Here is a 207095-nt window from a genome sequence, read left to right as displayed (position 1 = left end):
AAGAGCTTTGGTCACAGTTTTAAGTCCAAATTCCCTAACCAGACCAATGCCCTGCTGGAAAGCAAGTGTAACTCTAGGGTGTTGCCCTAGAGTTGCCTCAAACTTGTATCTGGGGCAGGATGTTATTATGGGCTCCATGGTTTAGTCAGGGTTTCCACAGTTGCAGCCAGGCAAGGTTTTTAGGTGCCACTTATACATCAGGTAGCCACATTCAGTGTGTATCCTATTAAGGGTTGTCTACATGCCCCGTGGAAGGTTGAAGCCTGGTTGTTGCATTGTTGGGTCAGAAACAAGGTGTTTATTTGGGAAAGTGTTTTCTGCCCAAGGCTCTCCCCAAGATTTTTCAGTGTTGCAGTACAGGAGTTGCTTGGTTTGTGTCCAAAAAAGGTTTTCATGAAATCATGTGTTGAGTTGGGAGATCTTGAAGGTCTTTGTGAATGGAAGGTCTGGATTACTATTGATATGCATTATTTCTTTGTATGTTGCTGCATCCCGTCAAATAGAGGGAGGAGTAATGTTTGAAAATACTGGTAGCCACTGCACTGGAGTTGATATTGAAGTTCCCAAGATAGTCCTCATTACTGAGTAGAGTTGTGTGTCGATGCGTTTGGCATGTCGACTTGAGGCTCAGATGGGTGCACAGTACTCAGCTGTTGAGAAGACCGTGCGTATGGCAGAAGTGCGGAGGATGGTGGCTTTTGCACCCGAGCTTGTGGGGTGGATGGTGACTTGCTGGACCTGGTCCTGGCCACAGGCAATGACCTGGTGAGGGGGCTGCGGGTGCGCAACCACCTGGGCAATAGCGATCATCACCTACTCGAATTCACCATCCAGCGCAGGGTGTCAAAGGCCTGCAGCAAGGCAGCAGGCCTTGACTTCAAGAGGGCCAATTTCAATGTGTTAAGGAGATTAGTCGGGGAGGCACTGAGGTCCCAGAGGGTAGGGGAGTTGGGAGTCCAAGATGAGTGGTCGTTCCTTAATGAGACAATCCTCCCAGCCCAAAGGAAGATGGTCCCAATGCGAATCAAAGGGGGCAAGAGTGCTCAAAAACCCCCATGGCTCACCAAAGGCATTCAGGAACGTCTGAAAGCGAAAACGGAGACGCACACCCGATGGAAGGGAGGGGCCATCACCAAGGAGGATTATACCTCCATTGCTTGAGACTGTAGGGGGCAGAGACAGAACTAGAACTAGCAACCAGGATCAAAAATAACAAGAAGTCCTTTTTTAAATATGTAGGGAGTAAAAAGAAGGCACTGGGTAATGTGGGGTCCCTGCAGGGCATGCTTGGCAATCTGGTGGCTGCACCAGATGATAAAGCTGACCTCTTTAACAAATTCTTTGCCTTCATTTTTCTGAGCAGGGACTGGGACATCCCCCCCCACCGGGACTTTGGATGGACTCAGGAGAGGCACACCCAGGCCTAGGGTCAGAGAGGACCTAGTTAGGGAACTTCTGGAGGGGATGGATGTGATCAAATCAGCAGGTCCTCATGATCCACCCTAGAGTGCTGAGGAAATTGGCAGAGGTCATTGTGGGATCCCTGGCACGGCTTTATGAGCACTCGTGGTGCTCTGGCCAGGTGCCAGAGGACTGGAAAAGGGCCAATGTTGTCCCCATTTTCAAAAAGTGGAGGAAGGAGGACCTGGGAACCTATAGGCCTGTTAATCTTACCAAGGTCCTGGGGAAACTCTTTGAGAAAATTATCCAGGAGCACATCTGAAAGGGACCAGCAGGGGAGATTATGCTTAGGGGGAACCAACACGGGTTTATTAGAGGCAGGTCCTGTCAGACCAACCTGGTGGCCTTCTACAACCAGGTCACCAAATCCTTAGATGCAGGTGTTGCAGTGAACATAGCCTTTCTGGACTTCAGGAAGGCTGTTGATACTGTCTCCCACTCCATTGTCATTAAAAGCTAGGCCACTGTGACCTACAGAGTCAGATGGGTCACAAATTGGTTGGAGGGCTGCACCCAGAGAGTGGTGGTGGACGGGTCATTTTCAACCTGGAAGGACATAGGCAGTGGGGTCCCCCAGGGCTTGGTCTTCCGGCCTGCACTGTTCAACATCTTCATCAGCAACTTGGACGAGGGGGTGAAAAGCACCCCCATAAGATGTGGGGAGAGGTGGGCATGCTAGAAGGAAGGGACAGGCTACAACTAGATCTGGACAGGTTACAGAGGTGGGTGGATGAGAACAGGATGGGTTTCAATGCTGACAAGTGCAAGGTGTTGCACCTTGTCATGCATGCACAGATGCATCTTGAGCAGGTCCAAGGAGGTGATCCTCCCCCTCTGTGCGGCACTGGTCAGGCCGCAGCTGGAGTACTATGTCCAGTTCTGGGCGCCGCACTTCAGGAGGGATGTGGACAACATGGAGAGGGTCCAGAGAAGGGCCACTCGCATGATCAGGGGGCAACAGGGCAGGCCCTACGAGGAGAGGCTACGGGACCTGAACCTGTTCAGCCTCCACAAGAGAAGGCTGAGAGGGGACCTGGTGGCTGTCTATAAACTCACCAGGGGGGACCAGTGGGGAACGGGAGAGTCCTTGTTTCCCCGAGCACTACCAGGAGTAACTAGGAATAGCAGCCACAAGTTGATTGAGAGTAGGTTCAGGCTAGTCATCAGGAGGTGCTACTTCACTGTTAGGGCAACTTCCAAGGGTGTTTGTTCCTACCTTGGGGATCTTCAAAAGGAGGCTAGATAGACACCTACCTGGGGTTGTTTGACCCCAGTACTCTTTCCTGCCATGGCAGGGGGTCGGACTTGATGATCTGCTGAGGTCCCTTCCAACCCTACCAACTATGAAACGATGGGACAGCCTTCTCATGGCCCACCCTGTTAAACGGTCTGAATTTTTTAATTCTGGCCCTGCAACTAATGTCACTGAAACAGCAACCACAATGCCTTCAGCTGGCCTCCCGCTCAATGGAGCAAAACTCAAAATTGAAGCTCTGAGCAACTTGTCCTATTTTAATCTCAGATGAGCTCAGAAATTCCCAGGGGAAGAGAAAAGGGAGGAATGTGCTAGAAGAAGGGAAAAGGGAAGACATATGAGCAGGGGGCTTCACAGCATAGTAGACCCCTGGATGGTGTGGCGGTCAGCAGGACTGTGAAATGTTTGGATATGTGCTATTCCCTAAAGCTCTTGCAAAGCTACAATACAGTTTGAGAGCATGCTTAACACAGGCACAAGTGGAGCTGTATGTATTCATGTAGCTTTTTACTGGCTGAGTATGATAGAAGTTGAGTGTGTGTGTAGCTCAAGCAACTCTTTCACTAAGTAAAGAAAGTCACTTCTAGTATCTATGCCAGCTCTCCCCTCCAGAGGGCAGCAGAAGATCATCACTGCAGGACTGGACTTGACAATGTATTCTCCACTACTTTTTATAGTTCATTCCTTTACAGAGAAACTTTGCTCAGGTGGCAGGCACGAATCATACCTCTCAAGAACACTGGCGTGTTTAACAAACAACACGTAACAGCAATTAACAAGTAACAAGTAAAGAACCAACATGTGCTTGAAATCCAGGGAAGGCAGAGCTAAACTCACAAAAAGCCAAAAAGAAAAAGTCATCTCAACCCTTTGAAAGTCACAGAGAAAGCACCCAAACTACCCTACCTTGAGAATGTGGAAATGCCAGCCTCTTAGTTCCTTTGCTTAACAGGCCAAAAGTAGGCGTCCCCAAACATGACTTCTGCAACCAAGGAAATCCCTGTGGTCTCCAGCAGCAGGAATGTTCTTGGGGGAACTCCAGGAGCTTTTCCAGATGGAGAAAGCTGGAAAAGATAATGGTTCCCTTTGACCCCATCAGTGTCCCTGGGTGGCTTTTGAGCATCTACACAATCTGGTCTACATTGTGGCCCAGGGTGATGAAACACATACATATCATTCCTAAACTAAACCCTCCTTGACTTCCTTCTTGCCTTGACTCCCTTCTCCATCCCTAAAGCCCCACTTGACTCTCACAATGCCTCTCTGTGCTTGTCAGGCCATGTCCCAGCTTGGGGACCCCTGCTGACAAACTAAGCGCTGTCATCTTGCTCCAGTTGGAGTGCACCAGAGAACAGCAGCTGGGCCATTTGGATGTTTGGAACAGTCCTGAGTAGCTCAAAGTGCCTTTGGCACCACTCTGCAACTGTCTAAGACAAAGTGTGCTCAGGGCCACTGTAAAATGTCTACTCAGCCTAATTGCTGGGCTTTGCTGTACCCAGCGGGAATGAGTACGTGGTGCCTATTTTGGCAGCATTGGCCGCAGGCCAGGAGGGAAGTTGTATAGATCTGCTCTGAGTATGGATTATCTTGATGTCATGGCAGCTGGAGAGAGAGAGGATGTTTCTTAGCAATACTACTGAAGAGAAAGCTTAAACACAAGAAAGCTTGTGTTTTGAAATGAGTTAAACAACAGTCCTGGGCACTAACTCTAAACTAGGGGAGTCTAGTGAAGCATATTTCCTCTGTCTTATTTCTGTTTCTCTTGCTTTTTGCTACAAAGGAGGGAAAACATAAAAGAAATTTAACATCTCTTCCTTCCAGATGAGATTTTTAGTCAAAAAAACCCTTTGGACCCATCTTTAACCTGTCAACTTGGAGGCCCATCTGTAGATATTTAGATTTGGAACCCATGTTGGGTTTATGCTGGAAAGTCAACTGTAGTCCTAACTCTGGAGCCACTTCTGTCTTTCCATTATTTTTCCACTCTTGTCCTCAAAGTCCAGAAGCAATGAGGTCCTTCTGTTTTTCCTTGCTGCATCGCCAAGGATGCAGTGCCAGGTCAGACAGCCCTCTTCCAACACTCCTCCCAACTATTCCTTACAGGCAGAAGTGTAACTAAGGGGGAGCGACTGGAGCCGCAGCCATGGGCACACACTTAGGTGGGGACACCAAAATAATAGCCACCATAGCTGCCAGCCGGATGCATTGCAATTGGCAGCTAGTTGCGCTGCAGGTAGTCCAAAAGCCACCACTGCCTGATATGCAGCTGATGCGCAGAACTGCACTCTTACAGGGACAGGTGGAAGAGGATGGAGCCACTGCTGGATTCTGCCTTGGCTGTAATGAACCTTCCCCCAAAGTCCCATCCTCAGCCACCAGAGTTGGAATTAAAATAACAAGGAGCAAGATGGCATAATCTGACTTGACCAAAGAAAACAGAAGCCCGAGCAGAAGTCAGGGCTTCTTTGAAGCCTCACAGAGGGGTGCTGAGCTGGGGAGAAAGGGCTTTTCAGCAGTTGGGTAATGGTAAAAGCCATCACTAGTTCTATTATGGCACTGCTGGGGATGTTATATCTGTGCTCCACTCCTCATGACCCACACCCCCAGCTACTGCCCAGGGTGGCAGGCACGGGGGGGAAGATGGGCCCATGGGAATAGACAGATGTGGGGCAGATGAAGGCCTTGAGGACTGTCAGATGCAGAGCAGGAGGTGCCCTGGCACCCTTTTTAAGGTTACATTTTGCTTTCTGTATTCCTCAGAAGCCCTGCACCTGCAGGCTAGTTCAGCACCTGGCACAGATGCTGACCCAAATTTAACACATGACCTGCGGCACACCAGCCTCAGGGCTACTGGGTTATCCTGGACAGCATTACTACACTCACTCCAGGTGGGATCTGTCCTCTTTTAAGGATGCAAGCGGCGCTTCATCTCTGAATTGCCACCATATATGGGAAAGGTGTAATTAGCTGCCTCTGTTAGCTAGGCCTGTCTGCCTTGCCTTGTTTAACAGAGGCTTTAATTAAAGACCCCCTGATGTTAGAAAGCCACATTAATTATTCATTTGAAAACATTTACATAGAGTCCCCCGTTTCCCTTCTTCAATAAATTATCAACTTCACATCTCCATAATTTATCGAAGTGACTAAAAATACCTTGTCTCAGCCTCCCTTCTTGCTCTGGCTTTGTCTCTTCATAATGTGTTGGGTTCAGTTTCTTAATGGGAAGCTATCCTGTTGCTCTCCAGCAAGAAGGAGGGAAAAGAGGAAGGAGTGAAAGACAGAGAGGAAGGTTTGTTTCCACGCAGGAGTTGTGCAGATGGCTGTTGCTTTTGTTTATTTCTCTCCCACATTTCTGGCATGGAGCTGTGATTTGAAGAAGTGCATCAGCCATGTTTGATAAGGAAAAAAAACAGCAAAGGGAGAAGGAAAGGGCATCAGACTTTGAGTCAGGACTAAAGGATGTGGGCTCAGTTCCTGTCTGAAATGCAAAATTCCTGTGTTGCTTTTGATAAGGGATTAAATCTACTCTGTTCCTCAGTTTTCCATCTGTTAAATGGGGAGAAACATTTTCTACTTTGTTGTTTAACTGAGGAGAAGGTCCCTCAATTACCAGGAGATGTAGAGCTGCTGTGTGAGAAAATGTCTAAACAGACAGAATGTTAGAATCAGGGAAGAGATCTGCATCAAATAATAGGAAGATCTTCACAGATATAACAGAGGGAAGCATTCACAGCAAATCATTTATTCCACACATTTCACTTTGTGATACAGTGAACTGTCACATGGGTGGAAAAAAACCTCAAATCATCTCCAGGCTTATTTACATGGAGAGTTAAGACAAATTAACTAAAGGTGTAAGTGAATGTGCATAAATTGAAGGACATTAAAGCTTTGAGTAGGTGCGTAAGCCAGAAGTGAAGTGGCCTTAGTTCATTGTCATGAGGATTAAACCCAGGTCACTTTATTTTTGGATGATATATCCCCTACCCAGCCCACTGCACTTTAATTTATACACATTCATTTCACCTCTTCAATTAATTTACCTTAACTGTTCTCCATATCCTTGTGTACACTAGCAGCAATAGGTACTGAACTCCTACCCACAGGAAATGAGAAACGGGACATGATATTGCTGACTCTAATGAACCATTCATATTCATCAAGGCTACTGGGACAGGCAGAGTCTGGGATCATCATGCATTACGTGGTAAGAGAGTTGTTTTTAAGAAGGGCCTGTTCTTTTGTGTCTGGTATCTGGTAGAAGCTGGGTGCATCGAGACCGATGAGCAGTTGAGGAGTGGGATGGAACAGAATACTGGAGCATGAGACATGCTTTTTTTGAAAGGAGGGTTCTCAAGCAGGGGTTTGACCCTGATCTGCAGTCTGGGTTCCTGGAAGGGAAATAACAACTTTAAGTGTGCTTGAGGAACAAGGAATATATAGAATGGATCCTGCTACAATAAAAGAGATACTTCCTTTGTTCCAAGAATTGCTATATTCTCTAGACTTTGTTCTTTCTGTCCTGGTTAACCAGGGAATGACCTTCCAACACCTTTATTTGCGCTGGGGAGAAGGGGGAAGACTGGACAGTGTTTGTAGAATTTGCAAAAAACTCATCTTCTGTAGTCACCAAGGACATTTGTGACTAACTCTTAGTCTAGCGGTAGTTTGAATGGTGAATTTTACAGCTGAATATATAGCTGATGCTGTTTGTCATCCTTTCAAGTAACTTATACCAGGTAATGGTAGTGTTAGAGTGAAGTTGTAGCTGTGATGGTCCAGGAATTATGTGAGGGGCAAGGATTTTTTTGGGGGGGTGATAGCTTTTATTGGACCAGCTGCCTGGTGGGAATAAAATTAGACAAGCTTTCTCTTTTTGGTAACTATTCCACAAGTTGAGCCCTGACCCTCCCTGAGGGCTGCTCTGATCCCTACCCCCAGGGGTGTACCTGCAAGTTTGTGGCCTGGGGCACTGCAACAGGGCTTGAGCTTCTGGCCCCATGGAGCAAAGTAGGGGCAGGACACTGCTGTGAGATAGGTGTAATGGGCAAAAGCCAGGTTAACCCTCCACTGGCCCCACAACTACTTTATATGGCTAGTGAGGATTCAAAGTCTTGAATTCAGCAAGCAGCCACAGGGCCAGTGAAGGATTAACCTGGCTCGTGGTGATGATACCAGATCCTTTCACAGTATTGACCTGCCCCTGCCACCACTCTGCTCAAGGCCCCCCACTTGCATGCCACTTTACTGAGTGCCCAGAGCTTGTCTACCACACACAGCAGCTGCCTGAGCCATTTATGACACAAGTGTTGTGGGTTAGCCACCCCCTGAGGTAAATGAATTACACTGTCCCTCGATTGGGCTTATAAGAGGAGACTTTAGCCCATACATCTTTTACATGCTAGTTATATAGTTTTGTGCAGCCAGGCTCATTGGGATTTACAGTGGGTATGTCTATATTGCAGCATAGTGTGTTGATATACCAAGGCTAGCTTTAAGTGATGGAGCCTTCATTTTATGGCAGCTGCAGGGAGGTGATAGTAAGCAAAGTCCGGAGCAGTCAAATTGGAGTATTGGTTTAATTTTAACCTTGAATCCTTCCTTCAACTGAACCTGAAGTTTCATGAGTTGCAGTCAGGAAGCCTAAGAGTTAGGTGTGAAAGTGCTGAGTGCTGCTATACTTTGTTCCCTTGGTGTACCTGAGGCTTGATTCCTAACTTAAGAGCAGGTGAAGTAATTCAGCTGGTGGATGGCCCTCAGCATTGCCTTCTTCAGCTGACTTTTTGAGGGTTTCCCAGAGTCACTGAGAAGGAGCTGCAGCAAAAGCATCCCTGCTCACCTGTGGGACTCAGAGATCCAAGATAGCGTTGAGTACACAGGTTTCACAAAGGTTAGGGCATTCAAATATCTAATGAGATGATCTAAAATATGTTACCTATAAGATACAGATTGTCACCTGTATGGTCTGTTGCATCAGACCATATTTATGATCCAAATTATTAAAGGACCTGAATTATCATATTGCAATACACAAGTCAAAGGTAAATTTGTAGGCATTTGGAAGAAACTTGCCCCATGGGCAAGTTAGTCCCTTCCTTTTCTCTATTATGGTATTCCTAGTCAAGGATCTTTGTCCCTATCACCTTGACAAAAACTCTGTAACATAGGTTACATTTTTGGGTTCCCCTCACTATTACAAGAAGCCTGTAACAAAGGTTTCAGTGCTGATATATGTTAAAATTATGAAAAGGGCCATCTAAGGTAATAGACAGAAATTAGCACTATATTAAGAAACATATAAACTGGAGAATTCATCATCTGATGGTTGCTTGTTTCCAGTACCCATTAGATATGCCACTCATAGCCAAATATTCATGGCCAAAGACTTCATTGGCCTAACTTGCTTGCACATAAAGTTCTTCATCCCCAAACTGACAATACCTAAAGTTCTGAATGCCAAATTTTTGCCCTTTGAAATATTATACCTTTGTGCCCTGTTGAAGAAGAAAGCAATAGCTGCAAAGAATGCTGACGAGAGCTTCCTTCCTTTCATTTCAGGAGGACCAAAACAAGCTCTTTTGAAGGTGAGAAATAAGGGGCTCATGTGAGACTGTTTTAAATCTCCCACTCATCCCTCACTAGAGGAACATTTCCCACTCCCATACTGTTATTACTGATGAAAACTTAAGTCCTGCTTCATCCATGCTGGTGATGCACTTTTTAAAGAAGTAAACCAAGTCCCTTCTCATATATCAATATTTTTTTTCCTGAAACAAAACTTATTTCTGTCATGCCCACTAGCATGGAGGGGGTGGGGGGTGGGATGGGGAGAAGAGGATCCCAATAGTGCCAGAAGTTTTTACTCCCATTGCAGGGTTCCAGCAAGGGTCAGCTTAGCTTACCCACAACCTATGCTATAGCCTTCTTGACTGACTTGGCTTTGTCTTTGGGGTTACCCACCTGGAAAAGTTATTTTTTTACCAATATAACTATAAAAGAAAGTATACTTTTGCTATACCTAAGAACACAGGATGGCAAAAGGCATCTAGTCTCCTGCATTTGCAGGCTATCATTTATCCTAGCATCCTAAAATCGTCCCTACACAGAACTACAAGGCAAAAAATAAGTCTCTTTGGAAGGTCTGTCTAGTTCTGACCAGTTTCTAGAACTCAGAGGAAGGGGATGTCACAAGAAACCTTGGGGGATTAAAGTGGAGTATGAGACCTGATCTGCTGGAGGTAACCAACATGTGGGGCAGCTAGAACCCCCCTCGCTAATCTGGTTGTAAGTATCCCAAGCCAATGCTTTGTGACTGTAATTACTGTGAGGGTACAGCCATTAGTAAGTATTGTAATGCTGCTATTTAATGGAGGGTTAGCATTTTGTTATAGTATTTTAGATCATTCATTTAAAGCAGTGCTTCTCATCACTTTTAGACTTGACATACCCCTCCTATGACTCAAGGCACCCCTCCATCCCTCCTGTGAATTGAGCAGCACCCCATTTCAAAAGCTCATTTATTTATTACAGTGGTTACGTCCTGCAGAGGGGCTGGGGCAGTGGCCAGGCAAGTATGAGTCTGAGCTACAGTTATCTCCACATACCTTGTGGTATCTTTCAAAAGATCTTGCAGCCATAGGTGTAATGATCAGGCCGGGTGCCCAGGGCACCTGTCACATATGAGGGCAGCAGTTACTTTGGGTTGCCACTGACACAAATGCAATTGTGTGGTTGTGGCTGCAGCCGTTTTTTTCTGCGGCTGCCCCAGTCCCACCCTAAATTACATCACTGCTTGCAGGACCCCAAGGTGTCCTAGCACCCTGGTTGATAATCACTTGTTTAAAGTGACTGTATAACTGCTATTGGCTTTTGAATTAATAAAGGCTTTTTAGCTGAATTACTGATGCAATGATTTGAATTCCAGCTGCAGCCCAGTCAAAACCCTTTAGCTGTGGCCAACATCCTAATACCTCAAAAGAAGGTAAATCCCCACCCCCGGTCTCCAGAAACTAACACCATTCATAAGGGGAAAAATTGTGTAATTGTTTCTTCTTGTGGGTGGTTTCTTGCTTTAGAATAAGTGCTTTTTTTCTGGTTAATAGTAACTCCCTTCCAAAGCAACACAAGACACCGTCACAAGGAACATTATAGTAATATAACTACTTAGGTTTTAAATGTCATGTCCTACCTCTTCTAGTACAAATGCCATACATAGATAAGCTCATAGACTTTGAGGGCCCAATGAGTTAAGAAGGTGGGTTTGGGAAGATAAGGATGAATTTGATACAGATAAAAGTAGAAGGGGGTGGAAGGAGAGAAGCAAAATAGCAAATATTATACAAGCAGGGGCTTGTGTGAGAAGAAAGCAAAAGTGTCTGATAAAAGTCTGGGCTGACTTTTTATCTCCAGTAAGAGTAGTTCACCTCTGAAGGGCTAGCATGTTCATTCATTTATTTATTATTTCTATGACACTAATTACAAGGTCCACACTGTTACAGCCACACCATTAAATGCAGAAGAACCCCACTGCATTTAGGGAAGTTACTTGGGATCTGAACTAGACAACTTCTTTTCCAGTTCTTGTTGGCTACTTCTGAGATGGGAGCTGCTTTGATTTTTCAAGTTTTAATTTATTGAAGTGGAACTGTTTTTGAAAAAAATGCTCTCAGTTCTGCGTTCTGCAATGGAAAAGATGGAAAGAGCAGTTTGGTGTGTGTGTGTGGGGGGTCATAGGAGAAGGAGGTGGGGAGGCAGGAGAGGGGAGAGAGCGGCACACATGTGTCACCAGTTAGAGAGGTGTTACTTGTTCGCAGTTCCTCACTCTGTCAGGAGGAACACTCACTCTTCTCACTCTGTAGTCATGGCAAACAGCCAAACCCAACCCTTCCTCCTTTCTGAAATCTCATACAGGTGCTCAGCGGGCTGAGGGGGGCAGATAGCAGCATGGTGCTGGCTACTGGGTGCACCCTCTTGGGTGTTGCACATGGGGCTACAAGTCTCTTATTGTCTGTCAGTTGGGTGAGCTGGGGCACTGGGGCAGTGGAAGTGGGGGCTGTATTCCTGATGAATCTTCATATACTCTTGGTTGAGGTTCAGGGCATTTTTGAAGCATGCGTGATGGCAAAGGAACAGCCTAGAGATGCGAGGAAGTTCTGCCCTGGATGCTTGCATCGATTGCATTCTACAGACGTCATGCTTGTAGAGTCACTTCCGGGAGAGCTGTGAAGGTCTTGGAAGAAAGATTTGAGAGAGATGGAGAAGGGGATTGGACTGAGATGAAGGGACAGGTTACATTACGCCATCCAACTGGCAAATTCTGTTTCCCCCACATGTTATGTTGCCTCGCACTTTTTAGAACTGTAGCTGGCATAATGGGGCATGTGTGCTGGGCACCCTTGACAACTCCAAACAGTATCTTTGACCTGACTTCCTCAGACAGCAAATGGCTCAAACTAGAGTTGGTGGTAACTTCTCTCTGGACTGAATCGAAGGGGGTGGTGATACAAAGGGATACATTTTGGTATAGAGCACCTGAGAAGGGTCATATGACAGGATAAGTATAGCCTCTGCTGGTTGAACTCCTCAGAGTGATGGAGGATTGCATCCTGAGTGTTTCAAAATGCATTCCAAAAGGTCTTCATTAGTAATGGATGGTTCCCTGGCCTCAAAGCTTCAGCCTGTCATTGGGGTTGCTGCTTCCTGTGGTTGGACAGGCCAAGCCTATTTTTGATAGAAATAAGCCTAAATCATTACATAAGACCGAATTGCCTTTCGACTCTGGGGGGTTTGAGTCCAGATGTTTACAAAGATTTCAAACCCACCAGCTTATCCCTTCCCTTATTCCTTGTCTCTGTGCACGGGGGACATAACCCACTTTTCCTCCCCAGATCCTTTCTTCTTTTCCCCCCACTCCTCATCAAACTTTACCATGGCTGATGTGACATCTGTGGAGAACAGCAGGCTGACTCCTTCATGTCCTGCCTGAAGATTCCCTGTATCCTCCATAATGTCAAGGAGCTGGCAACAGGCTGTGACAGATGTGAAAAGGACAAGCGAATGTCACATACAGCAACAAGAAAGTCCATCCAAGACCCTGTTCTATACAGGCAGGTGAAATTCCAGCTGCTAAACTCTTGAAGTAGGCTGGCTCCAAGGCTCTGTCGTTGCAGCTCTGTTGCAAGGCAGCAAATCCTGTCTGTCAGATCCTGTGGACAGGGAGAAGTAGCGGGGTATCAGCATCCCGGAGGAGAGTCTGAGTGCAAAGGAATCTTGTGCAGTTTCTGCTTCTGGTGACTACTGTTGATATTTAGGCAGATTGCAGGTTAGCAGGAGAAGGAAAATGGCTCTTAAATGGTTAGAAGTGGCAGTGCATTAAAGAGTTGTTTGCAATGCTCCTTTGAAGAGAGGAATCAAAGGGATAGCATCCCTGTGTGAAAGGCAAACTCCCTAATGATAATGGGTGTTTTCTAGGTGAGACATGGGTAACAACAGATTTAGTAGGTCGAATTCTGCTGTCACTGGTAATTGCGTCCACCATCACAAACAAATGTTATATGGATAACATCCAGTCAGGACAGATCTCTGATTCCCAAATTTTAGACTTCTCCCCATCTAAATTGCCCAGAGCCCAGGGCAGTTTTTCTTGCACAACCAAGCTCCTGTGAATTCCATGGAGTGCTTCAGGAAGGCAGAAGCAGGCTGCAGAGTTCACTTAGCTGATTGCTCAGTCATGCATCCCCAGTCCAACCTTGTGGTATTGGTACACAACGGGGGCTGACTGCAGCCAGTCAAATGTATCCATTACATTCATCTGCCTTGCAAGGCAACCTTCCCCATTCCATTTGTGTAAGTCATGGTATTGTGGGTGTGGCCCTCCTGGGCCATTTCTTGAAATGGTTGGGATGATTGTGCATTATATTGTTTGTCATGACCACCTGGGGCTTAGACAGTTTTTGAAAAAGAATAGGACAGCTCTTTAGTGGAGTTACACCAGTAAACTGCAGGTGAGAACCTGGCTCAAAAATCAAGCCAGAATGCAAGGAAGCAGCTCAAAGCAAAGGCACATCAGTAATTACATAAATTCAGAATTAGTCGGGATTAAGAGAAAATGAAGGTGACCAGTTCTAGTGTTTAAACATCTTATGTTCACATAACAAGGAAATACACTCATAGGAAAAGAGGTCTGGAAGAGACCATTTTCTTCCAGGAAAACCTAGCTTTCTGAGATGCTATCATATCAAGAACTGGAAGAAGAATACTGTCTTCTTCATAGAGGAAGCTACCTGAACAACTAGCAGATGTGAAATGCAGGAGTTTGGGTTCTTACTTCCTGGCCTCCAAGAACTTAGTTTATCAGAAACCATCCCAGCTTCTGTGATTCCCACAAGACTCTTACTGAAATGGCTACAGGCAGCAATTCAAGGGGAGACTTGAAAGACTCTCTCCCATTTTCTGTTTTGGAAGGTGCACGTGAATGCTCTGATCCTGAAAAGCGCTGCTACCATCCAAACAGGTTTTGCACTAGTTGCTAAAGTGGACAGTGCTGTGCATCATGCACAGAGTATTTGGTCCAGGCAGAATCAAACTCATGCAAAAGCTGCCTGCATCAAACCCTTCTCTTTGTTTCAAATCAGGAATCTTCCCCAAGCACTTGGCAAAGTTAATTAGGAACCAGCTAACAGAATGTAGTGTCCACATGAATTGTTTCAGGAACTATCATCTTAGAGGTGGCAGTTTTATCTGGGAACAGGGGAAAAGGTACTGTCACTGTTCAATGTCAGCCATGAATTTAAACATTAAATCCTCACTCAGAACATGAGCTCCAGTGTATCCGGCTTTCATTGGCACTAATGAGATGTTGCTGAAATTCAAAAAGCCTTGCACTGTGTTTATGGATAATTCAACAGATTGCACCCAAACTGATCAAAGCAAACATCAAAAAAACCCCAAACAAACACTTAAGTCCCATTTTCAGAAGTGACCTGTGACCTCTAGAGTCAAAATCTCATTTTGGGAAGAACAGTAAACTATCACTATAAAGAGATGAGTAGGTATTAGTTTTCCTAAGAATATCTTCAACACAAGCAGATTGTATAGGTGCCATATTGGGTGCCACAGGGTCAATTACATCATCCTACACACATGAGCAATACAATGTGTATTATTCCATTTAGATTACTCTAATTTCAAACTAAGGAGAACAGTGAAAAAATAGCTCCCACAGCAACCCACTGACTTCCATTCTGCATTCAGATGAAAATCCCAGAATGGCAGCTGTCTGCAATGCTCCTGCAGATAGAGAAACATTCCTATATTGAAAGGTGCAATACTAAATGACCTGATAGCATCTTTCAACTTCCATGGCTGTGCATACTTCATCAGCCAGAGATGGGTACTGTGTCATTGAAAACAATGGATGGAAATGCAGTGGCTTACCAAGCTTGGAAAATAATCCACCAAAACTTGAAGGAGGCTTTGGTCTGGCTTTGGTACATGGCACCTAGCACATAGCTAGCTTGGCAATAGGTGGCTCCCAAGAAAGTCTTGTTTTTTTCAGGTCGTGTTAAGTTTTGTGTGCTTCTCTGATATCTCAGAAATCTGCTGCAGTTCACTATCCTCAGATGACTGAAAGATGATGGCTTGATTTCTTTTTTCAAGCTTCTGAACAGCATACTCGACTCAGGGCATGCTTTTGTCCTGTACTTTGAATTGCTCCCTAAGCAGCAGTCAAATGGAAATCTTGCATTCCTAAAGTCTTTTCTATCTTCAGTTCATGCACATGGCACCAGTTTGTGAGTCTCCAAAAACAACTGCAGAAGTCACCTAGCACTTGTAGACATGTCAGAACATGATGTGTTTGCAATCAGGGCTTGGTATTATAGATTCCTAGATTGTTAGGGGCTGGAAGGGACCTCACAAGATCATTGGGTCCAGCCCCCCTGCACTAAGCAGGAAAGGCAACAACCCCAGCGAGGTGACAGTGGAGTCTCCTCTTGAAGATTTCCAGGGTAGGTGATTGCACCACCTCTGGAGGGAGCTTATTCCATAGTCTCAACACCCTAACTATGAAGAAGTTTTTCCTAGTGTTAAGCCTGAAACAGTCTTCCAAGAGTTTGTGGCCATTACTCTTGGTTTTTCCCAAGGGTGCCCTGGTGAACAGTTGCTCACCGAGCCCTTGGTGTACTCCTCTGATATAGCAGTAAGCTGCTACCAAGTCCCCTCTCAGCCTTCTCTTTTTTAAGCTGAAGAGACCCAAGCCCCTCAGCCTTTCCTTGTATGGCTTGTCTTACAAGCCTCTGGTCATATGGGTGGCTCTTCACTGGAATCTCTCAAGCTTTTCCATGTCCTTGTGGAAGTGCGGCACCCAGAACTGGGCGCAGTACTCCAGCTGCAGTCTCACCAATGCTGAATAAAGTGGAAAAATCACTTTCTTGGTTTTGCTTGAGATGCAGTAGTTGATGCATACCAGAGTATTGTTTGCCCTGTTGTCTCCAGCATCCCACTGAAAGCTCATGTTCATACTATGGTTTAGTATGACCCCCAGGTCTTTTTCAGTTGTAGTGCTAGTCAGTTTGGCACCACCAAGCCTGTACGCATGCTGGTGATTGTTTATCCCCAGATGGAGCACTTTACACTTCTTAGTGTTGAACTTCATCTGGTTCCAATCTGCCCAGCTTGCCAGCCTCTCTGGGTTTGCCTGTATCCACACTCCCCTATAACTTGGTGTTGTCCGTGAACTTGGCCAGTGCTTAGAGAATCATTTGCTGGGAGATAGGAACAACTGAGAAAACAGACGGACAGAAATGGTTAAAGCAGCGACATTTGGAGGATGCTCAGCAATGAATGTGATTAGCATCTTTGTCACAGCCACTCTGTGAGGGAAATCATTGAAAGTCCAGCAGAGTTTACAAAACACTGCTGCTTGATCAGCAAACATCTTGCTGAAACTAATGGTCTGGATAAATGAACGAATTATAGCCAGTGAAAAGGGTCAGGGACTTAGTAAGCATTGGCAGTTCCATGATAAGTGTCTGTTACCCCACAGGAAGTGGAAGTTATAGTAGATCAGTTATCTTTCATTAGGAATAAGTTATCTGCCACTTCCAGTGGGATAAGAGCATGCACACAGACAGTTGCCACTGCACTGCTGACATATAGTAAATCTTTGCTCTCTATTACCTTACTATAGTTATCTCACTTGTCTTTATGCTAAAGAATCAATTAAGTCCAGATTCTGATGTGGACTGAGCTGTTCCTCAGTACTGGGAAAAGAATTTGGATTTGTACTCAGTCTTGAATTCTGTGAACCACGTGGGAAAAGAAGAGACCTCTAAGCCTTGTTTGCTTTACTGAAATCAGTCATATCTGTGACAGGCCAGCAGGGGGGCGCTCCTATGCTGAGCCACCCACCTCACTGCACCTGACCAAAAACCAAGCTCCGAGTGCCTCCCCTGGGGTGCCTACATCCAGCTGACCCCCTTCCTGAAGCACACCCACAAGCCTGGGGTAACTGCTGGATGCCACCACCCGGACTCAGGTCTCTGTTTGGGTCCTGTGCCCCCTGGGATACACAGGCCCTGTAGACCAGTGGCCTCCAACCTTTTTAAGTAAGAGATCACTGTTGGCATTTAAAAGCAACCAAAAATCTACAGTGCACCTCTGTCACCCCCTGCCCCCCAACCCAGCAGGTAAATCTATAGGGAGAGAAGGGGGAGGCAGATTGAGGCAGAAGGAGAAAAAATTATTTGGGAGCGCACCTCCCCAGCAGGTAAGTCCCACCTGGCTAAAATCCCACTCAATTTTCCCTTTCTCCTGCCTCTGCGGCACTGTCCCTCACTGTGAGGGCCTTGATCTACCCCCTGCCCCTTCCCTCCCCCATGGACTGACCTGCTGAGCTGGGGCACATGTGTGCATGCACATGGGCACTCAGCCCCCACCCCAACCTTGCATTGACTCCAAGAGGCTCCGAGATCTATTGGTGGATCGAGATCCACTGGTTGGTGACCTCTGTTGTAGATGGTGGCATCTTGGAGTGCTTCTATTAGCCTGAAGCACAGAAAATAGCCTACTTTATTCAGCTGTAAAAAGGGAGAAAAAGATGTGCCCAAGCCCTCTTAAACATGTACCACAAGGCTTGCTAATGAATAGCTTTATTGGGTGAAGAGGGCAGGCTTCTGAGGGGGGTACAAGTCAGAAAAGTATCAACAGAATAACCACGAGCAAACAGAACTGGCCTGATAGCCATTTGATATGCTTCTAGATTACTGTGAACTACACTTCTAGTTAAGTTTTTGGTAATTTACTCACTTCTGCATCCTGAGAGAAGAAACCGGGGAAATAGAGAGGTCACCTGGATTTTCCCAAATGGAAGGCAGAGGGAAGGGGGATTTCTCTACAATATCAATAACATGCTATGGGATGAAAGCCATGGCTCTGGTAATAGTAGCAGCATCATGCTCAGAAATGCCTCTACAACCTGCTGAAACTCTTCATTTTAGGAAGTTTGCTCAGTGGTAGGTATTCTCCATCCACTTCAGTCTCAAACTTGGCCTGGATAATGTTACTCCCATCAATTGTTGCAATTCTGTGAGGAAAAGGGACAGCAGAAATATGGGCACTATAGAGCTAAGTCATCACAAGGTCTTTGCTGCAAAGAATATGACAAAGGCAGTAAATAAGACCAAAGCCTTTTACCCTATGTTTTGTGGCATCTATGCAATACAGCTTACATATTTCTGTGCTGGTATTACTCTGTAATAGAGCCAAATGACTATTCACAGTAAATAATCCATAGATGATTGAACACCCTTATAGTGTTCTTGAATTTTTGCGACTGAATTCTTTGAATGTATTTGTTCATAAGAAATAATTTTGACAAACAAGTTGTAAGCTGCCAGTAGGCTGTTGGCTGCTATTTGTGTTGTTGGCCTTCTAAGACACATAGCTAATTGCAATTTCTGACTGAATGTCAAGACGTTCTAAAACAAGGGAATAAATAACAGACTTTGGAAGTAAATCTTCTGAACCAACGCTTTCATTTTTCCTACTCTGAGGTTCTCTAGTTAGCTACATAAAGCATCATGAACAGCAAATGGGACGCTGGACTCCGATTCATGAATCAGTATTTTTAAGTCAACCAACACTAATATTTAGGTAATTATGTCATCAATGCAGGCGGTTGTGACTTGCTTACGGCCCACTTGCTGCCAGTTATTTAGAGTAGTTTCCTGTATTAAAAAAAACATTCTTCTCCTACTTGAAATACTTGCATAGGCTTGCAAAATGGCCATCTTGCAGATCCAGGGCCAAAGTTGCTGTTGGGGAAAGTGCATGTAACCCTATTAACATCCCTGGCCCTGGACACATTTATTTTTGCACTAAATTTAAATGACAGATGTTGACTCTTTTCTGTGTGGCCCTGTGTGTGACTGCTGGGAAACTTGTTTTAGCAATGGTACTAATAAAGAAAATGAAAGAATGAAGAAAATGGTTATTGCCCTAGATAGCAAAAGAGCCATTGAACCTATGTCACTGATGAAACATGGGCTTGGACATGCTGTGAGATTGCTGACTGCTTGCAACCCGGTTTGGCCTCTCAAAGCAGGAGCAACTCTTGTGTGTTGCATAGTGTCCCACCTGCTCCCATGAGGGGCCTAGGGACAGAAGTTACATGTAAACTGGTTTAGGTGATCAGAAACTGATTTAAACTTCTGTAACAGAACAGAAGTTCAGTGCACATAAACCAGTTTCAAAAAGGCTGAAACTGGTTTAAGATAAACCTGGTTGAATGTAGTATTAGACTTAACCGATTTAGGTCAAGCCAGTTTATGAAACTTCTGTCCCAGACCCCAGATTCAAGTTAAATCAGTCCCCCAGCATCCCAGCATGCTCTGTAGCTCTGGGCTAGACTGTGCTGTCCTGTCTGCTCCAGAGAGCAGGGCTGGACCTGCCCCTCTGCTCCCTAGCTGGAGCAGTGAGGGCTGGCTCAGTGGCCTCACTGGCCCTCGTCCTCCCCCCACCCAGACAAACCCCGGCTGGAGTCTGGGGCCAGGGAGGGGGGTTAAACACTCCTTCCCCCAAGTACAGAGCTGCCTTGCTGGCTGTGACTGTGGACGACAAATCCCAGGGGCACCTGGAAGCAGGAGAAGGAAGTGATGAGCAACTCTGCAGAGTCCTGCTGTTGTGATTGTGGACTGCAAATTCCAGAGACCTCGGAGGCAGCAGGAAAGAGGAAGCGAACACACAGCTCATGCCGGCTATATACCAGAAAGCCATGTTCTAGCACCCCCCACCCCCTTTCTGGCTTGAGCCACTGCAGGCATGTGGCTGTATTTTCTGAATTAGAAGTGAATGTCTGTTCATTTACTTATTGGTTCAATTTTTGCAGCTTAGCCTAACCTGCAAAGAATTAATCAATTCAGCCTCAGGCTTTTTGACTGTCTGTACTTAGCCAGCATGACTAGCTCCAGGTTTGGGTAGACCTGAAAATGGTGTCCCAGTTTTGGAACAAAGCCTTCAGACCTAGAGAAAGGGTCAAGTTCTAATGCTAGAACAGGGCTGTTCTATCAATCCAGAAGAGCCATCGCTGGGAGGATCATGGCATCTGTGTGGATTCTTCACAGTCATAGAGCTGGCCCCTACAAGGCCCCATAGCCACTGGCACAAGAGAAAGGGGGAGTGGTAGAATATCTTCACACTCTGTGATACCCAGTGGTTGTGTGTGCTATGAGTAGCTGGGCTATAGCCAGCTGAGTTCTTGCTTTGGACAGCCAGATACATCCTTGCTCAGGGCTATGCTGGGCTTTCTTTAGCTTTAGGTCAGGATCTTGCCCATTATCAGTGACAAATAGTCATAGTCTTTAATCTGAAACCCAGTTGATCAGGGTTGTACTTTACCTTAGAGACTATGTTGCTTAGTTAACAGTATACCCTAGGAAAAACCTCCATATTTTTTCTCCCACTTTTAGTCATTTACAGGGAGGGAAAGAGACTTTAGCTGCAGGCTGCAACCTTTGGGCCATGTATTATAAACGCTGTCTGAGTAGATCAGAATATTCATATAAAACCAGCACATGCAATCTTAGTTGTCTCTTTCCACTGCCGGAGCCATTTTCTGTTAATCTGGACTCGAGGCTGTTGAATGCGTGCCCTCCATAGCAAGTCCCTCCACCCGTCTCCTTCCCCAGCTTGGGAAGAGCGCCCTGGCTTTTAGGTGGGAGCGGATCACGGCAGATGCATATTCTCTTTTGAGACTCGACCACTATTTGGCTTAATTAGTCCTGACAAGTTGCTGTTGCTATTACGGAAGAAATGTCAGGAGAAATTAGACCAACTGGTAGCATGAAAAGCAGAGAGAGACAGAGCTGCATTTCACTTTCCTGGAGAAGTTTGCGTTGCTACGCTTTACTGCTATGGCTCTTCTAGCTGGGAAGGAGGGCAGAGGGAAGAAAGAATGTGAGTGTGAGGGGCTGACTTTGGCACAATACTGCTGAGGGCATTATGGGATAGCCACATTCTTAAAATGCCATGGAAACAAACACATAAGATGTATAAAAGAGGTCTTGGTTCTTGTGAATTTCCAGCCAGTCTGTGGTGCAAAGAAAAAAGGGGTAACTCTTCCTCTAAATAGTCACACATGGATATGGATCCAAATATTGTAAAATATAGGAGGTACTGAATATGTGGAACTAAGGGCTTGATTCAGGGAGGAGAAGTGGTATCCCTGGCTGGTGGGGATGTTCCCGCAAAGTGCACATTTTAGTTTAAAAACAGCCTTTTTCCACACACCCCCAGTCACCTATCTCCATGATGGTAGAAACTGCTGCCTTTTGCAGATTAGAGGTTTTAAAATAAAAGTTAAACAAAAAAAAATCCATTTTCCATGATGCAGTTTCCGTGGTAAATATTGACTTGCTACTTCGGCCTTGCAGTTTCTAAATGAGCAGGGATGACATACTAGAAAAGATACACACTGCAAACGGTTGTTTTGTAACACAGAAGGAATGTGGGAAATTAAACTTCAAAGGAAAACCCTCCCCCGCAAAATGGGGGTATGTTCTCTGGCAGGCATTTCTGAGGGTTCAGGTATCTTGTTTCCAAGCCTCAGCAGGCAGGTGCTTCAGCAGAAAGCCAAGAGGAATCATTCTGTGGACACCATTTTGTCCAAAAGGGGCAGCATGAATCTTTGAGAGCTGTGGCAGGCAGAGGAGTAAGTGGGATCAGTTAGATGGATTGGCCCAGGAGGAGCAAAACCAGATCTGTTCACAATGGTGGTGGGCAGATTTGAACACCTGCAAGCCCAGGGGCAGACACAAGAGTCTCTGGTAGCTTTTGCACACATGTTGCAATGGCCACTGGGCAGGACCAGCCAGGGTGGATCCAGAGTAGGAGCAGTGGGGGCTGGGCTCAGGTAGGAGCAGTGACAGTGGCAGCAGTGGGAGCAGGCTTGGGAAGGGGAACACCCTCACCCACCACTGCTGCCCCATCAGTGTTCCCAGCTGAGCTCAGCTGCCACACAGCCTGCCTGGGGCAGGGAGGAGCAGCTCTGAAGCTTTCCCAGGACAGAAGGGAAAGCAGCAGTGGCAGGCAGGAGAGGGTGAAGTGGGAAGGGAGAGGGAAGGGAAGGGATGTGCCTTTGAGGGGAGGGAAGGGAAGATGTTCCTGGGGAAAGGGAGGAGATTCTTACTTGCTTTGAGGTCTTAAAAAAAGTCCCCAGAGGCACCTTGGTGTGGTCTCTCCAGACTGGGGGGAGAGGGGGAAGCAGGGGGCTGGGAGCAAGGTGTAGCCATTCCGACAGTATGGGTGTCTGCTCCCACACTCCCCTTTGCCAAATCCTGGCTCCACCGTTGGGCCCAGTCCCTCCTGCCCAACTGGTGATGGTTCCCATGCAGGGCAAAGTCCATGTGCAGAACCAGGCACAAATAAAACTGCATGTGTCCTCTCCACCCAGGTGCCACTCCATATTCTCAATAAGCCCCATTCCTTTAGCCCTTTCTGTGTGCTACCAGCTGCTGTAGAGAAAGTCAAAGGGTAGAGCTGAGAGCCGCCCCTTGGTTCTCTAACATTATGAGGAATAGCAGAACACGAAGCAACCCCGTCTCACTCCACACCTGCCCCCTACTTTACCATATGTGGAAGAGGAGGTAAGAGGGGAGAAGAGAATGGGGGGGGGGAGGGGTAAGGTAGAACTATCACAGGTGTTACCTTCTTCCTTCTCTTGTACTTCAGTTATTGCATAAGCATACTTCAGATTTAGTTTTTTCGGGCAGGTGTGAATGTTCTTGTTGAGCTTCTCATTGTTCAAGATGGTGAGCTTAATAAAGCTCTCTTCTTGTTGTGACAATAGCTGCTGCCCACTCATCTGCAATAAAACAGGATGGCATAGCCACATCAGAACAGATCTGAGAATCTACAACAATCTAGCTACACAATCCACTGAAATGGGAACCCAGGAGCCATGCTACCTAGCATGGAAAGTTACCCTTCGATACTTCAGAATAAACATCAACGCTTTGGTCCACTGGTTTATATAGTTCATCAGGGACAAAATATCTTACGTACATTTTGAGATCCTGCACTGCTAATAATTACAGCTGGCAATGCCAGGCCCTGTAACAAGTTAGTGCAGCATGTTACAAGGTATTTTTTGCAGCTGATAAAGCAGCACATGAGTTAGCAGGTGATTCTGCATTAGAACTGTCATTTGTAACATTAACCTGAGCATATATGATATTCTTAATTTTGCTGGTCTCCCTTGACCCAAGGCCCAAATTATATACAAGGGCACTTTCTGACTGCATGAATTAGCAAAGAAGCCCATCAGCATCTAGGTTCTATGCCAGGCGAAAATACCTCTAGCTTTGCAGACATTATGCAGGGTACAAAATGCCAAAAGCATATGTACAGCATTTGCTACATTGGCATCCCAACAGCTTTGGAAGCAGCGCCATCTTGTCTTCAGCCTTCCAAATGCACGCCCTGCTACCACTCTGAAATTGCAAAGATGGTAATGGAAGGTTCTGTGAAGCCCCACGAAGTCTGAGCATGGCTGTGTAAGCATGGCGTGAGTGGATAGATAGGACCTTCCCTGCCAAAAAAACATTTAATGTGTAGGCACACACACCCCACTGAGAACAGTATTATTGGAAGGGAATAATGTTCCAGTTTGCCCAGGCCTGTAAATGCCAGGTCTCTTTAGAACCTTGGTATTCTGTAGTTTGCAGGGATTCGCACGCTGATGTGTCTACATCTTCTTCTGTGGTCCCCTGAACTCTGAAGAACAGAGGAGCAGTTGAACTTGTAATTAACCAAGTCACCGACTCCCACAGTTGTACCATCAGCATCCCCCATGCAAAGGGAAACCCCATTCTCTGAAAGCTATTATTTCTGGTACATTTCTGCTACTGATTACCTGTGGGAAAATGAATTTTTATATTTGCTTCAGAACTCCCATCATGAACACCAGCACAACTGGTGATTAACTGACTTAATCCAAACTGGTTAGTCAAGATCTGACAGCTATCTAGAGTAATGGGTTTCCAGGTAGTGACAGCAGCCCACTTTTGTACCAGCATAAATTTCCTTAGGTGCTCTGGGAACAGAGGATGGGACAAGCTTTTGCCTTGCTCCATTAGGGTCATTTTCCTTACGTGAATGTCCTGGAGACACTGCTGGAGATCCCGTGTCTGCAGGGCAATATGCCACCACCCACTGATGCCAATTCACCTGCTCCAGAAATGTTGGTGTGCACTTGGAGGAAGGGCACCAGTCACATGAGGCAGTGCTTCATCCAACTCTGTCAGATGTTTTTGTAGCAGGGGACAAATACTTCTGCTACTGGAGAAAAGAGAGAGCAGTGTTGTAGAAGGCAAGCTGGGGGAAGGGAGCTTACAGAAAGTGGAGTGGCAGGGCTTTGGCTGTGAGGTTCAGGGTGGCTTAAAAGAGAGGAGGAGGAGGCCATGAACAGGTGCCTGAGGGAGGATGCTGTTACAGAGGGTGCTAGTAAGGTGCCCTGCATTTTAGAGCTGTGATCCAAGGGCTCGCACAGTGAGGTGGGGCCAGGGACCCAGTGCAGAGAAAAGGAGAGCATGGTGAAGACCATACGCACATGCGCACGCACACACACACACAGAGGCATCTTAAGTTGTGGACTCAGGGGCCTGACATGTTCAGTCTGGCCTGCAACCTGGAGTATTGAATCAGACTAATACCCAGACCTTGTCTGGGACAGGCAAGAGGAGGAGGCCTAGAGTGGTAAGTGCCCCAAAAGGTGGCAAAGGGGGAGGTGAGGCTGAGGGGCTGCCCAGGTAAACGACGGTTGAGGCCAAAGGGCTGATGCCCAAGCAAGGTGACCAGAACTAGAGGAAGAACTGTAAGGTTCAGGGTAGCTTAAAAGAGAAGTGGGGGCCACAGGTGTAGTGCTTGGGAGACATTCCATGTAATGAAGGGCTAAAGTCTAGACAGAGCCCTGCCAGCATCCTGGACACAGTGGGCTGAGAGGATCTAAAGTCTGAGGGAGAATGGCCAAAACTAGGTGGGAAGACATGTAGTGGGGCCATAGGAGGTGCTATGACCACCCTGGAGGCGTGCCACCCGTTACAACTTCTAAATGACTTCTATGACTTTGCCACTCTCTGCACCTCCTAGATTTGCAGGTTTTGTAGCTTGCAAATGGTCTTCCCACACCTCTGCATGGCTGCCTCCTGGCATTGTCCCAGGGGGACGACAAGATAGGGGCGGAATACCCCTCCTGTGTTGTGGGTTGCGGTGGGGACAGCCCACTGCGATGCCAAAGAAAAAGACCCCCATTAACTGAGCAAACGCCCCCCAACAGGGACAGCTGGGCCGGACGAGCAATGGAGAGAAGAAACGCCATGTGTTTTGTCAGCCACTTTTCTATGCAGCTGGAGCTGGCATGAAAGAGTGATGTCACCGGTGAATGCCACCTGGCTGGGATAAAAGCTGGCGGTGAGGAAACAGCTTGGGGAACACAGCAGGGAAAGAGTGCAGGATCTCCTCCTGTGCCAACCAGGGGCCTCCCGACCACTGCAGGAAGAGGCCAATGAGGGACCCAGTGGAAGGGTCCAGGTCTAATTAAAGGGGCCCATCACAGACTGGCGAAGGAGCCAGATTACCAGAGTGTGCAGAGGGATAACAGAGTCTCTGGAGGCAGGACACATGAGCGGGGAGGAGGCTTAGGCCCCTCTCTGGAGTTTCTGTTATTTCATTCTGTTTTGGTTTCCTTTTTTTAGGCTCCTGATGCCAGGCAAAAAGACTACCAAACTTACATCGAGGGCTGAGTGTCCCGGGGCCTCTCAGGGACTTTCAATGTGGACAGCTAAGCCCATCACTGGGGTCACCTTTCCGCCCCATGTACCCCGTGAGATGGGTGTCAGAAGTGTAATTAAGTCATGGCCTATAGGCCACAGGCTGTAGCCCTCAAGAAGAAAACAGTGACAGGACACTGAGGACCAGAGACAGTAGGATATTGGGATGTGATGCTTAAGCAGGGTTGGACACCCATCATCCGGCCATCCCAGCAGGCTGGCGCATGGCTGGTGTGTAGGGAAGGTGGAGCCCCAGGAGCATCTACTGGTGATGACACCCAATGCATTCCCTGCTGCAAGACATGGCAGGTAAGTATCAGGGCATCCCTTGGGAAGAATGTGATCCAACAGCGCAACAACTGGGGTTGCCTCCGTGGCAGACTCCGAGCTCCTGCTCCAGAGCTGCATGAGAGAGACTCCACACAGCCAGGTGGGTGTGGGCATGAACACTTGCGAAGCTATCATGAGGAGCTAATGGGTCCAGTACAAATACCCTTACTGAGTAGCATGCGGAGCCAACAGCAGGCTGAAACATCTTTCACTCTGCAGGGACACTGAGGAAAGACAAGTAGATTCCTAGAAGATTTCCTCTCTGTATGGTACTAGGAAACCTGGAATAGGCTTTGTACCCTGTAGATGTAGGATGGCTTCCAAGAAGCACAGGGTAGATGGGAATAAGCAGGTATTGGCATGTATTACCAATGACAAATAAGGGTGGTTTGTAAATAAGTATGAAGCTCACAAACAGGGCCAAGGAGCCTGGAGATAACTTTCAGGATAGGCTTAAGAAAAGTTTTAGCTTGTCAGTGCCTATAGACTTAAGCTAAATCAACACAGCCTTTTCTAAGAATGGCCAGGCAGGGACCTTTACCACTCTAAATAAAGTAATGCAAATCAGAATGACCTTGTATGTAGGCAAAACAACATGAGTCGTGAATATTCATACGAGCTCTAGAGAAAAATATAAGACGGGAAGAACCACCATCTAATAATTTCTAATCAAGAATGTAAGTGATGAAACTGCCACCTATCCACATGGTCCATGAGCAGAGATATAAAGTTCATCAAACCAAATATTCATGCTACATTATTCGCTCAGTTGCAGCTCCATCATCAGGGAGACTGAAATAGAATGGGCTGGAACCCAAACAAAACTTTAATAGAGCCAAGTGGCTTTTCATGTCTTCTTGATGGGTATTGAACCATTAAACTCACTGACTCTTATGGCACATGGTCTTCTTGAGACTGGAGGATACCCTTACTGTAGAAGTGTAGCTCTCCCATTGTCAGGGTGAGATAAACTGGGCTAGAACCTGTGTGAGGTGGATGGAGGTGTGAAGGTCATTTGATGTATATATAACCTGATGATCCTGAATGTATTAACAGTCAGATGCACACACCTGTCTGGCATGTAGGGGTTAAAAGTGAATCAGGGTGTTAGGTTTGACCTTTAACTTTTGACATCAGACATTATCAGTGATCTTTATTCACTCATGTTAGAACTCCCTAAAATTCCATAGGAATTAGAAACCCAAATCCCTATGAATAATAAGAGACTTGGGATGCCTTTGAAAACTCCTTCCTTAAGTACATACCCTCCAAAATTCCCGCAGAGCTGTTGCACATTTGCTGCAGTGTTATTAATTTACTAGGATACGTTCAATTAAGAGAGTTCATTGGTTGGTAAAATTTTACTTATTTACAGTGCTTCTTGGACGGGGCCCTTCTCCAAGTGTGATGATGATAAGCTTAGGCACTGCAAATCCTCTTGCTGCTTTTGTCAAGATACAGGCTGAGAGCATTAATCAGAGAGAGACACTTCCCAGCTGTGGCTGCACTCCAGTTTCTCACTGCTGGGCACAATCCTGCAAGGCCTGGATTTTCCATTGAAGTCAGTGGGAGATCTGTGTAAGGAGAGTATGCAGAATATGATCTGGTGTTTTCTAGGAGTGAAACCCTATATGAAATGACAGTAGTAAATTAGGAGGGTCATCATTAATCACTAGGTAAAGAACAGGCAATGTGGCTGCAGTCTTTGCCTCAAAATAATGCTCTGTCTTTAAAGCATGAATGTCAGCCCCAGACACATCACTTGTACAGTATAAATTCTCCTGCATTAATTTTCAATGGGAATGTATGGTAATACACTTGGATATGATACCACACTCTAAAAGCACTTTCCATTTAGGGATCCCAGAGGCTTTTAAAAATGTAGGCTCATATTGCCTGTGACAAGGAGATCATTTCACAGATGGGGAAACTGAGGCATGAAGCAGGAAGATGATTTGTGAGGTCACCTGCTTCAGTTACAGAGCTGGAGAGACTAGCTCTTGTGACATCCAGGCCTGTGTCTTAACAATCCTATACATGCTTTCCACTCCTGATCATTCATGAAAATGCCGTGCAAATGGATTTTGCTTGCACTATCATTTTATTGGCATGTGTTAGTAACATGCCTAACATGGCAGCTGCCAGTACCAGTGGTATGACTTGCCTGGGAAATGTTAGCAAACTACTCCTAGTGCAATCAATAAATGAGGTGCTGAACTGGTACAATTTCCCCTATCTACCTGTGACTCTTGCTTTATTGCTACATCACAGAAAATGCTTGACCAAAAATTCTCCTCCTTCCTTCTGGCTGCTGAGGGTTTTCCTTGGGCATCTGGTAAACCCTTACCTCTCTGCTGGGCAGGCACCACTATACACAGGCAGCACTGTTTGAACATGTAGGATGCTGCAATATTTAATAAACCTGCGGTTCACGCAAGCAGCAACAATGAAACTGGGTTTGGTGTAATGGAAGTAGTTCCATTATTTCTCTACTGGTTTGGGTCAGAGGGGCCACGCTAATGGAGACAAAAGCAATAAAAGAGACCCAGAGGATTCTCCTTGGAATTGCTTTGGAGAGAGTTGCATTGTTGCTCCTTGTGACAGGGGGCCCAATACTACCCCTCACCCCCACCCTCAGCTCCTTTCAAAACAGCAATGTATATATTCAAAGTTTTGCCTCTTTCTCTACAGAACCACCAGCCCTGGGGTGCCATACAGAGCTGCAAGGATCCCAGGAGCTATTTTTTCAACCTCTTCTCAAGGAACGAGAAAAGGAGGCACAAGATGGTGGCAAACAGAAAGAGAGGGAGTGCAGGTTGAGGTATTCCCAAGTCCAGGAAACACTGGGAGTGACATTGCATGATCTAACTCCTTGCACAGCATGGCTATGCAATTTATTCCATCAGCGAGAGCCTTCCAATCTCCCAAAAATGGGCAAAAGGAAGTTGGCAATGGCAAATGTCTCCACACCCTTTGCTGCCTTGAAAGAATTGTCTCTGGGTTTTCAAACTCGTAATTCAGAAGCAAAAGTTTTGCAGCCTTTCACTCTGGGTGATTATTCCACAGATATCTGTACTAGCACTAATAGGTGTTAGTGTGCACGCAATGATGTTGCTAGGAAACTTGTGTGAGCTAAATGAAGAGATGCTGCTAATAGAGCCGGTGACAAAGCCTAAAAAATAGAAGTTTACGAGTCTTCTATATGTGGTTGTAGCTGTTCTATATGTGGTGCTGAGTAAAGTGAAAGGGAAGGCGCGTGGGGAGGACCATCTGGGATCTGCATGAGGTCCTTTTTGGTGCCAGCCTAACCTGCTACAAATATCAGAGTCCACAGATCACATGGGTTTGGGCTTCTGCTTCCTTCCCATCTCTTCTTATAAGTTTCTACTGCAGCTCTGTCATTGCCCTCACCCACCCCCTCACTTCAGGAGAGGGCAAGTGACTACCTTCACTCTGGATTGCCTAGTAGGAACAGTGTTGCCTCATTCCACTGTAAACTTAACCTCCACTCAACAGTGCTGGGGACCTCAGAGGAGGTGGCTGTGTCCAAACTGTCTTGTGAAATATGGGTTATTTTTAGAACTATCTTCACATGCTCCAGACCTGTTGTAAGTTAGAGGCTTTTCTCTTCCTAGAGGGACAAGGCTAGTCCCAGGTGGTTGATCTTCATTAGATCTTGCATTCAAAGAAGTGACAAGTTGTGCTGATAAGATATTTCCTGGGGAAACTTAGTGGGCTACTTGCTAGGCTAGAGTTTCCGAAACTCTTGAAACCTGAGGCCTCCTTTAGGAAAAAGAAACCAGCTATGACTGCCATGTGGTATGCAAGGCCTCTACATTTTAAACTACATGTTTGTTCATAACACATCCTTCATGCCTTACCATATCCTCCCAACAGGCATATCCCTTACTTTGGCTAACAGTGCCATTGCCTCTTCCTCCTGCCGATGTCTGCTAGCACATAGAGAGCCCAGGAATTTCCATCTTCTGGATGCAACATGAATCTTAGGTCATCTTAAATTCAATCTTTTTTGCAGAAGTAAGGGCTTCAGCCTTGGAGTATGGGCTTTCTTCCAACGTGAGTGAGTACCTTTTGCCTTCTGGAAATTCCCACAGAATTTTCAGTGAGGTGCAGTATCCTTTTTTGCCGAGAGTGGCTTTTCACTTCATGCTAAAATGGCCTGAAAAACTCAGAAGACTTAAACTTCAACCACATTTTTATTTGAGAATTATGGTTTGGCTTTCAAACCTGCTCTTTCATACCCTGCTTCACACGGGATTGGACTTCAGCTGTGGCTGAAGTGATCCATTGTGCAAATAGATCAAGGTCAGTAGTTCAGCAGGTCAAGGTCAAAGGTAATACCCCTGAACCTGCATGGCCCATCGGGCTAGTGTGGTTCAGATGTACCAGCTTCTGTAGACAACAGCACACAAAGAACTGATGAAGCTAGTATCACAGTGGGCCACTTTTGACCCTACAGCCCCAGCGACCAGGTACCAGGTTACAGCTGGGTAAACTTGCCCTCAGTGAAACTCTGGAATAAGGCTGGAATACACATATATCTGGACACATATCAGGGCATCTGAATTGTTCTGCCAAAATCAGAGTTGTATAAATATGTTAGTGTGAGTTTGTGATGGTCACATTACTAATGCATGGTAAAGCCATGAGTCAGTTATGCAGCTCATCCCAAAGGAGTGATGATAAATCCCTATCCCAGCCATTCTGTGTATGCCATATGTTATCAAAACCACTTCTAGAATGTTTGAGAGAGCTTAAAAAGTTTATTGGGATTTTTGTTTGCATTACTCTGTCTGTAAACCCAGAGGCCTTGGTTTCCATTAATCTAACAATGCAATCTCAAAAGGAACTGTAAAGTTCTAAAATTTCTGAAAATGTATAAAAATGTCACTGTTCTAAAGTCTGTAATCGTGCGTCCTTCCAGGGCCAGAAGAAAATGCTGCCTGCGTTTTGTGCAGCCTTTCTCCAACAGTATCCAATTTCTGTCCCTTGATGGCCATGAGACTTTTGACATAGAAGCTGAGTGGGGGTTGTTATATGTTTTTGCTGGAAAAGCTCCAATAGCCCCAAGCTCTTAGTCTGGGAAGAAATTCCTTTGAAGCTGCTCAGTTATTTGCAACATTAAAATCCATCTCAGGAAAGATGGATTAATAGGTGGAGAAAAATAGAGGTGCTAAAAGGTCCATGTATGTCAATTACAATGCAGCTGTGTAATTTATCACAAGGGTTGCACCTTCCCTCCTTTCTAGGAGATCTGCATCACTGAATATTGGTTATATGTACTGCAGCAGACAGTAGGCTCACTAGTTCATAAATCAGGGTCTTGTTGTGTTAGGCAACATACAAGCAGAAAGAAAGAAGCAGAGATCACTCCTTAAGAAAGCTAAGATCATTTTGGATGATAGGGTGTTTTGCTATGGGACAATTTATCTTTGGATCTTCCGTGCTTGAAGTCTTCTTTATTTTGCACTGTATACATTTGCATGAGAGTTCCCACCAGCCATCTTCTGAGCGGGCCTCCTGTGGAGATCAAATTTGGTTCCAAGAACAACTAAGAAGTAACCAAGAAAGGAGATTTAAAACAGTGAGGGTGATGCCAGTAACATTCTTGATGACAGTCAGCGCCTGCTGTGGTAGTTGGCTGCAAGGGTATTCCACAGGATGTTGGCTTTACTCACATATGGTTTATGTATGTATTTTACACACACACACACACACACACACACACACATTTCTGAGCATCTGTTAACCAACTATTAATCTTGTTTACTGAGGCAAGGCCCTTGTCTCTTCTGCTTTCGCTTATTGCATGCTATAGGCTGTTCTTGGCGTTTCTGGTATTGTGTCTTATAGTTGTGTGCGAGTTGCAAGTGGTGATTTTGAAGATTCCTTAAGACAATGGTTGCCTGTGAATACAGGGGACTAGACTTTGTAACCCAAAAGGCCACTTTCAGTTCTATGTTTCTACTGTTTGGCCACAAGAAATGCCTGGTTTCCTTCCATCTAATGTGTCTAAATTGGAATCTTAGTTATATGTATTGGAAAGTAAATTTGCCCGTGGAGGAAACCACCTTTCTCAGTGAGGAAGAGACCAGCATCCTTAACTCAGGTGGTGTGACAGCATTTAAGCCATCTCTTTGTAACTCTTACACTTTTAGCTGTGCCACTTAGCAGTTACACCTTTTCCTTGGCTCTTGTGGGATCTCCATATTTCACCTCTGGGTACACAGGCTGTTATTCACTGAACAGCTTGTGCTCCCCTTGTTAGTTATTTAGGAAGTGTCACTGCATAAATCAGTATGTGGGGAGGTAACTTAGTGCTCTGTCAGGTGTTTGTTTTCCAGTACGCTTCCCTGATATTTCAGCCTGTATTGGTACTCAGTGCAGAGGACTGTAGTGCTCTAAGTGGAGTGCAGACTTTGGCCTATTGTAGCTGCATTATAGCCACAGTATTGACTCCAAGTGATGAGGCTTAATATCTGAGCTCACATTCACAGCCGGCTGCTGCTTGATCGTAAGGCACAGGATTACGATTTTACTATGGATAGAACTGGAATGAAAAATGGGGTTGTGGGGAGAGAGCTGACAAGCAAATCTCATTTGTGTGAGCAGGGCTGGAGCCTGCTCTGTTGTTTCAGAATTGTGGTGATGTCCCTGGGATCAGGCGTGGCACTATGGTCTCTGTCCAATGTCACCCTTCCACTTCGTGAGGGGCTTGTGAAAAGCTTGGTTTCTACGTCATTGATCTTGTCTGCTCAGGGGAGCCAAACTGCTTTGTCTCAGCTCACAAGATGCTTGCAGTAGAAGGATTCTTTCACAGCTCCCTTAGGCTATTATACAATGCAGCATCTCTGCCAACTAGAATTGATCCACCCCTACGTTTAAAAGATGGAATTTGGGATATTTAAAACTGGGAGTCAGCAGGAAGGATGGTGTATACTAATAGTGGAAAATGGACTCACAAGTTACACACCTATATGAGCTTTAGATGCATGCATTTGACTTAAGTCTTGGCAGAGCAGTGGCCTTGGGCTGTGTGTAGACGAAATGGGGGGCATGTGTGCACGATACCTTAAAGTGGGCTAAATGCTTTTGTATCACTTTAATGGTGTTGGTGTTTGCATGCCTTGGTGGTGTATTGCTCATTACTTCTAGTCATTGTAGGAAATTTGGCAGCATAATGCACCTTAAATGACTTGGGGCACAGCAAACTAAAATTCCTCCTACAGCCGCAGAGCGAAGCACCGGGCTCCATGCAGCTCCACGACTCTGCAGGAATCCCTGCAGGCAACCTGGCAGCAGCCCGGGAAGGCAGGCAGCGAGTCTGATCTCCCCCACCCCTTGGAGACTGCCTGCCTGCCTGAGCTGCATGGGGGCTTGGTGTTTCCCTCCGTAGCTGTGGTGCCCCCTGGGACCGCCTGGACTGGGTGCCTACAGGTGGATGCTGCCTGGGGGTGGGGCCCGCTGCTGCCATGGAAGGAAGCACCAGCCCCCCCACAGCCCAGGGACCGCTCCGCCTGCTGGCAACTCATCCTCCGCTCCCCACTGCCAGAGAAGCAGGTAAGTCAGAGGGGTGTGTGCGCAACATGGGGTTTAATAGGCCCTAAATTGAAGTGGTGTTTTTAAAAACCCACCGCTTCAATTTAGGACCCCTGTTTCATCTACATGTGCCCTAGTTAGTACCACACAGCAATGCTGTTACAGAGCTATGATTCTCCCCTCTTGATGCTTCTAGATGTTGTCTATACATGGAAAAATTGTCCTAGTTTACTTAAATCAGCACAACTCCTTTCTGCAAGGATTCTTAAAGTGGTTTACGAGTGCCCTACACTAACATTAGAATAGATTGATTCTTTAGCAACTTAAATCAAACTGCAGCCCTTTTGAAACAATTTAAAAGTGGCCATGCCAGGGACTGATGATCAATAAATTCAATTAATTTATAAACCAATTCAATTGAATAGATGCATCTTGAATGTTGTTGACCTTTGTGTTAAGCTAGAATTTTTTTAGCTTGCATTATGGTAACTTTAGTTAAGTTAATTGTGTTAACTTTAAGTAAGATCAAGTTAGTATAAGTGAGTCACAGGCAAAAGAAACTCTTGGAAGACTATTTTGTCTTAAGACAACTTAACTTGATAAATGGATTGGGTCAATGTATAACATCTTGACTAATAGAATGACATAATGGCATCTTTTTGTTACCGTATTTGTCAAAGTTTCTGTCAAGTAATGTTGTAACCCTTTGTTTGAGAAAGGGGCTCAGTGCTCTGGAGGTGGTTCCTCTGGCATCCTTTGCTGAGATTCCTGTCTGCAGGTACAATGAAACTCCAACGTTTCTTAGAAGTTAGTTCCCATATGTGGGTAAGATCTGCCTACCAGGCTGGCCACCTTTTAGCAGTTCTTAAGATTTTAAGGTGTAGAGATTCCAAATTGTAAAATTGTTTATTTTTGCCTTGATTATGAAAGTATATCTAGATATGTATTTCTTTATTTCCTAGTAATACTCATAATTGGAAATTCTAATAACATTTGCTTTATATATTCAGTCTATTAAAGGACTCATTTTACATGAGAACAGGGGCTGTCAAAAGAAACCCTCAAACTTTCAAATCTACCCTAGGGGTCAACAATGTGTAGACAGGATCTAATTTTTTTTTAAGTTTCTGCAATTCTTATTTTTATGTTTTTGCATTTTTTGGGGGAAAATAATTTGAAAGTTCTCTATTCCCATTTAAAATTTTAAAAATAGGACAATGTTAAGATAGTCATTGTTTTAGTTATGCTATGGAATACATGTTTAAAATGTTAAAATGTTAGCAAATTCATTTTTTAAAACTTTCTTATTTTACAAAGAGTAAACTTCTTTGTCCCATTTAGGAGATTTTTGGAGCAGTGAACATTTGCAATTCATGTAATGGTTGAGAGTTCTGAAATGAATTAGGAATAATATTTAGTATTTGATATTTATATTACAGAACTAGTCAGAAGTCTCAGTAGAATTCCGGGCCTCATTATGCTAGGCACAGCCCAAACATATAAAAAAACTTACCCTGTTCCTCAAACAGTGTGCAGTGTAAGAAGCAGTGTAAGAGACTAATATAGCTATGACAAAATAGGGCACTCCAATTAGTTTTAGAAGAGCTGCCCTGTCACAATTCTTTGGCAGGGAATCAAGTTAGATATGTTAAATCTTCAGAACAAGCTCTCACTAGTTGATCTTACTATTCCAGGATGCTGTTACTTCACCTCTTCTGGGAGCAGCCAGCTTTTTAAAATCAGCTTTTCTGGTCATTACATGCACTGACTCATGCTTTTATACACAGAAATACTAGACATTGGACAATAAAAGGAAGCCACGCTGGAAGGAGAGACTAGAAGCAAGGTCTTCCTAGTTCTTTCATGTTCTTGGAAAAGAGCCCCTCTCTCCAAAGTATGTCCTTTAGTGCCCAAAAACCAGACTGTCTGAACTCAGCAACATTCTATAAGGTAATCAACAGGTACTAGATGCACCGGCCTGAACCTCGAAAACTGATGTCCCAACAAAGGGCAAGGCAATCAGTACAAAGGGAAGGTATAACACATAAGGCATAAGAATGTTATGGAGTTTTGGAAATAAAAGCACCTACTAATTCAGGGGCAGGCAAAATACGGCCCATTGGCCGGATCTGGCTCACCAGGCCATTCTATCTGGCCAGTGGGGCTCCTAAAAATTTTAGAAAAGTAATTTTCATCTGCCTCTGGCTCCCTGTCAAAGGTGACAGGCAGCCAGGGGCAGCAGGATCCAGGGGGAGTCAGTAGCAGGACCCAGAGGCTGAGCAGCAAGGCCTGTCCAGCTCCACCCTGCTCCCAGCTAGTTAGAAACGAGGTGCATACTAGGCCTGTGCAAAGCAGCAATTATTGGCTTCGGATACAGATTCAGCTGATTTGGAGGGACAGTGAGTTGATTCAGAGATTCAAAGTACTGTTCTGATTCGATTTGGATGAATCAAATCCGAAGATTTGGTGCCACTTCGGAGACTCGGCCATAGACTAAACAGGCTGCAGTTGTCACTATGCTGGACACAGCTGCCTCATGATGGTAAGTCTGTTGTGGTGGGTGGAGGGGGGAGGGAAGGAGTATGGAGGAGGGAGGGATTGGGTCTGGGACAAGCTGCCCAGCCGGGGCAGGGGGTGTGGGACTCGGGGAGGGAGGCAGGGGGTTGTGGAATGTGGGTGCGACAGCACTTAGAGTGGGGGCTCTGCCCTGCTGCTGCTTGCCCAGCTGGGGTGGGGGATGGGGAGGCTCACTGTGGGTGGAAGGAGGCAAGCAGCAGCAGCACCTGATCCCCTGCACCTCCTCACCCCAGCTGGGTAAGCAGTGGCAGGGCAGAGCCCCCACTCCCAGTGCTGATGCTTGCCCAGCTGGGGCGGGGAGGGAGGTGTGATGCAGGTGCAGCTTGCTCTGGGTGGAAGGGGGCAAGCAGCAGTAAGGCATAGCCCCCACTCCGAGCACTGCCATGCCCGCATCCTGCTCCCCTCCCCGAGTCTTATGCCACCCACCCCAGCTGGGCAGCTTGTCCCAGCCCCAATCCTTCCCTATCCCACACCCCTTCCCTCCTGCCCTCCCCACACCACAACAGACTTACCAGCTGGAGATAGCTGTGTCCAGCATGGTGGGGACTGCTGCCTGTTTAGTCTATGGCCGAATTGGATGAATCTTTTCCGAATCAATTCACAGGCTTGCAATTCAATTCAGAATTGGTCTCCCTATTTGATTCGGATTCAGAGATTCAGTCACTGAATTGGGCTGAATCTCTTCCATATTGAATCAGCTACCAAAGGTTCACACAGCCCTAGTGCATACCTCTTCTATATGCCTGTTTGCTTTAACCTTGCTCTTTTTTTGTCAATGTATGTTTCAGATCTAGTGTTAGATAAAGAGCCTTGGAGATTCAACTCTGTACCCTCAAACAAAGGCAATGCTATCCGTCCAAAGTCCTGCAAGCCTGGAGGACCATCTGATGATGAGAAAAAACTTCAGTCTACATGGCCCCTTGAGCCTTTGACATTTTCTGCTGCATTCCTGCTATGACTGACCACAAGGATGTCCATTACACCAATGGGTTTTGTAATGTGGATGCTTATCCTAGATATGGCACTAAGCCCTCTTCACTCATCTCTCAAAAAGTAACCTTACTCTTGTTGGAAACATCCGTTGTCTTTCACCTCCAGTTGTTCAATTTACATCATTAATTTTCTAACAGGATTTCAGAATTGGCTCTTCTAGCTTTCCAGTTTAAAATATCTTACTGTGTTTTTAAATATGCAGACGATGCTTAGATAGAACGAGATGTTCTTTTGAGTTACCATAGAGACATTCGGGGCTATGAATATTCCCTGTTCAAAATCCGATTGTTAAGAGGGGGCTGCTGCTTAGTTATACAGGTTTGGGAAAGAAGAGTCAAAGACTTGACCAACTATTTGAATAAATCCGTTTGGTCAGGAAGTAATGAATGTGCATTCTTGACCCCTTTACTAATGGAGAGGCTTTCACATTTCAACCCTTGCAATACCTGTCTGTCCTAACTGGCCCTTTATTGGCAAACCCAGAAGAAAGAGTAAGGACTGACTAGGCCATGGGGAGTAAATTTGCATTAAAATATTCACTGAATTCATTGCTTTAAAAAATGGAGAAAATCTTCTCCCTTTTTTCTTTCTTTTCTTTCTTCACTGTTTCTTCCCTGTCCTGCCCACCTTGCCCCCACCTCAAAAAAAAAAAAAAAGAATTCTACCACTAATTATAAAAATGGAAGATTTCCATTTGCACTCAAGTGAACTTTACATTTTTAAGCACCACTAAATTAAGTTATTGGCATTTAAAGGTGCTGTATTAACAACCCTGTTCCTGAAAGTGCTACCTTAAATCCATCTTTAGAAGCATGGCATTAGAGTCCATAAGCTAGCTCTCAAACCTAATCCAGAGAAGTCAACTCTTTGAGAGAAAGGAAAGTACAGTCTCTGGCCATATTGAATCTTTAGCTTTTGTGCTGTGATTGCAAGCAATAATGATAGATTTTTCTGAAGGGGAGGGGGAAAAGTCTATAAATGAAGGAAATAAAAGGAACATCAAATAATAAGAAAGCAGAATATTAACAGTTGATAGTTGATAGTAGATTTTAACAATAATGGTCTTTTAATAGGGCTAGAGCTATCTTTATTTTAGACTACGGTCTCTGAGTGGACCTTACCAGGATAAAATGCATATATTTAAAACCTGTTTGTTAACCCATTTTAAAAGGTGAAGTTGTTCTCTGACATGTCTCAGCTGACATGGCCTTCTAGGCTGCATGCAGGATTCATGTTAACCAGTCCATATGAGCTAAAAACTAAATGATTATCCTAAATGGTGCTTTAAAAAGTAAGCTTGCATATTTTGAGAATAAACTTTATGCTCTGATGTAGGCTCACCTGGAGGTTCAGTACCACTCCACAGAGAGACAGAATTGTCTATATTCAGCTTGCCTGGACTAATTGTATCCTGATAGTAGGAAAACTTGCACCACATCAGTGCCGGCTGTTTCCTCAAACTGGGGAGGAGAGGAAATGGACACTTTGCTTCCCTGGAGTCAGCCCATCCTGTTGTCTGTTCTGGCTTCAGTCTCTGCCTTTATGAGCCTCCCTATAAACTATTACCTTACCTGGCCAGCATGGTATACTCTCTAGATTGGATAGTATGTGGAATTAATTTTCTTTCTGTCTAATCAAAATGTAGAATATGCATACCTCATTAATAAAACTTGGCTATGAATCCACAGTGTGCTGGATGCTGGTCCAGACAACAAGCTACTATTTGTCAATACTTCTTTGTCTTTTAATGTTAAAAGATAAGGCACTTGGTTAATCACGCGCCATGATTTGAATTTTGTTAATTTTTGAGGAGATTCTTGAATACCCAAAATGTTACTGGAGTTTACCATCTCTTTTAGAATGCCTGTGGTATCAGTAAATAACAGAAGGTCATAGTGTCTGTAAGAACTGGGGTATTAATTGTCCTGTTAGTTCATATTCGTCTGACGGACTGTAACAGCTCCAGGATTGAGCATTCCGTGTTGATTAGTAGATCCAGCCATTAGTACATCCAGGTAGTGCCAAACTTTACCATATTTTTCCCAAAATTGTTGAATAACAAATTTTCAGTTACAGTTGCATGTAATAAATTCTTTCAGCTTTTCTAAGTAAATTGGGACAATAACTCAGGCATGGACATATGGAATATTTGAAGTGCTCCAAGTGCCTTTAAAGTGCTGCAAAAGGTGTGGGTGCAGACATACACACCTAGTGAAAGGCTTATGTAGCCCAGGAAACTTGGGTATATACTCTCCTTGTCCAACTGAAGGGGATTGTTAGCTGGCAGGTGTGCTGTGGGGTGGGAACTGCACACTGTTCAATTTTCCTCTGTCCCTATAGAACCAGGCGAGGACAGTCAGGGGACTTAACTATATACATATTTATTTACATTCACTTATCACAAGGGAAAGGAACATGGATACAAACATATGTACAATGTGTGTATATATATACACACACATACCCATAACAATACCCTCTGGGTAAATGACATAAAACCTTATACCAGTGCTCCAGATACAGATAAGTTACAGGTAAGTATCTGATCTGAAACAGATAAACCACAAAGATAAACTCAATCCCGAGGGGAAACCCCAATGCCCTTGGGCTTTTCCCAAGCCCTACAAAGAAGCTGGTAACTTTAGGGGGGTGCTCTCAGTGGGACCTCCCCTTTCAGGAGCCCTTAGCTAACCAGGAGGGACACCCCTTTCCATGTGGGAATCCTCTTTTCCCTGCAACTCATGGCTCCCAGGCCTGGAGGGTGGCCCTCATCTTCTGTGCCAGGCTGCTGTCTTGCCTGCATTGGGCTTAAGGTGGGGGGAGGGGTTGCTGTCCCCTGGAACAGAGCTTCATTATGCAGGGCTTCTGGGGCCTCTGGCTTGGCCCTGTTGGCTAGCTAGATGGCCGATCACCATCTGGCTCTATGGACTCAACCTTTTGCTATGCGTCAGAGGACTGGGCTGCCTCGTGTAACACCAGGCTCGGTCTGTTCCTGGACCCTCCATGCAGTGCCTCCTGCAACGAGCTGCCAGCCTCGTTCTGGGGGTTGAGGACCTGAACCGCCCAAGCACTCCAAAGATCCTGCTCCGTGCACCAGCCTGTGCACCATGTCTCTGGCTGCATGCCAGAGATTGCAGACAAGAGCTGTCTCACGCAGCTTCCAGGGTCTGGACACCATGTGCCAGGCTGTGCACCAAGGGCCTAGCTGCTGGAGCCGTCCACCATTCCCCACTGATGGCAGTCTTCAGGGGGCACTTCTGGGCTACTGCTTCACCCTGCTGGCAGCTCTTCTCAGCTCTTCTAAGCCCTGCTCTTCTCTCTTCTCACTTCCAGATGAGTTCCCCTCATGCTGGGCACAGCTCCTTTTATACTCTCCAGGGCTCCGCCTCTGAAGTCTTCGGGACTGGAGTGCTGCAGTCTGCAATCAGGTCTAGCGGAGGAAGGGGAAACTCTTCTCCCCCTCCCCTCAGGAAAGACGAGTGACTGAACTCCTCTTCCTGCCTCCTGATTGGGGGGTGATCTCCACCAATCAAAACAGCAAGATTTCAAGCCTGGGACTCAACCCAAGCTGCAAAAGGCAAGCCTACTATACTTAAAAAATGTCCATTCCACATCAAAAATGACTTCAGAAAAAAATGCAAATATCTTTGACATGTTTCACTTCATGGCATTTCATGTTATATTGGCACTCTCCACTACTGGACTTTTTGTGATCTGTTTATTCCTAGCTTATGAATTCTGGTTGACAGCAAGCTAACTGGGGGTCAGGTGACCCCAACAAGGTGACTGTGTAGTCATCTCTTGAAGATTTCCAGGGTAGGTGATCGCACCATCTCTGGAGGGAGCTTATTCCACAGTCAGGACACCCGGACTGTGAAGTTTTTCCTGAAAGATGTCTGTAACATGGAAAGCTTGTATATGGATGTTGAATTCACCATTTGCTGACAACAGGTCTAGCGCACCTCTACTGTTGGACAGTGAATCATTGCTAATTTTCATGTATGTGGTATGACTGAACACTGCATTAGTGGAAACCATGGGGAACCTGTTTGCTTCAAAAATCTCTGAAGAGGGGAGGGTTGTGGAGAATAGAAATTTTCCAAACGTTACAAAGAAAAGCAACATTAGTAGGAGTACATCAGCTGAAATACAGAGCCAAACAGCAGCATAGGTCCAGGAAGCAGAAAGGGAAGACAAGACTTTCATAGGGAAGGGGAATCCAGTTGAACTCCAGGCGACCCAAGGTCATAGAAAATAGGATGACCTAGAAATGTTCTACGTTTTTTAAGAGAAACCATTTGCTGTAGGAGAAAGATCCTGGACACCACAGCAGATAATAACTGCTGTCTAGGAGTTATCCAGAATGGTGAGATAACTGCAGCAGGGAAATGTGTTCAGGGTTTATTATTTTGTGTACATCTGTACGTTTCTCATGTTGTCAAAGCAAAGACTTCTTTTAATATATTATGCAATATCCGTGACTGCTGTGTCCTACACCCATCATGTGTCCCTGGAGAGTTAAACTATGAACCCAGAGTGGCTGCAAGGGTGAAATTCTGGGGAAGGGATGAACGACCTGAAGAGCCAGTGCTGTTCCTGGGGACCTGGCTGCACCCCATTTCTGTGAATGGGTAGCAGGCTGACAACTTGCACTCAGGAAATGGACGGGTAGGCCAGAAAGAGAAACCGAGATAAGCATGGTTCCACCAAAGAAATCTTTGCAGCAGCCTGATAGGGGGGATTCTTGGTAGCAGGAATTTTACCAGAAATAGTGACACTTACTAATTCCAGTATAAATATTTTTTTGTCAGGGAGAACAGGCTTTATATTCTATGAGAGATCCTTTGCACATCTTACATTAATATTTCTGCAGGAAAAAAATCCCATGGAAAAGGTTAGCTGACAGCTGGTGGCATCTTCAGCATTTGCTATGGTTTGCTAAATTGGTTTCATATCAACACTGTGGTGTCCAGTAGAAGCTGTTTAAGTCTTCTAAATTTCTTTTTTCTCCCTTGGAAAAAAACTATAAAGATAGTTAATTGGATGTATTTCTGTTGTTTTGTCATATTTCTTCTCAAACAGAATTAAAGCAGAGCAAGCTGCCAACTCCATTTCTTCAAACCCTAGGAGATAACCAAGTTTCAGTCAACGCTGAAGTTATTAATGATCAAGTCAGTATATCTTATCAATCTCTTTAGACCACAGAAGGGCACTTTGATGAAGCTGATTTTGATCACTTTGTGAGCAATGTCACCTTTCATAAATTATCCTCTGACAATGGGTAACCCAATAATAACTTGAGAGATGGAAAAGGCAATTCAGGACTTGGCACTTGAGAGACCTCCTGGAACCTGTTGATGATGAGATGACTTTTTTTTTTATAAGGCATATCAGAAAAAGGTAGCGCTCATCCAAGAAAGGATGTTCCTTAAAATGTTTTGAACAGGTTCCCCAACACACAAGGGACTGCTTTATTTAGCATAAGTCTTTCAAAAATTCAGGCTGGTTATAAGCGCAGAACCTCTTCAGGTTTAGCAAAAGACTCATAGGTTTTCACTCTGTGTCTTTTGCTGAACATAGCACATAAGATGTTGGCAAAGATATTGGCTATTAGACTTAATGATCTTATGCCTATTCTAATACTCAGGTGACAGGAAGACTTGCAGCAGTCAGCTACTGATGGCTGGAATATTTACCTTCATAACTTTTCCATACATGGTTGCTGTTCCATCTGCATCACTGGCGAGTTGTGGCCACTCACTGGGTGTATCTACATGTGAAATTAATGCAACACAATAAACTATGGAGCAGTCAAGCTGGAGTCAGCTGCTCCCAAGGCACAGTGTCTACATGTGCACTCAGGACAACAGCAGTTTGAGCTGGGGCAGAGCAGCCCCAGGCTGGAAGCAGGTGCGGGGGGCTTAGCCCCAAAATCTGGGTGGTGGCATCAGGCAGCAGAGGGGCTGGCTGGGGCATGAAAGTGCTAAAGTGTGGAACCATGTGGCAGGCAGCCCCTGCACTTTAGCACCTTGTACCCCAGCCAGCCCCTGTCACCATCTACGCATGCATTTTCTTGCACATAATTACTCTGCTGTAAGATAGTACTGCCCTGAGTTAATTTACTGTACCCTAATACCAACACACAAGCGGGCATGTGTTGTTCCCAGGGGGTAGGAGCGTGGGCCCAAGGCCCTCGCAAGCAGCCCTGTGTTGCCACAGACAGCCGCAAGGGGTGGGCCCAGCTCCCCCTGGTACCCCGGGAGCGGGCGCCGTGGCTGACCCGGCCGAAGCAGGGGACTGCATGCTTAGGGGCAACCAACACGGGTTCATCAGTGGCAGGTCCTGTCAGGCCAACCTGGTGGCCTTTTATGATCAGATCACCAGATCATTAGACTCAGGGGTAGCAGTGGATATAGTCTTCCTGGACTTCCGGAAGGCTTTCGACACTGTCTCTCACCCCGTTCTCATTAAGAAACTGGGGGGCTGTGGTGTAGACACCCAAACAGTCAAATGCGTCGCCAACTGGCTGGAGGGCCGCACCCAGAGGGTGGTAGTGGATGGGTCCTTCTCAACCTGGAAGGACGTGGGCAGTGGGGTTCCCCAGGGCTCGGTCCTCGGGCCTGCACTGTTCAACATCTTCATCAGCGATTTGGATGAGGGGGTAAAAAGCACCCTGTTCAAATTTGCTGATGACACTAAGATGTGGGGGGACGTGGGCACACTGGAATGATGCAACAGGCTACAATCAGACCTAGACAGGTTACAAGGGTGGGCGGACGAGAATAGGATGGGTTTCAACACAGACAAGTGGAAGGTGATGCACCTCGGGAGGAACAACCGGCACCATACCTACAGGTTAGGGAACTCCCCTCTTGTCAGCACAGAGGCGGAAAAGGATCTTGGGGTCATCGTTGACTCCAAGATGAACATGGGCCGGCAGTGTGGGGATGCAGTTAGGAAGGCTAACCGCACCTTGGCATGCATCCACAGATGCATCTTGAGCAGGTCCAAAGAGGTGATCCTCCCCCTCTATGCAGCACTGGTCAGGCCGCACTTGGAGTACTGCGTCCAGTTCTGGGCGCCGCACTTCAAGAAGCATGTTGACAGCATGGAGAGGGTCCAGAGGAGGGCCACTCGTATGATCAGGGGACAACAGGGCAGGCCCTATGAGGAGAGACTATGGGACCTGAACCTGTTCAGCCTCCACAAGAGAAGGCTGAGGGGGGATCTAGTGGCCTGTTATAAACTAGTCAGGGGGGATCAGCAGGCATTGGGGGAGTCACTGTTTCCCCGAGCACCGCCAGGAGTGACCAGGAATAACGGTCATAAGCTGGCAGAGGGTAGGTTTAGGTTAGATATCAGGAGGCACTACTTCACGGTCAGGGCGGCTAGGGTCTGGAACCAACTTCCAAGAGAGGTGGTGCAGGCTCCTACCCTGGGGGTGTTTAAGAGGAGGTTAGATGAACACTTTGCTGGGGTCGTTTGACCCCAGTATTCTTTCCTGCCATGGCAGGGGGTCAGACTAGATGATCTGCTCAGGTCCCTTCCGACCCTACCGACTATGAAACTATGAAGTAGACAGTGATGCTTTACTGTGGAGCTAATTAGTCAACTTTGCAGTAAGCTCACATGTAAATGCACCCACTGACAGTTAAATGGATGCTGAGTGGTAGTTAATGTGTAGTCCACAGTCAATTGCTGCTCTTTCTTGTTCAGGCATCTTTTTTGCAGATTTGACTTGATTACATCATTCTCATCAAATGAGTGGCTAGAGCATACTAATGATTTTGCAGAAAATTAGGGGGTTATTCAAGAGGAAATTTAGAGTTCCAAGAACAAGGGCACATCTCCAAGTCAGCAACTTGAAAGCTATTTTTGAAGGTAGAAGGGATGGATGATGGGGAAAATTATTTCTGAATCTCCAGCCACTTTTTCCCTGTAGGACCTACACAGTCAGACAGCATGGATGCTGAGTAATCAATTTTTTAGCTGCTGAAAGAACTAGTTAAAGTTACTTGAGATACCACTTTGCTTTTTTGACATGTTGTGGTGGCCATAGTAGGCATAGTTTCTACCCACTTGACTAGGACAAAGAAGAAGAGGAGAAGGCTGATTTTGGGTTAGCTGGTTGAAATATTTCCCTCAGACAACGAGGATTCCATTTCAATACAAGAAGTGGATTGAATTAGTCATCTCATAATGGGCCTGTTCTAGTGGTTTATCTACCAGTAAATGTAAACCAAGGTCTAAGAGAAAAAACAAAACAACGATACATTTTCAGGGCCCTGTTTTTAAACTGAATTCTAATGCTTCTTGTGTATTACTGGCAGAATCAACTCTTGCTAATCAATTATATGCAAACCCTTTGAAGACTAGTTTTCCATAGGTATAACTAAGTGGCCTAAGTTTCCTGTTACAACTTTGGTTAGTGTGGGTGATATGTAAGGTGGAAAAAACCCAGTTTGTCCTTCAGTTCTCCCAGATCTTATAATCACCACTAGAGAGGATCTAGAAATGAATGAGAGAGATGAAGAAGGCTGTATAGGAAGGTTGAGAGAGTTAGATATGTTTAGTCAGGTGACAAAAGGGAGGGCATAGTAGCAGTTTTCAAATATTTGAAAGGCTGCCACAAAGAAGAGTCAGAACAACCATTCTTCCTTGCTGCACAGGTCAGGGACCAAAGCAATGGGTTTACAGCACAGTGAAGTAGGTTTAGATTAAATACTAGGGGAAAAATGTTTTTCCTCTCAGAGGACTAGGATGGTGAAACAAGATGTCCAGGGAACTTGTGAAATCTTCTTTACTAGAGGTTTTCAAGAAAGGGCAAGATAAGCATCGTTCTGAGATGGTTTGGGAACAAGGAATCCTTCATTTGGGCAGGGAGTTGGACTAGACGATGTTTGGGGTCCTTTCCAAGCCTGAGATCCCGAGTCTATGTTTTAAACAAGCTAAATTAAGGCTTGATGAGGAAACAGATGCACAATGATGTGATCTGTAGACAAGAAGGAACACAGAACTAGAAAAATTTCTGGAATATCAAGCCTAGTTCCCTGCTATAGCAGGCACCATGTCATATAATCATTTCCATAAATTTAGTTAGATACACCAAAGTAGTCTAGAGCCTTGATCTCCTGAATATTGGTATTTGAAATGAAGGAAAGCCTGGCCTCACTGAAGTCAACAGGACTTTTACTATTCAGTGGGGCCAGAATTTCATTTACTGCTTGTTGTACACTGAGTAGATTTGCTTTGAAACTGTTGAGGAAGACTAATAATAAGATGTTGTTCTTACACAGCACTTTATAAGGCAGTGAAAGACCAAGACCTTGAAGGAAATTCAGATGCAGAGCCAGAGTTGAACGTGGACCTCTAGAGAGGCATATTCTCTTTGACAGATGTCTTACCATAGAGCCAAATTTCTGGGTATTATCTCTTTTGGTCTGATCCACAAAATAAACCAAGATGTGAACCCTTTTCCTCCTACCTTAATTTGTTGTATTTTGATTTATTTAGTGTATGTTCCCTGATGACAGCACAGATTTCTATTTCTCATGCATCTAACTCTAACTGACACAAATTTTAGGTGCTTCCTATCTTGCATAGTGTGGATGGGCCCTTATATGATTATTGATTACTGCTTTCTGTAATATCCTGTCTGATTTTCAGAGGTCCTGGCCATTTGGCTACCATAATCTGGATTGGACTGGTGGATGCGTGATAAAATGATACTTGTGGTATTTATGGCAGTGACACTTGGCACTAAAGAGATGACTGGTTTAAATAGTGCAACCATAGACTTCCAACAGTTACAAAGAAACCTTTGACCAGTCAACTCTTGTCCTTCTTTAGTAGAGAGAAACAAGCCTTGGAGAGATACTAAATCCCAGCAGGCAAGCATCCTTTCAGAAGTGCGCAGAGGTTGTAAAGAATGAGATACTGCATTGCTAGCTAGGATTATCAACACTGGCTGCAACCTCTGCTTAGGAAACACTGTAAGCTGGGAACTCATATGCCTGTGGGGATGCAAATGGGGCTCTGGAGGCTGGAATATTGGGCTACTTGCTGATGGGCTTCACTTTAGCATGGACCATCACTGTTGGAACTGGCAGTATTTGGGGTGCCTGTGGCTATGTATTTGGCTTTTTTTAAAGTGAGTGTAGGTCTTGCTGCCTGCAATCATAGGGGACTGGACTTAATGAATTGAGTGGTCTCTTCCAGTTCTCCATTTCTTTGTTCTCATGGGCACACCGGCTCCATGGCATGGAGAGGTACCAGGAAGCAGATGTTTCCCACTCACTCCCGCTCGGCGTGTGCTAAATTCTCAAAATAAGGTGATGTGGCTTTCTCACAGCAGCCCTAAGCAGTGCTGCAAGTCAGGCTGTCAGAGATAGAGTGCTTGACTGCAATGCTGTGGGGCATGCCTGGGGCACTCTCAGATGCCCCATTTCTGCAAACAGGTGTATGCAGAGCAGAAGTGAGCATCCCTGGTGGTGCTTGTCAGCATGGCACAAAGATAGTCCAGACTGACCCTATGATGCTGTGTCTCAAGTCTAGTCAGGTGTGGAGACAATGTGGAAACAGGCAAAACAACCCATTGCGGAGGGGAGACCTCTGCCAGGCACTGAGGTCAGGACATGGCATGAATAGCATCATAGAGAAGTAGGGCTAGAAGGGCCCTCCACAGGTCATCTAGTTTAACCCCCTGCCTGAGGCAGGATCATCCCTATCCAAACCATCCTTTACAATAATCTAAACTCTACATCAGACTACTTGAAACACACTGACCTACCTACCACCCTCACCTGCCAGAGGTAAGGCAGGGGAACTACAGCAATCTATGTCCTGCTTCTACAAAATGTTGTCAATGTATACTCAAGAGATCCTGGGAAAGGGCCATGCCCCAGCTACAGAGAAAGGCAAAAACTACCACGGTCCCTACCAATCTGACCCCAGGTAAAATTCCTTCAAATACCTCAGGGCTGGGCAGAGCACAGCTTCCCTACCTGGCAAAATAGTGGACTCATGGCTGAATCCCTGGGGTGCCACGTGTCTGTGGAATACTCCCTCTGCCGCATTCCTTGGCCTCTAGGCCTTTTGGGTTCCTAGCTAGGTTCCACAGCCAGGGTCACAGGCTGGGTACCTGCACTCAGGTTTCTTTTTACTGCTAACCAGGAAGGGAGTTCTTGGCTTTCAGGGTAGGGCATAGGGCTAGGAAGGAGTTGACCAGGGACAATACAGGGTCCTCCACAGGGGAGTATATAGGGTTCAACAAAGGAAGATATATAGTGTCCTACAAATGGGACATACAGGGTCCTACAGAAGGGACCTATAGGGTGCATTTACACATGATGCTACATCTGCATAGTGACATGGTAGGGCAACGTAGCATCCACGGGTGTCTACACGTGACCAGCAGCTACTTCGCCGTAGTGGTGCACTCCCCTGTTATAGCATGCTGCTACAGTGAAGTAACTGCTAAAAATAACCGTGCACCATGCGGACAATGCAGAACAGGCAGTTACTGCGCTGTGCTTTAGTACTTCCAGAAGAAAGTATTAAAGCACAGTGCAGTAACAACGTTGCCATAGGGCAATGTGTAGATGTGCCCATAAGGTCCTACATAGGAGGAAATATAGGGTGCAACACAGGAGAGTATATAGGGTTCTACACAGGGAGATATACAGGGTCCTACAAATGGGATGTATGGGGTGCTATGCAGAGGGGACATACAGGGACCTATACATGGGAATATACAGGGTCCTATAGAAGGAACAAATAGGCTCCTACATGGGAGAAATACAGGGTCCAACACAGGAGGGAATACAGGGTTGCACACAGGAAGATATGCAGGGTCCTACAAATGGGATGAACAGGGTGCTACACAGAGGGGACTTACAGGGTCCTACAGAGGAGAGTATACAGGGTCATATATAGGGTTCTACATACAGGGTCCAACACAGGAGAGTATATAGGGTTCTACACAGGGAGATAGACAGGGTCCTACAAATGGGACATGCAGGGAGGGTCCTATGCAGAGGGGACATACAGGGGCCTACAGAGGGAAATATACAGGGTCCTATAGAGGGGACAAATAGGTCCTACATAGGGGGAAATACAGGGTCCAGCACAGGAGAGAATATAGGAGTGTACGCTACACAGGGTCCTACAAATGGGATGAACAGGATGCTACACAGAGGGGGCATGCAGGGTCCTATAGAGGGGACCGATAGGGTCCTATGTAGGGGTGATACAGGGTCCAACACAGGAGAGAATATAGGGTCCTACACAGGGAGATATTCAGGGTACGACACATGGGATGAACCGGCGTGCTACACAGAGGGGACATACAGGGTCCTCCAGGGGGGACCTTTATGGGGAAATCCTGGCTGCAGCACAGAGGGTGCGCAGGGTCGTGCACGGGTCCCCCGAAGGGGGGACGCGGGCCGCGGGCCGGGCTGCCCGGCGCGGCGCGGCGCGGGGAGGCGGAGCGGGCGGCGGCGCTGCGGCGGCTCGGCTCGGCCGGCAGGCTGCGCTCGGGGGCCGGCCGGCGCGGGGCGCATCCCCGGGCTGCGGGAGCGGCAGAGCCGGGCCGGAGCGGGCGGCGCGAGGCGGGCGGTCCCGGGACAGCGGAGCGCAGCGGAGCCGCGGCGGGGCCCCTGCCCTGCCCGAGCCCGGCATGAGCCCGCGGGGCGCCGGCGGCGGGGGGCTGTGGGCCGCCCCCTTGGCCGCGCTGCTGTCTCTGCCAGGTGAGTGCCCGCCGCGGCGGCGCCCAACTTTGCGCGCGGGGGAGAGGGGGCGCAGCCGCCCCGCAACTCGGGCGGGCCCCGCCGCGAACAGGTGTTGTGCTGCCCCGCCCCGGGGCACGTCTGCTGGGGCCCCCGGGGCACCTGTTTGCGCCCCCACGCCTTTGGCTTCCTCTTCTGCTTGGGCCTGGCGGCTGGGAAAGTTCAGGGGCGCAGAGGCGAGTGGGGCTGGCTCAGCTGAAGCACAGGGCGCGGGGGAAGTTTCTGTCAGGAGGGGACAGCGCCGCGGGGCAGCTTGACTGGGGGTATTGCTTGAAGGGCTGGACAAGCCACTCTGACCCCCCTCCCCTCAGCCTCCTCTGCTAAGGCAAGGCATGGGTCTTGAACTGCTGCCGCTACCTCTGCACAGGCTCCAAACACCCTTTGAAAGGCAAGCCTGTGGCCACCGAGCCCTACTTCTGGGCAGTGTCCACTGGGTCCTGGGAGTCATTCCCGTGGGTGCTCTGCTTGGTATTCCCCTTCAGATCCCTTGTTTTGCACCTCTGGTCTCGCTCCCTTCCCTGCTTTCCTTTTACTTTGTCCTCTGGAATTAGTTGCTACTTTCTCACTAGCCTTCCCTCTTAAGGGAGGTTTACAGTTTTTCTTGGTGGGCATTGGCCTGTGGTACCTTAAAGTTGCAAATTGGGCTTGTCGCCACAGAAGGCTGCGTGGCACATAGGGTGCTCCCTGTGGGGCAAGGACAGGAGGGACAGCATGGCGCCGCTGACAGAGGCAAAATGCACTGCTGGAAAGCGCTCGGGGCCGAGGCCGAGGAGGGCCACAGGAGAAGCCATGCAGCGCAGCCTCTTCAAACACATCTGTTGATGGGCTAGTTCTGCCCTTCTGTCAGCTGCAGCTGTGCTTTGGGGCCTGGCTTCCCCGAGGTGGCCAGTGTTAAGAGTTAAGGCTCATAAAAACGCAGCTCTTTTAAAGCATTGGGTTCGTATTCAGCAGTACCTAAATGGCTTGGGCTCCCAAGGTCCATTTTTAAAGCCCAGGCCACTGGGTTCTCTTGAGGAAGTAAGCTCTCAATTTCAACACAGTGGATGGTTCAAATATATTTCCCCACCTATTTTCACTCATTCATCACTGTCATGTCTGGATTTCCTCTCTCTTGTCCATTCACATTTTCAGGCAGTGTCCACTGGCTTCTTGGACTCAATCAAGGGCCAGTGGGTGCTGTCCAGTGTACTCTGTTTGGTGTCCCACCTTGGTGCACTCTTTTTGGACCTGTGGCCCTTTCTCCTATCCCTGTTTTCTCATTTAGTTGTCCCTGGTAATCACTTGATGTGCACTTAGTGGCCCCTCAGTTTAAGGGGGACTTTTAGCTTTACTTGGTGGGCAAAGGTCCACACTCCCCATGCACATCAAATAGGCCTGTCATGTTTGGGTTGCTAACCATTCAAAAGCAGGCTTGTTTCAAAAATAACATTTTCTATCACAATTACTAGTGGGTGGAAATGATGAAAACATTTCAGAGGATGTGAGATTTTTCTAAAGGCTTATTACCAAACCCCAATTTTAGAACAGATTGGAGATGATGTTTTACTGTCCCAAGGCATGGTTAATGGTCTAACCAATTTTTCTTTTGAGGTTTGGGTTTTCATTTATTTATTATTTTTTTGTATAATGTTGGCAGATGCTATTTGGCACATAACAAATTTACCTCTAAATAAAATATGTCAATTTACACTACAGTAATTGTTTCCCTGCATCTTCTTCCTTAATATTTAAAGATACACAAGACTGAACTGCTCCACAATTTTGTTTCTTTTTTTTTTTATGCCTTTGGAAAATGCTTAGAAGCTGGTGGAAGGTGAAGTAACAGTGGTGCAGGTATCTGTGTTATAATATGTAGCAGAGTTATAATTTTTTGTTACTTTGTAGCTAAACAATCTGGTGATGGTATGAGTGTTGGATGCTTCACTTGACTTCTGATGCACTAAAATATATTTAGGTGGTTTAGTATCCATATAACATTTGGAGGAGACCCACAGGTGTTTTCCATTTGGAGTTCAGCGTCTGGGTAGGGGCTGTGGGCTGTTTGTTTTGCTACTGATGGCAAAGTATTTAAAGATGGCATTACATGCAAGATGATATTTAAAGAAAGGGTGGAACATTTTGAAAAAATGCTGCAGACTCTTTGGAAGCCAAGGAACATGTATTCAATTTAAGTGCTTAAAACCAAGCAGAAAAAAAATATAACCAGGTACGGTCAGACTGTATTGAATTGTCTAAGAGGAACTAGGTATAGTGTTGTGGTATTTTTTTGGTTGTGAAATGCTAGTGATTCTTTCACACAAGAGCTAATTTGCTGATTTGGTTAAGTTTTTAATGCCCATAGTGTATACTCTTCAGCTCAAGGGTAATGTCTTTATTTCTTTTGCAAAGCATTATGGACAGTTTATGCAAATATTGAAGAATAGCTATCCCCTGCCCTCCTGACAAGTACATGAAAAGTGGGGAAGGAATTATACTTAAAGCTTTGAAGCCTAACCTATCATTGCAAATCAATCCTGCAGTGTTGCCAGCAATAACATATTGCAAATGTTCAAATGTGTTAGAAATCGCACATTGGGAACAGCTAAACCAAAGAGTTTTTAATAAACTGCTGCTTGGACCCTGTGAGGTAGTGTCACCACAGGTGATGTGTTGGTGCATAACCACCCACATGCAGTTTGGGGCATGGGAGACAGAAGTGCTCACAGCCCTGCATTGATCTAGCCTGAGTCCCAGCAGCTGCTTTGCAACTTCTCAGGAAGCACTTGAGTCCTGATCTGAAGCACCCCCAGCTGTTTCATTCCAGGCCAAGGCTCCTTTTACACAGTATGCCTCAGTCCTGCCATGCAACACCTCCATCTGTTCCAGATCTGTCCCCTCTTCCTCCCAACTCTGCTGTAGCTCCTCAGCCATAGCAAGAGGCCTGTAGCACCACTGGCTTGGCTGTGCTGAGGCATCTTCCAAACAGATTGCCATTTGTGTCAAGCTGTGTGGTTTCATGACATGTAGATCAATCATTTCACTTGTGACCTTACTTTAGTCTCCAGTGGTAAAGCACGCATGCCTCTTGGATTTCTATTGCGGGCTTCCTTCTTTTAGAAAATAGGCATATATGATTCTCTATTTCTTTTGCCCTCAGTACTCCTCAAGTGTTTTTTTTTTTTCCCCTCTCTAAGATTCCTGCCATGGTGGGATTTCAGAAAGACTTCTGGGCACAGTAAAAAATTAGCTTCTTTGAAACAGTGGAATAGGTAGTCACAGTGCTGCCTAAACAGCACATTAAGAACCTTACAATTTCTTGTTGTTTTCTGAAAAGGTGAGCCACTATTATTCTACCAGTATTACAAGGGTAGAAACTGAGGCCTCGAGTGTTTTACTCAAGGTCAGTGGTGGAGCCATGATGAGAGTCCAGTAGTTCTAGCTCCACTACTCCAAGTTCCAACTGCTGGAGAACATATAAATTCATGTGGCAGGATAAGCAATATTCCTAATGGTAGTCTTCAGGGATATTCACTACTAAATTGTGGTGAGTCATCTATATTTAGCAGGATGCTACTATCATCATGCTTTTTAGAGTAAAGTGCTTTTAACACAATTTATTTCAAGGAGAAATGCACATGGTGAGAATCTATTCTTTGGCATTTTCTCCTTGTTGAGCATTAATGCTGCTTTCTTTTTATAAAAGTTTAGAGTGAAATTTAGCTTCTGAACATAAGCAAGGACAGGTATAAGGAGGTTACTTACCTCATAATTTAATACCACAATGGTTTTACATTAAGTAAAGAACACTCCTGAAATGTTTGTTTGATAGGACAGAAAACATTGCCCTCCACCTCCAACTTCCTTATGGGGTGGGAATTTGAAGTGTAGAGTGGGGCTTTGGCTTGGTCAGTGCTGTATAGAGCATTCTCTCAGCTCTGCATCCAAACTCAGAATTGCTTTGCTTACAGTCATGTTCTTAGACTATTTTCTTTTTCTGGAAGGTAGAAAGGGTTTACCATTATTAGTTATTTACAGTGGACTGATTTTTTCCACGTAAATTATTATCTGCTTAGTTCTAGTGGTCCATCACATTCATTCTGGGTTCAGACTTATGTCATTTGCAGAGCTGTGCTGAGGACAAAATTCTGTTGCACAAAGGATTTCAAAATTAGATTTCATTCTGAATTGAAATGAAAACTAAAATTTTGAATTCTCCAAGGGAACACTGTGAAAGAAATTTCATTTCTGGCCAATCAAAATACTTTATTTCCACCTTAACTTTTTGTAATATTTAATGAAAAATAAAGCATCCTAAATAAGACATCATTTCAAATGGAAAAATGTAAATGGTTCATTCCAGAAACATGAAAATATGTTTCAACTAATATTGAACCTTCTTTCCTGGTTTTTTCTCCTCTGAAACAAAATTCTGGTGAAGCTGTATCCAATTTTGTCAGAATACAATCTGTTTTTTGCTAAAGTTTCTCTAGGCAACACTAGTTATTTTTTTTTTTTTGTTTCTGAAGGAGGTGATAGGATTAAAAATGATTAAAACTCCAACTCCTCATGACCAGTAATATTTGGAAACATTGTTTTGCTCTAATAAATATTGATCTTCCCTTCCTTCCTCCTCATCTTCTGTTCTGACTGCTGCATGTAAACACCTCATGTACAGATGCCATGCTGCTTGTGTCCTTCCTTATTCATGTCTAGGGAGAGTTCAGTTTGCACCAAAATGAGCTGATGGTGTAACATGAAATAAGATGATTTTCAATCAGCAAAATACAATTTTAAAAAGCTACTAATCTGTGTTTCACCTTCTGCAGCAGTTGTTGGAAGAGAATAAAAACAGAGCTGATAGATTTGACACAGCCATTTTATTACTTGTGCACATGCAACATCACGCCTTCTGTCTGGATATGCACACTCATTTGCCTTTATTCATGCAGTTCTATCCAAGTGCAATTCCTGTAGTAGAGAAGCCAGAGTGTTTATTTAGAAATTAAAAGCAATATATAATTATTTCTGCCTCTGGTCTTCCTGAGTTAACACAGCTCTAAGAGTGTGAGCTGCAGGCTATGTTCTCTTGTATGTTGGCAGCAGAAAGTTGGTGTCTAGGTCCTAGGCTGTGACATTTGTACACTGGTTGTCTTCAAAACACAAAGGCTAAAGAAATAAATTTTAAGGGAGACAAGGGTTAAAGAGAGGAAAGTTTATTTTCCATGGTACAGTTCTACAACATTGAACACGAGTTGCCAAACCAGTGGTTTTGTGGAGTCCAGAACCCAGTGCCAGATGCTTCAAAGGAAGGTACAAGAAAATCCATGGAGACGAATTAATTAATTAAATGTATTTAGCTAATAGGCTGTGCTGGAATGAAAGTGTAGTAAGGTCTAGTAGTTACTTTGCCATAGATACAAAAAAAAATCAGAACAGCAGCAAATTAAAATTATCAGTGCCCCACTCCCTTCTCCCCCAGTTATCAACTCCTGATAATTAGTTACTGCTGGATAAATTGATAATTCAGTCATTGATTATGTGCTTTCTCTTGGGAGTGGTGAATTAACCAAAGTTTACCAGAGCAATTCAGCCTAAAGCTCTTCTGCATTCCCACACCCACATTGTCTTCCTGCAACTGCCTGTTACCTTGAGAGAGATTTTTAAGCCGAACAGACCAGCTGTATTCTTCTGCCTCAGAATGAAGCTAAACAGTGAACTCCAAAGTCCTTAACGTACCAAATCAAAAATCAGTTGCAGGAATAGAAAATAAATGGGCAACCTCTTCTATTAACCTAACCACTGTTTTCCTTCCTACTCTTCCTGTAGAAGTGAGCGGCAGGTGAGCTGTCCAGCTTCAGCTGTTCTTCTGCCTGCTTTATTAATATTTGCCGTTTCACAGAATCCTTCCATCAGGACTCAGTGGATAAGGGTGTTCTTTCATTAGGCTTTGCTATCTGTGGATGTTCTCATTATTATTATAAATGTGCAAGCTTTTGTGAATCCTGCTAAGCTCTTGGTTTTAATGAGAACCTGTGGTAATCAATTCCTCAGGTAAATTATGCTCTGTGTTTAAAAAAACAAAAAAGAATGAAGTATTTCTTTGCATTCATTTTCATTTCTTCTTTTCAGTTATATTGAACATCCCCTTCTCCTGTTTAATCAAAGCACCTGAAATGAAAGCACCTGATTTGTTTTAACCATTCAGTACTTTCCAAATCTTTCCTGGAAATCTCCGTATTAATTGGGAAATTACTCCTGGCCTATAAGCATTTCTTTGGTTGTCTGCTTTTGAAACTGTTCTGGTTTACTATGTTTTGAAAGAAGGTGTCCAGAAGCAACCACAGTAACTGTTTTCAGATTTATTTTTATCTCATTTTTAGACATCTTGTTTGCATGTTTGGTGACCACTATTGTGCACTGAACAGATGTTTTCATAGAACTGCCCATGGCAATACTGGAATATTTACCCTGAGCAATTACATTAAAGTTGCAGTTTCATAATGTAAACATATATTTACAATTATTCCCTCAAGTATGCTTTACTTTCCTTTTCCTAATACCAGATTTCATCTTCCATTGTACTGCCTATTTTCCAGCTTGATTAGATCCCACAGAAGTTTCTCACAATCGTTTTTTTGTCTTGGCTAACCTACATCATTTTATTAGATGCACATTTTCCACCTCACCATTTTTTGAATTCTTTCCAGTTCACTAAGAAATATGTTCAACAATACTGATACCATATAGATCATTGGCCACCCATTACAGATGCTTTCCTGGTTTGTCCCCTATCATGTTCATTTAGGTATTTTGTAACTTGAGCTTTAGTTATTGTTTCAACCTATTTACCTGGTGTCGCTGTATGTTCTTAAAAGTTAGGTACGGTACAATATTTGCTGTCTTCCAATTGCAGCTAACTACAGCTATAGGTTGTATATATTTTGCTAGCAGCATAGCTACTTTATGCTCAGATTTTTTCAGATCTTTTAGCTACATGCCATTCTAGTGACAAAAAACGTATCAGTTTATTCCATTGTTGTCTTTTCTGATGCCCTGAAAAGAGTAGTCATGCAGTGGGATTCTCCTTTGAATCTTCTGCAGTGATAACCAATGCTTGAGAAATCATTTAGTTTCTCTGCAATGTCTTTCTCCTTTTGTCTCCTTTCTCACTATGAGGGTAATTAAGCATTGGAACAGAATACTTAGAGCAGTTGTAGAATCCCCATCCTTGGAGTTCTAGCCTTGGTTAGATACACAGTTGACTGGGATGGTTTAGTTGGCCAAATCAGCTGCCTTGAGCAGGGTGTTGGGCTACATGACCTCATGAGGTCCCTTCCAACGCTACTGTTCTATAATTCTAGGATTCAAGGATTTTATTTCACTGCTTCTTACACCCTCCATTTGTCTATCAGACCCTGCTCCTAATATGTGTAAAGACATATTTGATATTAACTTTTGCAGTTTACTGTTCAGATTCCTCCTCAGTCATCCTCCTTGCCATCTTTTGAAGCTTTGTTTTTATTGAGTAATTTCTTGTCCCTTGTCATTTAGTGATAGTGTATGTGTTTACCCTCCCCCATCCTTTTTGCTTAGAAGCAGTGCATACCTCTTGTGACTCTGCTGCATTTGCTTAAAGTATTCTCCAGCTTGAGTGTAAAAGATTTTAATTTTCTTGTTTTTTGAAGATGGGATCCTTTCTGACCACTTTCCTCATTATTATTATTATTGTTAGTAGTAGTAGTAGTAGTATAATCTTCCTTTTTAAGTGCAAAAGGCACACTGCCAGCTGATGGTGTATGATCTCTCACAAGGATGTTGATCTTAATTGTACAGCCACTACTATTACTTTATGCCTTAGACTTTGTTACTTCTTGAATTGAATTCTCAGTGTTAGTAGAACTCAAGAGTAGACGAACAAACCACAGAACCTGCTGTGCCATAGAGTACTGTTAAAGATGCTGAGAAACGGTTTTTTATAAGTCTTGTTAGGTTGTGACATAGGAACCCAGGACTGGCAGGGGTCTCTTGGGCCACTGAGTCCAGTACCCTGCATCTGCCAGCAGTTGTTCACCCAAGAATTCCCCAAAACCATGACTTCAAACCCTCACACACCACAGCTACAAGGAACAACGTTAGAAACACTAAGATTGCTCTACAATTTCCACTAGGTGAAGGCAGAGGAGGTGATGGAATTGTCTATGTCCTGCCACTGTAAAGGGAAAGAAGTAGTTGGTTAATAAATACATGCTTAGAGGATCCTGGGAAGAGGATCAAGCTGCTTACTACACAGGGTATTTAATCAGTTCAGATGCAGGTAGCTGTAGTTGCTTGTTATTATTGTTTTATCAGTTATGTCACTTGTATATTTAATATTCCTATCCAGAAGCCACTAATAGAGCCCAGGGAAAATATACTTAAGTTTTTATAGCTTGGAATTGTATCCATACAGGATCTGTTCTGTGCTACTGTACACCTACAAATTTGATCTCATTACATTCTAGGGATTCTCTCAGCTATCAAGCTGTTATTCCCAATCTGTTCTTCCTGTATTGTTTCCTTATAGTAGTCAAGTGTGTATGTGGTGCCATTCCAGCTTGTATTAGCAAGGCTGGCTTAGTCAAGGTCCTCTTCCATCACAAGGTGTTCCTGTTCTTCCCACATAAGTTGGGAGTTTCTCATGTTGGTAGTGAATATAGACTTGTATTACAATTATTTTAATAAGCAATGTACCTTTTTACTCAATTTAATCCTGTCCTAATACACTGTCACTGCTTTGGTGCCACCTTGACTAGATACAGATACCTGTGTGTTACTGACATGGCAGGTGGATGTCTTTGTCTGGCTGGAGTGTTCCCCTATACTTTCCAGATGGTACTGTACCCTGGCAAATACTGTAGTCCCAGAACCACGGAATATGCTCTGTACTGGTCATGCACATCTGGGATAAATTCATTTGTCTAACTAAACCATACTAAACACTGCATAAATCAGTAGTGGTATCATCCTGGAGTGAGTGGTTCAGAGCAGGTCTAAGTATCAAATGTTGGAGTCATGGGAATCACTGATTTTGACACCTGGATGGTGTATATGGATTTTCACCCTTTGTGAAGTAGATGGATGGAGTTCCATGTGTATTGGCCTTTGGGCTGAGATCTTGAAAGCTAAGGCAAGCCCCATTTGCATGCTTGTTTGCTCAAGGTACCAGGACGCTATAAAACTGCAGAAGTTTACTGGGTGCTCTTGTTCTGCTCCTGTCTGCAGGCATCATGGTCTCTGTCCAGGAGTGACTTCCTCTGTGTCCTGCTATGTGTGAATGCTATCTGAAATACTCTGGGATCCTTCAAGAAAAGAGAGAGATTTTTTTATCCTGTTAAAGCCTGCAGTAATTTGTTTTATAGAAGCCCCTTCTGAGAGGCTGTGCCAAGGGCTTTTGATATGGGCTGTGGGACTCCTGCAACTCAGTCTGCTCAATTGCTCTAATGCTGAGGTGTAACTTGAAACATTGGTGCTCTGGGCAGCACAGAGGGTGGGGTAAACGAACTGAAGCAAGCTCTTACCTTCTGGCACATGGGCTGTGGCAGCACAGGCTGCTGCTGCCTCATTATAAGTTTTGCTGCAGCAGCAGGGGGGTAATATGAACTCCCTGGAGCTGCCACTCTGATACCCTGTTTGCCCCCCACAACTTATGCTACTGGACTTAATGCACATCTGTTGCCTCAGAAGCCAAAGGGGTAGCCATATTCCCCTATCTTTTAAGTCATGGAGCATGAAGAAACAGTTTTTGGGGTGCTGCAGTGGAAGCCAGTAGCCAGGACTGAGCATGGAAAGCTTGGCTAGTTGTCAGAGGGACAGAATGGCATTGAGTCCCTGTGCTGCAAAAGCACCCCTGGCTCCCTTTGCCCCTGGAACAGCTGGTGTGCTTGGAGCCCTCCTCGGCCATCAGGCCATTCAGTGCCCATGCTGCTTATGGCACCGGTACAAATCATTGGCCTGTCTGCCTCAGCTGTGCAGCACTGAGGCAATGCTGTACTTAACAGGGCTTTTGCTTTTACCCCTGGGGCACATGCTGGTTCTGGGTTTTTGTTTTTTCTTGTGGGTCCTTTCTCTCTTGTCTGCCTCTCCCCATCTTGTTCTGGCTTCTTGTTTCTGTTCCCAGTCACAGACGAAGTGTCTGCTGTGCACAACAGACAGTGATTCTTTATCCATGGAGCAAGAGCAGCATGGGCAGCAGCTGTGGGAGGAGGGAGAAGGCTGCTCAGCCGGCCCCTCAGTTTTGCCCTGCCTGCATTCTGCACCCCTGCGCTGGAGGGGTGACCTCTATGGGTGATGGGAGGGGAGTTCAGTCTCCATGCCTTCCCGCTCCATCCTTGTTGGAACAGCCTTCCCTTCTGGAGTCAGCAGTTTCTTGAAGTAATTGACAAGAGGTGCCGTGGAGTTGCTGAGTCAGGGAGAGCTCTGCTTGCCAAGTGACTGCAGCAGAAGGAGGCTGTTGCTAGTCTCCAGTGGAGGGAAGCCAGCCTATGGTGGGCTCTCCGGCTGCTTTTGGGCCCCCTTTCCTTTGCTTGTGCAGTCAGAGGTGCACTAGCAGCAGCAGCGATGCTGTGTGTGAGGGGACTGCATCGGGGGTGGGGGGGATGAGGGGAGGGCTAGGGTTGGCTGTTCTTTTGGCACAGGACCAGGAGCTGGGAGGCCTGGGCTCTGTTCCCTGACTGCTACCACTGAGGCAATTTGCATTGCTTCAGTTCTGTGATGGCAGCAATGGGGGGCTGCAGACTATACATTCTGGGGAAAGGGCAAAAAGACATAATCTTGCAGCTGTGGGAGCCAATGGGGGCATAAGGAGTGAATGCAATCCCCATCTATGGGGAAGAAGCCTAAAGATGAAAGGATGCTTTGCATTCTGGAGTCTTGCTTTTGTAGTGAAGTTCTACCATTTATGTACTTACTTTTTAACATGGTACCCAAAATGGATGGGAGGCAAATTCCAGATCCAAAAAGATAGATCCCTTTCCATCTGCATCAGTGATAGCTGCTGCCCCATTTAAAGTGTCTCTGAAATTCAGGGCCGAGGTGGGGGTTGCTATTTACTTCACTGGGCATGGGACTGACTTTCTCATGCATGACTAACACAAGTGTTTACCTCACAGCTGGATTTGCCCCAGAGATTTCCGGGAGGAGCTGCAGCTGCTCCTACCAGTTTTGCTCCCAGTTGAATTCGTCTTGGTTTGTCTCTGCATCTGTAATACGAGGTAACACCTTCCTATCATGCCCTGCACTATATCATTGTTATACAGCATTCAGAGTACTATAAAATATAATTTGCCTTTAGAATGGGGCTTTCTCCCCCAAGAGATTTGTGTGAGGACTTGTGAACTGGTGCTTTGGTAAGAGGCGTAGGGAATATTTTGTTGTCTACAACAGCCTTGGGGTAAGAGGAAGAATGTTAGAGACAAAAGGTCCCAAATGTTCTTGAAAAATTTCCTCACATCTTTATGGTAAACCCCATTGTGCTTTAAAACCATGGAGAAAACAGGATGCTTCCTTACCTCTGAGGTACCATTTTACAGATTGGTACATGAAGGGCATGAGCACTGTGTTTTTGGCCATCTCAGTGAACCAGATGCCTAGCAGAGACACTTTTACACATCTTGTGGATGAAGGCAGGAGCCAATCCAAAGAAGTATGGGGATGCAGCCATACCCCACTTCAGCTGTGTTGTGCATGTGCAGTTAGCTCACCAGCTCATTAACATGGCTGTTGCCAGACCCTGTGTTGCTGCAGCTCTGAAACCCAGGGGGTAAACCCTGCTGCCATTTGCCCCTGTCTTTTTCCCCTGCTACTGAATTTGGCAGTTGGTAAAGGGGCAGCAGGGGGCAAGCAGAAGTGACATTCAGCTCCTGGGTCCCAGAAGCATGCCAGTGCCAGCTCTGATAGAAGCTGTGCTGACAAGCCAGTGAGGTCAGAAAGCTCACTGCATGTGTGGCACATAGGGCTGTGCAAAGCTTTGGATCATGATTTGGATTCAGACATGATTCAGATGATTTGGAGGCCAAATCTATGAATCCAAATTGAATCACTGGAAGCTTTAGGCTTTCCAAATTAATTTGGAGCTTCTGAATCACTTCAGAAAAGCTTCGAAGCTGATTTGGCCACAGTGTCTAATGGGGAATCAATGAAATATCTTTAACTTTATTGTTTTTTGTCTTATTTGGAGGACACTTGCAGGAGTGGTAGCCTCTGCTGAGAGCATGAAGCCTACCAAGAATCAAGAAGATCGGTGCAGGGGTTTGGGAGGAATTGCACCTCAAATTCTTGAAAGCAAAACTCATGTCACGTGTACGTTGCACCCGGGGGGAGGGAGTGAAAACTGCAGGGGTGGTTCCCCCTGGTGAGGCCACAAAGCCTGCCAAGTTTCAAGAAGATCAGTGCAGGTGTTTGGGGGGAACTGCACCTTAAACTGTGGACAAGGAAAACTCATGACATGGGTGGCACTGTGTGTGTTAAGGTGATGCAGGGTGAAAGCTGCAGGCCACGAAGCCTGCCAGCTGTCGAGGAGATCGGTGCAGGGAGGTTCTGCGGCCCTGCACCCCTGGCTGCTGACAGACAAAACTCATGACATTGGTGCTTGTGCAACTGACTGCATCTCTCTTGGGGCAGTTGATTGTCTGTATTATTTTCTTTCCTTAGTCTGTGTTTTTGTAGGTGTTAATTGTTGCTAATTAACTGGCTACATTAGCTAGCTACTGTGTATTGAGCTGGTCCCTGAGTGAATCATGATTGATTGGTCACTGGTAACACAGTAGCTTAGCAGCCAGGCCTGCAGTAGTGTCTCCCATGTCCCACCCCACCTCCCAAGACCAACATCTACTACACACCATAGCTTGGTGTCATCTGCAAACTTGCTGAGTGTGCATTCCAACCCATCTTCCAGGTTGTTGATGAAGATATTGAACAAAACCCACTACTAACACCTGGGGCACTCCACTTAAGAACAGCTACCAACTAGACATCATGCAGTTGATTACTGCCTTCTGTGCCTGACAATCCAGCCAGTTTTCTATTCACCTTGCAGTTCATGTATCCAACCCAGACTTCCTTAGTTTCCTTGCAAGAATGTTCCTTCCTTAGTTTTCTTGCAAGACCGTATTAAAAGCCTTGCTAAAGTCAAGGTCCATATGTCTTCCCACATCCACAGAGCCAGTCATCTCATCATAGAAGGCAATCCAGTTGATCAGGCATGACTTGCCCTTGGTGAATCCATGCTGACTGTTCCTAATAGCCTTCTTCAAGTGCCTAGAAACAGATTACTTGAGGACCTGCTCTATGATTTTTCCAGGGACTGAGGTGAGGCTGACCCGTCTGTAGTTCCCTGCATCTTTCTTCTACCTTTTTGTAAAGATGGGCACTATATTTACCTTTTTCCAATCATCCAGTACCTCTCCCAGTTGCTGAGTTTGCAGAGCCACTGGCCATTATCTCTGAAATCTCATCGGCCAGCACCCTCAGGTGCATTGCATCAGGCCCCATGAACTTGTACACATCCAGCTCTTCTAAATAATCCCTAACCTGTTCCTTTGCCAATGTTGGGTGGTCACCTCCTCCCCAAACTGTGCTGTCAGGTGTACTCTGGGCGCTCACCTTGCCTCTGAAGACTGAAGTGAAAAAGGCATTGAGTAGTTCAGCCTTTTCTGCATCATCTGTCACTACATTGCTTCTCCTGTTAGTAAGGGACTCACACTTTCCTGATCTTCCTCTTTTTGGTGACATGTAGAAACCCTTCTTGTTACCCTTCATGTCCCTTGCTACCTCCAACTCCAATTGTGGTTTGGATTTTCTGATTTCATCCCTGCATGCCAGAGCAATACTCTTATACTCCTCCATAATTGTTTGTCCAAGTTTCCACTTTTCATAAGCTTCCTTTTCATGTTTTTGATCACTGAAGAGTTCCCTTCTAAGCCAAGATGGTCTTCTGCCATACTTGCTAGTCTTCCTATGCATCAGAATGGTTTGTTCCTGAACCCTCAGTAAGACTTCTTTAAAATACAACCAGCTGTTCTGGACTCCTTTCCCCCTTAGATGGGCCTCCCAGGGGATCCTGCCCATTAGTTCCCAGAGTGAGTCTCCTTTTCTGAAGTTCACTCCTTACTCTGCCTTTTCTGAAGTTCACTCCTTACTCTGCTGCTTCCCTTCCTTCCTTTCCTCAGGATCATGAAGTCCATCATCTTGTGGTTACCGTTTCAATCATCTGGCCATATCCATGAAGCCCAGCACGCTCTTGTGCCCTGTGGCCCTCACGTGTTACCTTAAAGCCATGTTGAAAGAGCTAAAAGCATCAGGATACTTCCCAAATAAATTATTCCTTGCAATGTTCTGTCACCAAGTAAAATGAGGCACAGAGTAGGAAAGTGATATGCTCTAGGTCGCACAGGATGTCTGTGGCATAGGGCTTGCATCTCCTGACTCCCAGCCCCATGCTGCAATCAGAAGAGCTAGCTGCCTTCGTAGTGATTTACTTCATCAGCAACACACTTAATTCCTTCCCTCTTTGAGTTTAATGGCAACATCTAGCAGATAGTTTATTGATTTTTGGTATTTATAGAAAACCTGCAGTGGCTAAATCAATTTCTGCCATTTCCTCTCTTTTACCCATGCTCTTGTCGCTGCCTTACCACAGTGGCCCTTATTTAGAGCCATCTGCTGAGGCTGCCTTTGGAAGAGGACATGGTCAGTCTTTGACACTCATGCTCCATTTCATTGGCTAGAGAACCAGTGGCATTCTCTTTCTGGGTGCCATTCAGTGTACTAAATGCTACCTTTAAAGCCATCCTTGGCCTTAAGGCATAGGTATTTAAGAGAAAGCATTTTTCCTTGGGTTTTCCTTGGCCAGTGAAGAGCTGTTTGGGATAGATGAGCCTCTGTGGCTCAAAGGCTGCATGTCCCCTAGGAAGAGACTCCCCCCCCGCCTTTGAGACAGTGTTTCTCATGCCTTTGCATCACACTGGGAAACAGCTGTGTGCAGCCAAGTATTTGGTTGAATATCATTTGGTTTCTGCTCTAGTTTTAGTGGGAAGTCCAGCGTAGCTGGCTGTTAAGGCAAACACTTTTCTGAGGTATTCTTTGCTTGCTTTTGTATCTTCAGTAATTAACATATAGCAGGGCTGTTCTCCCTGGTCTTGTGCTCCATCTGATTTCCCTCTCTTTTTCCACATCTTCTTCTGAACCTCTTTCTAAAGTTGACTGCTTTGCCCAGGCTGTGGTGCACCTGTGCTGTCTGTACTCCATTCTATCTCTTCCATGTCTTCAATCCAAAAACCTCTTGTATATTAAATGGAGGAATATTTGGGGGGGCGGGGGTTGACACTCAATTTCCAGCTTCCAACCCCCTTGACTCCTTTGAAAAGTCTAGATTTAGTTTATTCATTTAAAAATATTACTAAAAGGCAGGCAAGCCATTTTTTTCACTTTTCAGAATCATCTACGGGGTCTTAGTCCCATTTTCAAAAGTTATAGTGCATCCTAGTCTTTACTGAAAGTCAGTGGAGTTTGTGCTCCTAATTCACTTACTCTTTTTGTTTTGAGAATACCACCTCTTGTCTTTATTGTTTGAAAAAACCCTGACTGTGATACCATAGAAATATGACAGATTGATAGTACATTGCCTAGTTTTTCTTGTTATACATACTAAGACTTGACAAATGCCTCTGACACTGCTAGCCCATGAACTAAGCTTGTTAGCTGGGGTGCTGATGATATGTGAAACCCAGACCTCTGTCATTTCAAAGTAGTAAAAAACTTGTGCACTGCTGATCATATACAGTGGTTAATTGTAACATACCATCACAGCAGCAGTGAAATTCACTCCAGTTGCATTCAGAAGATGGTTCTTGCAACTCCAAGAACCAGAATCTTTTTTTTGTTGTTGTTGGGTTTTTTTTGTTAAGGGCTGGGGGCAGGAGGTGGGTGAGGGGGGAGGAGGGAAGGAGAGCAGCTTAGCTTGTGCAGATTTTAAAGATACTTGCTCAGGAAAGTGTTTTGCCCTTGTGAGTGGATAGATAAGCCCAGCAATATCAGGCAATAAGATGGGCTTTTTAAAGGCTTTAAGTGTTAGTCTTACCTTGTTGTTGAAGGCAGTGAGGGCTTTTCTGCATTGCAGGGTTGCTACCACTATGCCTAGTAGAAAATGACGTGTTGACAGAAAGGCCTTTTCTATTGGCATAGTTGTGTTGGCCTCCCAAACAACAGAAGCTAAGCCAACAGGAGCCTTCTTCTGTTGACATTAACTTCATTTTTCCCAGGGAGTTTGCTGGCGTCAGGCAGACCTGCAGTCTTTTCATATCTCGTGCTGACATAGGTATGCTGGCAGAACTTTATAGTGTAGATCAGACCTGTGAATTGGTCAATGCTCAATGGCTTCCCTAGGAGCAGAGTTAGAGCAATACCAATGAAAATTCTCTCCTAAGTGAACAGTGAATGTACTGCTTTTCAACAAACATAAAAGTTCAGTCATGATTTTCCTTTTTTCCATCAAAGGTGAACAAAACCACCACTTAATAAAAAGACAGTGTTCAGGAGCCAAACAAGTGACAGAATATGTTTATTAATGTGAAATACATTTAAAAAACAGTATGAAAAACTTTACATCTTTCACTCACACATGCGCATGCGTGTGCACACGTGCGTGCGCACACACACACACACACACACACAGAGTTCAGGATTCCATTCTGTTTTCTTGGCTAAAAATAATAATGGAAAATAGTTTAGATTTATATCTGTAATGTCTTCCTGCTACAAGCCAACATGTTACAAGCCTTCAGGGCTTATGCCTCACTCCCTTTCCCACATAAATCAATATTCTTATCCTTATTTTACAGATGGGGAAGGTGAGGCACAGAAGAATGGGGTCCAACAGTGAGTCAGTGTGACAGGACCTGGAACTCCTGACTTTCACACCATATTCCCTTTTGTGATGGTACAACTAACACTTGAGGCTCTCTCCCTTTTTGAAATTCATGGAATTGTCCAGATTTTCACTAGCTGGTCTTGTGCCCTGCATTTCCATAAAGGGTCCTTGGAGTGTGTTTCCATTACTATGTGGTGACAAAGGGGTGAAGCAAAGATGCAGTGTTGTGATGTGTTGATAGAAATGTATTGTTTGTCCAGGTAGCTGCAAGAAGGCGGCACTAATGTGATATTCAAAACAATGAGGGCAGCAGCTCCCTGGTTGGGGTTTATGTGTTGGTGATACCCTTAGCAGATTATATCTATAACCTTGAAATTGGGTCTTGAGGCAGGGAGCAACTAGCACCACGATTCTAAACCCTTTTTGGCTTCATACAGGATGGATTTGATCCTTGATTTTTATATATCAAACCAGAGAGGAACACTCTTGTATTTTGTCTGTGGCCATGACCTTCTGTAAGTGGGCCCAAATTGTAGAAAACTCATTAAATCAGCCAGTTGCACAAAATTCCCATTATTTTTATTTTAAGCATCTTGAGAATGGCTTGTGATACTTCAGCATTTTTTAATTTGTGATATTATTCACCCCTTCAGCTTCAAAACAAACCACAGCCTCAAACCAAGACAGTTGTGCATGCTGTCTTCTCATCATAGCTTTTGAAATGGAGAGAAGGTATAAAACTCAGAAGTAGATTCCAAGTAGGAAAACTATGTTAGTGCAATATTATATCTGCATGGTTAAAAGTGTGCAGTCCTAGGAACTGCAGAAGTTAACAATACTACATATACCGCATTATGTATCCTGTTAGTTTTTATGGGATGTATTTTATGGTCTAAATGATGGTAAGATTAGAGATGGGTGAATAATTCATGGTAAATAATTTATGTAATGAATTCCTCCTCTATTTCTGTTTGCAAATTGTTTGGGAACAGCTTCTGGTTTCCTCACATTTATGTATTTGAAATGACTTGCTGAATAACTTCTACAAATAATGTTGGAACTGCAGTTTGTTTATGAGCAGTTTCTTGCAAGCATGCAAAATTTAGACTGGGTCGGTCAACATTGATTTGGAGGCAAAATCACATGGGAGTGTTCTTATTTCCTGACTGTGTAAAAGTAACCCTTTGAATGGGTCCTTAGAACAGCAACTTATCTTTTCTGAGTATCATCAGCACCAACCACTTCTTGGGCATCACCACTAACAAATCATCAAGATCATTATCTCATTCATGTTACCAGTTTGGATAACCAAATTCAACATTTTTTTCTTTGCAAATGTTGATATATGCTTAAAATATGCCATTTCTATGACTGTTGGTGACACAAACTAAGGTATATCTGTGGAAGTGAACAAAAAAAGAGGCAAGGTCCCCACTCAGTAGAGCACTTTGCATGTATTTAATGTTTGGCATGTTCATAGGATCATAGGGAAGTAGGGCTGGAATGGACTTTGAGGTCATCCAGTCTAGCTCCCTGCTTGAGTCAGGATCATACCTGACTAAACTATCATGGCCAAGCATCTGTCCAATCTGCTCGTCATAGTTAGGATATCTAGGGCTGGTGATCTCACAACACCTACATAGTTAGAAAGTTCTTCCTACTCTCCAAACTAAAGTTCTTCTGCTGCATTTTTATGCCATTGCTCCCAGCCCTGCCCCCAACAGTCACAGAGAAATGGCTGTCTCCATCCTCTTTATAATTGCCCTTCAGGCATTAGAAGATTGTAATCAAATCCTCCTCTCAGTCTTCTCTTCTTCAGACTAAGTCTAAGTTCTTTTAGCCGTTTCTTATGTCATGTTTCCAAGGCCTATAATCATTTTTGTCATTCTCTATTGGATTCTTTCCAATTTGTCTGCATCTTTCTTGGAAGTGTAGGACCCAAAATTGACACAGTACTCCAAGTGAGACCTCACCAGTGCTGAATAGAACAAAATAATCACTTCCTTTGATCTCTGAGAGATGCTCTTGTTAATACAGGATGCTGTTGGCTTTTTTGTAACAAGAACACACTGTTAGTTCATATTCAGCCTATGATCCATTGTAACCCCTTGGACTTTCTTTGCAATACTGCAGCCTAGCCAAACCTTCCTGTCCATATTTGTACATGCAATTATTCTGTCCCACCTTCAGGACTTCGCACTTGCCCTTGCTGAATTTCATCTGATTTATTTCATCCATTTCTCCATTTTATCTAAGTCATTTTGGATCATAGACCTGCTCTCCAGAATATTTATTTCATTGGTCCTAAAAACATGCTTGCAGCTGAGTGTGTGCTTAAATGCTCGGTTAAATAGGACTGGGCACAAACACATGCTTAAATGCTTTGCTGAGGTGAGCCCCAAAGTACAAGTTAGGCAAATTAATCATTTATGCAGATGAATATTACACAGGTGAATATATGGATGTATTGACTTACCAGTTATTATGAAGGGGTGCTAGTCTTCCTGAGTTAAGGAGTAAACTCGTTTCCTCTAAGACATCTCTTTCAGAAGTCTGATTTATTACATTTTGAATTTCACCAAACCCTAAGCAGTACACCTGAATTTCACACCGTATCTCTTGCCTGTTGGTTAGTAATTTTTCTTGAAAGTTGGGGCCAATAACCTGAGGGATATGAGAGAGACACGGGCCTGTTTTTTTTAACTATTCATTGTTTATAATTCGTTGCTTTAATTCCCCCCATTGTTTGTTCCTCTTTTTTTTTTTGCTCTCTGTAGCTCTGAACCAAATCCCTAGAAAAATGTCACAAAGCTGCAAAGACTTTCTCAGGTTTGGAGAGAGAGGTAGCATTTAAAGGGGCTCGTACATTAATACAGGCCTGGGAAGTGTCTGAATATTTGTGTACACCTCTTGGAGGTTACAGATTATGTAAATACTTGTCTTGAATTATAGCATAGAATCCAAACCACTGTACTTCAGTCAGCCCCGTGCAGTTTCTGCAGTGCAGTTTCTTTCCTTCTCTCCAAAATCTGTGAAGAGGTCTTGTTCCTTTTTGATCAGGTAATCTCTTGCTATTTGCAAGATCTTGAAAAAAAATCTCTCTACTAAACCTCCTTCTGTGGTAACAAAGTACTTTAAAATGAAGTCTTTTTTTAGCTATGGATAGACGTACCTTTTAGCTGCTTCACAAGAGGAGGGGGAGTTGGGTGGTTGCATCAGCTGTTACGCTCTAACTGTTCCCTTTGCATGCTCCTGTGAAGATACTGATGAGCTAAATCTCTGTCAATTTAAACTTGAATAAAACAGGGCTAAAGTTGTAACAGTTTTGCTCCCTTTATCTTCATGCTTCCATAGCCATAAATAATGGCTACATCCTTTAGTTACCGATCAACTACATGCTGGCATAACTGCACTGAGGTTGGTCCCAGCTAGTGCAGTGCTTTGCATTCTTCTGTACAGGGTCCACACACATCACTTTCATAATGCAGACACCCATTTGAGTGTATGCATTGCCAAGCACACCTGGGTCAATACACTTTTGAAAAATAGTGAGTGGATGGGCATGATGGAGAACTGGCCTGTGGGGAGCCACCTAGGAGACAGACTGGTCAGGAGGGCTCCAAGAAAGGAAGCCATTAGGGCTGTGCAAAGCTTCGGTTCCTGATTTTGATTTGGTGGAGATTTGGCTCGATTCAGTGGTTGAATCTCCAAATCCAAATCGAATCAGAGGACTCTTTAATCTTTCTGAATTGAATTGGAACACTTGGAATCGATTCAAAGAGATTCAGCAATTCAGACATAGAGATAGCTTTAAATGTTTTTTCTAAATACCTCTAGGTAGCAAGGGCTCATGAGTGCTGGGGCACATGGAGCATCCCATGAAAGTGCAGGGGGCTCCCCAGCATGCTGAGCAGCAGATCTGGAAGTGAACCAGAAGCACTTCCAGTCTACTTTGCCACCCACACTCCTGTGGGACCCTCCATGCGCCCCAGCATCACAGAGATCACGAGCCGTGCTACTACCTCAAGGTATGTAGAAAAAACTTTCAAAGCTGTGTCTATGTCTGAATTGCTGATTCTCCGAATCAGCCTTGAATCTTCAGATTTGGATTTGGCTGATCTGAATCAGGGACAGTGATTCAAATCAACAGATTGAATCGCTGTCCCTGATTCGGGCCAAATCCGAATTGAATAGGGCCTGCTTCGCACACCCCTAGAAGCCATATGTTGGATAAGAAAAGCTGGTGGCAGGAAGTCAGAGGTATAGGCAGATGACACTTGGGGGAGGGAAAGATGGGAAGAACTAGGAATATTTAGTGCAGTCAAGAGAAGACCAAGGGGAAATTTCATAAAAGTCTTCAAATACTTGAAGGTAATTATAAGGAGCATGCTAATAGACTATTATTTGTGGCTGCAGGGGACAGGACATGAAGTAATGGTCTTAACTTGCAGTTCAGGAAATTTAGGATGGATATTTGGAAGAACTTTCTCACTCTGAGGGTGGTTAAGATTTGGAACAGGCTAACTAGAGAGGTTGTGGCACCTCCATCTGTTATATTTTTCTACCTACTGTGGTGGGTAGTTTAAACTAGCTGAGGGGAGAGAAAGTATCACACAACTAACATGGCTGGTAACTTTATTGCTCTGAATAGGGACTCAAAACTAAAAGCAAACATATAGTGCCTGAGGAAGTACACAAAGTAACAGTGCGTAAAGAAACAGCACCACATACAATGGTTAATATATCACCCCATCTTCGCATGTTTCTGGAATAGAAATGGAGAAGCCCCTCTCCAATGCTCCAAAGAAGTTCTTCTCAAACTGCAAACCCCCCAGACTCTTCTTGGAGTGGGAGGGGGATTCCTCTTCTCAGCATCTCACAATATGTGGACTACCTGGATGCTGCCAGTATAATGAGAGAACCTGATGGCCCAGTATGTTCACATGGTTTCTTTATATTTTCTGCCTGTCTCTTGTCTTGTATTAAGATTGTAAATACTTTGGGGCAGGAACTGTCATTTATGTGCTATATTTGTACAGTACCTAGCACACTGGGGTTCTGGTCTGTGGCTTGAGCTGCTCAATGCTGTGATAATAAGAGAGTTGATAATATGGTGCTACAAAATTATATAACATTTTAGGAATGAAATTTTAGGGCAGGAGTGAGGGGCACTGGCAGAGCTGGGTAGGGAGCCCAGGGCTAGACTACCAGGGGTGAGGCAGAGAAGGAGTGAGGAGCTGTGGTCTAATCCATTTCTATTTGCATATGCCCTATGTGACCTCTAAGTTTTTCTCTTAGCATCCCCACTCCAATGCTGTGAAAAGATTTAAAGGGAACCTGTAAATAGGATTTAGAGTTATTCCCATTGCTGAAATTTCTAACAGAAGTCTCCCTTCCCCTGTCTTTCTTAGTCCCTTAGCACCCTAATTAGATCAGATATACTCAGGTTTTCTTTTGATTACTGGCTCCTGTACAGCCCCTACATTGATCATTGTGAAACAAAAAAGAAATCTCACACGTATTAAAAAAAAAAAAAAAAAAAAAAAAAAGGAAAAAAACAGCAAATAGTCCTGGACTTTCTCAAGTTACCTTGGATTGTCAGGAGAGTGGGGTGAGGGGTGCATCGGGTGCTCTACAGGAAGTGACCCCGAACTACTTCAGTGCCGCAGAAACCCCTAAGTGTGGGAAGAGTAGGATCCTGAGGTTGAGCTGAGGTAATGGCTTTCTCTTTCAGGAGCCCAGAGCCTCCCCAGTTTGAGGAAGTCGGTTAGTAGTCCATGCCTTAATTTTGGGCAGCCAGAGCTTGGTTCTGAATTTGACTGGTTCATTTTCTTTGAGCCTCTTGACTGGACAAGAAAAACTCTTTCGACAAGATATGCTATCCTGTCTTCATCCAAGGGCTTGTGGCCCTGTTGATAGTTTGAGGCCCATTGAAATACAGCCACTAGGCAGCATTCCTATGAGGTAGTCTGTCTGCCAGTTCATGTTGAGGAAAGGAGCAGGAATGAGGCAGGGTTTGCTCTCTTCCCAAATCCAAGGCCTGGAGGAAGAGGCTTGTGATGCAGGCCACAGTGTTCTGCTCTGTTGCCCATGCATTCTCAGCATGTGCTTAATATGGCTATGTTAAAGCATGTTTTACTGTACTGTGAGAAAGATCCCATCAGTTTCCTGAGTTGCCTGGTTCTGTGACGGCTCCTATGGGATTGTGGGCCATTTTATACCTAAATTGCTACTACTGTATATTGGGCTCCCTGCTTGTCTGTCATAGTCAACCAGGACAAGAGGAAACAGACAAGGGGAATTAAAAAAAAAAAAAAACTCCACGAATTTCCACATCCACAGCAGCTGGAGCAAACGTCAAACAGATGGGCTCTTCCACCCCGATTATCCTAACCTCCTAAATATAGAAATATGGGCTTTTTAAAAAAAATAAATTTAAATTACCCGAGGGGGTGGTGTTAGCACACGCTAGGGCAGTGCTAACGAGTGCAAATAGAAGTCATCTGCTGACAGAGTCAGATCACGGCTCCTGCTCATGACTCTCTTGCTGTTTCTCTTGCATGCTCTTTCTTTCCTTTAGAGAGTATATCAACTCAGCAGAGGTTGAAGCTGTCTTCTCTCCAGGCGGGTAAAATCTGTAAGAGCAGGCTTTCGTTTTGAATCATGTCTGTGGTTATGTGCACAGTCAGTAAGTACTAAAGAAAATAGGTAAAGGGGTTGGGGGGTTTTGGGGGTTTTTTTGTGCTGCTTGCCTCTCCCAGCGAAGATTGCTGTAATAGGCAGAAGCACCGGTTGCAGATGACTTCATGCATGCTGCATCCTGCTTCCTTCCTGCAGGAGGTGCTGTGACACCCTAGCATCAGTAGTAAGGGCATTTGCACTTCTTTGCTACCAGCTTCTTCCAGCAGGAGGCAGTGCCTGGAGAAGGGCAGGAGCTGTTTTACACTAGTCTCTTCTATTCCAGAATACATTATTATACAGCTGCAACATGACTGATAGAAAGACAGTGCTAGCAGCTGGATAGCTGCTGCAGCTGTGCCCAAGCACCATTGTCCTCTTTGTCCTGCAGCTTGTGACACCAGTAAAGTAACAAACAAGCTGTGTTGTGTTATTTTTGGAGTTTGCTCATTTTCTGCAGTGGCAAAAGCTTAGTTAGGGAAAAAATTGCCTGGAAAGTAGAATCTTTCCAATGGGGAGCAAAGCATTTCTCTGCACTTTCTTGCCTTAGAAGAGGTCATAAATAAGACCTTAGTGAAGAGGTCTGAAAGGTTTTCTGTTCTTCTGGTCATGCAAATGTGTGGGGACCATGAGGGGAGGCAAAGGGAGAGGGAGGTGTTCTGTGTTGGAAGTAAGAGAGAAAGGTAGCCCAGTGAACTGAGCACAGACTGGGGTGCTGGACTCTGCCAGGCACTTGACCCCAGCTTTCACATTTCCCTACCTCGCCTAGCAAGGCTGGATGTTTCAGAAGGGCGTCAGAGATGAGAAGCCATGCCTCAATGATAAACTGCTGTTATGACTGTCGCAGCCTAACAGGGGAAAGTTTTCAGTGATGACTTTCTGAGACGGGCAGAATACATAGTGTAGTTTCCCTGTTAATATGTATAAGAGCTTGCTATCTTCCGCGTGCATACTTGGGTAACTGGGCATACACAAGTGGACTAAGTATAAAACATAGAGATTGTTTAAAGAGATTCTTTCTGTCCTCCCACTAGGTTTCTTATTACCTATAAAGTAGGGCTCATTGAAACTCCCAGTGCCATTCTGGGGTGTGGGAATGCCTTGTGTATAATAGACATCACTTTCTAATATACCTGGATTTTCTTTGTAGATCTCCCATCATGTATGGACCTGGGCCTAAAAGGGAAAATCATTACCTTGAATATTTTTTGTTAAAAAGCCCAAGGCAGAATCCTTTTAAGTTATGACGTTTTCTGTAAGCTGTGTAGTTTAGATCAGTAGTGAACAGAACACACATTTGCCTTTTAAATGGGGGGATGGCGGGTGGGGAATGAATCTTAGTCTGGGTTCTGCCATTTTTTAACCAGCCTTTGTGTGCTGAACTTCTGTTCTGTTACAGGTATAGAACAGTTTCCAATCACTTATACCAAGAAATATGTATGTCTGTACCTGGCCATAGACTAGTTGGGGAAAAATATTGCAGGTAGGTAGCACTGCCTAATATTCAAGATACCCTTTCCATAATACTTTCCACTTTCCTGTTCAGTTTTCCCATATATTAAATGGGGATAATGGTACAAATTTCATTTATGAGGTCTTTTGACATCTAGTGATGGATAGTGCTAGATAAGGACAAGATATTGTCATTATTGTAAGATCTTGGTTTGTTTATTTGTAACTTTGCTGGACTTGAAAGAGTCTGGCTGAAAGTTTCCATACTGGGTTTCTGTCTCAGGCTGAATTTGCCCAGAGAATTTGACCTAAAATGGTTCAGCTGTTTCTGAGAACAGGGCTAGGAGATAACTTTTTTTTCTCCTTTTCAAATAACAAGAATGTGTTATCAGCCTTTCCCAGCAATGCTGTCAGATCCCCATGCTTTGGAAAAAGGACTTGCAGTTTGGCAGAGAGAAACTCTTTGTGTCAGGGATGTGCCTTTTGACATTCTTGTACTAACTGTCCAAATTTGGCCAAGTTATAAGCATTTGGGAATCTCATTTTTTTGAGCACTCTGTAGGGTTCTTTCACTGTTTGGCAGGGTGAAACCTCTAAAAAAGTTCACCCTTACTGGGATGCCTCATTCTGTCTTGTGTGTGACTTGACTACACATGCCCCATCCCTACAGGGCAACAGAAATAACCAGATTTACCCCTGTAGTTGTTACTCCCAACTGACCCAAGCTGGTGTGGAGGCAGGTACTGGCCCTGAGAGCAGGGAGCCTCTTCTTTGTTGTCACTGGGTGCATCTACATGTGTCATTAATGTGCAGCAATAAACTCCAGAGCTCATTGCTCCCAGGAAGCTTCCAGGCATGCTGTTTACATATGCACCTGGATCAGAGCACATTGAGCTGCCCCCAGCTGGCAGGGGACCCAGGGGGTCAGCCAGCCTGTCATCCCGGGGCTGCTCCAAATGGGCTTAGTGTGCCATGGAGGGTCTGGCTGGGGCATGAGAGTACTTCATTGTGGGTTTAGCTAGCAGGCATCCCCCGTACTGAAGCACCCTTGTGTCCCAGCCAGCCGCATCAGCCTGTACATGTGCATTGCTATGCACAAAAACATTCTGCTGCAGGATAGTACTACCCTGCTGCGAAGTTTATTATTATCCTGTGCCCTAATAGAAGCACACTTGTAGACAAGGAGACATTTACTGTGGAGCTAATTAGTCAGCTCCACGGTAAACGTCTCATGTAGATGTGCCCAGAGACTTCCAGGCTGCTCCTCAGACTCAGTTGTTTTTTACTCTTTCACCTGTATGTTTGTGCAAGTAAAAAGACTCCAGAGCAGATCACCATCAGCTGTAGGGTTAACTGCCTCAGTAGGAGCAATGGGTTTGTTTGGCAGCCCTGGTCATTTGCACTAGTCCTACTCTATTAATCATGGTCAGCCCAGTGGCTGAAATTGGGACAATTCCCTGATGTAGAAGAGGCCTAAAAAGTGGATCTTCAGAGGATAAAAGTTGAGTTTATAAATGTGCCAACTACATAGCACTGTTATAAGGGAAAACTGCCTTATGTAAGTGACTTTATCCATCAAGGCATCTGGTAGTGAATTATGTAGGATAGAAGAACCTGGACCCCATGTGACTTATCAGCCTTACCCATACTATTTGAATTATTTTTTTTCTCTAACTAAAGGAAAATTTAAATGATTGGTGGTATGTTAACTGCAATGGTGGATTTTTGCATGGTGTGGTGTTATGTAGAGATCTTTTGGCTCTGTGTCCAAGTGCTTGACCATTCATGGGTAATTTAGTGATTTGCTTATCAGTCCTTCCTGCCAAAGGGTACTGCACACATAATTTAAAATCATGCCTTATTTAAAGACAAAACCAAACCCTGCAACAGGTTTCTCTCTCAGCAAGGTAAATTCATTCTTCCAGTCAGAAGATACAAGTTTGCAAACTTTCTCTTGCCTTTTTTGTGCTCAGTGCTTGGGAGCTGCATTCTTACCCCAATGTAATTTTTACTGACTGGTATAACACTTAAGTCAGAGGTTTTACAGGACAACAACCATTTTGTTATCCTTATTTATATAGCACCTAGCACAGTTGGATCCTGATCCATGACTGGGGCACTTTGGGGTTACCATATTACATGTAAATAATAACTATTAGTAGTCAATGCAGGTAGTCAGTCCAGTCGCTGCTGCATACTTTCCTGCCCATCTGACTCTTTTCCTCTGCTGATTAAAATGTGGTAGGGAAGAAAAAGGGGAAAAGAGGAGATAAAAATGTGGGAATGTGAGACAGTCTGGTGAGTAGCAAATGCATTTTATACAAGTAAGGAAACCTCACCTGGAGATTCTGGCAGTGCTAACTGCCAAGACAACTTGGTGACAGTGCACTCTTCTTGACCTCCATTGCTAGTCTGTCCTCATTACATGTCAATCAGGAGGACCTACCAAAAGTGCTGGCAGTGATGGAAAGACACTTTCTAGGTTCTTTGCTCCTCCCTACTTTGATCTTTATTCAGAAGAATGAAAGTTAAGGACAAAATCATCCTAAGCCTTGACGTGATGTATATTGTGGTTGATGCTATCCAATCCAGGAACCAAGCAAAGCAACTCAATGGGACTCCTGCCAATGCAATTAGGCCAAATATATCATACTCAGGTGTCTAATGCTGGATCATGTTGAGGTATCTAAATAAAAGGTGCTTGATTTGAGCTGACTGAGTTCTGGCTGTGATGGGAACTGTGAGTTCTCCACCCTGCTGAAAACCACCCCACTGTGGATTTGAAATTTGAAAGTGTTGGTCTTACTAAAAAGAGTATCAACTTTGCTCAGCTGCCTATGGCACATGATTAGGTTCCCACATATGAATGCTGTCTAGGATGCATGTATCTGCAAATGGAACATACATTTTTCCAGAGGGTGGGAAAAGAGCAGTTTGTACCAGATGAGTGAGTGCATGGGATGGAGAAGGAGTTCACAAACTGCTTTGCCTTTTGTAGCGTCTGTGGTTCTGCAGCAGGTTGATCTGAAGTGAAAGGGAAGCTGTTCAACCACAAGCACTGATAACAGCCTGCCTTGTTTGTTGGTTCTGTATTCTCTTCCCTCCCTCTTTTCCATCTGTGGTCAGATTCAGTCCTGGAATGAAGAAATGAAGGGTTAATAAATCTATACTGATACAGCAGTGCCTTTTCAGTTCAGTCCTCCTGCTCCAGGTGGTTCAATGATGCTGAATAGTGTGTGTAAATATGTGTTTGAGTTGTGAAAGACTGTGACATTTGACTGTGCTTCTGCCACTTCTTGTTTGCAAGCCTTTGGGCAAGTGGATTTTTTTTTTACATGCATCTGGGGAGTGGGCTTCAATATGTGAGCAATCACACTTGCTAACAAGAACATTGTCTTTGCTGTTCGCTACTCCCTAGTTGGAGCAAACATAATGGTGGTGTTATGTAGAGATGTCACCATGTGACTAAGATGACTGATTGCAGCCAAAGGTGGATGAGCATGAGACTGAAATAGTTTTGCTTAAGTCATTAGTCAAATAATGAAAGAAAATTCATAAATCAGTCTGCCTGGGAGTGAATCACAAGCAGCAAGATGGCTTGAAACGAACACCACACATTATTCAAAAGGCGTGAACTAACCCTGCCTGCCAACCCCAGTGAAGTGGTCCTAAGGACAGCCCCTTCAGCACCCCAGTGGTTTTTGAATTGTTGTTGAAAGTATTAATGGCACTGTTACAGTGAAGACCCCAGGAATCGTGCCTGCAATTCCTGTGGGTGGTGACATGCCCGGAAAGAGGTTTTAGTGCTTCGCAGAACACATTCATCTCTCTAAATGTGGAGGCTAAGACTCATAATCAAAGCATTTCCCTCCTACCTCAAAAAGCTTTGAAGAAACAGTCTGTGACTCTCAGTGCTTTATCCTGCTGCTTTTTAGAAGCAGTCTTTCTCACCTACAAGAGAATTTTGTGTAGGAGGCTGCCAAGTTTCCGGCCGAGTAAGGCCGTCACAGCATGGCTCACTGGTTCTCCATCGCTTACCTCTAGACATGGTCGCTATTGTTATTTGAGAAACTGTGACAGTGAACAGGACAGTCTTTGAAAAAGAAGGGAAGAGCTGGACAGGAATGCATTCATCTTCTAATCCATTGTTGTCCCCCTTTTTGCCATTCTGCTCTTCCTTCAGTTACCTTTCCATGCATGTCAAGATGGGCTTTTCGTGAGTTTAGCGCCATGGCAGAGCTCACTGTCAGTTTTTTGTCCTACTTTTAACTTTTGTTCATGTCTGATGGCACTTGAGTTGGCAGAGGGGGTCCCAGAGAAGTAACTCTATCATCCCTTTGCCCAAAACCCAAACCTTCGCTCCTTATCCTGACCCAGCTGGGAACCAATTTGCCTGAAAGCCAGATACTGTTTAGCCTTGTCTTTCTCAAGTATCCTGACCAGAGGAACAATATTCTGGGCAAAAAGGTTTACTTGAGGCTATTGCAGGACAAATGTTGTGTCTTTCCTTGGTTTTGCTTCATTTATTTGAAATAGGATGTCCTTTTCTTTCACTCTGCCTCACTGTCAGGATCTAGTCATTCCTTGTGAGTGCCTTAACAGTAGCTCTAGTTGTCAGACTATGGGTGAGATGTTATCTGTTAAACAAAGGCCATCTGGGACAGCAAGGATTCAGAACAAGGCAAGGCAGAGTCTGCTCCTCTGCTTCTCCAATTTCTGCCCAACTGCTGCCACACAAGTTACCTTAGACCCGAAGGGTGAGTCCTTAGGTTACTGGAGACAGATTACATCGCATGGCAGCACAAGGCACAGCTGTGAAATCTCAGCCACAAGGCCAGCCTGTAAAGTTGCTCGTGATTGAAGTCGTAATGCCTTGCCTTAATTAATTTAACTTGATTTAATTTATTTAAGTCCTGTCCTGATTTATTCCCTTGCCATCTTGCCCGCTGCAGTGAATGCTCCTTTCCAAACTGCCCATGTGTAAAGCTGCTGTGTTTTTGACAGGCAGGAGAGGCCTATTTTCATCAGTCAATATTGCCAGAGCGCTAAATACCATTCCAAAATAAATAAATAAATACATACATAAATAAAGCCTGAATTGAATGTGCAGACCCTGCTGATTGGAAGCTGTCAGAGATCTTCTGGAGCTGGTGCCTCAGTTTCCCCATCTGTTAAATAGGGCTGATCATACTAGCACATATTTATTTTGCATAATGCTCCCTGTGGAGGAGAGGGCACTATGTTAGGTACAGACTATGACATTACTGTGGAATGAAGTTGATTTATGGCATCCACGAGATTTAACCCTATCTCCTGGGGCTACATTGCTCATGAGCTTTTGTCCTCCTTGCTCAACTTTGGAAGGGTATATCTAGTCCTGGAATGTGCATGGGTGAGTGTCTCTTCCCCTCTTCTCCTCCCCTCTTTTCCTCCCTTCTCCCCATCATGCCCCCTTTCTTTGTGGAGGGCCCTGATTTCCATTTGAATAGGAGGCTTTCTGCTAAGACTTTCCTGCCATCCAGGCCAGCACACAAGGAGCCCACTGTTCCCGGACTGAATGTTCAGCCAGCCCTGACGTATCCACTATTATCAATGGAGTTCATTCAATCCTGCTGGAGTATGTTGTGTGGACCAGGGTGAGGGGCTTGCAGAAAGGGAAGATTTGAGGGGGAGGGGACTCTGATGCTGCTAAACAGACTCTCTGCTCCTTGTTCCACTCCACTAATGTGTAGCAGCTCCAATCTGTAACGACTTAGGGCACTGTGGTCCCTAAGTTGGCATGGTGTTTCTAGAAGATGGTTGAGCTTGCAGCTGGTTTTCCTGTAGTAGCACATTGGTTCCTTTCAGCTTTATCCTTCACATTTGCCAGTGCTCATTTTCAGGTTGCAAAGTATGTGAGGAAACTGCCACAACTCCTGAGTGGAATCTGTTTTCATTCTACTCTCTTTTTCATCCTGTTTCATGTGCCTTCTCTACCCTTCTCTCCCTCCCCACCTCTCTTTGTCTTTTTTCAGCTCTTTATCCATGGGCAACTGGTGCCTCCTGCTACTAGGGGGGCACCAGCAGCCGACTGGGGAGGGGGTGGTGCAGCAGCCAATCGCTGATCCCAGAAGTGCCCCAGCACTTCTGGATTTTGCTGGCGGTGCTTCTGGGAAAACCAGAAGTGCCGCTGGTGCTTCTCTCTGCGCCTCTGCTTCCCAGCCGGTGCCAATCTTACGGGGTGCATGTGCACTCACATGCATTACCTATGCATTGCCCATGTCTTTATCTTCCTCTTTTTGAGCTTTCTGCTCCTCCCTCTTCCCCCTCCTCCCCCCGGCCCACGTGTGCACGTACCTCAGAGCACCATGACAGTGACTTGTCAGTGCTGAGGTAATAAAATAGAAGAGAAGGTGCAAATGAGAAGAGCAGGATTGGGGAGGGGGGGCTTTGATGAAAGCTTGAATAACTTGTGTATACGTGTGGCGGGAAGTACACACAGTGTCCCCTTGCAGGCTGGCGGGGGATGCCTTGGGTTCGATGCAGACCAGTGCTGAATCCCTAACATTTTCTTCTCCTAAAAATGCAATTGTACTGCTTGTCACCTAATGTCTGCATAGAAGGCAGCCTTTTCTGTTAGCTCTTGTTGTCAGGCACACAGCTGTGCCTCTCTCTCTTTCTCCCCCTAAGGTTTCAGCGATAGAGGCACAATAAAGCAGTGGAGTTTAACCATCAGTACTCTGCTCTGAGATGGAGTGACGAGGTGTGTACATGTATTTCTTGGGGCCAGGGAAGGGTCACACATGTCACCTGGGAGGAAAAGGACAGGGTGGTCTGCACTGCCTGGTGACCCTAAGCATCTCCATCTTTTGTGCTAGGAGTCCCAGGTTTGGGGGTTCACTGCCTGGGTTGGAAGTGCTGGAATCTCATTATTACAGCCTGATGCAGATCAGGGCTGACAAGGCCCTCTAGTAATTTTATGAGTTTTGTCCTTCAGATGAGGCTGGCTTGGGTGTCGTGACGGATTCCTCTGCTACACTGAAACCACCTTGCTCCCAAGAAGGCACTGCCACACTTGGCTGGCTTCTTCAGCAGTGATTAGTTTCCAGGAAGTTTTAATTGGATCTGGAGTTCATAATGTGAAGCTGCAAGTGGGCTCTGAGGGCTTGTCATGTGCCAAGCTGGCTCTCAGTGTTGCTTTTCTGTACCGTTTTTTCTGTCTCCTGTATGGGGAGAAGTGAGAGAATCCTTTTTTTTTTTTTTTTTTTTAATAATACTCTCACATAGTTTCATAGTTTGTAGGGTCGGAAGGGACCTGAGCAGATCATCTAGTCTGACCCCCTGCCATGGCAGGAAAGAATACTGGGGTCAAACGACCCCAGCAAGATGTTCATCTAACCTCCTCTTAAACACCCCCAGGGTAGGAGCCAGCACCACTTCGCTTGGAAGCTGGTTCCAGACCCTAGCCGCCCTGACTGTGAAGTAGCGCCTCCTGATATCTAACCTAAACCTACCCTCTGCCAGCTTGTGACCGTTATTCCTGGTCACTCCTGGCGGTGCTCGGGGAAACAGTGACTTCCCCAATGCCTGCTGATCCCCCCTGACTAGTTTATAACAGGCCACAAGATCCCCCCTCAGCCTTCTCTTTTGGAGGCTGAACAGGTTCAGGTCCCGCAGCTTGTCTTCATAGGGCCTGCCCTGCTGCCCCCTGATCATGCGAGTGGCCCTCCTCTGGACCCTCTCCATGCTGTCCACATCCCTCTTGAAGTGCGGCGCCCAGAACTGGACGCAATACTCCAGCTGCGGCCTGACCAGTGCCACATAGAGGGGGAGGATCACCTCCTTGGACCTGCTCAAGATGCATCTGTGGATGCATGCCAAGGTGTGGTTGGCCTTCCTGACTGCCTCTCCACACTGCCGGCCCATGTTCATCTTGGAGTCAATGATGACCCCCAGATCCCTTTCTGCCTCCGTGCTGATAAGATGGGAGTTCCCCAACCTGTAGGTATGGTGCCGGTTGTTCCCCCCGAGGTGCATCACCTTGCACTTGTCTGTGTTGAAACCCATCCTATTCTTGTCCGCCCACCCTTATAACCTGTTGAGGTCTGATTGTAGCCTGTTGCATCCTTCCAATGTAGCACAGAGAATGGAAATGGGAAAGATGGACCTCAGGACAAAGTATTTGTGTTTGAGGTTTTTCTTCCTTCCAGCCAAGGTTTTTATAATATCTGAACTATATGAATAAGCTGTGAAAGGGATGTTCCCATCCAGCAGGAGAGCTGGAATTTCAAGATCCTAAGAGTTCAGATGGAGATTCACCATTCACTATAACAAGAGGGTAATGGAGCCCTGGATGAGTGAGTCACAGGGTTGGAACATAAGTGTTTGCCTTCCAATCTCATCAAAAGTGACCAAAAAAGCTGCTGCAGTCTCTTTGCTGATTGGGGGCTCATGTGTCACAAGCAGGGATTTCTCAGAACTAGGTCCCTTCCTACTGGTGATTTAACTGTAAGCGGTATGAATTGGCTCCCTAGCAGGCAAACTTGAAAGAGGACCATTTAGGCTAAGAAACTCCATACTGATCATGTCTACATGTGTGTATTTACTACAGAGTAACTGAAATTACTGTGCAGTACAGGTGCATGCCCATACTGCATAGTAAATATGGTGATTTACACCTACTTCAGTATAAATTTGATACCTGCATTATACAGGTATCAAATTTATGCCTGATCAGTGACTGTGCAGTAAGGCACATGTAGATGCCTTACATGCAGTAACACTGTGTGGGGACTGACTTGGGACTACAGTTAGTCCTACAGCATTAATGCGCTGTAATGCCTGCACGTGTAGATGCTGGCCTATTCCCACTTACTGCACAATAATTTACTGCGTAGTAAATTTAAGCCAGCATAAATGCACATGTAGACACACCCACTGAGCTCACATTACAGATTGCCTTTTCCATGGCAGCCATCTTTGCTGCTGCCCACACAGTGCCAGCTCTGTAGATAAATAAAACATGCCAGGGTCATCCATATTTAGTCTCCAGTCTGCAGGGCAGATCCAGCCCACAGAGCTATGTTGTCTGGCCCCTGGGTCTTCCCATAGGTCTGAAAATTCTGTGGTGGGGCACAATTACTGGCAGCTGTAATTGTTGCTCTGCTGCTACCAAAATTTCCAGACCCATGGGGAGCTCTATTGGGATAGATGACATAGCCCTATGTGCTAGTCCAGGCCAGCATGCAGTAGGGCCAGCAAATAGGGTCATTTTGACACATGGCCAGATCTGGCAAGCAGGTTCAGGATGGTACATGGGTTCAATTTAGCACATGGCCAAATCCAGCACGTGAGATCAGGCCATGTGTGGTGTTGCGCCAGTGTATGCAGCCAGATCCGGCACATGGGGCCAGGACACACTTGTGGACTGCTCACACGTGGGATCTGGGCCTTGGGTTGGCCAAATGCCACTTCTCTGGCCCATGAGACCAGAAGGCTGAGCACCACTTAAGTAAATTATTGAAGTTGGAGGCATGTGCATCCCCAAGGCACTTCCCTGTCTCTGTCTCACAGAGACAATGCTTTAGCAGCAGTCACTGCCCATCTCAGCAAGTCCAGGCCATGCAGATCATTTGCAGCCAGTTGCAAAGGAAACCATCTTCTTTCTGCAGGGATTTAATTAGGTGGTGAATCACATTAGTGGAGAGGGTAAACTTACTGTACCATACAGTGGGCATCACTCAATCCTGGCAGGAAGGGGCAGGCACTGCAGGGCATGCAGCAGGGACAGCTCCAGGCTGACTCTCTCCATTTTGGAGTCTCAGCAGTGCTGAATGATGCACAGACTTTGCATCTAGTGTGGCCACAGGGCATACTGCTAGACTAATGTGGGACCTACTGAAAGGTTGGACCCTTAGCAGAGAAAACTCAGGATGGGACACCCTTTGCTCTTCCCCATTGTGCAAAATGGAGCCATCCCATCCCCACTGCTCCCCACCCCATAACTGTATACATAGGAGAACCTGTGCTGTAGGGGCTGGGTATACAACCTTAATATGGTTGCTTCTAAGTTGTGACCAGGCTCTCTGTCATCCCCATAACTATCAGAGAGATAGTTAGCTGCGCAAGTCTGAAGTCAAGTACAATGCAGGGTAGATTTGTACCTTAGACTAACCAAAGTAGATAGATTTATAGCACAGACTTTTGTGAGCTGAAGCTCACTTCATCAGATGTGTCAGAACCACTACTCATTTTGATGTAGCACTGGTCTTCAGGTAGATCCAGAAATAACAGTGCAGTACAGTGCCACAAGGCTGAAGTGAGAGGCACTGTCTGAGCTGTTTATGAGAATACCTTCCTGCACTCTGCCTGGCCATCTTTTTATGAACACTTAAAATTGGATAGGTCAGTGGGAAATGGATCCCAGAGTAGAAGATGGTCCTCAAAGAAGGCAATGGTGGGTGGAAAGAGAGTGCCACAAAGTGGCAGTGCTTTGGGATGGTGGGGCTTGCTTTAATTTAGGCACAAGGCCTCCCGGGTGAACAGCTGTCTAAGTGGGATCAATGTGCACACAGCTTCTATGTCACTGAGCAGAGCCATAGGTTGTGTGATGCCTGCATACAACACAACTGCTAAAAAAAATTCTAGCAAGGTGGAAATCAAACTTTTAAGGACTGCATAGAGCCAAATCGTTGACAGGTGCTGCTGTAGGTCAGAAGGCTAATGTGACCACGTCATTTAGGTTTCTTGTTAAATGTTTTATTTATTAAAATGCTCTAGAGGCAGAAGAACTGGGCTCATTATTTATAAGAATTTCTGTGGCTTTGAAATGGGATCTGCAGGCACTTTGATAAATGTGGTGGAAACTTGTCTGGTATTGCTACTTCTTCTCTAAAGTGCCTCCTGTGTCCTCTGTTAAAGGGCTGTTTTATAAGTTTATTCAGCAGCATTTCTCAGAGAACAGCATCAGATGCCTGTTGTGTCCTCTTAGACAACTGGGAATAGAGCAAGAGTGAGTCTCTACAGTATGCTTCCCAGAACACTAGGATTAGGGGCAAGGAGAAGACTGTCAAGACAACATTGCTGCTCCTTTGTGGTGAGTTAGCTGGGATGGTTTATGGTTTCTGCCTGTTTGCTGCCTGGATGTGTTACACAAGTTTCTGAGCCTGAACAAAGCAGTAAGTGTCACCATTTTGCACACCTGGCAGCGGAAGCCATTGTGTTACGGTATCTGGTGATGGATTAAGTCTTTTCTTTGCTTGATGCTGAGCATCCCAATCACCTGGGGAACTGGTACTACATCAAGCTGGAGACAGTGTCTCAAAGACCTGAGACCTGCCAAAGAGGCAGCAGGATACAGCATCCTGGGAACCAGAGAAGAGTAAAGGGTCTACAGTGGGAGGGAGACATCTGTCAGAACATAGAGGGAAACACCTAGGAATAATCCTCCATTTCTCTCATCCTCCTTTGGCCATAGGAAATAGCCTTCCTGGCCTGTTGGGCCTACACAACTTGAATGCAGACTGAAGCAGGTACAGAGAAGGGCTACTAAGTTTTTTCAGAGCAACAGAAAAGTGACCGGAGAGCTTGGTGAAAGGAAAGCAAAGGGGGAACATGATTACTCTTCATAAGTACCTCAAGGAGGCAGGTACTAGGGGGGATACCTCTTTGAGCTAAGGAACAGTGTGGACACAAGAACAAAGGATTAACAACATCCCTGAATAAGCAGGCTGGAAACCCTGACCATCAGAGTAGTAAGGGTGTAGAACAGCTTCCCAGTATGAATAGTAGGGAGGAGAAACTTGCCAGCTGTGATGGCGCTCCACCAGTTCATGGAAGAAGGTGTTTGATGTACTTGGCTGTGACAGTGAGGGGCTGGACTTTTACATGGCATTGAACTGGGACATCCTTCTAGTCTTGTATTCCTACCTACTACCATCAACCAGCCTGAGTGATAACCATGATGAAGCTCTGAGGGTGTTTGAAATCTGAACCCAATGCTGCTGCTTGCACAGTCCCTTAGATTTTTCATCCCTTTTTTAAAAAAAAGTGTCCCTTCAACCTAACTGTGCAACAGCCTCAGTTATTTTGTGTGGAACCATGTCCATGGTCAGCCAGAGGCTTGTATGAGCTCTCCCAGCCTGTGTTTAGCTACTCGGGCATTTGTGGGGTTTTGAAAGCTATTTGCTAGGCAGAAAAGCAGTAGCACCAATCTATTTGCAGTAACTTGACCTCACGTCAGCCAGTTGGGCTGCAGTTGGGAATCCAGTTTGGTTGAGGCAAGGTCACCCCATCTGAGATGGTTCAATTCATTGCTGGCTCACATGCACATACAGCTCAGGGTTCCCGAGTTGGAGCTGTGATATTTGACCTCCAGCAATGAATGCTGCTGGGCAGGAGTTTCTTTTCTCAGAACACTGTTTCACCTTCACCACGGTGTGTTGAGAAAGTCACCAATGTTTTCCAGTTTGCCCTGCAGAGCAAACTCAGCATGTCCCCATTTGCATTCTGATCCCAAAGGCTCTGCCTGTACTGTGGCAGCAGGCTGCTCAGTTATGATGCTCAGGCAATAAACCCTGCCCCCACCTTCTCCCCTGCTCTGTTCACATCACCACCAGACACAAGGCAATAGCCTAAAAGCAGCCCTGGCACCACACTCAAAGCTTGGGTTTCTGGGGTGCTCAAGAGAAACAACTTGGAGTTCTGGGGTGCTTTTTCCAATTTCATTTTCAGGGTAAAGGAACATAGAGAGGGTGGATGGTGGGGCTTATTCCTTCCCTGGTGCAACTAGTCATCCTTCTTCTGTGGTGCAGGGAGAACTGGAGAAGTCTCCCAAAACAAATGCTTGCTTTGAACTCTTGTCTACCAGCCCCATTCACGGCAGAGTCACCTCACTGAAATTGAGACAGGTCTGCACACACTTAGCGCCAAGATGAGCGTGTGCTGCAAGAAGTATTCTGGACTCCACAGAGTGCTTTGGTAGTTCTCTAGTAGCTGCTAGCCAAGGGGTCCAGATTTCCAACACTCCCCCTGAAGAACCCACAGACTGCATGTGTGGAAGGGGGGCTTTTACATTTATTGCATATTGAGTTGTCAGGCTAGAGATTGTCTTTGCCAGCGCTGATTGTGTGGGCAGGGGAGCAGAAGCACTACCACCCAGGTGCCTGCAGTGCCCATGACATGGGGGAGGGGGATCTTTGCCTGGGACATGATGCAGACTGTGGCATGGAGAGGTTGGAAACTGCAAGAAACAACCACTCCTCCTTGGAAGTATCTCCTTGTTCTTCTTTGAGCTCTAGTCATGCTGCTACCCACCTAGTTTTTCTTCTCTTGTGCATCTGTGAGCAAGATTTTACCCATGCAGGATGTTAAATGCCACACAGGGATATTTCTATAGGCCATGTGTGCCCTTGGCTCCAAGGACTGTGAGAGCACTCATGAAAATTGGGAAGTGGCATTCACCAGCATTTCCTTCACTAGATCAGTTCTGCCCACCATGAAAGACCTAAATGCAAAAGTGGTACAAACACCAACAGCAACTAAATACCTATGTTCCTGTTGCAACTGGGTCTTTACTTAGGAGTGCAGGAGAATAAACACCACCGTGCTGTTTTGGCTTCATTTCAGCCAGGGGAGGCTAGGATGTCACAGGGGTGGCTTCTGTCTCCCTCATAACTCCATCCCACAGTGCTGTGTGACATAACCACTTATGTGATGCTCAGAGACCTGGCCAATACCCGAGCACAGCAGGATGATGTCAGCCTTACGGCAGGTCATTCTCCTGGTCTATAACTTGGGTAGGTGATGTGGTTTATCTTGGGGGCTCAGCCCTGTCACTTCTGTTGGAGGTATGTGTGTGACTTACCCTAATGGATGACAGTGCTGGGTTCCTGCTGGGGATTCTCAGGCTGCTGCACCAGAAACCTCCCCCTCCAGCAGCTTCCAAAGCTTACTCTTCTCAAAATGCTACTGGCATGGAGAGGCCGAGGGAGGTTTAGGACTTCTTGACATAGGGCTTGGGCTTCCTTAGTGTTGTCTGTGGAGATGTTAGAAGCACTTTGGTTGCTTGCAATAGCTTAAGAAAGCAAGTGGCAGTTGTCCCAGAAGGGTGATTTTTCGTTCTTGACAGTAAGTGTGTGGAGAGCTTTGCTCCATGCTGCAAGTTGGGAATAGCTGTGTCTCTCCTAAGCAGAGCACAGCACTTCCGACCCCCGAGATTTCATTTTGAGTCCTGAGATGTTGGCCCCTGCTGGTGCCAGCCTAGCCATGACTTAAGGAAATGTTGACTCTCACAGGAAAATTTCAGCCTGTCCTAGGTTGAAGAAAAGCCTTCCTTCCCCTCCTACCTACCCACAGTCAGGGCTGCTGTGGGAGGCAGATGGAGCATCCCTATCCCAATCCTCCTCCAGATCCAGGAGAAGGAAGGAGGCATGGCTCTGGCATTCATCCCCCACCTGGTATGGCCCTCCTTGGCAATGCCAGCCTCCCCTTTCCCTGGTGTTATGTTGCAGAGATGGAGAGAGGAGGGCCAGAGTACAACCATTGTTCACAGCACAGGAGAGAAGGGAGCCCAGAGATGAATAGCAGCTTAGTATGGCTCTCCTTGGCAATGCCAGCCCCAGGCAGGGAGTGAGGAGGATAAGTGTCGGGGGCAGTTGGGGAGCAGAGGAGGAACCGGGGAGCAAAATGCTGCAGGGGCTGGGGTGTGCACACCCAGTTGCTTGGCAGCAGTGAAGGTTTGGGGAGTGAAGGTTGATTAGAGTATTGGGGGCTACACAGAGAAGCTGGAAGCTCTGCACAGTCAAGTACCACACAGAGCCCCAGTAGCTGAGACCAAAACTAACCCCTCTGTCCATTTTAGAAAGCTGGCCATACTATAACTCTTATCTACACACAGAAGGGACTGGGCAGGGTCATTCCAACATTAAGATAGACTTAAAAATGTCAGTGTAATCTGGCTAAAGAACTCTGTCATTTCGGAAGGAGGTGGGGAGGGGTTGCTGGGGAGTTGTTAGTAATGAAAATGAGCTATGAGACTTCTCCCTTTCCTGGTCCAGACAGTGGGCTTTTTTTACTGTGAACATATCAGTGCATTTTTTATTTACTCATTTTACTTGGGACAGAATTAAGCTCTACTCCCATCTCCATGCTTAGACTCTGCTCCATGATCCACAGAGCAGAAAAACATAATGGAACAATGGATAGAAAGCTGGGTGGATGCCTGCTCCTGGTTTGCATGTTACTGCCTCTGAGATGGTTTGCCCCCACCCTGTCCAGTGGATTTTGGGGTAAGCTCTTCAATTGATCTGTATGATGGAGGAGACAGGACTAATCCAGTTTGGCACTCTTGGGCCTCACATAATACTTTGGATTGACTATTAGTTATTTATGTGTCATTGGCATTTTCCTTTGAATTTTTCTTTCAAAGGAACCCAAGCACTCGGAGTGCTGCTCAGCTTCAACTATCTGCACCACCCACCTTTCTTTCTCTGGGTAAAGGTCTTGTAATTTGAAATTAGTGCACAGATTGAATTGTAGTTCACCCAGGAATGGGCTTGCAGGATCACTTCTTATTGATGATTTTGGCCTTGGCTTTGCTTTAGTAATGAAACTCCAACACCTAACTGAGTGTGACTAAGCCTTATAGCAACTGTATAACTCAGTTTCACACAAACACCTTTCAGTCTCTTTTCCTGTGTGGCATCAGTCCTTTGGTGACTAGTGGCACCCTATGCACAGTCAGGGTTAGCATGCCTCTCTCACTCCTTCATTGTTTGCCAACAGTTGTCTTTTATCTCTGTGGCAGCCCTGTGACAGAAGGGGAGATCATTTACTATCCTCTAAGGGGTAATGTGAGATCCAGTCTCTGGCCATGGCATGGATCTTCCAGGTGTTAGTTGGCCCCTGCTCAGGGACATGGAATGACCCTGCTTCTGATGCTTTTTGGGCATAACCAAGTTTTGCCATTTATTTTAAGGAGCGAGCTTTTCCCAGTAACAGTGGAACATAAGGAACATGAGGCTTTGCTGTGCAGGGAACTCCTCTGTGATGAAAATATCTTATTGCCCCCTGGCTAATATGAGAGAGAGAGTGGGTCAGCCATCTACACCAGGATCCAATCAGACTCTAAACCCACAACTGTGCCCAGGAGATCCGGTGCCTGTGCAGATGTACCTGATTCATTTAAGGTATGTAGGTAAAGCTGGCTTATTTGCTGCTGCCTGTTTTGTATGAATAAGCATATATGAAACCTTAGTAAGACCATGCCATCTGGACAGTTTTGTTCTATTCTAGCTAGGGGCTTTGCATGAAAGGACATTGTAAACATTGGTGAGTTAAGCCTTGCAACTAACCTGGGAGGTAGGTCCAGTGTGTGACAGGTGCAGTGGAGGAGGTCACACAGTGAGGCTGCAATAGAGCAAGTAACAGCAGCTCCAGATCTTGAAAGTTCCCTGCTGTCACCACCAGGCCACACCTGTTTCCAAACTCAGCATTTCTGACTGTGTCGCAGGTCTAGTCTGATCTCCAAACCACACTTCTTGCTCCTTCCCCTCCTGCCCCCTTTCCCCACAAGGTCAAATACAAGGGCGGAATTACAGGTGACAGGTGTGGGGTTTATTTTTTCTGTATTAATTTCTGCACAATTAAAACAAAATTGGTTAGTCCCTGAGTTTTTATGAGGCCTCTGCTGAGATGTGCTGTGTGTGTGGAGTGTACACTATGTGTCTTTGAGGCAGGATGTCAAACCTCCTTACTATGCAGCTCTATGGCTAACCACTGTGGAGAAGTCACAGTCAAGGAGCTGATATTGTGCTGGTTGTGTGTGCGCACATATGCACGTGAGTATGCTGATCCACACACCAGGTCAGCAACAGCTGTTGAGAGTCAGGTCCCACCCCTTACCTAGGGCAATGTGTGCCCTGGGAATGAAAGGGGACACTGAAACCAGCAGCTCTGCCATTGCCATTGTGTGTTATTTCTCTTGCCTGCATCCAGGGAGTGTGCAGCAGTTATATACAATAGAGCATTTCTCCTGATACTTGCAAGGCTAGGCTGTTACCTATGTCCTTCCCTCACCAGCATCTCCTCCTCCCTCTGCTCTGGAGTACAGTTTTGCAGTGGTGGTGAGAACTTTCTCAGAGAAGCTCAGAAACTGTGTTTGATTAATAGTGATGCCTCTTTTTTTTAAATCCAGCTGAGTAAAAACATTGTTTGGCTTTAATGATGGGAACATTAGGGTAGAGGACTTGGATACTGTGCTCAATGCAGAGACAAACAACCAGTATAAATCTCGCGTGAGTGTGGAATTAATAATATGTCTAATTTGTCCAGCCATGTTGCTTGCATTAGGTGTCTTTGGAAACCACGGGCTTTAGAAACTCTTTCTGACAGGGAAAAACTTAGAACCTGTAGAACATCTGTCCGGCATGGAGAGGTTTTCTAGTGTAGAGTGCAGCAGGAGGCAGTATGCATCTGAAGCCCATCTGGCAGATGCTGGCACAAGTCCAAAGGGGCATAGGAGAGGTTGGGGTACCATTCAAATGGGGGTGTTTGTCCTACAGGGCTGAAGGTCAGAGCTCCAAAGAGCATACTGTTATCTCTCCTGTGCTTTGCTTGAGCTGTATGTATGTGTGTATTTCCTCATGCTTCACAGATATAACCACCACAGTGTGTGTGTGTGTGTGTGTGTATGTGTGGGGGGGGGGTTGTTTTTTTTTTTTTTTACCTGATTGAATCATTTTTTTTGTTCACTACATTTAATTCTGAACTGCAGCAGTTAGGGTATAAAAAGAAAATTTCAATAATCTGGGTTTAGAAACAAGCCTCCAGGATATATAATTAAATTCAGTGCAATGGAAATAGCCAGGAAGAGCCACACATTGTGTATGTGCATGCGTGTGGAGAGCTGGCTATAGCTGTAGTGGAATGAAGAGGGTCCATGCTGCGTGTGGATGTACAAGAGAAAGATCTGGTTAAATAGATCCTTTATATCCCTGCTGCAAAAGTAATGTTCTTAAATGTGTCACCCCCAGGAAAACAACAATCCCGTTATGAAGTATTCAGAAAGGCTGGTGCCTAGAAAAGGTCAGCAGCCCAGCTTCACATGGACAATGTGGCAGTGGAGCCAGGAGCCAGAATTCTTCTGTGGGCAACGGACATGTCTCAGACAAGCCTACAGGAGAGGAAATTTTTCTTCCTCCAGCTTTGGGGCCAGGCTGAAAAGTTGCAGAGTTTCACCCAAGTAAAAAGGGGACAAACACATTGTGCTTATAGATTCTTTAGGACAGTTTATAACTGGGGGGAGGGTGGGGGTCTGTGCATGCATGCATGCATGTTTTTTGGAAGGAGATGTGGCTATGCCCCTGCGTGTATACACTGAGGGAGAGTGCTATGTACATGCATATTCCAGTGCTCTTGTATGGTGGAGGGTGGTGCATGCACACAGCAACAGAAGAACCACCCAACCCACAGTTCTGCCTCCCACAGAAATGGATGCAAGACATCCTTAAACCATAAACGTTAACATCTCTGTACAAAACCCTTACAGAGGTTTCTAGTCCTGTCCTTGGAGCTCCATGGAACCCTGTAAGATTCTTTTTTAAGTCTTACTAAACTACTGCCTTCTGTGATCTCATGTGGTAGTGAGTCCCATGTGCTAATCTTGCTCTTTGTTGGGGAAAAAAACAAACCAAACCAAGCTGTTTCCTTGATTCAGGGCCATGGAATATCTTTCTCTTACTGCAGTTCAAGGAGATGGAACAAACCTGGTTCCCTAATCTGCCATCTCAGGGTGGTGTATTACTTTACACATGTTCACAAGTCTGGGGGAAGGCAGCATGGATGTTTCTGTTTGTGCTTGTTTATGAGTCATTGCTTGGTTCAAAGGTGCCTGACAAGAGACATTGTAACCAGGTAGGAGACCAAGGGTGGAAGGTGGATAGGAAGCAGTCGAGGTTGCTCGGTTATATCTTTAGGGTTGTCCTCCTATCTGTCCCTGACATTTCTACCCTTCCTACCTCCCTGCTGGAGCAGAGATTGCTACTTTGACTTCACCAGGACCAGATTTCAGCTCTTCATGCTTTGTAGAAAGGGAGATGGATGCACGTGTGATTTTTTTTTTTTTTTTTTTTAAGGGAAGTGGTTTGGTTTATTTATGTGGCTGTTGTCATCCTCACACCTTCTCCAGTTTCTCTATCTATATTCTTTCTCTAAAAATAGGTTGGCTCCTTTTCCCCATTCCTGCCTTGCCCTGTGTTTGGTTGCAGAAACTGGAACCCACACCTTCTTGATAGTTCTGGTCTTCCCAGTTCAGCAACCAGCATCCCCTAAAGATACTCACTCATCTCAGGACAGTTGAGGAGGGAGACGGGTACACAGAAAAGAGAATGCAGCTAAGTGCCAGCCCCTGGTTGTGGTTGCCTCAGTTCAAAGCCTGCTGGTACATAGTGTCATTTTTGTATTTATAGCAGCTTGCAGGGTCCATGTGCTTCTCACGCATCTGTTCCACAGAGGGTATTTCCTTGTTTTTTAATCTAAAGGGTATCTGTCAGTTACATGCAGCCATCCCTATAATCCAAGCCATGGCATGCAATCCTCCAATAACAGGCCAATGCATTCATCTCAGCACTTCCATTACTTCATCTCATGTCTTCTTTTGCCACTGTCTTACAGAAAGCCCTAAGACAAGAAAGTGGGGCAGAGGTTCATAATGATATGTATTTGTCAGTTTTATATTTAGCTATTGGTAATGCAGTATATGCACGGGTTCCCATTAAGCACTTCCATTGCATGAGATAACTTGAGTGTAGCTTTGCAGAATTCCCAGCAATTAGCTGTGAGTAATACTGCATATACTCAGTGGAGGAAGACAGCAGTTGAATTGTTTTTAAAGACAATTGCTGACAATCTGTAAGTATCCTTCTGTTACACTTCTGTATCTTCTCATGGAATGAGTCTGAATGGCTCAGTTGATAGTACCTCTGACTCATAACACATCAATCCAGGATTCAAATCTCTGTTTGGGCAGTGGCTGTTGCATATTTTGCAGTGGTCAGTAGAGAAAGATGCATCTCCATTTTGCCTTGGACCAAAGGATACTCATCCTATGGCTGCTGGTGTTGGAATAGGGCTAGGGAACTATCAGCTTCTTGAATCACACCCAGGTATAGGAGGAAAATTCCCTCCTTTTGTAAGGAGAAGAGTGAAAAGTTATGGCATATCAATGCCACAGCAAGTCCTTCAGGTTATAACTAGCTTCAAGCAACACTCTTCAAAGCTGTGACATTCCTCACCTAAAGCCAAATGGACCACACAGGTATGAATCCCATTTGGAGATGATACAATAAAGGCCTTTCAATCCAGTTCTGAGCCCAATTAAATTATTGGCAGCAAAAAGAAACAGCTTGGCTTTTGACAACAAGTCCATGCCCCATTTCCAGTGCAAGCAGTGGCCACAGCAAGCAACGTCTTGAATTAGTGTAACATTCTCAGGCACTGCTAATAGCACTGAAAGACAGTCTGATGACAAGCTCAGATAATACTCTCCAGAGAATTAACATGGCATGCTGATATTTAAGTGCTGCTTCAGCATCTTGTTGCCAGGAATAAGTCTTGGATCAGGGGAGGGTTTCTTCAGTTGATTTTAATTCTGCTCCATCTGCTGTCTGAGTTTCAAGTAATTCCTTGCCCATTTAGGGCAGTTTTCTGGGGCCAGTGGAGGGGTATTGGAATGGCAGTAGCCTGAGGTTTTTCTCTGTAAAAGAAATGAGAAAAGCAGAAGTTGTTTTTGGTGGCCTTAAGGTTTGAATCTTGGGCCATTTAAGCTTTTTCTCCGTAGCACCAGAACTGAGTGGTGGTTCCCTGATGGGGGTGGTAATTCTTTACCTGTTCTGTGGGGCTTCTTGATGGAGAGCAATAGGCTGGGAGGTGAAGGTGTACTCTGTATTAGGTGACTCCCACCTTCAAAGCCTTCTCACAGAGGAGGATGTGCCAGGTTGCTCAGGCCCAGTTGATGGTATAGAGGAAAGGGCTTACCCCTGTAAAGCTGATCAGGTTGGAGGCTTGCACAAGTATTCTTGAAGCAACAAAATTCATAATGTGCTGTGTTTTTGGTGTCTAAGTATAGTCAGAGTGGTGGGGTTGGAGAATACCTCTGTATTTAGCTGGAGCCATTGTGGGCTAAAAGGAGGTCCTAATGGTAGCTTTTGAAATGCTCCTGACCTTTCAGTTTTTCCCATTCCCAAGTTCATCATGTCCTCACCCAAACCCACACAGTTAAAAGATTCCAGGAGCCTCAGAAAGGTGTTTTTCCTGATATCATTCAAGCAGGAGCAGTCTGGAGCAGAGGACAAAGGAGACCTTGTTCTGCCTGTTGTTGAGAATAATAGCAATAAATGCCTCATTATTGCCAAAGCGGCATCGCTCCTAGAGAAAGAACAAGCCACGTGTAACAATGGGTCTTTTATCAATAATACTCTCCTCGTGTTCCGGAGAAGCAAAGGACAGAGGCTCACAGCACTGTCTGGCTCAGACCATTATCAGGTTTGCTTCCGTTGCTGCTGGCTAGCTGGCTGTTGGCTTTTTTCCCCTTTATTTAGATAATATCACTTAGTGCTTTTCATCTGTGAGAGTCAAGGCAGTTCACATAAATGTGGCAAAGTAGAATCATCCCCATTTTGTAGCTGGTGAAACTGAGGCACAAAGGAAGGAAGGAGCTGGCCCAGGGTCATGCAGCAAGTCCATTTGAGAGCAGAGGATGGAGCCTAGAGCCCTGACTCCACATCCTCTGTTGTCTCCTTCTTAAAAGTGCCATATTGAAGAGGAAGCCATGTTGCTCTGTGTAGTAGGAGGCCTCCAACTGTGTTCTGTTTTTGTAGTACCTTGACCTGTGTGGTCCTGGTCTGGGACTGAGGCTACTAGGCATTTACAACAAAAACAATGATAATAATAATCAGTATCAGTAATGATAGTGTCTGATACACAGGTTTCAGTCTTGTCACTTATGACATCACAATTTCACTGGTGATTCTGTCCTTCAGAGAAATCTGGGCAAAAACAGGGAAGTCAGGCCTAGTATTTCTAATGTGATTGGGAGAAAAGGGAGGTGTAAACACACCCATGCACAAATGCATGCACTCCTGTGAATGCCAATGGGCTACAAACGGGTTGTGAGGAGAGAGAAGGAAGAAGGAGATTGTCTCCCACTGATAGAGGCAGGGATGTCTGTAGGAAAGACTGTGGTATTAGGAGATACTAGCTTTGCTGCCAACACTGTATAACTGTGAGCAAACAGCTCCCTGTGCCTCAGTTTCCCCATCAGTTTATCATGGATAGTGATAATTGTCTACCATGAAGGGAGATTGTATGTATGTTGATTAGGCTGCTGTGATCACCAGGACTTGGGGGTTTCACTGGGCACAGTGCTGATCTCTGGCTGGGAGCCCTGTCCAGTGACAGGGGTCCCAGCCTCATGGGAGTTCCTGCTACCCATGCAAATTAAACATGCAGGTAAAGGTATAATTGGATCTAATGTGTGATCCACATGATCACACCTCCTACCATGCCACATGTACATGGTAGGAGGCATGATTGTGGGATCATGCATTATGTCCAATTGCACCTTATTGCCAGCTCCTTCTGCATTGGCAAGAAGCAGGCTCCCATGGCTGGGAGCTCCCTTTTCTGGGGGGGTCTCCCAGCCAGGACCAAGAATCCCCATAGCTCAGCAGAGACCTAGAGCCCCATCAGGTGTGGGATTTGGTCCTGGTTGTAGGTGAAGCACAGCCAGGACCAAGAACCCTGTGTGGGCCCAGGGGTTTCGCATACCCCAAGCTTTGGGGATCATGGCAGCTGTGATCCCCAGGACTTGGGGGTTTCACTGGGCACGGTGCTGATCTCTGGCTGGGAGCCCTGTCCAGTGACAGGGGTCCCAGCCTCATGGGAGTTCCTGCTACCCATGCAAATTAAAACTTGATGGCAACCAGCTATAAAGTTAGTGCACATTTCTGAGGTCTAACTTTATAGCTGGTTGAAGCTTTTTATCGTGTGATAGCTACTTTTCACATGTAGCTGGTCTCAAGGTAATTGCATAATTAACTAGTTAATTGCATGATACCTGTAACATGTAGAGGGGACCTCAGTTATAGTGCAGGGTTTTGCCTAAGCAAAGTGGTGTCTAAATGTGAGGTATCCCTCTCCACCTATTCCTAGGTGAAAATCCTGTGAGGAAAAGAAGAATGGGAACTCACTTTCCTCAGAGCCTATCAGTTAACTATGTTTCCTCTGGTGTTTCTTGCAGATCCTGTCTCTTTCTGGTACATAGGGAGTGTCTGACCCATGATGAGAAGGCTTAAAAGAGAAATCCCAGCTGTAACCTCAGGAAGAGCAGGTTACAGCCAAGCAATAAGATGTCTCTGTCTTTGTGACACCATCTGTCTCCTCTAACTTTCTGTAATCCTTCAGATGCTGGATTAGAAATTGTCACTGGACAGGGCTGGCTTTAAGCCAAGGGCAGGGTTTCTTGTTTGGACTGATATGGAAGGTAGGAAGTCTTATTTACTTGTGCTTCCTCATCTTTCCTGGAGTCCACTGGCCTGCCACCATGGCAGCATAACTCTGATGCATCTAGATTGTGGGGTGGGGGGGTCTGTTAGTTGTTTCCGATCCTTTATTTTACTCACTTATCCTTATCATTTATTTCACTTATCCTTTATTTCTCTGTGCAAATGCTATGAGGGAATAGGGGAAAGGGTGGATATGTGTGGTTGTGAGAAGGGGACTGATTGTTTCTCCTCTTGGATAAGCACAGGCCATGGTCTTGGTGCTGTGCAGGAGATGGAGAAGACTAGGACCCTGCCCCTAAATGCTGACTCCCTGGAACTAAAACAGGACTTGGCCTCACCTCTGATGTAACTAGGGGAAAAGGGGACCCATATGTTTGCCTTTCTGTGAGCCAGATGCTTTGATGGGGAGACTGTGTCTGTCTTGGGGGAGTTGATTGTCTGTATTGATTATTTCCTCTCCTTAGGATGTGGTTTTATAGGTGTTAATCCTTGCTCGTTAACTCATTACATTAGCTAGCTACTATGCACTGAGCTGGTCCCTGAGTGAATCATGATTGACTGGTAACTGGTAACACAGTAGCTTAGCAGCCAGGCCGGCATAAGCCCCCTTCCCCCTCCCCCAAGACAGACAGTTGCACAGGCACCCATGTTACGAGTTTTGCCTGTCAGCAGCTAGAGATGCAGGGCCCCAGAACCCTCCATGGATCTCCTCCACAGCTGGCAGGCTTCATGGCCACAGCAGGGGCTACCGTCCCTCCAGCTTTCATCCTGCTGCACCTTAACACACACACTGTCATCTATGTCAAGAGTTTTTCCTGTCAGCAGCTTGAGGTGCAGTTTGCCCCAAACCCATGAAGCTATCTCCTTAAAACTTGGCAGGCTTTGTGGCCTCAGCAGGGGCCACTTTCCCTGCAGTTTTCACACACCTGTGGTGTAACACATACATGCAACATGAGTTTTGCTTTCAAGAAATTGGGGTGCAGTTCCCCCCCCAAACCCCTGCACCGCTCTTCTTGAAACTTGGCAGACTTCATGCTCTCAGCAGAGGCTACCACTCTTGCAAGGTTCATCCAAATCGGACAAAAAACAACAAAGTTATAGATATTTCATTGATTCACCATTAGACCCTATGGCCAGATCTACGAAGTGGCTCCAAAGCTTTGGAACTGCTTTGGCAGAATCGAAACAGGAAACTGATCCAGAGCTCCGGATTGGATCACTGGCATCTGAAGTGGCCAGATCTGAAGCCAAATCAAATAGCTGCTTATTCACACAGGCCTACCGAGCGCCATGTTCCCTGAAGGACTGTCAGGCAAGATGGCATGTATCTACATTTGGGTCTCCATGATTTCAGGGCAAATTCAGTCCCTTTACAGTTAAAGAAGGGGTTTGTTTCCCCCTTTTCCCCCAAAATTCCTTGTAGAATCTCAGAATTATGCTGGGTTCTTGCCAGGTTTCTCAATAAGGATGCAGCAGGCTCAATTCCATCTTTTGTCTTCACTAGGGTGCCCTAGGTATAACTGATGGTAGACTTGGGTCCTGCAAACTCCACCTATTAGCATCACTGAGATGATGATGATGACCTGCTTATGCAAATATTTTGGGCTGTACAGATGAGTGGCTCTTATTTCTTTGTTATTATTTGTTGTATTATTTTTATGATTACTACTACTCTTAACAATTCCATTGATGTAGGAGCAGCTTGGCTTTGCTGGTTCTATAGAGCCAGCTAGAGTAGGAAGGACTTAAAATGCATGTGACTGAGTTGGGTGAGCAAATCTGTCTCTGAGAGTGCACAAGGTGGGGGCCCAGGCCTATTAAGATGCCCCTTTTAACAGTCACTTTTCCGATCACAACTGAGCTTTATTGTTCCTCTTGGGAGATGCAGCAGAGAGCAAGTGTGTGAGGGCAGGGAGTTTTGTGAGAGATGAAAACTTGCTTTATGGCTTAGCAGGGAAGCGGATGTCTTGCTTATGACTATTCTGTTTGTGTTAATGGTGATTTGGTGTCTTGGGCAATTAGGTGTAACACGGTGTCATCCATCAGCTTTTCCCAGGACTCTGCCTTTTAGGAAAGGGCTGGAGAATAATGAGCAAATACAGATAGAAATTTTATAATGGCTTTCAGAGAGTACCTTGCTGTCAGGTTAACAAGGTAGCACTGAAATTGTTAGTCCAGGGGTCAGTAACTTTTTGCAGTTGCAGGTGACAGCTTGCAACCTGGCCCTCTGCTGTAGGCTGAAAATCTCTCCCCTCAAGTTGCCTGCACTTACCCTTACTGCAGGTACCTGGCCTCTCTGCAGTGAGGGTAAGTGCAGGCGCAAGAGAGCAGGAGGAAGGGCTGAAGAGGGAGCCATTGCAGAAGGCTTAGGCGCTACAATGCAGCTGCATTCTGCCCAATCACTTGTGCTGCCCTCAGCTAGATCATATCTTTTGTGGGTCAGATCCAGCCTCTTTATGGGCTGGATTCAACCCATGTGGTGTAGGTTGCTAATGCCTGTTTTAGTTTATTTCCTTTCTTTTCCAACCAGTGCTTACGGGAGATTTGGAGAAAGCCTGGATCCTCTACTGAAATTTGTGAGGTGGCTCATTTTCATATAAGTGTATGTCCTGCCTTGCAAACCCAGGGCATTACTGTATATCTATATCTAGCATGTTGTAAGAGGGAGTTGTAGGTTGATGTTAGAAAGATGGTGCAGGGGTGGATGGGGCTGGGCTGGATATGTATGTTGTGAGGCTGCCACGTGTGAGGATGTGGGAACACACATATCAGAAGGCTGTGTTCTAACACTGTGACCAAATTTATTTATCTGGTGGCACTAGTCAGAGATGAGTCCCCACATAGCCCCAGACTCCTGCTTCACTGTGGAAAATAGACATTTTCAAGCTGTGATCTGCGGAGCCCTCCTAGGAGCTCTGCAGAATGAAATGGTTTGGGAAGCCAGTCATGAGGGGACTGGGAGTGTGGGAGGGGGGTGGGAAGTTGACTCATGGGGAGTGTCTTTGTCTGATGAAATAATGCACAGAATGGGAAAGACAGAGAGCCCCTGATGTAGCACACAAGCAGTGGCACACTGGATTGTATTTGTCCTTCCTCTTCACTACAATATATGAGTAAGGTGGAGGGTGGCCAAATGGAAAAACTCCCCAGCAGATTTCTCAAGCCTTAGGAGCACATAGGGTTTAGTCAGGCCATCTCCTCTGCCCCTGTTTCCTATCAAGAAATGCCAAGATTATTAATAAATAACATTTCTCTCCTATGTTCCCTCCTGCCAGAGGATCTCAAGCACTTCACAGATATTTAAGCTTCACCAGGTCCTCCTGTGAGGTGTGGAGAGAATCATTTCACAGGAAGAAGAACTGTGACACAGTGGTCACGGTCAGTCCTTCCATTAGTGACAGAATCAGGAGTGTAATGTAGGAGTCCTGACTCCTGGCCCTGGTTTCAGCGGACAAGATCATTCTCTTTTCTCTTGGTTAGCATGGAGGGCATATATTCCCTACTGTGCTGGGTTGGAAGGTGTTTCGGTGACTACTTCTGGTCAGGGGACAGAATGGTGTAACCCTAGCACGCACTTATATGGCAAGAATATGCCATATTTAACTCTTAGTACTTACTGATATCAGATCCTCTTTTACTGTTTGGTTGCAATTCACATAACATCTCCATTTAAAATTATAAAGCAACCTTCCCTTTCCATCCAGGAGTGCTCCTTGCTCCTGCCTTCTTCTGTTAACACAAGTTTGTGGGTAATTATAAATGCCAGACCTGACTTGCAAACCTGTGCCTGGCATTGCCTTTAGCTTACCTCCTGTTGGCTGTGTGCTTTGTTCTCCTTATTTCTTTGCCAGTTTTAGTGTGGGGAGGAAGGAGAAGGGCTGGGAGTGCCTGCAGCATTCAGGCAAGGTCTACTGTGAGTAAGAGAGACTGCTGCTCTGTACTCTGTTTCTGTCCCCTGTGGTGAGCTGACCATCTGCTTACCTTAATGGGCTGGAGATTAGTACAAGGGTTAACTTATCACCATAATTAACCTAGATCTCGCCTCCGGGGCTTAGGCATTTTTATTTTGCTTTGCCTTCCTCTTGCTGCAAAATTCTGCGGTTCTCTATGAACAGCTAGAATTGCAGCAAGTGGAGACGAAGACTTGTTAAAGTCTGAAATAATGCAGAGCTGCTAAAGTGTAAATCATGAGACGTGTCTGGGTCCACATGTTCCTGACTTGGAAAAGGTATCGCAGAGAAACAAATATATTATTAATACCTATGAGCTTTTACCTGGGTCTTTCTCTCTCTAACTCTGATTGCTTTGCTAAAGTAGGCGAGTGCCATTTATCTCCATTTTACTGAGATCCCTGCATTGCGTGTGTGCAGTAAGTTAGTAAATTGAAAGTAAAATCAATTCCTACGGGGCACAGCCTGGAATACTGTTATATTTACCTTCAGGGCATTTACCAGTATGTGCTCTGGCTATAGGCCATACAGCCACTGTCCGTCATTTGCTGCTCAGCTCATTAGTGTCACTGTGGCATTGTTCCAGTTGTTGGTTTAAAGTGACCATTTCCAAGTCATTTGACTGTCTCCTTTCCTGGTTTCAGCCACTCAGATGCAATATGTGTCTTTGGTCCTTCACTTCTTCTAAAACCCTTTTCTGTGATAGCTGGGAGTAGATCTAGATCATAGGAGGGTGGGGACAACGCGATCAACAAGGGTGTGCTTGTGGACAGTGTAAGGGGAGAGTATGTGGAGGTTTTCTGTTCAACATAAAGTGTGGCTGGGCTGGATTAGGGTCCAGGCAGGGCTGTGAGAAAGGGCTAGAGGCCTGATTCTTCAGTGGGCATGAAGTATTATTTGTCCCCATGGTAATTCCAGCTCATAGTCCTGGAAGGCAAGGCATAAGCATTACAATTAGCAGTTCATTTCATCCTTGGTGGAGTTCATTCAAGTGAGGGGTTGGGTTCAGCAGCATGGTCTGAACAAGCCCAGTATTTGCTTTGAAGGTGAAACAGGGGAAGGTATGCAGTGGGTGGAGGGTGAAAATAAATGTTCTAGGGACCTTCAGCACCAGAAGCTAACCATCCTTGCCATTATCACCCAGATAACTTCAATCCCTTGTTCAGTAAAAGGATCAAATATTGATGGGTAAAAGAGATATCTGCAGTCATCTTGAGCCCAACAGCCTGATAAGACACATAAATTAATACAACTTTGCTTTTACCAGATAGACCCAATGAAGGAATTAGCACACTGCTATGGTAAAGACAACACACAGCATACTTCTTTCAGTCCTGAAAGACCAACAGATTGGAAAGAGTTCAAAGATGAAGGACAACAATGAAGAGGCTGGAGACTGAGGGACAAGGAGAGATCAAAAGAAAATGGTGCACATATCTTGGCTAAATGATGATCAAAGGAGAAACCTAACTGTGTCTGTATTGTGAACATCAGTGACTGAGAGGAGCTTCTTAGGACAGCATCATAAATAGGAGGAGTGATGTGATAAGACTAAGAAAATATTGAGGTTGAATATCAAGAAAAACTTCTAAGGAAAGTGATGGACTCCCCATTATTTCTGCCATTTAAAATCAGCTAAAGCTAAATGCAGGGGGACATCCCATACTGAACAGCCCTAATGGGTGCTTTTATTTTTTTCCTGTAGCTTCTGTTTTATAGGCAAGAACAAAGTGAAGTGAGGAAAAGGGTTAACTAGTGCTGTTTTTCATGCTGGAAACACCTTGCCAGCATTGAATAATTTCCAGAAACTGTTTTAGGCTATGGAATGTCTCCATTAAATTAATCTCCTTTCAAATTTTACTATAGTGTCAGTCTTAATGTCCAGCTGGCAAGGTTATAGAAAACTTGATGGGCACAAGCTGTAGCTGGACTGCGATCATGCCAGGTCTCCAAAAGTAAACAGAGCTAGGTTGGGGATTAGTTGGAGGATGGGAAAAGTCCCAGGAGATCCACAGTGGTTTTGGAAATGCTGTTGGTAATTTGAGTGTGGCCCTCTTTCCCTAAATCAGTTTTCCAGCACATTTTGAGGGAGCTGGGCTGTTGTCTTTCCAACAAGGTTTAATTCCTAGCCACTTGGGGTGACAGAATCTCTGGAGTATGATTTCCCTTTGCCTGTGCTTTTGGAGCTAGAGGTTCTCACTTCATCCTCTGCTTTCCCAATGAAATTCTAAGTGGCTGCAGCATGCATGGTAGTAACTGCAGTGCATCCGAGGAAGGCTCTGAATTTGTTACTGTACTATTATCCTCACTGTTCCCATGCATCAAGGCTAGGCAGAGTTCACTGTGCTGAAAAGTAGATGAGTTGTCGGCTTTGAACCCCTCCAAAGATAGTCAATTTGTAAACCCGCTTGGCATCTTCTTCTCTTGCCTAAAAAAAATATTTTTTGCCTTGAAGCATATCATCTTTATATTCCCTGATGCATTCTAGATTTAATTCTTCACCTGCTCCTCCTTTTGGTTGTATGCCAGAGACCTTTTGTAGCCTTGGTACACAGAAAGCATTGTCTAGAGGGGGTTCCTAGGGAAGAATCTAGGAACCCCCTGAAACCTAATGCATTTAACACTGCCCTTGGGAGTCCGCAGACACATTTCTATGTGTACTTCACTGTCTCTCTCTTCTTCCTGTGTCTTTATCAGCTTCTTTCTCTTTCTTTCCCTGGCCTTTCCTGCCACTCCTGTTGTAAGAGGTTCCTGTTTTGCACATCAAGTTTCTGAGGACTTTATCATTGGTGTGTCACTGTTGCTTATGATAGGATATGATGGCTGTGCTCTGCTTGATCTCTCACCTGATGCAGTTGTTCCCAGTCTTGCCATCGTAACAGAGTGACTCTGCTCCTACACCCCTGTAGTAGCTTACCTCACCGTAAATTGGAGACGTTTGCAGCTAAAGATTTGCCTTTAATTTTACTCTCTTCCTGGTACAGATATGTTTCCTTTGTGTGTGTATGCAGGTGTGTGTGTGTATGTGTGTGTGTGTATGGTGGGTTTTATTTCTGTCATCATTAATATACCCTCAGCTAAGCTAACTCTAATTGCAACATTTGTATAATAAAAAGCAGTCTGATAACGGGATCTGATAACAAAGTGGCTGCACTTTACAGGCCTGGGACATTTAATACTTGTGTTGACCCCCCAGCCAACAAAATTGCCACTGACCTCCTAGGTCCTCATGATGAATAAGGATTTTTCTTTTCTGCTTTCCTTCTGCACCCTCATAGGAAAGATATATCCAAGATCACCTTGTTGGTGAATTCTTTCCTTGACCAGTAGTCCTACCTTTGAAAACAATGGCTAAGAGATGCCACCTTGCCTTTACAATGAACCCACAGAAAGCATTAATTCACAATTTCTTGTCCCAGAAAATCTGCCAAAGCCTCTAGAGGGGAAAGCCATACACCCAGGAGACTAAAGCAGCGACTGAAGTACGCAGAACTTTCTACACGCGTATACAACTTTCCACTCCCCAGTGGCCAGCAGGTAACCAGGTTGCATTGATAAACTAGGCAAAATGAAACCCCAAAAGGTAGAAAACTCAGAACTGCTGGGTGAAAAACTGAGTCAAGCTACAGTCCATGGACATTTCAAGGCCCATCTGATTCAGCTATACAGGGAGCTAAAAGATCCTTTTCCCTCTGACAGAATTCCATCAGCTAATTCACAGCCAGCAGCCTACTGGCTTAACTCCTCCTGGAGTTAACTGGTCTACTGCCAGCTAAGTGGGTTGGAATGCCTACACCTGTCTCTGGAGCAAGGCCCAACTGCTGCAAAGAGCTCTCAGCCTACTTCTCCGAGAAAACAATCACTGGGAAATCAAGGGGAGCCCCTTTGGAACTAGGAATCACACTGTCTCCATCTGCTTTGACAGAATTTGGGTGGGTCACCTCATTAGAAGATCTGCAAGCTGTGAGGAGTGCCAGTTTGACCCACCTGCTGCAGAATAGAGCTTGTCTGTGATGGCTGGGGGAGTCTAATGAAGAATGGCTTGTCTGAGAACTGTAGCCATCAGTGGTGTTTTTGAGGAAGACAGCCTACCAGATATCCTAAGGATTTGGGTGTACCCTGACAAGCTCCATGCATAATGCCAGATGTCTCCCTGATTTACTGTCAAGATCCTCATGTCTTCTTTTCTTGGGACAGGTGGTGGCATCTGCAGTCCAAAAAAAGTTTGTGTTCTGCTACCTCATTGGTTTCCCCATGCTCAGGTTTCTGGTCAGAAGCAAAACAGCCTGACAAGGCAGAACAATGATCTTCTTAGGGTCTGGCACAAGAAATTGCTCTTTCTCTGTGGCCTGAAGTACCACAGATTTGTGGTGAAAACAACACACTTGCCAGATCCTTCTGGGTTATCAGGACAGCAGTTTGCAGTCTCCACCATTCTTGTCTGGAGGCATCATGGGTTTGAAATGGGCAGGTGCTCCCTGTGACCCAGCATTCTTGTGGGCAGTGTGTCACAAGACTTGGGAACACATCCCTTTCCCAAGGGAACTCTCCTGGGAGATGCCAAGGCCTTGTGCCACCAGTCACTCACTAACCTTCCAGTGTACATCTCCCCTTCCCCTCCAGAAGAGACCTGAATGCATGAGGAGACTTTACTCTTCCTCAGCTCCTCCCAGGAGGTGGTGCCACTTCTGTTCAGCAACATATCCCTGATGTATCCTCCCCTTTCCTCGCCTTCATACTCCCACTCTATCAGTGTTTAAAATGGGGAAGGAGGTGGAGGGGATGCCTAGCCTCATGCAATGGAAGCAGGGCTGGAAGGAGAATTTCCCTGTGGAGAGATGCAGTTACTGGGATAGCCACTGTCAGTCCCTTGCCAACTCTGACGTAGCTTTTAGCAGTCAACAGTACAGTCAACTCTTCTTGAAAAGAAAGTGACAGCAAGGAAATCGAAGTGCCTGAAAATGTACCAGTGAATGAAGTCTCATCATAAAATACCCTCAGGCTACATCAGAATGGCTGCACTGCAATAATACTTTTTTTTCCTTTCCTGCATACCTTTCAGGGAAAAGATGCTGCAGATCCTGGTCAGTATTGTTGGGCATGTAAAATGCTGCATTGTGCAGCTGGAAATGGTACCGGCCAGGAGGATCACCAAGCTCATGTGTGAGATTTAGTTTCAGAATGTGACTTCAGAAAGGCAGGGCACTGGAACTGCAGGACTGGCATGGGTGGTCATCCGGTCATCCAGAGGTCATCTGGTCCAACCCGCTGCCTGAGGGAGGATCATCCCTATCTAAACCACCCCATACAATTCTTAATCTAAATTTTGTTTTTATTAACCAAGTCCTCAGATAAGTTCCTCGTTTGCCCTGATGGTGAAACGGTTTCAGGGAGCCCTGACTGTGAGAAGCATCGGGTACTGAAGTAGGCAGATACACAGCATCCCAAACATTTACTTGCAGCACCTTCTGTTGTTCCAGGCCTGGCTCCCCTCCCACCTCTGCCAATGTCCCTCATTCCTCTCCTGCAGACCCCCTGCTATTCCAGTCCTGGGCCCCATAAAGTCCTATCAAGGCCCCTTCTGCCTTCCCTGAAGCACTCTTTCTGTTTTTCTGACTAGCAGGGCTCCTTTGTGGTATGGATTGATATTGCTCAGTGCAGAGGCAATGATCACCAAACTCCTTTCTGCTCTTGCTCCAAGCAGGATCTGATGGTCAGAAGCTGCTCTTATGAATTACTGAGCAGCAGCTCTGTTCCTGGTATGTATAAACAATGGGGAAGATACAGTCCAAACCTGAGCAACCTTTAGCCATAGTGAAATACTACACAGATGAAGAACAGCTTCTACTGTAATCTCATAATGAATGCTAGGCTGGTCTTTAAAAAATAGATAGGACTACAATACCTGGAAGGTAAAAACTATCAGCTGCAGTGGTAGTGAGACTTGAGGAGAGCCCTGATAGTGCCACCTTAGTTACCCCTGCATAGCCACCAGCTGGCTGATTATTCTGCTGGAGTACACTGGTGTCATTTTTACTGAGGTGACTGCCAGGATTGAATGGCCACAGGAACATGATGCCTGTTATGAGGTTTCTGACTAGGTCTCTCATGTCTCCCATGGAATCCAAAGAATCTTGCTGCAAAGGGAGCTTTGCAGAGGTCCCAGCCTTGAATGCCTCTCTCTGCACCTCCTGCACAGTCTCAGCCTCTCTCCCTTTATCATGCACATCCTCTGACTCCGTCTGTCCTGTGGTCCCTCAAGTGTTAGCTATACCATATGTTTGCTTCAGAACAGAGCCTGGAGGATAGAGGCAGTCTACTCCAGTAATGCTGATAAACTACTATGGAGAGAACAGCAGTTTTAGTAGCTGGAAGGAGAGTGAATTTGCTGACCTGGCACACGGAGGAGCAGCAAGGCAAAGGGCAGTGAATTAATTTCACTGAAGCACTGTTTAAGGGATCCTGACTTCTCTTGGATACGTTTCAGCTACCTGCTTTGTGATAAGTTTCTCACTGTAACAGGTTTTAGCAGGGGATTAATGGACAGGGCTGGGTATCAGGATTACTAAACTTCTATTCCCGGCTCTGCCACTGATTCATCATGGGACCTTGGGCAAAGCATTTCACCCCTTTGAGTCTCAGTTTCTCCATCTTTAACATAGGAATAAGACCTTTGTACAAAGATATGTGAGCATTATGTGTTTGTATAGGTCCTGGATAGAAAGGATAGCTTTATTGTTTAACTTTACCACACTAGAGAAGACACCAGAGAAAGGACAACTTTTATTCTTTCCTAATAAACTGCACAAGGCATATAGAGATATCTTTTTACATCACTGAAATGTAGCTACCTCTGGCGTGATGCAACAACCAGTTCAGGTCAGGAAACGAAGAAGGAAGCATCACTGGAGTTGTCACCAGAATGCTGGGGTCTTATACTATCCAGCAGTCATTGGAGCTAACTGGCCCCTGCCATGGGGCAAGGACATAACTCTTTTTAAATGGGGCCAATGTAAAAGTCCAGAAAATGAACATTGATCTTTTAGTAGCACTCCTGTATGTTATACCCATTGACATCAGGAGAAAACTTCTGGCAAAAATGGAATACATGAAGCTACCTGATTCCCTTGGTCTCAAGGGAACTCCTGGTGGAGAACTTGAAGCTCCAGTGTTCCTGGAAATCAGTGCCACTGCAAAGCAGTGAAATCCCTCACACTTACACAGTGCGGGCTCAGAGGTAAAGGAGGTGACAGTGACATTCCAGGGGGCTTTCAAAGAGGACTGGAAGGTGCTAGACTGTGTCACTAAAAATGTCAAGCATGATGTAATCAAACTAAGCATGCTAGTTGAGAAAGGTGTATTTCCTTTTAAAAGGAAAATGTTCTTGTGCGAGACCATTGCCCGTGATATTACGAATCTTTGTCCTCAAGTTAAATACTGTGAATTTGCATACGGATGGACTTCAGCAGAGATCAGGTTATTTGTGGTGTAACTGATAACCAGGTCAAAACAAGGTTATTGCAAGCAATACACTTGACTTTGCAAAGTACAGTGGGTATTTGCAAGAATATTGAAAACAGTGCTTTTCTAAATGAATGTGTTAGCAGGTAATGAAAGAAGATAAGTACATCTGATTAAAAATGTATGTCAAGGAAGAAAGGTGGAATAACCAGTAAAAAATTAAAGTGAGGGCAGATTGGGGGAAGAGGGGTTGCAGTGGCACAGTTGAACCCCTGCTTTCAGTCAATTGTGCTTCAGGAGAAGCACCTGGGGATACTTTTAAAAGTCCCCAAAGCAAGTAAGAATCCCTCCCTCCCTTTCCCTCTATGCTCAGCAGCATGTCCCTTCCTCATCCTTACCCCCTTTCCACCCTTGCCCACTGTTGCCACTGTCTCTGGCTGCCCTGGGGCTGGGGGTAGGGGAGCTCTATAGCTACTCCTGACCACTACAACTGGGCTTTGCATAGAGCTGGGCTCAGCCAAGGACAGCTGCAGCTCCTGCCTGGTCTGTTGGTGTTCCCTGACAGCTTGGGAGCAGGTGCAGTGGAAGGGCACCTGCCTGCTGCTGCTGTTGTCTCTAGCTGAGCTTGGCTCCAAGTGCAGCCTGGCTGCAGTGGGGCAGGAGCAGCTGTGGAGCTCTTTCCCCTCTCCCCCCTCAGCTGGAGACAGAGGCAGTGGCAAGCAGGGGACGTGGGGAGGGATGAGAAAGGAGGGGAGGGAACGTGCAGCTGAGCATGGAGGAGAAGTGGGAGGGCACGGAAGATTCTTACCTGCTGAAAGTCTCTGCTGCTGATCCTGTAGTGCAGTCTCCCTGCATTGGTGTGTGGGTGGGGGGAGGCTGGGAGCCAGGGTGCAGCCATCATTCCAGCACAGATTGCTGCTCCCACACCCCTCTTTCCAAAGTCCTGCAATCACCCATGAATGGGAGAGATTGCATTTGTTTGTAATAAATGCAGAGGAAGTCAGGGTGCAATGCATGCAAAGGCGCAAGGAGGTCAGTGTTACATGTGAAACAGACATTGATTATTTTCTTATGCAAATCACACATTGCAAAGAAAATCCAGAAGCAAAATACATTTGGGTCATACAGTCAGAGGACAACTCTCTTGAGATGGTGATGATGATGATACAGATACATCAGTCACAATGTAATGAAAAAAATATAAAAATCTTTCAGCCATCCAGTCGCTTCTAGTTCTTTTTATGGCAGCATGCAGATATCAATAGAGTGTAATGGGTGATATATATTTAAATATATCTTTCTCTGGAAACACCTCATGAAATTCTTTAAGTGCTTTCTACTCTTCAGATAAATGATGCACCCATTTGAGCATCTGCATTTGCAGAAGGCTCTTCAGTTGGAGTGTACATGGGGCTTCCCCTTCTCCTGTTACAGTCATCTGAAGGGTACCTGTCCTTATACAGACAAGCCTGTGTTATTTTGATGCATGCAGCTTGCTTTGTACCTTCTACAAGAAAAAAATAATAGGTTACCAAGAAAATACAGACCTGAACGTACTGAGCTAGCTTACTTAAAAGCACGTGAAAGGTTTTTATATAAATTCAGAAGGTTCAACGGCCCTCAAGCAAACCGTCTATGCTATGATTTCTGTAGAAGAATTAAAAAGGTTTGGGATTAAAAAGGCAAGACTATTACCAATCTGTAGTGCAAGCTGAAGGTTTGGGCAGGTTCTGCTCAATAAACAGATTGCTCATCCTCTGTGTCTACAATTTCCCTTTGGTAAGCCTAAAGGACTCTCTTTTGGGATTGCTTCTGTATTCATGGCGTGGCAGAATTCTCTGGATGTGGTCTGTAGGTGAGTTAATATCAGATAATAATGTAAGGTTAACAAGTACCCAATTCCAGCAGATGGACAAAGGGCATAGTCTCAACATCCCAGTAGGCTTCTTGATTCAAAGACAATTAACCCTAAAGTAATTGCAAAGAAGCCATGCTTCAAGAAACCAGACAGAAGAAAGAGAACTATAAGAATGGTAAAGAGTTACTCCTGCTGCAGAAGGGGGAGAGGATGTGCTGTTTCAAACAGAAAATCTTCTAAAATAAAACTAATTTAATCCACACCAAGGTCACAATTAGCATCAGTCCTATATGAGGAAAAGAAGTCAGCTAAAGAAATCCAAGAGGGGCAGTGACTTTTGAAGACCTGCAAAATCCTTCAGATACAAGTCTTCTGTACACAGAGTTACAGAAAATAGGAAAACACTAGGATCAGCAAGCGCTGGCCAGGTGGTAGATCCAACTCAGCTACCAGGACAAAAAAAATTGCTGTGAGGCCAAAGAGTGACCATGTAAACACCAAGCCAGTGAGGTCTAGAGATTAGACTTGCCAGATGCCAATGCCTTGGTCTCTGTTATTAAAGTCTCTCTCTGTGCTTTATTCACTGTTTGCATTACTTCTGAGATTTTTATTTTATTGTATTTATTTATTTTTATTAATGAGAACTTGGAGCTACTGGAGTCTGTGGCTAACAATAACCTCTGCTGTAATCCTGTAATAACCTTTTTATAACCCTCTCCTGTGACCAAGCCTGATGCATTACAGGGTAAATCTTAGTCTTACAGACACTTTCGTGTGTGCTCACCTGCCTTATACTGTCCAGTCAGAACAGCAGGTTGAGTTTAATTAGGGAACGTGTAAGCACCTTAAGTGGAATTTAGACACAAGACTGGGTTTATCATCCTTACTCTTATAAAATGATATGCAGGGTCTTTAACCATCACAAGTAATCTAGCACTTACTTTTGCCTCTCATTTGAAAATACCCTGCCTGGTATCATAGATCTCCTTAAGACCTGGGAATTCAGCTGTTGTCTCAGCACTGACTTTGAGTAGAGAGCCACCTGCTGAAATCCCAATGCTTGCAGCTTTTTTTTTTTTTTCCTTCAAGGTCTCCAAGCCTGAGTACTGACCAGGCCCCACTTTCTTAATTACAGGCTTGCTTATTACAGCTTATTATTAATTGGAGTATCTGTCCATTGACTTTAGTGGGCTTTGGAACAGGTCCTGTAAGAAATTTGATTCCATCAAGGCTTTGAGGATGGCGGGGTTATTATGTTTATAGCCAATTATTTTTAACATTTCATTTGACATCTCTCTGGGGAATGGCTTAGGAGAAACAGTGCTAGAAAGAAGGCAGAAAGGCCAAGTGTAGAGGACAATATATAGATGAGAAGCTTTCTTAAGGTAAAGGGTCTAATCCATTTTGATTAGGTCTGTGGGAGCCTGAAGGATAAGATTGGAAGAATTCAACCATAAGTGGCTTGGTATCTGGTTATAATAGTCATTAGTGGCAATTCAGTTCCTTCAATCTGAACTCTCTGAGTTCTACTAAGCAGAAAAATGTGTTTGAGAATATACCAGGGGAGATGCTGAAGGCAATCTATATGTTTTGAATTCAAATGTATGGTTGCCCAGTGGTGTATTCCTATTGTCCGCCACAAAGGAAGTTGTGAGATTTGATGGCAAGTTGCTCTCTCCTTGCCCATCTCCCCCTTGAAATAGCACCTGCCCCCCAGCTAGCTTCACCTCCTTTCTGGATAAATATGCTATTAATATGAAGCTGTGAAGTTTGTGCTCCCCCTCCAGGGAGGTGCCTCCCAAGAGTAGGGCAGGTTGTTCTGAGCCACCTTGTAACCTGCTGGTATAAGAAAAGCGAAACTGTTGTACAAGGGTCACTTCCAAGAGTAATGTGGCAGAAATTCTGCTGACTGTGTGCCCTGGGGATGAGACCCAGGAGGAAGATGAGCTAATGCCTTCAGTCAACAAGGCTTTCTTAATACCTGTTGTAGATCTATAGGCAGAATTGCTTGAGGAAAGATGAAAAATTAATAGGGAGATTTTCACACTAGCTGGCTTGCATGCCATTTTAATCCTGTTGCCAACATGATGGGCATTTTCTGCCTGAGATGAAGTGCTAGAACCAAACCCAAGTTGCTTGGGGGAAAATCATATAAAAGCAGCTAGTCATGTTGGTTTGATAAACATCTCAGATGCAAATAGCTGTGAACCGTAGGAATGTCTGAATCCAGTCTTAGTCTCTATGATGGCCTCAATCAAAACCCATAGTTCCAAGTACCCTGAAAACACTTGGCCTGCTTGATATTCAGATCCTCACTGTTTAGCTTTTGTCATTCTCTGTGGATAACAAGGGGAAGGATGGAGGCGGGCTGGGTATTTTTGGTGAGAAGACAGGTAAGGATTTTTTAGGGTGATATATTTTATTGGACTTGTCCCTTGCATAATTTTTGGATGATCATGGCCACAGCATCACTCTTACAATTCAACAAAGTTGGTCCAATAAAAAATACGGCCCTAAGAAATCCTTGCCTCTCGCATAATTTCTGGACCATCTCACAACTATAACATCATTCTTACACAGTCTTGGTCAGAAGAGTACTTTATTCCAAATGGCTAAGACCTGTTCTGCACACACACAAATCCTTACTGCTTTAAGGAAGGGCGTGATTTGGATGAACCATTGCAACTTTTTATGTTAACTCTTTTATTTTAGGAGGGGAGACATACCCAGGCCTAGGGTCAGACAGGACCTAGTCAGGGAAATTCTGGAGGGACTGGACATATTTAAATCAGCAGGTCCTGATGATCTCCACCCCAGAGTGCTGAGGGAATTAGCAGAGGTCAATGCGGGACCCCTGGCATGGCTTTACAAGCACTCATGGTGCTCTGACATTGTGCCAGAGGACTGGAAAAGGGCCAATGTGGTTCCCATTTTCAAAAAAGGGAAGAAGGAGGACCCTGGAAACTATAGGCCCATTAGTCTTACCTTGGTCCTGAGTAAGCTTTTTGAGAGAATTATCTTGGCGCATGTCCACGAGGGGCCAGCAGGGGAGATTATGCTTAGGGGCAACCAACATGGGTTCATTAGAGGCAGGTCCTATCAGACCAACCTGGTGGCCTTCTAGGACCAGGTCACCAAATCCTTAGATGCAGGGGTAGCAGTGGACGTAGTCTTTCTGGACTTTAGGAAGGCCTTTGACACTGTCTCTCACCCCACTCTCATTAAAAAATTAGGAGATTGTGGTGTTGATGCCCACACAGTCAGATGGGTTGCAAATTGGCTGGAGGGACACACCCACAGAGTGGTGGTGGATGGGTCATTTTCAACCTGGAGGGATGTGGGGTCCGCCAAGGCTCAGTCCTTGGGCTCACACTGTTCAACATCTTCATCACCGACTTGGACGAGGGGGTGAAAAGCACCTTGTTCAAATTAGCGGATGACACTAAGATGTGGGGAGAAGTGGGCATGCTAGAAGGGAGGGATAGGCTATAATTGGATTTGGACAGGTTACAGGGGTGGGCGGACGAGAATAGGATGAGATTCAATACTGACAAGTGCAAGGTACTGCACCTGGGAAAGAAGAATGAGCACCATACCTACAAGCTGGGGAACTCCCTCCTCGTCAGTGCAGAGGCAGAAAAGGATCTTGGAGTCATTATTGATGCCAAAATGAACATGGGCCGGCAGTGTGGGGATGCAGTCAGGAAGGCCAATGGCACCTTGTCATCCATGCACAGATGCATCTCAAGCAGGTCCAAGGAGGTGATCGTCCCCCTCTATGCGGCACTGGTCAGGCCACAGCTGGAGTACTGTGTCCAGTTCTGGGCACCGCACTTCAAGAGGGATGTGGACAACATGGAGAGGGTCCAGAGGAGGGCCACTCGCATGATCAGGGGGCAGCAGGGCAGGCCCTATGAGGAGAGGCTATGGGACCTGAACCTGTTCAGCCTCCAAAAGAGAAGGCTGAGGGGGGATCTTGTGGCCTGTTACAAACTAGTCAGAGGGAACCAGCAGGCATTGGGGAAGTCCCTGTTCCCCCGAGTGCCACCAGGAGTGACTAGAAATAATGGTCAGAAGCTGGCAGAGTGTAGATTCAAATTAGACATCAGGAGGTGCTACTTCACTGTCAGGGTGGCTAGGATCTGGAACCAACTTCCAAGAGAAGTGGTGCAGGCTCCTACCCTGGGGGTCTTTAAAAGGAGGCTAGATGAACACCTCACTGGGGTCATCTGACCCCAGTACTTTTTCCTGCCATGGCAGGGGGTCAGACTTGATGATATGCTCAGGTCCCTTCTGACCCTATCAACTATGAAACTCTATTGGCTTGAATTCAGTGTTTCCAAGTTTGTGATCTTGCAGCATTTGAATTCCTACTGAGCATAAGCCCCAAGGAGCTACCGCTACTGAGAATTGCTGAGAATTGGTGCTGCATGAGCTATGGATGGAAGTCCAGAGAGAGTACTGTGATCTAATATTTGGATAGGCATTGGAGTATGCCTTCAGTTCTAGGAAGATGAATAAAAAGGTCTGTATTGAGTGTGCTGGGTGTAAACAGAGGTTCAGCAGTAACTGGAAAATAAAACAAAGTTTAGGAAGAGTCCAAGTCATACAGGTCAGATTATAATCGAAGCTCACTGGGAACACTGGGTGAACACACTGTAAGGCAGATATAACATATCTGAGAGTTATGAATGATTGGAATACACAGTAGAGGTTGAAACCCCAGCCTTTTTCATAGCATCTCTGCCATTACATTGCAGTCTTGTTGCCCAGATCTGCTTAGTTGGCATTCCACGTGATTTTACATTTTCCCAGTCTCTCTGAGAGAGTTCTCCTGTTCTCTACCCTGTCTCATTGGAGGATTTTCAAAAAAGGAAAAAAAAGTAAAGTCCCCCAGGTCTGCCTACACATGCAATGCACCACAAACAGTCCTACGGGGTTGGATGGCCAGTTGCTATTAAAGGCAGAGCAGCATGTAACTGCAAAAAGCTTCCGAGAAAATTGGTTCCAGTCAATATCCAAAAAGCTCTTGCTGGTGAAACATTGAAGAGTGCAGAAGGCGAGGCTGGCTAATCCATGCTGACTGCTTTCCAAAAGACAAACCCCAACTTCCCCAAACCCATAGCCAGATAATAAAAATTTTTCTAGATAAATTTAGGGCAAAAATCTGTTTCTACTTCTGTTTAAAACTAAATTAAATACATCCTGCCTCCATGGTGAGGAGGGAGGAGGCAACTGGACAGCAGGAGTGGGTTGGCATCAGTCTAATTCTGCTCTTCCATTAAAATCAATGGGTGTTTTGCTCAAGGACAAAGCTGCCAGTCATGCATCAGGGGACTTCCTTGGTGTCTTTGCCTTGAGTATTTCTCCTGGACGTGGCTTCACATCCCATTTGAAGGTCTTTCTGAGTCGGTGACGTGCTACTTCTTGATATAGCCCCAACTTTACTGCTCACTTGTCGTTGCTCTGTTCATTGGATTTCCAACTGCAACAGACACTTCTGCTGTCCCAGACCATTGTCTGATTACAGTTATGACTCCAGAGTACAGGAATATCTGAGATAGTTTTAAAATAGCTGGCTTGGTTAAGGTCACAGTGATAGCATGGGGCTTGGAGTATGTTTTAAAACCCACTTTGGTAATTACTTAGGTGGCTAGTTTGCACTAAGCTCCATACTTGCCTGGTCTAGCAAACATACTGCTAGCCCAGCTAGCTAGTTTAAAGCTAAGACAGCTATGTCTGGATTATACTACAGTTCTGGCAGTGACCACAGTGCAGATATATGTGTCTTCTGTCCTGTATTTGCTGCTGCCTTTAAGTAGAGACAGGGTTGTAACCACAATGGTCCAAGGAATATGTGAAAAGCAAGGTTTGTTTTGTAATATCTTTTACTTGACCAACTGTATAGTTGGGTGAGGTTTTAGACAAGCTTCTGAGCACAAAATTACCTTCCGTTTTTATCTGCTTAAGATCAGCCACTGAAGTAACCTAAAGACTCCACACTTAGAGCAGTGCTTACTAACCATTGCAGTTCTCTATAGAACTTGTTTTTGGTGAGTTCCAAAACTGGAAGCCATGGTCTTTGGTTTTCCAGTACATGGTTTTGTGAGGCCTTTGATTTTTCTCCCTTCAATAAGTTCCTGTCTGGTTGATCTGCTTCTCTCCTAACTTCTTGGAGGTATTCTTATATCTGCAGTTTTGTGGTATCTCTCTCCAACTTTTGAGTCTTACTGACCTCATGCCAGAGGTCAGTCAGAAACTTGGTGGCCAGCTCATGGCCACCTGGACGCTGACTGAAAGGACACTTTCCTGGTGGGTATTTCTATTTAAATACTGTGGAAGTAGAAATGTAGTGAGGAGCATGCAGTGTTGGGTTGACATGCCAACCTGAAGTTTATATTAGTAATGAGGCAAGAAAATATGGCTCTGGGGAATTTTGGCAAGGGACTCGAAGGATATCAGCACCCAGGTCTGGTTAGCTTGTGTCCACACTGAAAAGTTGAGTTGGTTCTCAGCCTAAGGAAAGCAGAGCTCTTGTGTATACTGATTAGAGCTGTGTACTTGCTGTGGTAAGAGCTTCTCACCCTTTTGTTGCAACTTGTGGGGGAGCCAGGGGAGGGAGTGTCATTAAGAAACAGTGACATTTTACTGTCAAAACTGTAAATCACAGGGACCTCCTTTGTTGAAAAGCAAGTCACAGGAACAAAGGTATTGTGGTCATTGTCTCAGTGCTGTGCTGGCATTCGGCCTGCCCCATTGGTTTTACACACTGCCACTCAGGAGCCTAATGCATTGAAACAGAAAACAGAAGAGTTCTACTCATCCAAATGATACTGCTGGGCAGCATGTCTGTGCTCATTAGACCTCTCAGCCTTGCGAATGTCAGACAGCAGCATGAAGCTCCTCTTGGGCCAGGGATTTAGGAGGTTTGCAGACACAAAGGGAACAAAGCCTGGGCATTGCATGTAGTGGGCAGGGTATCATGGCAGAAGCTGTTAGACTGACTGTCATATGGGGGGCAACCCTTAAGGAATGTCTCACCAGGAGACCACTCATTGCTCTATCTCCTTAGGGGTGATTCTCCTTCACACTGTATCCCACTGACAGTCCCTCTGGTGTTTTTTGTCCTCGGCTACCCCCACAGATGCTGTTTGTTTCACTTGAGGATGGGTATACTCCCTGTCATCTAGGGAGAGATGGAGTCTTACCCTGCATAGAACCATGGCCTTGCCACTTTGGATGAAGCCATTGGCTCACCTATTTCAGCACCTGCCTGCAACAACATGGCTAACTCATGATGCTTTGCAGAAAGACACCTTCCCTGCCTTGTAAGACATCTGCTTAACTGAGCTATACTATGCCAGGGAAGGTTCCTTCATTATTCCTGTATTGATTTTGGAATAGTTTGAGGTACTACTATATAGCTGTAAATCCTTGCAATCCCTCCCAACTTCAGTCACACCAATCCAAGTCACAAGGCCTGACTGGTGTCCAGGTGTAGATAGCTGGAGGTAGAAGTGGGATGAAGTGGGATAGACCTTATATTTGGAACTGGGAATATCTCCTGGCATTACATGCAAGGCTGTCAAACTTCTCTGTAAATATAATTTCAGCTTCTGTAAATGTTGCAACATGCTGACTTTTGATGGAGGTATGCTTTGGGGGGGTGGGGGGAAGAGGAGTGGTTCTTTCAGGCATGTCTTTCCCAGTGATACTCAAAAGGACTACAGCACCACTCCTGAACCCCATGACTATTAGCTAGCATGTTGCCTGCAAGACCCTGTTGTTCTGTGTTTGGGTGGTCCCTCAATCACTGCTGTTCTCATTGTTTAGGTTGCTTGGGGATCTGTGGTCTGGAAGGCTGGTGCTAGCAAGTGGTTTCCTGGAATCCAGGTGCAAGGCAAAAAATATACTTACATTTGTTTGGTGGCAAAAGTCTCAGACATGTTTATTGTTACTTCAACAATCCATTAGCTGCTCTGTTTAGTAATCAGCCCAACTTAGTAAAACTGCCTGGTACAATAATGTCAATACTGTGTGTAAATTATGCTCTACTAGGTTGCTACAGAAAACGTTGCAGCACCTATATTTATACCCAAAATACCCAAGTTTTTGTACCAATATTTATCTAAGATATCCATTTTCACTTGTTCCTTTGCCAAATTCTGTCTGCCCTCTTTAGTTCTTTTCTTATCTCAACACTTGCCCTCATTCATTTTACTTTACTCCTAAGCTTCCTTCTTGTTCCGGCCTCCATGCTCATTAGTGTTTTCTAATTTTTCTATGTCTGCATCGAGTCATTCAAACGTCAGTAAGTCTTATTCTTCTCAAGCTCCCTTTCAAATCTTAGCTTAACCACGGCTTATCTTAACCAAAAAGTCTTGCAGACTACAGAGTTGTTCGTGACCAAGTTTATTTATTTATTTATTTATTTATTTTTCAAAGTGAGGTTGACAGGGAGAGCTAGGCATGATGTAGCCTGCAGCATGGTACTTGAGCAGCAATACTGAGCAAGGGCCAGTGAAGGAATCTCTGTTCTGCAGTCTTCTGTGCACAGGGTGGTATCTGCAAATTGAGGACCCAGGCCCCATTGTCACAGTCTGCTTCCCACAGCTCATCTGTTTTCACCAGTCCAGATCTCCCCTTCTCTCTTTTCCTCCTGCCCTCCTTCCAGGCATATCATCTCTTGTTCTCCCAACTCCCCTTTCTGCATTCCAGAGCTCACAGCATCTGAGCCATTGCTTTTCTATGATTCTTGCTGCCGGCTGGAGCCACAGAACTACACCTGCACTCCAATATCTTAAACTTTTATTTACATTGGGTTTTCCTCACCTTTGTGTTTGCAAAGAATACCTAAAAACATGACCTGAGCAATGCTTTTCTGAGCTTTCAGACAGTGTGAAACAAGAACTCTGAGAATTTTTTTAAGCTAATTTTGCTGCTGATTATTTTAGCAGTAACCTTCAGATAATGTGCTAATCCTCTTGGCCATCTCCTAGGTCTTCTCAGGGGGAGAATTCTTGCTGTCCACACTGGAGGCCTGGGTTTCCTTCTCAGCTAGTAGAGCAAAATAATACATGGGTGGGGTGTGGAGGAACACATATCCCAGATCTGACTCTTAAAATGTTTAGGTTAAATAGTAGGAGGCTAGTAAAGCACTGGAAGAGGTTACTCAGAGAGATTGTGGAATCTCTATCTTTGGAGGTTAAGACATGGGTAGACAAAGCCTTGACTGGGATGATATAGTTGGGGATGGTCCTGTTTTGAGCAGGGGATTTGTAACAAGATGGCATCCTAGGGAATCTCTGTGCTCTCCCCTAGCACCCCCTTACCGTGCCAAGTTGCATAAAGGGCATCCTTCATTCTCACCCGCCATGTCTTTGATGTTATATATATTATAGGGAAGCTGCCTTTTCGTCCACTTAGACAGGGTTTCCCTTCCTGCACACTGTCCCTGTCCCTGTAATGGGCGTTTCAGCACACTCCAGCCTTATGGGCTGTGTGTGGCTCCAACCACCCCTTTACCACACCCCAAGCCTTGCTGATGTACCAGACATTGTTCGGTCTTACACTCTCCCTGACACTCAGGCTCTCTGCAGCCCTGTCTTTTTTTGCCCCCTCTCTCTGATGCTTGGGGTTGGCACAGCCCCTATACTGTGCCCTCTCTTGTTCCCAGGTCCCCACACTGCCATAGACCCCCTATGAGGCCTCCTCCATCCCCTTAGCCTCACCCAAGCCACTGGTGTCAAATAGCAAACAAAATACAAGCTCCTAGGCTATAACAATATTCAAGTCACCACAACTGTTCTCCATTTCTCACTAATCAAGCTGCTCATGCATTTAGGCCTCTTCTCTTTCCTCACTCAGGCAGAGCTCCTTCCTCCTGGCCTGTGATTTATATAGGAGCCAGGCCCTGCCCCTTCCAGTCAGCTGACTAGGCAGGTGTGGGTCACTAGCACCCTCTGGTTACCCTAGCAACCTGCACCTGGGTGGTTATCTTGGCTCTCCAAGTAGCAGGCACCTTAGTGCCCTGCTACAGGGTTGGACTAGATGACCTCCTGAGGTCCCTTCCAAACCTCATTTTCTATGATTCTGAGGTGCTGGTATTCTTGTAACCTTGTAGTCCATCTTTTCTTTCCATGTGCCCCTTGGCTGGTAGAATTGGTGGTTATACTGATTGATAAAGGTTTTTCTTGTTTTTTGTTAATTTTCATGATGTTGTGTGTTTCTTCTTTAAATCATGCTGTTTCACTTTTCCTTGCTCAGAGATGCACAAACAACACTTTGATTTGTGCTGTTTCAGGTAGCCACCAGGCCTTTTTCTTTTTTAGCTCAAAATGTTTTTCCTTTGCCCTTCAGGCTTCTTTGTCACCACATTACACATAAGGAGATCACCTTCTGTTATACCTAACCTGCATTGGTCACTACCTCTTGCAGCAGCTGTACTCCCTTGCTGTATCTACCTCTTCTTCATAGACCTGAAAGTAAGCTTTTTGTAAAGATCAGCTGCTTGCATTGTCATCAGTACACTTTGCAGATTGCTGGACCAAAGAGAGCCCTTGCATTTTGGTTCAGAGATCCTGCAGTCTGGTGAAAAGCTTAGTTACTGGACCCCAATCTGAACTTCATATGATCATAACCCCAAGTCTGAGCAGCCCTTAAGTTTAAGGTTCAAAATTCAGATAAGAGTCCAAGTTTTTCCTACTGGTCAGGAGTTTGGATTCAACGGTCTAACCAAGGAGATAATGTCGTCTGTGGTCTATTTCTCTTGAGTGTATTACAGCACCATCTGACCTTGGCTTTGTGCCTTGTTTGTCATGGTAGGGCAGAGCGCTGAGGGAGATTTATGTAAATCACCCTATAATTTATTCTTGCATGGTCTGAACTAGAAATGCCTTGTCTGCCATGGCTATTGTTTTTTAGAAGTGCATGTTTGTTCCTCACAAAGACACGACTCAGATCAGTGATATGGAAAAACGGAAGCTGTGTTTTGCCCCCTGTGCCCTGCTATGGTGGTTCTAATTCCTTTTCCTTTCTCCTTTTTGCAACCTCCCTTCTCCTTCTCCACCACCCCCCTACATGCATACAACCTCTCCCACTCCAGGGCATTCAAAGAAAGAGACTATTGTTCTGATCATTCCTCCCATCTATTGACCCGCCTCCCTGTTCCACTATGTGGCCACACACAACATCACTGCTCTGGCCATGCAGGGTCCAAACAGGGAGCTCTGTTGTTGTCCAGTGACTGGGAAATTTAGAGTGGCACCTCTGATGGTTCAGGGACTGGGCTAGTGAACCTGCTAAAGGCAGAGTGTAATCCAGACAAAACTGGCATCCACACATACACCTCCACCCGTCATTCATGGTTACTTTCACCTTAATTTCCAAGAGCCTCTGCCAGAATTCAGGGTGTCTTTAAAAACCCTAACTTACCCTCTCATACAAAGTTGGTTTGGTCATATCCTTTATTGGAGCAACTATATAGTTGAGAGAGATATACTAGCTTTCAGGTCACCTCAGAGATGTAAGGTATGGCATTCTTTTGCCCAACAGGTTGTCTGTCCCAACTACACAATTGGTCCAGTAAAAGATATCCTTATCTTGAAACAACCTTTGCTTCTTGCATTTTCCCCGGACCATCATGGCTATAGTCACATTATAACTTTTCCCTCCCATGTCTAAAGACATTTTCAGGAAGCATGGGGCAAAAGTATAGTTAGCAGCGATTTCTCTAGGTTTTAGCTGCTTTCTTTGATCTTGGGGGGACATCTGAGTATTTTTCTCTCTCACACACTGAATTCCATGTCTTTATATGGTTTTCTGTATCAGTCTGTGCATGAAGGCCCTCAAACCCTGTCTGTCACTCCCTCCTGAATTACCTGTTTATATTCAGCCACTTAGGCTTGGGTTTGTAGAGTCTTCCAAATGTCTCAGTTTCTCCTGCTTCCCACCTGTTACAATGATTCTGGGATCTGCTGTGGAGTCTCCAGTGGAAAGAGTTTATTTAGCAGCTTGCTGCAGTATAGAGTTAATCCCCAGAGTCTTGAAGTGCCTGGCTTTCTGCCCCCAGCCTGTCTCACTGGGATAGAATTACAGAAGATGGTGAGGTAGGGGACATGTCTATTCTGAGGAGCAGTGTTTGGTTACCATCTCCTGCTTGGTCCAAATCCTTTGCATTCCAAAGACACACTTGTAATACTAGGAGGGAGCAGCCCCCACAGGACCAGCAAGCCTGGGCAAAAGGGAAATGCAAGGATGGACACAGGAAAGGAAGGATGGAAGGATCTGCCATTCTAGATTAGCATTCATTTGTTTTCAGATGAGGAGTCTGAGGACAATCTCAGGGAAGGAAGATGACCCCCCACCTCATTTGCTGAATGCTTGGGGTCTGTGCAGGCAGGTGGGTTTCACGCCCAGGTGAATAACCTTCCAAGCTTACTCACTAGGCTGTTGTGCTTCTCATACAGCTTGCTTCATATCTGTGTCCTCAGGCGATGTGCAAAATTGTTTTTAACCAGCTTTAGAAAGTGTTGTGAGACCCACAGATGGTGTTAGAGCCTCATGATCATGCTTTCTCAACACGCTTCATAGGCAGAGTAATGAAAGCACAGAAACTCATTTGGGAATTGTAGACAGGAAGACATGGTGACTTAGTAGGCTGGACATCCTCTGTGGAAATGAGACTTCTAGTTTGGGATCTTCTAGGATTTCTCAGCACCTGTTACCAACTTTCCCAGCTCAGGAAGCAGTACCATGCATACAAACACAGAGAGTATGTGTCACTTTGCAAATGTGTCAGGCATACAGTAAGGACCTGTAAGTACTATGACTGGTTTTCCCAAAAGTTCCCATGTCTTTAATTTAGCAATATGATGACCGGTCCCTCTCATTTTTTAAATAATTTTAAGCGGTGTCTCTTCACCTGTCTATCCCCATACACATGTGTATGTGCATATACACATGCACACATGTGCATGCACACACACGCACACAAAAGACAAAAAATGACAACCTGACTACCTTTAGAAAAATCCTAAACAAACTGAATTTGAAAAGTTGCTAGGTAAGGACTGATACATTCTTATTTATCACATCATTTGTAGTACCACACAAGTTTTAAAAACATGGAAAATTTCTCATGAAGGATTTTTGGGGAAGAAAAATCTCTCTGCCCACACAATAAACAGAATAATTTTTTATCAAAGATAAAGAAATGCATTGTAGTAACCCAGACTCTGACCATCCTTCCCAAAATAGCAGGCTTTCTGTCCTAATCCCAGAATATAAACACAAGCTAAAAAGCTTCTGGGTTTTTTTTAAATATACATATAAACATCTGCATACAAAATAATCACATATTATTTGGCTTTAAGGGCAACTTCACTTACCTAATTTTATTACAAGTCAGTTATTCAGTTATGCAGTATACCTCTTGTTTTAAAACTATCTATAGGCACTGTCAAGTTTCAGCTTCAAGGTTGTGGTCACTCACCAGGTAGCTGCTGAATCTATGCTTTTCTGAGTTCCCCTTGGTCTGGGCAGCTCTAGCCACAGTGTGTGGCCCCTCAGGCCCATGATCTAAACACAGGCTCTTTGGATATACTTACAATGCAGTGTAGGTGACTTGCTTGACGATCTTTGCTTTGCCATCTGTCAATACCCCTTAGAATCTAAGCCCAAGACAGATGTAGAAAAGGCTGTTTTACAATCAAAAAGGGTGTTCATAAACTGCACCTTGTCCTTCTGATATAGGTACATACAGCCATATACCATAGGGTCAGGGAAGTGTTCCTAAACTCTGGCTAGCATAAGTATTTTACTAAAACATCTAGTCCAGTGGTTGTCAACCCTTTTAGACGTAGTCCAGTACTTGCTAGACTCAAGGTCTACAGGAAGACATGGTGACTTAGTAGGCTGGACATCCTCTATGGAACTGAGACTTCTAGTTTGGGATCTTCTAGGATTTCTCAGCACCTGTTACCAACTTTCCCAGAGCAGGAAGCAGTACCATGCATACAAACACAGAGAGTACTTTATATGCTCTTAATTCTCACTTGTTTTTTTAACTTCAGAAAAATAATAGGGTAATTCTTCTACTGCAAAAAATTTGAAAAAGGCCACAACAGGGCAGAATGTTTTTAACATTACGATTTCCTATTTGAAATCTCTGGATTTATCTTGTGAATCAACCACTGCACTGACTGAGAAGCACTGATATAGGCAGCTGATAAATGTATTAACAGGTAACATTTCCCATTTAACAGCATTCTTGTAAACATCCCTGTTTAAGATGTTGAAATCAGGATAACAGAGAGAATGCAAAAAACAATACTCTGAGTCAGTGGGGGTTATTTTGATGGTTTCCATTTTGTAATCGTTGATAAAACAGAGTGATATCCTCATGCTTTGTGGATGTTTCTGCTTATATTGCCACAGTAACTCTGGTGTCTATTCCCTTGCACCCAAATATTACCATCTGTGGCTGCCTTCCAATCCTACCATGTTTTCCTCTAAAACACATCCATGATATGGGCTTTCCCCTGAATTCGTACCTATTTCTCTCACTCACACCCTCTTCTCCAGCTTCCCTGGTGCCTGCCTGCTTTGCCCTTCTTCTTGGTATCAAACTTTTTTCAAGTCTTTCACAGTTCAGCCCCCATCTACTCTTAGGACTCACTGTAGTGTCTTCCTCTTTCCATCACACCTGCGATGACAGCCTCTCTCATCACTTTGCACTACCCACCACTGCCTTCACAGTTTCTTCTCGCCTCTGGTGAGGCCGCATACATGTTGAGTCTTTCCTCTATGTCTGTAGCTCTGCTCCTCCCAGCCTCCCTCTCCTCCTTTCTATTGTTTGTTACACCCACAGTGTTATGTCTCCTCCTAAATTAGGTCATCAGATCACTTGGGCAGGGACTGTTTTCTTTTCTGTACAGTGCCTAACACAATGACTTCCCAATCTCAGTCACAGCCTTCTGAGCACCACTGTAATAGGAATATATAATCATTGTCATATTATTTGGGCAGAGGATGATTCCTGATGTCCTGAACTAGCAATTTTCTTGCATCCAGTGCGTGGGTGTCCTAACTGATGTGATAGGTAAATATGTTGTAGTCACTTAGCAACCAATATAGGCTTTTTGAAAGCAAGTCTTAAAATCTTAAAATTAACTTCTGTGTGCTCAATGAATTATTTAAGAGCATGCAGGGCTAAACATGTCCTATTGGCATCTGTGCTAAGATGATGCATGTACACACTGGGTCTGATTTGCAGATATGCAATCTATCTCTGACTGAATGAAGTCAGTGGGAGCTGATGATGACAGAACCTTTGCAAATCATCTTGTCTCTGGATCCTATATATGCACAAACTGTCTCCCCATTTGCCTCCAAGTGCTAAAAGTTCCAATGGCTCTTTCTTCAGTGGCCAAAACCCCCGGCTTTGTCCCTGGCAACTTCTGCAGTGCAGATCTGCGTGATCAATGCAAAAAAGTCTTTGGCATACGAAAACTGAAAGTGTGGGAACAGCATAAAATAAATTGAATTTCAGAATAAATAGCACAGGCAATTCTACTGATGACATTATTTGCCTTCACATTTATTTAATTAAAAAATGACATTTTGTAATTAAAATGCAGCCCCTGCAGAAATTTCAGGCTGCTGCCTCTGAATGTCAGAGGTTCAGGGAGCCATACCATACAGCAGTTTGCTGCAGAGCTCAGGGTGGCCTGAAACAGGGCCCACCCTGGGGGGCACTTTCTGCCAAGATTAGTGCTTCACTATTAAAGATAATCATGCTGAAGGACAACCAGCATTGGGCAAGCAGTGGGACTGGCCCTCCTTAGCATTTAGCCTGCAGGAGTGGTGTTCTCTTTGTTAATTCTTCTCCACCTTCCACCGGTGAAATTAAGGGGGCTGCTTAGGTTTTGTACAGAGGTGCTTAGCCCTCTAGTGCTGTTTTGTAGTGTTGGGGATGGGAAGCAGTTGAAATGTAAAGGGGAGCAGCACAGCATCCCCTGAAGCCCTGCCCAGTAGTTGGGAGTGACCCTACGCTGGAAAGAAAGTGTCCTTTTTTGTCTTTTTATAGAACTGAAGTACAAAGAAAAGTAGAAAAAGTGTCTTGTGACTGGTAAACTGAGCCACAGTGACTCAGCTGATAGACAAACTGTGGAGTGCCAGACCTGCCTTGGCCTGACCACAAGGCTGCTCCACAACTATTTCTGATCACATACCTACTTGGGACTGTCTGCTTGCTTGACAGACCACATCCTGTGGATCCTTTTCAACTGGCTGAGCTGCTCGGATGGGCTTCGCTTATGGTGTTACAATGCATTGACTGTCTTGATGACTTCACATCTGTTTCGTCAGAAGAAACCTTTCCTCTAAGGTGCAAGTTTGGGGCCAAAATATCCTACCCCAAAGCCTTCCCTTTAGCTGTGATGTCAATTGCATGATCCAGTATGTCAGGATGCTGCATCATCAGTACTTTCCTTTCCCCTCTGCTCATGCTTTAGAAATCAAATCAAATTGAACATCACACTTACGTCAGGAATCTCCAAAATATACTATGCTGGGGAAGCTTGCTAAGAAATTATCTTGCATCTTATTTTCTATCCAGATATTAAAATGAAATATGCACTTAAAGTTGTGATATGCTAACTTGTTCTTGTGTTAGAAGTGGGCCTGAAACTCTGGACGTTAAAGCAGGGGAGGAGGGGCACAAAACTCAAAGCTAAATATCTACTGATTACTTGCCTGTTGAAAATGATTTGCTTGTTGTTATGCTTTAATATACGACTGGAGTTTGAATAGCTTTGCCTTTTCCCTGCAGTCACAGGTATGATGAATTGTCCGAATTAATTTCCACATTGCCCTAGGGTGCTAGATTTTTCTAAAGAAGAACTTGTATGAGGATCAAAAATTGCATGAGATTGTCCTCAGGGGGAGAAGCTGGCTTAGAGCTACAATCTAAGCTACATTCTGTGGAACCACAGCTCTACAACTGGAGCCCAGTTGCTGTTGTTCCCCATCAGGGGAATACCTCTTCCTAAAGACCCAACTTTGCTCTTTTGAGTATGTCTGTTTGTTGATGCTGTTGTGGGCTGTGGTGCAAATAGCAACTGTTCAAATTCACCACATCGCTAATGGTAGTTCAGAGTGGCGGGGGTGTAGACGGGGTTATCTTTCATTCTTTGTCTTGTGTGCAATGACCTCACCATGGTCCAGGAAGGAGACTAAGGCAGGCAGGGGAGCTAGTTTCAGCTAATGGAGTTCACTGTGTTCCTGACCTGAGGGCAATTGGGTAGGAAGCTTGGCTGGCGATGTCTCATCATAAGACTGTCATCAGTCTGTTAAAGTCGATATCAATTACAAGGCTATTAATTAAAAAAATGTGACTGGTGTGGATAATGAATATAACCCTTTATTTTCCATGTCACTATTTTATGCTTATCCACTAAGACTCAGTTATTTTTGCATGCACTGATGGTGAAAGGGATTTTAACATCCCTTTGGGACTGGGCATCAACTTTTAAGTGTCACCTGCCTTACAAATCTAACCCTGCTGAACGAAGCTGAGGCTCCAATCCTTTATCTCCTACTTGCAGAGAAGACATCACAGTAGGCAAGCTCTTTTGTCTCAGCCCATCATGAGAAAATAAAAGCTCTGGCCATGTAAGGAAATCCCACTGATTGCCTATCACTTTCTCAAGAACATTTTCCTGGTATTCATCCTGAATGTTCCCATGCTTAATCTGTGAAAAAACAGAGATGACAATATTCAACCTCTTTTGATATCTCTGGGTGGGAAAGCACTTGGAGCAGTTCTCCACCAGATTCACAGTTTGTGTGTTTCCTCTGGGGGGTGGCCCCCTGACCCACTGATCAGTGTGGTCCCTGTTGGTCTGGGGAGGGCACTCTGAACTGACTATTTCACTCAAGTAGAGGAGAGGGTTCTGGACTATCTGCCTTGTTTCAGCTGCACTGTGGAAGGATTTCTGAGTTTACTCATGCATATGTCACCCATTCTCCAGAGTAGGACTTGGATAGGAGAGGGAGGTACACTTGGGGCTGCATGTGTGCATGTGATATTGTTTTCCTACCAAGGCTTGTCTGTATCTGGTGCCTGGTGTTCCTCACTTTAGGAGCATGAAAAGAGTTGCCTTATGTTGTTTTGGAGTTTACCTGCCAAACTCTGTGTACTGCTCTCAGGAGACTGTGCCCCAGAGAAGCACACACTTCTTTCCTCCCTACCCCAACCAGGAGGAACCTTGCAGTGCTGTAGAGCCATGCCACAGAAAAGCATGATTCCCCTGTGTTCACAGACACCTTGGATGAACTTGGGGGCATGAATCCTCCGCAAGCATGCACGTAGCCTCAGTTCCAGGCAGGACACACAGTGTGCAGTGATGACGTGGGCAATCTGTGTTTGGCCAGATGCCAGGTCTTTCAGTGCACGTGGGGGGATTGAGGGGTTGTAGAGGGATGGGAAGGAGGATGGGAAAGAGGCTCCCCCTTCTCTTTGCCCCTGCTTCACACCCTGAGGGGAGGGGAGGCTGTGACAGAGATGGAACTGGGGCAGACCAGCCAGTATGTTGGCAGAGACTTCGCCGTTTGACAGCAGAGACTTAACCATGCAGGGTTGATGCACAGAAGCCCTGCTTGAGCTAGTTTTCCTTTGACTGAATCTGTTGGATTTCTGTTTGTGTTGCTTTGTTTCTCCATTCTGTGTTTTTCGGTAATAATCCCTTCCAAGGTTACAGCGATATCATTTGTCAGGCAAGCCGACAGAGCCCTTTCTTACTATGGGATTACATAAGAGAACACAGGCTTTATTACCATTTTAGGTCGTATTATTATTGTGGATTATTTCCATAGAGACTGAGCACGGTGGCAGCCATCCCTCTTCTTCCCCCCCTCACTACTTAAAAATAATATTTATTTAAAAAAACCAACAGTGATAATGACCTCTGATCCCTGGCTTGTGATGAGCAGGGCCCAAACCAATGTAGAACTTGTGCCAAGCCTGTGAGTGCAAGGCAGGATTTTCAAAGAAGAATCCACAGCGGCAAAGAACACTAGCATCTCCTTTAGCCCTCCTCCCCGCTGTTTGAAAAAGTGGGGAGGACTGGGCATTTTGGGATTCCTGGGGTCTGTTCCTGTCTCTGCCACCAACTCACTCTGTGATTTCCTATGGTTTCATTCATTTCTTTGTGCCTCAGTTTAGCCATATGTAAAATGGTGGTAATAGTTTTACTCAGATTTCTTGTTGGATGCATCCATCAGACCAGAGTAATACCATGCAGGATTTGGGGGTTTTTTGTGTGACAAAGTCCTCACCTTCAACAACCTTCACACTGTCACAACCCATGTCTGCTGAATTAACTGTCTCCATAGGAAAAGGAGGCAGGGTCTTAGAGTACAAGAAAGAGGCACCTGAAATTGTGCATGCTTCACTTTGAGAATTTATTTCTGTCTATACCAATCCCATATTTCTGACCTGTATTGGGAAAGGGACTTAATCCAGGGAGGGACTAGATGGGATGCATTGTCTTTCCCATATACAGCTTATTTGTTTATGCCATTGAACATTAATGGGAGAATAACTACACCCCAATGAGCTGCTCTGTGTTCTGAGTGGCAGAAGTGGCCCATGTGGGGTGAGCTCTTTGAACCACTATAGTCTGGAAACCATTGAACTCACTTTCACAGTGTCCATGCTGCAGTGCATGCCATTCCCTCATTCTGCTTGGAACCTTTTCCCTTCCATACAACACACTTGGTACAAGGGGTGCCTTTGGATGCAAGCCTTTGCCCCATGAGCTTGTTATTTAAAAGCAGACCTCAAGTATGCCAATCCATGAATGCCTGCCAGGTCCCTTCCCATGATCATTCTCAGCTGACAGTGAAACAGACTGTTACGACTGATCCCAGAATCTTCACACAGTAATTAGGATCACTATTGATGTCAGAAAAATGTGCCTTTGTATCCATGACTGTCTTTCTTGCCTGTCCCCGGAGGTTGATTTTTTTCAAGGGTCATGACTTGTGGAATGAGAGCTGCTTCACCTCCTGTTGTACATATGCTTATAAACTTAGTCCAGTCCCCGCAACACACATACCATGTTTTATTTAGACCGAATATAGCCCCCTGTGTGGCTAACAGCTGTACCATTTGCACCCAGATTATATGACAGTCCTACAGGAGAAACAGAAGACATCTAAGGACATTCAAGAAAGCGATTGCCTCCCTATTTCTTAAGGGCCTCCCAGGTTCTGCAAGACAGTGGGCATGTGTAGATGCAAATCATATATGCTTACCTAATCACAAACAATAAAAAAAAATGGGATCAGCAAATGTGGCCTCTGGGTAGGGGATCTGTTCTTAGTGGCATAACAAGTTAGGTGACTGAGGACCATTGTGATGCCCCCTAAGGGCCACCTCATCTTTGCCAGGTTCTCTCCTCCCCTTTGTGTCTCAAGGTCCTGCCTTGCTTTCCTGCCTGCTACATCTTGATGGAAACCTAATGAAAGGGAAGCTGCTCTCAGAGACTGATGAGCCTAAGGTGTTTTCCCTTCCTCAATGGTCAAGTCTCCTGACTTTGCTTACCGTAAGGGCTTAAGTTGTGACCTTCAGCCACCCCCATAGTCACACCCATGCTTCACAGATGTCATGGATCATCACTCAGGTGAGATGCTTGTCCTCCCCAAAGGGACCACGCCACCTTAGGCCTTTACTCCCTTGTTGGGGCTTCAGCCTTCCTGGCTTCCACCCCTCTAACTTTACCTCATCCCTTAGCTAAGGCTCACTGTTTCAGACCTGGCTTCTGGCCTCCAGCCCCTTATCTTGCCCTCTGAGTCTTTATCTCTGCCCTGCTTGGGCTCCAGGCCCTCTGGCCCCAAGCTCTGCCCCTCTCTGGGCTGTCTCTACCCCTTCTTCGGCTGCAGGCCCCACTGGCTCTTGGCTGTGCTTTGAGCCGGACCCCCATCAGGGCACATGCCCCTCAGGCACTAATGGGACTTCCAAGTCACCCCTTTCTAGTCCCACCCAAACCACCAGTTAAAGCCCAAACACAAACGTAACACTTCTGGTAACAATACAAACACCCAGTCCACCCGCTGCCTTCCACACCTTTCCCGGGCCCTATATCAGGTTCCTCTGGTTGCATCCCGAAAGCTCCCTGCCCAGCAGGCATCAGAGGCAACCATCTCACAGCAAGACTTCCTCCCCATGTTGCTCCTCAGGTCTAACTCCCTGCTTTGGCTCTAGTTCTGGGTTATGTACTACTACAGCCCTGCCCCTTTCCGGCCATGTGACTCCCCTGTCAGCTGACTTGACCATTGGGCTGATCCTTAACTCCTGATCTGGTGGTTGCCTGTGTCTATGCTACAAAAACCCTGACCGACATCTGAGCAGCTCAAAGTGCAATGTGTAATGAGGACCTTTCTCTCTCTCTCACACACATGCAGGCACGCGCATGCTCTCTATCTCTCTCTCTCAAGGGGGTCTTGGAGAAGAGTTCCTTGAATGTTGGAACTTATGTGGAACATGATGGAAATGTGTTGAGATATTATAAATGCATGGTCACAGTCAGAAAAAAAAAGTGATTGTAGAAATAGGATCTTCTTTTTTTAACAGATCTGTTTTCTAGGTGTCTTCATGTCTGACCTGCTTACTTAATTGACCCAAGCAAGTTTGCTCATTGTTAGCTTTGCTGATACAATACAGCTACGGGGAGATGAGCTGGCATCTTTTCTGCTTCATGCAGCCAAACAAAGCTGTCAGTTAGATTCTGACTATACATGATTTAACATCAGCAGCAGCAGAAGATGAATGAAGCAACAACACAGTTAGGCTTTCCCATCCATCTAGTCCTTTACATAGAATTAGAGAAAATAGGGCTGGAAGGAGCTCTGAGAAGTCATCTGGTCCAACCCCCTGTTCAGGGCAGGAACGTCCTGCCTAAACTATCTCAGACAAATATTTGTCTAATATGCACTGAAAACCTTCCACAGCCTCTCTGGGTATCTGTTCCAATCCTGAACTGCCATCATAATTAGAATGCTGTTCTTCATATCCACTTCTTATTGCTGTTTTATCCCATTACTTCTTATCCAGTCTCCTATGGACAGAGAGAACAGTTAAGTATTATCTTCTTATAACAACCCTTTTTGTGTATTTTAAAACTGTTATCAATTCCCCCGTTCAGCCTTCATTTCTCCAGACGACATAATCCCAGTTCTTCCTTTTCTCATTGGGCTTGTTTCCTAGACATCTGTTAATTTTTGTTGTTCTCCTCTGTATTCTTTCTAGTTTGTTCATGTCTGTCTTGAAGTGCAGTGCCCAAAACACAGTACTGCTGGTGAGATCTCACCAGTATTGAAGAATCACTTCCCATGATTTGCAAACAACAGTCTTGTTAATATATCCTAGTATGTCATTACCCTTTTCTCAGCATTATTATGCTGTTGTTTCATATTCACTGTGGGGTCTACTATGACCCTATGTCCTTTTTTGCAGTGACACAGCCCAGCCAGTCATTCCTCATTTTGTATTTGCTAAGCACCATCTTACCAAAATTGTTTGCAAATGGTATTATCAGAGACATACACACATCATGGTAATCTTAAGAGATTGAATGGAAAACCCGTGGCATGAAAAGCAGAAGTTTCTGTAACATGAAATAAAAGGGAACTTAATTCTTGCAGAGGAATGTTGTGCACAGCACAGAATGGCACTTGTATGCTCATGAGCTTCTGAATGAATGCTTTTTATTCTTTATTTCATTAGGTTAGCACATGTGACCATATCTCTTTCTCAGAGTCTACCCCAGTGACTGCAACAACCAATGGTGGAGCTGTTTCATTCACTGTTTTGCCCATACATTAAAAACACTTTGTATTTGTGGTACAGAAGTCTTTGGGTTTGAACTCCATTGACAACCCTGAAATATTTGTACTGATCTTAGATAATTCTTCCACCACATACGTGCCAGATCCAAATACCTCATAACACCTCTGTGATGTAGATTATTATCCTCATTATAAAAATGGAGATCTGAATCAAGAAGACTATGAGATTTGTCCAACATCACATAAATAATCTGTGGCAGAGAAGGATGGACACTTAATTCAGGTCTTGAATTTTAGGTGAGCATCTTAACTCCTAACCACTGAACTAACCTTCCTTGAATGGTCCATTACAGAAATGTTAATGTTTTCAGATCCCATTTTGTGTTTGGGGCAGAAAGGGGGTGGAGTACTTTTGATTTGTAAATTGAGTCTGGTTGATAGGGAGCAGCACAAAAAGAATAATTTATCATGATTATGTGCATTGCGATAACCTGTCATTCAAGGATCTTTTAGAGCTTGGAAATCATTCTGCCCTATGAGTGTTATCTCCATTTTGTGCCATGAGTATCATCATCCACATTAATAGGTTCTTGGAATGATTTAAATAATTGTAGTGTAGTCCTTAGGTGGCATAACAGGCACTAGATAAAAATGGTAAATATCTAGGACTTCACAGAAAGGAATACAGGAATTTTCCTAGCAGATCAAAGCAGTGCTCCATTCTGCTGATGATTCTGTCTCCAACAGAAACCGATGCCTTTGGGAGGAAAATGCAAGACGCCTCAAAGTGGACATAGATTCATAGATGCTAAGGTCAGAAGAGGCCTCAACAGATCATCGAGTCTGACCCCCTGCCTAGGCAGGAAAGAGTCCTGGGGTGAGATGACCCCAGCCAGATGCCTATCCAGCCTTCTCTTAAAGGCCCCCAAGGTAGGGGAGAGCACCACCTCTCTTGGCAGCCCATTCCAAATTCTGGCCACCCTTACCATGAAGAAGTTTTCCTGATATCTAGCCTAAATCTGCTCTCTGTCAGTTTGTGACCACCGTTCCTTGTTACCCCAAGAGGCGCCCTGGTGAACAGAGCATTTCCAATCCCTTGCTGTGTTCCCCTAATGAATTTGTAGGCAGACACAATATCACCTCTCAACCTTCTCTTGGGGAGGCTGAAGAGGTCCAGGTCCCTCAGTCTCTCCTCATAGGGCTTGTCTTGTAAGCCCCTAACCATACGAGTGGCCCTCCTCTGGACTCTCTCGAATCTATCAACATCCTTCTTGAAGTAGGGTTCCCAAAACTGGATGCAGTACTCCAACTGTGGTCTGATCAATGCTGCATAGAGGAGAAGTATCACTTCCCTGGATCTATTTGTCATGTAGCTGCTGATGCATAATAAAGTGTGGTTAGCTTTGCTGCCACTCTCATCACACTGACGACTCATGTTCATTTTGGAGATCACTATGACTCCGAGATCCTATTCCGCTTCTGTGATGCTGAGAGGGTCACTTCCCAGCCAGTAGGTGTGCTGGATATTTTTGCTCCCTAGGTGCAGCACTCCGTACTTGTCCTTGTTGTACTGCATCCTATTATGTACTGCCCACTTTTCTAACCTGTCCAGGTCTGCCTGCAGTCATTCCTTAGCCTCTGGAGTGTGTACTTCACCCCACAATTTAGTATCGTCCACAAACTTGGACAGAGTACACTTCACACCCACATCCAAGTCACTGATGAAGATATTGAAGAGTACAGGTCCGAGAACCAAAACCTGCAAGACCCCACTACCCACATCCTTTCAGGTTGATACCGACCCATCTACTACCACTCTCTGGGTGCGGCTCCCAAGCCAATTTGCCACCCACTGGACTGTGTATACATCTGTCACAGCCTCTTAATTTATTTACAAGAATAGGATGAGATATCATATTGAAGACCTTGCTAAAGTCCAAGAAAAAGGCATCCACCCTATGGACTCCTGAGTCTAAGCATTTTATGACCCTGTCATAAAACGAAAACAGCTTGATCAGGCATGATCTACCTGCTACAAATCCATGCTGACAATTTGAACCAAATTCTGTTCTCCCTGTTGGAGGTCTAAATGGACATAGGTACCTTAATGCAACTTTATTCCATCCTGTCCCAACTCTGAAAATCCATTAATACGCCTACTTTTGTAACACTCCATCATCTGACTCTTAAGTTGGAATCTTAAAAAAAGCAGTGAGGAAGAGGAGAACTCACTCACCTTTTGCATTAACTAGTTTTTAGGGACTTGAGCAGGATGGAACAGGCTCATAATTAGGCATTTGAGTCCACTAATGTACATTATCGGTTGAATAAAATCTGGTCGTTAGTCTGCCAAGAGCTGCAAAAAAGTGAAATAACTTACCAGAGGCCACACAGTGAGCTGGTGGCAGAGCTGGATGCATGCAGGAAGACCCCTTTTGTGTCATACAGATGAACAAAAAGACCATCATTTATCATTTTCTTGATTCTAAGGATGAAGTGTAATGTATGTGGGTCTTTTAACGAAGTTCCTTTTTAATGTGCGTAGGTGTACCTTTTCAGAAAGGCAATGCCTCAGTCACTGAGCTCACCTTAGACATCAAGATGTGTCCCTGAGGTTCAGAACCTTCAGCTTGGCTGGACCCTATAGTTCTTTCTCAACCACAGTATCTTGTGTGAACTGGACAAGGATTAAAACCTGAGCTGTTTTGTCTGGGACAGGCTCTTTGTCCTTTTTTTTTTTTCTCAAGGGTTGTTCAGAACCGTGGACAGTAGACCTCCCAAAGTATGAGAGGAACCCTGCTATTCAAGTGGGCATGTAGCCTCCCTCTCAGGGTGTGTTATGATCCAATAAGGCCTTCTTGCCTGTCAATATGTGCTCCCTTGGCAGCCCCAACCATAAAGGGCAAGGCAGGAGCATTGGGCTGCTTTATTAAGGCAACTATAGAAGCTAGTGGCCTTGTCTTGCAGCTGTGTTTGTGTAAGAGAGTCCTTTACTTCCTTTTGCACTGACTTTTGAACTGGCTAAGTCTATGAAAAGCTGTCTCTGAACAAAGCTGAGGCTGCCAGCCTACCCTATTCCTGAATCCTGGCACTTCAGCAAGACTGACATTTCTTTGAGGACAGCCCACAACTGGGCATGGCAGTGCCTGAAATAAATATTATTTTGAAGGAGAATTCAGTTCTCCTGAATTAATGCAGGCTGACACAGTGCACGGGAGCATGTGCCATCTGGTCAGATCTGCCTTGATTTTATGAACAAGGGGGAGGGTAAGTGATACTTTCATGAACTGCAGTTGCTGCACAGGCAACAACCGTAATCCCTAGGTACCAAACATGTGAGATGCTAATCTGAAATTAAAATGGGTAAATGCTCACAGGCCTAGTAAGGTCAAAAAAGTCAAAATGTTGATCTCTGAGGAAATTAACTTTTTTTATCTCAGGAAGCTCTGGGCATTACTATGTAGTCCATCAGTTTAATAGGAGGCTGTGGGTAGTAAGTGCTGCTCTTTTAAAGCCCACTTGTTCATTATATGCACAGTGTAATGTTATTTCTTTTCTTCCTCTCACAAGTTGTATATGGTCTCTGCTGAGAATCCTTTCATCTGTACACTGTATACAAAGGCCTCCTATCGCAAGCTTTGTTTCCTTCTGATGAGGCTATGGGAACCAGGCCAGAGGATGCCCCTTTCCTTCTGCAGGGCTAGCATCAAGAAATAAGAACTCAGATTCTGTCCTTGCAGGCAGTCCTGCTGAGAACATAATGAAATAGTGAGATTTCTCCAGTCCTCTCCACAGGAGGGAATCAGAACTACTCAAGTATATGTCCTATGTAAGCAGTATTGCTACTACGGCTGGAGGAGATTCCCATGCTATGCCAGAAGTAGGTATTTGTGTGTATTTGGAGCCAGAGAATTTGAATTCTGCTCCTCGTCCTGCTATGATGTTTCACGTGGTCATCAGGCACATCACAGTGATGTCTATGCAGCCATTGGTGGGCCATGATTGAGTAGAGATCACAGGGCCAACCCAGCTCTTGATGTTTTAGCAGCCTGTGGTTTAGTGACCAGAGCTGAACATATTACAGGGAAAGATAGAGACTTTCTTTCCAAGGAAAAGGACTGGCTGTACATTAGCAATTGTGTGGCCATTGCCCTACAGTATAGAATAACAACCACAAATCTGACATTTTTGTAGAGGAAGATGTAATAGATAACAAACAGGACGTGCAAAAAGTAAAACAGCAGAGAGGTACTTGGAAAATACTATCCTGTCTAGCAAAATAGGTGTTTTTTCAGGAGTTTCCCTTGCAGGGTTGGATGAAATACAGAATGTCTTGGTTTCCTTTGCCCTCCCTGAACTGAGCCATGAAAGTGTTGCCCAGGGATAAAACCTGACTGAGTCTTAGAACTAAGCTTGGAATGAAAGACCCACTAAATTTATGTGCCAGCACAGTGTAACTAAATTAATGCTGCTCACCCTTAATGCTACTCTTGTTCCCCAAATTTATAGACTCATGGATTGCCCTGAAGGCTGGATAACTTGGCTCCATGCGCTGGGCAGCACTGGCATTCAGGCCAGCACGTGGCCTGCATGTGGAATCACACCTGTGGACTGATCCAAGCCACTGAACCCTCACATGGGATCTGGCCCATGGACTGGCCCACAGGGCTGGATAGGTTGAGCACTGCTGAACTAAACCACATCCTGCAGACGAGAGGCAAAATGTTGGTAGCAGTCCCCCACCCATAAGCACATATACATGCTGACTGTGTGTGTGTGTGTCTCTCTCTCACACACACACAAGTCACCATGTGACTTGAGAGCTAGGAACTCCCATCTGTGAACTCCAGAAACATGGGACTTTCCCCCCCTGAACTAAAGGGGAACATCTTTTGCTAGCATTAGATATAGGTCTTTTATCCTTTCTGCGTTGTGTGCCCAGCCACTACAATGAACAGTCCACTACAATAAACAGTATAATTCATTCAAACCAAGCCAGTATGTTACAATAGCTGCTAGGTGAAGTCACTGGTTCAAGGTGAGCTAGGTCTTCAGGAAGAAAAGATGAAGGAGTGCTTTACTTTGCCATTCATTCTGAAACCTGTAAATATCGCTGCTCTTCTGGAGAAGGATCAGGGTGTTTGCGTGAATTTTTCCCTAAAGGTTGGTGGTTTTTTGCCTTAGTCCAGTCCGCCCTAATAAAAATCAAAGGAAGGATTCTGATATTCAATGTATCTGAGGTTGGTCCTTTGGTTTTTGGGCAGTATAAATTTTACTTCCCAGTCAGTGGAGAGGAAAATGGTTTGGGAGGCTTGAGAAATGAATGTTTATAAGGCACGCTATAGTCTCTGGGTGAAAGAGGCTGCAGAAGAGTAGTTTTATAATGGGACTTTCATACTGCAAACTAGGTTTTGGTTCAGTTCATTCCAAAGGTTTCCATTTGTGAATTTGGGCTATGAAATCCACCACGGACTGAGGTGTTGGCTTCCGTGCATCTGTGTCAGTCAAATTTTTGTGAAGACTTAGTCCTCATGCCGCTTTTACCACTTCCTTTCCCTCCATTCAGTCACACCACAATTGAGAAAGTTTAAGCACTTGTTCTTTACCTCATCTCCTTTACCACCAGCTTCATTTGTGTCCTGTGAGCAGAACATCTGACAGAACTGTGCCAAGGTCTTTTTTTATGTTTGGCTAGGAGCTGACCAGATGCCCTGGCCTGTGAAATAATTACCATCTGTTGATTGTAATTGCACAGCAAAAGCCAAACGCCTGGAAGGTTTCTCAGTGCAGCATTCAAAGAACTGCTGCTTGACTTTCTGGAATAAAAACAGAAGCCCTGCTTTCAACCTGTTTGGGGTCAGAGCTTCAAAAAGCACGAAGTGCCCTGTACATGTCCATGAATAGCTTCCTTGCTCTTTACCTGGAGTTGTTTTTTTTCCACCTTGCTGTCTCCTTTAGCTATGTTTTTCATGGAGGTCAGCTTTGTTGTGCACTGTTAAATAGTATTTCACCATTGCAATGTCTGCACTGCAGTGGAAAGTGAGTTTACCTGGGATAATGTTCTTGCCAGGCGACTGACATCTAGTAATCCCCCATCAAATAAGAGTATCACTTGTAGGGAAGGACAAGGCTAAAAATGGGAGGATATTAAAAATTAATTTATGCCTAAATTAAAAAATGACCCATAGTAGGAGAAGAAGAACAGTATCCAGGGGCTTCCGGATCATTTCCACAAGCCTGAGAGACCAAGACACAGCTCCAAAGAGCCTGAACTAGATCATCATTGTAAGTCTGCCCCTCAGGTTAGAGACAACAAAGATCAGATTGTGTCCTTGCTTCTCTTTGAGGTTTGGGGGAGGGGTGGTGGTACAGAACTCCAGGGGCTAAATGGCACAGATCAAAATGCCTCAGGAGCAATGGAAGATGGAGTGTGCTGTAGAGCATTTCTTACGCTCTTACAGGAGTAGGGAAGAACTACGGGAACCAGGGTGAAGGCACAATGTATCCTGTACTATCTAGTTTACAGCACACCAGGTAGGACAAATCAGTCATTGGCCCTAAGGAAGTATAATGTCAATACAGGTATTACTCTAAGGATAGTGAACTGTTGACAGCCTATGTCCCCCACAAAACACATCCAGGTCAAGGTACTGAAGTGATTAAAGACCAAAACCAGCATGTACCATTAGGGACAGTCATTCAAAGCTATAATGGATGTTTTTGACACAAGGCACCATATAAACCATCACTCAGGCTGTGACTACTCTTTTCTTCAAGATCCTTTGCAGCCCCATGCCACAACACACATGTGCCCTCTCTCTCACTAAGCCTAGAGGAAGGACTCCATGGAAGGTGCAAACTTTAGCTATTTTTTCCGTCCCACACTGACTCCTGGAGAACAGTGGTTCCTGTCTCCTCAATAGGATTTGGGGTGTTATGCTTTTTAGTATGCACTCTGCCAAGGCTGTTTCTCAACAGATTATTAATATGAAGTGGGGCAGACAACATTTGGTCTACCTGACCTTCATGAAGAGAGAAGGCCATTCCATATGCAACTGGCCCAGTAATCAAGCTAATCTGGTGTCATTCCTATGTTTGATTCTTGGGAGAAGAGGGACATGGCTTGTTTGTGCAGCACGGTATGGGGGGTGGGGGGGCAGAATTCAGAGATTCCTTTCTGTCCCTTCATCCCATACATGATCTGCAGACAGATGGAAGCCTGACCTCAGGGAGAAAGGGACCATCTTTTTATTACATGTTTGCACAGTACCTTCCTGGCTTTTCAGCACAGCTGTAATCTAAATGGTAATAATGATAATGAATAATGGTGCTAGATGACCCTCAGTAGCTTCTCTTATATAATGACACATGTTGGTAGCAGTCATAAGATTATCCAGAGTGGCTGCAAAATCCAGCCAACTCTGCCCCTGCAGCAGTCTACACTCCACAGGGTGGGTACTCCCTACCTGAATCATCTCCTTCAGTTAAGAATGAAGGACAAATCAAGCAAACTAGGAAGTCCATCACCAAATCTCAGCTTGGGAGGGTGCAAAGGAATTACTGAAGACCTCAGTCCTGATTCTGATCTCTTTTATATTGCTCTTATGCTGGAATCATGCCACTGACTCCAGGTGACATTCAAACAGTATCCTGGCAAATATATTTCCTCACGTGCCATCTGATGTGTCTCTTCCATATTTTAATGCCATGAAGTTTATTTATTTACCCATGCTAAGCAATTCCTCTCACTCCTTGATGTTCATGTATGTCAGTTCTGTTTTGTAGTAGTTATGCCAGCTCCCTTTGAGTTTTGCCTTCCAAAAGCTGGGCGCATTCAACCCTTTTTATAATAAATCCCTTCAGATTTTTCACTGATCTTTGAATCTCCTTCTGCTTGCCTTCCATTGCTTGGTGATGAGATGAGGAAAACTGAATTCCAGGGGTGGTTGTAGCAAAGCACTGCAAGAACAGTCTTACAGTGAAGTGATACTGTGTTCCAAAGTCATTTCTTATTTGCTATTCTGTGCAACCTCAGCTTTCTCTCAGGCTGACTACTCCCCTGTTTTCTCTGTCTTGTTGGATGCCTGTGTTTTGGATTGTTGTCCTTCAGCTGCATTTTTCCAAGATGAATTTCATTTTATTGTGTTCAGCCCATGGTTTTACATCTTTTGTCCGATAGTCCATATTATGGAAAGATTTTTACACATGCTTTATATTCACATTGGTATTATTGCCTGTTGCAAAGTTAAGGACAACTTTAGAAGATTGGGAATTGTTTCTTTGTCTTCCTTGGCATTTTCAGTGGCTCAGATATGAGTAGCATCTGAAAATTACACTAGCAAGTACAGCTTTATCCCTTCTACAGCTTGCTTGTGGAGATGATTTGATAAGTATGGGCACCCATCCCTTCGTGACATCATTGGACCCCACTCCATTAAAAAAACAACACTTTATATAAAGTCCTTGAGCCAATCTCCAGTTGACCTGACTGTTCTGCTCAAGTTGTGTCCAGTACTTCAACAAAATCTCTTAGATAACCCTATTATTAGGTTTCCTTCATCTACTAACTGTGTTGCTGTATCAAAAAGCAAAACAGTTTGGTGGCCAGCTTTAGAATCACATTGCTGGAAAGGGCCTCAATGGTTATCTAGTTCAGCCCACCCTTGCAAATGCAGGGTGCACTGTTCATAAAGTGTTTATCGCACTCATGAAATATGCTTCTGTTCGCAAGGCATTTAATGATCTATGTCCTTCCACAATATTTGTTCTATTATTTTAATGTAGATAAAAGCCAGGCTTACAGAAAACCTAATTTCCAGGATTACACTTCTTTGATAATCAGTATTATGTTTGCTTTTCTCTGGTCTCCTGAAATCTGTCCAGCTCTCTGTGGCTTCCCAAAATTATTTTTTAGTGATGCCATAAGTTTCTCTAGTTCCTTTAAGGAGCTTGGGGTATGACTCTACAGTCATACTTCTTTAAATGTAGAAAGCAGGGTACACAGCTCTGGGGCACTCCACTTGATACCAGTTGCCAGTTAGACATTGAGCCACTGATTACTACCCCTGACAATCCAGCCAGCTTTCTGTCCACCTTACAGTTCTTTTACACCTTATAAACTAACTAAAGTAGATAATGGCCAGTGGCTCTGCCATCACAATTAACTCCCTGAGCACCCTCAGATGCATTGCATCTGGCCTCATGGATTTGTTCATGTCCAGGTTTTCTAAATAATCCCTAACCTGTTTTTTCACCACTGCCAGCTATGCACCTTCTCCCCAAACTGTGCAGCCTGGTGCAGTGGTCTGGGAGCTGACCTTTCCTGTAAAGACTGAGGTAAAAAAAGACATTGAGTACTTCAGCCTTTTCCTTGTATCTGTCACTAGGTTGCCTCCCCCATTCAGTAAGGGACCCACACTTTCTCTGACATTCCTCTTGTTGCTAACATACTTGTAGAAATCCTTTTTGTTGCCCTTCATGTCCCTTGCTAGCCGCAACTCTGATTGTGCTTTGCCCTTCCTGACTTCATCTGTGAATGTTTGAGCAATGCTCATTATACTCCTCCCAAGTTATTTGTTCAAGCTTCCACTTCTTGTAAACTTCCTTTTAGTGTTTAAGTTCACTGAAGAGTTCTCTGCTAAGCCAAGTTGGTCGCCTGCTACAGTTGCTATTTTTCCTGCACATTAGGATCATTTGTTCCTGTACCTTCAGTAAGGTTTCTTTAAAATACAGCCAGTTCTCCTGGACTCTTTTCCCCCTCAGACTGGTGTCCCATGGGAGCCTGCCTCTCAGTTTCCTGAGGGAGTCAAAGTCTGCTTTTATGAAATCCAGGGTCCATACTCTGCTGTCCTCCTTTCTTACTTTTGCCAGGATCCTGAACTCAATCATCTCATGGTCATTGCTGCCCAACTTGCCATCTACTTCTATTCAGACAGATATATCTCTATCTCTATGTATCTACTTTGATTAGTTTATAGGGTGCAGATCTACCATGCCTTCTACTTGACTTCAGACTAAAGCAACTAACTGTCTCACTTCTGTACATGCCTAACTTTGCCATAGGTGCAGTCATGCTCCAGTGAGACTGCTCACAATGCATGAAGTTAAGCGTGTGAACACAACTTAATGAGGGTTAGCTCTGGGGGTACTACTGATTTTAGCTGTGCTGTCTGATCTACAAGTGGTTAAATTTGCCAAGGATTTTTCCCCCCTCTTTATTGCTGCTTTCCAATAGCGACATTTTTATAAGCTTTTCCTTCTGGTCTTGTTTAGTCCAGCCCTCATTTCTTTATTTTTCTAGCTAAAGACAGATTTACAAAAGCTGTTCAGCCATTTTTGAACCATTCATTTCACCCTCATCGTCATTTATTAATGAACCTACCTTCTTCTGGTTCTTCTTTTCACCATGATGAATTTGTAAATCCCTTCTTATTCCCTTCAGCGCCTTGGGCAACAGAAACTCATTTTCTTTTCTTTTCTTTTTTTCTTCTTCTTGTCCTTATCTTCCCCCTACAGTCTTAACTGAATTGGGGGATTCTCACTGAGTTGTATTCTCTTTCTCCCTTTGCTGCACAGATTTTCAAAAAATTACTTTTTGTGCAAGGGTGTCACTTTGAAAACACAATGCTGTGCAGTGGCATAAAGTCTGAGAGTTTTATTCAAAAGTCTTGTGTGGTGATGTCTTCTCAGGGAGAATGTTTATCGGGAGCAGTCATCTGGCTACCGTATTAGAGTGATCACACTCTTCAGTCATGTCTCTTTTTCTTCTTCAAAGCTTGCCCTGTGAATGGGGTAGATGGTGTACCATTGATCTCAGAGGAGAGATCTCGGGGCTGTTCTTTCTGAGAACACTCCATTCTCTGTGTGATGACATATTGACAGTTCATGCAGGTTTTGTAGTGATAGCTGTTTTTTTTTTCTTATGGAATTTAAAACCTTGCCAGTTTTGAACCTTTCATAAGAGATAATCAATATCCTTCTTGTTTAAGAGGAGACCCTCTCATTCAGAAAGGATGGTTGGACTGTGAGTGAATCAACCAATTGTTGCTCAGTTCAAAGTTGATTATTGGGAAGAGCAGTGCAGGAGAACCTCAAAACTGACGAACAAAACACATGTAATACAGGAAGGGTGTACAAAGCAGTTCTGCCCTTGCAAGACTCTCCTCAGGCATATTTTCATCCTGCTGTCATTCTTTGACATCATCCAGATTTTGAGGCCCAGGGGTCTTGAAGAAGGTCACTACCCTGTGATCAGCATAGTCACTGCCTGGTGAGATGGCAAACTCTCTCATCTCTCTGAAGCATAACTCAGGGAGCAAGACTGAGAAGAGGCTGCTGGAAGAGTAGCCTTGGGAAGCCTAGAAATGGATGGGTAGAAAAGGGGATGGTCCACAGAAGAGGGTCATATTTTGCTGTGAAGCCTAGGTTGATCCTGTGGCCAAAGCATATGGTACCGTGTGGGTTCTGTTCTGGCTCTGCCACCAACCTGTTGCATGACCCTTCAGTGAATCACTTCTCCCATTAAATTCCCCATTTTTAACTTGTGGGATTAAAAATACCCACAGTGGAGCTTTGATGGATGAGTGATGAGGAGGTGCTCTGAGATGCTGGGCTAGAAAGCTCACGTATCTTTTGTTTTTAATAGGCTTCCACTATGACAGCATTGCTGGAGTGGGACAAGGAGAGGCTGGGCTGCATGTTCGGCAATTCATTATTTTTGTGGAGCTTGTCATCTGCAAGAGTCATTAATGAGCTGTTTTCCTCCTCCCTCCTCCCTGGGTTGTAGCCGTTGCTATGGAGAGGATGATGGAGAAGTAAAGCATAATGAGGTCACAAGTTCTCAGGTGCATCTGGGACCAAAGTGATGTTACCTACACCACCCCCCGCAGCATTCCCCTTGACCCCCTCCACCAATAGTCCTTCCCAAGATGGACAGCCCTTGACAGAGTGGGACTTGATGCTGTGTTTGCAAACAGAAGTGTGCAGGAGCTCTGTCCTCAGGCTCCCTTCACCATGTTGTTCTTTGCTGTGTGGACACAGTGGGGCATCAGAGCTGGGCATCTCTCTGGGCAAGGTATTTGTGTGGGGCTTTTTGTTTACATGGGGGAAGAGAGAAGCTTAAAGAAGAGACCTGGCACAGAGCTGTTTGGATTCAGTTAATCTGCTTAGAAATACATTAATCGGAGGATCAGATGCTGTCAACAATACTCTTTCTCCCTCACTCTTGTCCCTCCCTCTGACCCTCTCCCCCCCACTCCGTCTGTCCCTGCTTCTCAGCCCCACTCTGGTTCTCCCCCCTCAGCCCTGAAAGTCAGCAGGGAGTGAATCACAAAGAGATTAAAGCAAAATTAACAAATACAATATAAATCCTGGATCTAAATGAAAATTAAAAATGGGTCTTTGGCTGTTTATTTGGTGTTCTAAAAATAGCCTCAAGTCTCAGACAACCTGGATGTCACCAAGGATTTTCCTGGAAAGCATCAGGACAATGGAGAGTTCACAGGCCAAATAGCGCACTGTGTCTACCCCTTCCCATCACTCCAAGCACCAGGCTGCAGGATGAACTTATGGTATTCACTGTACTCGGACAGTATGTCATGGTGTAATGTTATGATGCCACCACATCGCATCATGATTAGGAAGGGGGCCCACTGAATATCTGCAGCTTCCCAGAGACTTCCATTCAAATATCATGTGCTTGGCATCTCATAAAATTGAGCTCCATGTTGTTTAAAGCTCAGAAGCGAATTTGTGGATTGCCAGATTTAGTGGAGATCTCTGGAAAGACTTTGAACCTTAGCTTCTGGGTACCTGAGATTTCCCCGTTTGCAGGGGAGATGATAGATTTCACTCAGGGAAGTTGTGGAAAAAGAGTTTTGTGGCTGAATGTCACCAGGGTCTTATTAGTGTCAGATTCTGTAATATTACCTTCCCTTTCCATGTGACCTCATTTAAATTTGGAAGAGAAGAAGGAGGAATCAGTATGGCCCTATGGAAACACAGAGTTGACTATTTTGGAGGAAAAGTAACAGTTGCCCTTCATCACACTTGGGTTCCAGATGGCGAAAAATGAGATGAGTCCTTGTAGGTTTTGTGTACATGTAGCGTTTTCTGTTCATAACATTTTTCTTTATTAATTTTTCAAGAAGAACACAAGAACAAAATGCATTGCAGTGAGCAAGACATTACTTACACAAGGACAAATGGATGTCAGTATAGAGATCTCTTGCTTTCTGGTTTTGCTTCTTATTCTTTATTGAACATAGAGTTTTCTTGCTTCCCGTATTTAAATCTGCAGTTGTATGTTTTTCATCTCAGTTATTAATGCATGATTATAAATTATACAGGATGTGCAATGTGGCTTAGGTAATGTTCCAAGGAAATCCTTAACTTTAGGAATCTTTTGACCTTGGAGTCATTGCTTTAGCAGTATTAATGCTGCATTCATGTCAGGTTTTGCAACATACCTTAAACCCATTCATTTTCATTTAATACAAAATATGTTGAAATTCTGGTGAAGTCCATATACAGACGTCCATTGTGGTTAATTTTGGCCATTAAATCTTGGATTTGGTTGTGTGAGTGTGTGTGGGGGGGATAGCTTCCCTCCTTTTGCTTGTCTTCCTTTTCCTTCCCTCAGCTCCTCTTTTTTCTAAACTGGTTGGTGAAATGAGGACTTATCAGACAGGAGAAACAGAAATGGGACCAACAGAAAAAACTAATGCTTGGTTGTGGAGTGTACAGAGGTCCATAGCATCGTAGAAAAACAGTAATGGTAAGGATCTCAGGTGGCCATTCAGTCCAACCCCCTGCTCAAGGCAGGGACATCTCTGCCCAAATGATCCAGGACAAGTATTTGTCCAAATGGACTTAAACTTCCATGATGGAGATTCCACAACCTCCCTAAGGAATTTATTTTCATACTTAATCACCGTAATAGAAAATCCATCTTAATATCTAACCTGAATCTCCCTTGTTGAAATTTCAGCCCATCTTGTTCTGGCCACTGTGGACACAGAGGACAGTTGAGAACAGCTCTAACAATCCTTTGTCTATTTGAAGACTGTTATCAAATCTGTCCTTTGTCTTGTCTTCTCCAGATGAAATGCTTCCAGTTCTTCCAACCTTTTATCCTATGTCATGTCTCCTAGATAGCAAATACTTTTTGTTGCTATCCTCTGAACTCTTCACAACTTGTTCATGCCTTTTGTGCAGTGCAGTGCCCAAAACCAGGCACATTAGTCCAGGGGAAGCCCTTTTGGTGTTGAACGGAGGGGAAGAATTTCTTCCTGTGACTTGTTTGAAATACTCCTGTTAATACATCCTAGTCTGCTATTAGCTTTTTGTCAATAATATTATGCTGTTGACTCATATTCCACAATGTGATATTGTTAACAAGTTCTTGCCTCTATGGGAGACAAGTGCTGGATCCTGATGGGAGAAGGATTGTCCATGTTGAGAGTTGCCTATTTACAACTGGCTTTTCTCGTCATCAGCAACCTGTGTCCCTGTGTTTATTCCCTCTCTTCTGCTCCCTTCAACAGTACCGCCACCAGCTTCTCTTAACTTTGGTAAGAATACAGTAGAAGCAGAGCAGTTCTGCAGTGCCCATATCTCATCAGCCCAAGATGGCTGTGTGCTTGCTTGGTTACATGGACTCCTTTCACAGAGAATTATTGCCTCCTCTCTATTCTTTATCTTGTGCCATGTTTTCTGAGACAAGATGATGCACTGTCACTTCAGCAGCTGACATCAATGCCCATGACTACCTAGAACCCCTAAAATTGCCCTTCCACACTGGTCTGCTTTGGTTCTGAACTAGTAACTTCAGAGGCCTCCTCCTCCCAGCAAGCAGAGAGGACTCACCCCATAGCCTCAAACACACCATCCCCTTAACATGAGCTCAGAAGCCTAGAGGTGCTGAGACAGTAGCTTCACAGAGGCTCTGGCTTTGGCTTTAGCCCAGAAAGCTACAGGTGGTGAAGAAAAAGACAACAGAAGAGGCTGTGTCCAGATATATTTCTAGCAGGTTAGAAATGCTGAGCCAGCAACTTTGCAAATTTCTGCGTCTTGGCTTCAGCCCAGAGAGCTAGAAGTACTGAGCCAATAAACCTCACTGAGCTATGTGCCTTGGTATCAGCCCAGCATATTAAAATATTTCCATCCCTGACCTGCCCGAGGCTGGAGCCGCTATGACTGATCAACAAGGTGCTGAATCAAGCTGCTCCCAGTATACATAGGCAAAGGCAGGTGTGATTTCAGCACAGAAAGGCATACCCACAGTAGCTGCAAGCTAGCCAGCTTTAGTGCTAAGAGCAGAGAAGACTCGATGTCACAGACTTAAGCACGAGCTAGCAATCTAAGTATGTATGAAAACTCCCTGGTAACTGGGGCATTCCATGCAGAAGTACCTGCAACCATGCCCTTGCTACCATTTATACCCAGGGTAGATAGATTTATATTAGCCCAGGTATTCCTACTTAACTTTACAATCTTGCCTTCCTTTGGGTGAATATAACTGCAGAAACCTGTGCCTTGCTCACATCTTTGCCTGGTACGTTTCTTGAGTAGTGCTGATTAAAATTTTTAATTCAGATATATCTCTTGCTGCAAAATGGCTTTTTATTTCCTAAACAAAAACGTTCACTGTCATGCAAAATCTTCCTTTTATTCTGTGGAAAAAAAAGAAAACCAGTGAGAACTGAGGGTGTTTGGTGCTTCTCTATTTTTTTCTTCCATGTATTTTCATCCTTCCCATGTTCCCTTCTCCCATTTTCATAGAATTGTTGAAAATCAGGGTTGGAAGAGACCTCAGGAGGTCATCTAGTCCAACTCCCTGCTCAAAGTAGGACCAGCCCCAACTGGATCATCCCAGCCAAGGCTTTGTCTAGCCAGGACTTAAAAACCTTCAAGGATGGAGATTCCACCACCTCTCTGGGTAACTTGTTCCCATGAATGACTGGTGCCTCCTGCGACCTGGGGGGGAGGGGCACCATGGCAGTGAGCGCGGACCACCTGCAACCACTGCTCGTGTTGTCAGCAGCAGTGTCAGTGGCCGGGGAGGGATTGGGGGCAGGTAGCAAGCGGCAAGCAGGGCAGCCATCGCTGCCCTAGGGAGAAAGTTTTCCTGATATCTAACCTAAACTTCCTGTGTTGTAACTTGGGCCCATTGTAACTTGAGACCATTGAAACTACGCTTCAGGTAGTTGAAGACTGTTATTAAATCTCTCCTCAGTCTTCTCTTCTCCAGACTAAATACGCCCAGTTCCTTCAAATTCTGCTCCTAAGTTATGTTCTCCAGAACTATTTTCATTGTCCTCCACTGGACTCTCCAATTTGTCCACATCCTTTCTGTAGTGGGGGGGCCAAAACTGAACACAGTACTCCAGATGTTGCCTCACCACTGCTGAATACAGAGGAAGAATCACTTCCCTCAACTTGCTGACAACACACCTACAAATGCAACCCAGTAAGTCATTCGCCTTCTTGGCAACAAGGGCACACTGCTGGCTCATATTCAACTTATTGTCCACTGCACCCTCAGGTCCTTTTCTGCAGGGCTGCTGCGTACCCAGCTGGTCACCAGGCTATACCAGTGCATGGGATTGTTCCATCCTAAGGACTTTACACTTGTCCTTATTGAACCCCTTATGAGATTTCTTTTGGTCCAATCCTCCAATTTCTCTATGCCATCTTCCAGGTTGTTGATGAAGATATTGAACAAAACTGGTCCCAAGACCAGCCCCTGGGTCCCTCCACTTGATAGCACATGCCAACTAGACATTGAGCCATTAACTACTGTACTGTGAGCCCGATAATCCAGCCAGTTTTCTGTCCACCTTATGCTGCATTCACCCAACCCAAATTCCTTAGCTTGCCTGTGTGGGAGACTGAATCAAAAGCCTTGATAAAGTCAAGGTATAACATATACCTGTATATATTCCAGTCCCCCATGTTCTTTCCTTCTTAGTGGACACTGCTTTTCTTCCAGGGAGTAATACATGGTTCATCAGCTGCCTGGGGAATAACCTGAGTTTTTCCAGAAAACGTAACCCCCACACTATCCCCATCAACCAATCCACTTTTTTTTATTAGCTAAGTCCTCTGCCTCTCCTCCACCTCCCATTTTTATGCCATCTTTGCATTTCCTTCCTGGATTCCTACTTCTTGTCTCACTTTTCTTGCTGCTTAATGGTCACCCTGTCCATTTGCAGGAGGACAGAACAGCACGTCGAGCTCCTCAGGACTTACCTACCAGTTTATACAGTTTCCCTGTAGTCTTCCAGGCCCCATAAGCCCATTTTCTTTTGAAAGGCCCCCTCCTCTCCATATTCCTTTTCTGATGATTTAATGGACCAGTAGTGGCTTGGGCAGAGTCAGCTGATTAATCCCATCTTTGTGGAAAGCTTCCATTCACAAGCCAGTCATAGTCTACACACGGAGAAGCCCTCCACCTTGTTCTCAACTGAAAAAAACTGGCTGCTCAGATGTTGATATTTTCACTGCTGTTCTAGCATGTTGCCTGGGGCAATCAGAAATACCTGTTAATTAACTCCCTTGAGGCTTGGCCCCCTCTGGCCATGCTGTGAATATATATACATCTAGTAGTGAGTGAGAGCAAGAGAGGAATACAACACTGGAGCATATGCTATACATCCTGCCAGTTCTCATACTCATTGAAACAATTGGTCATTCCTTACAGCCTCCCCAGCTCCCTAAACTAAGCCAAGAAGGGCTGGGATGCCTTGCAGGGAGCACAGAGATACAATCATATTTGACAGAATTTGCTCCACAAATTATGTTTTGAACGTTAACATTTGACATTCAAGCTCCACACAGATTTGGGAAGCCCCTTGCAGAAAAATCTGTCACACATCTAAGCCTCCAAAAAGCAAAGGGAAAACCCCCCCCCACCCTGCCATCTCCTGTGTATTGCATCTTAGGCACTGAATCTGTGTTGCATGGCTGTGCCTGCTGTAGTGAGAGATGCCTTCCCAGTGCCTTGGGTGGAAGGTGAGCCTCAGGGGACTTGAGAACTGCTGGGCAAACACCAAACTCCTCCTCAGTGAATATTGTATCTCACCAGCCCTTCCAGCATAGGGCAAGAGACATAGTTTGGGGATTGACCATGGGCCCTTGGCATTAGCTGGGATGAGAAAATCAGAGAGACAACTTAGGTGCTGGGAATGTATTCAGTTCCTTCATGTTTTTTGTGCTGGCTGGTGTGCATGTCTCTCTCATACTTGGGCCACCTTGACTAGAGAACTGGGCTTAGTCCGGTCACTTTGGGCCAGTGTCCTGCTGGGTCTTGCAAGCTAAAGGCTGCATTAATACCTCGAGGGGACCCTTGGAAGGTCACCCATGGTACTGCATGCTGTGGTGTTGGTATACAGATCAGCAGTGGTCCTTCCTCTATGCCAGGACAGTGCCATGGCACCAGGGAGCCAGGATCAGCAGGAAGTGATAGTTTGACTGAGTAAAAAAAAAATCTGCATTTCTTTTGGAAAGAGAAAGTGTGTTAATCCAAGTTTCCTGGCTGACGCCCATTTCAACTGCTTATATTCCACTTCTCTGCAGTTGGCTATGACATTTTCTCAACTTCTGTCCTACACAACTGCATAATGTTGCTGTGGGTGGCTAGACAGCTGCAACATTCTACCCCAGAAGGGGTGGCATTCCCATCGGAGCCTGCTAGGTTCTGCATTTTGTACAACACCTTCGCACCCTGCAGGGCAACAAAGAACTCCATAGATGCAGCAATATGAATGTAATTAGAACTGGGCAGGCCATTTGCAGCTAATGGTTTACTTGGAGAGTTCAGTATGCAAATGAGTAGGTTCCCATCCCACTTTTTTGGTACAATGCACACTCAGCTGTACTACGTTATTATCCAAAACTCCCTGGAACTAGCTGTTACAACTTGGGAAAGAGAGCTTGGAGTCATTGTAGACAGTTCTTTAAAACCATCAGTTCAGCATGCAGTAGCAACCTAAAAAAAAGCCAATACAATGTTGGGCATCATTAAGAATGGAATTGAAATACGAAATCGAAAACATCCAAGTGCCATTATACAGATCCCTGGTGCGCCCATATCTCAAACACCATGTGCAGTTTGGGTCTTGACGCTTCAAAAAGGATGTAATATAATTAGAAAAGATACTGTGAAGGACAACCAAAATAATCAGGGGTAAGGAGCAGTTGCCATACCAAGTGAGACTAAAATGCCAAGACTTCAGTTTCAAAAGGATAAGGTTGAAAGGGGATATGATAGAGACCCATCAAATCATGAAGGATGTGGACAAAGTGAATAGGGAACTGGTATTCAGTAAGATCGAGGATAATGGAACTAGGGGGCTCCCAGTTAAATTTTCAGGAGACCAGTTTAAAAAGAAAATACTTTTTAATGCAACACATAGTTAACATGTGGAATTTGTTGCCACAAGTACTTGTAGAGGAAAATAGCACAGCCAAATGCAAAAAGGGAATAGACAGATTAATGGATGATAAGATCCATTAATAGCTGTTATACAGAACAGTCAGGGTTGTATCTTCTGGCATTTCTAAACCAATGATAGTGGATGCCAGAGAGGGTACGATAAGGATATATGACTAGGTATACCTCTTCATATCCTCTCCCTCTAAAGCATCTACACCAGATTGTTGGGGACAGGACACTAGGTTAGATGGACCAATGGTCTGACCCAGTATGGTACTTTTTATGTTCTTAACCATTTCATGGAGTTTGCTTTGCTTTGCTTTTATTGTTTAACAACAATACAATGGCAAGTATCCTCTTGAGCTTGACTGGTTCTAGAACTGGACTATTTAATCTTTTTCAGCTGTTGATTTCTTCTGCTCAGAGACGCACAGAAGCCTCCTATATTTTTGTCAGAGCCAACAAGATCTGCCTTCTGCTTTGAGTTTGTTGAAATACTAACAAACATCTTTAAACTGAGATCTAGCTCACCATTCCTCATTAGATGTCTTTCCCTCTTGGTGTAGGATGCTAGAACCCAACACCAGATTTCCTAGGTCCAAATTCTCTTTGCCTGCAAACAGACATGGTCTTTACATGTTTATTGGTTACTTGGCATTTCTCAGTGAATCGCTTTAAAGGCTCATAACTCTAGCTGACAAACTAGTGTGTTGAGCATTCATTGTCTCTGTAATTGGTCCTCTCTGCCACTTGGCTATATGGCTGTTTCTATGGTCTCCAGCAGCTGTGAAATCTAAGCAGCTCCCAGAAATGTAATGAACTTACCCCCAACACCTCTGTGGTATAGATAGTCACGATCTCCATTTTATGGAGGTGCAAGCTGAGGCCAGAGAATGAAGGTATCTCTTTTCCAAATTTACAGAGGGGAAAAACTGCAGGGCCAGGACCAAAGCTAGCTGTAGATGCAGCCAGTGTGACACCTTGTGCAATTCATAAAAGTGTGCTTGCTTTCGGTTGCTCACAGAATTGCTCTCCCTTCACCCATAAAAGAATGCTGTGAAATGCTCCAATTTAGCCTGGAGAGAAAATTAGTAGCCTGAATTGGTTAGTGTTTGTTAAAGATGGACTTACACCTTGGGCTTCAAGCTTATTCCCAATTGCCACCTCATTTAGGTTCTTCTGCTTGCCATTATGCCACTGCCTATTGGCTGATTTTTTTGCTTCCAGTATAAGCGATTTCTTCTTCCTACTTCCAGTTTTCTCTCCAGTTTGACCTCGCAAGGGATGCCATTTCTGTCAGACCTCCCATTCAGCTGTGAGAGCTGTTGATGTCACAAATTAAATGCTGTGACTTCACTGTACAGAAAATAAGAAGAAAAGCTGGGAAAAGAGACAACCTTTGTTTTTATTACAGAGACTATTATTATTAGCAAATATGGCAGGAAAATTTATGATAAACAAGGGGGAGATAAGTGGGATTTGTTTGCATGTGTACTTAATTCCTTCTGGGTCCCCCCCCCCGCTTAATCTGAAAGTTCCTCTGCAGAGCAAAGGACAGATTGTAGTGTTTTCTTGGAAAGCTCAGTGGCAGCTGGGTTATACATTTTTTAGTGGAGGAGGGAGTCCTGGAGAGTTCAGTTTACCTTTTGTATTGTAAGCAGCACAGACCACTTGACCAAGTAACAAGGAAGTAGAATCTCCTCTGTAGCCTGTCATCAGTGTGGAAGGGCCAGGCAACTAATACATCTACCCATTGGGAAAAGAGAAAACTGACTTCCTTGCCTTTCACTCCCATGGTGCCCAGAATAGGGACAGGTAGAAGATGGCATGATACTGTTGTGCTGTGGGTGTTAATGGTTAGCACAGTGGAAACATTGCCAGCTGGCTCTAGGTCAGAGCATCATGGTGGGAACAGTTTCAGATGAAGGTTATGGACCATAAGCACATAAAAACAAAATAGTGTTGGGAGACAACTGCTTTGTAATTGTTAGTACTGCACATGCTGCCGGGTCTGCCATAATATATCCCTCAACAGTTTTGAAGGGACATTTAAAAAGAAATTTCCTTCTTATTTTTCCCCCCTGTTTGTGATAAAAGTCATAATGCAACAGCCTGTAGTTCTCAGCAATGTCTTTGGCAGCCATAAGTGTGCAGCTTATTACTGAGAGCTCCATTTACTGAGGGAGCCTCCTCACTCGTCACAGCTTAGGGCTCTCTCCGTCTCACAGCAGTGCTCATTCTTTAATGTCAACTCAGTTTCTGCTTTAATTTTTCAATGCCAGCTAAATGTCAACAGGGACCAATGTATGTGATGGCCGGAATGGGATGGAGCTGTCAAGTGTGGACTCTAGCCTTCCCAAGTTCTGTACGCACTTGGAGGCAGCATCTTGGTTTGGACCTGTGTAGCTTTTGTTTTGTATGTGTGGGTGTATATATGGCTCTAAATGGGATGATTTCAGTAAAGCATGATCTCCATTGTTTGATAGTCCATCTCCCTGCACCATGCATGTGGATCATGTTACTGGGCAGTCCTCTCGTTCCAATTGATATAAGTCACCAGGTTGCTTCAGGACTTGGTTTCAAGGGCAGTAGTGTAACTAGGGTGGGGTGAGCAGGACACCAGCCCAGGCGCTGACTATGAGAGGAATAGCCCCCAGGAGATTTTCCTCTATGCTGACCCTACCCAGCCATGGGAACTGAGAAGGGCAGCAGTGCACCAAGCAGTGCATCTGAGGGATGGGATGTGAGTGGGGTGAGCAGAATGGTACCCTCCTCTGCCACCCAGGAAGGCTTTGCACAGTCCTATACCCAATATGAAGGGGTGAGGGGAGTGAATGGAGCACCAGGGTCAGTTCTTAGGGAGCCTGAGCGCAGGGCCACTGCTGTGGGAGTGAAACTGACACTTCTCCAGCAGCGACAGCAGTAGCCTGGGAAGGTGAGCCTTGCTTTCTCCTCACCCGTATGTGATACACCATGCTCAGTGAGCTCACTATGATTCTGCCCAAGGGGCAATTGGCGCTCAGAAACTTGGTCTTAGAGAGTGAACAAGATCACTTTGAATTTGGAGTCGCATGGAACTACAGGAGGGAGTCTCAGAGACTTGGACTCCTCCAGCACCATAGAGATGGTGATAGGGCTGGCACTTTCATTCTCTTTGGGTTCAGTGGATGAGATGTGATGGCAATGAGTGTGTGCTAGTTGCCACCAAGGGAGGGAAGATGCTGGAGGAAGCTCACGCATGCAGAGTGCTGCTGATCGGAGTTTTCAATAATGCATTTCCCTTGTAAATGTTCCAAACTGTAAGACTGCTCAAATTAATTTTTCATCCAAAATTTAGCATTAAATTTTAACATGGACATCTTGAATTTCAAGTGGAGAATTTACCTCCAAAAGGCACCGGGTCGGGAAGGGGAGAGGGTTTGAGACCCATTTTAATGGGTTTCTGGCTTCTTTTTTTCTCCTGTGCATTGAAGTTTAAAAAAAGAAAATCCAGTGTCCAGGCAGCAGCTGAGGGATTCTTAGATGGTTCCTAACCCTGTGTCTGATTTGGTTCTTACAAAGAGCAGTGTTGCTCTTTGTGAGCATGGGGCTAGCAGGGGTGCTAACATCTGTGTGAAAAACTGACCCAGCTGTACAGAAAAAAATGCCCTTGTCCAGTAGTGCTATGATCCCCTATCCCTTGTTCCCTGGACTTAAAGTAGCTTTTCAGGTGTGTCTGGTAGGGGGAATTTACCAAGCACTTTTCTGAGATTCCAAGGATAAAAATGAGATCCCTCAGGTTAGCCTGTAAAAGATTTAATTTGGTAGATTTTAGCAAGCTCTGTAAAAGTGAATTTCAGGGTTTTGGGCTCTCCAGACAGGAGCAGAGAAGGAAGAGATGGCACATCATTACCTAGCACTGTTAGGTGTGTTTCACTTGGGTCAGCTTGCAGGATTTGATGTCAGAGCAGACAGAAGTAAAGAGGGAGACATGTCTGCAAGTACAGTAGCAACTGTCTCTGGTGGTGACAAAGATAATTCCAGGTCCCTTGTCCAAATTCAGGTGAGACTGCAACAGCATTATTAATTTTTCTAAAGCCACACTAAAAGGTTTTCTGAGGGATCACAGGTTTTCCCCATCCTCTGCTCCTGAATTCCTTCCTCCAAAGAATTCACCCCAGACTCACTGTGGTTTGGTTCTGTTTTTTCTGATAGTGTGTAAGGCTCCAGCACAGTGGAACATGTTCAACGAAGCTGCTGAATTTCGCGTGCATAATGAATGTATATATTAATTTCAAATCCATGCTAATAATATCCTCTAAGAGGTTTGGGTAATGGATAGGAATTCGGCCTGCATGTGTTGTGACTGGATTCTGCTTCCATTTCTTCTGCATGAGTCATGTCTTCTCTCTGTCTGCTTTCCTCACCCTAAAACGGAGATAAGGACATTTATCCAGCATCCACTTGGTAAAGTGTGCTGAGATCTGCAGGTGAATACTTTCTTAGGAGATGCTTTTCAAAAGCAGCTTCTTGTGTTTGGGCACCCAAATTTACACAGTTTGGTTTGGGTCAGCTTGGACTGGGTCCATGCTGCAAAACATCCAGAGTTCAGTTGGAGTCGTGGGTGCTTGACACCTCTGGAAACCCAAGCTGTCTCAACTTGGGCAACCAAAAATACAGACATCCCAAACCAGTGGTCGCTTTTCACAGTTATGGCTTAGGACTCAGTTTTTCTCTGTCCCACACCGTGTTCTGACTGTTACATCAATGCAAAATGAGTGCCTCATGCTATTGTTCTGACCTGGGGGTGTATTTTATATCCTCTCTCTGTTGGTAAAAACAAATTGGCCAAATAACAGAGCTACAAGGAATCAAGCTCTTACTATACAGTGAAGGAATACTCATCCAGGTTCCTGGCTAGAGGGTCTTGTGCTTCCACTCAGGATCACACCAATGCCAAATTTTGTATGAGGAAAGAATTTTTCCCTAGGTCAGATTAGCAAGGATTTGGGAGCTTTTGCCTTACTGACTAGCATAGGACGTGGCCTTGTTCCTAGGATCTTCTGAACAACCAACTACTTCCCCTGTTGTTGAGGTGGCATGGCATTGGCAGTGCCCTTGTCACACCTGCTTTTACTTCTAGCATGTTGTAGGATGTTCTTGAAGTTTCAAGTACCATGACTTGTGGCAGTGTGTGAGGGCTTCAAGTGAACTGTTTGCTAATACGCTACTGTGTAGTAGTATTAAGCTACTGCTCAGTAGCATCACCTAAAAGATGTTTGCTGGAGCTACTGCGCAGTAACGCTGGTTACTGTGGATTTATTTAGTACTTGCTAATGTAGCAGGTTCACAGTTCAGAGCTTGCATTGAGTCCCAGGCTTGAGATCCTGCTGTTCTGATTGGTGGAACCCATCCACCAATCAGGAGGCAGCAGGAAAAATCAAGTCATGCCTCTTTCCTGAGGGGAGGGGGAGAAGAGCTCACCTGGACCTGATTGAAGACTGGAAACTGTCAGGTCTGGAAGACTTCAGGGGCGGAGCCTTGGAGCGTATAAAAGGAGCTGCATGCCCAGCATGAGGGGCAGATACAATGAGGGACTCAAGAATACGGAGCCAAGAAAAGCTGGGGAGCTCTCACTCAGTGGGCAATAGGCCTGCAGCCTTGGGAGTGGTGCAAGACCACTTGGGCTTTTGACAGTGCATGAGGATGGTGCACAGAGACCCAGCCCTCCATGGTGCATGGTTCAGTGCATGGAGCCCAGGATTTGGGAACTGCAAGCAGCAGCTTGAGCCTGCAACCCCAGCAGGGGATTGGGGGCTGCAGTGAGACAGCTCAGGTTCCATTTCCTGGCAAGCAGCCAGGTCCCAGGGTGCTCAGGGCGGTGCACAGTCCCAAGTCTTGGGAGCCAGGGAGCGGCAGAGGCTGCTTGGCTTAGCCACCTGGCGTGAAGACGGCTGGTTGGAGCCTGAAGGGCCTGGCCTGTGCTAAGAGAATCCTCAGTGCTGAGCCAGGGCATGAGGAAATAGTAGTGCTGTGGTGTGAGGCTCAGGAGCCAGCAGCTGAGGAGCTGAGCCCTTGGTGCCCAAAGTGGGGCACAGGGTGGGGAAGAGCCCAGCGGCACAGGGGAGGCCTGGAGAGGCGCTCCAGCAGAGGAGACCCCATCGAGCTGCACCCTGACCACTGTCACCTGAGGGGGCGTGAGTCATTGGGCCCTTGGGTCCCTCAGGGAAAAGACATTTGGGGTGGAAAAACCCAGAGAAGGGGCTGGGTGAGCAGCCCCCCTGCCTAGTTAAAGTCCTAAGGAGAGGGGTCCCGGTTCTTCCTGGACACCCCACAAGGGACCCCATTGGAAGGAGGGCTATCTCTTGCCATGGGTCAGGGACTATATTAAGAAATAAACTTCAAAAAAGCCTTCAATCTGGTATCCCATGATCACCTCTTGGTGAAACTGGCCAGTTGTGGCCTTGGTCCACCATGATCCGCTGCCTGGGAAATAGGCTCTGTGGTTGGACCCAGAGGGTAGTAATTGATGGAAGTCACTCATCATGGTGCCCTGTGACCAGTGGGGTCCCCCAAGGCTCTGTCCTTGGACCCATACTGTTCAACATCTTCATTAATGATGTGGACATTGGAGTCAGAAGCGGACTGGCCATGTTTGCCAATGACACCAAACTTTGAGGCAAAGCATCCATACCAGAAGACAGGCGGGTGATCCAGGCTGACTTGGACAAGTTCAGCAAATGGGCGGACAAGAACCTCATGGTGTTTAACACTGAAAAATGCAAGGTTCTCCACCTTGGGAGAAAAAACCTGCAGCTTCCTTATAGGCTCGGCAGTGCTACGCTGGCCTGCACTATGGATGAAAGGGACTTGGGGGTCATCATTGACCACAAGATGAACATGAGCCTGCAATGCGATGCTGTGGCTAGTAAAGCGACCAAACCACTGGCTTGTATCCGTAGATGCTTCTCAAACAAATCCCGGGACATCATTCTCCCCTTGTATTCGGCCTTGGTGAGGCCGCAGCTGGAGTATTGTGTCCAGTTTTGGGCTCCACAATTCAAAAAGGATGTGGAGAAGCTTGACAGAGTCCAGAGAAGAGCCATGCACAGGATCAGAGGTCAGGAAAACAGATCTTACGATGATAGGCTGAGAGACATGGGACTCTTTAGCCTGGAAAAGCGTAGGCTCAGGGGTGATCTGATGGCCACCTATAAGTATATCAGGGGGGAACACCAGGATCTGGGGGAACGTTTGTTCACCAGAGCGCCCCAAGGGATGACGAAGTCAAAGGGTCATAAAATACTGCAAGACCATTTCAGGCTGGACATAAGGAAGGATTTCTTTACCGTCCGAGCCCCCAAGGTCTGGAACAGCCTGCCATCGGAGGTGGTTCAAGCAGCACCTACACTGAACACCTTCAAGAGCAAATTGGATGCTTATCTTGCTGGGATCCTATGACCCCAGCTGACTTCCTGCGCTTTGGGTGCGGGGTTGGACTCGATGATCTTCCGAGGTCCCTTCCAGCCCTGATGTCTATGAAATCTATGAGTCCCTTTCCTTTACACCCCAATATATTATTGATTATATTTGGGCCTGGAGTGTTTTTCCCCTTGTTAAGCAGTTTATCACTCTGTCATTTTTTCTGTTTTTTTTTTCCTTTAAGGGAGGAGGAAGAAATTTATTCTTTTGCTCATAAATCATTTAGGAGGCAGCTGCGCCATTAATGTATATTTTATAGCTTGACAAACAGCAAAGGCGAATGAGAGTCTTAGCACAGCCCGGCTGACCTATTCTAATTCCCCGCCTGTAACTCTGAAACCCTGTCCCCCAGTCCTGGGAGTGGATGTGTTCTCTTGCAGAGAGACAGGAGGATGCCTTCTCCCAGAGGGGCTGCTTTGCTGTGTCAGCAATGGCACAGGCCGCTGATTGCACTTGGAGCCAATTCTCAGCAAGGTGCATCTCTGCTGAATTGGCTAGGTGGAGAAAAATATATGGGGAAGTTGGGGGGAAAAAATTGACATGGTTTCATTGCTGTTAGATCCTGGCCAGAGGATTCATCAAGTAAATTCCCAGGGAAGCTCCAGGAAAATCCATAGGTCTTTCCATTTGGTCAGATTTCAGTGTGGGAAGTTAGGCTCTGACTTCCTTGGTTTTCCTTGTGGTGTCAGTTGCTTTCATTTGCATTCCTTCCCAAACTGTTGAAACTTGCTCTGTAGAGCTAGTGTCCCTTCTTCAGGGAAACGAAACCAGGTGTCCCCCTGCTTTTCCCATTATGTGATACTGAAGACACAAGCATCTCACCCTATATGTCTGCTGCTGTTCTCTGGCCAGTTCTTTGTGGTTCTTCTCTCACCTTGGGAAAACAGTGTCATAAATCTTCATAACAGAGTATTCCCTGTCCTTTTTTGGCATTCTGTGATGAGCAACAAAATTAGTCTCCTAACAGCAGTAAGGTTTAAGTCTTGTCATGGCACCTGATTTGGCATAGATTAAAAAAAGGGCACACAAACACATCAGAGCCATTGCTTTGGGTTCTCTGAAAATCCAGGCACCTGTTCCCCACGTCATTCACACTTGCATTGAATTTTCAATGTTTCCTACACAATCATTACAGCTGGGGACTTGGGGCTTTGTATTAGTTTTCAATTCAAAATGTAAGCCCTGAAGAGTAACTGAAAGGCCTGTTTCAGTGTTCAGCTAATCTTCACTCTCCTCCAGGGCTGTGCCCCACATTTTGGAAACCCTGGTCCAGGTGTCCCTGGTGGCATGTAGGAGTAGGGAAGGAGTGGGACCCCAATCAACAAATATACTCAGCTCTGCAAGCCCCAGGCTCCTCTGCAGTTAAGTTGCTTCTGTTTGGCCAGATCCTAACCTCACCTAGGCCCCTTTCTAGGTGAAGCTCACAATTAATCCTATGTGCACCATGTGCTGATTACCTGTTGTACTAAAATGTGGATAACTGGGAAAGGTGTCACTAACCAAGGCACAGACATTATCTCCTGGAGCACCTATGCAGGCATAGATGACACAAACTTCCTAAAAATTATTTGAAACACTTTTCCCACTACACTTGTACAGCCACCTCTGGGGTGGAACATAGCTGCTGAATATATAGCGTTGGAATACAATGGAATATATTCACTATAGACTGTTGACATAGTCACTAGAGTGGATTGTAGCTGTTATGTAACATTTAAGGATCACAAGGGAAACCAAGGCACACAGAGTCTAATTTTCCATGCAAGCTCTGCTGGTTAAATTTCAGGGTAATTAATGAATATGTTTGAAAAAGCCATGGCTTTTCAATGGGGATTCAGAAGCCATCACCTGTAGCAGTAACGTATAGCCTGTTGGGGCAGTGTTAGCTCAGGAGGGAGGCCTCACACCAGTGATGTTGAGACTTCTTTTTTCTTGTGGTCTTCTGTCTTAGTATCAATCACATCTCACCCCACTTAACTTCTGTGACCCAAGGGGCTCTCCTGCGGAGGTACAATAGCTCTCCCATTTGTCTCTTTCTTGATCTGCTATAGGGAGGGATGCAGCGCAGTAGTGACCTGGAATGAGGATATGCCAGGGGAATGGGCTATTCTGCCCTTCCTCCCCCATTCTCCAGCAGGCAGAGGACTTGGGAAGAGCAATTGCTGAGTGGGACCCCTCTGTCCTTGCTCATCAGACAAAATAAAGAGAGTCCACTGGGGCAGCTGCTGCTTAGTTCCTCCTCAGCTAGATGCAAGCTGGGAATTCAAGGACTGTCAAATCAGCCTGAAGCAGCCTCCAACCAAGAGAAGTGTTAAACCTCCCATTGTACCTAATTGTCCAACCCTATACCATAGAGAGGGGATTAACATATGCCCAAAGGGATTAACATATGCCCCAGAGCACAGGGATTGATTAGTTTTATCCTAGCTAATGTCATTGTAGATGCTATTTTTATTCCTATCAATGTCCCTTCCTATTTTTATAATCTCACTATAATACAGTGCAACTTTCTCTTTGTTACCAGCTCACTTAGGAGTTGCACTTAGTGCTGGAGGGAGATAAGGAGACTTCCAGTTGTCAGAGGCTGCAAAGGAGAAGGCTCCTATGACATCCATTGGCAAGCTAGGTGAAGGGAAAGAAAAGCAGCTAGTGTTACAGTGTGAGGATGGCAAGAGGGGGAGGACAGATATTTTGAGATTGTCTGGAGGGTCCTGAAAAGAAGGCAGGCAGGGTAACATAGGGACATAGAGCTGAAAGAGGCCTCCTGAGTCATTGAGTCTAGTGTCCTTCATTTGAAGGTTATCATTAACCAAAGGAATCCCTCATTTCAAAGCCTCACCCATAACTACAAGGAATAAAATCTGAAACACCTAGAACCCATCATGCATCATGAACCCATCTCTAGTCTAAATATTATAAAAAAAATGTAAATGCTATCTTTATTCACTGAATAGCTGTGCTTGTGTAATGGCTTCAGAACCTAAGCAATGCCATGCTTGGTCAAATCAATGGTCCATCTAGTTTAGTACCTAGTCTCTGACAGGAGCAAGCAGTAGATTGAAAAAATTGGAAAAATTTTGGGAAAAAACCCTCACGTGTCTTACAGAAGTAAATATGGGATATATTCATCCCCATGTATCCCCATGTATCTATTAGCGTACCTGAATAAACTCTGGCGCAGTTCATGTTCACAGGTGCAGCATTTACACTTGTGCCTGCAACTGCAACACGCTGAGCTGGGGCAGCGCAGTCCCAGCTGGCATGGGGTCTATGGGGTCAGCCTGCCAGCCCAGGGCTGTTCCGACCTAGCTCTGTGTGCTGTGGAGAAGCTGGCTGGGGCAGGAGGGTGCTACAGTGTGGGGCTAGCCAGCAGGCAGCCCTGTTCTGTAGCATCCTTGTGCCCCAGACAGCCCCAGTCACCATCTACATGTGCATTGCCATGGAGCAAATAACTCTGCCATAGGATAATACTTTTGTTGGGCAGTACTATCCTATAGTGGAGTTAATTAGTTTATTCTGGCCTAATAGCGCTGCTTATGTAGACAGTGATGCTTTACTGCGGAGTGAATTAGTCAACTCTGCAGTAAAGTGCATGTGTAGATGTGCCCTTTGTCTTTTTTAAAAGTCAGATCATGGAAAAGGGAAGGAATGAAGCCCATCTTGCAGAGCTGTAAGTTGCCGTGTGGGGTGGGGAGATGAATTTCATGTTTTCTCAGCAAGGCAGCTGATTCAAACTGTGCTTGTAACCCTGGAAGAGAGACTCATTTCTACAGAGGGACAATGGCAGGTATGCTGGCTTAATTCTCTTCCCATGGCTAGCACCTGAGTCCAGAGCAGGGTGAGTCAGCAGACCCTTATCATCAGCACATTATTCCAATGTTGTTATACCTAGCCCAGACACAGGTTATAAATGACAATAGAGAAAGCACAGGTGAGGCCAGCATAGGTGTACAGGTAGTAGTTATTTCTAATCAGCTGCTAGCAAGCAATGCTGTGGGATGGGGATCGAGACCCAAGCCCACAGACTACTGTGTGAATGAGCACATTCATTCAGTGTCCTAACTACCTGCTTGTTTAACAGGACAGGTGTCATTACTGGTCAGAACAGATGAGCGAGCCATGGTCCAGTGGTATATGTGAGGCAGAGGAGTTTATTCAGGGGGTTGTAGGGTAAGGTGAATGGATGAATAAGATGACTATGTCTGACTATCTCTAGGTGTGACGGTGCTTATAAGTTTAATTTCTGGTGACTCAGAGAAAAACCCTGAGCTCATATTCAGCTGCCTACCTTTTCACCTATGCTTTGGATACAAAGCTTTGGGAAGTCAATATTGGGGCTCCCTTGCTATTTATTCCCATTAGCCCTGCAGAGCCAGAGGAGTTGGATTTTATTCCTTTCGTACCTCATCAGCAGTGTGATTAATTAGAGCATTGCTGAATGCATGAGCCAGAGAGAACCCAGCTGCGGCCTACATCCTACTCAAAAAATAGGGAATGATGGAAACATGTGGCTAGATGTTTTCCTGAATCCCCAGGGCCCAGGTGCATTTGCGATCTATAAGCCATCTACAGCACTCTCTGAGGGGTACCAGCCCCTCTTTCTAGCTCAAATTGCTTGTCACTAGGGCACCAATATGCTGCTGTGCATTGAAGCAGGCCTGTGACTGGGAAGAGGAAGGAGTTGGGCAGCTTTGTGGGTTGTGACTCAGTACAGGTGCCCAGATGCCCAGGTGTGGTGACAGAAGTCTTGTGGATATGGTGGATATGCATGGGTGACAGACACACAGGTGTTTCTTGCATGGTTATCACACTTCGAGGGAGTTCCCTCTAGAGCTTTCCTATCCTGATGGCCACTAGGTAATAGAACAAATTCAGATGCTGTGCAAGGGTGCACAGCCCTTCCCTTTCAGATACTTCAGGGCCAAAGCTTGCTGTGGTCTTGTGTGCACTCACAGAATAGCTTTTATGGGTCCTGAATCTTCTTTCAGTTCTCTAGTGATCCCAAGTCTCAGCATGGCTGCCTAGCCTGGAAACTTCCCATGAGTGTCCAGGTCAATATATATAACATGACAGTCACATGCGTGTTCCATCAGGAAAAAGTGTGGGACCATCCTGACTCCTCTGTCTTTCTGAGCAATGGCTTTACCTTGGCTCACTCCTTGGACAGGGATATCCTGGGTGAGTCAAACATTGGACCGGATTTGGGCTGCATTTACCTGTCATAGTTCTGGGCTGAAAAATGGGACTGGTCTGTCATATACTACCTCAGAATGGTTGGCTGGTTAAATATTACTTCTAGTTTATCAGGCACTGCCATGGAAACCACACCCAGGAGCTGTCGCAGATTTGGTGCCTTAGAAACATGACCAACCACCAGTGAGTATGGCTAAGAGAAGGACCCAAGGCAATTGATGCCCAGCTTTACCCAGGTCAAGTGACAAGTTAAGGATCTGAGGTGGCTTCAGCACTTCATCAGGATACTGTGATGGCTTTGTGCATACACTGAGCACCCATTCTGTTAGTGTCTTGATGTCCCTGAGCAGGCCAGGCCCTTGTTTTTGCCTTGGTGAGTCTTACAGAGCAGAAGCAACATTTTCTTCCCAGCACTCAGGAATGACCACCTTTTCTTCTGCTTTCTGCCAACATGATTGCTCCTTCAGAGGCCTCAAGAGATTAGTGGCAGGGACAATGTCCCTCTTGTGTTTTGGCTGTCCTTCCAATGTCATCAGTGCAGGAACAGCAAGTCTCCTTTAGGGGCTTCTTGACTGAATGCTGTGCTAGCAAGTCCTGTAACCAAGGTATATGCTGCCTATACCACTCTCTCCTCTGCATGGGATTCTCTAATTTTTGAGTGGCAGGGCTAGGGAGGGGATTATGGTTGCTCTGATTCAGGTATGCCAGCTCACTTGGGGCCTATCAAATCCTTCAGGTATGTCAGCTCACTTGGGGCCTATTGCATGGGGAGATTACACCTCTGGAGCACTGGAAACATTTTATTTCAATTTCTCTCCTTTAGCACTGCAGGCAATTATATCCCAGATCATTTCACTGATTGTGGGGCAAAGCTCACAGTTGCTTGCTTCTTGTTTTCATTGCAGTAAAAGACTGATCTGGAATTTTTCCTTTGGTTTGTTTGTAATCCCAGAATTTTTCTTCTTTTGAACACTGCAGCTTTATATGGATAATAGCAGTCTCCAGGTTGGTGCTTGTGTCCTCTGGGCCTTCATTGCAAAAGCCAAGGGTGCTAGGCACCTCGAAGGCATCTTCCACAGTGCTGTGCAATAGAATTTTTTAATTCTATTTTCTGAGGCTTTGGCTGTGCTTCAGATACTTCCAGGTACAGCTTGAAGCCTAGCACTCTCCTGCTGCACTTTTCTGCAAGTTCCCATGTTGGTCAAGTGAGACTGAAGTGATTCAGTTTAATTTCTCTGTTCCTTCATTTCCCCCTATCTTCTTTACTGTGGCTCCTTAGACAACAGAGGCACTTTTACATTGCAGAGCATACCTGATCTGGGCCCCATATGTGCAAGCCAATGCTTGCCAAACCTGCTTGTGAGCATCCATGCTGCATCTCATGTCCCAGGTGTGGTATTGGATGTGTATGTAGCTTTACTAACACAGCCCAGGGGATTCCCATAAACAGACCTTAATTGCTTAGCACTTCTCCTCCACTACATCCCGGCCATTGCCCAAGCCAGTTTATATACTGAGTACTGACTGCTCTGCTACTGCTCTAGCTCTAGGTCAGCAGAGCCAGGTAGTAGAAATGCAACATATGTGAGTAGAAACATATTTACACCACCCCTGCAAATGACATTAGCTTAGCTCAGTACTTCTCAACCTTTTTTAGACTTAAGGCACTCATTGTAAAATGCCAGCTCTTTATTTTCATTAATTCTTTGACTACAGAAAAATGCTAGAGCAATTATATTGTTGCAAAGAACTTAGAAAGACCAAACAGGGAAGGATGTTGTTAACACTGTGGATTCTTGTTTGAAATCATTTATCTTGTGACTCATGTTTGCACAACTAACAGTGTTAACATTGTGTACCCCCCCCCGTGGCACCCTTAGGAGGATCTTACAGCACTGCAGGGAACTGTAACATCCTGGTTGATAATCAGTCTTAGGCAGTAAAAGCCCTCTCCTGTCACTATAACTGCATCCAGGCAGAGGACTTTGCCATCAGAGCTACTGGTATGTTGGCTATAGGATGAGAATTATTTATTTCACACCCCAGCTGATATTGGGATGCTAGGAAAAAATTGTAGTGTAGAGGACAGGTTTCTGCAGCCTCTGAGATATACCCCATTTTTTGCCTGGCCAATTTTTTCTGACATTTTCTGTGCTAAGCAGTTTCAGGGAGAAATGCATGTGTGGGACTTAAAGGCAAAGGTTGGCATCACACCACTTCCTTATAATCAGGGAGTCTAAAGCTACCTGTGGGTGTGGGAGTTGGGGGTTGGAGGGATGGATCCCATGGGTTTCTGCCAGGAGTGGAGCATGAGCAGTGCAAGGAGCCCCTTAGTGGAGAATGAAGATAGCTTCATAATATCTGTGGACCATTCCCACCTCCCACCTTCCCCTCTTTCTCCTAGCCTCGTGAGTATTGTCTTAACAGACTACAGTGGGTATTGGTAAAAACCTGCCATCCCTTACTACAGCCTTTCACAGGCAGTAGTTGTTTTCTTACAACAGTTTATCGAGGGAAAGATCTAGTCCCTATTGCTAAGCTGGTGGATGGTGGTGAGTTGGCTCAGTATTTACTTCCATGAAGCCTTCAGAGTTTGGCCACTTACAGGACATCAGCCAAGTCCAGCCTTGGTGCATCAGAGGACAGGTCACTCCAGTCAGGGTTATATGCAACAGGTGCTTTCTTGGGGCCAGCTGATATTATGGCTACTAGTGCTATCTGGCCATTCACAAGGAAGCTAAGAGTCTAGAAGTACTCCATCTTGTTTACCACTTTAAGAAGTGTAAGGCAGACACCTTTTGTTAAGTTCATGCTTACTTCCAGCCATTCACATTGTTTACTTCAACTTATTGCTAGCAACCCCAGACATTGGGTGTATTAAGCTTAAACCAGTCACTTTTCCTAGAAAAACTTCCAGTTCTCTCACACATTAGAACAGGGTCTGGTTGGACTGTGGAATTATTGTTTCCATGGGAAATTCCACAGTTCATTTTAAGAAAACCCCAAAATCAGATATAAAAGAATTGTGAAAACTCTTTTGGGACGGTACTCTAAAACTGAAGTTTTGAACAAGTAAGAATGACATTTCATTGTAACCATGCTGACACATCTACAAGGCTCCCAGAGTTGCTTGGAGTCCTGAGAACTAGTTAAACAGAGACTGAAATGCAGGTCGTTGAGGTGCTATGAGCCCTGGGACCCCCAGCGCCAGAGCAGTCCACCTGGCAGGCAGCCCTAAAGCTGGGATTCGGAGAAGCTCTACCTGATGGGCTGCCCTGAAGCCGGTAGGTAGAGGTCCTGGGCTCCTGGGCTACAGAGCAGCTCTTAGCCTAAGGACTTTGGAAGCTAGTCCACCACCAGCTCCTCACCAGTCCACTGGTCAGGCTGTCAAGGACCCTTGTGGGTCAACACTAGTCTGAAACCAGGCAGGTTTCCAGCAGAAGCCCACCTCTTTTCTGCCTGAATCTTGTAGAATCATGTTCTCAGAAAGCATTTCTATTTCAATGACCCAGCATTTTCTGACAGAAAAATATTCCATCAGATAATTTAGCTGAGGTCATTGTGGGACCCCTGGCACGGCTTTATGAGCACTCATGGTGCTCTGGTGTGGTGCCAGAGGACTGGAAGAGGGCCAATGTGGTTCCCATCTTCAAAAAGGGGAGGAAGGAGGACCTGGGAAGCTATAGGCCAGTTAGTCTTACCTCAATCCTGGGCAAGCTTTTTGAGAAAATTATTCTGGTGCATATTCATGAGGGGTCAGCAAGGGAGATTATGCTTAGGGGCAACCAACACAGCTTCATTAGAGGCAGTCAGACCAACCTGGTGACCTTCTATGAGCAGGTCACCAAATCCTTAGATGCAGGGGTAGCAGTGGACATAGTCTTTCTGGACTTTCGGAAGGCCTTCGACACTGTCTCTCACCCTGTTCTCATTAAGAAACTGGGGGGCCATGGTGTCAACACCCACACAGTCAAATGGGTCACTAGTTAGATGGAGGACTGCGCCCAGAGAGTGGTGGTCGATGGGTCATTTTCGACGGAGAGATGTGGGCAGTGGGATCCCCCAGGGCTCAGTCCTCGGGCCTGCACTGTTCAACATCTTCACCAGTGACTTGGATGAGGGGGTAAAAAGCACCCTGTTCAAATTTGCTGATGACACTAAGATGTGGGGGGGATGTGGTCACGCTAGAAGGGAGGAATAGGCTACAATCAGACCTAGACAGGTTACAAGGGTGGGCGGATGAGAACAGGATGGGTTTCAACACTGACAAGTGCAAGGTGCTGCACCTGGGGAGGAAGAACCAGCACCATCCCTACAGGCTGGGGAACTCCCTTCCTGTCAGTGCAGAGGCAGAAAAAGATCTTGGAGTCATTATTGATGCCAAAATGAACATGGGCCGGCAGTGTGGGGATGCAGTCAGGAAGGCCAACCACACCTTGTTATGCATGCGCAGATGCATCTTGAGCAGGTCCAAGGAAGTGATCCTCCCCCTCTATGCGGCACTGGTCAGGCCGCAGCTGGAGTACTGTGTCCAGTTCTGGGTGCCACACTTCAAGAGGGATGTGGACAACTTGGAGAGGGTCCAGAGGAGGGCCACTCGCATGATCAGGGGGCAGCAGGGCAGGCCCTACAAGGAGAGGCTACGGGACCTGAACATGTTCAGCCTCCACAAGAGAAGGCTGAGGGGGGATCTAGTGGCCATTTACAAAGTAGTCAGAGGGGACCAGCAGGCACTGGGGGAGTCCCTGTTCCCCCGAGCACTAAAGGAGTGACTAGAAATAACGGACACAAGCTGGCAGAGGGTAAATTCAGATTAGACATCAGGAGGTGCTAGTTCACTGTCAGGGTGGCTTGACTCTGGAACCAACTTCCAAGCAAAGTGGTGCTGGCTCCTACCTTGGGGGTCTTTAAGACAAGGCTAGACAATCACCTTGCTGGGGTCGTTTGACCCCAGCACTCTGTCCTGCCATGGCAGGGGGTCAGACTTGATGATCTGCTCAGGTCCCTTCTGACCCTACTAACTATGAAACTATGAAAACTATTTCCTACCCTCTCTAATTAGGACAGCAAGGTGACAAGACTACACTTTGGTGACATACAGCTGGGTGGTGTTTGCATACTGATATCATCTGATTACCAATAGCAACTTGCAATCTCCTCTGGAGGCCTCACACTTATGGTAAAAAAGAAAGGATCTAATTGACATTTGAAAAGATACTACACATTTGTTTCTGGCTCCACCTGCCGATTTTGTGAGAGGAGAAGAAAGGTTAAAAAAATATATCTAGTGCTTCCAGAAATGCATGCAGTGTTTTCACATTAAATTTCATCTGTTAAAGGGTTCAGCTGTACAAAATGAAATATTTTCTTACATGATTTATAACTCAAGGGGTGCATCCCCACATGCAGGGGTGTATGATTGCTGTGGATAAAAAAAAGCAGTGGCACAAATTTGCACCACTGTTTTTTGCCTCTGTGCATGTCCCTGCATGTGGGGTTGGTGCAGGGCAAATTGCCTCAGGTGGAGTAGGGTAGGACCCACCTGTGCTGGCCCCAGCAGCCTTACCTGATGTCCTGGGGGCCTCCTGAGGTAGCAGCAGCAGTGTTCTGGCCACTGAGATCCTGGCCGGCAGTCAGAGTGAGGTTCTGGCTGACCAGGCTACCTTTCTGGTGGCACACTTGGCTGCCACATGTGCTTCACCACTTTTTTCAGCAGTGTTTTTTTTTTACCCCAGGATGTCGCATTTTTCAACCCCAGGATGTCCACGTGTGGTTTGCAGTGTTGCAAACTGCCCATGTGTGTTCTTGGGGACACACCCAAGCAGTGCCACGTTGAGATAGTGCATGACAGCTGGAGACAAAGGGTGCATCCCAATGAGTGCGCACACACAGTTTCTGGAGCCTCAGAGCAGTTTGAGATGCTGCAAACCGTGTGCAAACCATGTGCGGCATGTGCACCCATTTGCCGCATTGCTAAATAGCAGTGTGGCCATTTTTTTTGACACTGGGAGATCTGGTCTGTAGCAGCTGTGTGCACCACCAGAAAGGGAGCCTGGCTGGCCAGAGCTACAGACTGACTTCCAGCCAGGCTCCAAGAGGCCAGATTACTACCACTGTTGCCCTGGGAGGTCCCCAGGACCTCCCCTACCCAACCTGGGACAATTAGCCCCACACCAACCCCATGTGCAGGGGTATCTGCAGTGCAGTGGCAAAAAGCAGTGGCACAAATTTTTGCTGGTACTATTTTTGCCTTGGCAACTGTGCACCCCTGCATCTGGGGATGTGCCCAAAGTGACAAGGAGAACAAGTAGGACTGAGCAAAGCCACTTCCGCTGTTGCGCCTGAATGATGGGAGGGAAGAGTCAACAGGATGAAAGATAGAAAATAAATTAGATTTGATCTGTTCTTTCAATATCAAATGTCATTATAATCAGAGAACAACATTTGGGGACGATGCCTAATCCCTTAAATATAAAATATCCCTAAACTTTCATATTCAAATTGGATTTTGTTGTGAAAAAGAACTGAAAAATGATTGAGTCTCCTTTAATGAGAGTTGTTGCTCTTGTCTACCTGCTTGTTAAAACTTGTGCATCTGATTCCTCTTCTTGGTGGAAGAAGCTGCTATGTATCTTTGGGTAGACCTTAAAATACTGCTTATTAATCACAGCTCAGCTTCTCTGGAAGGTTTTTCCTCATAGCCAAAATGGCCTCCATTGTTTCAAAGCAGCTCAAGTCAAAGCTCCCTCAATTAAGATGGTTGCCCATTTCCATTTGCTTTTTTTATAAGAGGTCTGGGTGAGAATGGCTGGACAATCCAAAGCATGGAGAGAAAGGGTGGAGTGGGGAATGCCATCTGTTTTGGCATGTGGGGAATGCCAGTGGCACGAGGCACAAATATATAGTGCTACCTGAATAAGAAGCATAGCAAGAGTCCAGGGAAAAGGATAAAAACTTAAACATGGTTCCCCTTTCTCAACAGGTCTGGTGAGCTCCCTTGAAGTATCAGTAAGTTCCGGGAGTATCCAGGTTGCTCGAGGGCAGACAGTAATCCTGCCTTGCACCTTTACCACTAGCGCTGCCCTCACAAACCTGAATGTCATCTGGATGGTGATCCCACTCTCCAACGCCAACCAGCCTGAGCAGGTATCATTGCTTCTTGGAATTCACAGGTGTTATGTGTGTGTCTCCTTTCCCGTGCCCCATCCTCAGAGTGGTATTTGAACACATTTTCCTGCAGTAGCTGGACTTTTTGAGCAGGGATGTCACCAACTTGGGACATGGTTTAGAGCAATTCCTGTAACTAAGCAGTCTTGCTCTGGCAGGGTCAGCAGTAGAAGATAAGGCCAGGTCTGAGGTTCATGGCCAGAAGTGATCATGCCTTCTTTGTAGGCCCATCGACTTCTGTTGCCTTTTGTAACTGATACTGCCTCAGATCTTGAACATCTTCCTGTGCCCCAGCATTTCTTCTCCTGCTGCTGTATGTACTCTGGGTACCTTACCCCTACTGTGTGTTTATCATTCTCTCTCCGCTTCCACCTTTGGTAAGCATAGTACAACCTGTGTCCTCAGCTGCCTTGGCTGGCTGGACTTATGCACTGGTCTGGTATAGTGTCAGCTGAGCTGGTTGGTTACTCCATAAGATACGATGGGGCATGGGGAGGCCTTTGGGCCCTGTAGCAAGTCCTGACCCCCAAAGAAAGCCGTAATGTCCCCTGGTGGCCAGACTGTCCCTGCTTTACCTCTCTTGTTTGTATTGCTTGCCATGCCTTGATAGATATTCTCATCCTTTAGGGAGGCTGCTCTCAGGGCCCTGGAGTGAGCCCCAGTCCACCTCTTTCTCTGCTTCTCATGCCTGGCTGGCACCAGCCTTGTCCTCAGGTACTAACCTGCCTTCAGGGCATTAATCATAGCTTCCAGCCTCCCCCAAAGCTATGCCCATGCCTCACGGGTGTTACTCTCAAACCAAGTACCAGCCTGCACAGGCTTCAGCCTTCTTTGCTTTGGCCCAATAGTTTCTCTACCTGTGGACTCCTAAGCATAGGTCCACTTGCTCTGGCCTGGTTTCTGAGTCCCAGATTCTTCTTAATTGGGCCTTACTCTCAAGGTGGAAACTCTGGCCCTCTTGGCTTTCATCTACCCACTGTCTCTTCCTTGGGGCTCAGATTCTGGCCCTCTTGATGTTAACCCACCCCTGTCTCCTCCTCTCTGGGCTCAGAACCCATAGTGCCTCCCAGGCACCCCTGTGCAGCCTTCAGTCCTTCCCTACAGCCATAATCCAGTCCTCTGGTCTACACTACAACACAAATTCAAGCAACCATTTCCAGATAAAAGACTCAAAGACCCCTCTGGGTCACCATGCTGCTGCAGAAGTGTCCTTCTTGCTCACTGCCTCTCTTAGCCCTGGGAATACCTGACCTGGCCTGCAGCTCCCCCTCCTCGCCAGCCTGAACTGGCAGGAACAATTTCCCACATAGAGTTCAGGGCTGCACTGCCCCTGTGCCTCAGGAGCCTAATCTTATATTCCCTGAGATCCTCCCCTTCCAGCCAGGTGCTCTCTTGTCTGACCATAGGTGTGTCCTCTCATCCTCCAGAGCAGCCTACTGCTGTTTCTCTGGCTAAATTTCATTTGTCCCCTTGCTGCCTACCCAGGGATCTTCCCTACTGTCTTATTGTTTGATAGCTAGCCATACAGTAAGCCTGTGCAGGCTATAGGCCCCTGGCTGCCTACTCTCCTGTAGCTAGCCCATGTTCAGCTGCCCGCAAACCCTTTTGCTGCAATCTCTCTCAAGTAACGGGAGCATCTGGCCCCCTGTTACAGGCCCTGCTTTGAGTACTCTGTGGTGTGGGATGGTGGGTGGGGGGGATGCTGAGAAGAATTTGGAGGATCTGGAAGCAGCCACAAGTTGAGATAGAAAGGATGATTAGCCCCTTAATATTAGGGTTTTTGCATCATTTGCATTCTGCAGAATACTTCCTGAAAGATAGACTTTCTCATGGACCCTTCCTCTCTTCTAACACCCCACTACTTGTTGGTCAGGATATTTCCTAGCAGTGAACATCAGGAAGGCCTTGGTGTACACACAGTGGCCCACAAAGCATCCTTGGAGAACCTTTGGACTGTATTTTCCATTTGTACTGGTAGGGAGTACAAAAAACATGGTATTGATCCCAAATATTTTTATCACAGGGCTGTCCTTTCTTTGAGAAAACTGTGCTATCAGGATATATCTGCTTGGGGTTAGTGTAAAAGTTTTACGTGGGTCCCTTAGGAATTGGTCCTTTCTGCATTGTATCCTTTTGTCACACGTGCTTGGTTTGCTTCTGAACATCAGAGATTCCTTGCAGAGAAATGTCCAATCTTTCTTTCTTTTTTAGGTTATTCTCTACCAGGGCGGACAGATCTTTGGTGGTGCACCCCAGTTCTATGGGCGAGTGGGATTTGCAGTGACAATGCCAACCACTAGTGCCTCCATCTTCATCAACAACACCCAGCTTTCAGACACTGGCACCTACCAGTGCTTGGTCAACAATCTTCCAGACCGAGGTGGCAGGAACATTGGAGTGATTGGACTCACTGTCTTGGGTGTGTGCATTGGGAATGGGAGGGAATGTGGGACTGCTGTCTTTGGGGTGGGACATTTTAAAGAGATGTAGTTACATATGTGTTGGAGAACAAGAAGACCTGGGAGTATGTTGTAGTTCAAGGGAAACACAGAGAGGGAAGTTGTGAGGTAGGGCTGGTGGGTATCAGGTGGGTATTCTGGGGACATGGGAAGGTATCTTCTGGGTGTGTGAATGTGATAGAGAAAGGGCTCTTAAGGCAGGAGGGTGAGGCAGTTTGAGAACTGTGTTATGAATGAAACAAATATAGGCATTTTGCAGGGCAGGGAGAGGGGGTGTTGTATGAAAGGGGTCACAGGGGTCCCCTATGTAGTATCCAGGAGAATGAAATGGACCTTTGGCTTTTGATTCTGGTTTTCTTTCCCCAACAGTCTCCAGTTTGGGACATTTAATAGGAAGCAATAGATTACCCAACAGTATCCCATACTGTTCCCTCAGGAGAAATGTTTTACCTGTCATCTGGCTAGAGCCAATTTACACCACTGAGCTTGTGGACATAATGATAATCCTCACTATACTTATGCCAGCTAGGCAGCTGCAGAGGTTTATTTTCCCAGGGAACATCCAATGCAGAGTAGCTGTGTGAAGATCAGCAGTGTAGGACTTCCTTTTTGAATGCCAAAATGGGGGCTTCTTTGTCTGTTTTTTTCCTTTCAAACTCCTTTCCCATTCCTGGTCTGCCTTTCCACTTGCCTACAGCTGATGGCCACACCAGGGGTCTCACCCTCCCTAGAACAGGCTCACATCCACAGGTGCTGGGCATGTACAAAGAAACCTCCCCTTCTGTTGGCTGTTCTTCCTGATGTGCTATTACTTTTCCCTCTTCTCTCATTGTAGTTCCTCCTTCTGCCCCGCTCTGCAGAATTCAGGGCTCCCTGGACGTCGGCAGTGATATCACCCTGACTTGCAGCTCAGAAGAAGGCATCCCCCGGCCAACATACCTCTGGGAGAAGTTGAACAACATTCCCAAGCTGCCTCCGACAGCCACACAAGGTGCTTACTCTGCTGTTTATCCTCCTTTTCCCAAAGGCAGCTGTTTTGATTTTGCTTTGAGATTCCAGCAGTGATGCTACTTTTTGAGTTAGCCTTGAGTCATCACTGCAGTCAGTTATTTCTAATGGCAGTACCCTGTGGTGGAAACTGCCCCTAATTGGTTGGATGCCCCTAGTGGCCATGCTCATTGCAATGTTTCTTAATAGAAAGCATTCCTTATGGCCTGCAAGCGCTTGAGGAGTATTATAATCCTGCTGAAATATTCACAGGTGACTCCTGATTTTGGCTGGCTTACAAAGAAATGTGCATTTTAAAACACACCAGAAAAGCTCCAAAAATAGCACCTGAAAACAAAGGTGGGCTCAGCCAAAGAACCCCACAGCCATTCTGCTTGAGGACAAAACATGGTGCCAGATTTGAAGCTGATAGATTTTATGCTGTGGGAGGAGCCATGTTCTAGATGTGAAGTAAAACCAAGAAAGGCTCTGACTGCATATGGAAGATCCCACCTTCCCATGAGGAATATTTTGGAGTTAGTCTTGATGGGGTGGCCACATGGTGACTCACTGATATTTATTCTTGTCTTCTAAATTATCCATGTTTTAACTGGCTAGGGGATTCTAAATCTTTATATAAATCAGGAGGAACAAACACTGGTAGAGATGTTTGGGGAGCACAGGGCTGGAATAGCAGATTGTGCTGCAGGGCAGGAGTGAGTTTTATAGGTGGAGCTGTATGCAGAATGCTGCACACTCTTTGCCTGCACTTTGCCTGGCTTGCTTCTTTTGCACAGTGTGATCAGCCCCAAGCTTTCATTCACAGAAATTCATCTATAAAAAAAGGAAACATCTACTGTAAGCTCCTTAAGACCTAATCTTGTGTGTGTGAGAGAGATTCTTCCCATCTCAAGGTTATCCCCTAATTTATTATCTCGTAAGAACCTCACACTAGACATTTCTGTTCACTGGATTTGCCTTTTTGAGGTTTTCTAGGGTGGATTAAACTCTTTTTCTCTTTGTCTGTCTAGACCAAGTTCAGGGCACAGTCACCCTCCGAAATATCAGCACTGTCTCATCAGGTCTTTACCAGTGTGTGGCTTCTAATGCCATTGGAACCAGCACCTGCCTTCTAGACCTGCAGGTCATTGCCCGTAAGTACATAATAAAGGGAGGTGTGGCCATGTGACTGCACTCTGCTACGACAACTTCTGTAATCAAAAACCTCCTAAATTACTGTGCACCTCTGTATCCTGAGAGCCTTGTGCCCAGGACTGAGGATCCCAATGCTTCTGGGCCACCCTCTTCATTGGTAGCTTCAGATGCTTATATACAGTTGTACCCTAATCCTGATTTCTATCCTCTCTGTTTGCCATCCCCTGCAGCCCATCCCCGGAGTATGGGCCTAATAGCTGGAGCTGTTGCCGCAGGAGCAGTGGTCCTCATGATCTGTATTGTCTTGGTGGCTGTGGCACTGTTTTACTGGAAGAACAAACACAAGGAGGAAGAAGAGGAAGAGATTCCCAATGAAATAAGGTGGGGCTCAGGCTGTCAGCTTCCCCCCTGCTAATGGTCATTGGGGTCGCTGAGATTGCTTAGAGAGCCTGAGTCAAAGTCGTTATGTCCAGAAAATGGAGGATGATGATGGAAGGATGGTGAAGGAGTTTTGCAGGGGTGGTGGAAGACCTTTATGTGCTCCTTAGCAAGGGGGCATGGGTTGGTTGCAGGCAGCTGTTGCTACTTGAGAAAGCCTTCAAAGCTGAAGGGATGAATATAGATCTAAAATGAAAGAGGCATTAATGTAGTCCATGGAAACAAGCAGCAATGATCACAGACTTCTGGGGAGAGACATGGTTCGTTGTTGTAGCTCTGGCCCTATTTTGCCTTCTCTATGAACATGTCAGTGATATCCAGAGGGTTGGCAGATGAGATAGTTAGCGTGCACTAAGATAAGTGTTACAGGGGGAGAGGGATGTGAATGGGCTAGGCTGGTGCCACTGCACACCTGTAACCACTAAGGTCATCCCATGCTATGCGGAGAGAGAAAAGGGGCGTTAGGGTAAAGCACAGTTTTCAGACACAGCCCCACTTTCCTTCTCTCTCTGTCTCTTTAGGGAGGATGACCTGCCACCCAAATGTTCTTCAACCACAAAAGCGTTCCATGCTGATGCATCCTCTTCAGAGAATGACACCCTCACCTCATCCAACACCTACAACAGCCGATACTGGAATGATCCAAAAGCCAACCATGCCACGGACTCCTTCACCCGCTTCAGCAACAACAATGACGCGCGCCAGTCCTTCTCCCGTTCTGGAAGCACCAACGTCCGCCCTGTCTATGCCAACGGAGGTCACCCCTCTCCAGCTCCAACCAAGACACTGGTGGTGACAGCCAACACGGCACCATCCCCACAAGAAATGGCCAGGAGCAATGGCTCAGTCAGTAGGAAGCAGAGGCCTCAGCATACACACTCTTATGCCGTGAGCCAGGCAACGCTAGAGCGAATAGGGGCCGTGCCAGTCATGGTGCCGGCCCAGAGCCGGGCAGGCTCCCTGGTGTAGGATGTGAGGGTGGGTGTCAGGAAAGCAAGAAACTACTGTATCAGGTGGGGCCAAGATCTGGCCAAGAGACCCTCCTCCTCCCTGAAATGCAATGAAGGGGGAAGCTTACCTCTCCCTGGTAGCCTCCTCTCTGCCCACTAGACTGTGTAACTTGTCAGTGTGATGGCCCCTTCCTCGCCACTCTGCCCTGGGGACTTCAGGATGCTCCTCCATGCTGGTGGATCTCACAGATGTGCCAAGGCCATGGGGAGGGCCCCATGGGGTGTCAGCACAGTCACCGGGATTGCCAGGCCCGCATTGCAATGCACTTTGGTCTAATCTCTGCCCAATGTGGGGTTCAGGAGGGTTTATTTTTCTTCCGTTTTGCTATTTTATTTTCAAGAGGATGACAGGCTAGGCAGGGGCCTATGAGGGGAGCAAGGGAAGGCAGGGGCTTCAGATGGAGGACACATCAGCCCTGGATGGCATGCCCTCACCCCTGCCATCAGCCTCAGAGGAGATGGTGGAACCAGGGTGACGACTAAAGAGAACATGGGCCATAACACATCAATTGTGAAAGGACAAGGCAGAGACAGAACCACCCACCAGGCCAAGGGGGCAGTGCGAGGGAATGGCCTTGGAAGTCTTTTTTAATGAATTTATCTCCCTTTCCTCCCTACCCCCTGTCTCCTTCACACTGGACATTTTCCTGCACTAGCTCAGGATGCTTCCAGAGCCTCCTTCACCTCCATGGAAACCGCCTCCCTCTAGGCAACTTTCCCTGAGAAGCTGCTTGGAAAGAGGATATGCTACGACTGTGGGATGTTTTTCTTTTTCTTTTCTAGCAGCATAGGGTTGGGTGGGGTGGGGGAGCAGCAGGCAGTGCCTGAGAAGCTGGCCTTGAAGCTCCCAGTGCTGGCAGGTTGTTCTGTTTGTGGGCGCGTGGCTTCAAATCTCAGAGCTGGGCTTCGCTTTGGCATTTGCATGGCAGGTTCTCCCTACAGGGTTGTTTGGGGCTGGCCTGCATGGCCGCAGCACAGTTTGTGTTATGCGCAGGGCCCTCACGTTGAGGCTCCGTATTTATTCCTCTCTTACAGGGTACAGGGTTGGTTTTTAAAGGCCTTTCCTTAGAAGGAGTGAAATCAGGGGCCTAGCAGCCATGACGGCTTCCTGAGGCATTTATATCGTCTTTCTGACTCCCTCCAGGTGCTCTGGCCAGGTCTCTGTGGCACCTCACACTGGCAGATGCATACAGGGCTTGGATGCCTCTGTGCTGCAACTACTCACATACAGCCAGGTTTTTCTCTTGCAACTAAATAGCCTTAATCAAAGCTGAGGGTCCAAACTGTTTAAAGGACCTGATGCCACAAAGGGGCTGGAGTCTGAGGGGCTGGGTCCCAAAACCTCAAGGAGGCTGGTCCGAGTAGCTCCAACTCAATGGTTGCGTGCGCTTCATTCATATATGTTCACTCAAAGGGAATGCCTCCCTCAGAGCTTCTCTTTCCATTTGGGAAGGGGCAAGGTGGTCCTCACCCCTGAACCCTCCGTGGAAAAGGGGTGTCTGGAAATCAATCATCAACATCCTTGTATCCTCCACAGCAATGCTTTACCTTCCATCCCAGCACAGACCCTGCTGGGGGGAAGGCTTTCTGTCCAGACTGCACCTTTCCTGTCCACACAGACATGGTGGGGTGAGTCTCCTGGAACGTCTCTTCCAGGAGGAACATGGATGTTGTGGGGAGGGCCTCACTGGTTTGAAGCTTGGCTGAGATTCTGTGCCTTCTTTGCTTAAAATATCCGTACATCCCCATTCCCCTCACATGCAACTCAGTCCACAGCGAATGCAAATCTCCCAGCAGACCAGGCAGGTGGTTGCCATGTTTAATACATCTTTCACAGAGAGCAGTCTCTTTCCTCATGCACCGTCTGTCTCTCCCATCATGGCTTGGAAGGAGGGAAGCGGATTGCAAAACCCTATGTTGAAAGTAGGCCGACAAATTCTCTCTGCTTTTTTTAACAACTCCTCCATGACATTTAAAGGGATGCTGTCTCTGGCAGCCCCTTGCCAGGGCTGAGGTAGCTCTTCTGATTATACTCATTATGAGACTGTTTGCTCCCTTTCTTTGTTCTTTCTAATTGTGTAAAATTCAATAAAACTTTATTCATATAAAAGGAGCCATTTTCACTGGCTGCTCTGTCCTTTTTTTTTTTTTTTTTTGCCTAGTTCTAAGAAAATGTTGACAGAGTGGTTATGAGGTCTTGGTAGGGCTCCAGAAGTGTGAGTTCATACTCTGCTCTGAACTCATACCAAAGGCTGTCCCTAGTTGACAATTTGTATTTCGGCATCTGGTCACTGGGGCAGGGGTGTCAAAGGTGGCTGGACTAGATACTGGCCATATCACTCCTTTATGTGTTGTTGGCTGCAGAAACTGGTATGCCCCAGCTCCAATAGACTGTGAGGCTCAGATAGACCCTTGGCTCAACTATACATTTCTGAAAGTCATTGTTGTTGAAGCTTTCTCTTAAAGTTGACCTACAGAGAGCAGGGACCCTCTAAACAATCACTTCCTTTTATTAAAGCATTTATGTAGTAGTAAACACTATAGCAAAAGTTGCAAAATGAATTCAGTTGTAAGTTCCTGTTTTTTGTCACTCCTCAAGAAATTCGTCTTTGGGATGTAATCATACAGATTGGCTTGTGCTTGCCGACATGTTCTCTCTGTCTCCCTCTGTCTCCCTCTCTGTCCCTAGCTGAGTTTTGGTCTGAGGAAAATGGCTTATGCCTTTTCTGAGTTCTGTGCTGATGGAGAAATGGTTTTAAAAAATGCCCCACTATTTCCTCGCCCTGAGGTGTGCAGTGACAGAGTAACTAAAGCATCTCACAATGGCTTCAGAGGTATGAAGCTGAGTCCTGCTCAGGACTTACGCCAAAGGCTGCCCCCAGAAGACTGGGTTGTAAGCAAACACCTGATCATTTGGGTTGGGAAGGCAAAGGTGACCAAACATGACATTAATCACATTGCTCCGTTGTGTGTTCCTGGCTGCAAAAGTGGGTGGGTCCTGTAACTACACTAACCCTATGAGCTGGGCTTAGGGAAACCCTTGAGCTGGACCTTTCTTACACACATGACAGCACACCCAAATCACAGTATTCATACTGTTCCCTGAGGAGCTTTTCAGTGATGAAGACCCTGACGCCTCTGGAAGTTAAGGGGAAGACTCTTACTGACTTTAGTGCCTTTAATAAGCATTGGGTTGGATAGGTAGGGAAGCTGTTGGGAAATTAACAAAGTTGTGAGCATTGTGAATGGGGCATGAGAAATATCACAGACTCGGTGAAGTCACACTTCCAGAGTGTATGGAGTTTTCAAAAGCTTATACCTTACAGGGCATGTTAATAGCTGCCAGCTGAGATCTATATTTAGGTCAGATGGACAGTTATTGGCAAGAAAAGGAGAATCTCTCTCTCAGTAATTTGTCCCAAAATTTTCTCGCAGTTTTGTCTCTCTTATTGTGTCTTTCAAAACCCTATAAAATTCAATGAAAGGAAAAAAAAATCCCATGGAATGAACGTAAAAGGAACAAAGGGTCCAAGAGCATTGTTAACGTAAAGATGTTGCACGTGTACCATATAGTCTACTCTTGATTTTTTTGCAATTTCTGACTTAAAATATTTATTTATAAAATACTTCTTTAGCTATAGCCCCTATATCCTTTGGTTGCACATGTTGCCATGGTGGTAGTACTGCTCTGGGATCAGTAACCTCAGGATTTCTGGTCTTTTCACTGTGCAACCTTGTTGTAACATTAACATGGGATTTCTTCATTTTATTTTTATTATGTCAGTATTCTGTAATGTTATCCATTCTCTGCTATTGGGTTTCTCAAGTCAAATTCTGTAGCAAACAATCTTAAATATCTGCTGGAGTACTGTTTTCCGAGGTATGATTAATAGATGCATAGATTGTTAGGGGCTAGAAGAGACCTTGTAGATCATCAGGTCTAGTCCCCCTGCACCAGGCAGGAAAAGTCAAGTGAGTTGCACCTCTTGAGCCGAGAGAACAAAGTTGCATCCCACCTGAGCAGGGATCTTCCTTTTGTTTTCTTTGTACAGGGCCCACCACACGGGAGTTGTGGCCCAGGCCTGGGCACTACACTAAACAAATAAAATAGTGACCACAGTACCAGACCAGCCTCTCATCTGTCATCCTGGGTTGTAGTTTCCTTTTTTGAAAATACCTCAAGGTCAAGCAAGGCTGGAAAGAAAACCTTGAAGATGTGGAGTGAGTCTAACAGATGTAGATACGCCTGATTTTGCAGAGGCTGGAATGTCAGCTCTACAGTGGACACGGCCCCTGTTTTTTCAATGGCTGTTCCTGCAGGTGTCAATGATGTCACTTTAAAACCCATCACTGCTCATCCCAACACATTTAAAAGAGATGAGGTGTCATAGTAAATTATATCCCCATTCCCGAGTTTTCCAAAATGGTAACTAGCACAAAGCACTACACAAAGTCAGTGAAACAAAGAGAGTGGGCCTTTAGCAACACAGAGAGTGACATCAGGAGCATGGCTGGCTTGTTTTCCCTGACTTAAAGCGTTGTTTCAAAACAAAAAACATGTGGGAAACCTAATAAGGAGGAGACATTGCAAAGAATTGAACTGTGCCCTGATCCAATGTCCTGTCCAAGGCAGGCATGCACATCACTCACATTCTATGCAGGAGGAACTGCACATCTGTGGGGTCCTGCCATGCATGGCAAGGGAAGGTTTGACCAGGAAAGATTTTGGTGGTGCTATGTTAACACAAAACTGCCCTGTCTGCAAGCCACTGGAGGGATATTGTTCTGTAAGCTGTGCTGGACAGCAGGGACTGAAAAGGGAAGAAATGAAACCTTGTGTGAAAGGCTAAAACACTTTGCTGGCAATGGTTTGTTAGAAGGGGGATCTTGGTGGACTTCAGAAGCAGTCTTTTTAAGTTTCTGATGCATTTTAGCATCTATTTGTACCTATTAATAGTGCAAAATAATCTTTCTTCATATGAGGAGTGCATGATCTAGAAGTAGTGCTTACTCTTGTGACTAGTGGCATGGGCAGAAATGTTAGATGTCAGGGTTGGGCTCATATTAAGATTTCTAAACCAGCTGTTGGGGTTTTCTTTGTGTGTTTCTTTCAGTGAGAAAGTGGGTTGGCAGGATTTTAATCTATTCCTGCAAAAAGCAAATAGCATCAAGGAGGAGAGGAGATTAAGACATGGTTTATATGGAGGACTAGCCAAGGCTTCATTAGTGTTTTAGCAGGCTGGGGCAGCTTCTGTATTTGGACATATTAATCATACTTAAGCAGGACAAGAACAACATTTCTTCAACATTTCCCTGTGGCAGGAGACCAGACTTGATGATCTTACAAGTCCCTTCTGGTCTTTCTTTCTATGATTCTATGATTTCCAGGCAACCACGTTCTGTATGATACCATTTTATGGGAAGGAGATGGTGCCTAAAAGCCTCATCTGACTCATTTAAGCTAAGAGCCTTTGTTGTTAAGCCTGACTGATGTAAACATGCTCTACTTAGTAGTAGAACTGGGCCTGAGCTGCCAGGTCTGGATCCAAGGGTCATTTATAGATGTGCTCTGGGAGTGGTGGGGTGGAGGCCACTTTAGTTAGAGCAGCTCTGGAGCTGCTCTAATTAAAGCGCCTAGCGTGTCATGCATATCAGCATCCCCACGCTGAAAAATGGTGGTTGGAGCACTTTACCTAAAGCTCGTTGAACATGCCACCATTTTCCGCAAGGGGACACTGATGCACATAATGCTGGAGCCCCAAGTGTCTTCTCAGTAACACATTTCTTCTTATATGGCTGTTTGCATGTGAGGAGCTCTAAGCCTTTTACCAAGGAGAGTATCATTCTTCCCACTTCACAAATGGTAAAACTGGGGCACGTGGAGGGGGGATAGGATATGCACCATGGAGCAGCTCCAAATCCCCATGCTTACTGCACCATCCACTCCTAATATGCCTGACCTTTATGATGAAGGTTTGCAGGGAAAGGGCAGCTTATCTTTGGTATGATGTCTCCTTGTGGCTCACATGTGGCCTTTATAGTCCACTGCAACAATGAATGCAGCAATGCCTAGAGCTAGCCCTGGAGGAAAGCCAGCATGGTATGAGACAGCTGAAGATCAGGCTCCTCATTAGGGATAGATTGTGTCACAGACATGAGTAAAAAGACTTCTTAAGATATGTTCCCTTCTGCTGTGAGGGGACCCTGAGGACAGGCAGATCTACAAAGCTCAAGACTGCCATGTGACATGAAACACATGTAACATAAGGGGCAACAAAACCATGCCTGTCTTTGCTCAGTGAAATGCAGATCAGGCCAACAGAAAAAACTTTCTTTCCAGGCACAGAGCAAGGGAAAATATTCCCTTTGAAATGAATGCCTTTATAAAACGGAGAGGCATTGTAGACGTTCAAAGGCAGGGGCTGCCTGGGGGCTTGAATACCAGACTAGGAGTCAGGACTGTTTTATAACTGGCTGGGCTATGCATGTTCTATATGGCCTCTCCTCTCTGTGCCTCAGTTTCTTCATCTCCAGAACTGGAAGGATGATATTCATCTCACATTGGAGCTGGAAGGATGGATTCTGTGGCCTTCCTAAAGGGTGTTGTTTTTTATGGTGGTGTCTGGGGCGTGGGGGAGGAACAGTCAAAACAGGTAGCGTTAGGTAGTGTGCAAGCTTTATAAAGAACATACACAGAGCCATCTCGGAGAGCAGGAAGAAAGCAAGCAAATACGCAACTCCCATAGGCTTTTGAAGCATTTGTCCAAAACAGTTATCTACAGCACACAATAGTTATTTTCTATGGCCACCTGTTGCACATCCAAAAAATCCAGATGGTTGTTACCTGTCTTCCACCCATGGTGTAATTCCTTGTTACCTGTCTTCCACCCATGGTGTAATTCCACAGGGTGTGTGTGCCCACAGAAGGTGCTTCCTGTGTTAATATGAAGCTCTGTATGCTACTGTTTGATGAACATTATATCATTAACATTTATTTTCCCTTTTTCTGGATTTGGGTCATAGATCTAGCCTTTTTGGTGGCCCTAGGCTGACATCCTATGGAAGTATCAGGAACTGCATTAGCTGCAATTCTCCCCATTCCCTCTGCACGCCTGTACCATTAGTGCTTGGCATCCTGGCTTATGTTTCATCTCCTATTTAATTATACCCTTTGATCACATGAAGCAGAGACTGCCCACAGTCTCAGTCTGAACACCCCATCTGTTTGTTATGATTATCACGTAATATCTTCATACGATACCATCGTGGCTGCTGCTTTACTGACTGAACTGAACACCCTGTCCCCATTCCTGGAGCAAACAATGTTCGCTAGATTGTAATCTCAGATTCCAAGCTCATTCCTTCTTCTTTGGTGGACTGCCTGAATCCATGACCCAAAAAACCTCTGATCCAGATCAGGTCTGGACATTTGCAGAGCATTCATTTTAACAATGCAAATTTCCAAGGGGCTAGACACAAAATACAGAAGGGTTCTAGTATAATCTAATTTTGTGTTGTTCACCAGGCAGGTACAAACCCATGGGTGGGGACCAGACAGCATGCCAGACAGCACAGAGCTGTGGTCGGCCAAACCATGGAAAGCTTGTCCCAGTGGCGTTGTGTAAGGATAGGCCACCTCACAGGTTAAACCTTGCAGAGGAGTTCTGGGTTGTCTTTTTTTAAACTGGCTTCAACTCATGCTCCTGACCTTCCCAGCACTTGAAATCTGGGAGCCTGGGCTCTCCCCAAGATTTCCCTTCCGCCTACATTCTGTGTGAATTCTTAATGTCTCATGGGAGATGCGCAGAGGGTCCAGTATCCAGCCTAGCCTACATGCTGGCCAAGCAAGGGACTTCCCCATGAGAAACTTGTTGAATGGACTGTACCCAGACTTGGACCCAAGTCAGAGTTGTGGTTCACATTTGACAGCAACGTACTCTCTCAAAACCGCCTCATGAGCCTCTGGCTCCCAAAAGGCAAAAAAATCTCATGTGAGCAATTCAGCTTGTGAGATTTCACTTGTGTTTAGAGTGGAATCAGGAAAAAATCAGACACCTTTAGGCTTTGGACCTGGCCAGGAATGAGTGACTCCTATCATCCTCCGCTCCTATGGGGGAAAGCCCTGAATTTGAGGGTTATTTGACATCTGGTTGTAGATCTGCAATTAAGATCAGAGCTTGGTTGTAGATTTGCAGTTAAGATCAGAGCCAGCAGGAGGGCCCGTATTAAAGCCAAGCCGCAAACACTCCCTTATATTCGTGCTTTTGCAACATGGCTTATGACATGAAATTCTGTTTCTTAGCACCATTTCTCTTCAGGTCAGCGACACCAGACCTAAATGAAGTGGGTGTTCTTGGTGGTATGACATTTGGGCTGATCTTGTCAATCAATATATTGCAAAGTCTCTGTGAATTACAATTGCCACAAGGTTTTTGTACCAAACCCTTTCTCTTAATTGATATGCAAGCCATATGACCCCCCTCCCCCCGAACTGTTCCATAGTGTTGCAATGCCTGTCGGTTATGGTATATGCACAGAATTAGATTTGAGGTTGGATTTAATAAAATTCAAGGTTTGGAATGAGAGCTGGTCAAATTATTCTTTGCTAATATTTTTTTTTTTCCAAATAATTTTTGCTGTTCATGAATTATTCACACTCAGGGCATGATTTTTATTAATTCATTTGTTATTTGCAGGCATTCAGCAAATAGCTAGTGGGAATAAATGTTAGCTGCTGCATTGTTTGAAATGGTCATCATGAATAAGTCCCAATTTATTGTTCTCTATTTGCACGATGCTATTAGTCACTGGAATCCCTTGCCATTGTTTCTGCTTCTGATACTGATGACCTATGCTAAACAAACAAGAAGAGTGCCTTTCTTTCTGCTCAGAAATTATCTGAAAGATTTTCCAAGTCTGTTGAAGTTATTGAAAAAACTTCCATCATTGGGAGTTGTGTCAGCAGCAGTGGGAGTTGGGTCAGCATCCTAGTTTAGGCAAGCAATTTTATGTGGCTGAGGAAAATGACAAAAAACGCTGTATTGCTTTGTTTACACAGGAAAGTTGTACCCTTTAAACTTTGGACAGATTTGGTTAAACTGGTACAAACACCAGCTGGAAGATGTTCTTTGGATAGACACTGACTGAGTTTGACTTAGCAGACATACATTTGGGGTAGATTGCAGTTAATCTGAAATAAAAGAACAACCCCCAAACCTTGGGAGATCAGAAATGAAGACCTATCTGTATTGGAGACCATTTTTTGCCTCAGTGTAAGGAACCAAGAATAAAATTGTTGGCTTTAGTTTTTCCATGCCTCATTTTTCCTAACAGCAACATGTGAATAGTACGACTTCCCTGGTTTTATGGTTTATGGAGGATTAATTACTTAGGGTGTGTAGAGGACCATCTTGCTAGTAGGTATTAGTACTGACACCTAGATACTGTGGTGATGGGAACAATAGAAATGATTTATTGTTCTGCATTCTTCATGCACTTACATTTGACCATACTCTAGGATTTTCCCCAGGACTACCCATGATTTAAGGATTTTAGCTCTTGGCTCCTTTTAAGAGAAGTCTGACTGTGTATTGGATTTATGGGCTGCACAATCATGAGTCTTTAGAGAAAAACTCAGTCTTTTAATACAACCTTTTCACAGAACCAGATTAAACACTGAATCAAATACTCCTTGGGAGCTGTGCTTTCTCCCTACAGGGTACAAGTAACTCTGAGTAAAATAAACAGGAGTTACTTGCTTCCTGCAGGAGGCAAAATTAGGTCCCAGTGCACCTTTTATTAAGTACAGGACAGTGATGTGCAGCCCCACAGTCATAGATGGGCTGTGTAGTCAGATGTACCAGAAACTAATTCTAATGCCCTCCTCAGCCCTGGAAGATAAATGCAAATCTTTCAGTGACTATAAGAGAAAGGGGAGCATGCTGTATCATTGCAGCATTCTCCACATTTTTATCATTGCAGCCTTTAGGCATAAGTCTTGGTTTGTGCAATTCAGCATGACTTTGCTCACCACCAAACTCATGCTCCTGAGGCTAAACACACAACAAAGTCCATGTTTTGGTCATTTTTGAGGCCTGACAAAGCTGGAGGAGGGCAGCCAAGCAGTAGGCCTGAAGTCATCTTCAAACTCTAAGTAACTGTCACGTGAGTCATGTGAGCAAGGCAAATGCCATGTGAGCATGAGTTTTAAAGCCACCAACCTGCTAGGTTAAGCAAATGATAAACTTTGCCTTTTAGGTTAAGTGAGAGGCTTAGCAGGAAACAAGGAAACCTGGATTGACATAGCCCAAGTATAGACAGTTGTGGCTCTAGCTTGAGAATGTAAGGTGAAGGGATCCATAATATCACCAAATGTACTTCATGTAGAAGCACTGTAACAGGTATACATTTGTTAAGATTCTTGCTTAAGCTGTATACATAAAATCAGCATTGTCGGGGAAGACCATAAGGGAAGGGAAAAAGCAAACAGAAATATGCCAAGCAATCTTCCAAGATGGTAAAGGAAGGAGAGAAGAAATCGACCCTTCCCAAAATTGCCATTTTCACAAACCACAGCTATTCAATACCTTGCACAGCCATGGAAGACCTGGTTTTATAACAAAGAAATGTACATGACCCAGTCAGAGAGTATTTGTTGGATTAGATCAGTGATTCTCCACCAGGGCGCTCTGGCACTCTGGGGTGCTGCAAGACTCTTTGAAGGTGGCCTTGCAATATTAGCACTGGTAGGTGTGCAATCACCTGTACATGATTCACAAGATAAACCCAGAGATTTCAACTAGGACTCCATAGTGTAATGAATATTCTGACTTTTTGTCATCTTAGACTTAGGATTGCTCTAGTGTTATTCTGTAGTCAAAAAAAATGAGGGAAAGCTAAGAGCTGGCATTTTCTGAAAGGTACCTTGCATCTAAAAAGGTTGAGAAAGAATGAATTAAACCAGTGTTTCCCAACCCATTGCCATGGCGCAAAAGTGTGCCATCAGAAATGAACAGGTGTGCCGCAGACTTTTGCCATGGCAGTGAGCTACAATGGGTATAAGGATGGGGAATGTCTTAACAGGTGTGCCATGAAAAATTTCTATTAATGTAAGTGTGCCTTGGGCTGGAAAAAGTTGGGAAATTCTGAATTAGATGAAGGTATATGTAAACGGAGTATGGACTGCTTGGAAAAGACAAGACCTGTCTATGTGCCATCTTCCTCCTCCTGAGTCTCCCCAGGCAGTATAGGTGAGAAACAGCTTTGCCCTGGTACTGGTAGCCCAAAATATATTGGGCTAAGTGTTTGTCTTGTGTCATGGGGATGTAAAAAAAGAGACGGTCAGGGTGCAGGCATGTTTATTGCCTCTCTTATCAGTAGGTAACTTACCAATACAACTGGAATTCAGGTAAGAAGGCATTTAAATAACCCTGCAGTTGTGAATACATGTGCAATGTACCTGCTGAAACAATGACCCTCTGGCTCAGTGATATACTGGCAACACTGAGAAGTAGGCTGGGTACTGCTGACTCTGGAGCCATACGTCTGGCCAGTGGCTTGGGCTGAAGGAGAACCACTGCTCCAGGCAGCAATGTCAGGCTGGATATTCAGGGTAGGCCAGCCACAGCACTCGCCTACCATTGCTGAAGTGATGAGCACACAGCCATCAGTGCTTATCAGGGAAAGTCTAAACCTTTACTTCCACCATCTAGGCCCTTCCCCACTGAGCTAAATCAGACGGATCCATAGCAGCTTACCCAAACGCTGGCTAAAACATCATCAAGGAACAAGCTCTGAGGGGTGTTCAGAAAAACACTTCAGGCTGAGATTTGGTAAAATGAATTTAGTTCTACCAGAGGGTGCCAGCTTGAAGGCTACTTTCTGTACACACCAAAAGCCCAGACATGAATTGCTGCAGCTCTGTCCAGGCTGCACTCCTCACTGGGCCTCAACCCTGGGCAGGAAGGGTGGGGAGGGAAGGAGAGAGGACTGTCTTTTTAAAACAAATTCCTGGAGCATGGGCTTTGCTCCTCAACCCCCTCTTCCCACACACCCTTGCCTTTCTTATCCACTTCTCCCTTCATCATCTCTCCTCTCTCTGCTCCTGCCCATGTCCCTATCCTTTGGGAGGGGTTGCTCTCTTGCTACGTCCTGGTTGGATTTCTGTGCAGCCTAATGCAGAGATGCTCCCTTCCCGGGTCCTTCCCCAGGACCTGCCCCTCCTTCTCTCCCTTTCCTCTTTTCTTTTCCCTTCCTCAGTGCCCTAACCCCAACACCCCACTCCACTCTCATTTCTCCATGCATAGGCTGAGTGGCTGCCCCACGTCTCTGTCTCCTTTCCCATATGCCTCTTCTTCTGCTGCTGCTACTGCTAGTGCTCCTCCTCATTGTCCTTCCCGTACCATTTCCTCAGAGTGCTTTCTTTCCCCTGCCTTGTTCTCCTTATGCTGGTACTGGGGTCTAGCATACCACCAGCATCCCTCTCCTCAGTGCTGTGTCCTGAGGGAAAGCTGAAGCTGTGCTGAGGAACAACTGTCCCTGTAGCAGCCCAAAGCAGATGCTTAGAAGCACGGGAGCTGTTTCTCGGAGGTGGATGCAGGAATGCAGCAGCTCCTTGCGGCATGCTTGCTAGCTGTCTGCATCCAAAATCAGGAGTGGGGGGCAACAATCACAGCCTGAGGAATCTGAAAGATATTCCCCTGTGCTGGTGTTATAACTCTGCTTCCCCACATTAAATAAATCCTGCCTTCCACTGATAAAACCACCTCCTTTAGTCCAGCCCCAAATAAATCGCCACCCCCTCCCTCATTGCCTCAAATGGGCAAGATGGGACCCTGGGCTGTGAGGAAGTCTTTGCCTGCTGGATCTTGGCAGCTGTGCTCCTCACTTGCTCTCCTTTCTCCTCACATGCTGCGAAACCTGCAGCAACTCCAGCCCTCTGCTCCCTGACATCCCCCATTCCTCTCCTTAAAGAAGCATTGGCTGTGAGCCATTCTGCTATCTTATCCCCTCCTGGGGAATCAGAGATCCTCCACTGCCTGGCTGTGGCTGAGTCAGGAGATGACCATATGTCTTGGGCAAGTGTCTTACTGCACAGTGTTGTCTAATCATAGTATGGCCCAGAAGACTCCCTCTAAGGTTGAGGCTACGGTTCAGCTTCCTTGGCGTAGTCTGTCTGTGCTCGCTCTGCTCGGACTGCTGCAAGGGGCCTCGTGAATAGCAGCAGCTTGTGGATGCAAGTACTCAGAATGAAAACCACCCATTCATTATGCGGAGGCCACATCTTTCATCTGAACTAGAGAAAAAGTCCTTGTCCAGATGTGATACAGTGCCCAGGAGAAGGAGGGGCCTAGAACTCAGCAGTAGCAATATCACCTGTCTGGATAAGCTACTTATATGACCCTCGTCACCACAACATCAGAATGCCTCATCATTACTAGCCGATTTATCCTGACAACACTGTACTGAGGCAGGGCAATGCTGTTAACTCCACTGATGGGGAAACTGAGGCCCAGGAAAATCTCAGGCCCAGAACTCACTGGCATTGGTGCACTGGCTTCACTGAAATCAACTGACTTGGCAGAAGTCACAGAGAATTTTTGAGGAAGCAGATAATCAAATCCCTTCACTTCAAGGGGCTTGATTCTAGTAGGAGGTGGAAAAGAGCCCTAAACCAACTAGAGACTTCCAAGAAGGGATAGGTCTAGGAGCTACTCCTTTTCTATTTCTAGGTTTCATAGCTTCAGGAAAGATACTGGATCCTTCTTCCTATTGCACTGTGTAGGGTGGAGGTGACTAATTCAGAATGGGGGTATTCCCAGACAGTCTTGCCCCAGACATTTGGCTGATGCACCCCTTGAGGAGACAGTTGCTTTTCCCAAATTTGAGTCCTGGACATTTTGTCTCATTTCCAGCAGGCGGTGCTTCAAGGCAGGTAGAGCCCTTGGAGTTCCAGTCCAAAAATAGGGCTATTCTACTGACGGTCTTTGATTTTCCAAGCAGTGAGCTTATGCCCAGCATTCACTCTGCCTTGCCAACATGGAAGCTAATGGCATTTAAAGCAACATTTTAATCTTATGCATTATCCTTGAAGGATGGTTAAAAAATAGCTGAGTACCACTAATTGACTACCTCCTAGCATTAGACACAGCAGAGAACCTAAGGGCTGCAGAGGCCATGGAGATCAAAATTACCCGCTCACCTTTAGAGGGGGTGCCTCCAGGCCAACAGCTTAAGCCAGGTTGGCAGGGACTGATATGAAGGAATCTGGCCATGATACTGTGCGTGTCCTGCAGATAAAGGACTTGAGTCTCCAGGGCTGTCACGGCAGCCGCTTCCACTATCAACATGTTCCATTATTTAAAGGAATAAACCCACAGCTTGATGTTTAGCTGCCAGATGGAGTCTATAGTTGCAACAGTTTGCAAAAAGAGCTTCTTTGGATGGAGACTAGATCTCTATGATAGAGAAAAAATTGAGAGCACCGATTTGTCATTTTAATAGACTCCCTCCTCCTCCCCTTTCCCCTCTACCCCAGACCATGCCCACACTTTAAACCTTTCAAAATCACCGCCTCTTTCAAGGTCACACCCTCTTTCCTTGGGGCCTAAGCCACTCTGATGGTGCCGTGAACCCTTGTAGCTGGGCTCTGCCGTCAGTCCAATGTTGCAGCAGGGATTTTCATCCTGATTCTAGGGAGTGAAAACTTTAGGAGGGGTCATTGCTGGGGAAAAGCCAGCAGGGGGCAGTCTTGGCCAGCAGTTGGAAAGCACACTCAGCGAGGCAGCCAGATCTACCTTCCAACATGCTCCTGACTGACAGTATTTTGCACCTAATCTTCGGGACCCGGCTTCCTTCCAAATCCCAGTCGCATTGGGCTGCATAGCAGTGACACTTTAACATGCAGCATATGCATCTCATTTCCCTATTCACTGGGCTATTTGTAAACCTAATTTAAGCTAAATCTCTCCCGACTCTTATCATTCTAAAAAGCTCCAAAGGAGCGGGGCATTAAGGGGGAACGGGACTTACCAGCAGTGCACCTTTTCCTTCCATTCCAGTTCAATGGCTCTGCAGTCAATGGCCTGGTTGGCCTAAAAAGAGTCGGGGGCCCTCCCTGCATTCACATGATCTTCAGCTTGTGACCTTCACCTGAGCTGTGACTTTCACCTTGAGCTGTGACCTCCGAAGGTCAAAGTCGCAAGAGGAAAACCCGAGTTGTGGCAGGATGGTAATTGGGATTCAGGAGGAGGCTGTGTTCTCTCTGACATGGTGAGTCCCTTGATATGAGGATGACAGTATTCCAGTGATTAACGAAGTCATCAGTAAATTCAGAGATGATAGAAGAGGCCAATCTAAGATTCTCATGTTCAACTGCCCACATGACATACATTTCAGGAAAAAAGAATGGATCCTGGTGATGCCAAATCACAAATCTTTCCCTTTCTCTGTCTTGACTATCTGCCTTCACAGTGAGGTAAATTTTCTCAAAATGATTGATACCTTGTTGCACATCACAACACCACTGAGGACAGTTCTGTGCCCGGGTCTCCCAGGTATTGATGTTAATATTGCATTTCTTCAGATTGGCCTTGAAGGTATCCTTGAATCTCTTCTTTTCCCTAACAGTGGTGACTTCTGTGAATTGGGAGTATAGGACCTCTTTTGGGACCCAGCTGTCAGGCATCCTTATAATATATCCTATGCAACAAAGCTGGTGCCATATAAACATGGCTTCAGTACTGGTAGTATTTGCTTGAGCTAGGGCACTGGTGTTTGTTTTTCTATCCTTCTAACTGATGTGGAGGATTTTATGAAGATATCACTAATGTTAACATTCCAAGGCTTTCATATTTTTCTAATGTGTCATCCAAGTTTCATACGGGGTAGGAATGAGAAGAGCACAGTAAGCAAAAAATTTGGTTTAGTTCCTGATGTCATGATCATTGAAGTCAAGGTTTCAGAGATATCCAAAGGCAACACAGGCAGATTTTATCTGATGTTGATTATCACCATCTTTGCTTACTTTTTGGGAAAGGTGACCACCCAGATAGGGGAAATGCTCACCACTCTCCAAGGATTGCCCTCTAACTTTAATGTGTAGAGGAGCGGCTGGTTGGTTTGGGTTGGGTTGGTAAAGGATCTTGTTTTTTGTGAAGTTGACAGTGAATCCAAGCATTACATATACTTCACAGAAGCAGTCAAGGGTGACCTGGAACACTTCAATTGAGTGGGTACACACAAAACAGTTGTCAGTGTACTAAAGATCAGTAAAGGAGGCATTACTGGTCTTGGATTTGAAGTATAACCATTCAGTGTTAAAGAGGTTCCCATCAATGCCATACTGGATGGTGACTCCAAATGTAAGTCTTTCAGCAATGAGATGTGGAATAACTTCAATATAGACAGAAAAGAGTGTCAGTGCAGTCATGCATCCTTTCTTGACTCCAGTTCAAATACTGAATGGGTTCATTTTTGAGCCATTGCTTAACAGTTGCTGTCATGGCATCATGAAGAGTAATACATTTTGGCAGGCATCCAGATTTCATCAAGATCTTCCATTTGGCCTCTCCATTGACTGAATTAAAGGCCTTAGTCAGGTCATGTAAAGGATCTCGGTATTGCTCACAGCAATTCTCCAGCAGCTGCCTAGCAACAAAGATCATATTTATTGTACCTCTGACTGGTCTGGGCTCCCAACGCTGGGACCCGAGTAAAATCTCCTCACTGAGGAAAGTCTATTGAGAAGAATGTGGGTAAGGATATTGCCAGCTGCAGACAGGACTGCAATACCATGGTAACTACTGCAATCTGGTATATTTCAATGTGGTAATGATTCATCTTGCCACAGAGTTATGAATCTGGCATCTCTCAAGGCACCGGGAATCTGTTTATGTTTCCAGATCTTCAAATAACAGCATGTACTTGTTGAGAGGGTGTTTTTTCACCATGTTTATACATTTCACCGTGCAGCCTCCATGCTCATGTACAGGCACAATGTTTTTTTAGGGAGGAGCCTAGAGATTCCACTCTAAATACTGATGAGTGTGTATTCAGGGGAGACCTGAAGGAAGACAGAGTAAAGGCCTCACAGATAGGGTCAGGGTTGAAACTTCAGGCATAGAATTCTCTTGGATGATGTAGAAGAAACAACAGGATGGTTGTTTTTGAGGCTCAGAGAGAGTAGAAGGGATGTCAGGGTTGGAAGTAAAGAAAGATAAAGACAGAAAGATAGAAGGGAAGTGTCTCATTCAAGGTGAGGATACAATACTTGAGTTAGATGGAAGATGGCCATGAACCTGTGAAACCATGAACCAGTGAAAGGATCTGAAGAAGGTCTGGATGTACTTAGATCTGCAGGCAGGAGGGAGTATTTGGGGATGGACTGAAGGTAAAGATAAGTGAGTATCTAGTGACCATGGAAGTTACAGCAGTTAATGGACTTTTGGCAGTTGGGTGGTAGAGAGCTGAGTGCTCTAGGAAGACACTGCAGGTATCCATGTACTTAGGATATGAAACCCTTGGAGTGACTTCCTAAAAGTCTATGTATAATTGTCATTCTGTACTATTAGAGATGCTTGAACATTTTCCAAGCAAAACATTTTTCAGTGGGAAGTTGGGTTTTTGACTGAATAATTTTTTTTTTCCAGGAAGTGTTGGCTTTCCTTGATGAAAAATTGATTTTCCATCAAGGAACTGAACATTTTGGGGGTGGATGGCTGTCTTTAGCTGAGAGCATATTTGGTTTCATCTCTTTTTTGTTTTTTTCAACAAAAGTAAAAATTGCCTTTGGTTAAAAAACATCATTTTCCAATCAGCTGTAAGCATTAATGCTTCAATGCTTGTGAGTTTGTCTGTATACTATTGCCTGGTAGTTCTTTACCTGTATAGCCAAAGATTTTACTCCTTATTGCTTACTGAAGCAATTAATGTTCTTGACAACAAGGAAGGAAGGCTGGGGCAGTGGGGATCACAGTAGCCCATAGAAGCCATCAGCAAGGGCAATACAGGTCTGTTATGGGACACACACATCTCTCAGTTACAAGGCTAGTTTTTCTAGCACCCACCTACACACTGAATACCAGCATGGAGAAGAGCTGCAGGTGTTTCTCAGTGGCTGTTTGGAGCCACCATGTGAGCAGCAGCTGGATTTAGCAGCCTTAGCAGCAGCAGGGACTTTGACACAGTGATCTGATGTGAATAACATCTGCTGGAGATAGATAACAGGAAGCAAGCAGCCTGCAGGGCTTGTTCCACAGTTAATCAAGCTTCAGAACCAGTGTTTATAACCCATTGTGTCCTTCCTCAGCAACTTTTTCCACAGGGAGGGAAAGATGCTTTCAAACTCCCTTCCAGAAAACATGCTAGATGGTTCACTCCTCAGAAAGTTGAGCAACAGGGAGCTAATTCCAACAGCAGCTGCAAACCTGGCCTTGCTACTTCATCCCCAGTGTCTGAAAGATCTGAGAAGTGACAAAACTAAAGGAGACAAAGCCACATTGGTTCTTGATGGGGTCAGAACTCATCCTAAATGGCTTGGTCTAGGCCAGAATGGGAGATCTCTAGGCAAAATTGAGGTTGCTGCAGAAAGCACTGCTGATACTACAGTTGGTAGCTTTCTTCCTTGAATCACAATTAAACTAATGCCCACCCCCTTGCATTAGGGGTGCTGTGTTGATAAAGTTGCTTTCACCTTCCCTTTGGGCATTCACCCTATTATACTGTTTTATAGGAGTCATAATGTTAACTTTGGTGTTTTGCTCCAGTCAGAGTGGGTTATTCTGTTCTGTTCTCCTGAATTACACCTGCCATTTCAACCAGATAAGCTGAAATTTCACATTGCATCCCATTGTTTTGCTGTGAACAGCTTTAACCAACACAGCTGGCTGAAATGGACTTGTTCCTTCCAGGGCTGAGTGAACACAGGCACAAATTCACTGTGAATATTAGTTCATATTTGAAAGTAAATTTCCATTCAGAACAGAGACAAGCCCACATGACTGCTGCAGTTAAACCAACCAAGCATTGAATTGAGGCTATTCATAACAAACTGTCCATGAGTGGCTTGTAGGGCAAGAACTATCTGCAGAGGAAATTCATGGATAATTTTGCCTAATGAATGAATTCTGGAATTGGCTTTCTGTTTGCAGACAGTTCACAAATAAGAAAAAAAATATGAAACTTACTGAATAAATGGTTTACTGTGAAATATTTGCTAGGATCTAATCCCTGTGATATGTATAGTTTATAGGGTGTGTCTACATGTGCTTTTAAGCACACCTAAATTTAATGCACATTAGTTTAATGTGCATTAAGTGGGCTTAGGCAGGTGTCTACCGGTGCAGGCTTTAAAGTGAATTAACAATGCGTGTGCTTGGGACTAACTAAAATTAGTCCCAAGGCAGTCCACACAGTGTTAATGCACTTTAATGTGTCTACACATTCATTAATGCACTTTAACTATTCACATCTAAACTGATACCTGCACTATGGCATTTTCAGGTATTGAATTTAGGCAAGAATAGCTTAAGTTTGCCATTTTAAATGTGCATTAATGGTGCACACATGTAGATGGATGCCTTTAATGTGCATTAATTTAGGCTAATGCTCATTAAGGCATCACTTGTAGATGCACCTATAGATTTGGGAAGAACTTTAGGATTAGGTATAGGTACTATAAATCAACGAGTAGTCTGTGGATTGACATTCCATTCTGAATAGGTACATGGAGAAGTGTTTGCACTGACTTTGCACCAGGGTGTCTGATGAAGAGCCTTACTTGGGAAAAGAAACCTGGGTTCTAGATTTGCTTTCTGATATTCAGATGGTCAGAAAATTCAGGGTTGGAACTTTGATGGGCTGAGATCACCATGCTGGTGACCAGTGACAGGCAAAATGGTGCAAATGCCAGTGCTCACTATAGGGAATTTGGGAACTAATGGGGTAAATTGTTTCACTATAGAGACTATTTCTACCAAACATTCTTTTGCTTGCTGTCCTTATCTAAATATTCTTATCTGTGTAGTTATTTTGCCTTCAAGTGCTTTGTGTCTGCACCCAGCCTGCTTTTAAACAGAATTATTTGGCATCTGAGGTCACAGTAAAAAAACTTCTTAGGACAGTAGTAACTCCACTCTGCACTGAGCTTTTCTGTTTCAAAATTCATGTGGTCAAATTCCTAATTGTTTTGCTTCTGGCAGGCTTTCAGCTGCTACCTTCCACTGCACTGCCTTGCATCTGGATTGACATGTATTGGTGTGCCCTCGACTGCCCCAATAGCTGTCTTGGTTAGATGTGAATACTCTTTAAATGATTGTGGGCAGCCAGAAGGGTCCCTTTTCATTGCCAGACAGTAGTGGGTTCATGTATCCATTAAGAGCAGCCAATATTCAATTTGTGCTCCCATGTGAGCCCCTCAGAGTTCCTGGCCTTTGCTGTTGTCTGAGAAGGGCAGCATGCTTTGTCTCTGGAGAGCAGCCACTATGATGCAGACCTCTGCATGACACTCTCAAGGTAAAGGAAGATGAGTGGTGACTTATGGGGTTGGTTCCAGTGCTACGTCAAAGAAAAGAAGCTCCAGCAGAAGTACGTGAAGCGAGGGGCCAGGATAGGACCTCTAATAATATTCTTGCTCAATGGCCATAATCCCAAAGCGAATTTTGCAGGTGATACCATTGTAGAAGCCAAGAAGGATGTGAAGTGTAGTTTTCCAAATAGCACATTAAGGCCCACCCAGAATTTACCAAAAGTTCCCACATATGCCATAGGTTCCAACCCAGGAAATGAACCATATGACCCAGAGGATCTGGACATGCTATAAGAATTCCATATGGTCAATCATGTTGAAACAGCTGGGGAGAAAAGATCTACCAGCAGCTTTCCTGAAAATAACACGGAGCCACTGGGAGCGCAGCCCTGGTTCTTCCCTGTCTCCCATCACTTGGCTGCTTTGAAACTCAAGACGTTTTGAAACTTTTGAAACGTTTCAACTAGCCTCGTTTTGTTTCAAGGCTGTTTTGAAGCCCTTTGTTTTGATTCAATGTTGCTGTTTCAAGCTTGAGATTAGTCGAATTGAAACAGCCGGTGAAATTTTGCATGCCCTAATAAACACCAGGGAAAGAGAAGAGCTCTTTAAGTGAAAGGACAATGTTGGCACAAGAAGAATGGGCATAAACTGGCCAGGAATAAATTTAGGCTGGAAATGAGAAAAGTGGCCTGACCATTCAAGGAGCAAGGTTGTGAAACGGGTTTCCAGTTGGAGTATGGCAGGAAGAAGAACCCAGCTCCTTCTAAATTGAAGTTTGATAAGTTGATGAGTGGAGTTCTTTAAAAGCGGTTGCTATGGAAAGGATCTGGACTTGGCAATCCAGGAGGTCCCTTCCAGGTTCATGTTCCTCTGTTTATACCCTGTCAGCATTCATTATTTAGCTATCTGTGTTAGCCTGTATGATTATTAGCATAAGATCTTTTTAGCATTATGTTCAGTCATTAGTTAAGCACACTTCCATGATGCTTTGTTATTTATGCCAAAGGCCTGAATAAACTTTGTATGACCTTTAGCGTAGTCAGCTATTTTAAGAATTGTTTAGAAAGTGCCATTTCTTCGATATCAAACTAAATGCGCTGACTGTATCTTATGTTTCCTTTGTTAGGAATGCCAGATGGTTACCAGTAAGAATGATTTGTGTCCCTGGCAGTGTGGTATTTCTGGGATAATTCTCCTTTTGAGATAAGCACATGTAAATGAGCTAATTCTATAAGACTTTACTCTGTAAACAAGTTAGCTATAAAGATAGGATTGTATGCAGTCATATGCTGAGTTTGCTCCATTCAAATTGCTGTAACACTTCAATGGATTAAAGATTGCTACAGGTATATTGCATTCTACTGATTGCCGGTGGTGTTTTACTGTCCTAAACAATTAGCTGAACAGTGCTGGATTAGTCTCCTAACTTTAAATCACATTTATTCAACATCTCGTCCTCCATCCACCAGTGTGGCTACCCCTGCCCTCTGTATCAAGATCTTGGGACATGGGGTGTTAAATAATCAGATGCATTGTCTGTCACATATGGTTGCTCTAGCAGTAGAAACAGAAAGGGAAAAGTCACTAGAAAAGGTATGTCATTAATGCACTCAGCTTTTAGTAATGTTAAGCTTTCATGAGGTAAATGACCCAAATCAGACTACAGAGACAGTTCAAAATGCTTGAAGATTTAAAGGCATTATAATGCACTTGGCTGTTGAAAAATTACTGCAGAATTTGATTAATTTTGCAGTGTACTTTAGGCTGATCGATAGGTGTCATGCAGGGAACTCAGGGTCTATTTTAGTGGGCAAAATGCAAGGCAAAGCAGCTTTCTTAGGACTGTCCATATATCTAGTGTTTCCTTGCTGCTCCTGCACCAACCAGAAGAAAATTTTCCTCATCATCAGGAGTTCTGCATATCTTCTTATCTTGTCTTCTTGCCCCAAACCTTTCTAGGCCACCTATGGGATTGCCTCAAGATAACGTCCTTTAAGGTTAAGACAGCCTGCAAGTGGGGCCACATGAAACTATCAGCCTGATGACTGATTCCCCTCCCCCCCACAATCACCATAGCCATCCACCCACCCTACAACCGCTCCATTCACCAAAATCTAACACAGATATCTAGCCTGTATCCTAGACGTCTTACATTAGGAGGAAGTAGTCTGGAAGATGTTTTGCCATATCAAGGGGAATATCAGAGTGGGAAGAGAGTATGGCATTGGCATGCCAGGATGGTTGCAAAATAACCTTTTTGATCATTGTCAGCATGAAGACTGGGTATAGAACAATATATATTTGTGCTTTTTCTAATTTTCCTTAACATCTGTAATGCCACGGTCTGAATGGAGAGGAGAGTTATCACTTGTGGAGAAGCCGACAAATCTCTGAGCAGGAAAAAAACATAAAGCAAGAGAGGATAAGTTCCATGACCTACTGGACTGAACCTAACAGAAGGCCATGAAGGCACACTTGTCCAGGGACATTCCCCTGGGATGCTCTTAAAGTACTGAAATGGAGCACATGGTTCTGCAAGTGGCATAATGCTGATAAAAAAGAGGCAAGCAGCTATGATAGGGCAACTTATGCCCTGGTCAAACACTGCATCCCCAACCTTCCTATGTCCTGCAGAACACTGGGAAAAGCTTTTACTGGGACTACCCCATTACAGACTTTTCCCAAAACATTTGACTCTCCCCCAGAAATGGAGGACAGAAGCTTTTTTCCTTAGGAAGCAGTGTGCTATCCAGCATCCTCCTCCCTTCTGCTATGAATTCCTAATAAAATAGAAACACATTTCTTTGGTGAAAATAATTTCCTTACCCCTGACCTCAAAACAAAAGCACAGTGCAAAACAGACCCTGTTTCTTGGGCATTTGTGGACAATACTTTCTCTGACTGCCCATCATACGCACAAAGTCTGTTTGGTTTCAAGTCTCTGTCATGTTGGTGCTCTGCCTCTGTAGCTCTGGGGTCAGCTCTGCACAGTCCTCTAGCAAAGTGTCCATTGTCATGTTAAGACTCAGCTGCTCTTGTTGGCCATCCTGGTTCTACAGTGTTATCTTTTCATGCTACTTACTACTACTTGATCAGATTTAGGAGCCACACTCTACCAAGAACAGTTCCTCCAGATTAGTGCTCTGTGCAACTGACTGGGAACTTTCAGCCTCGAGCTCTTCCTTCACCATTAGCCACATCACTGTCATAAACACCCTAGGAAATAGCAAAGCCAGGTCCATCTGCCTGCAGAACTCCAAATACATGATTAACCTGAACATATTCATGACAGTCATGATCATGGCACTTACCAGTATGTTTTCTGTACTGCCTAGCAGCAGTCTGAAAATGGTGCTGGCAAATGTAATGAAAGCCAAGACAGGGATTATGGGATTTTGTTAGTTTGACACCTAGAATTATAGTGGTGATCACTAGGTGTCCCAAAATGCCACTACATGTGCATTTAATGTGAAACAATAAACTCTGGTGCAAACTGTGCTGGAGTTTACTGCTCCCAGGTGCTGCATTTACACATGCGTTTGGGACCTCAGCACGTTGAGCCAGGTCCTAGCAGCTCTGACTGGAAGGGAACCCAAGGGGGTCAGCTTGCCAGCCTGGGGCTCCTCCAACCCAGCTCAAAGTGCTGTTGAGGGGCTGATTGGGACACAAGGGTGCTTCAGTTTGGGACTAGCCGGCAGGCAGCCCCCGCACTGAAGCACCCTCATGCCCCAGCCAGCCCTGTCAGCATCTATACAAATTGCTATCCAGTCAATAATGCTGCTGCAGGATAGTACTTGTATTTACAAGTACTAACCAATGCCAGCATTTTTTAGTTTATTGCAACCTAATAGGGGCGCATATATAGACAGGGCGATTTTACTGAAGAGCTAACTAGGCAGCCCTACAGCAAAGGTCTTATGTAGGCGTGCCCCCATAGCGTCCAGGAGAGACGTCATGGAGCTGAGTGGTGGAACACCGCACAAGAACACATCAGCTGAGTTGGCTGGGCAGCTAATTTGAACAGCCACAGTGGTCAGTGGAAGAAATGGTTAACAAAGAAAGAAACTTATGTTGGCATAGTAATGTGGTGGCACACTTTGGCTCAGTAGAGTCACTCTTAGCATGAACAAACAAGGCCTTGGTGTAACTGTTCCTAGCATCTAAGTACGAGCCTGAAAGGATAGGGAGTGGCTGTAGGAATAGGACCTGGGACAACACTCCCTCCAAAGGTGGCTACGTTGTTCTGTTCTTGTGTGGGGCCAAGGAAGCTTCGAGGCTGAGAGACAGCGTAGGAATCAGATGCCTATCCTAACCCCGCTGTCTACCTTTTTCCCATGTGCATTTAATTTCTCAGTTTAGATACGTGGCTTTTGCCCAAGAGTCTGGCTGAATAAATCAATGAGCATTCAAAGGATGTAGCTTCCTGCTGTTTGTCTGAAGTTGCTATTCTGGGCTGTGGCCATCATGCATCGCTCTCTTGCTTCCCTTAAATGCTAAGACCAGACTCCTAATTTACTTCACTGGGCCACTGCGTGTAGAGTGATGTTTCTAGCGTGATGGGAGCAGCTAAGGCCCTTACTCTCCAGCTCTGTCTGATGAAGCCTTATGAATACATTGCAGCTGCTTGACCTCACATTGCCTTCTGCTGAAAGGGTCCTCAACTTTCAGATCACACTGCCACACCAAGCTCCATGGTAAGGGTGTTTTGGTGTAAGCGCTCTTTCCCAGTGCCTTCAACTGCCTCTGCTTCCACTTGTGATTCCTACAAGACTGTGATCCGGTCACTTTTAAAGAGAAAAGTCCCAGTCTCAGTGGCAGTATGAGTTATTACAGTGCCCTTGCATTCCTGGCAGCCGATGCTGGCAGCTAGGTCCACCACTAGCATGAGTTTGCCAGATCTCCTCATGATGAAGAAGGTAGCACAGAAACTGATCATCAGTTTGCAACGATTTATCAACCAGGAGTTAAATCACAGAGCAGCACTGTTTTCTCAGCTAGTTTCAAATGGCATCGTTCTTGGAAACAGCTCAGTGGCTTTACTATGGATTACGCCTATCTCACAGCTTAAATTTTCACGCTCTTACTTTCATGCTGTTCTTCCTAATTATTATCACCCTTGATTCACCCCAAGCAATTGTTCCCTTAATAAATACTTGCAACTGGTTAGGTGTTCCTCTCTGGATACTTCCTCAGCAGCTGTATGTATGTAGCTTTACTCCTCCCCACAAATCAGTTCATCTAGTCATTTTATCATATTTACCGCACTTTCCTGAATCTCCTTATTTGCTGGCACTTTACATGGGTCCTATTCATCTCCAGGCGGCTTGAAGTGCTGTGAAATCTTATCTTAATCCTTCTTCCATTGTAAAGAGGCATCAGGGTTTAGCAGAGAGCATGCTGAGTTATGCGACTCTCGACACCTGGATTCTATTCCTGGCAGTGCTGCTGAGTGACCTTGTGTGGCTGCTCCATTGCAATCTCCCTCTCTCTGTAAAATTAGGATAATGATGCTGCCCTCTTTGGTGAAGAGCTTGGAAATCTCTGCATGCAAAGCACAATATGAAACTGAGATGTTATTATCATTACTGTCTAGAGAAGTGGCCGGCACTGAATATGGAAAGCTAGCCTCCGCAACGGAAAAAAGCACTTGCAACTTATGCAGCTCCTTCTGCCGAAGTCCCTTTCGACTTTGTCAAGGTGATTTTTCCAGCTGTGGAAGTCCCAGGGAAGGGGCAGGCCTGATTTGAATGTGAAGGTAATGCTTCACTCCTGATCTCTTTCCAAAGAGCAGCTATGGCCATGACTGTAGGTTTCCCATTGTACTGGACATTCACTGCCTTGGAATTTATCCCTACTTGCTTCTCTAGAAGAATCCAGCCATCCTAGAGACCTTTAGTTCTTCCTCTCCCCAGGATATGAGCCTTATAGGAACAGTCCAATTCCTTCCAGTGGTCTGGGTGCCAGTAAAGAGTTATTCTCTCCCCTTCCCTATTGCCATCTGTCCTCACAGTGCTGGGCAGAAGTGTCTACATTGCAGAAAGTAGACACCTCAATCCAAGCCTGTAATCCAAGCCACACCCCTGGTTCTGCCACCTTCCAAACTTGGATGTGCCTAAACTCCTCAGGCGCCTTAATTTTTGATTGCCACAGTCCCTAGGCACATAAAGTTTTGCTTAAGCATATATCCAGAAACACTCAAGGTCTGATCCCATCAGTCATCCAGACAATTAGTATTTTCCTAATGCCTAGTGTGATCAAAAACAGAAGCCAGCTTCTTCCTCCTTGAAGGTCCTTCAACTGCCGCACAGG

The 207095-nt window shown here is 45.3% G+C and overlaps 1 protein-coding gene across 3 annotated transcripts; it reads left to right on the top strand.

Annotated features, from left to right (window-relative positions):
• Positions 1-50071: 50071 nt before the first annotated feature.
• On the top strand, positions 50072-189537 carry IGSF11 (immunoglobulin superfamily member 11). 3 transcript variants are annotated; one of them, XM_090056605.1, is made up of 8 exons: positions 50072-50246; positions 61412-61513; positions 174029-174192; positions 176425-176632; positions 177508-177663; positions 178691-178813; positions 179045-179195; positions 179774-189537. In XM_090056605.1, the coding sequence occupies exons 1-8, from the start codon at positions 50177-50179 to the stop codon at positions 180219-180221; spliced, it is 1422 nt and encodes a 473-aa protein (XP_089912731.1). In that variant the 5' UTR covers positions 50072-50176; the 3' UTR covers positions 180222-189537. The 3 variants fall into 3 exon arrangements, with proteins under 3 accessions (XP_089912731.1, XP_089912741.1, XP_089912750.1); XM_090056615.1 differs by lacking the exon at positions 61412-61513; XM_090056624.1 differs by lacking the exons at positions 50072-50246; positions 61412-61513 and adding an exon at positions 91354-91463.
• Positions 189538-207095: the final 17558 nt, after the last annotated feature.

This window comes from Crocodylus siamensis, chromosome 1 (assembly GCF_052110815.1).
Source record: "Crocodylus siamensis isolate JL-2025a chromosome 1, ASM5211081v1, whole genome shotgun sequence".
In the NCBI taxonomy this organism is placed as follows: Eukaryota; Metazoa; Chordata; order Crocodylia; family Crocodylidae; genus Crocodylus; species Crocodylus siamensis.
The sequence above is the reverse complement of the archived record's forward strand: the minus strand, read 5'-3'. Positions and strand labels throughout refer to the sequence as shown.

Coding starts and splice junctions, on each gene's coding strand:
- IGSF11 (XM_090056605.1), top strand. CDS start 50,177: ATGAGCCCGCGGGGCGCCGGCGGCGGGGGGCTGTGGGCCGCCCCCTTG. Junction 50,247..61,411: donor CGCGCTGCTGTCTCTGCCAG/GTGAGTGCCCGC, acceptor TTTACCTCACAG/CTGGATTTGCCCCAGAGATT. Junction 61,514..174,028: donor CTCTGCATCTGTAATACGAG/GTAACACCTTCC, acceptor CTTTCTCAACAG/GTCTGGTGAGCTCCCTTGAA.